At 42.4% G+C, this 264888-nt stretch overlaps 2 protein-coding genes, 1 non-coding gene and 2 pseudogenes across 4 annotated transcripts; 3 read left to right on the plus strand and 2 right to left on the minus strand.

Annotated features, from left to right (window-relative positions):
* The first annotated feature begins 25243 nt into the window (after positions 1-25243).
* On the plus strand, positions 25244-102711 carry GPR137B (G protein-coupled receptor 137B). Its single transcript, XM_010384666.2, has 7 exons — positions 25244-25864; positions 53615-53664; positions 63940-64162; positions 65258-65407; positions 69568-69696; positions 91528-91643; positions 94737-102711. The coding sequence occupies exons 1-7, from the start codon at positions 25451-25453 to the stop codon at positions 94843-94845; spliced, it is 1191 nt and encodes a 396-aa protein (XP_010382968.1). The 5' UTR covers positions 25244-25450; the 3' UTR covers positions 94846-102711.
* Positions 102712-103983: 1272 nt separating this feature from the next.
* Positions 103984-171708, minus strand: ERO1B (endoplasmic reticulum oxidoreductase 1 beta). Of its 2 annotated transcripts, XM_010384668.2 has the most exons (17): positions 171355-171708; positions 158504-158623; positions 141103-141186; positions 139744-139785; positions 137586-137668; positions 131398-131471; positions 124029-124149; positions 123536-123582; positions 120549-120560; positions 117288-117314; positions 113663-113755; positions 113284-113530; positions 112096-112165; positions 108914-109000; positions 107815-107948; positions 105526-105582; positions 103984-104907 (listed from the first exon to the last, which is right to left on the minus strand). In XM_010384668.2, exons 1-17 carry the CDS (start codon positions 171454-171456, stop codon positions 104901-104903), a joined length of 1407 nt encoding a protein of 468 aa, XP_010382970.1. In that variant the 5' UTR covers positions 171457-171708; the 3' UTR covers positions 103984-104900. The 2 variants fall into 2 exon arrangements, with proteins under 2 accessions (XP_010382970.1, XP_010382972.1); XM_010384670.2 differs by having other exon boundaries at positions 104183-105582.
* LOC115899311 lies at positions 156143-156333 on the plus strand. Its single transcript, XR_004059058.1, has one exon. It is a non-coding gene; the product is annotated as a U2 spliceosomal RNA (small nuclear RNA).
* A 3882-nt stretch (positions 171709-175590) lies between the features above and the next one.
* LOC104679215 lies at positions 175591-217804 on the minus strand (annotated as a pseudogene).
* LOC115899495 lies at positions 190509-190580 on the plus strand (annotated as a pseudogene).
* Positions 217805-264888: the final 47084 nt, after the last annotated feature.

The raw sequence follows: 264888 nt of genomic DNA on the forward strand, positions 1-264888 counted from the left end.
GAACCGACCCCCTTCAGGCTGTCAAAGACCTCCTGGTGGCTGAATTTCATGGGCTGTTTCCTGGTCTTGTCTTGTTTCTGGTCTGCAGCATTTGACAATCTTGCTTTCCAATCTCTCTCAGGAATTATCTCCTCCCCAGGTTTCCATAACACTCTCTGTCTTGAGTTTCCTACTACTAATTCTTGGGTGTTTTCTTGTTCTTTTCTTCGCACGTTTTTCTGTTTGTTTGATTGTTTTGTTTCTTTTTGTTTTTTTTGAGACGGAGTCTCGCTCTGTTTCCTAGGCTGGAGTGCGATGGTGCGATCTCGGCTCACTGCAACCTCCACCTCCCTGGTTCAAGTGATTCTCCCGCTTCAGTCTCCCGAGTAGCTGGGATTACAAGTGCCCACCAACCCGCCAGGTTAACTTTTTTGTATTTTTAGTAAGAGATGAGTTTTCGTCATGTTGGCCAGGCTGGCCTTGAACTCCTGACCTCAGGTGATCTGCGGACCTCGGCCTCCCAAAGTGTTGGGATTACAGGTGTAAGCCACTGTCCCTGGCCTCTTTTCATGTTTTTAAATTAGCCTTCCCATTTTATTTTATTTTATTTTATTAATAGAGATGGGGTCTCACTATGTTGCCCAGGCTGGTCTCAAACTCCTGGACTCAAGCAGGGTCCTTTCTTCAGGCTTCTTCTTCTCCTGGCTCAGGAACTCATCCTCACTCCCTGGAACGTTTTGATAACCACTTGCCTGGTTTCCCTGCCTCTGGCCTTGCTGATTAGACAACTAAGATCTTTCTGCCAGGGAAATGTAATGCTGCCCTCAAGTCTACAAGGGCAGCCTGAGCTGACAGGATAACATCTAACCTCCTTAGTTAGATATAGGATGTCCCTTGTCATCCGGCCTCCGGCGACCTCTAACATTATCCCCACCCCACCCCACCCCTTTACAGTCTGCAGTAGAATCGTCTGCAGTCCCAGTGTTGGAAGCCCAGGCTGCCTCCTGCCTCCCTGTCTCTGCATATGTGGTCGCTTTATCCTAGAACTTAGGATGTAGTTGCCTGTGTGCCCATCTGTCTCCACAACAGGGCAAGGTCCTAGAAGCGGGGGTGGGGGGCGTGGAGGAGGTCTTGCTTGTCCTCTTTATGTCTCAATGCTTAGTGTACCTGATATTTGGACAATGAATAAATGTGCGCTGCTCTAGAAAAGAGATCAATGTCTCGATGGAGTGGAAATCACTAAGGGGCAGAGCAAAGACTGGAAGTCAGGTCTTGGAAAGTTCTGACCCTTCCCACTATGTAAACATCCTTTCTACTGAGGGACCTCCCGGGGTGACAAAGCCTTGGAGGAAATGCATGCAGTCTCTGCATGGTCCTAAGAAAATAAAGGAAATAAAGTAGTGTTATAATCCTGGACTGGAGTAGAGAGACTTCTTACCGGGAGGCATTTTAAGGAGGGTGGAGAGGGGGATGCTCTCCCTGCCTCCCGGTCACAGTCTACAAGAGCTTGCTGCTTCAGATGCGCTCACACGAGAGGCAGGCAGGCAGGCAGAGTGGTGCGGCTGAAAGACATCTCTGCATCAGAAAACATGAGTCCCGGTTTTTTCTAGATCTGCCACTGACTAGCCAATCTCAGAAGGCCCAGCAGCCTTCATGTGTAAAACAAACGGGGTAGTTTCCATCTCTTTCAACCTGAAAATCCAGAAAGTGGGGACATCTGTGTTTAAAGATTGTTCAACATTTTTCAGATTAAACTGATCCACATTTTCCAAGGTATCAAAGTGGTGGCTGCGTCCTCTCATGGTGCTGGGAATCACAGACTTCTCCCCTCCCCCTTGACCGTGACCTGATTGTAGAGGATTGTTGCTGATAGAAATGTCCAAGATAGGCTGGGCGCGGTGGCTCAAGCCTGTAATCCCAGCACTTTGGGAGGCCGAGGCGGGCGGATCACGAGGTCAGGAGATCGAGACCATCCTGGCTAACACGGTGAAACCCCGTCTCTACTAAAAAAATACAAAAAACTAGCCGGGTGAGGTGGCAGGCGCCTGTAGTCCCAGCTACTCGGGAGGCTGAGGCAGGAGAATGGCGTAAACCCGGGAGGCGGAGTTTGCAGTGAGCTGAGATCTGGCCACTGCACTCCAGCCTGGGTGACAGAGCGAGACTCCTTCTCAAAAAAAAAAAAAAAAAAAAGAAATGTCCAAGATAGGCCGCGCACGGTGGCTCACACCTGTAATCCCAGCACTTTGGGAGACCGAGGTGGGCGGATCACGAGGTCAGGAAATCGAGACCATCCTGGCTAACACGGTGAAACCCTGTCTCTACTAAAAATACAAAAAATTAGCCGGGCGTGGTGGCGGGCGCCTGTAGTCTCAGCTACTAGGGAGGCTGAGGCAGGAGAATGGCATGAACTCGGGAGGCGGAGCTTGCAGTGAGCCGAGATCGCACCACTGCACTCCAGCCTGGGCAACAGAGCGACTCAAAAAAAAAAAAAAAAAAAGAAAAGAAATGTCCAAGATATTCAAGGGGCTTCTCTAGAGGAAACGACTTCAGTTTCACTCTTGATTCTCTAGGGGAAATATAACTTCGTTTCACTCTTGATTTTAACTATTTTCACGTTATGAGTTGAGATAAATGGCCTTAGAGTTGATTCATCGAGGAGGGAGCGATGCTGCCTAGAGTTCTTTGAAAGCTGGCTGTACTGAGTGAAATGCTAGGTCACTGCAGAGAAGGAAAGGGAAGAGAAGTGGGGAGGGAGCGGGGCAGGGAGAGGGACAGGGAGATTGGTTTCCTTTTACAAACCCAGCTGGTTTCCTCAGTAGTTGTGTGTGGTTTCCACCAAACCCACCTATCACTTAGTTAGGACTGCTAATTAGGGGGCAGAGATGAGGCCTGCTGTCTGTAGCCCTAAGGATGGTAATTAACCAGGAGGCTGAGCTGGTGGTTGCAGCCGACACTGGAAATTCACCCGGCTCCGCCCCCCAGGAGATGTCCACCCCCATATCGTAGGCGGCTGTGGGCCACAGGCATTTCGTTCTCCAAAATCCTACATTCGTCTGACTTCATTTAATGTTTGCAGCCACATAAGAAGTAGAAACACAACTTAATTTCCAGATTCGAAGACTGAAGTTTGGACAGAAAAAATAATTTGCCCCGTGTCACCCAGCTGGCACAGGGAGGAGCTGGGATTCAACACCAATGACTCCAGGACCACGGTCTGTCTCCCTAAGACAAGTATACCCACCTCGATTCTCTGCCTGTCAGGCCTTCTCCATTTTCCCACCTGCTAAATAAATCACACCTGGTTCCATCTCGCCTTCTTTCCTCCCCTAACCCATGACTCTGTTGTTGTTGTTGTTGTTTTGGAGACAGAGTTTTGCTGTTGTCACCCAGGCTGGAGTGCAGTGGCGCCATCTCAGCTCACTGCTACCTCTGCCTCCCGGGTTCAAGCGATTCTCCTGCCTCAGCCTCCCAAGTAGCTGGGATTACAGGCACGTAACCCAAGCCCAGCTAATTTTTGTATTATTAGTAGAGATGGGGTTTCACCATATTGGCCAGGGTGGTTTTCAACTCCCGACCTCACGTGATCCACCCACCTCGGCCTCCCAAAATACTGGGATTACAGGCGTGAGCCACCGCACCCAGCCATATCCCCTGACTCCGTAAAGCACTCTGTGGTTGTTTCTGGGTTATTTTCACTTCTTCAACTGGGAGGTAAGTTTTTTGGAGTCAAACAGCATGTTTTCTACTTTGTTTTCATCCTATCCCAAATTGCCTGGTACCAATCTGGGCACATAAGACGTGTTTAGTAGTTGATGAGCCAACAGGGAACCCACAAATGACATTGTATTAGAAAACCACAGGCTTTGGGCTCGAGGAATGACCCTTCTCTTGTACAGTCCTATCCACGCCTCAACAGCCCTCTCATAGCTCGGTGGATCTCAGCTGAATGTCGCTGAGCCAGAGCTTTCCCCGACCACCCAAGCCCAAGTGCTGCCCCTCGCTATTCCTCCTCAGAGCATCTCTTTTTCCTCCTCCATCGGACTTACTACAACGTGTACTCATAGGCTCATTTGAGTATCTTCCTTATTTTCTCCACTAAAATGTGAACCCAGCTACTGGGGAGGCTGAGGCACGAGAATTGCTTGAACCCAGGAGGCGGAGGTTGCAGTGAGCCGAGATAGTGCCACTGCACTCCAGCCTAGGCAACAGAGCAAGACTCCATCTCAGAAAATAAAATAAAATAAAACTCTGGAATGCTACAAAAGAAACCAATAGTAATAGTTAAGGGTAGGACCTGGGCAGGTGGGGACAGAGGAGCAAGGGAACGTTGCAAACTTTCCAACTGTCTTGCTCCATGCCTAACACCAAGTAAATCTTTAGTAAATTCAGTAAATTAAGTACATCTGTTGATGGATTTGATTAACTAATGATCTTGAAACCAACACATTGGACAAGCAACAGGTTGCAAATGTGCTTTGAAGATGGATGAAAGCACACGCTGAACAGGGCCTGCTCCAGTGAACCGTCATCTGCCTGCATCTTTCCTGTTCCAGTTCAAGACCAGTCCAGATACCTGGGTCTTGTTTTGTTTTGCTCCTCTTGGGAAATGTCAATTCATTGGTCATTACAAGGATAATAGGAGTTACTTCCCGACTGCATGAAAAGTACATAGAAAAAGCCTGGCACAGAGAGAGAAGCCACTGAGCAGCAGGAATGATGATCACAGGCAATCTTCCCTTCCGCCACCACTCACCTCAGATGACCTGGTGAGCCTTGTGTCACAGGCTGGGTATTTCCCCCGGAATTCACATGTTGAAGCTCTAACCCGCAGTACCCAGAACGTGACTGTATTTGGAGAGAGGGCCTTCTCTCCAAATAGAAGGAGGTAATTAAGGTAAAATGAGGCCATCAGTGTGGGTTCTAATGCAATATGACTGGTCCTGATGAGAAGTGGAGATTAGGACACTGAAACACACAGAAGGAAGCCCGTGTGAGGACACAGAGGACGGAGGCTGTCTGCAGCCAAGGAGAGCGGCATCAGGAGAAACCAGCCCTGCCAACACCTTGGCCTCCAACTTTCAGCTTTCAGAACTGGAGATCTGCGTCGTTCAAGCCTCCCAGTCTGTGGCACTTTGTCATGGCAGCTCAAGCCGACTAACACACCTTGCCTAGCCCTGCATTTCTCAAATATATTCAACTAGAGAAGTTGTCTTGATTGTTTAGAGCCAAGCCCTGTGCTGCTACAAGGGCATAGGCTGAACCAACCACTTGTCAAGGAGTTTCCATGCAGAAGCGGGTGAAGGAGACTTCACCCTAGGGTGAGACCCTTGACCCTGTCCCCAGGAATTCTCCAGCTACACCTGCGGACGGAAGCTGCCTTCCTGACTACTCTTTTGTTGTTGTTAAGTGCTGGGGTCTCACTCTGTCACCCAGGTTGGAGTGCAGTGGTACCATTACAGCTCACTGCAGCCTCGAATTCCTGAGCTCAAGTGATCCTCCTGCCTAAGCCTCCTGATTAACTAGGACTGGAAGTGCACACTACCACACTGGCTAATTTTTTTGCTCTTTTGCAGAGATGAAGGTCTTGCTATGTTGCCCAGGCTGGTATCAGATTCCTGACCTCAAGCGATCCTCCCACCTCAGCCTCCCAAAGTGCTGGGATTACAGGTGTGAGCCACAGACCCACTCCCCTGGCAGAGCTTTGAAAACGCATGCAGAGCGGTAGCAGCCGCAGCCCTGCCAGAGAGAGAAGACCCCATTTTGGAGTTGTTGGGGAGCAGGCATCTGCCAGAGATTCCACCTGGTTCTGGCATGTCTCAGGCCAGCCTGGGCTTCAATTCCTTGGCTAACCCTGCTTCCTTTCTTGCTGAAGTAAATGAGATGTGGTTTATGACGTTTGCAGCTCAGACGGTCTTGACTTTTTTTTTTTTTTTTTTTTTGAGACGGAGTCTCGCTCTGTCACCCAGGCTGGAGTGCAGTGGCCAGATCTCAGCTCACTGCAAGCTCCGCCTCCTGGGTTTACGACATTCTCCTGCCTCAGCCTCCCGAGTAGCTGGGACTACAGGCGCCCGCCACCTCGCCCGGCTAGTTTTTTGTATTTTTTTAATAGAGACGGGGTTTCACCGTATTAGCCAAGATGGTCTCGATCTCCTGACCTCGTGATCCGCCCGTCTCGGCCTCCCAAAGTGCTGGGATTACAGGCTTGAGCCACCGCGCCCGGCCGGTCTTGACTAATATAGTCTCTATGGAGTCAGATCCTGGTGTTCAGCTACTCTTGGTCAGTGGTTCCTTCCGGGGCTCTGGCCTGCCTCTCACTCCAGTAGGCTCTGCTGAGCAGCGTCTGCTGACACCAACCAGACCACTTCTTCCGATGGTGGTGACAGCTGCTCAGGTTCTCACCAACAGCCTGGGGCTCCCTCCCATGGGCTTTCCTGGCACCGTTTGCCGATGGCTATTTAAGCACATATCACAAGGGTGGGTGTGTATCTGTCTTAGGTTATGATCTGAGAGACCAAAATAGACATCCCTGGCCGGGTGCGATGGCTCATGCCTGTAATCCCAGCATTTTGGGAAGCCAAGGTGAGAGGACACCTTGAGCCTAGGAATTCAAGACCAGCCTGGGCAACATAGGGAGACCACACGCACACATACATACACATACACACACACATACACACAAACACACATACACACACATATACACATACATACACACACACATACACACACACATACACACACATACACACACACATACACATATACACACATACACACACATATACACACATACACACACATATACACACACATACACACACATACACACACACACATACACACATACATACACACATACACACACATACATACACACATACACACACATATACACACACATACACACACATACATACACACATATACACACATACACACATATACACATACATACACACACATATACACACACATACACACATACACACACATACATACACATATACACACACATACATACACACACATATACACACACATACACACACATATACACATACATACACACATACACACACATATACACACACGTACACATACACACACATACACATACACACACACACAAGCCAGGTGTGATGGTGCACACCTGTAGTCCCAGCTACTTGGGAGGCTGATGTAGGAGGATCACTTGAACCCAGGAGGTCAAGGCTACAGTGAGCCGACAGAGCAAGACCCTGTCTCAAAAACAAAACAAAACAAAACGCCAAAATAGACACTCCTTTATCAACTAAGACAGACCGTAAGGTTAAGGAGCCAAAACTTACCGACAGGTGGACTCAAAGTTTGGCAGGCATGGCAACTTCTTAAATTCCTACAGGAAAAACCACACTCTTGCTAAACTCCCTAACAATAGGAGCTAACAAGCAAATTATCCTAACTCTGATTTACAACCCAGACCACTAAAACTTCGACTGGACAGAGGACCATCTTACACACACTCTTTCCTGACAAGCAACTGCACACCTCCAGCCAGTTGCAATCAGATCTAGAGACTGCACACAAACTGTCTGTGTTCTCTAGGTTACCTTTGACATAAAGAGCCCAATTCCACCAACATAAAGAGCCCAATCTAGGCCCCCCACAAAGTGAACATGGGATGTATGTTACATATGTGTTTACCTATTGCACATACACTAAGCTCCCCTCACAAATATGTATCGATTTTGCCCCAGACTTGCTGAATATGCATGACTCTATTGTGTAACACAGACCCTGTGAAGCATAACACCCATCCTGCCCTTTCCCGCTTTGAAGAGCGAGCACCTTCAGTCCCAGCTGGAGACCATCGCTTCCTGGTTTGCAAACTAATATCAACCAACAAAGCTCTCCCTTTTTTTTTTTTTTTTTTTTTTGAGATGGAGTCTTGCTCTTGTCACCCAGGCTGGAGTGTAGTGGCTCGGTATTGGCTCACTGAAACCTCCACCTCCTAGGTTCAAGCAATTCTCCTGCCTCAGCCTCCCAAGTAGCTGGGACTACAGGCACCTGCCGCCATGCCTGGCTAATTTTTGTATTTTTAGGAGAGATGGGGTTTCGTCATGTTGGCCAGGCTAGTCTCGAATTCCTGACCTCAGGTGATCTGCGGGCCTTGGCCTCCCAAAGGGCTGGGATTACAGGTGTGAGCCACTGTGCCTGGCCAGCATTGACTCTTCTACAGCTTGCTGTTGCAGAGTCAAAAAGGATCCAGACCAAGATCCAACCTCCACAGCAGCTCAGAGTTAAAATGCCATTACTCGAGCAGCACTTACTGGAGCGGAACAGAACTGGCTGCTCACTGGCCCTTGGCCTCACTGCCCTTGCTGGGGGGAACCAGAGTCCAGAGCCTGGCTGCATACTGAAGGACACCAGCCAGACAGGGCAGCAGGGGAACTGCAGTTCATAAGGTCATCAGCTCCAGGGGCCACTATTATAACCATGGAATTGGCTGTGATCTCATCCCAGGTTGGCGGAAGCGGTGAGTCCTCACTGGGCTTTTTGGGCCACATTGCCCAGTGGTTCAGAGCTAGACATGAGGCTTTCTGGGCCAGCTCTGACCTCAGTTAGCTGTGTGCCTTTAGGGAAGGTCCCTAACCCTGAGCTTCCTTTAATCGTCTGTTAGGGAGAACAATAATTATACGTTAATAAAGACGTGTTTAGGGATGAACAAAATACTGTGTGTTAAAATGTTTAATTCTTTTTTTTTTTTTTTTTTTTTTTGAGACAGGAGTCTCGCTCTGCCGCCCAGGCTGGAGTGCAGTGGCCGGATCTCAGCTCACTGCAAGCTCCGCCTCCCGGGTTCACGCCATTCTCCTGCCTCAGCCTCCCAAGTAGCTGGGACTACAGGCGCCCGCCACGTCGCCCGGCTAGTTTTTTGTATTTTTAGTAGAGACGGGGTTTCACCATGTTAGCCAGGATGGTCTCGATCTCCTGATCTCGTGATCCGCCCGTCTCGGCCTCCCAAAGTGCTGGGATTACAGGCTTGAGCCACCGTGCCCGGCCTAAAATGTTTAATTCTAACACCTTAAAAATGGTTGTTTTTGGTTCGTTTGCTCATTTGATTGGCTTGACTCCAATCTGTGGTCCTCCTCCCCCTCTACCTCTTATGGTCTGACCTCCTTAGGTTTCTCCAAAACCTGCTCGCTCTCATTCCTCGCAGCTCACACAGGCTATGCTGTCTGAACCCCTACTTTTCTGTGTCCTTTCTTTTTCTTTTACATTCCTAGTTCCTCATTGTCCCTTGAGCCCTCCCTAATTGTATACTTCCTTCTTTCCATCTTAATCCTGTGATTCTCAGTCCTGGAGCTGGGAAACTGTGCACCTAGTAAGTGACTGCTCATTTCAGGGCCATGCATGGCTGAGTCACTTTTTGTTTGTTTGTTTGTTTGTTTGTTTGATATGGAGTCTCACTCTGCTGCCCAGGCTGCAGTGCAGTGGCGTGATCTCGGCTCACTGCAACCTCTGCCTCCTGTGTTCAAGCGATTCTCCTGCCTCAGCCTCCTAAGTAGCTGGGACTATAGGCACACATCACCATGCCTGGCTAATTTTTGTATTTTTAGTAGAGACGGGGTTCCACCATGTTGGCCAGGCCGGTCTCGAACTACTGACCTCAAGTGATCACCTTGGCCTCCCAAAGTGCTGGGATTACAGGCATGAGCCACTACGCCAGGCCTAATTTTTGTATTTTTAGTAGAGATACGGTTCGCTATGTTGGCCAGGCTAGTCTCGAACCCCTGACCTCAGGCATTACAGGCCTGAGCCACCGCGCCCAGCCCCAAGTCAGTTGTTACAAGGGGGAGAGACATAAAGAGCGAGGCAGACCAGCATCTACCTGTCACCATTAATGTAAGAACAGCTCAAGGTCTTCCATCACCACGGTTAAACTGTCAGGATCAACAGCATTCATGGCTCCCAATTGGTGGGCTCTCATGTTCCAGATGTAGGGCTAGGCACTTACATGCATTATTTTAATATTTCATTTTCACAGTAGCTCTGTGAGGTTGATGGCCTAGTCTGGACAGGAAGAGCTGTGGGTATCGACAAGGCTGTGCTTACAGTACCTCAGTGAAGCACAGCACTTGTGCATCCCAGCAGAACTCAGAGCGACCCATTTCTCACCTCAGTAGCTGGCATCCGTGTGCCAGTGGCCTGCCTCCTTCTCTGGGGCCCCAGTTTGCTCTAGAAACTCACCCAGCTTGCTGAGAGGGGACTGTGCAGGCTGCTGCTGTAATCTGGTGGTGGGCTCTCATCAGACTGCCATAGATGATCGCCCTGAGGCTTGGTTGTGGAGATTGTTCAAGCAGAAGGCTGGCAATATTCCCACAGCCCAGACGTGCTGAGGCAGCATACATGAGTCAGGCCGTGGCTGCTGCAGCCACTCCTGTGGCTTTTTGCTGTGGTCGTGTGCAGAGCAGAGCAGCCACTCACCCATCCACTGACTCTCCAAATTGCTTCCTAGCACCTGTAATTCCAGTTCTCCTGGGAAAAGCCCTGTAAGACCCAGGCTTTCCCCTACCCTGTTCTGCTGATTCCTTTTGGTCGATTTCCCAGTATGAGATCCAGCATTATTCCTTTTGAAATTGCAGTCCCTGCTGTTTTCCCACATTGAGAGCGCAACTAAGAGGCACTTTGTGAAGAATCTGCTTCTAGGTGCTCTTGGACCAAGTTTAAGTTCTCTGTCTACTCTAGCAGGGTCTGTCTACTCCCAGGGCATCTGTCTGAAGCGGGGCCTCCCGGCCAAATCCTACCAGCCAAGACCTGGATCTCCCAGAGCTCAGAAAGCTCCCACTTGCAGGACCCCTTGGCTTGCCTTCCTGCCTCCTTTCTCTCCCATTGTCCCCTAGTCTCCAGATGAGAAGACACAGGATGACTCTTGTCCCAAGAAGGCCTTTACTTGTGCTGTGGGCACAGAGGTCCTTCTTCCCTCTCTAAACACAAAGCAGTCACTGTGCTCTGCCTTGCAGAGGAAAAATGCAAATGGTGCTCTGGGTGTGGCCAAGTTCCTTGGGCCTCAAGTGCTGGCCTGCATTCTTTATGGGGTAGCCTTTGTTTTCCCTTCCTGCAGGCTGGGCCTGAACCATGAAGATTCCTTAAAACTCATACTATGCCAGTACATGGACATCACAATAAACTAGGTGAAGAGTGTCAACTCAAAGACTATTTAAGATTAATTGCTGCACAAGAAAACTTGAAATGCTCTGAAAGCTTTTGAACCATAAATGAAAGAAAAGTTCATTACCATGTCCTCAAGCTTGAAAACAATCCTAAGAATCTACAAGACTAACGAGTTGCGAAGCTGAACCAAACTCTCCTGAACTTTAATAACAAAAACAAGGCGTGATCAATTGTGCAAGAGGAAAGAATTATCTTTCTATTCCCTCTACAGAAAGATATTATTGCAGAATTATTCTTTTTGTTGTCATTTGTTTTATTTTTAATTTTCATTTTTAGAGACAGGGTCTCGTTTGTTTGCCCAGGCTGGAGTGCCGTGGCATGATTATTGCTCACTACAGCCTCAAACTCAGGGGCTGCAGTGATCCTCCAACCTCAGCCTCCCAAGTAGCTAGGACTATAGGTGTGCAGAATCATTTTTATATGAAGAGGGGTATACAGCCAAAAAAATGCAGAGGTACCTCGGGCAATTACTAAGCAAAAACATTGCATTATTCTTCTGAGTTTTGTGATATTTGTAGTATTGGTCTTCTGAAACTTTGTAATTTGTTCCAAATAAATTTCTTGTTCTAAATAAACATTAACTTTAGTATTAAGTTTTGTATATGTAATTTTATTTTTCTTTCTTTTTTAAAAAAAAGTTCTTTTTTATTATTATACTTTAAGTTCTAGGGTACATGTGCACAATGTGCAGGTTCGTTACATATGTATACATGTGCCATGTTGGTGTGCTGCACCCATTAACTCGTCATTTACATTAGATATATCTCCTAATGCTATCCCTCCCCACTCCCCCACCTCATGACAGGCCCGGGTGTGTGATGTTCCCCTTCCTGTGTCCAAGTGTTCTCATTGTTCAATTCCCACCTGTGAGTGAGAACATGCGGTATTTGGTTTTCTATTCTTTTTTTTTTTTTTTTTTTTTTTTTTTTTTCTTGAGACGGAGTCTCGCTCTGTCGCCCAGGCTGGAGTGCAGTGGCCGGATCTCAGCTCACTGCAAGCTCCGCCTCCCGGGTTTACGCCAGTCTCCTGCCTCCGCCTCCCGAGTAGCTGGGACTACAGGCGCCCGCCACCACGCCCGGCTAGTTTTTTGTATTTTTTAGTAGAGACGGGGTTTCACAGTGTTAGCCAGGATGGTCTCGATCTCCTGACCTCGTGATCTGCCCGTCTCGGCCTGCCAAAGTGCTGGGATTACAGGTTTGAGCCACCGCGCCCAGCCTGGTTTTCTATTCTTGCGATAGTTTGCTGAGAATGATGGTTTCCAGCTGCATCCATGTCCCTACAAAGGACACAAACTCATCCTTTTTTATGGCTGCATAGTATTCCATGGTATATATATGTGCCACACTTTCTTAATCCAGTCTATTATAGATGGACATTTGGGTTGGTTCCAAGTCTTTGCTTTGTGAATAGTTCTGTAATAAACATATGTGTGCATGTGTCTTTATAGCAGCATGATAATCCTTTGGGTATATACCCAGTAATGGGATGGCTGGGTCAAACGGTATTTCTAGTTCTAGATCCTTGAGGAATCACCACCCTGTCTTCCACAATGGTTGAACTAGTTTACAGTCCCACCAACAGTGTAAAAGGGTTCCTATTTCTCCACATCCTCTCCAGCACCAGTTGTTTCCTGACTTTTTAATGATCACCATTCTAACTGGTATGAGATGGTATCTCATTGTGGTTTTGATTTGCATTTCTCTGATGGCGAGTGATGATGAGCATTTTTTCATGTGTCTGTTGGCTGCATAAATGTCTTCTTTTGAGAAGTGTCTGTTCATATCGTTCGTCCACTTTTTAATGGGGTTTTTTTTTTTTTTTTTTTTGTAAATTTGTTTGAGTTCTTTGTAGGTTCTGGATATTAGCCCTTTGTCAGATGCGTAGGTAGATTGCAAACATTTTCTCCCATTCTGTAGGTTGCCTGTTCACTCTGATGGTAGTTTCTTTTGCTGTGCAGAAGCTCTTTAGTTTAATTAGATCCCATTTGTCAATTTTGGCTTTTGTTGCCATTGCTTTTGGTGTTTCAGACATGAAGATCTTGCCCATGCCTATGTCCTGAATGGTATTGCCTAGGTTTTCTTCTAGGGTTTTTATGGTTTTAGGTCTAACATTTAAGTCTCTAATCCATCTTGAATTAATTTTTGTATAAGGTGTAAGAAAGGGATCCAGTTTCAGCTTTCTACATATAGCTAGCCAGTTTTCCCAGCACCATTTATTAAATAGGGAATCCTTTCCCCATTTCTTGTTTTTGTCAGGTTTGTCAAAGATCAGACAGTTGTAGATGTGTGGTATTATTTCTGAGGGCTCTGTTCTGTTCCATTGGTCTATATCTCTGTTTTAGTACCAGTACCATGCTGTTTTGGTTACTGTAGCCTTGTAGTATAGTTTGAAGTCAGGTAGCATGATGCCTCCAGCTTTGTTCTTTTGGCTTAGAATTGTCTTGGCAATGAGGGCTCTTTTTTGGTTCCATATGAAGATTAAAGTAGTTTTTTCCAACTCTGTGAAAAAAGTCATTGGTAGCTTGATGGGGATGGCATTGAATCTATAAATTACCTTAGGCAGCATGGCCATTTTCACGATATTGATTCTTCCTATCCATGAGCATGGAATGTTCTTCCATTTGTTTCTTTCCTTAAAGAGGATCTCCAGTATTGAATAAGGTTGCAGGCCCCACAAAAACTGGATCTGGCCCGGCCTCTGGAACTGCTTTCTCAGCACTACTTTCAACGTATCCCTCACCTTCATTCCTTTTACCCTGCCCTAGGGCCATAGGTAAAGCCTTTCTTGCATAGTTCACCAAAGCCTGGAGATTTCAACCACTATCAATGGCTATACATGTTGTGTGCCCAGGGACACCCATGGTGCAATCATAATAGCTAATTTTCCCTGCAGTGCATGAATCTCATACTACTGAAAGCAAGATCTGGTCAGTGCTCAGTCCCTTCGATGTAATGAAGTTGTGTGGGTGCAACTAGCCATGTCTTCCTGCATGAGCTCCTTGAAACACTGCCTTTTCTGGAGATGAAAATAGGAACCTATTAGGAAGAACATTGAACATTATCAGGCAGCTTAAATGCCTTTGCAATAACTTCTGGTAAGAACTGGATCTAATTTTGCCCTCTGAAACTTGAGAAAATCACTCACTGTGACTTCCTGGAGAAGGGAATGATGTTTTTTTTTGGGGGGTGGGGGGAAGAGAGTCTTGCTATATCACCCAGGCTGGAGTGCAATGGCTTGATCTCAGCTCACTGCAATATCCGCCTCCCGAGTTCAAGTGATTCTTCTGCCTCAGTCTCCTGAGTAGCTGGGATTACCAGTGCACACCACCACGCCTGGCTCATTTTTTTACTTTTAGTAGAGAGGGTGTTTCACCATTTTGGCCAAGTTGGTCTCAAACTCATGACCTTGTGATCCACCCACCTCAGCCTCCCAAAGTGCTGGGATTACAGGTGTGAGCCATCACGCCCGGCCGAGGGTATGATGTTAACATGCTTCTTAAGATTCCTTTATAGCAACTATTTCATTCTGTTTCCAGGTGAATAGGAAATAGTCTATGTTCTTGACCTTGTAGACTAAATTTCCTTTTTTACCTCAGATCCACTTAATTCCAAAGTTTTAATGAAATTATTGAATCATTAAGAGAGCATTTCTGAGCAACTCTAGGAAGGTTACACCACCTGCCTGTTTGCTTAGGTACTAGTTAGGGATTGTCCTAGATTTGGAGTTTATTATGAAGAATCCCACTGGAACTACTTGCTTGAATTAAAATTTGATTTTTATCTTATGACTGGAGGGATGTAAACAGTCTAAGACAGATTTATGGTGATAGTTGCACAACTTGGTGAAGTTACTGAAAATCACTGACTTATACACTTTGAAATGAGTGAACTTTTATTCAATAATGTTTTTTAAAAATCTGATATGCTTAATGGTCTTTCAATTTAGGAATTACAAACATGAGAGCAAAAAATAGGCATAAAATTCATGTATATCTTACAAAAAGTACAATTTGTTAGTTAAAATAGGAACTTCTAAAACACTCCTGGCATTTACACAAGAATAATCTTAGCTTGTAAAACCCTACTTGTCACTTATGCTATCTTACCTACTCCCTGAATCTCAGCACTCCTAAAACCTTTGAAACTCTTAGCATTCAAATTTTAAGATTGTGACTTAAACGAAAAAGCTCACAAAAAATGTAGACTTTGTCCTGAGTGGCTAAGAACAAACATTCCAGCCAGTGAATCAGTTGTTCATTCAATAATGAATCTAACACCTAATACGTGCTGATCTTGAAAATGAAGAGGTAACTGTGTGTTTCTAACACTTTAGGTTTGGTGGAGCAGGACTGGTCATTGCTTAGAGCAAACAAAAAGTCTTTTATGGGCAGAATTCAGAGACTGAGAGCCACATGACACTAAGTTCTCAAAGCTTGAATTTTTAGAATTCTACTCTAACTGCTGAGGTGGTTTCCTCTAACAATGTACAACTATGAATATGAATAAGTCCAGCCTGATGGTGGGATTCTCTGCTATTAGGTCAAGGTTTCCATTTTTTAAGGGGTCTGCCCTCCTTAGTTGACTGACATTCCTTCTGGCTAGTGTGTTTTTTCTGGGGGCCTCTATTAATATTCTAGATTGAGCAGGCTACGGCTGGTTATATGGTTCCTAATGATAATTTATTTCTATAGCCGGAATCAGCAGAACCAAACAGTACAAAGTGTTCCTTCCCAGGGAAATACTAGCATGGATTTGGTTGTTGAAACGAGCTACTTGCCACCTTGGAAATTCTAGTCCTCTGAAGCGGAACACAGACAGACATGTTTTATTGGGCAGGAAGTATGGGAGGGGTCTGTTCGCTCATTTCAAGTACACAAGTCATTGATTTTTAGTAAATTCACCAAGTCCTGCAACTATCACCATAAATCTGTGTTAAACTGTCTTCATCCCTCCAGTCATAAGTTACAAACCAGATCTTAATTCAAGCAGGTAGCCCCAGTGGGATTTTCTCTAATAAACTCTGGGAGGGGTATCGCACATGCTGCTGTCAGTGGAACGAAGGAGCTTCACACTGGGGGTTCCTGGAGTCCTGAGCAGTATAGAGGCAGGCTAGGAGGTTTGGAACTGCAAGAGACGCCTGTTGGTAGCCTGATCTCAGAGACCAGCCAAGTTGCAAACCAGGAATTCCATCTTTAGCTTGCCTTCTTTTTACTCCCTAAATATTTAAAAGGAAGTAGAAAAGAATTCCTGAGGACAGATCATAAAAAAGATAATCTCATGCAAATGTGATATACATTTTCCAAAACGTGAATTTTCAATTTTTTTTTTTTTTTTTTTTTTGAGATGGAATCTCACTCAGTCACCCAGGCTGAAGTGCAGTGGTGTGATATCGGCTCATTGCAACCTCCACCTCCAGGGGTTCAAGTAATTCTCCTGCCTCAGCCTCCCGAGTAGCTAGTATGACTGGCACCTGCCATCATGCCCAGCTAATTTTTGTATTTTTGTAAAGACAGGGTTTCACCATTTTGGCCAGACTGGTCTCGAACTCCAGACCTCTGGTGATTCACCCGCCTTGGCTTCCCAAAGTGCTGGGATTACAGGTGTGAGCCACCATGCTGGAACAATTTTCAACTTTTAACAACATGCATAACATAATCTAGGAAGATCTGTAACAGTAGGAAAAGGTATTTGTCCCCATCTGGACTTCCAGCCTGGGCACTCCCTTTCTCCACCTGGGAAATTCCCCACTTGAAAGGAACCAAGTGGAAGCTTCCACAGAAGCGGCAGATGCCAGGGAGTCATGCTCCCAGCCACTCTTGCTGCTAAGATGAGAGCACGTGGTCTAGGCTCTGCTAATCAAATGCCCCTGCTCCAGACTTTGAATTGGAAGCTTGTGACTTAAGGAAGCATGGACTGCATAATCTATGCTACAGAGGGATTCACTTATCCAAAACCCTTTGTAACCTCTTCCCTTTGCTTGTCCCTGCTATAGAGGCTGGACATGCCAACTGAGTGCTTCCCTTAGAGCTCCAGATGGCTTATGGCACACTTCTGGCCAGAAAGATATAGGTGGAGGCCTGACTTGGGTTTTTTTGGTAAAACCTTGTCCTCTGTCTTCTTCCAATTTCTGCCTTGAATGCAAATGTAGTGGCTGGAGCTAGAGCAGCCATCTTGCAACCATGAGAGCACAACTCTGAAGATTATAGCCAATATGCTAAGGATGATAGAGAAGAAAGATAGATAGAGCCAGGATCCCTGACAGATTTTTTAAATGGTTGAATCAATGCTTGCAACAACTGACATCTAGATATGTAAGAAAGACAAACATTTACTATTAATCTATTATTAGCCAGATTTTCTGACACTTACAACTTTCTTCTTGCCGGATACAAGCAATTTCCAGTGTCTAGCATTTGTATTTTCTGTGGGGCAAACTACTAGTATCAGAGCCAGTGGTAGGGGTAGTGATGTTATTCTAGAACCAGTCCTGCAGCCTTGCTTTGGGTATCATTCCTTCTTCTTAATCTCCAAGTTCCTCCAGCAATCTTGAAGATTTTGTGAACTACATAATGTGCCTTTCAATGAATTCTTTTACTGCTTAAATTAACCAAATCTTACGTCTGTTGCTTGCGACCAATAACTCCAGGAAATATAGAAATAGACACCAGGAGTATTGGCAGCCACATACTCTCAGAGAATGGTGAGAATTTGAGCTTGGTTATTATGTCTGGTTGAGCTGGAGGAAAATGAAAATTGAGATAGTGTTAAGATGGTTCATGGCATAAATTGTCATTTGTTGTCACCAGCGGTAAAGGTAACCCAGTACAATGAAGATCCCATTGACATTAAAGTTTTCAGAAACAGAGTGATGCTGCCAGACAACAGTATGAGGGACACAAAGAATTTAAGAGCTGTGGGCAAAAGTGGTTGATTCTAATGGCTGGATAGCTTGAGAAGTGAATAGCAAGGGCTGAAATTCTAGTTCAAGGCACACAGTCTGAAAACCAAGGACTTTTGATGACTTTCAATGATGATGCCAAAAAAATATTTCATCTTTTGCAACCATGGCCAAAAGGGAGAGCCTGTGTGTTTCTGGTTTTCTTTCTTTCTTTCTTCCTTTTTTTTTTTTTTTTTTTTTGAGACACAGTCTCACTCTGTTGCCCAGGCTGGAGTGCAGTGGCATGATCTTGGCTCACTGCAAACTTCACCTCCCAGCTCAAGTGATTCTCCTGCCTCAGCCTCCCAAGTAGCTGGGATTACAGGCACATACAGCCACACCCAGATAGTTTTTGTATTTTCAGTAGAGACAGGGTTTCACCATGTTGGCCAGGCTGGTCTCGAACTCCTGACCTCAGTGATCCTCCTGCCTCAGCCTCCCAAAGTGTTGGAATTACAGACGTCAGCCACCGCACTGAGCCAGGTTTCTGATTTTCAACATCTGTTAAATGCACAGCCTCCTCTGGTCTCTTACGTGATAGTTTGGGGACTGATTGGAAAGAGCTGGAATCAGGGGATGGAGAATGGGGACAGATGGGACTGAGGACTGAGTGCACAAAGCTCCCCTTATCACAGAAAGCAGCCCTTTCTCCCTGTGTGAGGAGGCTGTTCCCGCTTTGCTGGAAGAACTATAAGGTTCTTGCCTGAGGAAGTCAAGTTGCCTTGTATCTCCCACTTCTCATTGTTTTCAAAGACCGAACTAGATACCAATATATCCTCATTTTATAAAACCAACCCTAGATGGAGAACTACACACCAAAGTAACTACAAGACTTTGCTCTTTATACTGGAAAAAAGTCTTTGGAATACATGTGGGAATGGATTTTGAGGGTGCTAAACCAGACTAGGAGGCAAAGAACATTTGTTTACCAAGAGATTCTAGTTCAATATGCTTCCTGGAGCAGAGAGAGGGGTCTGTTTGTCTGGTTCATTAGTTGAATGAAACCTAGAATTAATGGCAGCCCACATCATTCAAGAGAAGCTGAGAGGCCTGAAATTATCCAGCATAATGTAGAAGCAGGAATCCAAGGAAATAGGACTGTTGCTGTGGATTTATTGTGCAAATCTCACTCACCAATCCCCTAACTGGTCCCTGGAGAGGGACCAGAAGACACTCCCTTTGTCAAGGCACCGAGACACTGGTGAGAGAAGTATATCTCAAAAATACTGTCATGGCTATACTCTGTACATCAGGGATGCTACTGAGAGCTGCTGGAGAGGGGTGGACTCCCTCATGTTTGCCAGGATCCTGGGTGCCAGAGGTCAATGGCAGCACAACCACCAGTAAGGGAGAGGTTATCCCAATAGAAGGCATGATGATCATGACCAGTCTGAGAATGGCCAGTCTGACAGTCAGAATTGCCTGCACATCAAAGATCTTTGGCAGAAACTAATTGGATATAAGCTTTTAGGACAAATGAGATGGGCGGTCCTCTATGGGCCTGCTTAATATAGTTGACAAAAACAAAATCAAAACTCCCTAGGTCTGAATTACACCATCCCAACAGAGAGTGTTGTACCCACATCCAATTCTCAGACTGAAACTTGGATGCCAAAGAAGCACTAAATTCCTAATCCTGGCTGCTTGGGAGGCTGAGGCAGGAGAATTGCTTGAACCTGGGAGGCGGAAGTTGCAGTGAACCGAGATCATGCCACTGCAGTCCAGCCTGGACAACAGAGCAAGACTCCATCTTAAAAAAAAAAAAAAAAGGCCAGGCACAGTGGCTCACACCTGTAATCCCAGCACTTTGGGAGGCTGAAGCGGGCGGATCACCTGAGGTCAGGAGTTCAAGACCAGCCTGGCCAACATGGTGAAACCCTGTCTCTACTAAAAATACAAAAAAATTAGCCAGGCGTGGTGGTGGGTGCCTGTAATTCCAGCTACTCAGGAGGCTGAGGTAGGAGAATTGCTTGAACCTGGGAGGCAGGGGTTGCAGTGAGCCGAGATCACACCATTGCACTCTAGCCTGGGCAACAGAGTGAGACTCCATCTCAAAAAAAAAAAAAAAAAAAGAAGTGGTAAATTCCCATCACTTTTTCATCTAACTGCTCCGTTGGTACACAGATGGAGGGGTCTTGGAAAATAAAACAGGTAATCATAAGCTTCATATGGTGGTGACTTCATTACAGCAAGCCCACACAGCCCCTGGAGGAACTGGTCCACACCACAATTTGGTCTTCAGAAATCTTAATCATTTTAATGTTCTTCAGGACATCACAGTGATACTACATTAATGACATCACGCTGTAAGGACCTACAAGGCAGGGATGGCAGTTATTCTAGGCATGTAAGAGACATGTACATTTCATGAGTCTACAGGGGCCTGTGACCTCACGGAAGCATTTCAGGGAGTCTAGGTTGAGATAGCTCCTCCAAAATGAAGGCTGAGATATTACACCTTACACCGGAAATAGGAAACAGAAGCATAATGCTTTGAGGTCCTATTTACAGAAGTAACATTTGTCACATTAGTGTGCTTCTCTGACCCACTTATGGGGTGTCTCAAAAGGGAGCTAATTTTGAGAAGAGGCCCAGGGCAGACGAGATGCTCCATTTGGTTCAGGCTGCAATGCCATCTGTTTTGTCATCTGTGACTCAGTGGATCTAACGGTGCTCAAAGTGTCCATGGCAGATTGGAGAGGTGTACATTACCTGTGACAAGAGAATGTTAGGAGAATCACAGCGTCAATTATAAGGGTTTTGGAACACATACATGCCTTATTTGTCAAATAACTATTTTTCTTTTGAGAAAAAGAGTTGGCTTGCTCCTGGGCTGTGAAAGAGACTGAATGTCTCATCAAGAAGTCAGATTACCATGCAGTTTGAGCTGCCCATCTCAAGCTGCATGTTATTTTGATCCATCAAGCCACCAAGTCGGGTTCCCCAAAACACCCAGCTCTACTGGAGACGCTCAGCATTCAGGTGGACACATTGACCTGTCCTGGTATGGAAGATGTCTTCTGCCCCCAGTTAGCCCACTGCCTATTCAATGGGCTAATGGACACAGTGACCATGCAGGTAGGGACTGATTGATCCATTTTGTAACAATCTGGACATCCCCACCAAGGCTGACTTGGCTTTTCATGAGCATCGCCAGCCAACTCCGAGTCTTCCAAGAGGTACCAAACTCAGGAGAAGTCCTAGATAGCCACCTGAAAGCAGATTACATAGACCTTTAATCATGTAGGACATCAGCAATTTGTGCTCGATGTAATAGACAATGCTTCTGAACTTGGACTGACTTTCTTTGCCCCCTGTGCCTGCATTATTGTCTCGGGACTTTCTGAACGCATCGCTCATCATCATGGTATCCTATACAACATTGCTCTGAACAAGGACCTCAGTTTATACTAAAAGAAGAAATTGGTGGGCGAATTTCTGTCCCTCAAGTAGCAGCTGGCCTTATCCAGTAGTGGAATAACTGACTATAGACTTAGTTATTGTGCCTGCAGGACAACAGCGCACAGAAAGGTAGTATTGGTATCCTATAATACATAGAATTTCTTTGGAACCCAAAGCTGACATATAGTGCTATTTGTCCTGGCAGTCAGTATACATGGCTACAGGAACCAAGAGAATGATGCCTTTCGCTAACACGCAATGACTTACTTGCAAATTTTTGTGTTTCCTGTTCCTTTGCCTCTACACTTGGCTAGTTTGAAGGTCTTAGTAACCAAGGAGGAACTCTTCTACCCCAGGATATTCAAGTGTGGTTTAACTGAAATAAAAGTTGAGACCCTGGCTACTTCAGACTCCTCATGCTAGTGGATGTATTGCAAAAAATAGTATGATGGTGTTGGCTGTGATGATAGTAACTATTAAGGGGAAGCAGAGTTGCTGTTACATGATGAGCATAAAAAGGTGAATAGATAGAATTCAGTCATGGTAGTGCCTCTTGCTACTGGCATGTCCAGTGGCAAACATTAACGAGATTAGATTCCTCAGAAATCAGGGCTACCCCTGACTAGCTGAGATTCCTGATGAAGGGAAAGGGAGATTTTGTAATGTCCATTAAGGAGAGCAGTCATAAATACCAATTACAGCTTTAGGACCAGTCAGAAAAACAAGAACTCTAACTTATATTTTTTTCTTGCTGTATCATATATATGTATTTCATAAATTGATGTAAAAGTAGTTTGGTTTTTGTTATTACTTTGAATGGCAAAAAGCCACAATTACTTTGGTGCCAACCTAATAATGAATTCTCCTTTCCTTTACATTTTTTTTCTCTACTATTTTATATAGGACAAACTAGTGATGGATAACTTAATAATTTAGTCCGTAAGATACAGAATGTTGAGAGGAGATAGTGATAGAATTAGAGGAATGGCTGTCACCCAGAACTCCTGGGCTTGGAGCTGGACACAGAAAATGATGATCCTTTTGGGGGGAAAGAGGGAATGTGTTTTTCTGTTTCCCTCCCTCCCTCCCTCCCTTCCTTCCTTCCTTTTTCTTCTTCTTCTTTCTTCCTCTCTCTCTTTCTTTCTTTCTTCTTTTTTGAGATGGAGTCTCACTCTGTGGCCCATGCTGGAGTGCAGTGGTGCAATCTCGGTTCCCTGCAACTTCCGCCTTCCGGGTTCAAGTGATTCTCGTGCCTCAGCCTCCAGAGTAGCTGGGATTACAGGCATGTGCCACCACACCTGGCTAATTTTTGCATTTTTAGTAGAAACAGGATTTCACCTGGTTGGCCGGGCTGATCTCGAACTCTTGACTTCAGGTGATCCACCTGCCTTGGCCTCCCAAAGTGCTGGGATTACAGGCGTGAGCACCTGGCTTGGAATAGTTTCCAATTGTACAAGGGATATAAAGTGGGAGCATCTTTATTGTATATCATCCTTATTTTCAGAATTGTAAAGATGATAAGAAACACATTTGATACTAGGTAGTCAAAAAGGGGAACTGTTGTAGCCATCTGGCATTCTTTTTGTCCGCTTTGAAGGCATGATAAAGATGGCTAGTTTTTCCCAAATCCATTCACCCTTTCATCCGTAATTACAGAACCATGACTTTCAGCTGTGTACAATGCCGTGGGGACTAAAACTACATTTCCCAATCTCTTGTAGCCAGCTTACTAGGGTAATTAAGTCCTACCAATGAGCTAAAAGTGGATGCATTGTGTGGTCTTTCTGGGAAGGCTCCAGAAACAGGAGAAACAAGGGCTCTTTAGTCTCCCCTGTTCCTCCTGACGCTGGCCTGGGATGTGGACTCAATGTCTAGGGAGCCAGTAGCCCTCTTGGATCATGAGGTAGAATCCATGCACACTGGAGGGAGAAATACCAGTTTGGACCTCTGTTGACAAACAATATTTCTTCAGTATAATAAAACAGTATAATAAAATGTATGCGGATGTTTTTCCAATGTGCCAGGGGAGATACTGGTAAACAAGACATAGTTTCTATCATAAGGACACATAAATGTGTTGGGCGGGGGGTGGGGGGGAACCAACAATTAGGCAAGGAGATTGGGGAGCACACAGGTGAAACCCTAGCCTAATCCTGAGAGTACGGTGGGTGGAGAGTTCTGGAAAGTTAACACTGTTTAACACCTTGGAAGAGATAAGCCAGGGAGGTAAGCTAGGGTAGGAGTTTAGACTCTATCCCCAGAACTATGAGGAGCAATGGAAAGGCATTTAAGCCCGGGAGTAAAGCGGCCAGGTGTTCTTTAGAACGATCACTCCATCATTCCACTTGCGGTGTTCAGAACGGGGATTGAGGGGAACGAGACCAGAGGCGGAGACCAATTCCATATTGCCTCTTGAAATAGCGATAGGAAGAGAGAGAAAAATAGAAAAACTAGAAAAGGAGCTCCACGCCAAAGGCACACTTGGCCCCAATGAACCACCTGGAATACGCTTGGTGCGCTGTAGCCACTAAGTAATTCTGAGCAAAAGCCAGGGTGGATTGTGGATATGCCAGGCCCTCTTTTGGAAAAAGAACACACAATTAGACACGAAGTGGAGTAAGAAAAGAAATCACAACTACTGGACCCTCGGAAATCCGGGTTTCTTTCTTCTGTTTACCAGAAACGCTTGCCCAGCAATGTTTCCAGAGGGCAGCCCGGCTTTCCCTCTTTTCCCAGAGCACTCCCCAGCTCTCCCAAGACAAGGGTGGCGTGGTGCCCCGGGGCAAAAACTAAGTCCAGGTACAGCGTCGAGGAGCGAGCTGCTCAGCAAAAGCAAAAGAGAAGGGCTCTCGGGCGGCGGGGACAGACCCTCCTTCGGAATGGGTTGGATTGGACAAGGGAGGCTGTGTGCCGTCAGCTGCCCCACTTCTCTCTGAAGCCCAGTGGGCTCCATCCACTGCCCCGCGGCCCGCGCGCCTCCCGGCACCAGCTGCGTCGCTGGGAGGTGAGGCGCTGGGAGCGCGTGAGGCTCTCCGGGAGAAAACAGCCCAGCTTGCATCCGAAAGGAGGCAGCAGCCGCAGGCACCGTCTGTTTCCTTACTCCGACTATACAAATTTGACCTCAAAAACACAAACCCTGTCTTTGGCATTTCTGCATTTAGAAATTAACGTCATTCCAGACGCCGGCCAGTTCATAGCTACAGAGTCGTAAAGGTTTATTTTTAAAGAGGGGGACGGAAAGGACTTGTAAAGTTTTTTTAAAAAAACATTTTTTGTTTTTAAATAAAGGAATTAACTTCTGCAAAACAAGCAATCAGCAGCAGAATGCACGAGGCCAGGAGCGAGATCCCCCGAGGCGCCGGGCGCGGCTGGGAAGTTTTGGGGGCGCGCGCGGCGCAGGCTGGGAAGTTTTGGGGGCGCGCGGGGCGGTGCCGGGGCCGGGGAGGAGGCCGCGGTTCTGGGGGCGCGCAGTGCGGGAGTGCGCGGCCCCTGGGACTGGGAGGGGTCCTGGGAGGGGGCCGGAGGCGGGGAGGAGGCGCGCGGCTCTGGGGGCGCGCAGTGTGGGAGCGCGCGGCCCCGGGGATGGGGAAGGGGCCGGGAGGAGGCGCGCGGCTTTGGGGGCGCGCACTGCAGGAGCGCGCAGTGGCGAGGATAGGGCGGGCCGAGGTTCGTGGGGCGAAGGCGCGCGGTGCCCGGGAGAGGGCGGGCCGGGGCGCGCGGGCCGGGGCGGGGGCGCGCGGGGCCGGTCGGCGCGCGGGGGCGGCGGGCGCGGCGCTGCCAATCGCAGACAAAGGCCGCCCCAGTGAATCATGTGGTGCTGGGGGAGGAAGTGCGGCTTGTTTTCTTTCCTCCAGTCTCGGGGCTGCGGGCGGAGCGCGATGCGCAGAGACCCCCGCGGGGGCGGCGGCGGCCGCGAGCCCCGATGAGGCCGGAGCGCCCCCGGCCGCGCGGCAGCGCCCCCGGCCCGATGGAGACCCCGCCGTGGGACCCGGCCCGCAACGACTCGCTGCCGCCCACGCTGACCCCGGCCGTGCCCCCCTACGTGAAGCTCGGCCTCACCGTCGTCTACACCGTGTTCTACGCGCTGCTCTTCGTGTTCATCTACGTGCAGCTCTGGCTGGTGCTGCGCTACCGTCACAAGCGGCTCAGCTACCAGAGCGTCTTCCTCTTCCTCTGCCTCTTCTGGGCCTCCCTGCGGACCGTCCTCTTCTCCTTCTACTTCAAAGACTTCGTGGCGGCCAATTCGCTCAGCCCCTTCGTCTTCTGGCTGCTCTACTGCTTCCCCGTGTGCCTGCAGTTCTTCACCCTCACGCTGATGAACTTGTACTTCACGCAGGTGAGTCTCAGAGAGGCTCCGCTCACCTGGCGGAGTGGTCCCCGCGGGGCGCCGGGGGCAGGGACGATGGCAGCCGCGGGGGCGGGTCCGGCCCTAGGGCTGAGAATGTAGGGAGAAGGCTCCGGCTCTGGGGTAGTCCGAATCCTGTCCTGCTTGCCGGCATTTCTCATAGGAAACTCCCTGCCATTCCCAAAAGGGGCGAGGAGAAGGAAGGGGAGGACTGAGGGCCGCCGGTCACTCGCTGCCCCTGGCTCCGCATCGTTTGGTGGGTTCGGGGCGCTTCTCCGTGCAAAGCGCTAAGCAGCAGCGCCTGCACACGCCAGTTAGTACGGATGGAAGGTGTGCCCCCAAGGGAGGCCTGAACTCTAGAATTTGCCCCCCTCCCAAGGCACCTAACTACCGTCCTGGAAAGGTCCTCTCTGCACGTTAGCTTCCAGATTTGGGCCCGACACTGCTGTTTTGAGCGCTGGTAGGGTGGGACCGTGCTGTTTTTGATGAGATGTTTTGAACCTCCGGCTTAGGAGTTCTACTGAACTGCGGCTTACTAACTCATTCCACCAGATTGCTAAACGGCAGGCTGGGGTAACACCCAGCTTCCGAGCTGCTGCCGCTCATCAGACTTGCTGCCTGAGCTCATCTGAGAGGCCCCAAGAAAAGGCCATAAAAGTTGACTGGGGCTCTTTTACAGGCACACAAAAATCATTTTATGGGGCATATTATTCAATAAGCTAATCGGAGAGTAGGTGAATTAACGTGGCCGCTGCTTTACTGGTGATGATTGACTTAATTGAGAGTGCAGTAATTGTTGAGCACTTTGCAAATACTTTGTAACGCATTGCACAAAGGTTTAATAACGCGGTGCGCAGTCATCACGGGCATCATCATTTCTGATTCCCATTAGTTTTCCAAGTACTAAGATATCAATTTTCACTAGGACTCTGCCGAAGGGGAAGACGCCAACGGTGTCACCTGGTGAGGGTAATTTAAGAACTGTCGGATGGGCAGAGACCCTGTGCAAGCAGGCATCTCATTCCTTTTAAGTGTCTTTTTTGCTTTTTTTTTTTTTTTTGAGAAAAAGTCACTTATTTTAAAAAAGAGGCCATATGCGGTGGCTCACGCCTGTAATCCCAGCATTGTGGAGGCGGAGGCGGGAGGATCGCTTGTGCCACCGAGTTTAAGATCAGCCTGGGCAACATGGCGAAACTTCCTCTCTACAAAATGTACGAAAATTAGCTGGGTGTGGTAGTGCCTGCCTGTAGTTCCAGCTACTCAGAAGGCTGAGGTGGGAGGCCGAGCCCGGGAGGCGGAGGTTGCAGTGAGCGGAGATTGAACCACTGCACTCCAGCCTGGGTGACAGCCAGACCCTGTCTCAAAAAAAAAAAAAAAAAAAAAAAAAAGTAGGAAAAGGATTGCTCTGGTACAGTGGAAGCCACTGACTGAAAATTTCGAAGAAATACTTTTGGTTAAAAAATAGCGTATGCAATATTTAGTAGATATTATAATCTTTTAAAAATGGGTCTATGCTGAGAGACTTCTTATAAGTCCAGCGTATCAGCATATTTTCCAGTCGGAGAGTAATGTGTATTGTCTGTCCAAGTACTACCTTTAAACCAGCAAACCAGTTCAGGCAGTCAGCTGCATTGCACAGACACTTGGGCTTTGTAATTGAAGTGGGGTGGTTCCAGCAAGATGCAAAAGACAGGTGAGGTGATGTTACCTCAAGAACTGTGGCAGTGGTGGTATTGCACATTGAGCTCTTTATATTTGTCCCCTTTTGGGGGGCAGTGGGGGAAGAGGAAAATGCAGGGAACTGCCACAGCTCTCTGGTAATCACATGCAAATTCTGAACTTAGAGCCGGATTAGGGGCCGGGCTGCACATTTTCTGCACTGTCTGCTGGTTGGTGAGTAAATGCTGAGCAAGGGAAAAAGTGACCAGGCAGACAGAGCCACTCCGGCCCCGAGGCCCATCACGGCCCTGTCTTCTTTGTATCTCCCAGCTCTGCGGGCACCACAGCAAAGAGCATTTCGCCTGAGGGCACAGGGTGGCTGGCTGGAGAAGGTGGCAGGTCTCCATCTCTGAGTGCTGGCATTTCAGAGCCTGGCAGAACAAAGCTATTTCTGGCTTACTGACAAAACTGTGATACTTCTGGGGAGTTGTAAAGTGGTCGGCCTTTTGTCGCCAACCCAGCTCTGCCTCCCATCTCCTCCTCTCCCCCTCACCCCCTCTTTCTCTTACACAAACCATTGGAATTACCTAAAGTGGGGAGCTTTAAGAATGACTGTTGCTTGGGCCTCCATCTCAGACCAAGTAAATGCGATTTTGGAGAAGGGGCTAACAGCTAACAATTCAGAAGTAAGTTTAAGAAAGCAGCCGGGCGCGGTGGCTCAAGCCTGTAATCCCAGCACTTTGGGAGGCCGAGACGGGCGGATCACAAGGTCAGGAGATCGAGACCATCCTGGCGAACACAGTGAAACCCCGTCTCTACTAAAATACAAAAAACTAGCCGGGTGACGAGGCGGGCGCCTGTAGTCCCAGCTACTTGGGAGGCTGAGGCAGGAGAATGGCGGGAACCCGGGAGGCGGAGCTTGCAGTGAGCTGAGATCCGGCCACTGCACTCCAGCCTGGGCGACAGAGCAAGACTCCGCCTCAAAAAAAAAAAAAAAAAAAAAAAAGAAAGCATACTTTTGATCTTGGCTTACTGCAACCTCTGTCTCCTAGGTTCAAGTGATTCTCCTACCTCAGCCTCCCAAGTAGCTGGGACTACAGGTATGCACCACCATGCCCAGATAATTTTTGTATTTTTAGTAGAGACAGGGTTTCACCGTGATGGCCAGGATGGTCTCGATCTCTTGACCTCGTGACCTCATGATCTGTCCACCTCAGACTCCCAAAATGCTGGGATTACAGGTATGAGCCACCGCACCTGGCGAAGAAAGCACACTTCTAAGCAATTGGTCATATTTATTTTTACCAGAACTCTCTGAAGAAAGTACTGATATTGTCCCCATTTTCCAGAGGAGGAAACTGAGGCTGAGAGGTTATAGATGACTTGCTGAAGGTCACACTGTCAGTGCATGGTGGAGCTGGGATTCGATGCACATCTGTGCTGAGTGTGAGGCTTGTCTTTTATGTACAGTATGTGAAACCTCTTGATTTTTTTTGAGATAGAGTCTTGCTTTGTTGTGATCTGGGTTCACTGCAACCTCCGCCTCCTGGATTCAAGCGATTCTCCTGCCTCAGCCTCCCGAGTATCTGGGATTACAGGCACCTGCCACTGCACCTGGCTAATTTTTGTATTTTCAGTAGAGATGGAGTTTTGCCAGGTTGGCCAGGCTGGTCTCAAACTCCTGACCTCAAGTGATCTGCCCGCCTCGGCCTCCCAAAGTGTTGTGATTATAGGCGTGAGCCACCACGCCCGGCCATGAAACCTTTTAACAATGGGAAAACATACCCACCTCTAAATGCAACCTCGTGTTCTCCAGGAGCGCAAAATTGGGTTGCAGAGAATCAAAGTATATATAGAGCACGGTTAAGGCATAATTCGGAGCACTGAAGGGAATGGATATTGAAGCATCAGGAGACTTGAATGAGACTGAGTCCTCTGAGAAGAAGCAGGTGTCTCGAGGCTGAAGCTGGGTGGGGAGGAGGAGAGGACGGTGTGAAGGAAGCTGTGGGACAGTTTGGGAATTGGGAATGAACTGGAAGGGGAAGTCCGAGATGGAGAGGAAGCTTTTTCCTATTGTTGTCGGTCCTTTGTCCTTTTGCGGGGTCCCTGTACCTGGGCCTTACTCATCTTACCCTCCCTGGTGACCCAGAGGGCACTGTTACCCCCCAGCTGAGGCTCAGAGAGGTGAGAACGCTTGCCCACACTACCCGGTCTGAGCCTCCATGCGATGCACACGATGCTGCAGAACGCAGCCCCAGCTGCCCTTGGGTACACATCTGAGGGTAATGCGATCATGACTCAATTTGATTTACTTCCCCCTAAATCACTGCTTTTAAATTCTGCCAGGTTAAGTCTCTTTCCACCCCTAATGACCTCTTGGGCAGATCCTGTGGCTTTCTAGTCATACTCGGTGATTATTATTACTATTATTATTTTGGAGTCTGGCTCTGTCACCCAGGCTGCAGTAGTGTGATTTTGGCTCACTGCAACCTCCACCTCCTGGATTCAAGCAATTCTGCCTCAGCCTCCTGAGAAGCTGAGATTACAGGTGTGTGCCACCACGCCTGGCTAATTTCTGTATTTTTAGTAGAGACAGGGTTTCACCACGTTGGCCGGGCTTGTTTCGAGCTCCTGACCTCAGACGATGCGCCCGCCTCAGCTTCCTAAAGTGCTGGGATTGCAGGCGTGAGCCACCGTGCCCGGCCCATACTCCTTTATTAAATCTTTACATCTAATTTAAAGCTTCTCCCACCCTGTCCAAGGCCAGCCAGGCTTCGAGCCGCAGGGCTTGGCGCAGAGGGTGTGCCCCATGCTCTCAGCCTCTCCCCTTCCATCTTCCCAGGCTGCCCAGGGGAGGGGCACACTGTCTCATGACTGCTAGCCTATTGGCCTCTGGTCTTGCTCTGGTGCCGCCTCTGTGGGAAACTCTGCCACGTGGCCATGTGGACATGACAGACTTCAGCTTCTTCCTAGCCCCATCTTTGGTCTCCTTTCCATCCTAATTCCTTCTTCAGGGGGCAGCCCCATGGCTTTAGGCCCCTTTTCGAAAAGCCGTTTTAGGGCTTTTTCTTAGAAAGCTATGGGACCACTGAGGCCCCTCCACTCCCACTTGGCCACCTGGATGACAGGCTGGATGCCTAACTAGGGTCTTCAGGACCCTGTACCTGGCTGCTTTTCACTCCTTGCCTGCCTGGGGGTCCTCCTACCTGTAAAAATCCCAGGAGGAAGCAAGCATCACCCTCCAAGTGCCTGGTGCCTCCAGATCACCAGGGCACAGGTCAGGCTCCACCGGGACTCCATCTGCAAACAGTCCCAGCTCAGCAAGCATCTGCCCGGGCCCCCTTCCTGCCCAGTCCCTGAGAGCAGTGCCCCTGTGTCTTTCTCCTTTCTGACCTGGGGTGAGGTGCCCTGCTGGTAGCAGGCTGTTAACTCTTTTTCTCCATCTCTACCTTCCAGTTCAGCCTGGGAACACGGGGAGGTAGCTGTGGTAGGACTGGTTCTTCTAACTCTCTCGTCTGTTTGCAGTGTCTGTCTCGCCCCAAATGTTTGGAACATGGAGTGCTGGGTGCCTGTTGTTTCCAGCTGTGGCTCCTTGTGCCAGCTTTGGGGAACAGCTGAACTTCTGCTCCCGGCTGCATGAGGAAGTGGTGGGACCAAGGCTTTGTACCAAGGCCTTTGACTCAGAGCCTGTTCTAAGCGCTGTGTCAAATCGCCATTTTAATGGGGACTTTATTTATTTATTTTTTTGTTTTCTGAGACAGAGTCTCGCTCTGTCGCCCAGGCTGGAGTGCAGTGCTGCGATCTCGGCTCACTGCAAGCTCTGCCTCCCGGATTCATGCCATTCTGCTGCCTCAGCCTCCCGAGTAGCTGGGACTACAGGCACCCTGCCACCACACCCGGCTAATTTTTTTGTATTTTTAGTAGAGACGGGGTTTCACCATGTTAGCCAGGATGGTCTTGATCTCCTGACCTCGTGATCCGCCTGTCTCGGCCTCCCAAAGTGCTGGGATTACAGGCGTGAGCCACCACGCCTGGCCCTAATGGGGACTTTAGAGAGGGGCAGGACTCTGAAACCTGAGGCAGGCAGGGGGTCTCTGCTTATGAGGAATTGTGGTGCCTTCCACCTCCAGGTTTTAGGGTAGAGGCTCAGAAGCAAAGGCGGTAGCTTCTGTGCCCAGGCAGTCCTGGGCAGACAGGTCTGTGCCCTGCAGGGGCAGAAGTTGGTGTGACGGTGGGCTCGGTGACACCTCGGCAGCCATGTATCCCAGCCCTTCTTCCTCGGAATTCCCAGCCTGGAACTCAGACTCTCCAGGTTCCTGAGTTTGGCAGAATGGAACAAGCTGGTTCAGCTCTGTCTTGGGCCCCATGACAAACTCCTGCCATTGCAGTCACATGGTTTGCCGTAAGGAAATGGAGAAGCGAGTTCTCTCCGTGGGGAGAGGTGCTGTGATGAATGGACACTGATGTGGGAACTGAGACCTGAGGCCTCACCACGCCTTGGAGGGCAGATGGGAAGCTGACATTTATCAGGGTCTGTTCTCTTCTGAAACTCTGCTAAGGACTTCCACACCCTCCACTCAGCTGCAGCAGGGATGGTTCATGAGTCATGCGGTCCTGTGGGATGGTGCCAGCGGCTCGTGGTGAGGGCCCGCGGCTCATGGTAGGGGCAAACGGTTGGTGTTGGGAGCTTATGATGGGCACTAGGCCAGCAAAGCCTTATGAATCAGGAGGCAGCCCTGGGAGTGAAGGAGCAGGGTCCCTGGGTGCAGATCTGGGTTCCAATCCAGGCTTGGCCTCCAGTGTGGGTCCCGTGGCCAGTTACCACCTCTCATGAGGAGGCAGAAACTGTAATACTCATCCCACGGGTTGGCGTGGGTTTAAGGAGATGCCACGTGTCCTGAATCCCTTTGCTCCTCTCCTCCCTTGGCTGAGATTCTCACTGTATGTTGCCTACAGCTCTGAACCCGGGCTCTTGCTTTGACACCCAGCCACTGTCCTGAAGGTCAGGTCCGCGGGCTGACCCTGCCCTTTTCCAGCCTACTGTGCCATCAAAAGTACTTTTCCACCAAACAGCAACTTTTCTGTTTGTAAAAAGATGGTGACTCTTGGCACGCCCGTAGGGAGCATGTGGCAAGCCTAATCGCAGTGCCTGGCATGAGAGCGGAAGGCACTGGGGGTCCAGCAGCCCAGCCCCTCCTTTGCAGATGAGCTGACCAGTGGAGGAAATGGTCCCAGGCAGCCTAGCCAGGTAGGGAACTAAGAGGCCCCTGAAAATCGAATCCAGGAACTAGTCCCCCACGCTCAGAAAGGGACATGGGTGATTGCAGGAGAAAGGGGCTTCGGCTATGGCTCTTGGCAGTCAGTTTAGTCAAGACGTGTTTGTCAAATACCTGTCATGTGCCAGGCCCTAGTCTAGGAGTTGTGAAGAGGGAAGCTTCTAGGCCTGTTGGTGATTGTGAAGAAGTAAGAGGCTTAGGAAACAGACAAGGCGGACCAAGGGGAAGGACTGTGCTCAGCCTGACCTCTGGGCCCCACACCCATGGCCTCAGCCCCTGGCACCAGCTCCCTGCAGAGCCAGCTCAGTGGGCTGATGGCCAGCCAGAGCCATGTGTGCACCCAGGTGTGTACCTTTGTATGTGTCTGTATGAGCATGTGTGCCTGTGTGCACCTGTGTGTGTGTGTGTGCATGTGTGCACCTGTGTGTGTATGCGCATGCGTGCCTGTGCATGTGTGGCTGCGTGCACCTGTGTGTGTGTATGTGCATATGTGCCTGTGTGCACCTGTGTGTGGGGGGGTCTGTGTATGTGTGCCTGTGTGTATACCTGTGTGTGCGTGCCTGCCTCTGTGTGCCTGTGTGTGTGTGAGTCTGAGTGTCTGTGCATGTGTGTGCCCGTGTGTGTGTCTGTGCCTTTGTGTGCCTGTGTATGTCTGTGTCTGTGTGTGCCTGTGTTTGTGTCTGTGCATGTGTGTGCCGGTTTGTGTTTGTGTGTGTCTGTGTATGTGCCTGTGTGTGTCTGTGTATGTCTTTGCCTGTGCCTGTGTTTGTGTGTGTCTGTGCCTGTGTGTGCCTGTGTGTGTCTGTGCCTGTGTTTGTGTGTATGGATGTGCCTGTGCATGTGTGTGCCTGTGTGCATGGAAAGGTTTCCTTATTCTCATTTGGTCTGCCGTTCACCCCCAGCACCTCCCCGTAGGCCACTTTCTAAATGTACAGCCGTTTCCCGAGCCCTCTCCTCTAGCCGTGGCAGCGTGCTCTTCTCTCTGCAGCTGAGGCTGTGGCCTCATCAGTGCCTCGGTGATGCCCTGCCAACCGAGGGGGAACCAAATCCTGTGAATGCCCTCAGCACTCGGGAAACAATCAGGCCCCTCAGCACATTCAGCATCCAACCCCAGTGACCACCAGGAAGCCTGGACTTCCCCACGGCAGACGCTGCGCTGAGGCTGCCGCCGCGGTCTTCATCAGGAGCGCCCCACTGTCGGCTCCGAACACTGTGCTACTTGCAGGCTTTGCTAGAACTTCTTGCTCACCTGCCTTTCTGTAGTCAGACAGGCGGGAACTGGTAGTGACCAGCGGGGAGGCAGGGCCGGAGCGCTGTCCTGAGGCTAGTGCAGGTTCTCAGGGGAGTTCCAGGGCCCAGCCATGGCTGTCCCGCTGCTGCTGTGCCCACCGTCTTAGCCCCAGGCTAGCTGCTCAGCATGGAGTGATGGGGAGTGGAAGGCAAGGGTCATGACAGTGAGGGGAGAGCTGCCCAGAGAGGAATATTTGCAAGAACAAAGGCCCCTCAGCAAAATCTCACTGCAAGCATCTTAGGGTTTTGCAAAGAACAACGTCATGTGATCCCAGGAGCCGCTTTTGTCAGGCTGTTCCTGTTGGCCTTGCTTTTCCAGTGAGAAGAGGAAAGTCGGTTCCTGGTTGAAAGGTCTGTCTGGGTCCTGACATTTTGGCTGGCCAGTTCTCTCAGTACAGAAATAGCCCCAGCAGACTGTTTAGACAGTACCTGGGACAACAGCATTCCCTGAAGGCTGCAGGGGCTCGTAAATATTTCACTTTTTATGTTTCCTGTGGCTGAAGTTTAGAGTCCATTAACCTATGAGGACAGATGAAGCCCAAATGGTTTTACTCTGCAAGTGGGTTGATTACCTCAAGCTTATGTGGGTCAGGATTTTAGGCCTGTGAGCCACATATGGTCTCTGTTGCATATTCCTTTCTTGAGATGGAGTCTTGCTCTGTTGCCAAGCTGGAGTGCAGTGGCGCGATCTCAGCTCACTGCAACCTCTGCCTCCCGGGTTCAAGCGATTCTCCTGCCTCAGCCTCCCAAGTAGCTGGGACCACAGGCATGTGCCACCATGCCTGGCTAATTTTTGTATTTTTAGTAGAGACGGGATTTCACCATGTTTGCCAGGATGGTCTCGATCTCTTGACCTTGTGATCCACCCGCCTCGGCCTCCCAAAGTGCTGGGATTACAGGCGTGAGCCACTGTGCCCAGCCGCATATTCCTTTTTTTTTTTTTAAAAAAAAAACAATAACAACAGCAAATGCAATGCATTAAAATGGTAAAAACCGTTCTTAGCTCACAGGCTTTACTGAAACAGCTTGTGGGATGGACTTAGCCTGCAGGCTTTAGTTTGCTGACCCCTGGGTTAGGACAGACTCACTATTTGTCACCAAGATCCCCTTCCACCATCATCACCTTGACCATTTTTGCTAAGGCAAGTCAGAAACAGGCTTTGGTTTCTCTCATGGTTTAGGGAGTTTCATGCATTCAGTGAACAAGCTGTAGTGATCCCTACACAGGGATCACTACGGGGTGTCAGGGATCAGAGGTAGGAAGCTGGGATTTCTTCCCTGAAGAGCCAAGGTCAATTGGGAAGGACAGACATAGGTAGGAGGGAGAGGGCTGGGAGCCACCTGTACCTGTGGCACACAGGAGGGACCCTCACCATGGCTTTCTGGGCTGGGGAGGCAGTCTTGACATCATGTGATATTATCAGCTCTTTCCCTCGATTTTTTTCTTTTTCTTTTTTTTTTTTTTGAGACGGAGTTTCCTTCTGTTGCCCAGTCCAGAGTGCAGTGGCGCAATCTCAGCTCACTGCAACCTCTGCCTCCTGGGTTCAAGTGATTCTCCTGCCACAGCCTCCTGGGTAGCTGGGACTACAGGCGCCTGCCACCATGCCCAGCTAATTTTTGTATTTTTAATAGAGACGGGGTTTCACCACGTAGGTCAGGATGATCTCGATCTCTTGACCTCGTGATCTGCCTGCCTCGGCCTCCCAAAGTGCTGGGATTACAGGCGTGAGCCATTGTGCCTGGCCTCTGTCCTTGATTTTTAAATGGCATACACACATGTGAGGCTGAGCTACACAGTCTGCAAAACACAGGGTGAGAAAAAATCCCACACACGGTGGAGTCTGCTCCGTGGGCTGTTCCCACCCCATAGGCTACTCTCCCTGGCACCTTGGACTCGACTGCCACAGCTTCCTCGTAGCTGTCAGAGGTCATGTTGTCGCATCAGGCTGTGTGACAGTCTGTTTGTAGTGCATGAGTCATGGCAGATAAGGAGGGAAATGGGCGGGGTGTGAGCAACTTGGCATGCCGTGAGCCAGACCCCATCAGGACCACACTCATTTTCTGGGAAGACAGCACACATCTGTCTGTGTGAGAGGGCCTGCGTCCTCCCAGCTTTCACGAAGCAGCATAAAGTTCAGCTGGAACATGGAGATTCATTTCATTTATTCAACAAGTGTTTTTCTTTTTTTAATTAAAAAAACTGTATTGGCTGGGTGTGCTGATTTATGCCTGTAATCCCAACATTTTGGGAGGCCGAGGCAGGAGGATCACTTGAGCCCAGGAGTTCAGGACTATCCTGGGCAATATAGTGAGATCTTATCTCTACAAAAAATTAAAAAATTAGCCAAGCATAGTACCTGTACCTGTACCAAGCATAGTACATGCACCTATAATCCCAGCGACTCGAGAGGCTGAGGTAGGAGGATTGCTTGAACTTGGGAGGTCAAGGCTGCAGTGAGCCAAGATCGCACCACTGCATTCCAGCCTGGGTGACAGAGCGAGACCTGTCTCAAAAAAATGTATTGGGGCCAGGCACAGTGGCTCATTCCTGTAATCCCAGCACTTTGGGAGGCAGAGGCGGGTGGATCACCTGAGGTCAGTAGTTCCAGGCTACCCTGGCCAACATGGTGAAACCCCATCTCTACCAAAAATACAAAAATTAGCTAGGCATGGTGGGCACCTGTAATCCCAGCTGTTCAGGAGGCTGAGACAGGAGAATTGCTTGAACCCGGGAGGCAGAGCTTGCAGTGAGCCAAGATTGCGCCATTGCACTATAACCTAGGTGACAAGAGTGAAACTCTGTCTCAAAAAGAAAAAAAAAATGTATTGGGCTAGGTGTGGTGGCTCACGTCTATAATCCCAGCACTTTGGGAGGCTGAGGTAGGTGGATCATGAGGTCAGGCGTTCGAGACCAGCCTGGCCAACATGGTGAAACCCCATCTCTACTAAAAATACAAAAATTAGCTGGGTGCTGTAGTGGGCGCCTGTAATCCCAGCTGCTTGGGAGGCTGAGGTAGGAGAATTACTTGAATCTGGGAGGCGGAGGATGCAGTGAGCTGAGAGCACACCACTGCACTCCAGCCTGGGTGACATAGCAGGACTCCATCTCAAAAGCAAAACAAAGCAAAACAAAAGAAAGATGTATTGAAGCAAAATTGACACAATATGAAATTAACCATTGAATGCTTGCAGCTGATTGATGTTCAGCGCATTCACAGTGTTGCGCAGCTGTCACCCCATCTAGTTCCAGAACATTTTTATCACCCCCAAAGGAAACTTTATGCCCATTAAGCAATCACTCCCCAGTCCCCGTCGCCCCAGCCCCTGGCAGCCACCCATCTGCTTTCTATCTCTGTGGATTTACCTATCCGGAGTATTTCATATCAAAAGAATCATACAATGTATCTTCTTGTACATCTTCTCCTTTCACCTAGCATAGTGTTTTGAGGTTCGTCACATTGTAACATTTATCAGAACTTCGTTTCTTTTTGAGGTTAAATAATACTGCGCTGCATGAATAGAGACATTTATCCATTCATCCGCTAGTGGACATTTAGGATGTTTCATCAGGCGTGTTCGGGTGCTTGTTGTGCACCAGACACTGTGCAGACTGTTTGAGGTCAAACTTAGATTCTCCCTCCGTGGAACTCAGCCTTGAGCAGGGAAAACAGACTTCATGTCAATGATTTCTCCATTGTGCGATTGACTGGCTGATGTGACTTAGTGGCTGGCCTTACAGTAGAGATAGGAAGTGTGAGATGTTTTCAGGGGAAAAAAGAAGACTTACTTCATTCCTTCATCTCTGTGAGACCCCCCCTCTAGGATACATGTTTTAAAAAGAACCAGTGGTTTTTGCTGCTATTTAAATGAAAGTCAAATCCAATTTAAAAATCTCACTGTAATGAAATCAAAATATTTCCCAAACCCAGATATTCACTATGAAGCAAACGCCAGCATGGCTGTGGAGGAAACTTCTTGTTGGAAGCCACCACCTGTGATTTGGGCTGTTGGGTTTCCACCCACCATGTCCTGGTCCTGCTCCTACGGCCCCTTCCTTGGGTGCCAGCAGGAGGTGAAGGCCTAGGTTTAGGTTGACATAGCAGGTGTATTCTCACCGGAATCAGATTCTGGGGCAACCAAGTGGGCTCCTGGCTAGTCTTGGGTTTTGTGTGTGGAAGCCCCCAACCTCCATGTCCTCCTAGGCCCTGCTCCAGGTTCAGCTGGAATTTCTGGTTTGCCTGGTTTGTTCTCAGCGAATCATGGGGTCCAGACCAACATGAAGGTGGAAGGGTGGTGCTGGGTAACCCCCACTCCTGCGCCGTGGGGCTGTGCACAGCTCGCGTCACCCTTCCTCCCAGGACACACGGCCTGTCACGGCTTTGACAGCATATATTGTGTCTTCCCCGAGTTCTCTCTGCTTGGGGTCAGCTAGTCCCAGTTTTTTTCATTATTCCTGGAGGAATGTGGGTGTGTCTCCTGCCATCCTGGTTGCTGTTCCCGAAGGCCCCAGTGAGCTGGGACAGTGTCAGGAGCAGACCAAGGCCCTACCCCAGTGAGGAGCTTCCCCCATTACCTGCATGGCTTCCCCTCGAGGAGGCTGGATGGTCATTCTCTCGGTGGCAGGACACAGGGAGCGTCATCTAATACCAGACATGTCCAGCAAGGACAGGTGTTCCCAGGGCAGCCTAAAACCTCAGAATTCTTCTCACTTCTGAAGCAGAAAGTTATTTTGTGAGGAGGGGAAAAAAACAAACTGGAGTATTTTCCCTGTGAATTTATTTTGTAGCTTTTGCTTAATTAGCCAGCAAGAATCAGGGCACAATGGTATGACACCGCACACTGCCGTATGCAGCCCGGGACCCTCCTTTACAGGGCCGTAGGGCCCGGCGGGCCAGCGCTTGCCACCGGGAGAAACGCGTCCTCTGTGCTTCTAAGGTGTCACCTTCCTTAAGTACATTTAGAACAATTAGGAGCAGGGCCCTGGCTGGTAAACTCTGAACTGCAATTTGTGGCTGAGCAGTTAAGAGACATAACAATGACGGCAGGGCCTTGTGTGGCCACAGCCCTTGTCCTTCCCAAGGCCAAAGAGAGAGAATCCTGCCAGGGAGGCAGGTCAGAATTATTTGCCTCCACCTCTGTGCGGAACTGATGCCGAGACGGAGTCCGCCTAGGCAGTGGGCAGGTGGGCAGGCCGGTGCGCTTCTGTGGCTGAAGCGGCCGGGCCGCAGCCGTTCCTGCAGGGCTTCCAGGGCGGAGGACACGGGCTGCCCTGGGAAGGAACTTCAAGTCATGGAGCTGTCAGAGTAGAAGCAGCTTAATGAATATTTGTCCTAATGCTTTCATCTCGTGGATAGACACTGAGGCCTGGAAAGGTCAACGGAGCTAACCAGGAACCGGCAACATAGGTTCCTGGGGGTTGACCAGCCTTGCCCCTGAATCCAGGTGCTCAGGGGACAAGAGACAATTCAGAAAAGCAGGGAGACTGAAGGACGGCCTTTGGTGTGGCTTTCGGTTGACTTTGAGAGCCACAAAGGGTGTGGGTGGGAGGTGTGCTCTTTAGAGTCCAGCCTCCTCGCGGGCTGCTGCTGGGCTGACTTATCCATGTGGGGGCTCAGGGCCACCCCGAGTTCTGCCTTCTGGGGGGCCGGCCTGCATTGGTGCCGTTGGATGGAGTCAAGCTGTTTATGAGGACAGGGAGGCTCTGCTGAGCCGATGGAGGGGTGAAGGAGGGGAGAGGTGCTTGCCGCCTGGAGAGCTGGGCTGCTGGGAACAGGAAGGAGAAGAGGAGCCGTCGGGAAGGAGGGCAGCGAGTGGAGATGCCCTTTATCTGTAAAGGTGAAGACCATTACCCATTATCATTTATGAAATGAGGAATGCCTTGTGAGGACTGACAGTAGGGACATTTTGGGTGGGAGCTGAGCTCCTGTGTCGTGGGGTGCACATACACAAACGCGCACACATACACACACGCAAACACACACGTACACACCTGAGGAAGGATCGTAGGTGCCAGGTGAGCTGAACAGGACCATGCAGCGGAGCTCTCAGGAGGGCCAGAGAAGGGTGCGAACACATCCAGGGAGCTCTGAGGTCTACAGAAATCCAGAGAGGCAATCATGGTTGGCCTCTGATCACATGGGAAGAAGCTTACTAAAGTCTGGGGGCCCACATTCCAAGGGCCAGCACGAGGCTGGGAGCAGGCAGGACCAGCTTCTTGGGCCACTGCTTGCCATGGTCAAAGGTGGGAGGGGATGCTGTGAAAACCTGACCCTGCATTCCAGTGACGCCTCTCACACCTGGCCAGCCTGGGACACAGACCAGGCACACCTTGGCTTCAGGCCACCGCCTCCCAGAACTTCATGGCATGGACAGCGTGCTTGCTTGCCTTTTCTGGCCAGTTACCTTCACTGCCATGGACACAGGACTATGAGTGGGGCTGCGGTGGTGGTTATCCAGGTCCTGAGTCCCTGGACCTACAGCCCACAGCTGACATTTGGAAGAAAAGAACATCCTAACGCAGGCCTAGAGGCTCTGCCCTTGCTCGCAGTGTCTTGGAGACTCAGCCTCAAATGCAGATCCCCTCCCTGCCGCAGAGTCCCCTTGTGTATCTTCAGGGAACCCTGCAGAAAGGAGGACTCCGGTGTCTGGATTTCGGGGACTCTGACTGTCTTGTCACCCTGCTCTGGTGAGTGAGGATGCTCAGCATATGGGAACAGACTGAAGCAGCTGACTAATGACTGTTGCCTGGGGAGACCAGGGCCTTGGGGTTTGCATAATTTCCCCAATATATCAGGAAGTGGGTAGCGCAGAGGGACCAGGAGAACAAATATCGAATGCGTCAGTGGTGCTTAACCTTTTTGAGATGAAAGTTCCTTTTATGGTTAAGAAAGCATCTGTGGTCACAGTTGGTAGTAGTTGTGCATTTAGAATCATGGTTTGGGAAACATATGTAAGGACTAATAATACCAACAGCAGGGTTTGCAGCCACCCACGTGGTACTTATTAGGTGGCAGGCTTTTGTCTAAGTGCTCTGCATGCCTGTCAATTCACCAAACGCTTACGAAAACCTGGTGGATGGTGTTATTAGTCTCCTTTTACAGATGAGGTACGTGAGGCACAGAGGGGACAGGTGACTTTTCCAAGGCCACACAGCTGACAATTGGTGGAGCCAGGATTCAAGCCCTGGTAAGCCAGCTCCAGATTCCACACTCTTAACCATCCTTCTGTGTCCCTCTGCCAGAGAGGGCTACACAGCTATGGCCTGTTATATAGGAGTAGTGTCATCTGTCAGTATACGTGGGGGACTGGTTCTAGGACCCCCAAGTATGCCCAGACCCCCACATACTCACATCACTGCAGAACTGGCATATACAAAGAGTTGGTCCTTGTTATACTCAGGTTTTACATCCTGAGAACATCATAGTTTTGATTCCCATTCAGTTGAAAAAAATCCATGTATAGGTACACCCATGCGGTTTAAACCCATGCTGCCCGGGGGTCAACTGTGCTGTGCCTTATTGAAGACGCATGAAGTAGACCTGTGTGTATCAACATAGATATATTCCAGACATCTAATCATGGGGAATAAACAAGCTGCAGAAGGCTATGGAAGGTATTAATGCATTCATATGAAGTGCAAAACCGTGCCGGACAGTACACTGTATGGTTCATGAATACAGGTGTACCTAGTGAAAGCCTGCCTGGGCTTAAAAACACCAAATTCAGGATAGTGATTACTTTCCTGGGAGCCAACGGCACCAGGAGGGGTAGGCTGGGAGCTCCAGCTGTGTCATTTTTATTTATTAAACCACAGCTGGGGCCAGACATGGTGGCTCACGCCTGTAGTCCCAACACTTTGGGAGGCTGAAGTGTGCGGATCACGTGAGGTCAGGAGTTTGAGACCAGCCTGGCCAACATGGTGAAACCCTGTCTCTACTAAAAATACAAAAATTAGCTGGGTGTGGTGGTTGGGAGGCTGAGGCACAAGAATCGCTGGAACCCAGGAGGCAGAGGTTGCAGTGAACTGAGATGCTGCCACTGCACTCCAGCCTGGGTGACAAAAGTGAAACTCTGTCTCAGAAACAAACAACCAAACAAACAAACAAACATAGCTGGAGCAAACATGGTGGAGTGTTAAGGATGGAGTGCTGGGTGCATGAGTATTTGCTGTTATTTCTTTTTTTTTTTTTTTTTTTTTTTTTTTTTTTGAGACGGAGTCTTGCTCTGCCGCCCAGGCTGGAGTGCAGTGGCCGGCTCTCAGCTCACTGCAAGCTCCGCCTCCCGGGTTCACGCCATTCTCCTGTCTCAGCCTCCCGAGTAGCTGGGACTACAGGCGCCCGCCTCGTCGCCCGGCTAGTTTTTTGTATTTTTTAGTAGAGACGGGGTTTCACCGTATTAGCCAGGATGGTCTCGATCTCCTGACCTCGTGATCCGCCCGTCTCGGCCTCCCAAAGTGCTGGGATTACAGGCTTGAGCCACCGCGCCCGGCCGGCTTGCTGTTATTTCTTTGTATATACACAAACGATTTTATAATATAAAATTTCAACTTGCCATGCATTTGTAACATTTTCTTTCTTTTTTTTTTTTTTTTTTTTTTGTTGTTGTTGTTGTTGAGACGGAGTCTCGCTCTGTCGCCCAGGCTGGAGTGCAGTGGCCGGATCTCAGCTCACTGCGAGCTCCGCCTCCCGGGTTCACGCCATTCTCCTGCCTCAGCCTCCCGAGTAGCTGGGACTACAGGCGCCCGCCACCTCGCCCGGCTAGTTTTTTGTATTTTTTAGTAGAGACGGGGTTTCACCGTGTTAGCCAGGATGGTCTCGATCTCCTGACCTCGTGATCCGCCCGTCTCGGCCTCTCAAAGTGCTGGGATTACAGGCTTGAGCCACCACGCCCGGCCGAGACTGGTTTCTTTAGTCTGGAGTCTGCTTGGTGCATTCAGAGTTTCAGACCCCCTCATTTACTGCGAGGATCTCCTCAGGGGTCTCAGCCCATAGGCAGGTAGGATCAGGATGCACCCCTTTTGAGGATAGGGGGATTATGAAGTGTCCAGAGAGTGGTGGCACAGAAGTGGAGACACTAGGGTGTCCAAATGTGGCTCCTGGCTTAGGGGAGATGATTTATAAAGTAAAATGGCTACAGAGATTCTGAATCAAGCACAGTTTAGAAGCATTGTGCTTCGTTGGCTCATCACAGGCACTGCCGCCAGGGACATTGGAGGTGACTTCTGTTGAGTTTTGCTGACTGCACAGGAGACACTGTTACACCCACAGAGAACAGCGGGGGACATTTCTGCCAGAAACATCACTATGACATAGTAAAAATGATTGTAACCCAGCAACTCAGGAGGCCGAAATGGGAGGATCAGTTGAGTCTAGGAGTTCAAGACCAGCCTGGGCAATGTAGGGAGACATCATCTCTAAAAAATAAAATAAATTAGCCAGGCATTTGGGCTGCACCTGTGTATAGTCTCAGCTACTCAGGAGGTTAAGGCAGGAGGATCCCTGGAGCCCAGTAGGATGAAGGCTGCAGTGAGCTATGATGGTACCACCGCACTCCAGCCTGGGTGACAGAGCAAGACCCTGTTTCTTAAAAACAAACAAACAAACAAAAAGATTGTAAGACAGCAAATGTCAACTTGAGTTAGTTGAAAAAAATAGGCTGGGTGGGGTGGTTCACGCCTATAATCCCAGCACTTTGGGAGGCCGAGGCAGGCAGATCACAAGGTCAGGAGTTCAAGACCAGCCTGACCAACATGGTGAAACCCTGTCTCTTTTTGTATTTGTAAAAATACAACAATGAACCAGGCATGATGGTGGGCTCCTGTAATCCCAGCTACTTGGGAGGCTGACGCAGGAGAATCGCCTGAACATAGGAGGTGGAGGTTTCAGTGAGCCAAGGTCGTACCCATTGTACTCCAGCCTGGGCAACAAGAGCAAAAGTCCATCTCCAAAAAAAAAAAAAAAAAAAAAATAGGCAAGCAGGAGTTCAAAGGGTGGGAACAAATCAGTGACGCGTGAGCAGACTGATTTATGAGGGCAGGGGGCAGAGTCCAGCAGCTGCTCAAAGGCCTTTCTGCTTCTGTCGAAACAAGTACGTCACATGCAGAGTTCTAGGCCCTCCTGTGTCGTCCGAAAGGATGGGGTGAAGGCCTGGGTTACCAAGGGGGCACGAGGCACCCGCAGGTCGGGGATGAGGAGGCCTTGGCCCGTTGTGGGAGCGGGCGGTGCGGAAAGCCCATGAGGGCTCTTGAACATTCCCCAGCACCTGACAGCGGCCAGCTGGGGACATCCTCCAGTTGCAGCTCAGCCTTCAACAGTCAAAAGCCAGCATCACCCACAGCACCATCCCCAGATCCATTCTAGGTTCTGCTGAGGTTTTAGGTGGGACTTTCAAAAGCAGAAGAAATGATGCTAAAACCGAAAGGAATTTGCCACTAGGGAGAAATGCTTTCTTTTCACCAGATGACAGACTTCAGGGTTTCTGATGAAAGTCACTGCAATTTCCTCTTTCTCCTTCAGGCCTGATTCTGCTCCCCTCCCCTGTCCTCCCATCCTTTTTTGCCACAATGGGGGAAGCCCTGAAAAACCCTGGTGTTTTCGGAGGCTGTGTGGAGCCCAAGGAAGGGGAGGGAAAGGAAGTGGGGCTGTCATTTACCGACCATTCAGTTCCTGATTGGGTTCCCCAAGAAGCAGCTGGGACTCTCCAACCCGAGCTCACTTCCCCTGGGGTCTCTGTCGTTAGGCAGATGGCACCCCCACGGCTGTCCCTGCCATGCTCAGACCCCTCCCTGCTGCCTCAGTTTCTCGGCCTTCACCCTTCCCTGCCTCCTGCCTCTCCCTGTCTACCCTTCTCTGGACCCAGGCTCCTTCTGTCTGCCCATAAGCATGCTCAGGTCTCCCCATCTTAAAAACCAGGTCTGAACCCCCTGATAACCTCTCTCTTGGATTTCACAAACATGTGCTTGTGGAAAGCAGTTTATGCTCTTGAACTGACTCAGTGCTCCCACTTCCTCCTGCTGCCATCCAGGGCCTGCCCGTTCCCCCGCCAGCCTCCCCGTCAGCTGAGCCCGCCCTTGGCCAGGCCCTGTGGCAGCTCAAGGTAAAGCGGTCCAGTCTCTTATCCGCACTGGACACCCTGACTGTCCCCTGCCCCGGGCCTTTCTCCCCTGTAGTCTTTGAGGCCTTAACCACTGAGGGGACTGCTCCTTGACATCCTCCCTACTCTTAGTTTTTTTTTTTAATAACAGCTTTATTGAGATACAAGTCACATTTTCTGTGCTGTCCCCATCTCAAAGTGTACCATATTCAGAGTTGCTTGTGACCCCACAGTCCACTGTAGACCTTTTCCACCCCAGAAGGAACCCCGTGCCTCTTAGTGGTCACCCTCCATTTCCCCGCCATGCCCTCCAGGCCCAGGCATCATGAATCTGCGTTGGGCCTCTGATTTGTCTTCATTTTCACCTTCTCTGTCAACCCGTGGTCTGTAGCCTTTGTTTTGCTCTGTACCCCAGGGACCCCTCTCACAGCACAGGTCTGCATTCCAACTGTGCCAATGCTCCCCCAAAGCCCTCCACACCCTTACCCTGGACGGCAGCCTCTTCCTGACTGGTCTGCGCCCCAGCCCAGCCTTCTGCTGCCCTCCCCAGCTCCAGGCTCCTGCAGCACTTTCTCTCCTCATCCCCTCCTTCACCGCTCCTAAGTCCACATGCAGGTTCACACCTCCTCATGCTTCCCACACCTCCCACAGCTCCACACACACTTCACACCTCCTCATGCCTCCCACTCACACCTCTTCATACCTCCCACACCTCCACATGCTTTTCACACCTCCTGTTATGGCTTGGCTATGTCACCATCCAAATCTCAGCTTGAATTTTATCTCCCAGAATTCCCATGTGTTGTGGGAGGGACCCACAGGGAGATAATTGAATCATGGGGACAGGTCTTTCCCATGCTATTCTTGTGATGGTGAATAAGTCTCACAGGATCTGATGGGTTTATCAGGAGTTTCTGTTTTTGCTTCCTCCTCATTTTTTCTGTCTTGTCACCACCATGTAAGAAGTGCCTTTGCCTCCTGCCATGATTCTGAGGCCTCCCCAGCCATGTGGAATTATAAGTCCAATTAAACCTCTTTTTCTTCCCAGTCTTGGGTATGTCTTTACCAGCAGTGTGAAAATGGACTAATACGGTAAATTGGTACCAGGAGTGGGGTGTTGCTGAAAAGATACCCAAAAATGTGAAGTAACTTTGGAACTGGGTAACAGACAGCGATTGCAACAGTTAGAGGACTCAGACTAAGACAGGAAAGTGTGGGAAAGTTTGGAACTTCCTAGAGAATTGTTGAATGGCTTTGCCCAAAATGCTGATAGCGATATGGTCAATAAAATCCAGGCTGAGGTAGTCTCAGATAGAGATGAGGAACTTGTTGGGAACTGGAGCAAAGGTGACTCTTGTCATATTTTAGCAAAGAGATTGGTGGCATTTTACCCTTGCCCTAGAGATTTGTGGAACTTTGAACTTCAGAGAGGTGATTTAGGGTATCTGGCAGAAGAAATTTCTAAGCAACAAAACATTTAAGAGGTGACTTTAGTACTCTTAAAGGCATTCAGTTTTAAAAGGGAAACAGGCCGGGTGCGGTGGCTCAAGCCTGTAATCCCAGCACTTTGGGAGGCCGACACGGGCGGATCACGAGGTCAGGAGATCAGGACCATCCTGGCTAACACTGTGAAACCCCGTCTCTACTAAAAATACAAAAAAACTAGCCAGGCGAGGTGGCAGGCGCCTGTAGTCCCAGCTACTCGGGAGGCTGAGGCAGGAGAATGGCGTGAACCCGGGAGGCGGAGCTTGCAGTGAGCTGAGATCCGGCCACTGCACTCCAGCCCGGGCGACAGAGCAAGACTCCGCCTCAAGAAAAAAAAAAAAAAAAAAAAGGGAAACAGAGCATAAAAATTCAGAAAATTTGCAGACTGACTATACAATAGAAAGGAAAACCCCATTTTCTGAGAAGAAATTCAAGCAGGCTACAGAAATGTGTATAAATAGCAAAGAGCCTAATAATCCTCAAGACCATGGGGAAAATATCCCCAGGCTATGTCAGAGACCTTCACGGCAGCCCCTCCCATCATAGGCCCTGAGTCCCAGGAGAAAAAAGGGGTTTTGTGGGCCGGGCCCAGGGTCCCCATGCTGTGTGCAGCCTAGGGACGTCGTGCCCTGTGTCCCAGCTGCTCCAGCCATGGCTGAAAGGGGCCAATGTAGAGCTTAGGCTGTGGCTTCAGAGGGTGGAAGCCCCAAGCCTTGGCAGCTTCCATGTGGTATTGAGCCTGCAGGTGCACAGAAGTCAAGAACTGAGGTTTGGGAACCTCCGCCTAGATTTAAGAAGATGTATGGAAATATCTGGATGCCCAGGCAAAAGTTTGCTGTGGGGGTGGGGCCCTCGTGGAGAACCTCTGCTAGGGCAGTGCAGAAGGGAAATGTGGGGTCAGAACTCCCACACAGAGTCCCTACTGGGGCACTGCCTAGTGGAGCTGTGAGAAGAGGGTCACTGTCCTCCAGACCTCAGAATGGTATATCCACCGACAGCTTACACCGTGCACCTGGAAAAGCCACAGACACTCAACACCAGCCCGTGAAAGCAGCCGGGAGGGAGTCTTTACACTGCAGTCATGGGTGGAACTGCCCAAGACCCTGGGAACCTACCTCTTGCATCACCATGAACTGGATGTGAGACTTGGAGTCAAAGGAGATCATTTTGGAGCTTTAGAATTTGACTGACTTGCTGGATTTCAGACTTGCATGGGCCCTGTAACCACTTTGTTATGGCCAATTTTTCCCCCTTGGAATAGCTGTATTTACCCAATGCCTGTACCTCCATTGTATCTAGGAAGTAACTAGCTTGCTTTTGATTTTACAGGCTCATAGGCAGAAGGGACTTGCCTTATCTCACATGAAACTTTGGACTGTGGACTTCTAGGTTAATGCTGAAATGAGTTAAGACTTTGGGGGACTGTTGGGAAGGCACGATTGGTGTTGAAATGTGAGGACATGAGATGTGGAGGGACCAGGGATGGAATGATATGATTTGACTGTGTCCCCATCCAAATCTCAACTTGAACTGTATCTCCCAGAATTCCCATGTGTTGTGGGAGGGTCCTGGGGGGAGGTAATTGAATCATGGGGGCCAGTCTTTCCTGCGCTATTCTCGTGATAGTGAATAAGTCTCAGGAGATCTGATGGGATTATCAGGGGTTTCCGCTTTTGCTTCCTTCTCATTTTTTTCTCTTGCCACTGCCATGTAAGAAGTGCCTTTTGCCACCACCTGTGATTTTGAGGCTTCCCTAGCCATGTGGAATTGTAAGTCCAATTAAACCTCTTTTTCTTCCAAGTCTCGCATATGTCTTCATCAGCAGCATGAAACAGACTAATACACCTCCTCATACTTCCCATGCCTCCACACTTTTCACACCTCCTCACACCTCCACACACCTCCCATACTGCCTCACACTTCCCACACCTCCCACATCTCCACACACTTTTCACACCTCCTCCCATCTCCTCCCACCTCCCGTACCTCCCCATGCATTCCCACACCTCTCATACCTCCTCACACCTCCCATGCCTCCTCACACTTTTCAATACCTCCTCACACCAACCATGCCTCTCCACACCTCCCCATGCCTCCCCACGCCTCTCACACTTCCCACACCTCCTCACACCACTGGTGCTTATTACTGACATGTCTGTCTGCCTGTGTATTTCTCTGGGACAGGCCCAGCGTCTCCTTCTTTTTACAATTCTTGGGTCCAACCCAGTGTCTGGTGCAGACTCAATGCTGAGTATCAGTTGACCTGACTTGAACACCAGCAGTCGGAAAGCCAGGATGATGTGAATTTTCATCTGGCCTCATTTGTTCCTTAGCCTCTCATAGGGGTCACATCTCCCTCTTTTTCATTCTCGTACATCTGGGGACACTGAGCAGGGAGTGCCCACTCTGTCAAAGCACCAGAGAGTATGACAACAGAATTAATGTCTGCTTCCCCACAGGAGCCGTCGCCCCTCCCAGCCGAGTTCCTGCCAAGGTCAGTGGGAGCCAGTGCAGACTGGCAGAGATGGGCAGCCGGATATGAGAGCCCGGCCAGTCAGAGAGCCAGGGTGAGCCAGGAGGTTTAGCTCAAGTTCCGGACACCCATCAGTCTTTAGCACAGTCTCTCAGAACACACAGGGGAGTGGGTGGGAGAGTTTAGATTTTTGTTTTTGAAAACTTGGTTTATGCCCTTTAATTAACGAGGGCAAAAGTTGTACTGAAATTATATGTGTGTGTGTGCTGATATATAATGTAAGTGCATATATATATTATTTCAGTTTCACATGCCAGGAGTTCAAACACAACTTTAAGGAACTTAAGTTTAGGGATTAACTTGAAGGATTAAGGAAGTTTCTAAGCACAGCTTGAATAGTGCCCAGATGAATTCAAGAGAGAGAGAGAGAGAGAAAGAGAAAGAGATAGATACATAGATGGATGGATGGATGGAGTTTCGTTCTTGTTGCCCAGGCTGGAGTGCAGTGGTGTGATCTCAGCTCACTGCAACCTCCACCTCCCGGGTTCAGGCAATTCTCCTGCTTCAGCCTCCCAAGTAGCTGGGATTGCAGGCATCTGCCACCACACCTGGCTAATTTTTATAGTTTTAGTGGAGACAGGGTTTCTTTTTTTTTTTTTTTTTGAGACGGAGTCTCGCTCTGTCACCCAGGCTGGAGCGCAGTGGCGCGATCTCGGCTCACTGCAAGCTCTGCCTCCTGGGTTTACGCCATTCTCCTGCCTCAGCCTCCCGAGTAGCTGGGACTACAGGTGCCCGCCATCTCGCCCGGCTAGTTTTTTGTATTTTTTAGTAGAGACGGGGTTTCACCGTGTAGGCCAGGATGGTCTCGAGCTCCTGACCTCGTGATCCACCCGTCTCGGCCTCCCAAAGTGCTGGGATTACAGGCTTGAGCCACCGCGCCCGGCTGGAGACAGGGTTTCACCATGTTGGCCAGGTTGGTCTTGAACTCCTGACCTCTGGTGATCCACCTGCCTCAGTCATCCAAAGTGCTGGGATTACAGGTGTGAGCCACTGTACCCAGCCCGAATTCAAGATATATTGCCACAAATTATAAGAAGTGGATAGAGTTTTTCAAAATCATGGTCAAGGCTTTTATTTTGATGGTGTTAGCACTGTGGCTTTGAGCTTGGGAGGATCAAAATAACAGATTTAACATCAGATTGTGCCTTGATATGCTGATGACTTTTTCCCTTCAGGCAGGGAGGTGGATCTAGTGATGAAATGAGTGAGGGTTTGTGAATTATCCGCGTCTTGGCTGGCGTAAGTCATCCTTCCCTTTCAGGGCTAGAATGGTGAACTCCAGGGTCCTCTTGTACTCAGTGCATTGCTTGATCTGTGTTCATGTTCGTGGGGTAAATGCTGGGGAGCACCTTAAAGTTGCTGCTGCTTCTCCTTTGTTGTTGTTATTGTTATCATTACTCTTATTAAGGCTGCCGTGAACCTTCTGTTCATACTTGGTTCCATAGTGCAGTGCTTCCCAAACTCTATTCCCGGGAACATGTATTAGGAAGGCTGTAATTGGTCAAATAAATTTGGAAAACCACTGTCTACCATATGTTTCTCTTGAAGATTGACCATGTATCTGCCTTTGAAAGGCTCTGAGAATTCCTGCAGGGGGAGAAAGTTTTCCTAGCAGTTTCTAAACTTGTTTGATCACATGACATTTATTTTCAGTAATATATCTTACCAATTTCCAGTTCTGCTGGGACAGCTTGAGGAGGCCTGCCTCAGAATAAATTCTTACAAGTGGAATTGTTGGGGCAAAGCATATGAACATTTATATATGGTGGCCCGGAGCGCTGCAATATAGCCACTTTATGTGTTGGATAAGTGTAATCCAGGAGCGTTGAACTGAGTTCCCTACCACTCAGTAAACCCCACTAAGTGGGCCAAATACCAAAACAGATTTTTATATTGAATGGGCCAAACACTTTTTAAAAAATTCTGTAGTTTCTTCTTCTCACTTTGGCATTTGTGAAGAAGCCTCAGTTATTAAAAGCAAGATCCCTTAGGACTGTTTCACAGAAGGGCATTGTTCTACGTTATATGAAATCGGTAGCATATTTTGTAATGGAACTTTGGAGTCATGTATTCATCTATTTCTTGTTTCTAAGAGAGGTTGTTTGGTAACATGTCCTTTAATGGGTATCAGAGAAATACCAAAGGTGATGTGTCTTGACTAAAATCCCGTGGGGAGTTGTCAGATAAAGCGGAACCAGGACTTCTTCAAAGGAGGGTCGCTGTACTGAGCCATCTGTTGCGCCATTACCAGAGAAAAATATTTTAATGTATATATGGTGTAAACCCCTACCTCTTACCTATTTCCAAAAAGGATTTATGACAAAGAGAAAACTCACAGCAGAACCAAATAATTCTTCTAGAAGGTTGGAAGGCTCACCTGTGAAGCTTGGAGGAGGTTACAAAAGCGAAGAGGTGCTTACTTAAAAGTCTTTAGGAATGGCCGGGCACAGTGGCTCACGCCTGTAATCCCAGCACTTTGGGAGGCCGAGGTGGGTGGAGCACTGGAGGTCAGGTGTGAGCCACCGTGCCTGGCCATCATAAGATCATTATCTTACGGTTTTTTTTAAGACCTGAGGCCTCACACCATGTTGGCGAGGGTGGTCCCGAACTCCTGGGCACAAGCGATCCTCCCACTTCAGCCACCTCCCTGAGAGGCAGCGGAGAGTGGATGTGACCGGGGGATTCATGAGGGAGAGGAGGACCAGGCGGGTATGCACGTTGAGCACTGGGGTTCAGGAGCTTCAGGGGGCTGTGGGAGGAAAGGCCCAGAGGCCGAGGGTGGGTTTAGGAACTCCATGGAGAGCAGTTTGCTTGCAAGTGGGGAATCTGAGCCTTCTTTCCCCACCCCAGCTTCATTGAGGTGTAATTGACAAAGATGGAATATATTCAAAGTGTGCACTGTGATGTTTTGATAATACATATACATGAGGAATGATTCCCACAATCAAGCTAGTTAATAACATATCCATCACCTTACATAGTTGCCCACCCTTGTTTTGTGGTGAGAACACTTAAGATCTCTCTTAGCAAATTTCAAGTATACATTGTTACAGACTGTAGTCACCACGCTGTAGAACTCCTCAGGACTTTGTCAACATGGCTGGAGGACACTACGCTAAGTGCAAGAAGCCAGGCACAGAAAGACAAATAGATCCTGCTTATATGTGGAATCTAAACAGGTTAGAACTCGTAGAAACAGAGAGTACAGTGGTGGTTGCCAGGTGCTGGGGGATGAGGGGCTGTGGTGGGAGAATGGAGAGATGTTGGTCAAAGAGTCCAGACTTGCTGGAATGGGGGTCTTCAGATGCTGGACAGATTGTTTCTGAAAAGCTATCCTCTCTCCTCCAGTCTTCCACACCCTTTCTGTCTTCTCCCAGTACTGTACTGCAACCCTATTAAACACCAGGGATCCATGTGCTCATGTATAACTGCTCCATGAGCTACCCCAGTCCCCAGAGACTCTCCTCGCCCACTGAGATCCCCATGAGCCTGGGCCCCTGCTTGAATCTCCAGCACATGCTGTAGCAGTAGCAGCCTCCCTGTCTGGGGAGCGGAAGCGTGCGTGGATGCCTACTTTCTGCTCCTCTTCACCTTCTCGAAGATTCTGCCAGGCTCTCTGCCATCCAGTGTGTGTGGGCAATTCAGCAATTGTGAAGACTTATAAAAGAGCTTGAGAAATGCCAGTCTGCAATATTTCTCTTTTAGAAAACAGTCCAGTGTGATACTTCCATAGTCCAGAGATGTTTTGTTATTTTAAATGTACTGCAATGTTTGAGGCCTGGGTAGGCAGACACTTACTAATTTGGTGCCAGCAAAAATGCTAATAAAGAGAGTGAACTGCTTATCTTAAATAAGAATCTTAAGGCCGGGTGTGGTGGCTCATGCCTGTAATCCCAGCACTTTGGGAGGCTGAGGCTGGTGGATCACCTGAGGCCAGGAGTTCAAGACCAGCCTGGCCAACATGGTGAAATCCCATCTCTACTGAAAATACAAAAATTAACTGGGTGTGGTGACACCTGTAATCCCAGCTACTCGGGAGGCTGAGGCAGGAGAATCACTTGAACCCAGGAGGCAGAGGTTGCAGTGAGCCGAAATGGCGCCATTGCACTCCAGCTTGGGCAACGGGAGTGAAATTCCATCTCAAAAAAAAAAAAAAAAAAAAATCTTAAATACTTGGCCATGGTAGACTAGTAATACATTTACTTTTGTTTTCTTTTTTTTAACCATGTTCAAATTCCTTTACTGTTAAAACTGTATATGCAACATAAAAGATGTTTGGCATAACAAATGTGGATGTTTCAATTACAAAATACGTGCCCCAGCGCCGGTGGATGCAGGGGCAGAGGAATTCCCAGTGATGGTATCAGTCTGGTTCTGTCAACCTGCCATGTTTTTCTGTCGTTGCAGGTGATTTTCAAAGCCAAGTCAAAATATTCTCCAGAATTACTCAAATACCGGTAAGTACCGCGGGGCATCTCTTTCTGTGGTAGAAGGGGAAAGTGCCGACATGTGAGTCTCATCTCTCCATCAGGGTTTGCACACATCGCTGCTCTGTGAGCCGCCGGAAGCAGTCCTGCCTGCTGGCTGGCTGCCCACAAGCATCGTGTGCATTGCCGGTGACAGGTCATCGAATCATGACTTCATGAACCATGGGGGCTTGCATCATACTTACCAGTTCAGAAACAAGAGCCTGGTGCCTTTCCTAACAGGAGGAAATGGATGGGAATAAAATAGGTGTATGTTGCCTCTAAACCTTTCTGAGAAGTAAGAGCCTCAGCAGAAGGAAATAGGGTTCTTTGAAGATGCGGTGCTTTGCCAGGTGCTCTGCCAGGTGCTCCCCGTTCCCCATCCTGCCCCTCCCATGCTCCCACTGCAGGTGCAGGTGCAGGTGCAGGTGCAGCTTCAGCTGTGGAAGGGCCTCGCCCCTGCAGCCTACCACCTGGTGGCCTTACGCGCCTTGTCTCAGCTGCTGGTAGGCTCTGGCTTCTTGTTTTCCAGAACTTCAGAGCCCATTGAACCCTAAGTTGCTACACAGCTACTTGCAGGGTATCCATCCACATCCAGAAATACCGTTCTGACCGTTCAGTGCTCAGTTAGGCACCACGAGGAAGAATGTATTATAGTTGAGAAGTGGACACTCTATTTGTAAAGATGGCTTAACACAAAGGCTTGCAGAATCAGGCAAAGCAGGATATGCAGCATGCCAAAAGCATGGACACCGGGAGGCATGGACATTTTGTGGAAGAAGAGAGGCTTGTGCCGGAGTGTAATCTGGAAGGGAACCTCTTAAGTTATGTGAGGAGGGGGATCTGCATTTTCCTATGTAGGGTTCATAGCTCTCCCCAGATTTTCAAAGAGGCCTATGACTTTCCTAAGGCCAAGAACCAGTGGCTTAAAGAATAGTCAGGTTTGGCCGGGCACAGAGGCTCACGCCTGTAATCCCAGCACTTTGGGAGGCCGAGGTGGGCGGATCACTTGAGGTCAGGAGTTCGAGACCAGCCTGGCCAACACAGTGAAACCCTGTCTCTACTAAAAATACGAAAACTATCTGGGCGAGGTAGCACACATCTGTTGTCTTAGCTACTTAGGAGGCTGAGGTGGGAGAATCACTTGAGCTCAGAGGCAGAGGTTTCAGTGAGCCAAGATTGTACCACTGTGCTCCAGCCTGGGCAAGAGAGTGAGAATCCGTCTCAAAAAGAAAAAAAAGAAAAAGAATGGTCAAGTTTGACTGGGGTTGGGGGAGGAGAACAGGCCTCTGGAAGAGGCGAGGGGGTGCAGCGTGAGTCCAGGGGTTCTGGCGTCTCTGCCCAGGAGAACTCCACTGCCTCCGGCAAACATTTCTGAAAAGGTGACTCTGGGCATCGCCTCCTTGGGTCAAAATGAAAAATTATTTTATCAGTTTTAAAAATATGTTAAATTGTATACATATTTTATTTAAATATATATCATCTAAAAATATGTAAAGACTTTTTACTTAAAATTCTGAAGGTGTAATAGTTTAATCCTGAGTTTATGTCCAAGGAAACCAGTTCAGAAAGTTTCTCTGAAGTTCAGAAAGTTCTGTGAAGGTGCCTGGGCCAAGATATGAGCCCCAAGACTCACCGTCCTGGGCTTTGTTTTGTTTTTCACCTGATCTTGCTGTCTCCCTTCACTGCTTTGCACGTGGCTCAGTTCACGTCTCTGCCAGACTCAGGTGGAACCTCAGCGTCCGCTATGAAATGATGTTGGTCCAAAGGAGAGCAATTTAAAGTGCAGGTTGAGTGTCCCTAATCTGAAATGCTTGGGACCAAAAGTATTTCAGATTTCAGATTGGATTTTGAAATATCTGCATATACAGGCTGGGCACAGTGGCTCACTCCTGTAATCCTAGCACTTTGGGAGGCTGAAGAGGGTGGATCATTTGAGGTCAGAAGTTTGAGACCAGTCTGACCAACATGGTGAAACCCCGTTTCTACTAAAAATACAAAAATTAGCTGGGTGTGGTGGCAGGCGCCTGTAATCCCAGCTACCCAGGAGGCTGAGATGGGAGAATTGCTTAAGCCTAAGGGGTGGAGGTTTCAGTGTGTGGAGATCACGCCACTGCACTCCAGCCTGAGCAACAGAGCGGACTCTGTCTCAAAAAAAAAAAAGGAAAAAGAAATATTTGTGTATACATAATGAGAGATGAGGGGATTGGATGGGATACAAGTCTAACATGAAATGTATTTATGTTTCAGATATACCTTATACACATCTCCTGAAGGCAATTTTATACAATATTTTTAATAATTCAGCATAAAACAGTTTTAACTGTGTTTTGACTGCAATCCATCACATAAAGTCCAGTGTGGAATTCTCCAATTGTAGCATCATGTTGATTGATGCTCAGAAAGTTTCAGATTTTGGAGCATTTCAGATTTTGAATTTTCAGGTTAGGGATGTTCAACCTATATAAAGTACAAGTAGACAGTTCCCTCTCTTCTCCAGTAACAAAATAGTAGCCTTGCCTCTGCATCTGTAGTCTTTGCCCTGCATGTCCCCAACCAGAAATGTACATCAAAGCATGAGTGAAGATGGGTGTGGAGAACATTCTGTCTGATTAGACCATGGAACTGATTTTATCTTGGAAGCAGTTGAGGCTAGGGTAATTAAATGTCTTCTAGAGGTGAAATATGAAAGCACTGGTCAGAAGGGAAATTGTTTAAAAACTTTCAACCTCTGAGCACAAGGACTGGAGTCTTCAGGTGAGAAGATATGTGCATGGTGCAGTCCTCGCTTGATCCTTGAGCCAAAGTGTACCTCAAAGACAGGCTGTGCTGACAATTATGGCTGCATTTTATTGGGAAGGGATTTGCAGAAATGAAGGGAGAAGATGGGGAGAAATATAGTTGGATCCGGATGTTAAAAATGAGATGTTTGCGACCTGGCACGGTGGCTCACGCCTGTAATCCCAGCACTTTGGGAGGCCGAGGTGGGCAGATCACCTGAGGTCAGGAGTTCAAGACCATCCTGGCCAACATGGTGAAATCCTGTCCCTACTAAAAATACAAAAATTAGCCAGCCGTGGTGGTGCACGCCTGTAATCCCAGCTACTTGGGAGGCTGAGGCAGGAGAATCACTTGAACCCAGGAAGTCGAGGTTGCAGTGGGCTGAGATTGCGCCATTGCATACCAACCTGGGCAACAAGAACAAAAACGCCATCTCAAAAAAAAAAAAAAAAAAAAAAAAAAAAAAAAAAAAAAAAAATAAGTGAGATGTTTGGGCCAGCGAAGTCAGAGAGTTCCTTGAAACAGGAGGGTGAGGTTTCAATGGGAGATGCCTGTTAACCCAGTCCTAGTGATTTTGTTGCCAAATGTAAAGAAATACTAGGAGTTATTCCTGTGTAGGCACATCTTTAGTCTCATCTATAGAATTCCTCAGTTCTCTTAAACCAGATGCCACTAGAGACATTTCAGGCCACAGTCTCTCCCTTGAGATGCTTTGGTATGTTGGCTTCTAAATAAATTGGCTTCTCTAATTTAATCATGACTCTCTTGAAATAAAACATGAGCCATTAGTCTAGAACTAGTTGAAACTTTCCACTCCAATCTATTCCTGTAGTAATTCACTGGTTTTGAAGATAATTTATATTCAGCTCAGCCAAGAACCACTTTATTTTTCACTTAAAATCTCTGCCCTCCCACATCTGCTAGCTCAGAGTTTTGCTGGAGTGGAAGGCAATTTGATTCAGGCTTTCTCTTTCTCAGTCTATGTATTTTAATTTATTTGGTTTAAGAAATGTGAACATTTGGCATGGGAGTGCTCAAGAACATGTTGATTTTAAACATTTTCCACTGTTTGCCCTCTAGCTTTGTGATTTTGTAAATAAGTAAAAAATATAGTGAGCCAGGTTTTCCTTTTTTTTTCTTTCTTTCTTTTTTTTTTTTTTTTTAAAGAGACAAGGTCTCAACCAGGCCGGAGTGCAGTGGCGGTGGTGCAATCATAGCTCACTACAGCCTTAATCTCCTGGGCTCAAGCAATCCTCCTGCCTCAGCTTCCTGAGTAGCTGGGAATACATGTGCATGTCACCACATCCAGCTAAAAAAAAAAAAAAAAAAATTTGTAGAGACAGAGTCTTGCTATGTTGCCCACGCTGGTCTTGAACTCCTAGACTCAAGCGACTCTCCCTCCTCAGCTTCCCAGAGTGCTGGGATTACAGGTACACGCCACCACGCCTGGCCTGCTTTTCCCTTTCTTTAAGTGAAAAAGCAGTGGCTTATGTTTGTAATCCCAGCGCTTTGGAGGCTGAGGTGGGAGCATCTCTTGAACCCTGGAGTTCAAGACCAGCCGTGACAACAGAGCAAGATCCCATCACTACAAAAAAAAAAAAAAAAAAAAAATTCAGCTGGGCGTGGTGGTGCGCGTCTGTATTCCCGGCCACTCAGAATGCCAAGGTGACAGACTCGCTTGAGCCTAGGAGATAGAAGCTGCAGTGAGCTGTGATTGCACTACTGCTCTCTAGCCCGGTGACAGAGCAAGACCTCACCCAAAAAAAAAAAAAAAAAAAAAAAAAAAGGAAGGGAGGGAAGGAAAGAGAAAGGAAGGGAGGGAAAGAGAGAGAAAGAAAGGAAGGGAGGGAGGGGAACAGAAAGAAGAAAGAAGGAGGGAGGGAGGGAAGAAGGAAGGAAGGAAGCGATGGTATTGGGAGATACATTTAAAGCATGCTTTACAGCCCCTTGCTTCTGTCCCCTCCCAGTGGGAGGTGGTCAGGCGCTGCTGTGTTGGCTGCCTTGAAGACTCGCCTCACACCTGCATCTGCTGACCAGCAGCACTGATCCTTCTGGTCCTACAAGCAAAGTGGTCTTCCCAGATGCGGGGATCACACTGATTGTTTTATTTCTTTGGGTCATTTCTGTCATCACGCCAAGATGAGCTATTTATCCTGGCCCTATGGTTTAGGTTAAAAAGAAGTAGTTTTGGGGGCAATGTACAAAACTCTGTTTCTGTGAAAACATACTTTTTTGATACAGTTATTCTGGCCCCCTTTTAAAACTCTCTCACTACACCTCCAGGTCGCTCCCTTTCTACCACAGCTGCAGGCATAGAGGGAAAAAAACTTGTTTTGCAAGATGGTTTTGCATTATAAAAGTGGTAACAAGCGTATTAGGAAAAAAATTATGAAATAGAAAAAGATAGACATTTTGTGAATATAGACGTGGAAAGAAAGCAAGCAAATCCACTGAACTTTCCTTCCTCCCAACATAAACCCCCCTCCAGCCCTAAGGAAATACAATGATGTATTCCACTGTAGGTTTTTATACAGATTTCCCAAGACAAAATTGATGTCTGTATTGCATTTCCAATTTTGCATCCTGACTTTTTAACTTGATGTTAGATCACACATATTTTTTCCATATTGTTTCAAATCTCCCAACACAGCCTCCTTTCTTAAGATAATAACAGGCTTTTGTTTAGTAGACTAAACAAAGCCTCCTAAAGCCTCAGAGAATAGGATTTGATACATAAAAATCAAGGGGGAGGAAGGTTCCAGGCAGAAAAATCAGCTTGCAGAAAGACGGGAGGTGGAGACACCCGGACATGTTTAAAACATGGAGTTGACCGGGCGCGGTGACTTACGCCTGTAATCCCAGTACTTTGGGAGGCCGAGGCGGGTGGATCACGAGGTCAGAAGATCGAGACCATTCTGACTAACACAGTGAAACCCCATCTCTACTGAAAATACAAAAAATTAGCCGGGCGTGGTGGCGGGCACCTGTAGTCCCAGCTACTCGGGAGGCTGAGGCAGGAGAATGGCTTGAACCCGGGAGGCGGAGCTCGCAGTGAGCTGAGATCGTGCCACTGCACTGCAGCCTGGGCGACAGAGCCAGACTCTGTCTCAAAAAATAAAAAAAAAAAATAAAAAAAAACATGGAGTTGACCAGCTTGATTAGCATGTAGCCTGTCCATAGATTGAGCGGCCTCTTGAGTGCTTGGGTCTGGAAGATGCGGGGTGGGGCCTTAGGGCAAAGGTGAATTAGGAAACTACATTAGTTCTGGTCAGAGGCATGAGACAGTGTGTGGGGCTGGCACAGGAGGCATGGATAGAGTGGGAATGAAGAATCTACTGACCTTGACAATGGATTACATAGGGGGTGGATGGAATCAAAGAAGCACATTACAGTTAAAGAGTCTATGAAAAGCTATGGCACCTTTAACAGAAATAGGAATAGTTAGAGGCATGTTAGAAGAGGGACAGTGGGGCTGGGCGTGGTGGCACGTGCTTGTAGTCCTGGCTACTGAGGAAGCTTAAGTGGGAGAATCGCTTGAGCCCGGGAGTTCAGGGTTGCAGTGAGCTGGGATTGCATCACTGCACTCCAGTCTGGGTGACAGAGCAAGACCCCAACTCAAAAAAAAAGGACATTCGGAATTGAGTTTGGGACATGCTGGCTTGAGGGGGCAGGGCCTCCGAATGGCAGGCTGTTAGGGACATAAGGCTGGAACTCAGATCAGAGGCGTGGCTTGAGATAAAAGATGTTCGAAGTCAGTCGTACAAAAGTCACGATTGAAGCTACAGAAAAAAGCGTATTTTCTGAGGAAGAGCGTAGGCCAGGTGCAGTGGCTCACAGGTGTAATCCCAGCACTTTGGGAGGCCGAGACAGGAGGATCACTTGAGGCCAGGAGTTCGTGGCTGCAGTGAGCCATGCTTATGCCACTGGATTCCAGCCTCAGTGACACAGATGCTGTCTCTTAAAAAATACAGAAAATCCTAAGAGAAAACAAATTTTCTACTCATTAAGTGGACGCGGATGATCATCAAGGCCTTCATCCTCATTGTGTTTATGCTGAGTAAGTGGAAGAGGAGGAGGGAGAGGAAGGTCTTGCTGTGTCAAGGGTGGCAGTGGAGGAAAATCCATACATAAGTGGCCCTGCACAGTTCAAACCTGTATTGCTCAAGGGTCAACTGTATTTCAAACAGCACCCACAAGGAATCATCTGGAAAACACCAGTGGCTGCTTACGTGGAATGTGTGTACACACCAGCAAGGGTCCAGAAACAATAGGCCCATGGCTAGCTGGTTCTAGATGTTTCTATCCTAGCGCTCTTCACAGAAGCACAGCAGATAAAACAATAAAAGCAGGGCTTTTGAGAATCTGGAATACAGATTTTTGGTAACTCCCAAGTGGCCCTGCCTTTGTCTCTCTCCACAGCTCCTTTGGCCCATACTCCCCTCCCCTGATTCCCCCATCACTACGAGAACATGGGGCAGAGCACATGAAAACCTGTAAGCCAGACGCTGCCCTCAAAGCTCCACAGGCATGATTTCCCCGGCCCACTCCATGGCCCCAAGAGACTGACATGGAACACCTCCAGCTCTAGAGAGCAGGAAGCAGCCGGGCTTGCTTGATTAGGCGACTGGCTCAAGGTCTCATGCAAATTTCAGTTTCCTGATTCTGACCCTCCTACACCCAGGGCTTTACAACAGGTTCCAGGAGGAGAAGAAGCACTCCCACGTTGAATGCAGTGTTCCATAGTGCAAGGTGATCCTGACTGTGGAAACATGAGAACATGAAGCAAAGAGTGTGTCATAGAATTGAAAGATAGGGCACTTAGTGGGAGCCTGACATGGCATTTTGAGGCTGGGGATGTGGGAGGGTGGGGCTGCCCCTCTCATGCCCACAGTCTGGTGGGGAAGAGGTTGGAGGTGCGGAGGGAACAGCAGGGCCTGTGACATGAATGAGGGGACTTGCTCAGCAATCAGGGCCTAGAAAAGAATCTGTCCGTGGCAAATCATTAATGTCTGTTTGAAAAGCTCTGAGCGCATCATGACATGTGAGGTCGAATCCCCAAGACTTCACAGTGTTCCCCATCATCACACAGTTTTGGGGGGTGGGGGGTGCTGTTCCCATCCCACTGCAGCCATGCTGGGGTGGCGGCTCCCCTCCTGCATGTCCGACTTGCTCATCTGTCTGATGCAAGTATTTTATCGCTCCTCCAGGGCACACACGTTCCTTACCGTGGCACCTTCCTGCCCCCCTGAGCTCTTGGAGGCCCGGGCCGCCTCGTTTTCATCCCACTCTCTCAGCATGAGCCTGATGAGCAGCCAGCCCCCAGCACAGGGCTGTGCAGCGAGAAGCCTGCAGTCCTTTCTGCCTCCCCAGAAAGTTGTTTAATTCCCCTATGATGGGTCATTTCCCCACTAGCCAGGGGAAGACGTAGCAGCTGCTGTGCTAGAGCATTCATAGGAAATAAAAGGGCAGCTCTTGAGAGCTGATGTCATGCTTTTTGGACTGACTCCTTCTTCCCTCTCTCTTAAGCCTTCTTCATGGAGACCCTGCCACCTACAGCGTGGATGGAGAGAGTGGAAATGGAGAGTCTCATTTTCCACGGGACTTTCTGTCTAGGGAGACGCAGGCATTGATCAGATGGTCGCCCGTCTGTTTTGTTATAAACTGTGATGAGTCTGTGAAGTTAAAATACAGGGGACCAGGAGAGCAGATGTCAGAGAAACCTGACTGCCTGTGTACCCATGGTGTGTGTGCATGCATGGAGGTACAGGGAGAGTCGGGGTGTGTTTGCTGCAGTGCTGTTTGAGCTAAGATCTAGAGGATGAGCGGGAGCCGGGTAGACAAAGTTCTTTGGTAGAACTGGGTTCTGAAAGTTATGTGAGAGATTTTGCCAGTGGGTAGTACATTATTAATTACAAGACATAAAATGCCATTCAGATTAGCCTGAGTAAGTGGGGGTTGTTATGTCACACTGGACTCTGAAGGCAGGAAATAAAACTGCAGCTGGGCATGGACCTGGGTGGGCTGGAACCAAGGTCTCTTTGGCCCATACCCTCTGCTCCTCTCTCTTTTTCTCTGTCTGCCTCTTTCTCTTCTACCCCCGTCTCTCCTTACCCACTCCCTCTCCCTACCCCCTCCCTCTCCCTACCCACTCCCTCATCATCAGTGGCATGTCTAGATCTGGGACTAGAATCCCAGTTTCCATGTCTGGGTTTTCCCATAGATTTTACACAGGTCACTTAGGAAATGTGTAGCTCTGAGAAACTACAGGTTAAAAATGGCCAATGAAGTAGAGTTTTGCGTTTCTGTGGCATGTTTTTTTTTTTTTTTTTTTTTTTTTTTTTGAGACTGAGTCTCGCTGTGTCACTCAGGCTAGAGTGCAATGGCGCGATCTCGGCTCACTGCAAGCTCCACCTCCCAGTTCAAGTGATTCTCCTGCCTTAGCCTCCTGAGTAGCTGGGATTACAAGTGCGTGCCATCACGCCCAGCTAATTTTTTGCATTTTTAGTAGAGATGGGGTTTCACCATGTTGGCCAGGCTGGTCTTGAACTCCTGACCTCAAGCAATCCGCCCACCTCGGCCTCCCAAAGTACTGGGATTATAGGCGTGAGCCACTGCACCCAGCCTGTGGCAGATTTTTAATCACATTAGTGAGTGCTCTCTGGACTCTATGTCAATAATGACTTTTGGGGGTAAAATGCGTTATACAAATTCATTATCTCATCTAATCCCCACAAAAGACCTATAAATAAGGTAGGTATTATGTAGTCTTATTTTCAAGTGATGGAACCAAGGCTCAGAGAGGTTGCATTTGGCCTAAGTTAATTCTGACAATGTGGAGTTGTCAGAATGCCTGTAAAACCCCGTCCCCAGCTGTGCTCTCCACTCTTCGCTGTGAGTAGGGAGCGCTCAGTGAGTGTCCACGCCAGCCAACGTGTGTGAGCTCTCAGTCCTCACAACATCCCACAGATAGGGAAAGTGGGGTTCAGAGAGGTAAAGGACCATCCAGAGCCACAATTTGGGGTCAGTTTGTAATTTGAATCTGGGAACGTCTACTGCCAAAGTCCAAGCTCTTTTTTTTTTTTGAGATGGAGTCTTGTTCTGTTCCCCAGGTTGGAGTGCAGTGATGCGATCTCGGCTCACTGCAAGCTCCGCCTCCCGGGTTCCTGCCATTCTCCTGCCTCAGCCTCCCGAGTAGCTGGGACTAGAGGCGCCCGCCACCACGCCCAGCTATTTTTTTATATTTTTAGTAGAGACAGGGTTTCACCGTGTTAGCCAGGATGGTCTTGATCTCCTGACCTCGTGATCTGCCTGCCTCGGCCTCCCAAAGTGCTGGGATTACAGGCAGGAGCCACCGCACCTGGCTGTCCAAGCTCTTAAATGTAACCTTTGGTGTGTCTGCTTCTAGCAGTTCACCAAAACACATCACAGTTTCCTTCTAGATGGACCTGGGATGGGCAGTTGACAAGTTTCTCTCATGCTTTCCAGGTTGCCCCTCTACCTGGCCTCCCTCTTCATCAGCCTTGTTTTCCTGTTGGTGAATTTAACCTGTGCTGTGCTGGTAAAGACGGGAAATTGGGAGAGGAAGGTTATCGTCTCCGTGCGAGTGGCCATTAATGACACACTGTTCGTGCTGTGTGCTGTCTCTCTCTCCATCTGTCTCTACAAAATCTCTAAGATGTCCTTAGCCAACATTTACTTGGAGTCCAAGGTAGGTGGAAATGTGGTCAAGATCCCTCCCATGAAACATGTTCTAAAAATAGTTTCCTGGTTTGCAAAAGTGCATTTTGATGAATTTTAGACTTGATTTTGCCTTGACTTTCTCTGTTTTATTGTGTCCCACACAGGGGCTACTCAAGGCTTTTTTTTTTTTTGAGATGGAGTCTCGCTCTGTTGCCCAGGCTGGAGTGCCGTGGCGTGGTCTTGGCTCAATGCAAGCTCTACCTCCCGAGTTCACACCATTCTCCTGCCTTAGCCTCCCGAGTAGCTGGGACTACAGGCACCTGCCACCACGCCTGGCTAATTTTTTGTATTTTTAGTAGAGACGGGATTTCACCGTGTTAGCCTGGATGGTCTTGATCTCCTGACCTCGTGAGCTCACCCCTGTGGCACACAAGCTAATAAAGCACTACTGGCAAAAGAAAATAGTATCTCAGATTTAGTTAATGACTGACTGTCTAATAACAGTACTCAAAAGCCGGTTTTAGTTTTTTGGTCATGTTAATTATCCGTTTTGAGCTAGGAGTCTTTTAACTGTCTTTGGAAATTGATAACTTCATAATGTGGGGCACAAATCACTGATGTCCACATAATTCCAAGCCCAAAGTCACATGAGGGCTCCTGTATTCCCAGCCTCCAAGACTCTGGACAGAGTTGTCCTGAGCTCTGCTCCAGCCATTGTCCCTCTGAGATTGTTTACTTGCCTCCTTGAGCCAGAGGCCCTGGCCCCGGGCTCACCTGCTGCGTGTAGAAGCCAAGAAGATCCTCTTGGAGCTGAGCAGCAGCCATTAGAGATTTAGCAAAGAAGCCATCTGACTTTCTTGCTCGTACACTCTAGGCCTCGGGAAAATGGTGCATATTTTAACCCCGTTAAAGGCATCTCCAAACCAAGTCCCAGGGTCCTTTTGAAGATACTTGAAATTGTAGGAAGAAGGAGTGTGAAAAGGACTCTGATGGAAGACCCAACGAGACCACAGTGCCCCGAGATCCCAAAGGGCTTTACCAGACTGATATCAGGCAGGGGCTGGGGAAGGGGCTGGTGTCTTGGACCTGGAGTGGCCCATACCTCCTGCTCCCTCTTTTCCAGGGCTCCTCCGTGTGTCAAGTGACTGCCATCGGTGTCACCGTAATACTGCTTTACACCTCTCGGGCCTGCTACAACCTGTTCATCCTGTCATTTTCTCAGAACAAGAGTGTCCATTCCTTTGATTACGACTGGTACAATGTATCAGACCAGGTCAGTGGGGGTGCTGAGGAGGTGTCACCTGACCAGGGACCACAGTTGACCCTTGGTATCCTCGAGGCACTGGTTCCAGGACTCCAGAAAATACCACAATCTCGATGCTCAAGTCCCTGATATAAAATGGTGTAGTATCTGCATGCAGCCTACACACATCCTTCTGTATGCTTTAAATTAATCTCTAGATGACTTACAATACCAAATACAACACAAATGCTATGTAAACAGTTGTTATACTACATTGTTTGAAAATGTCTATTTTTAATTGTTATTAGTATTTGTTATTTTCAAATATCTTTGATCTGCGGTTGGTTGAGTCCGCAGATGTGGAACCCACCAATATGGAGGGCCGACTGTATTTGCATTTCAGTGGTTCACATGGCAGAGAAGTACAGGCTCCTTGTTTCTGCTGGTGAATGACTGAGTGACCTTGAGAGGTCACTTCCCTGTGTGGCATCTGAACTCATCTGTCAGATGGGATCACAGCACCTGCCTCATTCCCTTTCACATGTCTTTTGAGAAAACCAGGAGATTACATATATGTGTGTATGTATCCACATACATGTGTACACACATACTTTTCACTCCATTCTACCTCTTAGGGCTCATGTTAAGCAGTACTTAATTTTTGTTTTTGTTTTTTTTTGTTTTTTTTTGAGACGGAGTTTTGCTCTTGTTGCCCAGGCTGGAGTGCAATGGTGCGACCTCAGCTCACTGCAACCTCTGCCTCCGAGGTTCAAGCGATTCTCCTGCCTCAGCCTCCAGAGTAGCTGGGATTACAGGCACCTGCTACCATACCTGGCTAATTTTTTGTATTTTTAGTAGAGATGGGGTTTCACCGTGTTGGCCAGGCTGGTCTCGAACTCCTGACCTCAGGTGATCCACCCGCCTCGGTCTCCCAAAGTGCTGGGATTACAGGCGTAAGCCACCGCGCCAGCCAGTACTTAATTTTTTTTTTTTTTTAACATGCTTCCATATAAATGTAAGATGGTATTATTAAAGGGTGACATTTGCAAAGATTAAGCAAATTGTATTCAGATTTCAGAAAATACATAGGACTGTGAAGTTATGAGAATGTTTTTTTTGTCATCATCCTCCTCAGGGAGAGAATGATTTTTAATAGAGTATGTACACGGCATTTGAGAAAATCTAGACAAAAGTGACTGAGGATATTAAAGTTTTAAAAAAGCTCATGGCACTAGTTGTTGCAGTATGATACTCCTTCTAAAAATGCATTCTATACATGTATAAGTGACGAGTCATAAAGCAAATGAACAAAGGTAATGAAATGTCATCTGCCATCCACACTCACAAAAACTCAAAACAATGAGAATGAACCACCATTCACTCATTTGACAAACAGCATTTTTTTTTCCCTTATCTTGGGCACTGAGAAAAATGCCAGGGATACAAAACCGAACAGACTCATTCCCTGCCCTTTGGGAGCTTTATGGTCCACTAAGGAAAAGAGACACACAGATTAGCCATTAACAGTAAAGAAATGTAACTTCCCTATTATAAATGTATTAGATTGATTTGCAGAGCTTCCTTAGCTTTTCCTGGAAAAGTATTGAATACCTAACCATCTATAAATGTGCTTCTAACATCTCAGCAGTGCTCAAACCCTCAGCTGCATGTAGATAGTGGAAGAAAGAATAAAATGATCATGATAAGCTAAACCTGTGAGGACAAGGGAAAATTGTGTTATAATTAGAAAGGATTAAAACCACATCTCTGAACCCAAACCAATATGACAAACACAGGATGGCAGAAAGCTGGGCAAGGCACTGCTAAGGGTGTGCACTATTTTGAGGAAATCAAGTATATGAAAATGTAAACTTTAAACAATGATTAATTAGAGACAAGTATAATACACAAGGGATTTGATTTTGTATTGTAGTAAAATATACATAACATTTTAATATTTGCTATTTTAACCTTTTTTTTTTTTTTTGAGATGGAGTCTCTCTCTGTCACCAGGCTGGAGTGCAGCAGTACAATCTCAGCTCACTGCAACCTCCACCTCCCGGGTTCAAACGATTCTTCTGCCTCAGCCTCCTGAGTAGCTGGGAATACAGGCGAGTGCCACCACGCCCGGCTAATTTTTTTGTGTTTTTAGTGGAGATGGGCCTTCACCGTATTGGCCAGGCTGGTCTTGAACTCCTGACCTCGTGATCCGCCCACCTCGGCCTCCCAAAGTGCTGGGATTACAGGCATGAGCCACCATTGCCTGGCCCGATTTTAACCATTTTTAAGTGTACAGTTCACTGGCATTAAGTACATTCAGTGTTGTGCAGCCATCATCACCATCCATCTCTAGAATTTTCTCATCTTCCTAAACTGAAACTCTGTATCCATTAAACAACAAAGATTTGGTTTTAACAAAATTACTTCAGTTTTTCTTTCATTTAAGAATGCATGGCTGCTCTGCCTATAAATTCTGTATATGGAGGAGTAGCCATTCTTTATTTCTGTACTTTCCTCATCTTGCTTTCACTTAAAAGCAACAAAAAAATTTATGGGTGGGTACAGTAGTCTGTAATCCTGGCATTTGGGAGGATCACTTGAGGCCAGAAGTTTGAGACCTCATCTCTACAAAAAATAAAAAATTAAAATTAAAAAATTAGCCAGGCATGTTGATGCACATCTGTAGTCCCAGCTGCTTGGGAGGATCACTTGAGCCCAGGAGCTGAAGGCTGTGGTGAGCTGTGATCACACCACTGCACTGTAGCCTGGGTGATGGAGCAAGACCCTGTCTCAAAACAAACAAACACACAAACAAACAAACAAAAATATATATATACATAAAATTTATAATTGCAATAGATTTAAAATATGACAATCTTTAAAATTCTTCTATTTTTATGGGATATTTATGGTTATCTAGATGTGTGTTGCCACCAAAATAATCTAGGAGTAAGCAAAACAAATGACCACAGTTGTATACCTTATTTGTGCAGAATCAAAAAAGAACACATGATTGAGATGTGATGTAGAGGAAGTAGGAGAGTGATTTTTCTGAAAGTAGCCTGAGTAGTTTTGGTTACCATGCTTTAAGTATGATGTTACAGAGAAGGCAAAATGGTTAAGTGTAGGTGTTTTGGGCCTTTTAAGGTACATTCTTTCTTTGAAACAATGGCCTTTCTGATATGGTTGCCCAAACCCAACCATGCACTTTCCTCACCAACCTTCTGTCTGTTCTGAAGAGAGAACACTGCTCCACCAAGCTCTCTGGCCATCTCACTCAGCCGCATACCAAACACCTTAGGCTCTGAGGATTGTTTTTCTAGACAAGCTAGCCTACAGTAGGTTTTTTTTTTTTTGAGACGGAGTCTTGCTCTGTCACCCAGGCTGGAGTGCAGTGGCCGGATCTCAGCTCACTGCAAGCTCCGCCTCCCGGGTTCACGCCATTCTCCTGCCTCAGCCTCCCGAGTAGCTGGGACTACAGGCGCCCGCCACCTCGCCCGGCTAGTTTTTTGTATTTTTTAGTAGAGACGGGGTTTCACCGTGTTAGCCAGGATGGTCTCCATCTCCTGACCTCACGATCCGCCCGTCTCGGCCTCCCAAAGTGCTGGGATTACAGGCTTGAGCCACCGCGCCCGGCCTACAGTAGGTTTTAAAGGGTAAACAACAGGATATGGTTTATGTGAAGAAAAGTTTGAGAGTTGACCTCTTTATCCTAGGGATGAGACTAAGGGATGATAGTTACATGCTGCTCTCAAGAATTTAGGAGGCGGCAGCATAACCTTCTCACTATTCAATTGTTGAAGAAAATCAGCTTAGATTTAAGTGAGAGTGTGAATTTGGACTTAAGAGTTTTGGGGGCATGAAGTATTAAAACATCATAGGTTAGAAGTTTCTGTCTGAATATTTTGAAGAAGATAATCATTTATCCCATATGGTTTAAATAATCCCTGTCTGAGGTCTAGACCATTACTATTATCTGGTTTCAATGTGCATATTTTAAGAGAATGTACTATACTATATTTTAATACTTTAAATAGAAATATTAACATAGTATATTCTATAGTACATTCTAAAATATAGGGGAATGAATTGTACTATAGTATTAGAATTATTCTCTGTTCACGTTAGAAGGAATCAAATTGATTTCCTCTTGCCTTGGTCTAATGACTCTCCCTCTCTCTTTCTAACAGGCAGATTTGAAGAATCAGCTAGGAGATGCTGGATACGTATTATTTGGAGTGGTGCTATTTGTTTGGGAACTCTTACCTACCACCTTAGTAGTTTATTTCTTCCGAGTTAGAAATCCTACAAAGGACCTTGTAAGTAAACCATTTTATATTTGTAAGAAAATATCTCCTGATTGTGATCATGAAACCTGCAATTAGAACTTTTTCTTCACTTTTCACTAGAGAAGAGGGCCTCTTCCACTCTGTGGTGGTATGAAAAGTTTCCTTGACTATTTTATTGAGACATTCATTTCCCTTATTTTTTGAGGGAAAATGTTTTTCAGCTTAGTTTTATTTTACAAAAGAAATGAAAGTATTATAAGTTGCATCTTAAGGCCTGGGGAAAGTGATTATTTTTTTAATGCAACATTGCCTCACTAGTATTTGAGACTTGGACTTGCTACACACCAAATACAGAAGCTTTTCTAATAGCAAAGGAAAATAGAGAATAGAGAAATAGAAATAGGAAATAGGAAATTCTCATAGGAAAGAGTATGCCAGATGGTGACTAGGGAATGGGAGGATAGGGCAATAAGAAACATTATTGCAAGGAATGCTACAGCTGCTTCCCTAGTTTGGTCACATTTCTGTTCAACCAACTTTATATAAATGTCTTTATGGGGACAGGACAGAAAATGCAAAACCAAGTAGCGTGAGAAACCACCTGGGAGCCTTGTTCTGTAAATTATTCCAACCACACAAACTAGTGGTAGCTTTTTGACTTACTGATCTATGAAACCCATAGAAAAAATACAGTGAGTGGATTTGGGGCAATGTGAGCAAAGGGCAGGTGGTGAGGAAGGCATAGATGAGTAACGTCCTCTAATAATTCACAATTCTTATTTTATACCCAGATGACTGACCTGTGTTTTATCTTGTTTTTGGAAGCCAGAGACATAGCCAGGCTTCAAACCAAGCAGTCTGGTTCCAGAGTCAGTGGTGGTGTTTCTGGTTTGTTTGTTTTGTTTTGTTTTGTTTGTGTTTTTTTTTTAGATGAAGTCTCACTCTGTTGCCCAAGCTGGAGTGTAGTGGCATGATCTTGGCTCACTGCAACCTCCGCCTCCCGGGTTCAAGCGATTCTCCTGCCTCAGCCTCCTGAGTAGCTGGGACTACAGATGCCCACCACCATACCCAGCTAATTTTTGTATTTTTAGTAGAGACAGGGTTTTACTATGTTGGCCATGCTGGTCTTGAACTCCTGACCTCAGGTGATCCACCTGCCTCGGCCTCCCAAAGTGCTGGGATTACAGGCGTAGGCCACCCCGCCTGTGTGAGTCCATGGTTTTAATCCCTGTGCTACGCTGTAGCCTTCTCTGGCATCATAAGGTTTTGAGAAGAAATTATATTCTTAATATATATGACCTAATAGTCCTATCTATAACTTCTGTAATTACATAGGAAAAAAGTCTAATATTCTTTTGTGAGGAAATCTATAACTTAACTCATACCCATCAACTTTAAAGGAATACACTGCAGATGGGGCATTTTTAAAAAATGTCATCTAACATTTTTATCCATAATTCATTTGGTGCAAACAGGTCTCTAAACTTGGCATCATTAGAGCCAAACTTCAGAGTCTAGGTAAGGAGATCGTTAAAGTGCGGCTCTTTACCATCCGTATCAGAATCCCTCAGGGCGCTTCGTGTAAATATTCTTAGGTCGTGTTGGAGACCCAGACCAGAATCTCTGCGGTAGATTCTGGGAATGTACATTTTTAATAAGCACTCCAAGTGGTCTGAATGAACTGTAAAGTTTGAGAATCTCTGTCCTTGTCCTTTTCTTTTTTGAGACAGGGGTCTTGCTCTGTCACCCAGGCTGGCGTACAGTGGCACAGTCACAGCTCACCTCAGCCTTGACCTCCTGGGCTTAAGCGATTCTCTCGCTTCAGTCTTGCATGTAGCTGGGATTACTTTCATGAGCCGTGTTGCCCAGGCTGGTCTCAAACTCCTGGCTTTTTTTTTTTCTTTTAAAAACGGCTTTATTGAGATGTAACTCACTTATGTAATTCACCCATTTCATGTGTATAATTCAGTGGTTTGGGGGATATTCACATACGTGCAGCCATCACCACAGCCAATTTTAGAACACTTTCATCATCTCAGAAGGAAACCCCATACTATCATCTGTCATTTCCCATTTCCTTTCTGTCCCTGACCTACTCCTGGACATAAGCCACTATAATCTCTTGTGTCTACAGATTTCCCTAGTCTCGACTTTCATTAGGAATGGAATCATATAGCATGTGGGGTTTTGTGACTGGCTTCTTTCACTTAGCAGAATGCTTTTCAGGATTCATCTACGTTGTAACATATATTTGTACTTAATTCCTTTTTATTGCCAAATAAATATTTCATTGTATGGACAGACCACATTTTGCTTACTCATTCATCCATTGATGGACATCACTGGGTTTCTTTTTTTAATACTTTAAGTTCTGGGGTACATGTGCAGAATGTGTAGTTTTGTTACATAGGTATACATGTGCTGTGGTGGTTTGCTGCACCCATCAACCCATCACCTACATTAGGTATTTCTCTTAATGCTCTCCCTCCCCTAGCTCCCCACCCCACGACAGGTCCTGGTGTGTGATGTTCCCCTCCCTGTGTCCATGTGTTCTCATTGTTCAATGAGAACATGCAGTGTTTGGTTTTCTGTTCTTGTGTTAACTTGCTGAGAATGATGGTTTCCAGCTTCATCCATGTCCCTGCAAAGGACATGAACTTATCCCTTTTTATGCTTGCATAGTACTCCATGGTGTATATGTGCCACATGTTCTTTATCCAGTCTATTATTGATGGACATTTGGGTTGGTTCCAAGTCTTTGCTATTGTGAACAGTGCTGCAATAAACATGCATGTGCATGTGTCTTTATAGTAGAATGATTTAGATTCCTTTGTGTATATACCCAGTAATGGGATTGCTGGGTCAAATGGTATTTCTAGTTCTAGATCCTTGAGGAATCACCACATTGTCTTCCACAATGGTTGAACTAATTTACACTACAACCAACAGTGTAAAAGCGTTCCTGTTTCTCCATGTCCTCTGCAGTATCTGTTGGATCGCCATTCTAACTGGTGTGATGGTATCTCATTGTGGTTTTGATTTGCATTTCTCTAACGACCAGTGATGAGCATTTTTTCATATGTTTGTTGGCTGCATAAATGTCTTCTTTTGAGAAGTGTCTGTTCATATCCTTTGCCCACTTTTTGATGGGTTGTTTTTTTCTTGTAAATTTAAGTTCTTTGTAGATTCTGGATATTAGCCCTTTGTCAGGTGGATAGATCGCAAAAATTTTCTCCCATTCTATAGGCTGCCTGTTCGCTCTAATAATAGTTTCTTTTGCTGTGCAGAAACTCTTTAATTTAATTAGATCCCATTTGTCAATTTTGGCTTTTGTTGCCATTGCTTTTGGTGTTTTAGAATGAAGTCTTTGCCCATGCCTATGTCCTGAATAGTATTGCCTAGGTTTTCTTCTTGGATTTTTATGGTTTTAGGTCTTACGTTTAACTCTTTAAACCATCCTGAGTTAATTTTTGTATAAGGTGTAAGGAAGGGGTTCAGTTTCAGTTTTTTGCATATGGCTACCTAGTTTTCCCAACACCATTTATTAAATAGGGAATCCTTTCCCCATTGCTTGTTTGTGTCAGGTTTGTCAAAGATCAGATGGTTGTAGATGTGTGGTGTTATTTCTGAGGCTTCTGTTCTGTTCCATTGGTCTATATATCTGTTTTGGTACCAGTACATTGCTATTTTGGTTACTGTAGCCTTGTAGTATAGTTTGAAGTCAGGTAGCGTGATGCCTCCAGCTTTGTTCTTTTTGCTTAGTATTGTCTTGGCTATGCGGGCTCTTTTTTGGTTCCATATGAAGTTCAAAGTAGTTTTTCCCAATTCTGTTAAGAAAGTCAATGGTAGCTTAATGGGAATAGCATTGAATCTATAAATTACTTTGGGCAGTATGGCCATTTTCATGACATTGATTCTTCCTATCCAGGAGCATGGAATGTTTTTCCATTTGTTTGTATCCTCCAATTTCCTTGAGCAGTGGTTTGTAGTTCTCCTTGAAGAGGTCTTTCACATCCCTTGTAAGTTGTATTTCTAGGTATTTTATTATTTTAGTAGCAATTGTGAATGGGAGTTCACTCATGATTTGGCTGTTTGTCTGTTATTGGTATGTAGGAATGCTTGTGATTTTTGCATATTGATTTTGTATCCTGAGACTTTGCTGAAGTTGCTTGTCAGCTTAAGGAGATTTTGGGCTGAGACAATGGGGTTTTCTAAATATATGGTCATGTCATCTGCAAACAGAGACAATTTGACTTCCTCTTTTCCTATTTGAATACCCTTTATTTCTTTCTCTTGCCTGATTGCCCTGGCCAGAACTTCTAATACTATGTTGAATAGGAGTGGTAAGAGAGGGCATCCTTGTGCCAGTTTTCAAAGGGAATGCTTCCAGTTTTTGCCCATTCAGTATGATATTGGCTGTGGGTTTGTCATAAATAGATATTATTTTAAGATACGTTCCATCAATACCTAGTTTATGGAGTTTTTAGCATGAAGGGGTGTTGAATTTTGCTGAATGAAGGTCTGCATCTATTGAGTTAATCATGTGGCTTTTGTCATTGGTTCTGTTTATGTGATGGATTATGTTTGTTGATTTGTATATGTTGTACCAACCTTGTATCCCAGATATGAAGCTGACTTGATCGTGGTGGATAAGCTTTTTGATGTGCTGCTAGATTATGTTTGCCAGTATTTTATTGAGGATTTTTGCATCGATGTTCATCAGGGATATTGGTCTGAAATTTTCTTTTTTGTGTGTGTGTGTCTCTGCCAGGTTTTGTTATCAGGGTGATGCTGGCCTCATTAAAATGAGTTAGGGAGGATTCCCTCTTTTTCTGTTATTTAGAATGGTTTCAGAAGGAACGGTACCAACTCCTTTTTGTATCTCTGGTAGAATTCGGCTGTGAATCTTTCTGGTCCTGGACTTTTTTTGGTTGGTAGGTTATTAATTACTGCCTCAATTTCAGAACTTGTTATTGGTCTATTCAGGGATTCAGCTTCTTCCTGGTTTAGACTTGGGAGGGTATATGTGTCCAGGAATTTATCCATTTCTTCTCGATTTTCTAGTTGATTTGCGTAGATGTGTTTATAGTATTCTTTGATGGTAGTTTGTATTTCTGTGGGATCAGTAGTGATATATCAGTAGTGATATCCCCTATATCATTTTTTTATTGTGTCTATTTGATTCTTCTCTCTTTTCTTCTTTATTAGTCTGGCTAGTGGTCTATTTTGTTGATCTTTTCAAAAAACCCAGCTCCTGGAAGGGTTTTTCATGTCTCAATCTCCTTTAGCTCTGCTCTGATCTTAGTTATTTCTTCTGCTAGCTTTTGAATGTGTTTGCTCTTGCTTCTCTAGTTCTTTTAATTGTGATGTTAGGGTGTCAATTGTAGATCTTTCCTGCTTTCTTTTGTGGGCATTTTGTGCTATAAATTTCCCTTTACACACTGCTTTAAGTGTGTCCCAGAGATTCTGGTACATTGTGTCTTTTTCTCACTGGTTTCAAAGAAGATCTTTATTTCTGCCTTAATTTTGTTATTTACCCAGTAGTCATTCAGGAGCAGGTTGTTCAGTTTCCATGTAGTTGTGCGGTTATGAGTGAGTTTCTTAATCCTGAGTTCTAATTTGATTGCACTGTGGTCTGAAAGACTGTTATGATTTCCGTTCTTTTGCATTTGCTGAGGAGTGTTTTACTTCCAATTTTATGTGGTCAATTTTAGAATAAATGAGATGAGGTGCTGAGAAGAATGTATATTCTGTTAATTTGGGGTAGAGAGTTCTGTAGACATCTATTAGGTCCACTTGGTCTAGAGTTGAGTTCAAGTCCTGAATATCCTTAATTTTATGTCTCGTTGATCTAATATTGACAGTGGGGTGTTAAAGTCTCCCACTATTGTTGTGTGGGAGTCTTAAGTGTCTTTGTAGGTCTCTAAGAACTTGCTTTATGAATCTGGGTGCTCCTGTATTGGATGCATATATATTTAGGATAGTTAGCTCTTCTTGTTGCATTGATCCCTTTACCATTATGTAACAGCCTTGTCTCTTTTGATCTTTGTTGGTTTAAAGTCTATTTTATCAGAGATTAGGATTGAAATTCCTGCTTGCCTTTTTTTTTTTTTTTTTTTTTTTTTTTTTTTTTTTTTTTTTTTTTTTTGCTTTCCATTTGCTTGGTAAGTATTCCTCCATCCCTTTAGTTTGAGCCTATATGTGTCTTTTCACGTGAGATGGGTCTCCTGAATACAGCATACTGATAGGTCTTGACTCTTTATCCAGTGTGCCAGTTTGTGTCTTTTAATTGGGGCGTTTAGTCCATTTACATTTAAGGTTAATATTGTTATGTGTGAATTTGATCCTGACATTATGATGCTAGCTAGTTATTTTGCCCGTTAGTTGATGCAGTTTCTTCATAGTGTTGATGGTCTTTACAATTTGGTATGTTTTTGCAGTGGCTGGTACCGGTTGTTCCTTTCCATATTTAGTGCTTCCTTCAGGAGCTCTTGTAAGGCAGGCCTGGTGGTGACAAAATCTCTCAGCATTTGCTTGTCTGTAATGGATTTTATTTCTCCTTTACTTATGAAGCTTAGTTTGGCTGGATATGAAATTCTGAGTTGAAAATTCTTTTCTTTAAGAATGTTGAATATTGGCCCCTACTCTCTTCTGGCTTGTAGGGTTTCTGCAGAGAGATCTGCTGTTAGTCTGATAGGCTTCCCTTTGTGGGTAACCCAACCTTTCTCTCTGGCTGCCCTTAACATTTTTTCCTTTGTTTAAACCTAGGTGATTCTGATGATTATGTATCTTGGGGTTGTTCTTCTCTAGGAGTATCTTTGAGGTGTTCTCTGTATATCCTGAATTTAAATATTGGCCTGTCTTGCTAGGTTGGGGAAGTTCTCCTGGATAATATCCTGAAGAGTGTTTTCCAACTTGGTTCCATTCTCCACATCACGTTCAGGTACATCAATCAAATGTAGATTTGGTCTTTTCACATAGTTCCATATTTCTTAGAGACTTTGTTCATTTCTTTTTATTCTTTTTTCTCTAATCTTGTCTTCTCACTTTATTTCATTAAGTTGATCTTCAGTCTCATATCCTTTCTTCCACTTGATCAATTCAGCTCTTGATACTTGTGTATGGTTCATGAAGTTCTTGTGCTGTGTTTTTCAGCTCCATAAGGTTATTTATATTCTTCTCTAAACTCGTTATTGTTGTTAGCAGTTCATCTAACCTTTTTTCAAGGTTCTTAGCGTCCTTGCATTGGGTTAGAACATGCTTCTTTAGCTCGGAGGAGTTTGTTATTACCCACCTTCTGAAGCCTACTTCTGTCAGTTCATCAAATTCATTCTCCGTCCAGTTTTGTTCCCTTGTTGGCGAGTTGTGATCCTTTGGAAGAGAAGCAGCATTCTGGTTTTTGGAATTTTCAGCCTTTTTGTGCTGATTTCTCCCCATCTTTGTGGATTTATCTACCTTTGGTCTTTGATGTTGGTAACCTTTGGATGGGGTCTCTGAGTGGACATGATCTTCCTTTCTGATGTTAGTTTTCCTTCTAACGGTCAGGTCCCTCTGCTGCACGTCTGCTGGAGGTCCACTCCAGACCCTGTTTGCCTGGGTATCACCAGCAGAGGCTGCAGAACAGCAAAGATTGCTGTCTGTTCTTTCCTCTGAGAAGCTTTGTCCCAGGGGGGCACCTGCCAGATGCCAGCCAGAGCTCTCCTGTATGAGGTGTCTGTCAGCCCCTACTGGGAGGTATCTCCCAGTCAGGATACACAGTGGTCATCAACCCACTTCAGGAGGCAGTCTTACCCTTAGCAGAGCTTGAACGCAGTGCTGGGAGATCTTCTTCTCTCTTCAGAGCCACCAGACAGGGACACTTAAGTCTGCTGAAGCTGTGCCCACACCTGCCCCTTCCCCCAGGTGTTCTGTCCCAGGAGATGGGGGTTTTATCTATAAGTCCCTGACTGGGGCTGCTGCCTTTTTTTCAGAGATGCCCTGCCCAGAGAGGAGAAATCTAGCAGTCTGGCCAGAGTGGCCTTGCTGAGCTGCTGTGGGCTCCGCCCAGTTCGAACTTCCCAGAGACTTTGTTTATACTGTGAGGGTAAAACCGCCTAGTCAAGCCTCAGTAATGGTGGACACCCCTTCCCATACCAAGCTCGAGTATCCCAGGTCAACCTCAGACTGCTGCTGTGCTGGCAGCGAGAATTTCAAACCAGTGGATCTTAGTTTGCTGGGCTCCATGGACGTGGGACCTGCCGAGCAAGACTACTTGGCTCCCTGGCTTCAGCCCCCTTTCCAGGGGAGAGAACGGTTCTGTCTCGCTGGTGTTCCAGGTGCCACTGGGGTATGGGGGAAAAAAACAAAAACAAAACAAAAAAAACCTCCTGCAACTAGTTCAGTGTCTGCCTAAACGGCTGCCCAGTTTTGTGCTTGAAACCCAGGGCCCTGGTGGGGTAGGCACCGGAGGGCATCTCCTGGTCTGCGGGTTGTGAAGACCATGGGAAAAGCACAGTATCTGGGCTGGAGTGTGCACGGTTCCTTAGGCGCAGTCCCTCACGGCTTCCCTTGGGTAGGGGGGAAAATACCCCGACCTCTTGCGCTTCCTGGTTGAGACAACACCCTACCCTGCTTTGGCTCGCCGTTTGTGAGCTGCACCCACCGTCCAACCAGTCCCAGTGAGAAGAACCAGATACCTCAGTTGGAGATGCAGAAATCACCCACCTTCTGCATCGATCTTGCTGGGAGCTGCAGACTGGAGCTGTTTCTATTCGGCCATCTAATATGTGATACGTTTTTATTCCTGTATGACATCACTGGTTTTAAGGAATTTTAAGTTCTCCTTCTTTTTATCATTTCATTTCAAGTTATTCTTTTTTCTTTTTTGGATACAGAGTCTGGCTCTGTCACCCAGGCTGGAGTAGAGTGGGGTGATCTCGGCTCACTGCAACCTCTGCCTCCCAGGTTCAAGTGATTCTCCTGCCTCAGACTCCCAGATAGCTGGGATTACAGGCACCCACCACCATGCCTGGCTAATTTTTGTATTTTTTAGTAGAGATGGAGTTTCATTATGTTGGCCAGGCTGGTCTTGAACTCCTGAACTCAGGCGATCCACCTGCCTTGGCCTCCCAAAGTGCTGGGATTACAGGTGTGAGTCACTGCGCCTGGACTAGAATTTCAAGCTTCTTGACAACCCACATCAAGAAGCTTGAAATGACAAAAGGACACATTGAAGGAAACCACTTGTGGATATGAGTGGACATTTGGGTCATTTCCACCGTTTGGCTATGATGAATAAGGCTTTTATAAACATTTGTGTACAAGTTTCTGTGTGAACATACGTTTTCATTTCTCTTGGGTATATTCTTAGGAGTGGAATTGCTGGGTCATTTGGTATTTCTGAGTGTCACTTTCTGAAAAAGTGTCAGACTATTTTCCACAAAGGCAGCACCATTTTACATTCTCACCAGCAGTGTATGAAGGTTCTGATTCCTCCACGCTCCTAGCACTTGTTATCTGACCTTTTGATTCTAGATATCCTAATGGGTATTAAATGATATCTCCTTTTGGCTTCTGATGTGTATTTCTCTGTTGACTAAGTCGAGGATCTTTTTGTGTGCTTAGTGGTCATTTGTTTATCTTCTTTGGAGAAATGTCTATTCACATCCTTTGTCCATTTTTAAACTGGGTTGTCTTTTTATTATTGAGCTGTAAGAGTTCTTTATATGTTTTAAATATACTCTAAGTCCCTTGTCAGGTATATGATTTGCACATATTTTCTCTCATTCTGTAGCTGTCTTTTCACTTTCTTTTTTTTTTTTTTTTTTTTTTTGAGACGGAGTCTCGCTCTGTCGCCCAGGCTGGAGTGCAGTGGCAGGATCTCAGCTCACTGCAAGCTCCGCCTCCCGGGTTTACACCATTCTCCTGCCTCAGCCTCCCGAGTAGCTGGGACTACAGGCGCCCGCCACCTCACCCGGCTAGTTTTTTTTTTTGTATTTTTTAGTAGAGACGGGGTTTCACCGTGTTAGCCAGGATGGTCTCAATCTCCTGACCTTGTGATCCGCCCGTCTCGGCCTCCCTAAGTGCTGGGATTACAGGCTTGAGCCACCGCGCCCGGCCTCTTTTCACTTTCTTGATTGGTATTCTTTGAAGCACAAAAGCTTTTAATTTTGTCCACTGTATTTATCTTTTGTTGCTCGTGTTCTGGTGTCATACCCAAGAACCCTTTGCCACATCCTATACCGATGGTCCCAGATTTACAACAGTTCAACTTACAATTTTTCAACTTTACAGATGGTGTGAAAGCAGGACATACTCAGTAGAAACTATAATTGAAATTTTGAATATTTAAATATTTTCCTGGGCTAACAATATGGGTTATGATAATCTCTCAAGATGTATAGGGCAGCGAGGCACACCTCTCAGTCAGCCATGCGATCATAGGGGTCAAAAACCAGTACTCTATGGTGTGTATTTTTTATTTGTTTTCAACTTACAATGAGTTTATCAGAATGTAACCTCATCACAATTTGAGAAGCATCTGTATTTGCCCCTGAAAACTTACCCCTATATTTTCTTCTAAGAGTTTTGTAGTTTTTGTTCTTACATTTGGTCTTTAGTCCATTTTATTTTTTGTATATGGTGTGAGATAAGGATCCAACTTCATTCTTTTGCACGTGGCTCATAGGTATTCTTAAACTATTAGAAATAGTAAATTTTAAGGCAATCCACCTTGTGTTAGTTCCACTTTGCTCCTTGTTTGGCTACATTAATCTTAGCAAAGCAGGAATTCACATTTAGATAGCCATCCTGTGGCCACCTCTGTTCATGTTCTATTAACTTTTAAATAGATCACTGATGATAAGTACAAGGATGTCAAAACATATGCCTGATTTGGTGTGCCATATAATCTAGTTCTGATCTTGTTTATTTAAAATCTTTCCTGACAAAGACAACTTTACTTTTTAGAAGCTGCCAGCAGAAAAGGCTTTTCAAACCCCAACAGTCATCCTAGGGCAGCTGTGATCTTGAAAACTGGCAGCGACCTCTAGGGTGTACCTGAGACCAGTCATTGGAAATTTTTTGAGAAGTAAACTCAGTTTGGGGGCAGAAACAGGATGAAATGATTATAGAGGCAGGAAATGGAAATGGGATGAGAAATCCCCCCCAAATGATTTCACCATTGTCATGAATGCCTTCATGATTTATATCCAAATTGAACTATCTACTTTATTGGCTAATTTGGGTATCACCTGGCTTTTAAAAAAATTTTTGTGGGTAGATAATAGGTGTGTGTGTACATTTATGGAGTACATGAGATGTTTTGATACAGGCATGCAATGTGAAATAATCACATCATGGAGACTGGTATCTCCATCCCAAGCATTTATCCTTTGTGTTACAAATAATCCAATCATACTATTTTAAAATGTACAGTTATTATCGACTATAGTCACCCTGTTGTTAGTGCTATCAAACAGTAAGTCCTATTCATTCATTCAAATTTTTTTTTTTAACCCATTAACCATCCTCTCTACCCCATGCCACTACCCTTCCCAGCCTCTGGCAACCATCCTTCTCCTCTCTGTGTCCATGAGTTTAATTGTTTGACTTTAGATCCCACGAATAAGTGAGAACATGTGATGTTTGTCTTTCTGTGTCTGGCTTATTTCACTTAACATAATCATCTCCAGTTTATCCATGTTGTCCCAAATTACTGGATTTCATTCTTTTTTATGGCTGAATAGTACTCCATTCTATATATATTCCACATTTTCTTTATCCAGTCATCTGTTGATGGACACTTAGGGTGCTTCCAAAGCTTAGCTGTTGTGAACAGTGCTGCAGCAAACATGGGAGCACAGATATCTCTTCAATATACTGATTTCCCTTCTTTTGGGTAGACACCAGCAGTGGGATTGCTGGATCATGTGGTAGCTCAATGTTTAGTTTTTTTGAGGAACTGCCAAACTGTTCTCCATAGTGGTTGTACTAATATACATTCCTGCCAACAGTGTTCAAGGGTTCCCTTTTCTCCACATCCTTGCCAGCATTTGTTACTGCCTTTTAGATATAAGCCATTTTAACTGCGGTGTGGTAATATCTCACTGTAGTTTTGATTTGCATTTCTCTGATGTTCAGTGATAGTTTTTCATAAGCCTGTTTCTTGCCATTTGTATGCCATCTTTTGAGAAATGTCTGTTCAAATCTTTTGCCCATTTTTTATTTTGATTACTACACCTTTTCCTATATATTCTGGTTATTAATCCCTTGTTAGATGGATAGTTTGCAAATATTTTCTCCCATTCTGTAGGTTGTCTCGACTTTGTTGTTTCTTTTACTGTGCAAAAGCTTTTAACTTGATACGATCCTATTTTTCCATTTTGCTTTGGTTGCCTGTGCTTGTAGGGTATTGCTCATGAATTCATTTATTTTTATTTTTATTTATTTTTGAGATGGAGCTTTGCTTTGTTGCCCAGGCTAGAGTACAGTAGCGTGATCTTGGATCACTGCAATCTTTGCTTTCTGGGTTCAAGTGATTCTCCTGTGTCAGCCTCCCGAGTAGCTGGGACTATAGGCATGAGCTACCACACCCAGAGAATTTTTGTATTTTTAGTAGAGATGGGGTTTCACCGTGTTGGCCAGGCTGGTCTCGAACTCCTGACCTCAAGTCATCCACCTGCCTCACCCTCCCAAAGTGCTGGGATTACAGGCGTGAGCCACTATGCATGGCCAAGAATTATCTTTTTTTTACATTTTAATCTTAATTTCAAAGGTTTTTGGGGAATAGGTGGTGTTTAGTCACATGGAAAAGTTGTTTAGTGGTGACTACTGAGATTTTGGTGCACCCAGCACCTTAGCATTGTACACTGTACCCAATGCGTCGTCTTTAATCCCTTGCCCCCTTCCACCCTTCCCCCAGGTCCCCAAGTCCATTATATCGCTCTTATCCCTTTGTGTTTTCATAGCTCAGCTCCTGCTTATAAGTGAGAACATATGATGTTTGGTTTTCCATTCCTGAGAGTTATTTCACTTAGAATAATGGTCTTCAACTCCATCCAGGTTGCTGTGGATGCTATTTCATTCCTTTTTATGGCTGAGTTGTATTCCATGGTGTGTGTGTGTGTGTATATATACGCACACACACCATTTTTCTTTTTTTCTTTTTTTTTTTTTTTTGAGACGGAGTCTTGCTCTGTCACCCAGGCTGGAGTGCTGTGGCCGGATCTCAGCTCACTGCGAGCTCCGCCTCCCGGGTTCAGGCCATTCTCCTGTCTCAGCCTCCCGAGTAGCTGGGACTACAGGCGCCGCCACGTCGCCCGGCTAGTTTTTTTTTTTTGTAGTTTTTAGTAGAGACGGGGTTTCACCGTGTTAGCCAGGATGGTCTCGATCTCCTGACCTCGTGATCCGCCCGTCTCGGCCTCCCAAAGTGCTGGGATTACAGGCTTGAGCCACCGCGTCCGGCCACCATTTTTCTTTATCCACTAGTTGGTTGATGGGCATTTAGGCTGGTTCCATATTTTTGTATATTTGGAATTGTGGATTGTGCGGCTATAAACATGCCTGCGCAAGTGTCTTTTTCATATAATGACTCCTTTACCTCTGGGTAGATACCCAGTAAGTGGGATTGCTGGATCAAATGGTAGTTCCACTTGTAGTTCTTTAAGGAATCTCCATACTGTTTTCCAGTTTACATTCCCACCAGCAGTATAAAAGTGTTCTTTTTTACTACATCCATGCCAACATGTTATTTTTTTTATTTTTGAATTATGGTCATTCTTGCAGGAGTAAGGGGGCATCTCATTGTGGTTTTGGTTTGCATCCCCCTGATAATTAGTGATGTTGAGGATTTTTTCGTGTTTCTTGGCCATTTGGATATCTTCTTTTGAGAATTGTCTCTTCATGTCCTTAGCCCACTTTTGGATGGGATTAGTTTTTGTTTTGTTTTTTTTCTTGCTGATATGTTTGAGTTCCTTGAAGATTTTGGATATTAGTCCTTTGTTGGATGCATAGTCTGAGAATATTTTCTCCTACTCTATGACTTGTCTGTTTACTGTGCTGATTATTTCCTTTGCATTACAGAAGACTTTTTGTTTAATTAGGTCCCATGTATTTTTCTTTGTTTTTGTTGTATTTGCTTTTGGATTCTTGGTCATGATCTCTTTGCCTAAGACAACGTCTAGAAGAGTTTTTCTGATGCTATCTTCTAGAATTTTTATGGTTTCAGGCTTTAGATTTAAGTCTTTGATCCATCTTGAGTTGATTTTTATATACAGTGAGAGATGAGGATCCAGCTTCATTGTTCTACATGTGGCTTGCCAATTAATTATCCCAGCACCGTTTGTTGAACAGGGTATCCTTTCCCCACTTTGTTATCTGTAAATATTTGGCTTTATTTCTGGGTTCTCTATTCATTTCCATCGGTCTACCTGCCTCAATCTGTCACCTAGGCTGGAGTGCCGTGGCGTAATCCCGGCTCATTGCAACCTCCACCTCCCAGGTTCAAGTGATTCTCCTGCCTCAGCCTCCTGAGTAGCTGGGATTACAGGCACCTGCCACCATGCCCAGCTAATTTTTGTATTTTTAGTAGAGATGAGGTTTCACTATGTTGACCAGGCTGATCTTAAACTCCTGACCCCAAGTGATCCACCCACCTCAGCCTCCCAAAGTGCTGGGATTACAGGCATGAGCCACTGAGCCTGGCCCTGCCTTCCTATTCTTATACCAGTACCATGCTGTTTTGGTAACTATTGCCTTGTAGTATAGTTGGAAGCTGGCTAATGTGATACCTCTGGATTTGTTCTTTTTGCTTAGTCTTGCTTTGGCTATGCAGGGTCTTTTTTGGTTCCATATGAATTTTAGAATTTTTTTCTATTTCTGTGAAGAATGATGACCTTTTTGTTTTTTTGAGACAGAGTCTTGCTCTGTCACCCAGCCTGGAGAGCAGTGGTGTGATATTGGCTCACTGCAATCTCTGCCTCCCAGGTTCAAGTAATTCTTGTGCCTCAGCCTCCAAAGTAGCTGTGATTACAGGTATGCACTACCACACCTGGCTAACTTTTATATTTTTTTAGTAGAGACGGGGTTTTGCCATGTTGTCCAGGCTGGTCTTGAACTACTGACCTCAAGTGATCTAACTGCCTGGCCTCCCAAAGTGTTGGGATTACAGGTGTGAGCCACTGCGTCCAGCCTGATGATGGTATCTTGATGGGAATTGCATTGAATTTGTAGATTGCTTTTGGCAGTATGGTCCCTTTCACAATATTGATTCTACCCATCTATGAGCATGGAGGATGTGTTTCCATTTGTTTGTGTCATCTATGATTTATTTTAGCAGTGTTTTGTAGTTTTCCTTGTAGAGAGCTTTCACCTCCTTGGTTAGGTATATTCCTAAGTATTTTGTTGTTGCAGCTGTTGTGAAAGGGGTTGAGTTCCTTATTTGATTCTCACCTTGGTCATTGTTGGTGATCTGTTTTAGGAGCTTTTAGGATACGTCTTTAGGGTTTTCTAGGTATACGATCATATCATTGGTGAACAGTGACAGTTTGACTTACTTTTTACTGGGTTGGATGCCCTCTCTTTCTGTTGTCTGATTGCTCTGGCTAAGGACTTCCAGTACTATGTTGAATAGAAGTGGTGAAAGAGGGCATCCTTGTCTTGTTCCATTTCTCAGGTGAAATGCTTTCAACTTTTCCTGATTCAGAATAATGTTGGCTGTGGGTTTGTCATAGATGGCTTTTATTACCTTGATGTATGTCCCTTCTATGCCAGTTTTGCTGAGGGCTTTAGTCCTAAAGAGATGCTGGATTTTTTCAAATGCTTTTTCTGCATCCATTAAGGTTATCATCTGATTTTTGTTTTTAATTCTGTTTATGTGATATAGCCCATTTATTGACTCAAACGTAAGTTAAACCATCCCTGCATCCCTGGTATGATCATGGTGGATTATCTTTCTGATATGCTGTTGGATTCAGTTAGCTATTAGCATTTTGTTGAGGATTTTTACATCTATGTTCATCAGGGATATTGGTCTGTAGTTTTGTTATGTCCTTTTCTGGTTTTGTTATTAGGATGATAGTGGTTTCATAGAATGATTAAGGGAGGATTCCCTCTTTCACTGTCTTTTGGAACAGTTTCAGTAAGATTGGTACCAATTCTTCTTTGAATATCTGATAGAAATTAGCTGTGAATCCACCTGGTCTTGGACTTTTTTTGTTGTTGGAAATGTTTTTATTGCTGTTTTGATCTTGCTAGTTGTTGCTGGTCTGTTCAGTTTGTTTCTTCCTGATTTATCTAGGAGGGTTGTATATTTTGATTTTCTAGTTTGTGTAAAGGTGTTCATAGTAACCTTGAATGATCTTTTGTATGTCTGTGGTATTGGTTGTAGTATCTCCCATTTTGTTTCTAATTGAGCTTACTTGGATCTTCTCTCTTGGTTAATCTCACTGATGGTCTATCGATTTGTTTATCTTTTCAAAGAATCAGCTTTCTTGTTTCATTTATCTTTTGTATTGCCATTTTGTTTCCATGTCATTTAGTTCTACTCTGATCTTTCTTATTTCTTTTCTTCTGCTGGGTTTGGGTTTGTTTGTTCTTGTTTCTCTAATTCCTTGAGGTGTGACCTTAGATTTTCTATTTGTGCTCTTCCAGACTTTTTTGATGTAGGCATTTAATGCTGTGAACTTTCCTCTCAGCCCCACTTTTGCTCTGCCTCAGAGGTTTTGGTAAGTTGTGTCATTATTATCATTCAGTTCTAAGAATTTAATTTCCATCTGGATTTCATTGTTGACCCCAAGATCATTCAGGAGCAGATTATTTAATTTCCATGCATTTATATAGTTTTGAGGGTTCCTTTTGGAGTTAATCTCCAATTTTATTCCACTGTGGTCTGAGAGGGTATTTGATATAATCTCAATTTTCTTAAATTTATTTAGATTCATTTCATGGCCTATCATATGGTCTATCTTGGACAGTGTTCTCTGTGCCAATGAAAAGAATGTATATTCTGCAGTTGTTGGGTAATTCGAATGTTCTGTAAGTATCTGTTAAGTCCATTTGTTCTAGGGTATAATTTAAGTCCATTGTTTCTTTGTTGACTTTCTGTCTTGATGGCTTGTCTAGTGCTGTCAGTGGAGTACTGAAGTACCCCACTATTGTGTTGCAATCTATCTCGTTTCTTAATGTCTAATAATTTTTATAAATTTGGGGGCTCCCATATTAGGTGCATATATATTTAGGATTGTGATATTTTCCTGTTGGACTGATCCTTTTATTGATATATAATGTCTCTCTTTGTCTTAACTGTTGATGCTTTAAAGTCTATTTTGTCTGATAAAAGAATAGCTACTCCTGCTTTTTGTTTTAATTTGCATGGAATCTTTTTCCACCCCTTTACCTTAAGTTTATGTGAGTCCTTATGCATTAGTTGAGTCTCTTGAAGACAGCAGATACTCGATTGGTGGATTTTTATCTATTCTCCCATTTTGTATCTTTTAAGTGGAGCATTTAGGCCATTTACACTCAACATTAGTATTGAGATGTGAGACTGTTTTATTCATCATGCCACTTGTTGCCTGATACTTTTTTTCTTTTTCATTGTTTTATAGGCCTGGTGAGACTTATGCTTAAGGAGGTTCTATTTTGGTGTATTTTGAGGTTTTGTTTCAAATATTAGAACTACTTTTAGCATTTCTTGTAGTGCTGGCTTGGTAGTGGTAAATTCTGAGCATTTTGTGGTCTAAAGACTTTGTATCTTTTCCTTCATTTATGAAGCTTAGTTTTGCTGGATACAAAATTCTTGGCTGACAACTATTTTGTTTGAAGAGGCTAAAGATAGGACCCCAATCCCTTCTGGCTTGTGGGGTTTCTGCTGAGAAATCTGCTGTTAAACAGCTCTTAAGATTCTTTCCTTTGCCTTTAGATAACCTGATGACTGTGCCTGATTATCTTTTTGAAATTATTTTCCCAGGTGTTCTTTGAGCTTCTTATATTTGGATGTCTAGATCTCTAGTGAGGCCAGGGAAGTTTTCCTTGATTATTCCCTCAAATATGTTTCCCGAACTTTTAGAGTTCTCTTCATCCTCAGGAACACCAATTATTCTTACGTTTGGCCATGTAACATAATCACAAATTTCTTGGGAGGCTCTGTTCATTTTGTAAATTCTTTGTCTTTGTCGATTGGGTAAATTCAAAAGCCTTGTCTTCAAGTTCTGAAGTCCTTTCTTTTCTACATGATTCTGTTGTTGAAACTTTGCAGTGAATTTTGTATCCTCCAAGTGTGTCTTTGATTTCCACACGTTGTGATTGTTTTTTATTATATCTATTTCTCTGGAGACATTTTCATCCATATCTGTATTAAAAAATTGATTTACATTGGTTTTTACCTTTCTCTGGTATCTCCTTGAGTAGGTTAATAATCAACCCTCTGAATTATTTATCTGGCAATTCAGATATTTCTTCTTGGTTTGGATCCATTGCTGGAGAGCTAGAGTGGGCCTTGGGGGGTGTTATAGAACCTTGTTTTGTCATATTACCAGAACTGCTTTTCTGATTCCTTCTCATTTGGGTAGACTGTTTCACTGGAAAAATCTAGAACTCAAAGCTGCTGGTCAGATTCTTTTGTCCCACAGGGTGGTCCCTTGATGTGGGGTGCTTCCCCTTCTCCTAGTGATGGGGCTTCCTGTGAGCTAGACTGCAGTGATTGTGATTGCTCTTCTTGGTCTAGTCACCCAGCAGGGCTAGCAGGCTTTGGACTGGTGCTGAGGAATGTCTGCAAAGAGTCCTGTGATGCAATTCATCTTCAGGTCTCCCAGCTGTAGATACCAGCACCTGCTCTGCTGGAGGTGGCAGGGGATTGAAGTAGACTCTGTGAGAGTCCTGGTTGTAAGTACATTTAGTGTGCTGGCTTTCTTAAATGCTTTATGCTAGCAATGAAGTTGCCACCATGGACAGACTCAGGACCACTGTTTAGCCAAGATGCTGGAGGCAGTAGAATTAGCTGTTGTTTTTTCCTTCCTTGGAGCAGGGGATCTGTCATGAGTTGTAATGTCCTGAGTTGGCTGGCCTCCAGCCAGGAGGTGGCGCTTTCAAGACAGCACCAGAGTTTTTCACCTGTCTCTCAGAATTTGCAGTGACCTGCTGCTTCTTTCCAAGTGTCTGTGAATTCTTTCACTTTTCCTGGTATGCTCCTGTGGTGGTTCCTGGAGCAAAAGTCCATGGTGTGACTCTCCACACGCTGTTCTGTCTGTCCAAGTGGGAGCTGCATGTAAGCCCTGTCTCTTATCCACCATCTTCCCCTCAAAGTATTTATGTGTAAATAGATGAACAGAATCTAGATCCAGATGCAAATCTGGGATCCATTCCCTGCCTGTTGCACTTCCACTTCTTCAAGAAACAAATTCTCTGCTCTTTAGCCCCAAACCTCTACCACGATGGCAGTGCCCATAGGGATACTCTAAAGAAATTTTTGCCCAGACCCATGTCTTGGCGATCTTCCCCAATGTTTTCTTGTAGTAGTTTCATAGTTTGAGGTCGTAATTTTAAGTCTTTAATCCATTTTATTTGATTTTTTTATCTGGTGAGAGATAGGGGTCTAGTTTCATTCTTCTGCATATGGATATCTAGTTTTCCCAGCACCATTTATTGAAGACACTGTCTTTTCCCCAGAGTATGTTCTTGGCAGTTTGTTGAAAATGAGTTCACTGTAGGTGTGTGGATTTGTTTCTGGGTTCTCTATTCTGTTCCATTGGTCTATGTGTCTGTTTTTCTTTCTTTCTTTTTTTTTTTTTTTTGAGACAGAGTCTTGCTCTGTCAACCAGGCTGGAGTGCAATGGCGCAATCTCGGCTCATTGCAGGCTCTGCCTCCTGGGTTCACACCATTCTCCTGCCTCAGCCTCCTGAGTAGCTGGGACTACAGGCACCCACCACCTTGCCTGGATAATTTTTTGTATTTTTAGTAGAGATGGGGTTTCACCGTATTAGCCAGGATGGTCTCGATCTCCTGACCTCGTGACCTGCCCACCTCAGCCTCCCAAAAGGTTGGGATTACAGGCGTGAGCCCCCGTGCCTGGCCCTATATGTCTGTTTCTATACCAGTACCATGCTGTTTTAGTTACTATAACTCTGCAGTATAATTTGAAGTCAGGTCATGTTGATTCCTCCAGTTTTGTTCTTTCTGCTTAAAATAGCTTTGGCTGTTCTGGGTCTTTTGTGGTTCTGTATAAATTTTAGGATTGTTTTTTCTATTTCTGTGAAGAATATAATTGGTATTTTGATAGGGATTGCATTGAATCTGTAGATTTCTTTGGGTAGTATGGCCATTTTAACAATATTGATTCTTCCAATCCATGAACAGAAAATATTTTTCCATTTTTTTGGTGTCCTCTTCAGTTTCTTTCAATGTTTTATAGTTTTCATTATAGAGATCTTTCACTTCTTTGGTTAATTCCTAGGTATTTATATTTGTGGCTATAAGTGGGATTACTTGTTAATTTTTCAGATTGTTCACTGTTGGCATATAGTTTCACTGTTGGCATATAGAAATGCTACTAATTTTTCGTGCAACTTTACTGCATTTATTAGTTCTCACACTTTTTTGTGGAGTCATTAGGTTTTCCAAATATATCATCTGCAAACAAGGATAATTTGACTTTTTATATTCCAATTTGAATGCTCTTTCTTTTGTCTGATTGCTCTAGCTAGGACTTCCAGTACTATGTTGGGTAACAGTGGTGACTCTGTGTTCCAGATCTTAGAGGAAAGGCTTTCAGTTTTCCCCTATTCATTATGATACTAGCTATGGGTCTGTCATATATGGCTTTTATTATGTTGAGGTATGTTTCTTCTATCCCTGGTTTGAGGGTTTTTATCATGAAAGAACATTGAATTTTATCGAGTGCTATTTTCGCATCAATTGAAATGATCATATGGTTTTTATCTTTCATTCTGTTAACATGATGTATCACACTGATTTGTGTATGTTGAGCCATCCTTGCATCACATGGATAAATCCCACTTGGTCATGATGAATAATCTTCCTAATGTATTGTTGAATTTAGTTTACTAGTATTTTGTTGAGGATTTTTGCATCAATATTTATCAGAGATATTGGCCTATAGTTTTCTTTTCTTTTTTAAATGTGTCTTTGGTTTTAGTATCAGGGTAATACTGGCCTCCTCCATGAGTGTAGAAGTATTCCCTCTTCCTCTATTTTTTTGGAATAGTTTGAGTAGGACTGATACTAGTTCTTCTTTAAATGTTTGGTAGAATTCTGCAGTGAAGCCATCGGGTCCCACGCTTTTCTTTACTGGGAGACTTCTTATGGCTTTGATCTCTTGCCTTTTTGCTACTCCTTGTTACTAACAGTGAAAGTCTTTAGAAACCTTAAGAGAGCTCTGTTTTAGGGACAGAAGAACTGAAGAAAAGCTGGGAGAAAACATTGCTTTCTCAATGGATCAGGGAGCAGAGAAATTCTAGTCAGGTAGAATAAAAGACTTGTTAAATTGGTCTGTTCAGGTTTTAGAGTTCTTTCTGGTTTAGTCTTGGTAGGCTGTATGTGTCTTGGAATTTGCCCATTTCTTCTAGATTTTACAGTTTATTGGCATATAGTTACTCATCATCTAGCTTTTCAATAAGGGATTAAAACGATGATGACTCAACGTTGCAAGCAAGACTCTGATAGAAGATTTTGCCCATACTGATAAAAGACAAGGCTAATCCCTCTCAAACGTAAGAGTGACTGAAATGAATATTCCAGCTGAACAGATATAGCCTACATTCAAATGAATAGAACATCTTTAGTCTCCTACAAGGAAGAGATCTTATTTTTGTCTAGTGCAAGGCACGGTGTCTGTAAGTATGCTGAATGATTACCTGTCTTTCTAGACCAATCCTGGAATGGTCCCCAGCCATGGATTCAGTCCCAGATCTTATTTCTTTGACAACCCTCGAAGATATGACAGTGATGATGACCTTGCCTGGAACATTGCCCCTCAGGGAGGGTAAGACCCTACTTCATGTTAGACAAGCCTCATTAGGAGGGAAGGGTTACACCAGTGAAACAGATTCAAGCTAAAAGAAATTCCTACATTAAAACTGTGCAGCCTTCGGTGGTATAAGACTGGATTATCAGTAGATCATTTTACTTATGGGAAACATTCAAGAATGAGAAAGGACATCAGATTTTTTAAAGCCCCACAGCATTATTGTATACAGTAGTGTTTCCTAAACAATATTCCATGAAGCACTATTGTCTTAATAGCTATGCTGTGCAAAAGGAAATGATGATTTAAAAAGAAAATCACCTTTTTTATTTTTTGGAGACAGGGTCTTGCTGTGTTGCCCAGGCTGGAGTGCAGAGTGGCGCGATCTCGGCTCACTGCAACCTCCCCTTCCCAGGTTCAAGTAATTCTCGCGCCTCAGACTCTTGAGTAGTTGGGATTACAGGTGTGCACCACCACGCCCAGCGAATTTTTGTATTTTTAGTAGAGATGGAGTTTCACCATGTTGGCCAAGCTGGATTGCACTCTTGGCCTCAAGTGATCTGCCCACCTTGGCCTCCCAAAGTTCTGGGATTACAGGCGTGAGCCACTGCGCCTGGCCAGAAAATAAACTTTTTAGAAAATGCCAAGAGAGCCCATAATATGCTAATGTGTGCTCTGAATCTCCAAGAGGGAAATATAGCACTTATCTATGGAATCACTCAATGGAACATGGTATCTTTAATCACATGTTCTAAAGCTAAAGAGTAAATGCAGTAGTATTTATTTATTAGAATAAGTTATACATTATAAAGGACCAAGTTTTCAAATTTGAACGATGTCAGTTCTTAATTTAAAATTTCAGTTACATGAAGGATATTTACTTTAGTCTTAATTTTCATGAATACTTATTTAATAAGTACTTCTATAGCATCTACTCTGTATCAGACACTGTTCTAAGAGATTCACAAATATCAACTCATTTAGTCTTAACAGTTCTGAGAGGTCAGTACTATTATTAGCCTCATAATACAGATGAAACTGAGGTATCCAGAGGGTAGGTGACTTGTCCAAGGTCACACAGCTAGCAAGTGGTTAGGCTAGAATTCTAACTCAGGCAGTCTTGTTCAAATCTGTTTTCTGAATCACTATACTATGTAAACAGTTTGTATATAAGTACCCTGTCACTTATGTTATACTTTCATATGAGTTTTAATAGGAAGAGTCTCCTTGCTTGAATCCACATGCAGATCTGACCCAGGAAATTTGGAGAGGGCAGTTAAATACTAAGAGTTCAAAGCAGCATACATAGAGGGTGTAAGATAATACGTGAAGCATACCAGTCTGCTGCCATTGCCTAATTTTCAGTGAATTAGGAAGGCAAATAAAAAGAGGGAAGCACCTGAAATTGCAACCATCGCAGAGACCCACCCCAGGATTCCAAGTTTTGCCTACCTCAGCATGGGCATGGTCTGCAAACAGGAAGGGTAGTAGCTATTGGGATTCCCTCCCTTCCCTTTTCCTCAGCCTGCTGTGCTCAGCCATTCTCCACTACCCGACGACTATCTGTTTCCCTTTCAGCCTGTGGCTGTGAGACAGTGAGGCCAGCAAGGCCAGCAGGGGTGAGAGGAGCCAAAAGGGCTGCAATAGTGCTTGCCGAGCCTGTCTTCTCTCTGCTTGTCCTCCCAGGACCCCCATCCTGTTCTTGGGAAAGGGGAGCTTCTTAGAAGTGAAAGCTTATCTTATGTAATCTTTTTGAGATTAAAGACTTAGCATTAACAACTTTACAACTTTTTCCCTCTGGAATGAAATGATAAAAAAGATACGCTTAGGCCGGGCGCGGTGGCTCAAGCCTGTAATCCTAGCACTTTGGGAGGCCGAGACGGGCGGATCACGAGGTCAGGAGATCGAGACCATCCTGGCTAACACCGTGAAACCCCGTCTCTACTAAAAAATACAAAAAACTAGCCGGGCGAGGTGGCGGGCGCCTGTAGTCCCAGCTACTCGGGAGGCTGAGGCAGGAGAATGGCGTGAACCCAGGAGGTGGAGCTTGCAGTGAGCCGAGATCCGGCCACTGCACTCCAGCCCGGGCCACAGAGGAGACTCCATCTCAAAAAAAAAAAAAAAAGATACGCTTGCCTTTTTACTCCTTGTTCGTAACAGTGAAAGTCTTTAGAAAACTTTGAGAGCTCTGAAAAGAGCCCTTGTTTTAGGGACAGAAGTACTGAAAAAAAGCTGGGAGAATACATGCTTTCTCAGTGATCAGGGAGCAGAGAAATCCTGGTCAGATAGGATAAAAGATGGTGGCTGAGAAAAAAAGAAGAAAGCTGCCCAATCCGCTGAGCCAGCAGATATAAAGAATGTAAGCTGCAAGCAAGCCAACAAACAAGGACTTCTTGAAGTCAAAAGCTGTCCTTTGGATCACTCAGATTTTGAGCTCCACCTCTTCCCTAAAACTGTTCTTTTCCAGTTACCCCACTGCATTTCCTGTTAGGTTTTTGCCCCTTTAAACCCCTATTCTCCTGGAGCTGTCCTACCCTCTCACCTGCCAGAAATGACTTAGAGCTGAGGGAGTCCTCACTACCTGTATCGGTGAAGATCCCCTTTCTACTACATAGAGGAACATAATTATAATGAAAACGACTTACATGTATTGAGAATTAACTATATATTAGATACTGTTCTAAACACTTTACAGGTATTAACTCAGTCCCCACAATAGCCCCACGATGTAGTTACTAATAGTACTCCCATTCTAAGTGGAGGAAATTGAGGCACAGAAGTTACTTGTCCAAAGACATCACAGGTTGTGATCTGTACTCCTCGTTAGGATTCAGATACAGTTTGTTGCTAAAAACATTTCCTATACATAACTGGCTGGGTTCTCTAGTAATGCTATATACTTCTGTGCTCTAAAGAGTTCAGTAGAGTTGTGGGTGGGCATTTGGTCCTGTGCGTAGCATTGTTTTGTAGGAAAATGGACTTTAAGAGCCATTTTAAAGAACTTTAGAGTTATCTACAGTTTGTGTAAAATCTCAGCTCTGTCTACCTAAACTAGACATGTTGTACATACTGTAATGTTTCAAGTCACTGAAATATTTTTTTCTTTTTAAGTTTTGCTCCAGATTACTATGATTGGGGACAACAAACTAACAGCTTCCTGGCACAAGCAGGAATGTTGCAAGACTCAACTTTGGATCCTGACAAACCAAGCGTTGGGTAGCATCAGTTAACAGTTTTATGGACGATTTCTCAGATGAAGAGCTTCAGAAAAGTGTAGTGACCGCTGAATTTTTAGGGCACTTTTCCTTAAGAAATAGAACTTGATTTTTATTTGTTACAGGTTTCCAAATGGCTCCAGAGGACTAAGCAATAATGTAGATTGATAAACCCTTATTTTAGTACTAAAGAGGGAGCCTTTGCTATTTCAGTGGGTATAATTTAAACTTTTTAAAGAAAATCTGTACTTTTATAAAGATGTATTTTATCTAACTTAATAATGCTAAAGCATACTAGGTTTTTTTTTTTTTCTTGAGAATGTTACTGCAATTATGTTGTAGTTTGCACAGACTTTTATGCATAATTCACTTTAAAAATATAGAATATATGGTCTAATAGTTTTTTTAAAGCTTTTGGACTAAAGTATTCCTCAAGTCTTACCTCTTCAGGTCACTGATGGTCACTCCGATTCTGAGTGCCGCATTGGTAGACTCCTAAAATACAATTGACAACTTAGAAAGCCAATTGCAACTCCAGTGTTGATAGTGAAAATGAAATAGTGTAGCAGCAGACTGTAAGGTCTTCAGAGATTTTTTTTTTTAAGGTTCAGGCAGTAGGTCCCTCAGAGAATCTCTTAAGGTTTGCCCAAAGAAAGATTGGTACTTCCTTTCAGTAGGGCGCTAATGTATACACATTAATGATAACAAGTTGATAACATTAAAAATGTAGCTGACTTATCCTATTAAACCTCCTCTGCTATATTCACAGATTCTGCATAGTTTTTCTTTCAGCCTAATGAAATCTAGTATGCATTACCTCAGGGCTACATCAAGAGTATACCCCTTTCCCAACTCACTGAATGTTGATTACATTCAAGGAGAAAATAAGAGGTTCCAAAAAGGGCATTAATAACAAATATCCCAAGCCCTTAAGCTAAGACTATGTGGAATCCTAATAGTTTTTTCTGTAATCTCCAACTATATTTAAAATAATGCCCTTACTTCTAAATAGCTCTGTAAAGAGCCTATTGGAAGCTGCACATTTAAAAATGGCATAGCACTGCAATATGCTGTAGCATGATGCCTGTCAGCCATGTAAAGGGTATGTTCCAGACAAGTCCTTGTAAGTCATCTTTAAGTAAAAAACACGTTATGAAATACTGCCGCCCACACCAGAAGTGCCATTCTAAAAACTCCACTGTATATATCCTGGAGCCATAAAACTACCTGTTGGGAGGCTAAGTGCTCTGCTTTTCTATAAAACAGAGAGAAGGTTCTAGAGGAAGTACTGTTACCAGAAACAAGGTACCTTTCTGCTATGCCTAGGAATGTTCATTTGGGGACAGAGGGAAGGTCCAGTGAAAAGGAACTCACATTAACAAATCCTACTACATGATGCAACCCATTTCAGATGACTCTTCTCATTTTGATCTTCAGGAATAACTGATCCCTGGGCACTGATTTCACAGAGATGAAGTCTACTATTGTTTTGGTAGTATTTAAAATTGGGATCTCAAGTTTCAAATCAATCATCATTGGGCTTTTCATTTGTATAGAACACCTTTACTCTGCGTAATCCTACATAACATTCTTGTCTTTCAGTACATGAAAAAACTGGGGTTACAGCATTTAAAATAGTTGTCAGGGAAAATTCTACACTGAAGTGTGAACCCTACACTGTTTTTCAAGTTGCCTTAACACATTATAAGCTATTATTCCAAATAGCCTTACCAGGTTATTGTGGTCACACTGTATTACTAATACTTGGGAGAATTTAAAGGCAGACTCAGCATGTTTTAAACTCCTTTAAGTCACATCTTCAGAAAGGCCTGCAGTCAGTCCTTCAGTATTAGGTCAGCTAAGGGAAGATATATTTTTTAAAATAGTGATAAGTATCACTAATACCATACTCATCCTATAATAAGTAAACATAGTTCTGTTGTTGCTGGCAGAAAAATTGGAATACTCAGCATTAACTGATAAAAGTCAATCTACTTTTATGATGAGGCTACTGGGATTTATTTGAACTATTATTTTTGTTGCATAGTATAAAAATGTTCTAAGTGCCTATTTTTCTCATTCCCCTTTTAAAAATGTAATGCTAAAATTTCTAGAAGTGTTATAAACACAGAATACAAAAAAAAAAACTATGATTGGTTACATCAAACTCTACTTCCCTCTTAGTAAGTAAGGCAAATTAAAATTCCCTTTGGCTTTCTAATTTACTTGTTCTGCTAGGTACACTAACAAAACTACTACTTATGGCTGGGCGCAGTGGCTTACGCCTGTAATCCCAACACTTTGGAAGGCCAAGGAGGATCATGAGGTCAGGGGTCAGGAGATCGAGACCATCCTGGCTAACACACTGAAACCCCATCTATACTAAAAATACAAAATATACCCGGGCGAGGTGGCGGGCGCCTGTAGTCCCAGCTACCTAGGAGGCTGAGGCAGGAGAATGGCATGAACCCGGGAGGCGGAGCTTGCAGTGAGTGGTGATCATGCCACTGCACTCCAGCCTGGGTGACAGAGCAAGACTCCGTCTCAAAAAACAAAAAAACTACTTACGTGGAATATTGAATGCTAAGAGGAAAAGGAATGGTGATTACTGGTTGCAGAATACCCAGTGTTCATTTGCTTTAAAGCAGCACGATGAAATTAAAGCCCTGCTAATTTGAAAGTTAAAGTGTATGGGGAAGAGGGAATCACCGAAAATTTTGTACCATCATTTAGCTAAGTCTGATGCAACACCGCAAAGTTTCATGGGAACGTTTCTGGGTAACTATTGGAAATAGTTTCTCTAACTATTGGAATAGGTGTCTACCTCTGCAGTTCATTGTTTAAGAATACTGTATAGATATTTTTCATTGGCTCTTTATCCTTTTGACAATGAACTTAGTTGAGCTGCTGATTAAAATATCTAGAGTATGTTACACAGAGTTGTGACTGTAAGAAGGTTTGACTGTTACAATATACACATCAATCGCATTTATGCCAATTCTCTCTTGAATGTATCAGGCAAATTAAAAACTTTGCTGGTTAAATTTAGCTGCTTAGATCAGGCACACTCACTAATGCCCCCTCAAATTTCCTCTTTCACCAAAATCCAAGTCAACCGCTCTTTGTTGACCTCAGTGCTGGGCCAACACTTGGTTGAACACTTAATTAAACCTTATCAAGAAGAAAGGAGTACATAATACTAAACCCTAGAACTTGAAAAGCGCTGTTAGAAAAAGGTTCTCACTTTTATGTATCTCATTATATCGTGGATATTACTTGCTTTTAACAGTAAAGGTAAACTCAGAACTAAATGGGTCTAAATATTTGAAACTTTTATCGAGATTTCCAACTAGACAAACTTTATCTAAAAAATACCATTCTTTCACTTTAGATTGTTGCATGATGAAGAATAGACCAGCATAGATCTGATCAGAGACACATCTAATATGCATTCCCAGTTTTCATCTTATGTGAGAATTGTATTAAAGGACATTTCTAACTGTATATCATGATATACAGACATGGGTCCAGATGGAGGAGCTGCTGAAAAGGATCAGGCTAAAATTGTGGAATTCTTCTCATCAAAAAGATTCAATGAATAAACTGATTAAAGTGAGGAAACACTGAACAAGGAACAGGGAGGGTAAGAGAGTGGGATTCAATCTCTTAGAGTACCTATTATATGTGAGACGCTGGGCTGGGCACTTGTCACATTTCTTTGGCTCCTAGTCTATACTCAGGAACACCCACATATTAATGTTACTCTAGGCCCTTAGCAAGGATACATGAAGAACTCTTGCACCAAGGGTCAAAATAAGTTGAAGTCTTCTGAGGATGTCCCTGTGCCCATACCTAGATCTGTGTCAGAGTCCCTGTACCTGTTGCCCGGTTCCTATGGGCCAGGGCACTGATACTACATTCATTCCGTGTGGAGTTCTGAGATTGGCTGCCCAGGTCATTAATTATGGGTTCAGGGTCAGGGTCATAAGATCTAAATCCAGTGACTCAACAACTCCTAATGACATCTACCTGGTTCCTCCAAGTCTGGATTCTCTACCTCTAGTCCTTGAGCTATGGCTGGGCCCTGTCTTCTGTTTTCTCAAACTGATTAATATCTTGCTAATACTAATTCCCTAGCTCCAAACCTGGTCTGCCCTTTTGGACCTTGGATGCCCTACCGTTCAAAATATTACACTTTCTATGTCCAGAACAGATTTTTCTGCCCCCGAACTTAACTGGAGATCAGATGCCTATAAGATTCCCAAAATTGCCCCCTTTTTCTATTGATTCCTGTTACTATGACCTTTTTCCCCATCTATCTCACTAACCTATAACAGTCCCTCCAGTCTCTTGGCAGGCCCAAGTTACAGTGCTCCTTGAAGGGATTAACCGAAGTATATAAAACATGCATTTATCCTAAACAAATAGTGCTTTACCAGGGCCATTAAATATGTGTAACTTAGTATCCTTTGAGTGCTGTCTCCTTGGTGAATTCACTAGCCAAGAGTCTGGGCTCTAGGTTTGCAGGTTTAAAGCTCATCAAAGGGAACAGAACATTCACGCATTTGGAGGTATATTCTATGAAGGGAAGCCACAGCGGAGGTTAAATGATACCAGAGTGTTGCTTGGAATGTTAACTCCGCTCTGACCAGTATTAGGGGAATGACTTTAATTGATTAATAGCATCAATCTATGACGATCTGATAGCACTGTCAAGACAACACTAAGATTCATTCACATTGAGGACACCTTCTGCACTAGATAGGTGTCTAGTTGGCCATTCCCTTTTGGTTGATGTATTTTTTTCTTTTGGTGCATTCTCACTATAATCTAGTTAGGTTGTAATGTCTAAGTTATATGATGGTAGGAATGTTTGTCTGTTTTGTTCACTGCTATAGTCCCAGCTCCTATAACAGTGAATGAATAGTCAAATCCTGGTTTTTGGTAGATTTTTTTTTTTGTTTTTTTCCACAGTAACTTCTTGCACTTGCACTTTTATCCACATATTGATTTTACAAGTTTAGTGCTCTTTTAAGGATTCCTCCCTCTTGTCTTATGAATCTTTGACAGATACCCAACTTTTGGGCAAATAATTTGTAATGGAATAAAAAATGAAATAGGGATTTTACATGAGAACAGTCCTTAAATCATTCCTAGAGACTATCTTAAAATAGAAGCACTGAGATGACATTCTGTCCACACAGGCATTGCCTCCTGTCTCTATCTGCCGTCATCTGTTTGGGCACTGCCAAATAGAACACTGTAATAATTAAAAAGTAATAAAAAGTATATCTTTATCAGGTAAAGTATCACAAGAACAGTGACAAAATAAGTGGTTAAAAGTGCAACCCTTGGGAGAGAACTTGAGTTGGACAGTTTTAGTATGCTCTATATGTTAAGAATTTTTTAAAGCTCATATGGAAAAATAAACAAGTACAATTAGAAAAACTGTACTAAAAAAAAAAAAAAAAACAGGTGGTGGGGAAGAATGAGGGAGAACCAGTGCACTAGATTAAAACTAAAGCCTGGGTAATTAAAACAATGTGGTACTAGTGCATGAGTAAATAGACCAGTGAAATAGAAACAGAATGCAGATGCAGAGCTAAATACATATGAGGATTCTACGATAAGATCCATGTAGCCTCTCAAATTCATCAGGAAAAAACAAACAGTTCAATAAATAATATTGGAACAACTGGGTTAATCATCTATGGAGAAAATTAGGTTAGATCCATAATTTACATCTTATGCCAGAATGTACTTCAAAGGTTCAAAATTTAGATGTAGAATTTAGGTGAATTATTCTATTGCTCTGGATTGAGAAAAACATTCTAATTATGACTCAAAATCCAGGAACCACTAAAAAATTGGTAATTCAGACTACATAAAAATTTTTTAAAACTCATGACAAAACCATTATAAGCAAAAGACAGATGACAAATTGGAAATAAAATATTTGCAACTCATTACTGTCAAAGGGTTCATATCCCTAACAAATAAACAACATATGAACGATACAGTAGAAAAATGGATAGGAACAAAATAATATGGGAACACAAAAGGAAATACAAATGGCTCCTAAACATATTAAAAGGTGATCAACCTTAGGCATCATAAAAATGTACATACTGAGCAGTCAGGTGTGTGCTGTGCACCTATCATCCAGGCTATTCAGGAGGTTAAGGCTGGAGGATCGCTTCAGCCCATGAGTTTGAGGCTACGGTGAACTATGATCATACCACTGCACTCCAGCCTGGGTGATAAGGTGGGACCCTGTCTCTTTTTTAAGGAAAAAAAAAAGGAAAATAAAAGAATGTACACATTGATATATATTTTCATCTATCAGAATGGCCAGAACCCAACATTTTAATAACACATCCATTGGTAAAGCTGCAGGTTAGCAAGTGCTACCATACATTTTGATGGTATGTGAATTGATGACTACCCCTATGAAAGACAATATGCCAGTATCTTTCAAAATTATAAATGCACAGTCTTTGCCCCCAAAATTCTTATCTTTGGGAATGTATTCTGCAGGTACAATATTTATATAAATGTGAAATGACGTATGTACAAGGTCTGGAAACAACTGCACTGCCCATTAATAGAGGACTGGTTAATTCAGCACTGGCACATTCACATAATAGACTACCAAGCATCTACTTAAAAAATGAGAAAACTATCTAGTCATATGTGAAGACTGCCAAGACATACTAGGTGAAAAAAATGAAATATTACATATATGATGTCAATTTTTGAGTAAAAATGAGAGAAAAACATAAGACTTTCCATTTGTTTATGTTTGTACATGTCTAAAACAGTGTGGATGGAAACCTAAGAAACCAAGAACACAGGTGATTAATGGTGGGAGATGTGTGTGCAGTGTAGGAAGCTGGGCCAAGGATAGAAGGAAGACATTCACGGAGTAACTTTTTCTATGGTTTGTTTCTTTTAACCACGTGAATGTATTACCTATTCAAAAAAATTAAATAAAATAAGCATTTTATAAGCTTTATGATGCAATACAAATCAAACAATGCTTTTAATAGTTCCCACTTCGTAGCTGAATGGTAAAAGGCCAACTTACAAAACATCACAAAGTTTCTAGAATCAGTCTTTCTCGTCTCAAATTCTTGCTACACAACCTAGAATTTGTGACTATGGACAGGTTACTTAGCCTTTTTTATCCTCAGTCTTCTCACTTATAAAACAGAGAAGCAATTGTACCTACCTACTAGTGCTGTTGTGAAGATCTAACAGTGTATTTATTTAAACCCAAACTGTGCATGTAAAAGCCCTTCATAGAGTGCCAGCCAATGCTTGCCATTATAAGAAACAACTTCTGATAAATACATCTTCTCCCTTCTCCGCAGGTTACAATCAAATCCTCATGCCACAAAAGGAAACACTTAAAATAGGGGGCAAAACAAGACAGAAAAGATTGCAGAAACATGTACTTTAATTCACATTTTCTAGATTATGGTGGGTACAACAGCAAATTATTTGGAATTCTGTTCGAAAATCAAAGCTTCACCTGTAGATATTACTTAAAATACAGTACACGAGATTTGTGTGTGTTTTTTGTTTTTTTACCAAATAATTTCCATGATACCATGTACCTAATCTGCGTATTTTGGTGAGTAGCTATGGTTTCTGCAGGTACCTCAGTTTGCAAACTACTGAGAGGTTTACTGTGAACTGTTCCCAAATTTTCAGCTGAAGGCAATGCTGACGAAGATCAAAATAGGTGTCCTTTCTTAATTGTGGCACATAGGCAAAGTTGAAAAATATGGCACACAGTTTCATATACATACAGAGAATAAAAATATCGAATAATTCACAATGTTAAAAATGTGAAAACATTTTGACTTGTGGAGTCTATTACTATTCTGTCTGATCCTCCTCATAAGAATCAAAACAGGAGAAACATTCAAAGTTTACCAATTTTAATACATAGTTTGTCTAACTTACATAGATGCCACTTAAGTAAAAAATAAACTTATGCCATTGAAGGAAGGAATATTTTCCTTTTCTTCATTTTCATTACTTCATCAGCAGGTACAATCATTTCTGTCAGTTATATTATCAAGTGCTGAGTTTTTAAATTAGGTGATGAGATAAAGACAAAATGCCAAGAGCACCAGCAAAGCATTTTTACAATGCAGACAGTACTCTAGTATATTATCACTTCACAACAAAAGATGTGAATTGGAAAAACAGTTTATATCACAAGAACCATAAAATGTCACCAGGCTCACACAATCATTTAAGAAATAAAACACATACACAAAAATGTAGGCTGCCCCCTACAATCTAATTTATGATAAAGTTAATCAAAATGAATTTCAGCCTAAGAATACTTCATTTATTTTCTTAGTTGTGAAAAAATTAGTTAAGAACCTTAAAAAGAACTTTCTACTCTAACTAGATCTTTTAATTTCCTAGAACATACTCTAATATACTAGTTTTCCTAAGCTTGAAACAAATCACAGTACAGAAAAAAATAAATAAATGGACATGAGCAAGGATTTTCTCTAGTAAACAGTTTAAATAATAGCCTTAGGCCGGGCGCGGTGGCTCAAGCCTGTAATCCCAGCACTTTGGGAGGCCGAGACGGGCGGATCGTGAGGTCAGGAGATCGAGACCATCCTGGCTAACACGGTGAAACCCTGTCTCTACTAAAAAATACAAAAAAACTAGCTGGGCGAGGTGGCGGGCGCCTGTAGTCCCAGCTACTCGGGAGGCTGAGGCAGGAGAATGGCGTGAACCCGGGAGGCGGAGCTTGCAGTGAGCTGAGATCCGGCCACTGCACTCCAGCCTGGGCAACAGAGCAAGACTCCGTCTCAAAAAAAAAAAAAAAAAAAAATAGCCTTTAACTGAGGGAAGGGTGAAATAACACTATCAAACAGTTCTTTACATTTATAGTAATAAAGTGCAAATTTTTCACATCTTAAAACTCTGAATGAATACTAAGAATAATTCTTACTAATTTACTAAATTAACTGGATAGTCACTTTTTAGACAGTTTGCCTTAAGGCCCCCCCGCCTCCACCATACAATACTTGCATCCCTCAAGAAAAAGTAGAGGAGGCTCCAGTCAAGTCAGCCTTTTAAACAACTTAACAAAAAATATCACCACCATCAATAACACAACCCCAAGTTTACAAAGGTTTGAAATTAGGTGAGAAAATAAATAACTCTGAGACCGTAATACCCCCGCCACATCCCACCGAGAGATGGCTAAGTGTTTTTAAGAGGGGTGAGCCAAGCCAACTAAATACAATGTTTTAGATGTCACCAAATCATCAATGAACACATTTCAGACTTTGGCAGGATAAAATATGGATTTAAGAGCACTTATTCTTTAATTCAGAAAAGACTAAAGAGTCTAAGGAAAAACTCTAGATCTTGTACCTGCATTACTTTTACACAGATGCAACTTTCCAAATTGTATCTGCTGACATTTAAAAAAAAAATCAAGATTTTAAATACTGTTTAAAGATTTTAAATCCCAGATTTAGAAAATGACAGTTTAGGACTTAAGAGTCCTCTGTTGCTACGAATCACGGAAAGTACCGTTTATATACAGTGAAAAGAAAAGGTGAGGGGAGAGGAAGCTTAAAGGAGGGTTGACCTAATCTACCTTTTTATATATTCTGTCAGGGAAAAGCTCACTGAGTTCGAGGATTGCATAGACTGTATTCTAAAATAAATCCTTTAAAAATGCTTACTTTAAGTGAAAATAGCAACTTTTGTGTATATAATATTTTCAGTTGGCATTATAAATTCATATAATCCCATTTAAATTTTATCAAGAAGTAATCTGTGTTAAATATTTCTGCAATGTTTTCTTTCTAAAAGTAACAATATCCAAAATGTCTTTGTCCCTAAAATTTCTAGGGGCAAAGAAAAGCAAAATCAAAAGGAGTTCTAAGTAAAAGCACACTCTTGGGCCAGCCCATTACACACATGAAATCTGGCTGGGTAGCATAGGGGAGAGGTCTTGTTCACCTTTATCAAAGCAGGTCCTTTAGACTGGAAACAGCAACAATAACAGCAACTAAAAACTGCAAATAAAAACCAGTGAAATTGAAGTCCTGGGGAATCTTAAGGAGTTTCTGTAACTATGTATTGCAAGGGCCATTCATCATGGTGACAGTTCCAGATTCTAGAAATATTATAATATTTCTTTATATTATAGAAAGTGACACACACAGAGTGAGACAAGAGTAAAAATGCATTAAAAAGCATTGATAATTTTTTATCACTGACACCAGCCCTAAGCAACATCTGTTCCCTAGTTCTCCTTTTCCATATCAGACTGTGAACAGTGTTATTAGAATGCAGACATAGCCATCTAAAGTTTGACAACTGGAAATAAAGGATAATAGAATAAAAACAAAACCAATTCTAAAAAAAAATAGAATTTTCAGCACATGAAAACACATGAAATTAAACACAGAATTAGTATAACTTACATATTTTAAAAGTATATACTTCATTTATAAATATCTCTAGTTGATAATCTATTAAGAATCATAAATATTCAAGTGAGCATTTAAATTTTCTATTTGAGTTCAGAATTCTTGAAGTCAGATTAGTCTCTTTCTGCTGAATGCTCATAATTAAAAGGCTTTCCACAGTCACTTTATGTCTCTAGTTAGACACATAAAAGCCTTTATTACCTACTGTGTTGTAATAAGACTTTAAAATTCTGCAAGTCTCTTATACTTGTAGAAAGCCTGTAGAAGAAAGAAAAAGCATATTAGTAAAGCTAACATGATGCATACATATTTCAAATTATTGATATTGTTACATAAGCTATCATTTGAAAGCAAAATCTAAAATAAAAAACACCAAGCACTGAAGCTTCCATGTTTAAATGAGTATTCTCATTAAGATTGGTTTAGAAGGGGCAAAGGAAGCCTGTTACTTCATACTATCTGCAGACACTAGATTAATAATGGGAACAGTGATATGAATAATTCTTAATAAAGAATCTCAAATCATTTACAATTGGTATAATAAATTTATTTTGCACAGTTCTCTTCAAATGATTGCTCTTTACTCAGTGTTGCCCAAACACACTAATTTGTCTTATGTTATTAGCTCCCTAAGGGTAGAGACTCTTATTTTGTCTCCTGTTGAGTCTCTCTCCTGTGCCCCATACCCACTGATGCTTATAGTATTCAATAAATGATTACTGACTGATCAAATGAAGTGCTTCTCAGACCAGGCCAAAAAGTAAAACTCAGGGATGGGAAATATAAAAAAGTAATTCTAAAAGCTCAATTATCCCTATGTACAATTCAGGAGTGATAGAAGAAAAATCTTTAACTATTTGATAGAAGAAAAGTTATTCCTTAATCACTTAGGAGGACAGGCAATGTTCTAAGCCCACCACATATATGATCTCACTATCAGGAAACAAACTAGGAAAGCAGTGATTTGCCTGAGTTCATACACTACTAAAGAGCAGGCCAGGATTCCAGAACTGTAGGACCCCTGATTCTGAGTCCATTACTCTAGGGAACAATAAAAGGTAATAAGCTTTAGATATAGAACTAAAACAAGAAAGGCTGCATTTGTGAGTATTTTTTAAGAGACTGAAGGAAATTTTCAATTGTTTTGAAATTCTCAATTGCTTTCATCTTTCTCAACTTGGACTTAAGAGATGCTTAAATTATTTACAATAATTTTCATTTCAATTTATTTAAATTTCATTCAGTATCTCCTGTGTTATCTTTCTACAGGCCTCATAAGTGGACTGAATTTTTTATGAAATGCCAGTTCATGGATAGTCTATATCTATCCTGTGTCTGAAATCTCAACCTACATAGTCATCTTTAAATACAGGGAAGCAACAGGTGAAATCCTTGCTATTGAGATGGGAAATGGCCAGGCACAGTGGCTCATGCCTGTAATCCCAGCACTTTGGGAGGCCAAGACAGGAGAATCACTTGCAGCCAGGTGTTTGAGACCAGACTGAACAACAAAGTGAGACCCCATCTCTACAAATTTTTTTTTTAATTAGTCAGGCAAAATAGCATGTGTCTGTAGTCCCAGCCACTCGGGACGCACAGGTGGAAGGAATGCCTGACCCCAGGATTTGGACGCTGCAGTGAGCCACTGCATTTCAGCCTGGATGACAGGGCAAGACCCTCATTTCTTTAAAAAAAAAAAAAAAAAAAAAAAAAGCGAGGGGACATATAATAAATCTGTTTTTAATTTAACTGTTTCTTTTTAACTTAAAACACATGTTAAGAAAAACAAGAAATAATCTGTGTATTACTTAGTCCCCTATTGTTTTTTTTTAATTCTTCCTCAAGTTGACTTTTTTCTCTTTTTCCCCAAGGAAGCACAGTATTATTTTCTGTGATTCTTTTCCTTCTGTTCTGTATTCCTCAGTTGGCATTACATGCATCTCTGCCGGCAAATTCAAATTATTTTTTAAACCACTGGTGATATAAACAAGCAAGCAAATTATATGTCTGAATACAGAAGTAAATCATGTAGAAATGAGTGAAAGAAAAATGACCTCTGAGCTTCAGAAATAAAAAGCATACTGCAGGAAAGAGGGGAGAAAAGAACAAAATAGTAATGAAAATTTAAGAAAAATAAGGAGCAGATGAAGTTTTTAATTTTCTTTCATCATCTTCTCAATCACACATTTCTTACTCCTGCTATTGTAGTTGAACAAGTTATAGCTAAGTAAAAAGATTATTAGAAGAATATCTTCCTCACAAAATTAAGGCGGCAAACTGAAAAACACTGGCAATTGGAAACTCAGTTTTTCCTATGACCTGCAGAGAAACTGGCTTGTCAGCATTAAGGCCTCTCGAAGTTAGTACAGATACAATACAAAATTTTTTTTGTCAACAAAACAAACCCTACTTTTAGCAGAGAAGATTATCTTTGCAGTTTGTTGAAACCCAGTGGGAAATCAAAAATCTTCAACACATAATAGTTCTTACCTTCCAAAAGCATTTAAAAGAGCAACTATTTCCTGTCGGGTGAGTTGGAAGCCTTTAGATGGACTATTCTCTGGAAGCTTTTGGATTTCTTTTTCAGAGAATAATATCTTCAGGGCAGTTCCTAAACCCTGAGTCTAAAGAAAATACCAACAAACTCATAATTAACTTTATATAATAATAACTAGTATAAAGGCTTAAAGGAATATACAGCCACTGTTATGACAGTTAGAAAATTCATATGAACTGAGCTTTTCACAAAAATGTTACTACAGTTTCTACTTTCTCACAGGTTATGCATATGATAAACATATCTGAGCTGTTAAGGAAACCTGAATAGTCTAACACTTATTGAATACATATCATACTATTCCAAATTATTAAAATGCCTTTTTTTAACCTTGAAAATATCATATTAGGATTACAATGTTCAATTTGTAACCATAAAGGATTTTTTACAGCTTTTAGCAATTCAAAACTCAGAGATTAATGATACCTACACTTAATAATTTCCCAATTATTAGCACTACAGAAAAAGACATATTTGATTTCAGTGTAGCCTCCCTCCATTGTAATAATTTTGTCTCTTAATTTTCTATGAATTATCATCTTTGTAAGAAAGAGATAAAATATTCACCAATCCTTTTGACATTGGCTTACACAGAGTAATAGACCTGTCACGCGGAGCTTTCCTATTTTGACTAAGGGAACTTCTTTTGCTCATTTCAACAAATTCAATGACCAAGACTTGATATTTCAATCTTTTTATATAATTACCTTTTACCTTTCTATATACATATGTAAAATACAAATATACTCGGTTCGTAATGACCACCAACTTCACAAATGAATCTGGTATCATACCAATAGATACATAGACACAATAAAACTAAAATCACTAAAGAATAATATGAGAAACATCCTTTCACATACATGTAACACGTATACCTTAATAAATTTCATCAACAGAAAAAACACTTTGGATCTGCCTATTTCTAAATTCTAATTCAATGAACAATGAGGACATTTTAATAAAAAGCTTGCACTCAGTGGAAAAAATAAAGGTTAGCAATGGCTTCAAAAGAGAAGACAGTACATGTACCTGTAATTTTCCCCATAATCTGCATTTGTCACATCCAACACAGTCCATTATACGGGAGATATTCTTGAAATGTAATCGGAATTCCTCCTAGCAAGCAGAAAATATTTTCAGTCTAATTAGACTTTTAAAATTGAACTGCATTTGGCTAAATGATAAGTTTTGATGCTTATTAATAAATCAGTTGTGTTTTTCGTTTGAGAAGGAGTTTTGCTTTGTCGCCCAGGCCAGAGTGCAGTGGCGCAATCTTGGCTCACTGCAAACTCCACCTCCCAGGTTCAAGGGATTCTCCTGCCTCAGCCTCCCAAGTAGCTCAGATTACAGGCACATGCCACCATGTCCAGCTAATTTCTGTATTTTTAGTACAGACGGGGTTTCGCCATGTTGGCCAGACTGAACTCCTGACCTCAAATGATCCACCCACCTCGACCTCCCAAAGTGCTAAGATTATGGTGTGAGCCACCATACCCAAACTGAGTTGTGTTTAGCAACAGTAAAGAAAAATATTAGAACTTATATAACACGGCACATAAAATACTGACATTAATGGAAATTATAAAATTCATTCTGTATATTAATTCAATAAACTTTTCACTTAGGAGCTACTTTATGCAAAGCACCAAAATATGCCCTATGGGAGACACAAAAGTAAATAATACATGGTCTTTACTTTTAAGGAACTTAATTGCTGCTCCCATTTGTTATCTACATACAACCAACAATAAATATGTCTAGTGTATGTTTCACTTATTTTTGATTCTTTGCTTTGTGCAAGCCTATATCAGAAAGCTAGTCCTAGAACAATAATCAATTTTTGTATCACTCCTTAGTACCATACTATGTATGTTTGTCATGGTTGCTCAGTCAATATGAATGATAACAGGCCTGTGTGACACACATGGTCCCAACAGTCCTCTACGTTTGCCAATGCAGTTTTTATGGAGATGCTTGCTGGATCCCTCTATTTTGCTGTAATAGTTTGCTACACTAGCCAGGCACGGTGGCTCACACCTGTAATCCCAGTACTATGGGAGGCCAAGGTGGGTGGATCACTTGAGGTCATAAGTTCGAGACCAGCCTAAACAACACAGTGAAACCTCATGTCTACTAAAAATACAAAATTAGCCAGGCGTGGTGGCACATGCCTGTAATCCCAGCTACTTGGGAGGCTGAGGCAGGAGGATAGCTTGAACCCGGGAGGCGGAGGTTGCAGTGAGCCGAGATCGCACCACTGCACTCTAGCCTGGGCAACAAGAGTGAAATTCTGTCTCAAAAAAGTTTCCTACACTGGGGAAATTCTCCTGCCTGTAAGCATTTGTGTGCAATATGCCTTTAAGGTTGGTCTCACCTCATCTGCTAATAAGATTGGTTAAGAGAAAATTTCCTCATTTGTTTCACACGGCAACTGTAGAAAATAAAAATCATTTTATTGCATTGAGGGAACTATTTTATTGCATGAAGCTGGAGGCAAGTAGCCTGAAAACTCTGGCTACCACAAGCCCTGACCAGCTGCCAAAGGGTTGAAAGGAATCAATACCTTGGCAAAGAAAGACAATATAAATAGAACACAAAAACTCCTGTGCTGGTCATATTCTCATATAATATAAGTTATTTGCAGCAGATAGAAAATGGACATAGCTTCTCCTTCATATATCTTTGACAAACAGCAAACACAATCCCAGCATTGTGTAGTTAAAAGCTTGTTGTGAGACTCTTAGGCTTTGCTTATCTCACTTTCCTCATCTACAAAAACATACATAATTATAGTTGCCCTACTACACAAGATCATTCTGAAGATTAAAAGTAGAACATATGTGTCGATACTTAGAAAACAGGAAGCATTATAAAAATTCATTATAAAATGAATTATAAAATTCATTATAAATTAAAAATTCATTATAAAAATGAATTAACATATTAAATACCAAAATGGCAATATACCTCTAAAACAACTGTAAAATAAAACAACCTTCCAACACTAAAATATAGTTGTGACTAAATTACTTATTTCAGAAATACCAAGAAAGTCTCACCAATGGAGAATCACTCAGTATTGATTTATTGGTTCCTATAGTACATCCACATCTAAAACATCTTGGGGTCAAATGTGTTTTAGAATTCAGAAGTTTTTAAATTTTAGAAATACAGTACATGTACTATATATTGTGAAACATCTCACCAGAGTGTGAGGAAACACCCTACAGTCAAATCCATTAATGCTTCTGTAGCAAAATATAAAAAATTCATACCAAGCAGAATTTGAAAAACAAAAAACTCCACAAAACTATGAGTATCTGCTATATTCTTACATCAGTTTAGGTCAGGTTTTGCTAAAAAATTACCTTGTACTAAACATGAGAAAATGTTTCAGTTTTTGAAACTACTCGGATTTCAGAAGTGCATATAAAAGACTGTGAGGCTGTACTCAAGGATTATTTGCGGCCAGGTGTGGTGGCTTGTGCCTGTAATCCTAGGTACTTGGGAGGCTGAGGTGGGAAGACAGCTTGAGGCCAGGAGTTTGAGACCAGCCTGGGCAACACAGCGAGACCCCGTCTCAAAAAATAAATTTAAAAGTAAAAAAAAAAAAAAGAATATTTGCCAATTTCAAATAGTTTTATGAACATTTTAAGGGTACAATTTGTTTCTTAATGTACTTTAAGCAAATGAAAATAAAGAACACCTAACATAAAGTTTGGTAATGTTCCAAAAACATTCTCCTTCTGATATCACAGGTTAACAGGTAGTTTTTACCTTTTAAGTTAGTCCAAAGGGACAACAACATAATAGTTTCAAAAACTGTAACATTCCATAAAATAAACTTTAGAAAAATATGTTATTTATGGCCCTCAAAGTGGCTAAAAGCTCATGGTATTTTGAAAGCTGCATCAAAACAACAATATATACTGATTTTAAATAAAGAAAACTTTCCCGCAACTAGTTCTTTTAAAAAGACATTTATAAAGGTGTTATAGGACACACTAATGACTAACGATTCACTAAGCAGTTGGTCAATAGGAACTGAGAAAGAAATATGGAAAAGGCTTTTTGTACCATTTGTGGTAAAATCCAATCAGACCAACTCCGACAAGCTGGAAAACCAGGAAAGAAAATAATTTAGATGAACAGCATTAAAACATAACCAGCAAGCTGCTCCTAACCCCATGTCCCAGTCAATAACTTTTTACCTTTAGTGACTTAGCCCCTTTTTTGTCGCCTGCAAACATGGATTTCTCATCAAAGTGCATGGGAAAGGACCTGATAAAATGATAGTATTGTAGTAAGTTACACATGAAAAATCCGCATACTCTGTATCAGAAATCTGATAAAATTTTCTATCCTTACAAATATTTAAAATTCATTATTTACTCTGATTTAAGGTTTGATAATGTAGAAAAGTGACAAACAGTTCACACACAAACTATTTCATAAAAGACTAAAGCAAGACACAGATGGCTGTTAAATTTGGTAATACCGTAATGTTTTAAATAAATGTAAAAAATTAACTGAAAATCTATGTAAAAAATAGGCAATATTCTCTTAATATTCTTTAAAAATGTAATACATAATTTACTTTAAACACTTCTTAATCTTTCTCCTCCATGCTTATTTCAAAAACCAGTAAACTTGAGTTTTCTTGACCAAGTGTTTTGTTTAAAAGGTTATATTCTAGAAGGTAAAGCTAATGTTTCCTTACATATCCATCCCAATGCAAACACACATATAATATCACCTAAATTTAAATATAGTAACTAGAGGCCAGGCACGATGGCTCACGCTTCTAATCCCAGTACTTTGGGAGGCAGAGGAGGGTGGATCACTTGAGGCCAGGAGCTTGAGACCAGCCTGTTCAACATGGTGAAACCCCATCTCTACTAAAAATAACAAAAATTAGCTAGGTGTGATGGCACACACCTGTAATCTCAGTTACTCAGGAGGTTGAGGCACAAGAATTGCTTGAACCTGGGAGGCAGAGGCTGCAGTGAGCCAAGATCGCGCCACTGCACTCCAGCCAGGGCAACAGAGCAAGCCTCTGTCTCAAAAATAAGTAAGTAAATAAAGTGACTAGAAGAATACAAAATTGGTAGAAAGACCATTACAGTAGCACTAAATTTTGATACTACATAAAATTTAGTGATTTTTAAAGCACTATTCTCAAGTGTGAAAATTTCTGGGGAAAAAAAAAGGCTTATTGATGCTTTTTCATCAACATTTTCAGACATATTTTTAAATTCTGTTGTTCTGTTGATCACTTTCCTTTTCTGTTCTACATCTCCCCTTGCTTAACTGTTAGGAGTCAGTTTTTGTGTGCTTTAAGTACTACCTCATTTGAATACAGAGAGTAGAATTTCAAATCACAGATAGACAATTCTTACTTTGTATCTTGAAAGATATTCAGTAGAAGAGTTTTTGTGTCAGCATCTTCTTCTGCATTTCCAGTGTAAAGATCGACAATTGAGCGCTCAAAATATGGAGCCACCTTTGACAAAGCTCGAAGCTCAATCAAGTATAAAAAGTAAAGATTCTTGAGCCTTCTCGGACCTTCTCCCTTGGTTTCCACAGGGTCAAAGCGGCGTTTGAATTCTTTAATATTAGGTCCCCAACTGGGCTTACCCCAGGTTTCTAAAGAGAAAGAGAAATACATTACATTATTTTAGTAAATAGGATTTTTTTTTCTGCTCTAAAGAATATGTATTCCCTCCAATAATTTTTACACTAATAGAAGGCAAAATCTCCACTTAAAAATATGATTACCTTCCAAAAGATAATTTGTGCATAGATGTAAATTGATGCTAGCATGAAGTCCCGATATGAGCTTATAGAAGACTCTTTTCTCCAGACACAAACCTATTCAGAAAAATATTGAAAAAGAAATCACACCTATTTAGATATCAGAAATATTGACTCAAGGAGGTTCAGTATGTAGGCTTATTTTTGATTGAAGAACATTACAATAAATCAAGGAATAATATAAAACTGATTAGATCAAGATTTTTTCACTAGAAGGCAAAATAAGATTTTGGTTTCAGAATGAAGTTAACTGAATATGATGAGAACTTATTGCTGAAAAAAGCAGAAAAGTTTGAGCAACTGGGAGTCAAAACACTATGGGTAAAGTTGGCAAGTTCCCATGTTACTCAGACAGCAACAGCACAGGTTTTCTTGTTGTTTAGGCTAAGAACTTACTAAAGTAAATGTAATTATAAAGTCACTGCTGGATTTTTTTTTCCCCTTCCTTATATGTGTTATTTGTTAGCAGAGAAATAAGGGTTTTATTAACCTTCTGCCCTGGAATTGTCTAATTTTTTAACCATATGTTCTACTTGTAAGGACCTGAAACTTGGAAAACAGAAATCCAGAAATTTCAACTAATTAAAAAAAAATACATGTTGACTATTTACTACTTGAGTGGAATCATATCAATGGAGTACACGAATATAACAGAATGTTATTTGATGGAGCCTTAAGCCACAGGGGCTTTTTTGCTGAGAACTTAAGAGGTCAAGATAGCCGGTCATCCTATCCTAACCCCTGCTCCCATTTTAAAAGATCTTCTCTCATAATAGGAGTAATGCACATTGTGAATGTATTTAATGCCACTAAACAATAAACTTAAAAATGATTAAGATGGTAAATTCTATGTTATATATACCTCACCACAATAAAAAAAGTTCTTTAGAAAAGTAATATTCTTTACAGGAAATTTTTTAAATAAATAAAAATGCAGAAAATTTTAAGAAGTCACTGGATATAGGGCCATTTGCTTTTCCCTCCTTCATCCAACAAGTTTTTAACACTTTTCCCATGCAGGGAAATGGGCTTTAACAGTGGAAAGTAAAATAGTATCATTTATATGCTTGGGGAATTTTTTTTTAATGTAAGAGTATTTATGTGGTTTTGTGTCTATTAAAAATTTTTAGCAATTCACTCTGTTTCTGTCCTATCACAGATGATTCTGAAGCACATGGCCTCTAATTGGAAAAAAATAATTCTTCTGAGATCTCATTCCCTAATTGGGAATTCTTGCTAGAATATTGAAATTGTCATGGATGGGGACCAAAATAAATTAAATTTTATTTTGTAGCTTCCTCCCTAAAAGTATATGGCAATTTTGAATGTTTATGATAACAATGGATACAAACAATATATTTAATACAACATTAAGTACTAACTTCTCTTCTACTAAAACTTTTCACCAAATCTATTATCAAGTAACAAAATATCAGATATGAAGTTCACTTTGGTTTCTTCCCGACCTCTCTCTCTAAGCGGTGCTTATGTCCAATAAAATGGATAAAGATTAGAGAAGGGACAGTAAGCAAAGCAAAACTCATGAAAATCCATATGCTTACAAACCAGGACCTGGAAAACTGGGAGGCAGTTATAATTTGCAAAGGCCACAAAGCCCTACACTGAAATGAGGCAGAGGATAAGTGAGGGGAGAGAAATAGAAATGTATTTCCACAAACTGTGAAAAACAGGTAACTTCAACCATATTAATAAAAAATAATGCACCAACTAAGTGCACCTAGACACACAACACACTTAGCAGGAAATTGCTGGAGAGCTTCTCCTGGCCTATATACAGTCTGTGCCAGGCTGCAGGGTATCTTTAATTACTGAGGTCCAGGCAAAAGCCTTCTCAGTCTCACTCTGAAGTAACATCTGCAAAAGCTGACTTACCAAGGCAGAATCCACCAACTTCTAACAACATATAGCAATTCAATTACACAATTTAGAAAATGGTTCTCTTCTTCCTCTTTTTGATTTAATTTCATTAAAATTCATTTTCAGCACCTAAACTCTCAGAAAGGTGCTGCATTTACTCTAACAGTAACATTTGGCATTTGGACATGGATTCATAGTTTCCAAAGGAAGCTTTACAGACATCATCTACACTCACAGTGTAAGTTAGTAGGATTGCTATTGCTCCTCTCCACACTCCAGATGAGGAAACTGAATCTCAGAAAAGGTTGAGTCAGTTGCCTATGAGGGAATGCTCTTTGGAACCACGTATCAATATTCAGGTACTCCCAACAGTAAGACTGGACGAATGGTTGATATAGTATACATAGAATCCAATATTGTTTCTAAATTTCATTCTCATTACTAACACTCAGAGTCTCTACCTCTTCTAGCCTAAATGCTACTTTCCACAATTTGTATCTTTAGAGTAGAGCTTATTAAACAAAGCTAAACATCTTCTACATAAGCGATTTTCTCATATAATTCCTAACAGAATTTGCACATCAATAATGTTCACCTTAATAATGGCCAATGTATGCGCATAGTTCATTGCAAACAAAGAAATAGGCCAGGTGTGGTGGCTCACACCTGATATCCCAGCACTTTGGGAGGCTGAGGTGGGCAGATCACTTGAGGCCTGGAGTTCAAACCAGCCTGGCCAACATGGCAAAACTCTACTGAAAATACAAAAATTAGCCAAGTGTGGTGCCAGGTGCCTGTAATCCCAGCTATTTGGGAGGCTGAGGCATGAGAATCACTTGAACCTGGGAAGCAGAGCTTGCAGTGAGCCGAGATGGTGCCACTGCACTCCAGCCTGGGTGACAGCGAGACTCTGACTCAAAAAAAAAAAAAAAAAAGTAATATTCATAAGATAACATGACCAAATGACATGCATAAAATAGAATTAGTTTTACTCCGTAGTACTCCAAAAAGGTTATGGCTATGAAATATCAATTTTCCTATGTCATCCAACTTGCTTATCTGTTACTAATATATTTTAATTTTTAATTTCATAAACTAATGGCAGTTTGGTAAATTTTTAAAAGCATTATATATCCAATTATTAACCTAAGTTATTAAAATCCTACAACATTTCACCTTTCCATTAATAGCATTTGATATTTACAACACTGGAAGTACAAGAATGCAAAAGCATATAATACATCAGGATCTATATTGCTTTATCTTTTAATTAGACAAGGTTAGACTATATTAACATGGCAAACATGTTTTGAACCTTTTGAATTCATATTTATCTTCCATTAATTTTATATATAAAAAGTACTTTCTTGCAAAAGGAATGTCTCCACTTTTATAATATTTTGCATTACTCGTTACTAGAGAAGTAGCTTGAATGAACATTACATACAGAACAGAAATAAGATTGGGGAAACAGTTATGAAAACCTGATGACAGTATTTGGCCTGTGTATTTATATAAACCTGGTTTTTAGCTGACCACTATCTTCAAAATTTTCACATAATTTTATCCCAATGTTAACCTAAAACACATTTTTTTCAAACATTGTGAAAATTAGTTGACTAGGTAATAAAATCCTAGACCTTACAAAAATATGCTAAATAAATCAGTATTTTTTACAAAAAATCCAATAAATTTAGAACAGACTGTTTACCTTCTAGCCATGTGTAGAATGATTCTCCTGAGAGAGAAAGAAATGTTAATTAAAATATTATATGGTCATTTATAAAGTAGGTTTATAAAATATTTCTGCAGTCTGCAGGGCATGGTGGCTCATGCCTGTAATACTAGCACTTTGGGAGGCCGAGGCGGGTGGATTACTTGAGGACAGGAGTTCAAGACCAGCCTGGCCAACATGGCGAAACCCCATCTCTACTAAAAATACGAAAAATTAGCCGAGTACGGTGGTGCAGGCCTGTAATCCCAGCTACTAGGGAGGCTGAGGCAGGAGAATTGCTTGGACCCAGGAGGCTAAGGCTGCAGTGAGTCGAGATCATACCACTGCCCTCCAGCTTGGATGACAGAGTGAGACCCTGTCTCAAAAAAAAAAAAAAAAAAAAAAAAAAAAATGACAGATTAAGTAATCTCTAAAATGTCTACTGCTTCGGGTAAAATAAAAAATAGTCATATGGTTCTAGGAAATAAAGCCTACAAATAATTTAAGTAACTTTAAGCGAGTGTTTTTACAAATATTTTGACTATTAAATTTTTTTTTTTTTTTTTTTTTGAGACGGAGTCTCGCTCTGTCGCCTGGACTGCAGTGCAGTGGCCGGATCTCAGCTCACTGCAAGCTCCGCCTCCCGGGTTTACGCCATTCTCCTGCCTCAGCCTCCCGAGTAGCTGGGACTACAGGCGCCCGCCACCTCGCCCGGCTAGTTTTTGTATTTTTAGTAGAGACGGAGTTTCACCGTGTTAGCCAGGATGGTCTCGATCTCCTGACCTCGTGATCCGCCCGTCTCGGCCTCCCAAAGTGCTGGGATTACAGGCTTGAGCCACCGCGCCCGGCCGACTATTAAATTTTTTAAGAAAACATTTCAGTCAAAATATTACGAGCTGGGCACAGTGGCTTGGACCTGTAGTTTCAGTTAACTCAGAAGGTTGAGGGAGAAGGATTGCTTGAGCCCAGGAGTTCGGATCCAACCTGGGCAACATAGCGAGATCCTGCCTCTTAAAAAAAAAAGTATATAAATCTTATTCATTGAAGGTGTAAATATCTGAACACACGGAACAAACATTTTAACAATCTCAAATTTGCTTTTCATAACAACCATAGTGCTTTTTAAATATTCCAAAAAAACAGTGAATTATAATTAACACAAACATCAAACTATTGATTATTCCATTTTCCTAATCCAATAAAACTAAGAATATTTTCTTAATTTTCTTTTTTTTTTTTTTTTTTGAGACGGAGTCTCACTCTGTCACCCAGGCTGGAGTGCAGTGGTGCGATCTTGGCTCACTGCAACCTCCACCTCCCGGGTTCACGCCATTCTCCTGTCTCAGCCTCCTGAGTAGCTGGGATTACAGGTGCCCGCCACCACGCCCGGCTAATTTTTTTGTATTTTTAGTAGAGACGGGGTTTCACCGTGTTAGCCAGGATGGTCTCCATCTGCTGACCTTGTGATCCACCCGCCTCAGCCTCCCAAAGTGCTGGGATTACAGGCATGAGCCACCGCACCTGGCCGAATATTTCCTCAATTTTCTAAGACTAGTAAGTTTTAAGGGGCAGCTAAAAAAATCTCTTAATTTTCGATATAATTCTTCAGGAAAGTTAATACTAATATAATACAGAAGGGCTTAACTAATCTGTGTACTGAATGCTGAAGAACATCTCTGGGGTTGGGGAGATGCTGGTCAAGGGATACAAAATTTCAGTTAAAGAAAAGCAGTAAGTTCACGAGATTTATTGTAAAACATGGTGGCTGTAGTTAATCACAATGTACTGTATTCTTGAAAATTGCTGTGATTTAAAGTGTTTTCGCCAAAAAAATGGTAAGTATGTGAGCTAATTAGCTCAATATATCCATTCCACAATGTATACATATTTCAAAACATGTTAAACATGATAAAAATACATAATTTTTATTTGTCAACTTAAAAAAAAAAAAAAGAACTATTCCTGGCCCTATAACCTTCTTCAGAGTGGGGGAAAAAGAAAGAAAAGAGAGCAGTCAATAAGGATCAGAATTGGTAATGCACTTCCTGAGTTACCTATCCTGTTTTTTGTTTTTTTTTAATTGAGAACGATAGAAATTATAGAAAAACTGAACACTCAGATGAGCTGAGTAAGGAGTCTAGGGATAAATTAGATGGTGGGGAATTACTTTGCTTACTGAGAGTCTTCATACTTTGCACAACAATGAAAACATCTAGCAAATTAATTCATTCAACATATAGTAAGGATCACTTATCATTATATCACTTGTGATTCAGAAAACTTCAGTGCCAAAAGGAAAAGTCTAGTACCCAGCGTACTAAAAAATATGGCCTCTATCAATCTAATTTAAACTACTACTATATAGTCTTACCTACCGCTAAAAAGGGTCTCTTTACTGTCTCCCCAAACATGCTTGACTTTCTCAACTCCCAGCTTCATGCTGTTTCCTCCAACATGTACTATCCAATTCTATGGATCTAAATCTGTCCCATTATTCAAAATTCACCTCAAATGCTACCTCCTCCAGTACGCTTTCCCACATCGCTCCCGTGAGGTACGATCTCTTTCTCCTCTAAGCAGCTATATATCATCTATCGTTTGTAGCAGGTATGGAGTATTTCTTTACCTCATTACCATTGTTTATGTATAGTGCTTATCTTTCCTACTATCCTATATATCCTCAGCTCCTAGAGGGAAAGCACTATGTTTTAAATATCTTCCTACCCTGGACAATGCCCATCAGTGTCCCTGAACACAGGTAAACATTCAGTTTAAATAATTATTTTGGCTATTTTGGGGGTATCTTTTAACCAGCATTCATTCAGTAATCAATTGTTTATAAACTGCTCGTCATCAAATTAAGTATTATATTGATACCTGAGGTTAGAAATTTCAAAGTCAATAAGAAAATAAAGAGGTCACAAGACAAATTATCTGGTAAAACTACCTTAATTCCTTCTCCCCACTTCCTCAGAACATATTCAAGTAAATTATATAATAACCAGAAAATGGGGAACTTGTAATGTGAACTGATTTACAAACTAAGCATTCAGGGAAAATGGTCTTTTTTTTTTAACATAGGATAACTTTATATATATAAAATAATCTTTTTTTTTTTTTGGTCACTATTCATTAGTAGCTATTTTCTTAGAAAATAGGAATACTTTCTTTTGAATTACATAAAGGAAAAATCAAATTCTGATGGTTAAAAAAATTTCCTCCACACTTGAAGCAAACACAAACACGAGTTTTGCTCACCATCATCTTCACCTAAAAGAGAAAATAATAGAAAAAATTTTAGAAAATGTCTTACATAGCTCAGATCCCAATACTATTTTTTGAGATTAAAACTGTTAAACTATTAATTATATTATAAACCTTGGTCACTGAGTAGACATCCTGCAAACGAGTCCTCTTAATCAGAATATAGGCCAAAGAGTATAAGATTTGCACATTTGGCCAGGCGCGGTGGCTCACGCCTGTAATCCCAGCACTTTGGGAGGCCGAGGCGGGTGGATTACCTGAGGTCAGAAGTTCGAGACCAGCCTGGCCAACATGTGAAACCCCGTCTCTACTAAAAATACAAAAATTAGCCGGGCATGGTGGCGGGCACCTGTAATCCCAGCTACTTGGGAGGCTGAGGCAGGAAAATCACTTGAACCCAGGAGGTAGAGGTTTCAGTGAGCCAAGATCATACCATTGTGTTCCAGCCTGGGCAACAAGAGCAAAACTCTGTCTAAAATAAAGAAAGAAAGAAAGAAGCCTGGGCATGGTGGCTCAGGCTTGTAATCTGAGCACTTTGGGAGGACCACGAGGTCAGGAGTTCAAGATCAGGTTGGCCAACATGGTGAAACCCCATCTCTACTAAAAATACAAAAAATTAGCCAGGTGTGGTGACAGGCGCCTTGTAATCCCAGCTACTCAGGAGGCTGAGGCAGAGAACTGCTTGAACCCAGGAGGCAGAGGTTGCAACGAGCCAAGATCACACTACTGCACTCCAGCGTGGGTAACAGAGCGTGACTCTGTCTCAAGAAAAGAAAAGAAAAAAAAAGATTTGCATATTTTAAAATACAATAAATAATAAAATATCAGAAAGCAATTAAAAATAGTCATTAAGACCACTATATTCAATAATTAATTACTATATAAAGTTGCTCCTTTAATCATTATGCACACAATCCTCTCTGAACATTCCTGTTTCCATCCTGGAATATTTTTCTCTTTTAAATTACTGCTCCTCAGCAGAGATAGGCCTTAATGACACTACATCCCAAACTGTAATCAGTGAAACCCTTGGGCAAGGTGCTGCTTCCGGGAGGCCTAGAGGTGGGAAGAGGCCAGAGGCTGGGTTCTAGGGCTACACGGCAGCTCTGCCTATCAGCTTTATTATGTGGGTTCTGAAGCGAGATTTCATTTTTGGACAAAAGTTCCTATTGCTCAAAACCTGTTAGAAAATAGTTGTATAAGCCTAGGGGTTATGACTCAGAAACGTGGAAGAAAGAGTTAAGAAGATTAAAGAACTATTAATCAACCAATTTCAATGGAGACAGCATGTAAATAGCATCAGCAAGAGCTATTAATTACTTCATAGAGTATTCCTATAACAGCTAGGAACCATTCTCTTTACCTAGTCTTGTCTTCTTTCATATTTCATTTTTCTTCTTGTCTCCTCTTCCCTTCCTCTTTTTCTATGTAGTAGTTTCCTTTTTCTCATCTTTCCAGCATAAAATGTTATGTCTCCAATATATCACTAACATGGAAGTGAAGTGTTTCTTAGGACTTGACGGTTTTCTTAAGTGAAAAATTGTATTTTCTGCTTTAAAAGTATTAAGTGGCTGTAGGAAAGGTCTGGAAGAACACCTTTCAAACTCTGTACTATGGAATAGAAGAGCTTTCCCTTTTCACTTTATATAACTATTATATTGCGTCCATTTTTACAAAATGTTGTGGAATTAAAACCTTTAAGTTGAAAACAGAAAAGTTGTGAAGCAAAAGTAGTAAAAGAGACAAAGGATAAGAAGCCAGGCACATCTTTTTCGGGACCAACTTCGTTCTCCAGGCAGTTTCAATGTGAATTTGGGGAAAACGAGTATTTGCCACATTGTGACAGAGTGAGCAAAAAGCAGTCTATGCAGTCAACCCTTCCAAGTCTATCTGGTTCTCAGAAAGGTCTAAAGATACAAATTTAGATCAGGAAATCAAATTTCTTAAAACACTCCCTGTCTAAAGCTAACATTGGAATGGAGGTCAATTACAGAGTTTCTCCCAGGGTTTGGTTCCTCATTGAGAACAGAATGAGGATGTACCCCACTGATGGCAGTAAAGCTATTCTGTTGAAATATAATGCCAGACACAGGTGTTAACTTAAAATGTTTCTAATAGCCACATTTTTAAAATTCAAAAGTATACACACACTACAACAAAAATATGTTACATGACGCATAGGTTGTAGTAGTCTTACCACTTACCCAAACAATAAGGTTCTGTCTAACAGCAATACAGTTTCTACATCTAAATAAGCTAAGATTAAATAAAATTTAAAATTCAGTTTCACACTAGCCAAATTTCATGTGTTCAACAGTCCCATGTGGAAACTGGTTACTTTATTGGACAGTACAGATATAGAGCACTGCTAAAGGCAGCCTACGTTTCTCATTTTTCCTACTCAAAGTGTGCCACATAAGTCGGCACCTGAGGCAGTACCTGGGAGCATGTTAGACTGTTGGGCCTCACGCAAGATCTACAGAATCAGAACCTGCGTGTTACCAAGACTCCTAGGTGATTTGTATGCACGCTGAAGTCTAAGAAGCAGTTACGAGACATTGGCTGTCAAACTTGGTTGCATACTGGAACCATCTGGAGAGTTTAAAAAATACCAGTGCCTGCTGTTCTCATTCCAAGGATTCTGACTTAATTAGTATAGTGTAGGGCCTGAGCATCCAGATTTTTCAAGAAGTCCCCAGGAAATCTTTGATATCTATTTCTTCCTCACATATTTTAATTATTTTACATAAACTTCCTAGTTCAGGGTCTGGCACAGAGCAGGCACACAATAAATGACAGTAATTATGTAAAACAACATGCCTAGAAATCTCAAGACTTGACTATGAACTAATCTTATACTTTTTGTTCATCATTCAAATTAAACAAAATATAAAAATGAAAGCTTTTTCAATATAAAGTTTAGTTATGAAGACATTTTATAAACAATGAAAAGCATGAAAACGCACATAGGAAAAACCTACCTCGGCTAGGTGCCAGAGGATTTAAAGGACGATAAACAGATCGAGGCCTGAAAAAGAAAGCACAATACCCGAACATAAAATGGTTTAACTTTTATAGTGTATAATTTTGTTCCAGTAGAAACAAATACTCCCCTCCCCACCCTCTCTTTTTTTTTTTTGAGACAAGAGTTTCACTTAGTCACCCAGGCTGGAGTGCAATGGCGTGATCTCTGCTCACTGTAACCTCCGCCTCCCGGGTTCAAGCGATTCTCCTGCCTCAGCCTCCCAAGTAGCTGGGATTACAGGCACCTGCCATCATGCCCAGCTAATTTTTTTGTATTTTTAGTAGAGATGGGGTTTCACCATGTTGGCCAGGCTGGTCTTGAACTCCTGACCTCAGGTGATCCACCCGCCTTGACCTCCCTAAGTGCTGGGATTACAGGTGTGAGCCACAGCACCCGGCCTCTCCCCACCCTCTATCAGTTGTTCCTTCTTCCCCACCCCCTCCAGTTACTTGAAACAGTTCTCTTCATAGATGCTGTTCCACACTCTCCATGCAGAGGTCCCTTTATAGCCAGTGTAACGCTCTGGGTTCAGCAATAGGTCTACATACTGAGCAGCTGGAGATCTCTCATCTGAACAAGAAACAATTCATAAAAATCATCCATATTTCACCATTTATCTAAGATTTAACAGTACAAAGCAAATCGGACTACTCAAAGGTAAGAGAAATGCGATGCTTTTCAAGTAATCTCCAACTTAAATGGTACAGTGGCTAGTATACTTGTGACTACTTGATGCAGGATTTGTAATAACTTGGACAAATTCCTTAAGAGAAGAAAAACAACTCTTCCATTTCCTTTGGACATGCAGTGCTCTCTTAAGCAATGTAACATTCCCTTCACCTTATCAGAGACATGAATCATTTCTTAAGTTTTAACCACCCAGGACTGAAAAGATCAAACAGAATCATAACCTGCTTTAATATTTCATGTGATTTATTCTCTAAGAATATACCTACCTAACCACACACTTGGAAACATTTTGCAACATATATTGTATTAAAAATAGAGCTTTCCCTGCTACTCTCTGCTTGGAGTTATGAAGTAAATGGCTCCATAACTTTGTGATCCAAATCTGATTATTCATAAAGCTATACCATGCTCTAGTTTTTAAAAGTTATATATTACTGTTTTTACTGATGTTAACATACTGAAGTGCTTTTTTTGCTCTCAAACTAAAATGTAGTAGGCACAACTTTCACAAACTTGTTGAAATATTTAAAACGAAATAACTATTTTCCATATTGAAACCCAAATGAGTATTTACCTGATCTCCACTATTTGGACTTTTGTGTTTTTTTTTTCTTTTTTGAGACGGAGTCTCACTCTGTCACCTAGGTTGGAGTGCAGTGGTACAATCTCAGCTCACCACAACCTCTGCCTCCCGGATTCAAGTGATTCTCCTGCCTCAGCCTCCCTAGTAGCTGGGACTACAGGCGTGTGCCACCACATCTGGCTAACTTTTGTATTTTTACTAGAGACGGGGTTTCACTATGTTGGCCAGGCTGGTCTTGAACTCCTGACCTCGTGATCCACCTGCCTTGGCCTCCCAAAGTGCTGGGATTACAGGTGTGAGCCACCACTATGTCCAGCCCTATTTGGACATTTTAATTGAGATCTCTAAGGAATACAAAAGATTTTTAAAAATCTTAATTATTGAAGCTCACATTCTGAATAGAAATGGGAAACGTGATTTTCATAGCTAAAGAAAAATTACACTGACTAGGCCTCACACATATATGCTCATAATACATATAAGCTCAAGTGTTATATATGATGGCACAGATATATTCCTTTATTTATATGCTTACTACCTTTTGTTGTCATTAGTTTAAACAATAATACATAGGCATCTGGTTTAAAACAGGAGTCAAATATGGTCATTAAATGTCCCTCTTTCATTACCTGATAATATATTTTCCTGTAAGTAAACAGTATTCCCTGGACAGTCAATGACCACAGACTGGGATTATCCATGATCACAGGGCAAAATAACATCTTGATCCATGCCTTCCAAGAATTACCTGGCACTTGTTGTTTCTGAGACAGAGTCTTGCTTTGTCGCCCAGGCTGGAGTGCAATGTGAGATCTTAGCTCACTGCAACCTCCGCCTCCCGGGTTCAAGCAGTTATCCTGTCTCAGCCTCCCAAGTAGCTGAGATTACATGGACTCGCCACCATGCCCGGTTGATTTTTTGTATTTTTAGTAGAGATGGAGTTATGCCATCTTAGCCAGGCTGGTCTCGAACTCCTGACCTCAGGTGATCCACCCACCTGGCACTTTCATGATGTAGGAAGAATACAAGGATAACTAACAATTTACTATATTAAATGGGTTGTATATAATTTAGACAATGGAAACATGATTTTGCAGACTATAAGAATACTGGCTCTATTTCTAGCTCTAAATTTGTAAAGATACTCCACTATAAAAAACAAGGCAAATAAAACCATTTACAGATGGATAGAAAAAACCGTCCAAGAACACAGATTGACTCAGGACTCAAAAACAGTAACTTCCAAAAATCTTAATTTAAAATAAAAATTCAAATTATGAAGTATAAGTATGGCTTTTGATATGGGCACAGTGGTGCACGCCTCTAGTCCCAGCTGCTTGGGAGGCTGAAGTGGAAGGATCACTTGAGCCCAGGAATTGGAGGCTGCAGTGAACTATGCTGGCACCACGTGCTCCAGCCTGAGCAATAGGCCCTTTTTAAAAAAAAAAAAAAAAAAAAAAAAAAAAAAAAAAAAAAGGCTGGGCGCGGTGGCTCAAGCCTGTAATCCCAGCACTTTGGGAGGCCGAGACGGGCGGATCACAAGGTCAGGAGATCGAGACCATCCTGGCTAATACGGTGAAACCCCGTCTCTACTAAAGAATACAAAAAACTAGCCGGGCGACGAGGTGGGCACCTGTAGTCCCAGCTACTTGGGAGGCTGAGGCAGGAGAATGGCGTAAACCCGGGAGGCGGAGCTTGCAGTGAGCTGAGATCCGGCCACTGCACTCCAGCCTGGGCGACAGAGCCAGACTCTGCCTCAAAAAAAAAAAAAAAAAAAGTATGGCTTTTAGCAAAGAAAAAAAATCTTAAAACTCAGTATTTCTAAGTTGTATAGTGTTAATCTCCAAAACTGCTCTTGAATAAATTTGTCTGCAAAATTGAATTATATATAAGCTTCACAATTAAATATAACATTAATTTATGTTCTCTGATGCATATATATGTACATATTTCTAAATAATTTGTGTGTGTGTGTACATGTAGGACTACATGTGTATAGAATGTGCACAAATGTGCAAATTGGACGAGTACCAACCGCTTCTCCCAACAAAACCAACCAAATAATAAAGAAGAAAAACCATGATTCAAATATTAAACCATGATGAGGGAGCTAAAAAAAAAATCACAAGAGGAAAATCAATTATATCAGGTTTTTCATTGTTCTTTTTTAAGAAATGTGGTCTTACTTTGTTGCGCAGGCTGGACTCGAACTCCTGAGCTCAAGCAAGCCTCCTGACTCAGCCTCCCAAGTAGCTGGGACTCCAGGTGCTTACCACAACATACAGCTCAATTATATCAGTTTATGTAACTACCTAAGTAAAACTTACATTTTTAAGATTCTTAATGTTTATTCCCTTACTTCAATCAATACTTTTAAAAAAAAAATCTTGTAATACTTTCTCAAATCATGAAGAGTGGGTTTTGTTAACCTATACAAGGAGTTTGCAAACTACAGCTTGTGTTCCAAATCTGGCCTGCTGCTTATTTTTGTAAATAAAGTTTTCATGGAACACAGCCATGTTCATTTGCTTACATACTGCTTTCACACTATTATGGCAGAGATGAGTAATTGCAAGAGAGACCCTATAGTCAGTCTATAAAGTCTAAAATAGTTATTATTAGTCCATTACTTAAAAACCTTACCAACCTCTGCTCTATACTGACAAGAATTTCATGAGACATCCAGAGTGAGCAAAGTGTGTGGCAGAAAGCAACTACAGGCCAAGTTCTCTACAAACACACTAGCTGGCAGTGCCCATCCTTATCCCTGGGCCATCTGTGACACTGATTTTCATTTATTCCTCAACTGCAACTTGTCTCAGTTTGTACAGCTACATCATTCATTCAGATAATTCTCTCTAAATTATCTGGCCCTCTACTATGACCTCCCCTACAAAAGTTTTATCTTCTTTCTGCCTCTACAAAGCAGCTTCATAACTCCTTACTCTGGGAATTCATGCAGTTGAACTAGTATTATTTCCTCCTCTTCAAGTATACTTTTTTTTTTCTTCTTTTTCTTTTTTTTTTTTTTTGCAATGAGTCTCACTCTGTTGCACAGGCCGGAGTGCAATGGCATGGTCTCGGCTCACTGCAACCTCTGCCTCTCGGGTTCAAGCAATTCTCCTGCCTCAGCCTCTCATGTGGCTGGGACTACAGACATGTACCACCAGGCCTGGCTAGTTTTTGTATTTTTAGTAGAGGCAGGGTTTCGCCATGTTGGCCAAGCTGGTCTCAAACTCCTAACTTCAGGTGATTCACCCGCCTCAGCCTCCCAAAGTGCTGGGATTACAGGCATGGGCCACCGTGCCCGGCCTCCAGTATACGATTTTTTCTAACTGAATTTCCTTGTCACTGTCCTAATTTAAGAGTTATGAGGTCATACCACATTTTCTAGGACGTTAAACTTTCCTCCCTACTTCCTAACTCATATATCTCTTAAACATTAATGGTAGCATATAGGACAACTTAGTGTGCAAGCTCTTTGCTATGGTCACAGATAAAACAATACTGTATTATAGACTCAGGATTCAGCTTAAAGCCCTCCATCACCAACCCAACCCCAAACTGCTACTAACTCACGTTAAAACATCATTTACAGTCAAGGAGAAGATACAGTTCATAAAGCACTCAAGAAATTTTGATACACAACCAGATTTAGAAACTACTGTTTTAAACATTAAATTTATTAATGAACATATTTTAAGGGAAAAAATAAAACTAGAAATCTATCATGCTATTTAGGCTTTCTATGAAACAACTAGTTCATTCAGCAAGTATTTACTAAGCATCTACCACGTCCAGGCACCGTTCTAGGCACTAGGGATACATCAGTGAACCAAAAACCAAGCCCTTGCCCTCAAGTAGCTCACAATCTAGCTGGGGAAGACTGACAAGAAATCGATACACTCAATAATATGCCATATACTGTCAGGCAGTTATTAGTGCTTGGGCAGGGTGGGGGCCAGCAGTGCAAAGGGACAGGGAGTGATAGTGGCTACTATCTTACATAGCGAGATGAGAGTAGGTTTTTCTGATAAAGTGACATTTGAGGAGAAACATGAACCAAAAAGAAGAAGCAAGCCATGATAAAGATAGTAACAACAACAACAACAACAACAAAGAGTGGTAGGAAAAGCAGTTTACCTTAAAGGATATTCAATTACTAAATTATTTTAAAAACTACGATTTGATCTATAGGGATCATCTTCCATTCAAACGAAGTCATTATCAACAACAAAACAGCAGGAAATGGGGTATATGAATATATTCCCCAGTAAACTGGGTAAATATTCTTTATATTTTTGTTTTAATCCACTGAATTTGGGAAACAGCAATAACTAAACAATGATTATAAAGCTACCCTGACAGTAATTTTAAAAACTACTACAGGCCAGGCATGGTGGCTGACGCCTGTAATCCCAGCACTGTGGGAGGCCAAGGCAGGTGGATCACCTGAGGTTAGGAGTCCGAGACCAGCCTGGCCAACATGGCGAAACCCTGTCTCTACTAAAAATAAAAAAAATTAGCTGGGCATGGTGGTGCATGCCTGTAATCCCAGCCACTAGGGAGGCTGAGGCAGGAGAACTGCTTGAACCCAGGAGGCAGAGATTGCGGTGAGCCAAGATTGTGCCATTGCACTCCAGCCTGGGCAACAGAGTGAGACTCTGTCTCAAAACAAAACAAAACAAAACAAAACTGCATATAAACCATTGGAATATATATGAACATTACAACTCAGAAGAGTCATGGTAAACCAATTAGTAGGTACCATGGTTTTATAAGAATATAAAAATAATTGATTTAAAATATAATCTTGAAAATCTTAAGGGGATGATTTCACATAAATTCTTAAGAAACATCTCTTACTTTTTACAATTTAAGAAACTAATATTCTAAAAAACAGTTAACACGGATGGGTGCAGTGGCTCACGCCTGTAATCCCAGCACTTTGGGAGGCCAAGGCGGGTGGATCACAAGGTCAGGAGATCGAGACCATCCTGGCTAACACAGTGAAACCCCATCTCTACTAAAAATACAAAAATTTAGCCAGGCGTGGTGGTGGGTGCCTGTAGTCCCAGATGCTCGGGAGGCTGAGGCAGGAGAATGGCATGAACCTGGGAGGCAGAGCTTGCAGTGAGCCGAGATTGTGCCACTGCACTCCAGCCTAGGCGACAGAGCGAGACTCTGTCTCAAAAAAAAAAAAAAGAAGTTAACACTGTTTATACTGATGGCAGGTAATCTACATATCAGTTTATTTATAGCAGGTACTTCCTGCAATTAAGTATTTTATAAATTACCTATTTACCATAAGAGTAATATATATATTCACACAAATTATTAATCTGAAAACCTATTAAATAAGCACTATTTATACTTTCATCAAAGAATAGGTAAATGGACAATTTAGAAATAAATGACGATGAGTGTTAAGCACTCAAATATAACTGTAATGACAAACAAAGAGCAAATGCAAGAGTAAGGAGAAGTTCAATGGCTTGCTTTGAAAAAACCTTTGCCAATTCTAGACATCATAGAGAGGATACTTCATTAATTATCCCTTGGCATAACCTTACTCAGATTCCTTTCAAATTTCCTTACTGAAACCACATAAACCAAGAAAATATTCCATCTCCCACCATTATTCTCAGTTTACCATACTACAGTAGAAGCTCACTCTAACTTACTCCACTACAGGCTGGATTGATAGCGCAATTGTACCTGTGAATCTTTTTTAAAACTTTGGGAAGCAGATCACTCTAGATGCCTGAAGAGTTCCAAAGAACTATTTCCAACTATGCATACTTAATCCCCAAATTATTTTCCACTATGAAAAATATTACAATACCAAGGAAAAAGGTGAAGAGAAACCAAATGAATGATTTATGCCTACTTAGCACAATTCTTTGGGAATATTATCCTACAGATAAAAAATTTTGAGTCACTGCAATTACCTTCTGTTAAGAGAAGTGGTAGTTACTCTGGTGGAGAGTGTCCAGTCTTTCTACCATTCCAGGGGACTCTTGGAAAAAGGGCTGTGGAGAAGTCGAATTAGAGTCCTCTCCAGCATTAGAAAGCATCTTTATATGAGTTTGTTAAGACCTCTAGCAAATTCCAGTGTAAATATTTTTACAAAACGTTCACAGATCTATAACTAAGTGGCTTCAATTGAAGGTCCATGGCAGATGGGATATCATAATGGAGAGAATACAGGTTTTAGATTCAGATATGGGATCAAATCCTGCCTCAGCCTCTTGTTATTGTGTGATCTTGGGCAAGCTATTTAGTCTTTTTCAGACTCAGTTTTCTCAGATATGAAATTAATACACACTTATGAAGGTAGCTGCAGAGACCAGAAATAATGTATTTAAGGCACTTAACACAAGGCCTGGAACACAGGCTCTCATTAAATGCCATTATGAATAATAAGGTCTACATAGCAAAATCCAGTATTGAAGCTATAATTCAGTTTGTATTTTCATTGATTAAAATGTCTCATAAAAGGGTTAAAGTTAAAATAATGTAATGATAATAGTTTATTGTATTACCATCAAGTTCACAAAAGTGATCCCGTGAATCATCATATCTTGCCCAGTCAATGAAAGCTTCTTTGCTTTGATTACTATGGGAAGGAGGAATAAAAAAGAAAAATTATTAAATTTGGATCTGAAACTTTTAACACTGTATTCTAGTGTCATTAAAATAGATAATCTGAGGTCAGTTAAAGATTAGATGATGCCACAATTCTGTTATTAGTGATTATACGAAGGAATGATAAAAAACAAGTTATATGAAAATACGTATATTAATTTCCTTGAGTAATTTATATTTCTTAACTACACTGAATTATTAGGACTAGTCAATAATAATTATTTTAACTAGAAATTAATTTATAAATACATATAACATGTAAACACAAAACTCAAGCTAAACTTTTCAATTAACTTAGAAATTATAATGTTAATTGTATTTTTTCCTGAAGTAATTAAATTTACTTTCAGAATTCTTTTAATTTAAATTGCTTCTATACTTACAAGATCTAAAATGCCAATAACTGTATTTCTATAATCTCCCATCCAATGTGGTATTCACTGGTTACAACAATGCCACTTTCATCATGGTGTATGTATCATTCATTTCACAGCCTACTTAACATTTAACAAAATCTATGATCAAGATTTCTAACTTGAAGAACTGATAAGGAACAACTTCACTGAAAACAACTTTGATCTACATCAGCAAACCTATATTCAGGCCTTCTCTGTATTGAATACTCACGATGGTAGGATCTATCAGAGAGGCATCATTTTGCTACCCTCTTTATTCATAACACAAAAGGAAAAAACAAGGTACAAAAAACTATATAAATCAGGTATACAAAGGTAAAAATCAGGTAATTCCTAAATGTGGTACTGTCATAATCAAGAATTTGTTTTGTATTTGAGAAGCCACTACAAAGAAGTGTATAAGCTTGGTTGTACCACATCAACTTTTATCAATATATTTTTCCAGTTCAACTTACTGTGGAATTTTTTTCCCTATGGGAGTATATAATAAAAATTAACAAAAATATTGTATCATAGTTGACTCAATTGAAATACACGATGCCATAAAAAATAATGCCTAATTATAGCTAAAATGATGTAACCAAACTTGTGTTTAATAAGATAGATCTTACGTTGAAAATAGTGAAGAACAAATCATAGTGATATAAATTCCTATTTTCTTGTTAACGATATGACTGACTTTCAGGAACTTTCTTCTTTGAGCATCCTCATTTGAGGAGGCTTTGCTGATTCTTTCACCTAACCCCTGCCTAAAACCAAAATAAAGCCATGCCTAAGCCAGAAAAAACATTGAATGTGCATTCAATGCTAATAAAGCTGACTCAGTTTTATAAATGAATTAGAAGGGACCTTAGAGGTTATCTAGTTGAACTTTTCCAAAAGTCAGTTTGAAGATGGATGCAACACTATTTGCATGAGAATTTCTCAGGCTTATCCTTTCAAGATAGTGTCCTGAGGTTAAAGTAGTAGTCTTCAAACTGGGGAATGAGGAGCACAAAAGATGGAATAGGGAATGAGAAACTTTCTGGGAGTGATAAATTTTTTTTTTTTTTTTTTTTTTGAGACAAGGTCTCACTGCACCCAGGCTGGAGTGCAGTGACATCATAACTCAATGTAGCCTTGACCTTCTGGGATGAAGTGATCCTCCCACCTTCAGCCTCCCAAGTAGCTCAAACTACAGACATACGCCAACACATCCAGCTAATTTATTTATTTATTTATTTGTACAGACAGGGTCTCGCTATGTTGCCCAGGCTGGTCTCAAATTCCTGGGCTCAAGTGATCTGCTTGTCTTGGCCTCCCAAAGTTCTGGGATTACAGGCGTGAGTCACCGTGCCCAGTCAATATATTTTTTATTTATCTATTTATTTACTTACTTACTTACTTATTTATCTGAGAAACAGTTTTGCTCTGTCACCCAGGCTTGGGTGTAGTGACACGATCTTGGCTCACTGCAACCTCCACTTCCTGGGTTCAGGTGATTCTCCTGCCTCACCCTCCTAGTAGCTGGGATTACAGGCGTCCGCCACTATGCCTGGCTAATTTTTTTATTTTTAGTAGTATTTAAGTAGTATTTTCACCATGTTGGCCAGGTTGGTCTGAAACTCCTGGCCTCACGTGATCCCCTGCCTCAGCCTCCCAAAGTGCTGGGATTACAGGCATGAGCCACCAAACCTGGCCTATGGTATCTTAATCGTGATGATGTTATATGGGTGGACACATGTCAAAACATCAAACTGTATACTTTATATGCAGTGTGTCATATTTCATTATACCTCAAAGTAAAGCTGTTTAAAAAATCATAGTACCAATCGCTGGAGAAGCTGTAGAAAAAATAACTGATACACTGCTAGTAGCAATATAATCTGGTAGCAATTTTAGAAAACAATTTGGCAGTACCTAATCTCATTCCTAGGTGTATTCTCCATAAAAATGTACACATGTATGCACCACATTTATTTTTTATTTTTTTACACATAGTATCTCACTTTGTCACTCGGGCTGGGGAGTACAGTGGCACAATCATAGCTCATTGCAGTCTCAAACTCATGACCTCAAGTGATCCTCCTGCTTCAGCCTCTCAAGTAGCTGGGACTATAGGCCCACGCCACTGCACCTGGCTATTTTTTTTTTTTTTTTTTTAATTTTTTGGAGAGACAGGATCTCACTTGTTGCCCAGGCTGATCTTGAACTCCTGGCTTCACACAATCCTCCTGCCTTGGCCTCCCAAAATACTGAGATTACAGGCATGAGTCACCATGTCCAACTCTATCCACCAAAATATTTTTGAAATGGCCCCAAAGTATAAGCTATCAAGAGCAGAAAAAACATGGCACATTCTTACTATAGAATATTATGTGCCAATAAAAAAGAATTAAACATTGCTATGCCCAAAAACATGAATGAATCTCAGACACATGTTAACAAAAAGAAGCCAGGTACAAAAGAATATATTCTATATCATTCTATTTATAAACAGTTAAAACCAATCTCTGTCAGTATCTCAAAATCATGGTTAACTTTGGAAGGTGATAATGACTAGGAAAAGTCCACATGGTAATCCAGGCAGCAAGTGTACATGGATGGTGGCTATAGAGTTGGGTTCACTTTGTAAAGTTAAATTGACCTTTACACTTAATAATTTTCCACCCTACTGCATGTGTATTATACTTAAAAAATTTAAGTTTCAAAATTTTCTGTTCAACAACAGAAAACTACAAGCAAAATTAAAAGACAAGTCCTAACAACCAATAGAGCCAACAAAGAATTATCACATTATATAAAGAATGCTTACAAATCAGTAATAATTTAAAAATCCAACCCAATAGAGAAAAAAATGACAATGAATATAAACTGGCAATTTACCCCAAAATTTTGTAATGACTTAAGCCTAATCCCTAGATCATTCCTTTATTTACACTCTCTCCTTGGTGACCTCACTCAGGTTATGGCTGCTAAATACCATCTATTCATTGACTGACTTCCAGACCTCTCCCCTAATTCAGACTTGAATACCCAACTGCCTACATGAAATCTCCAAGGGGATGTCTCACAGGCAGCTCAAACTTAACAAATCCAAATTTGACTATAACTTTGTATCAGACTTGTTCCTCCTGCAGCTGTCGACAGGTCAGTAAATGGCAACTCCATTTTTATAATTTCAAATCTTGTAGTCATCCAAAAGTTCATATCTTCTCAATATCACATATCTAATACTGCAGCAAATCCTGTTAGCTTTATCTTCAAAATACATCCAGAACCTGACCGCTTCTCATCATTTCCACTGCTATCACCCTGGTCTAAATCACCATAATGTCTTATTTGGATTACTACAATAATCATATAATAAGGTTTCTGCAACGTATCAGGCTCCCTCAACACATGCCCTTAACTCCTCTGTTCAAAACCTCTCAGTGACTTTTATTCTACCCACTCTAAAAGCAATACTCATTATAATTGCTTTCAAGGCTCTACAAGATCTCTCCCCACCCCACCTCCTGCCCTATCCCCAGCATCTTTTGACCTTGTCTTCTGCTACTTTGCCCTTGATCACTGTGCTCCAGTTACGTTGTTTTACTGTGTTTAAGTCTAGGCATGATCCTGCCATGGGGGTTTTCAACTAACATTTATATATACCTGGAATGCTCATACCCCAGCCAACCATAGTATGACTCATGCCTTCACCTTCTTCAGCAATTTGTTCAAGTGTCGTATTATCACTTAGGTCTTCTCTGACCACCCAATTTAAAACAGTGCCACTCACTCCTAGCCCTCTTTATTCTTCCCTGCCTGTCTTCCCTAACATTCATAATCATTTTACTTATTTCTCATATATTTTACTTGTTTATCCTGTTATTTCCTCTGACAAGGATCAAGCTACACGAGGGCGGAAATTTTATCAGTTGCATTACTGTATTCCTAGTACCCTAGAACAGCGCTTGGCACATTGTAGACATTCATTTGTTGAATGAAGAAGAAACTCAGATGTCCAATAAATAAAAAATGCTCAAATCCACTATAATTACGAAGTATAAATTAAACAAAACTAAGGTGCTATTTCACACTCATCAAACATTACTTTTGGTAAGGATGAAGAGAATGATACAAGCTGTCAGCACTGGAGTCAGTAAACATTCACACCAAGTACTATGGAATGTCATCAGGCAATATCAAGAATGGGTACAAAAAAGGCAATCCTAAGATTCAACAATTTTACTTCTAATGTGAAAAAAAATTCAGGAATGCTCAAGGTGGCATGTTTGTAAAAGTAAATAATTGGAAATAGCTAAACAATCGTCAATAGGAGAATAGCTAAGTAAAATATGACATATTTATATGATGAAAATCATCAGTTAATATAAGTCTGTGTTTCAACATTCTCAGATCTAGAAAGCAAAATGTATAATGAAAAAAATTGCAGAACGTTAAATATAGGATATCATTTATATAAAGGAAAAATAAAACCATATACACAAAATAAAACTATCTTATGTATACATATAAATATATGATAAAAACAAAAATGGACTGGATATACACCACCAAATTCATGATAGTAGTTACCTCTACTGGATTAGGGAATACAGCATAAGGGATTTAAAATTTATGTGATATGTCTTCTTCCTTAAAACATACGGCAAAAAATGTTAATATTTATTTACTTGGAATGGAGGATTATATATTTGAAGTGGAGGATATATATGTGGGTGTTTATTATCTTTTATTTTCCTATATTAAATTTTGTTTTCAATAAATAAAATTGCTAATTTATACTGAGTCATTAGCAATTATAGTACATATATACAAATCTTTTTTGTTTTTTGAGACAAAGTCTTGCTCGTTACCCAGGCTAGAGTGCAATGGTGCGATCTCAGCTCACTGCAACCTCCGCCTCCCAGGTTCAAGCAGTTCTCCCGTCTCAGCCTCCCAGGTAGCTGAGATTACAGGCACCTGCCACCACGCCCAGCTAATTTTTGTATTTTTAGTAGAGACAGGGTTTCACCATGTTGGCCAGGCTAGTCTTAAACTCCTGATCTCAGGTGATCTGACCACTTCAGCCTCCCAAAGTGCTGGGATTACAGACGTGAGCCACCGTACCCAGCTCATAAATACAAATCTAATCAAATGGGAACGTCAAGGAATTTCTGAAATATCCCATTCCCAACTACTGATTATGTCTAGTCATTTTACACTGCACAATTTGAGGCCACTTATATATTATTTATGCTGGTTTCTATTTAGAACAAATAAGGAAAAGTTAACAGAAAAAAATCTATGAAATTTAACAGTTAGGCTAATAACTTTTATCATTCAAAAGGTAACATGCAGACTGAATTACTATTTATAAAAGACTTAGGAGTTCAAGCCCCTTCTTCCATAGTAATCAGGAAAAATGGATCCATAAACCCTGTTAGCTAAACAATCTTGTAAATTTCTACTTTTTAAAAGATTTACTATGGATGATACATTCTAGAAATTTAGGGATAAATCAGCCAAGAAGAGGCAAAGCTATTATGAAATTTAGGATAAAGAAAAACTTTTTCTTCCTTTAAAAAATATATTAGTTAAAACTTTAACGGGTACAAAAAGTTTTTACCAAAATCATAAAAAAATTGATTCTTGATATCAATAAGAGAATATTTTCTTATTACTACCAAAATAAAACTTGCCTTAATGTGCTGTTAATTGCTCCCAGTTTATTAGCTTGCTCACAATCTTCTAATTCTTTGGTATTGTTTGCCATTTTCAAGTACTGCAAAGAAGTTCATAAGTTTAGTAATAATTATTACCTTATTCTTTATTTCAGTTTCTATTGGCAGAATAATCAATCTGTCAACAATGATATACACTAAATATAGATACATTCCATTATAAAAATCCCTATCATATGTAAGAAATACAAATGAAAATGAGGCAGAAATTTCCACCACCTAAATATTATTTCCGTCAACAACATATTAAAATTTAACAATTAGGCTGGGCGCGGTGGTTCACATCTGTAATCAGCACTTCGGGAGGCTGAGGCGGGCGGATCACTTGAGGTCAAGAGTTCAAGACCAGCCTGGTCAACATGGTAAAACCCCGTCTCTACTAAAAATACAAAAATTATCCAGGTGTGGTGTCACACACCTGTAATCCCAGCTACTCGGGAGAGGCTGAGGCAGGAGAATTGCTAGAACCTGGGAGGTGGAAGTTGAAGTGAGCTGAGATCACACCACTGCACTCCAGCCTGCATGACAGAGCAAGACTCTGTCTCAAAAAAACAAATAAAAATTTAAAAATAAAAGTTAACAATTAGCACTGATGTGTTGGTGATGACGTCAACTGAAAAAACAACCCTCTTGGGAAGTAAATTTGACCATATATATGTGTGTGTGTGTGTATGTATACATCCATATATGTGTGTACATATGTATACATCCATATATGTGTGTACATATGTATACATCCATATATATATATATGGTCAAATTTAGTTCCCAAGAGGGTTTTTATATATAAAAGTTATATATATACACACACACATATATACACATATATATACACACACATGTTTGCAAAATGCTTAAACTTTGAACCTGCACTCCCACTAGTGAGACCATATCCCAAGGCAACCATTTTTTTAAAAAGGTACAACTGCCTTGGAAAATTATTTGGTATTATTTGTAATGTTGAGATAGGCACATCTTGTGGTTCAGCAATCCAGCCTTTACATGTAGACCTAGAGAAACTCTTACACGTGTGCACAAGACAAAGGACAAAAATGCTAATGCATTACCGTTTGAAATAGCCAAAAACTGGGAACAACTGAAACGTCCATCACTAGAGGAATGGTTAATATGTGTTATAGTCATACAACTGACTACAGCTATTAAGATGATGAACAAAATCCACATATACCAACAGAGAAAATTTCAAAAGCATGAGTAAAAACACAAACTGAAAAAAAGTGTTTGTAACCTAAAGAAATACAAAAATATTTAAATAAAATAATTTACACACAATAAATTACATATTACTTGTGAATACACATGCAATAAAAGTGTAAAATATATTACTCGTAGATACACCTGCAATAGGAATATAAAATCACAGAAGGATCCTTCAGAAAAATGGTTAGTTCTGGGGAGGGAGGAAGTAGAATGAACTGGGAAAGAGCTGAGGGGGTTTCAACTGCTTTTATATGGTTTTATTTATTTCACATCTGAAGCAAAAACAAATACAATAAAGTAAAAACAAAAGATTACACGGGAGAGAGAGCAAGAAGAAAATGCAAAGGAGGCACAAGGAGGAGACAGAGAGGATATGATGATCTTTATTAGGTATGTGCAGTAGTGAAAAACAGGAAATAAACAGTTACCCAAAAACATATAAATGGCAAAATAAATTATACTACTCTCATAAGAGGACAAGAACAATCATTAAAAATGAATATCTTAATACCATCTGAAAGTACTCTGCTCAAAATATCTTGATAATTATTTACTCTATACAATATAATTTTGAACCTGCCAGGCTGACAAGTTGAAACAGAAGACTAAAAATAGCTATGTGATAAAACACCTGCTGACTAGGGGATCTGACACTATAGTTACATTTAATAGTTGTTCCAGAGATTCCAAAAACAGTACTGAAGTAATTTCAAAAGAATCTAGGAATGTACAACCTATCTGCTTGATGCAAGAGTTAGGGATTTGGAATTCTGAGGCAAAATGTCTCCATTCCCAACTAACCATAATATGGTTCTTTATTACAGCCACTGTCAGTCAGTAAATGGTAAGTTTCACAATGTAAAGCAGAAACGCTCAAGGAAGAGGAGGAACTTACCTTATTAGAATGCCCAGCTTTTATTCCAACTGGAATTTTACTCTTAAAAAAACAAGAAAAACAAAAATTTAAAAAGTGATCTTTGTTTTTGGAATTTCTTCACAAATTGTCAATGCATTGCTCTAATTCATCAAGTATTTTATTCTATGAGGGGCAAATGTACATTCGCTCAAATTCTGTTTTCACACTCTCTCATAAGGTAAAAGTGTTATCCCAATATACAGACTTATAAATCAAAGTATAGAAAACTGAATGACATACACAAAGTCAGAAAGCCAAAAGCAGCTCTAATAACTCTTATTGCAGTATTTTTTATAGTCTATATAATTTAGGTTAAAAACACTGATGATCACTTCTTCCACAAACTTTGTTACCATAGAAAAGAAAGTTTTAAAAGTTCAAAATTATTTGCAATGTATTATGTGCAATTTTAACTTCTGCTCTAATAAAGTGTAGGCAATTTTGGATTACTAGAAGGTTTTTTTTGGCCCACATGATTAACCTAGAGTTTACCAATCTAATCTAGGGTTTACCAATGGGAGAAATGTATGTAGCTGGAACATTCTTTTTCACAAGGCCAATAATTAGTGTTAGGCTTTAATAAATGTATCTGAATTATTACAACTGGTTTATCAAACAGAACTTTAAACAAAATACTTAATACATATTTTGTTCTTAAAGGAAACTGAATATTATAAATTTTTAAAGAATATTCCCTTTAGGAAGGACATTGGTACAGATTTTTAAGGACAACAAACTAGACTGACTAGGTAAGAAAAGCAGAAAGTGAAAGGAATACAAAGCTTCAGCTAATTACTGTTGAAGGAGAGGAATATAATTAATTGTTAGATAACAAAAATCAAAGTCTAACATGTAGCATTCTCTTGGTATTAAGTATAGGTTTTTTAAAAAAATGTAAATGTAACAAGGCCAAGTGAAAATCTAATTCCAAGCCTGAAATTTTCCCAATTAAATCATTATAAATTTGAAATAGGGTCCAGTAGCTTATTTTTATTTTGTTTTTTTCCTATGAAACAAGATGTTGATTCAATAAAGCATGAAACAAAAGACAACTGCAGATCCAATCCTAGAACAGGCCTCTGATTTTCCTTCCATTTTAGAATAAGACTATATTTCCACATTCGATCACCAGTATCACTGGATACAAGTGTCTCCAAACCCATTTCGGTGTCAAGTATAGAATCTTCAATAATCTGGTTCTAAAGGAGAAAGCTGAGAGCATGTGAATTTGCTGACATGTCCAAATCCATTGACATTAGCCTGAAATAAAACAGAGGTTATGCTTTTCTAAAAGTCCAAGAGAAAATTGGCTTTGCCCTGCTGTTTTATTTATTATACCTCTGGACAGGGCTCCACATGACAGTCTTTTATCGAACAGTGGCCATCTTCTGCCCAGAAAGGACAAGGTCGCTTCAGATTAACCTTGAAAGAAAGAATAAATTAAAGTTAGTATACTGATATTATAGTTACGGGATGTTCTCAAAGTGTCACTGTGTTGGACATCAGTGACATGGTGGTGAATAAGAAGGAATACTTTCAGCCAGGCGCGGTGGCCCAAGCCTGTAATCCCAGCACTTTGGGAGGCCGAGACGCGCGGATCACGAGGTCAGGAGATCGAGACCATCCTGGCTAACACGGTGAAACCCCATCTCTACTAAAAATACAAAAACTAGCTGGGCGAGGTGGTGGGCACCTGTAGTCCCAGCTACTCGGGAGGCTGAGGCAGGAGAATGGCGTGAACCCGGGAGGCGGAGCTTGCCGTGAGCCGAGATCCGGCCACTGCACTCCAGCCTGGGCGACAGAGCGAGACTCCGTCTCAAAAAATAAATAAATAAATAAAAAAAGAAGGAATACTTCCTATCCTAGTGGCACCTATATGGTTCAGAATTTAAAATGACTGCAGTGAGCTAGATCATGCCATTGCACTCCAGCCTGGGTGACAGAGAAAGCATTTAGAACTACTTTAATGTCTTCCAGCCTCCTGATGTTATCTTATTAATGACAGTTCTCTCATGCACCCATTTATTCAACGAATGAGAACTGAGCATCCACTATGTGTCAGGCACTGGTTAGGCTCTGGGTGAAAAAAATGGACAGAAAAAGAACTCCCCTCTCCCTCTGCAACTAAAAAATCTATTGAAGGAAACAAGTTAAATATTTGTATGTTTTGTACAAGTTGTAGTCAGTGCTACAAAGAAAATCCAGAGAATTGTAATAGTGGGGCTGGCGGATGGAGGCCTCTAAGGCGGTATATTTTAGGATGGAGGAAGTGTGCATTTGGATAAGGCCATAAAAAGCCTGGACAGTTATGTGAAGTAAAAAACACCAGTTGAGCTGATGTTTAATGTAGAAGGGGGAGGGTGGTAGAGAACGAGGATGGAGGTAAACAAGGGACAGATCATGCAGGACATTTTAACCATGGTAAAAACTCTGGATTTTCCTATTCTACACATTACAGGAAGACAGTAATTCAATAGGACTTGCAGATTGCCCATGCCAAAATCTAGGTTTTATTCTCTTTCCTCCCTTTTCTTGTACCCCATCAAACAATTCATTTTCCATTTTTCACCACCTACCTCTTGCCTACACTATTGCAATAGTCTCCCTGCTTCTACTTTTATTTCCATATAGCAACTACGGTTATCTATTTAAAACAAATCAGATCATATCAATCCCTCCTCAAAACCTTCCTGTGGCTTCCATCACCCTTAGAGTTCATAAACTCTGCAGCAAGCTCCACAAGGCCCTCTATAACCTGGCCTCTGGCCTACCTCTCTGACCTCTATTATGCTCCTCTGGCCACACTGGCCTTGCTGGGAGGGAACACACCAGGCTCCCTGTGTCTCAAGGTCTTTATTATTTTTATTTTTTGAGACAGGGTCTCACTCTGTCACCCAGGCTGGAGTGCAATGGTGTGATCTCGGCTCACTGTAACCTCTGCCTCTTGGGTTCAAGAAATTCTCCTGCCTCAGCCTCCCAAGTAGCTGGAATTACAGGCGCCCACCACTGCGCCTGGCTAATTTTTGTATTTTTAGTAGAGACAGGGTTTCGCCACACTGGCCAGGCTGGTTTTGAACTCCCGACCTCAGGTGAGCTGCCCGCCTTGGCCTCCCAAAGTGCTGGGATTACAAGTGTGAGCCACTGTGCCCAGCTGGTCTTTATCTTTTTTTTTTCTTTTTTGAGATAGTGTCATGCTCTGTCACTCAGGCTGGAGTGCAGTGGCACAAACTTGGCTCACTGCAGCCTCAAACTTCTGGGCTCAAGCGATCTTCATACCTCAACCTTCCAAGCAGCTGGGACCACAGATGTACCACCATGCCTGGCTAATTTTTTTTTTTTTAAGTAGAGACGAGGTATCACTATGTTTCCCAGGTTGGGCTGGAATTCCTGGGCTCAAGCCATCCACCCACCTCAGACTCCCAAAGTGTTGAGATTATAGGTGTGAGCCACAATGCCTGGCCTCAAGGTCTTTATATTTGCTGTCCTCTCTGCCTGTATTATTGTTCCTCCAGATCTTATGACGGCTCACTCTTTCACCTTATTCAAGTCTCTCTCACATATCACACCTCAGCAGAGAGACCATTACTGGCCAGGCTTGCTAAAGTAGTGCTCAGTATGCAACCTCTATCCCAACGTACTGTTTTACATTCTTTTATGGCACTTATCACTACCTGAATGTTGTCTGCTTATTTATTGTCTGCACCTCCTACCATCATAAGGATCAGAATTTTGCATTATCTTATCCTTAGTGCTTAGAACAGTGGTATAATACATAGTAGACACCTAATTAATATGGTTAAGTAAACAATATCTATATTACAGAGAAGAAGGCAAAAATAGGTAGAGATTGGCAACATAGAGGAGAGGGTGATCAACTCTGACTTTTGGTAATATGTAACATGGGTATGACTAGAAGTGTTTGAGGGAGATTTATAGGCAGCGGGGCAGGATGTGCATAAACAAAGAACCTTAAAACAGCATGGCACATTTGGGGACTGCAAGTTCTCAGCCTGGACACCTCCCTTGAGCTTCTGGCCTGTATACCCATGTGCTTCCTTGATTATCTCTTCCTGGATAGGGCATTCTAGGTACCTCAAAATTAACATATCAAAAACTGTACTCCCTCCTTCTAGTAATTCTCACCATCTGAGTAAACAGCAACTAGTTTATTCTAGTTCCTCAAGCCAAAATCTTGGCAGCTTTTCCAGCAACTCCCTGAGGCTCTGGCCTCTAACAAGCCATTATCCGGGAACATAGGTAGCAAATAAAGAATAAACCTCCGGCCGGGCGCGGTGGCTCAAGCCTGTAATCCCAGCACTTTGGGAGGCCGAGACGGGCGGATCACGAGGTCAGGAGATCAAGACCATCCTGGCTGACATGGTGAAACCCCGTCTCTACTAAAAATACAAAAAACTAGCCAGGCGACCCGGCGGGCGCCTGTAGTCCCAGCTACTCGGGAGGCTGAGACAGGAGAATGGCGTGAACCCGGGAGGCGGAGCTTGCAGTGAGCTGAGATCCGGCCACTGCACTCCAGCCTGGGCGACAGAGCGAGACTCCGTCTCAAAAAAAAAAAAAAAAAAAAAAAAAAAAAAAAAAAAAAAAAAAAAGAATAAACCTCCTTAAGCCTAAAAGGAAGGGACAGCACTCTATGTGCCTTCTTCTCCCCTGGCTTACTTCAGGTGCTAATCCTAGCCATACGTTCTCTCCTTGGAAAGAGACTGGAGGCCTCTGCCAGCAAGAACAGGAGGAAAAGCACTCTCTGTGCTTTCTTCCCTGGCTTGCTCCTGAGATATTTATGCAACCTCTCATTAGAAGGAGGCAAGGGGACCTCTCCATGACTAGAAAGAGAAGGGGATATTCCCTGTGTCTTCTTCCCTGACTTGTTTCAGGGAACTCCAGACCAAAAGGTTACCCCTGCAAGGTGCATGTGAGACTTCTTGCTTGAACAGGAGAGTGAGCACTCTCTGCACCTTCTTTCCTGGCTTGCTCCAGACATAATCCCAGCCCTGAAATCTCTGCCAGCACGAATGGAAGGGACAGCACTTCTCATGCCTTCTGCCTCCATGTGCTCTAGAGATAAATTCCTACAATCTCCCGGTGGAAGGAGGTGGGGGACCTCCCCATTCCTGAAAAGGAAAGTCAACACTCCCTGTGCCTTCCTCCTGTAATATCCTTCAGTAATAGCTTCAGATCAGAAGTCTCCCCCTACTAGGGAGGCATGAGACCTGCTGGCCCAAAAAGTAGAGTGGGCTTCCTGCACCTTTTCCCCTGCAGGCTCTGGCAATAATTCCAGGTCTTCAAACTCGCCACGAAAAGTTTTTGAACACGTCGAGAACCCCAACTTTCATAGCCTTCACTGGAGGGACAGGCTGCTAAATCACCTAGCTCTGGGAGTTGATGAAGCTCTACGCTCCTGAGTCTCCTAGACCACTGAGAACAAACAGGTGACTTTTAAACTTGCAAATAAATATTCAGCAGCTATCTCCTCCAGGTTAAAAGTCAGCAGTTAGATCAATAATATAGACATCTGCCTCAGACGCTCTCCTTGGTGCAGAGCAGAATCAGTGGGAGATAAACTCTGGCTTTCAGCTTCTCTGCAAGGAAAGAAGAAACCAAAGCATACATCTAACATCCCAATACCTCTAGTCATATCCCAAGGGAATGGCTTCTATACCACCCCTCTCAAGGCAATAGTACAACTTGACTCTAATTTCTTGGAGGCCACTAAGAACAAAGACAAGCTGGACAAGCACAAAGTTCTGAGGAACCAGAATACTGCCCAGGCTGACTGGGAAGAAACACCTGCTACATAAGACCAGTCTAACAAGACTAGAGAAGGTGGTTCTTTTATATAATACACAGAAACCAAAACAGAGTTAAGAAAAATGAAGAATTACTTCTTCTAGTAATATTCACCATCTGAGTAAACAGTAACTCCATTATTCTAGGTCCTCAAGCCAAAATCTTGGCAGCCTTTCCAGCAACTCCCCACAGCCTTGGCTTCTAATAAGCCAGTATCTAGGAGCCTATGTAGCAAATAAAGAATAAACCTCCTTGAGCCTAAACAGAAGGGACAGCACTCTATGTGCCTTAAGAAAAATGAAGAAATAGGGAAATATTATGCTAAAAAAAAAAAAAACAACAAAAAAAGACAATCTCAATTAGAAGCCAACCCTACTGAAATGAAGATATGTGATTTACCTAATAGGACATTTAAAAGGAGTCATAAAGATGCTCACTGAGGTAAGCAGTGTGATGCACGAACAAACTAAGAATGTCAACAAAGAGGTAAAAATATTTTTAAAATACCAAACAGAAATCATTGAGCTGAAGAACACAATAGCCAAACTAAAAAAATTCAATAGAAGGGTCCAACAGCAGACTAGATCAAGCAGAAGGATTAGCAAACTTGAAGACAGTTCACTGGAAATCATCCAATCTGAGGAACAAAAAGAAAAAAGAATGAAAAAGAATGAAGACAGCCTAAGGGACTCATAGGATACCACCAAGCAGAATTACACACATTATCAGATTACTAGAAGGAGAAGAAAGAAAAAAACGGACAAAAAAAAATTCAAAGAAAAAGTGGCAGAACACTTCCCAAGTCTGGGGAAGGAAACAGAAAGCCAGATACCCCTATGTTAGCTTGATTATGATGAAAGAAAGAAAGAAGGACAGAGAGAGAGAAAGAAAAAAAAAAAAAAAAGAAACAAAATGAAGCAAAAAAAACAAAAAAAAAACAAAAACAAAAAAACCCAGCCAGATCCAGGAAGTTCAATGAAAACTTGACAGGAGGAATCTGAAAAGACTCACACACCGAGAGACATTATTATCAAATTGTCAAAAGTTAAAGACAGAAAAAATATTGAAAGCTGCAAGGGAAAAGTGAGTTGTTACAAACAAGGGAACTTCCAATAAATTACAGGCAAAATTTTCAACAGAAACCTTGTAGGCCAGAAAGGAGTGGAATGTTAGATTCAAAAAGCTGATAGAAAAGGAAGAAAAAAAAATTGTCAACCAAAAATACTATATTCAGTGATCCTGTTCTTCAAAAACGAAGGAGAAATAAAAACTTTCTCAGACAAAAGGTAAGGGAATTTATCACCACTAGACCTGCCTTATGAAAAATACTAAAAGGATCCTTTAAGCTGATGAAAAATGTTGCCAACTAGAAATATTAAAAAATATGAAAATGGCCAGGCACAGGGGCTCACACCTGTAATCCCAGCAACTTGGGAGTCCCAGCAGGTGGATCACTTAAGGCCAGGAATTCAAGACCAACCTGGCCAACATGGTGAAACCTCATTTCTACTAAAAAAAAAAAAAAAAGGTACAAAAATTGTACTTTTGGTGGTGCTTGCCTGTAATCCCAGCTACTCAGGAGGCCGAATCAGGAGAATCACTTGAACTTGGGAGGCAGAGGTTGCAGTGAGCCAAGATTGTGCCACTGCACTCCGGCCTGGGTGATAGAGTGAGACTGCATCTCAAACAAAAATAAATGAATATGAAAACATAAAACTCACTAGTAAAAGTAAGCATACAGTCAAACTCAGAACACTATTATACTGTAGTGGTGGTGTAAATATCAATTATATCTCTAATAGGAAAGTTAAAAGACAAAATATTAAAAATAAATAACTATAGCTATAATACACTATGCAAACTATACACGATATAAGTACATGTCCATAAAACCAAATTGGGTGGGTGGGGAGGGGAGTAAAAGTATAGCATTTATGCAAGTGATCAAAGTTAAGTCAGTATCAGCTGAAAATAGCCTGCTACTAACGTAAGATGTATGTAGGTCTCATGGTAACTACAAAGCAAAAACCCTTAGTAGTTGCAGAAGAGATAAAAGATTCAAGGCATACCACTACAAAAAAGTCATCAAACCACAAAGGAAAACAGCAAGAGAGGAGGAGAGAATAAAGGAATTATAGATTAACAACAACAACAACAACAAAACAATTAACAGAATGGCAATAGTAAGTCCTTACCTGTCAATGATTACTTTGAATGCAAATGGATTAAATTATCCAATCCAAAGCCATCAACTGGCTGAATGGGTTAAAAAATAAGACCTAATTATATGCTGCTTATAAAAGACTTGCTTCACCTCTTAAGGATACACACAGACTGAAAAGATAGAAAAAGATATTCTATGCAACTAGAAACCAAAAGAATAGGGGTAGCTACCCATATGTCAGACAAAATAGACATGTACAAAGAGACAAAGAAGGTCATTACAAATGATAAAGGGGTCAATTTATCAAGAAGTTACAAAAACTACATATACATGCACCCAACTTCAGAAAATGTAAATATATAAAGCAAATATTAATAGCTTTGAAGAGAGAGATAAACTGCAATACAGTAAGACTTCAATACTCCACTTTCAACACTAGATCCCTAGACAGAAAAAAAAAAAATCAATGAGGAAACACTGAACTTGAACTACACTTTAGACCAAATTGCCCTGCCAGATATTTATAGAATATTCCATACAACAGTAACAGAATATACATTCTTCTCAGTGCATATGGAACATTCTCCAGGGTAGATCACATTAGGCCACAAAACAAGTCTTAACAAATTTAAGAACACTGAAATCATATGAAGTATCTTTCCTGACCACAATAACATGAAACTAGAAATCAGTAATCAACGAAACCAAAGTTTTTTTTAAAAGATAAACAAAACAGACAAACCTTTAGCTAGACTAACAAAGAAAAAGAGAAGATGCAAACAAAATCAGAATTAAAGAGGAGCCATTACAACTGATATTAAAGAAAAAGAGACTACTAATCACAACTATATTCCAATAAATTGGATAACCTAGAAGAAATGAAGAAATTACTAGAAACATGCAGCCTACCAAAGCCAGAGTAAGGAAGTAATGAAAATCTGAATAGGCCAATAATAATTAAGGAGATTGATTCAATAAAAAGTATTTTATCAAAGAAAGATCAGGCGCTGGGCGCAGTGGCTCATGTCTGTAATCTCAGCACTTTGGGAGGCTAAGGCAGGTGGATCACCTGAGGTCAGGTCAGGAGTTCAAGACCAGCCTGAACAACATGGTGAAACCCTGTCTCTATTAAAAATACAAAAATTAGCTGGATGGGGTGGCGTGGGCCTATAATCCCAGCTACTCGAGAGGCTGAGGCAGGAGAATCACTTGAACCCAGGAGATGGAGGTTGTAATGAGCCAAGATCGTGCCACTGCACTCCGGCCTGGGCAACAGAGCAAGACTTACTCTCAAAAAAATAAAAAAGAAAGACCAGGACTTCATCTCATGGCTTCACTGCTGAATTCTACCAAACATATAAAGAATAGCAATAAATCCTTAAACTTTTCAAAAAAAATTGAAGAGAAGGTAATACTTTCAAACTCATTTTAGAAAGCCAGTATTTACCCTGATTCCGAAGCCAAAGACACTATCAAAAAAAAAAAAAAAAAACAAAAAAAAAAAAAAAAAAAAAAAAGAGGAAACTACAGGACAACAGCCCTGATGAACAAAAATGCAAAAATTCTCAATAAAATACTAGTGAACCAAATCCAAAAGCATATTAAAAAGATCATTCACCATCATCAAGTGACATTTATCCCAGAAATGCAAGTGGTAGTTTGACACACATAAATCAATAAAAATAATACACATTAATAAAATTAAAGAAAAAAGTCACATTATTATTTTGATAGATGCAGAAAAAGCATATTACAAAATTCAACATCCTTTCATAAAAACTACCCCCAAAAAATAAGGTATGGAAAAAATGTACCCCAGCATAATAAAGGTCATGTACCCACAGCTAACATCATACTCAATGGTGAAAACTGAAAAGCTTTTCTTCTAAGATTAGAAACAACACAAGAATGCCCACTCTCGCCACTTCTATTCAACATAGTACTGGAAGTTCTAGTCAGAGCAATAAGGCAAGAAAAAGAAATAAAATACATCTATATAGAAAAAGAAATGAAAATATCTGTTTGCTGATGACATGATCTCATAGAAAACTGTAAAGACCACCAAAAAATCCAGTAAAAAACTGGTGATAAATTCTGCAAAGTTGCAGGTTACAATGTCAGCATACAAAAATCCATAGCATTTCTATACACTAACAATGAAAATCCCCCCCAAAATTGAGAAAACAATCATATTTACAATAACATCAAGAAATGAAATAGTTGTAAATTTAACCAAGGAGGTGAAAGATCTATGCACTAAAAACTAAAATACTAATGAAAGAAACTGAAGACACAAATAAATGGAAAGATATCCCATATTCAGTGATTGGAAGAATTGTTAAAATGTTCATGTTACCTAAAGTGATCTACAGATTCAATGCAATTCCTATCAAAATTCCTATATCATTTCTTTACAGACATTAAAAAAAAAAATCCAGCCAGGCACAGCAGATCACATCTGTAATCCCAGCACTTTAGGAAGCAGAGGTGGGAGGATCAGTTGGGACAGTTCAAGGTTTTCAAGGCTACAGTGAGCTATGATTGTGCCACTGCACTCCAGCCCAGGTAAAAGAGCAAGACCCTGTCTCAAAAAAACAAAAACAAACAAAAAAAAGAACAATCCTAAAATCTGTATGGAACCAGAAAAGACTCTGAATAGCCAAAGCAATCATGAGCAAAAAAACCAAAGGTGGACTCATTGCACACTGTGATTTCAAAATATATTACAAAGTTACCTGTAATCAAAACAGCATGGTACTGGCATAAAAATAGACACATCAACCAATGGAACAAGTTAGGAAGCCCAAAAATAAACCTAAGAATCCCAAGTGTGTACGGTCAATTGATTTTTGACAAAAGTGCCAAGAACACACAATCGGGAATGGACAGTCTGTTTAATAAAGTGTTGGGAAAACTGGATATTCACAATCACAGGAATGAAGCTGGATCTCTACCTCATACAAAAATGCTCTTTCCCCAGATATCCACATTGCTTGCTTTCTCACACTCTTTAGGTCTTCCTGAAATGGTATCTTTTCAGTCTTTTTTTGTTTGTTTATTTGTTTATTTTTTTGAGACAGGGTCTCGCTCTGTCGCCCAGGCTGGAGTGCAGTGGTGCGATCTCAGTTCACCGCAACCTCTGCCTCCAAGGCTCAAGTGATTCTCCTGCCTCAGCCTCCCAAGTAGCTGGGATTAAAGTTGCACGCCACTACTGGCCAGCTAATTTTTTTGCATTTTTAGTGGAGACGGGGTTTCACCATGTTGGCCAGGCTGGTCTTGAACTCCTGACCTCAAATGATCCACCAGCCTTGGCCTCCCAAAGTGCTGGGATTACAAGCGTGAGCCACCATGCCCAGCCCTGCTGTTTTAAGCTGCTAAATGTAAAGCTAATTTTTTATTTCAGCAAGAGAAATACATGGTGCAATGAATGTACTATGGTAGACACTGTACCATACTTCAAGAATAAAGGGGTTATAATTACCCTAGCTGTGGAAATGTTGCAGGTAGACAACCTTGGGTGAAAAGAGCCACCTTACCCAAGATTGGATCCTTATTTCCTATGGTGGCCTTCATCCAATGACAAACTGATGGAGAGATATAAAGGCCTAGACCTCTTGCCCCAAATGGGGACAACTAACTCGGAAGTGTTATTCCATCTTAAGAATTCCCCACAGGCTTACCTGAGGTTTCCACTGAGGCTGCATCACAGCTTGACTTCTCCCTTTGCCCAGTCCTCATTCCCTGCCTTCCCCAAACTGTTGGTCCCAAGAGTAGTCCCTAACTGAGCTCTTGTACACTTATCACTGTCTCCGAATATGCTTCTCAGAGAACCTAACCTGTGACAACTTGCCTAGCTCCAGGAAAATAAACAAAAACTTAGGTTTTGTTGTTGTTGTTGTTTGAGATGAAGTCTCGCTCTGTCACCCAGGCTGGAGTGTAGTGGCATGATCTTGGGTCATGGCAACCTCCACCTCCCAGGTTCAAGCGATTCTCCCACCTCAGCCTCCCAAGTAGCTGGGATTGCAGGCACACTCCACCACGCTTGGCTAATTTTTTGTATTTTTAGTAGAGATGGGGTGTCACCAGGTTGGCCAGGTGGGTCTCGAACTCCCGACTTCAAGTGATCCACCCATCTCGGCTCCCAAAGTGCTGAGATTGCAGGTGTGATCCACTGTGCCAGGCCAAAATTCAGTATTTTTATTAAGATCACATTAAATTTACATATTAACTAGGGGAGAATTAAAATTGTTAAGCTACAAAGGATATCTTTCCATTTGTTCAAATCTACTTTTGTGTCTTTCAAGAATGTTTTAAAGCTTTCCTCCTTTAGGTTTTGCATACTTCTTGATGTACTTATTCCTATATACCTTATCTGTTTTATTGCTAATACAGTTTTTGTTTTATTTTGTTTGCTTTTTTTTTTCTTTTGAGTCAGTAGCATCACTATGTTGCCTAGGCTTGTCTCGACCCCCTGGGCTCAAGCGATACTTCCAGCTCAGTCTCCCGAGTAGCTGGGACTACAGGCATGCACCACCATGCCTGGTTTCATTGCTAATGTAAATGGTGGTTTCCTTACTGTTACAACTTCTAAATGGTTATTATTTACATTTATGAAGATATTGATTTTTTTGTATATCAAGTTTATGGCTTGCTATATTGATATATGTTTTATTGTTTTTCATTTTATTATTGATTCTTTTGCATTTTTTACATATAACTTTTTTCATGTATCTATATTTTTTTATTTTTAAGACAGAGTCTGTCACCCAGGCTGGAGTGCAGTGGCATGATCTTGGCTCAGTGCAACCTCTACCTCCCGGTTTCAAGCAATTCTCATGCCTCTGCTCACCCCCCGACCAGTAACTGGGATTACAGGCACACGCCACCATGCCCAGCTAATTTTTTATATTTTTAGTGGAGACAGGGTTTTTGCCATGTTAGATAGGCTAGTCTAGAGTTCCTGGCCTCAAGTGATCCACCTACCTCAGCCTCCCAAAGTGCTGGGATTACAGGCAGAAGCCACCATGCCCAGACAACTTTTTTCATTTATAAATGAAAATAGTGATACTTATTCCTTTAAAATCTGTATGCCTCTCCATTGTCACTTACAAGGAGAAGCTAAATAATGTGTATACATGGGCACAGAATGTGGAGTAACAGTCACCGGAGACTCAGAAGGGTGGGGTGGGCCAGGCATGGTGGCTCATGCCTATCATCCTAGCACTTTGAGAGGCCAAGGTGGGCAGATCACTTGAGACCATGAGTTCAAGACCAACCTGGCCAACACGGTGAAACTCCGTCTCTACTATAAATATAAAAATTAGTCGGGTGTGTTGGCATACACCTGTAGTCCCAGCTACTTGGGAGACCTGAGGCAGGAGAATCACTTGAACCCAGGAGGCAGAGATTGCAGTCAGCCAAGGTCACACCACAGCACTCCAGCTTGGGCAACAAAGGTGAGACTCTTGTCTCCAAAAAAATGAAGGGTGGGAGGGGAGTAAGGGATGAGAAATTACATAAGGTGTATTCGGGTGATGGTTCCATTAAAAGCTCAGGCTTCACCACTAGGCAATATATCCATGTAACAAAACTGCACTTGTACCCCTTAAATTTATACAGAAAAAAAGTAAAATAAAATTTTATGACTCTAGTTATTTTTTTCTTTCTTCTTCTTCTTCTTTTTTTTAATCAGAGCCATCACTTTGGATAGTTGTTTTCTTTTATTTGACTGTGTCAGACGGTATATCCAACAGTGAATGGAGATAGTGGGTATCCTTGTCTTGGTTCCTGACCTAACTGAGAATTCCTCTAGTGTTTCCCTATATGCAAGACATGTTAGGTACGCTGATATTAGGACTGAAATTATCATATTAAGAAATATACATCATTCTTATTATTTTAAAAATCAAGAGCACATACTGAATTTTGTTGATGATCAAAACATCAATGCAAGAATCATCCTTGCATTCTTGGAATAAAATCTATTTGGTCATGATTTTACATATATGTATATTTGCACTTGTACATGTGCACTCAAAACTTAGGCATCATCCTTGATTCATTTCTATCATCATACTTCACACTCGATCCATCAGAAAAACTTGCTGGTGTTACCTTTTGTGTACAACCCTAATTTGATCATTTTCTACATTTTTCAGCTCTAGCATTCTATGCCAAATCTGTATTGTTTTTATATGAACTAACACAATAGTCTCCTAAATGCCTTCCTCTATTTCTTGTCTTCTACCCTTACAGTCTTTTTTGCACAAAAATCCCTTTAGTAGTTTCTTATCCTGCTTAAAATAAAATCTAGCATCCTTACATGGTCAATAAGGTCCTACTGTTTTTTAAACCTGGTCCCTACCTATATTTCCAGCTCTCCCTCTCATTCACTTTCCTCCAGCTATACCAGCTTTCTGCCCGTTCAACACACCAAGCTTATTCCTATCTCAAGATCATTTACTTGGTATTCTACCTCTTTTCCCTGGAATGTTCTTTCCCCAAACCCTCTGATGGCTGTTTCGCATTAGGTAGGACTTTGCTCAAATGTCACATTAGCATAAATACTTTATTTTCCCAAATACCTTCTTTAATGGAGGGCTACCTACCTCTCCCACCCTCCAATTCTCCAATATTCATTCTCTCCTACTTTACTTTTCTCCATAGAACTTACCTTAGAAGCATCTGAAATTATATCTTATTGTTTATTTGTTTACTGTCTCTCTTATCAGAAAAGTTTTGTCTTATCCACTACTGTATCCATAGAACCTGACACAAATTAATCATTCAATAAATATTTAGTGCATAAAGGAATGGAATAAGAAGCAAAAAAGAGAAGTCAGAAACACCAGCTATAGCAGCCAACTGCCCAACTGCATAAAGGTGGACTGTTACCTCCACCTTGCTTGCTGAATCATAAGTATGTATGTGATATGTGTTTAAAATTAACCTGGTTTTGGCTGGGCATGGTGGCTCATGCCTATAATCCCAGCACTTTGGGAGGCCAAGGCGCATGGATCACCTGAGGTCAGGAGTTGTGGACCAGCCTGGTCAACACAGTGAAACCCCGTCTCTACTAAAAATATAAAAATTAGCCAAGTGTAGTGGTGTGGGCCTGTAGTCCCAGCTACCCAGGAGGCTGAGGCAGGAGAATCGCTTGAACCTGGGAGGCTGAGGTTGCAGTGAACCAAGATCGCACCATTGCACTCCAGCCTGGGTGACAGAGCAAGACTCTGTCTCAATAATAATAATAATCATAATCATAATAGATTAAATTAACCTCTTCTCTTAGCTTTTTCTTTTTAAAGCTTTCCTTTTTTTGCCACTGTTGTAGGTAGAGTATATTGAGTAGAGTATATTCCTTTTTCTTTCTTTTATAGGTTGACCAAACAAAAAGAGGAGTAGATATCACCCAAATATCCTAGAGTTACAGCTGAATGCATTAACTAGATCATGGCATTAACCCTCCCCTGTGAGAGGGTATGAGTATGTTTTGGTTGCATATGGAATAAGTTCACTGTGTTGTTCAGAACATTTTCAAACTGCATGTGTAAGAGGAAGAATGAGAGAGTTTGTTGAGTAGCCAAGAGCCACACTGTCATTTCTGCCTAACTAACTTCCATTATTCCTTCTTTGGTAACAGTCCCTAATTTCCCTTTGGGAAACAACGACTCCACTTTTACTCACGCAAATGAGACTGTCAACCAAGGTGTCCTTCCTTCTTTTGGTCCAATGGGTCATACGACCCTACCTGGACAGAAATACAACTCTTGCATAAAGTTTGGAAAACATGGGAAAATAGTTAATTTGATCCAAAATTCCAGTGATTCCTTAAAGAAAATGGTCATTAGTTCCAGCTTTAGTTTTATCTTTTCTGAAGTATGCTTCCTCAGCTTATCTTTCAATTTTGTTAGCTACTCCACATCTTTTCTTAATAAAACTTCTGTTTTGTTTGTTAGCCAACAAAAATACCCTACCTGGAATACCTAAACTATTACTTCTTTGTTTGAAAAATGTGGCTAATATTGAGAAAATTTTGGTGTGAAGATTAAATGAGATATTCATTCAAACATTCAAATATCGGAGTACTTCCATTGACCAAGCCTGCTAGGGACAGAGAAACAGAAGATACAAACCCAAAGTGAAGGAGTGAAAGAGTGAGGGACATAACATTATGTAGAGATGTGAACTGGACCTCTTGTGAAGAGATGGTCTTTGATACAAGAAACACTTCCTCCATTGTATTACATTGAGCCATATGAAACTGGCATGTTCAAGCATTTTTGAAATATAAAAGTAAAAATTTCATATAGTTCAATGTAATGGTAGAAAAGAAACAAGAGAAAGCAGCTACAAATGCATTTAGATTTATAGATTTAGTGGTGGGAATTTAAAGAAGCACCTGTCTCTCCCATTGCTTCTCGGCCTTTTGGCTAAGATCAAGTGTAGTATCTGTTCTTATCAGTTTAATATCTGATACATTCCTCTATCCGAGAACTATATATTTATGGCTTTTTGGAGTAGGGAGATGGAATAGGAGCTTGCTGCATCCACTCCATGCATTGACCTGATATTGCAGTACTTTCAGGAACGGTGCACTCCTCCAGAAAAAAAAAAAAAAAGAACCAGCACATGTCTTATTTGTATGTAAAACGCCTAGAGTAACAGACACTCAATAGTTTATTTAGGTATAGATTACTCTTTGAAATAAATTCATGAAATATGCTTTCCTAAAGGATTTTGTCTAGAGGAGAAACATTCATCACCTTTTTTGGATATTCCTGGTGCTGACAAGAAAGAGAGTTGTGTCCCAAAATCTTTAATTCTCTTATTTGTTATCTTTCTGCACAAGATACTAGATTTTTTTTAATCCTCAAAAATATTTAATTTGACCAGCCTAGCCAACATGGTGAAACCTCATCTGTACTAAAAACACAAAAATTAGCCAGGCCTGGTGGTGGGCGCCTGTAATCCCAGCTACTCGGGAGGCTGAGACAGAAGAATTGCTTGAACCCAGGAGGCAGAGGTTGTGGTGAGCTGAGATCACACTACTGCACTCCAGCCTGGGTGACAGAGCAAGACTCTGTCTGAAAAAAAAACAAAAAAATTTAATTTAGTTGACTTAAGCCTAGGGAAAAAAAAAAAAAAAAAATATATATATATATATATATATATAAACATTATATATAAACATATATAATATATATAACTAGATTTATATATATATATATATATAGAGAGAGAGAGAGAGAGAGAGATCACTTGAGGCCAGGAATTTGAGATCAGCCCGGGCAAACATGGCAAGATCCTATCTCTAAAAAAAGCAAAAACAAAAACATACATATATTATTAAATAATAAAAATATATATATTTAGGCCGGGCACAGTGACTCACACCTGTAATCCTGCACTTTGGGAGGCCGAGGCAGGTGGATCACCTGAGGTCAGGAGTTTGAGACCAGACTGGCCAATATGGCAAAACCCTGTCTCTACTAAAAATGCAAAAACTAGCCAGGTGTGGTGGCGCACGCCTGTAATCCCAGCTACTCAGAAGGCTGAAGCAGAAGAATCGCTTGGAGGCAGGAGGCGGAGGTTGCAGTGAACTGAGATTGCACCACTGCACTGGGTGACAGAGCAAGGCTCTGTTTAAAAAAAAAACAAAAAAAAAATTAATTTAGCTGACCTAAGCCTAGGAAACAAAAATATAGATAGATCGATCGATTGATCACTTGAGGCCAGGAATTCGAGATCAGCCTGGGCAGACATGGCAAGACCCTGTCTCTAAAAAACGCAAAAACAAAAACATACATATATTATTAAATAATAAAATATATATATTTAGGTCGGGCACAGTGACTCCCATCTGTAATCCCAGCACTTTGGGAGGCCGAGGTAGGTGGATCACCTGAGGTCAGGAGTTTGAGATCAGCCTGGCCAATATGGCAAAATCCTGTCTCTACTAAAAATACAAAAACTAGCTGCATGTGGTGGTGCACGCCTGTAATCCCAGTTACTCAGAATGCTGAGGCAGAAGAATTGCTTGAAGCCAGCAGGTGGAGGTTGCAGTGAGCTGAGATTGCACCACTGCACTCCAGCCTGGGAGACAGAGTGAGACTTCATCTCAAAAATAAGAAGAAGAATAAAAAATAAAGTAAAATAAAACAAAATAAAATGTTGTTCTAAAATTTAAAACACTGTTCTTTTGAATATTGCCTTACTGCTATATTTAAAGATTGCTGCTGCCTTTAAACGATCACTGGTTATTTTGTAAAGGTCTAGAGTAGACTATTATTAGATTTAAGAACCAATTCTGGAGCATTACTATTGGTAGTGGTCTACTTGAAGTCTCAGCCTGTTTTTCCAGCCCTTTCAGAAAGACGTCCAACAAAGATGCTGCTGCAGTACTGTGCACTGCTAACAATGCTAGCACACTGCCATCAGAACAACTCAAAGGCTGAGTAGGTGTGTCCAGATGGCAGAACTATATTATAAGAGAGGCTGACAAAATAAATCTGTGACATTTTCAGCTTCTGTAGAGAGGGGAGTCTCTGCCTCAAAACCAAAACTGAAAAATGAGGAACTTCCATACAAAGGAAGGGGGCTAAGATTTGTACTGTTTAAAAAGATCGATAAGTTTTCACTATGATACATAATAAATTCAATGATGAAAGATATACACAGGGTGCAGAGAGGAACTGAAATGGGTTGCCAAAAGGATCATAAAGGTCACATATAAACCTTTGATATCAACAGAATGAAAACTTAAAACCTTACCTTGTAATAACGAAAATAGTCTCTCTCTTGCAATTTTTTTATTTTGGGGAAGATTTTGTAGGTATTGAAGTTATCGATGCTGTCAATATCACACAAGCAATCATCCAGAACTCCAGTGACCTAGAATTTATATAATTTAAAATACATAAACTACTGATGTTTCAACCTTAACAAATCTACACTATTATATAAAAATGTAATTTATTCTTTCAAATTAGCCAGTACTTGCTGATTAAGATACAATATTAAAGCAGTCAATTTACTTTTTACTGTGGTCAATGAAATAAAAAAACAATAGAAAGATCAGCTACACCCATTTGGAAGAACATTTTTCTCTAGCACTTGAAGATTATTGAATTCTCCTTCCTCTACTTAAACATACATGAAATCCAAGTGGCCACTGGAATATGAAGGCAATATCTTCCCAGCCTAACCTAGAAGTTACAGACTGTAATGATATTGCTGTAGTAACCCATGTCTTCTATCTTTCCTTTAGGCGGCCATTTATGGAGGCTTACATGATAGGCACAGTATTAAGAGCTTTATATTATCTCATTTCCTCTTTAAAAGTATTCCATGAATGAGGTATTATAATCTTCACATTACATATAAGGAAATTAAGGTTTAGTAGCCTTATAGTAAGTTTTCCAGAGTAGAAATGGAACTGATTCCCAATCTATCAGATTGGGAATCTATGATCTTATCCACTATTCAAAGATTATTTGCTAATGCAAGAAGAGAAATTGGTATTTCCGAAGTGAATGTAGAGTCCCAAAATTCCATAAAACAATCTTCGGCTAAATTAAAAATGGAACTCATTGACTGATATGCACAATCTGGATTTATCTTCCAGGAATTATCCTGAATGATAAAGCAAGCCAAAAGGTTACACGCTATATGATTCCATTTACAGAACACTTTTTAAATGAAAAAAATTTAGAAATGGAAAGCATACTATTTGTTGCCAGGGATTAGGGACTGGGGTAGGGGATGGAAGGTGGGATAGGTAGGGTAGGAAGGAAATAGTGTGGATGTAAAAGGGCAACAGGAGGAATATCTGTGGTGACGAAACTGTTCAGTATTTTGACTGTGATGGTGAATACATTGACCTATGTATGTGATAAGATTGTATGGCACTAATACATACACACACAAACAAAACAAGTAAAACTGGGAGAATCTGAGTAAGATCAGTAGATTCTATCACTGTCAGTGTCCCAGTTATAACACTGAACTACATGTTTACAGGATGTTACCATTGGGATAAACAGATAAAGAGTATATGGGATTTCTGTGTTATTTCTTGCAACTGCATACGAACTTACAACTAAAATTTTTGAAAAACAAGAAATGGGTCTCAGCCTGTTAAAGGTTATTTATATGGTCCATAGGAGGAATATATGCGAGTAATGGTCAGAAAATGGAAACCGGTCCTTGCAAGCTGTTTCATTCTCATTCTCCCTCCCTAGGAGTATAAATGTGTCCCCAGACTCCCTTCCACAGAGTTAGGGCTATATTATCTTGAGATAAGTGATCATTATCAGAATTTTGGCTCTAGAGTTATATTTACTTTGCTGTCCGACTCACTAGGATCCTATCACTAACTCCCAAATTTCATTCCATTGCTCTCACTTACTACTTACAAGACAGCGAGTTCTATTTTTTTCTTTCCGCTCCCCCACAGTCTGAAATATGTTTCTAAAGACTTCAAATGCTAGCCCCTAAACAGGAAAAAAATACAAACCAACAAGCTCTCTAGGTTTTAAAAATATTTTATCTACTGATAGATATATAATATATACATATAATTATATATATATAATTAAATAACAAAGTAAATACTGCCAGTATCCTTTAAGCTCCTCTTTAATTACATCTATCTCCCTTTCCCTAAAGGTAGAAATAAATCTTGTTTTTGTTACCAATTTTCCTTTTTCTGGTAATGCATCCCTAAACAATATGCTTGAGTTTTTTTGTTATTTCTTATAATTTTTTCTTAAATTGTTGACTTTTAGTTTATAAAGCACCATATTTTACTTCTTTAAAACATTTTAATTGTGGTAGGGGATGGGTTCACAAAGTTGACATGTACATGTTTTATAACCTTTAGAAGACTACTGAGACAGAAACCTGTGTGTCACTAAAAGCTTCTAAATACTGCCAGTATCATATTAAAAAGTAAAACAGAAAAACAGATGTTGGCAAGGATGTGGAAAAAAGGGAATGCTTATACACTGTTAGTGGGACTGTAAATTAGTTCAACACCTATGAAAAACAATATGGAGATTTATCAAAGAACTAAAAGTAGAACCATCATTTGACCCCGCAATCCCACTACCGGGTATCTATCTACCCAAAGGAAATCATTATATCAAAAAGACACCTGCACTTGAACGTTTATCACTGCACTATTCACAGTAGTGAAGTCATGCAATCATCATGTAGGCAAGTGCCCATCAACGGTGGATGGAATAAAGAAAATGTGGTCCATGTACACCACGGAATACTAAGTAGCCATTAAAAAAAAAGAAATAATGTCCTTTGCAGCAACATGGATGCAGCTGGAGGCCATTACCCTAAGTGAATTAATGCAAAAGCAGAAAATCAAATACTGTATGTTCTCGCTTATAAGTGGGAGCGAACAATGAGTACACGTGAACATAAGGAAGGAAACAACACTGGGGACCCCAAAAGGTGAGGAGACAGGGGGACAAGAGCTGAAAAATTCCCTATACCCATGTAACAAACCTGTACAAGTACCCCCTGAATCTTAGGAAAAAAATAAAAAATAGAAATAAATAGTGCCAGTATCCTTTAAGCTCCTCTTTAATTACATCTACCTCCCTCTCCGTAAAGGTAGAAATAAATCTTGTTTTTGTTGTCAATTTTTCCTTTTCTGGTAATGCATCCCTAAACAATATGCTTGAGGTTTTTGGCCCCCGTTTCTGAACTTTAATGTTAATGGAATCTAATGTGTGAATTTTTCTGGGATGTGCCTCTTTTGCTAACACTTTATTATGGCATCTCTGATGATGAATTTTGTAGTACCTCATTCATTTTCCCTGTTGCAAGTGTTACATTTTATTAGACTATCATAATTTATCCATTCTACCCTTGATGTATACAGTAGACAGAATGCCCCACCCCCAAGATGTCCCTAATTCCTGAAATATGGAAATATATTATTATTATTATTTTTTTTTTTTTTTTTGAGACGGAGTCTCGCTCTGTCACCCAGGCTGGAGTGCAGCGGCCGGATCTCAGCTCACTGCAAGCTCCGCCTCCCGGGTTCCCGCCATTCTCCTGTCTCAGCCTCCCGGGTAGCTGGGACTACAGGCGCCGCCACGTCGCCCGGCTAGTTTTTTGTATTTTTTAGTAGAGACGGGGTTTCACCGTGTTAGCCAGGATGGTCTCGATCTCCTGACCTCGTGATCCGCCCGTCTCGGCCTCCCAAAGTGCTGGGATTACAGGCTTGAGCCACCGCGCCCAGCCGGAAATATATTATTTTTGCATGGCAAAGGGGACTTGAAAGATGTGATGAATTTAAGGATCTTGAGATGAGAAGACTATAGTGGATTATTCAGGTGAGACGAGTGTAGTTACAAAGTTCTTCATGAGAGAGGAAGGCGGGAGTGTCAGAGTCAGACAGAGACTGGAAAATGCCATACTGCTGGCTCTGAAGACGAAGGAATAAAGAGGCCATAAGCCAAAAATCACAACAATATCTAGAAGCTTGAAAAGGAGCCTCCACAAGGAAATGTAACCTTGCTGACATCTTGATTTTAACCCTGTAAATCCCATTTTCAGAATTCTGGCCCCCAGAACCACAGCATAATAAATTTATGTTGTTTTAAGTCATTATATTTGTGGCAATTTGTCACAAGAGCAATAGAAAATTACCGCAATCCATATTTAGATTGTTTTCAGGTTTGGCTAAAGAACATTGCTACACAAACGGTTTTGGACATATATCCTGGTATAAAAACACATGCAAGAGTTTCTCCAGGTTGGGCCAGGCACAATGACTCACACCTGTAATCTTAGCACTTTGGGAGGTGGACACAGGAGAACTGAGACCAGCCTGGGCAACATGGCGAAATCCTGTCTCTATAAAAGTACAAAAATTAGCCAGGTCTGGTGGTGAGCATCTGTAGTCACAGCTACTCAAGAGGCTGAGGTGGGAGGATTACCTGAACCCAGGGGATGGAGGTTGCAGTGAGCCAAAATCACACCACTGCATTCCAGCCTGGGGAAAAGAGCCAGACCTTGTCTCAAAAGAAAAAAAAAAAAAAAAAAAGAGTTTCTCCAGGTTGTATGCTTAGGAATGGAACTGCTGTAAGTATATGTTCAGCTTTTTCAGGAAATGGCAAAATGATTTCCAAAACAGTTGTACCAATTTACCAGCCCCCCAACAATGAATGGGAGTTACTGTTGAGCCATATCCTCATGAATTTTTATTTTTTTTTATTTTTGAGACAGAGTCTCCCTTTGTCACCCAAGCAAGAGTGCAGGGTCTCTCAGTCTTGGCTCACTGCAACCTCCACTTCCTGGGTTCAAGTGATTCTCGTGCCTCAGCCTCCCGAGTAGCTGGGACTACAGGCACACGCCACCACGCTCAGCTAATTTTTGTGTTTTTAGTAGAGACGGGTTTCACCATGTTGGCCAGGCTGGTCTCAAACTCCTGGCCTCCAGTGATTAGCCTGCCTCGGCCTCCCAAAGTGCTGGGATTATAGGTGTGAGCCACTGTGCCAGCCCATATCCTCACCAATATTTAACATTAATCTATGCTTTAATTTTTGCCAATCTAGTTAGCATGAAAAGTTATCTTTTTTCTTATTTGCACGAACAAGGTACAATGTTCGTATGTTTTACGAGACATTTATATTTCTTCTTGTGTGAAATGTCTATTTATATCTTTGATTCACTTTTCTGTTAGGTTATCTTCTTCATACTGATCTGCAGAAATCAATACTGCTTCTTCCCTATTCTATTATTTTAGAACTCCAATTAGACATATTAGACATTCTCACTCTATTCTCCAGGTATCTTAAGTTCTCTTTAATATTTATTATCCCATTGTCTCTCTAGATTTCATTCTGAATAATTTATTTGCATCTATCTTCCATTCACTTATTCATTAATTCAGCCTATTTACTGAGGCCCAACATAACATTTGCACTGTTTTAAGTGCTGGGGATATAAAATTAGAAAAAAAAAAAAAAACAGACAAAAATCTCTGCCCTCAAGGAGTTTACATTCTCATAGGGAAAAGGGGGTGCAAAATGAATGAACAAAGTACAGAATGTCAGATGGTAATAAAGTGATATAGAAGAAATCTAGGGACTGGAAACAGACTGCAGAACTGGGGCTGCTAACCATTTAAAACGGGACAGTTACAGAAGGTGTCAATGAAATTTTGGCAAGGAGCAAGACATGCAGATATATGGTGGGACAGCACTCCAGGCATCGGGAGTGAGTACAAAGATCCTAAGCAGTAAGCTTGCCCTGTGTTTGTGAGGAATAAGGAGGACTATGCAATAGGCAAGAAGGAGAATTAGACCACTGTAAGATTTTAGCTTTTACTGAATCTGAGTTATTTTATCACACCAACCGATTCTCCAACTCTGAGACCAACTGGGTGGTGTCCAATAATTCAATTCTGACACTATCCACCATCAGTGCAGACCCACAAATTAAGGGCTGAGTCCCACAAGATGGCCCCACTCCTGACACAAATCTCAGGTCCTGAGCCACTTGTTCTTCTGACTGGCTATCAATTGGGGGTTCCTAGCACTTCCATTGCAGGTTTGATAATTTGCCAGAATGGTTCACAGAACTCAGAAAGACACTTTACTTACAGTTACCAATTATTATAAAGGATACAATTCAGTAACAACCAAATGGAAGAGATGCATTGGGCAAGCTACGAAGGCAGAGGGATGTGCAGAGCCTCCCTGCCCTCTCTCAACATGCCACCCTCCCAATAAGTCAATGTGTTCCCCACCCAGAAACTCATCAAATCTAGTTGTTCAAGAGTCCTTACAGAGCTAATCTCCAGCACCCACCTCTCCCCTTCCTGGAGGTTGGTGGGGCCAAAAGTTTCAACTTTCTAATTACTTGGGTCCTTGTGGTGACCAGCCCCCTATCCTGAAGCTATGTAGGGTCCCTGTCTTAAGTCATTTCATTACTATAAACACAGGTGTGATTGAAAGGGGCTCATTAAGAGTAACAAAAGGCACTCCTATGACTCAAGAAATTCCAAGGGTTTTAAAGGGCTCTGTGTCAGGAATCAGAAATAAAGACCAAATTATTTTTGGATTACACCATGTGAGACAGGAAGCCATTGGGGAGTTTTAAGCAAAGGGTGACAGGAATTTGGTGAGGATAGAAGGTTTCTCTTTTATATTTGTATGCTCAGGGACATTTAAGACAAGAGACATGTCAGATAAAGTGACACTTTAGCAGAAATCTAACAAAGCAAATCACATGAATACACGAGAAAAGAGGGTGCTAGGTAGAAGAAACAGTACAAAGGCTTTGAGGCAAGAACGTATCTGCCCTGTTTAAGAACAACAGGGAGGCCAATTTGGCTGGAGCTCTTGTATAAGGCCGGGGGGTGGGGCGCGGGTTGGGGGAGACTGTGGAAAAAGCAGATTTGGGGGAAAAGATCAGAAATGTGGTTTCTATATCAAGTTTGAGATATCAATCATCCAAGAGGAGATGTCGAAAAAGAAGTTGGATACATAGATCTAGAGCTGGGAATCCTAGTCTTGGAGACTAACACTGAGAGTCCACTGTACATTTGGTATTTAAAGCTAAGAGACCAGAAGAGATGACTAAGATAAAGAGAAGAAAGAGTACAATATTTGAACCCTGAGGTTCAAACGATTAGTGGTCAAGGGAAGGGGAGGAACAAAGAAAAAACGCTAAGGCAGACTGGTCCACTAGACAGGAAGACAACCAGAAAAGTTTAATGTCCAGGATGTCAGAATAAAAATTATTTTAAGGGGCCGGGCGCGGTGGCTCAAGCCTGTAATCCCAGCACTTTGGGAGGCCGAGACGGGCGGATCACGAGGTCAGGAGATCGAGACCATCCTGGCTAACACGGTGAAACCCCGTCTCTACTAAAAAGTGCAAAAAACTAGCCGGGCGAGGTGGCGGGCCCCTGTAGTCCCAGCTACTCGGGGAGGCTGAGGCAGGAGAATGGCATAAACCCGGGAGGCGGAGCTTGCAGTGAGCTGAGATCCGGCCACTGCACTCCAGCCTGGGCGACAGAGCAAGGCTCCATCTCAAAAAAAAACAACAACAAAAAATAATAATTATTATTATTTTAAGGAGATTGAGTGATGAGTTGTGAAAAAATGCCGTCAATAGGTAAAGCTGAGATTTAAGAGCCAACCATTGGCCTTAGCAACAAGGAGGATATTGGTGACCTTGCCAGGAGCAGTTTCAGAGGTGTGGTAGGAGCAAAAGTCTGATTAGAAAGGGCTGAAAAATAGAAGAACCAGCATAGGAAGAATAAATTAAATCTAACTCTTGAATTTTTCTAGAGGGAACAGAAAAAAATAGGCAAAGGCAGAGGGAATATGTGGATCAAAAGATAACTTTAAAACAGTAGAATTAGCAGCCTGTTTCATGATGTATAGTCCGGCTTTATCTCTTCACCCAAATCTCATGTCAAATTATAATCCCCAGTGTTGGAGAGGAGCCTGGTGGGAGGTGTCTGAATCATGGGGGCGGACTTCCCTCTTTCTGTTCTCCCGATAGTGAGTTCACATGAGATCTGGTTGTTTAAAAGGGTGCAGCACTTCCCCGATTGTAAGTTTCCTGAGGCCTCCCCAGCCATGCTTCCCGTACAGCTGTGAGTCAATTAAATCTCTTTTCTTTAAAAATCACCCAGTCTCAGGTAATTCTTTTTTTTTTTTTTTTTTTTTTTTTTTTTTTTTTGAGACGGGCCTCGCTCTGTCGCCCAGGCTGGAGTACAGTGGCCGGATCTTGGCTCACTGCAAGCTCCGCCTCCCGGGTTCACGCCATTCTCCTGCCTCAGCCTCCCGAGTAGCTGGGACTACAGGCGCCGCCACCTCGCCCGGCTAGTTTTTTTGTATTTTTTAGTAGAGACGGGGTTTCACCGTGTTAGCCAGGATGGTCTCGATCTCCTGACCTCGTGATCCGCCCGTCTCGGCCTCCCAAAGTGCTGGGATTACAGGCTTGAGCCACCGCGCCCGGCCGTCTCAGGTAATTCTTTATAGCAATACAAGAATGGACTAAGCCAGGTACAGTGGCTCACGCCCGTAATCCCAGCACACTGGGAGGTCAAGGCAGGCAGATCGCTTGAGGTTAGGAATTTGAGACCAGCTTGACCAACACGGCAAAACCCCATCTCTACTAAAAATACAAAAATTAGCCGGCGTTGTGGCTGGAGCTTGTAATCCCAGCTACTTGGGAGGCTGAGGCATAAGAACTGCTTGAACCTGGGAAGTAGAGGTTGCAGTGAGCTGAGATTGAGCCACTGCTCTCCAGCCTGGGTGACAGAGGGAGGCTCTACTCCAGGAAACAAACAAACAAAAAAAGAATGGACTAATACATGATGACAGTAAAATTCCATTTGAGAAGGACAAACTGATGATCTAGGAAAGAAAGAGAAGATTACTAGAGCCATGTCCGTGAGTGGGAAAGAAGGAATGAGACCTCACATGCAAGTGAAGGGACTGCCTTTGATAAAAGCACACAGTTCATCAATGGTAACCAACAGGAGGTCAAAATATGTGGGTACAGAGACTAGTAAATGGATAGATGTCAGTTACTGTATGGAATTTCTCTTCTGATTGCTCCAATTTTAGTAAGGTATGAACTGAGAGTAAGGACAGATGAAAAGGTGATGGGGGATTAAGGAGAAAGAAAAAAGACATGAAATGGTTGTCTAATTCAATAATCATTTCTTCAGCTGGATATGATCAGCTATTTAATCCATCCATTGAGCTTTAAAATTCAGTTCTAGAACTTCTAATTCATTACTATTAAAATCTTTTTGGCCATTCTTTAAAATCTTTTTTCCCTTTTATACTTCGTTTCTTTTTATTTGAACACATTAAACATAGTGATATTAAATTATCTATCTGATAATTTCAGAACCTAAGGTCATTATGTGTTTGTTTCTGTTGTCTGTGTCTAATATCTGATTCATGGTGCCCTGTTTCCTTGTGTTTTGTGATATTTTACTACTAGCTGTTTATTCTTCTTGGCACTTTATCTTCAATAATTTTTCAGGGTTTGAGTTAAAAATAAATTCCTCCAGAGGTGATGGATATTTGCTTTTATTAGTAACCTGGGGCATACAAATTTGGGACTGCTATGAATTTTCCCAGCATAAATATTTGGCTTGCAAACCTGCGTGAGGACTGACTCATGGTAACAAATTCTCCAAGTTTCTTCCCCACTTCTCCTAGCAAGTTTCTTTGCATTCCCCTTACTTGGAATGGGTTTCATTTCTCATTTACCCTTATAATGAGGATGTAATTGTTTAAAGTGCGGGCTCCAAACAGCTACCTCCTCAATATAAGGGTAAATGAGAAATGAATTTTGGTGGAGCCTCCTATTAGCTTCCTCTCACTGGGCAGACACGGGGCTATTTCTTGCCCACTCCACTCCATGCATCTGTTAAAGTAGCTCAAGATCTTTAGGGTTTAGGAGAAGCCCTCAGAGTAACGGACTGGTATATCACTATTGGAGTTCTAAGTTTCTGGCTTTTCATTTATTGAGGGGTTCTGTGTATTCCTTAATTTTACACCACCTCGGAAATGCATTTAGAATCTAATTGAAATTACTTTCGAAAGGAAGATTGTTCTATCACTTGTATGCACTATGCCTTTAGCTTCCAGTGCTTCACCATACTACAAAGTATATTTACATTTCATTTATAAGATAATGGGGCATGAGATACACAAACGCGTATCATTTTGTGTGCTCAAAAATGTTTTTCTGCTTTTATTTTGAAAGGAGATAACATTTAAAATATGTATCTCCTTAAATGACTGATTTCTTGTAAACAGAGGTAGTTTCCAAAAATTCTAATCCTTCCCTTTATCAGTTAATTTTCTACCAATTTATTATATGGATGAAGTCAAAGAACTGGCTGAATTCCACTTTTTGATTTTCCTGTTTTCCTTCTGCTTTTCTATACTAGAGAGAATTGAAAATACCAGCATACTGTATAGACCAGAAGGGGTTCCACATTAGGGCTCCACTGTAATGTCACTCGCTCATTTAAGACATTTAAGTTGGTTGAACTTCAGTTATCTCAATTGTCCCATTTTGGAGAGATGTATCAAATAAAATGAGATCATGTACGTGTAACCATGTTACAGATTAAAGTACTATCTAAAAGATGAGCAGGCCAGGCGTGGTGGCTCACGCCTGTAATTCCAGCACTTTAGGAGGCCAAGGCGGGTGGATTGCCTGAGGTCAGGAGTTCGAGACTAGCCTGGCCAATGTGGTGAAACCCCATCTCTACTAAAAAATAAAAAATTAGCCGGGTGTGGTGGCACACGCCTGTAGTCCCAGCTACTTGGAAGGCTGAAACAGGAGAATCACTTGAACTCGGGAGGTGGAGGCTTCAGTGAGCCAAGATGGTGCCACCGCACTCCAGTCTGGGTGACACAGAGCAAGACTCCGTCTCAAAAAAAAAAAAAAACAGTACAGTAGAAAGTACTGTTGGTGGCCTTGGCGTGATGGCTCATGCCTGTAATCCCAGCACTTTAGGAGGCCGAGACAGGCAGATCACCTGAGGTCAGGAGTTCAAGACCAGCCTGGCCAACATGGCAAAACCCCATCACTACTAAACAAACAAACAACAACAACAAAAAAATACAAAAATCAGCCAGGTGCTGGTGGCAAGCACCTGTTATCCCAGCTACTCGGGAAGCTGAGGCAGGGAGAATTGCTTGAACCCGTGAGGCAGAGGTTGCAATGAGCCAACACATGCCATTGCACTCCAGCCTGGCCAACAGAGCGAGACATTGTCTCAAAAAATAAAGAAAAAAAGAAAGAAAGTACAGCTGGGAACAAAAACCAAATACATTCACTTGGAAGACTGTTGGCACAATGCTACTTCAAATATTCACAAATCTTTAACTGTTGAACTATATTTATATTCATTTGAATATAATGAAATTAAAAGTACAGGGGCAGGCCAGGCACAGTGGCTCATACCTGTAATCCCAGCACCTGGGAAGCCAAAGTAAGAAACTTGCTGGAGGCCAGGAGTTGAAGATCAGCCCTACAACATAGTAAGTCCCCATCTCTATGCAAAAATGTTAAAAATACAGGTGAAATTACAAAACATTAATTACACATAATTAGTGGTAAATGAAAAAAATCTAAAATGAAGTTTCTAGATAAGCATAAATTAACATATGCTATATAAAAAGAGAAAATGGGAAATCTCATTTTAGAAAAATATCTAATTGTAAATTTCACTCAGAAACAACTAGTGACTAGAAAATAATTTTGCCAAAGACAATTTGGAAAATGTACTTTCGTAAGTCTGCCCAGACTACCACTATCTATTCTATTTCAGTGTTTTCCAAGTGAGGTCCAAGAGGTAGTCAAAAGATAACTTTGCTACAGTTACTGTATTTGCAATGTTTGTTTAAAATGCTGTTATCTGGGCCACATTCCAGATCCGTTCAATCAATAATCTGGAGGTAGGGCCGGAGACTCTACATTTTAACATGTTCCCCAACACCAAAAAGTTTGCCCCTTTTATTTTTATGGTTCACAGACACAAATGGACCATTCAGGCACTCTGGGATTTAGTGTGCCTGAATGGCACCATAAAACCATGAAATAAAGTGACTCAATTCAGAAAAACATGTTTTCACTGTTACACTCATAGTCAACCTTCCATTTTTCTTAGATGAGCACTAATTGCTTCAAATGACATCTCCCCTCATTATCAGGCCCCCTGAGACTTTCGTTTTTTTTTTTTTTTTTTTTTTTGCCCTTGCAGCAGGTGCAGACAACAGGCAGCAGCACCTGGCAATCAATTCAAATTCTACTGAATAGAAGCAAACACCTCTCTGAAGGCGAAAGGATCTGGTCAGCTAAGCCTCAGATTTCTAGCACACTGAGAACACTTGTAATCATCTCTTCACATCAACAACCAGGCAGCACCTCACGACTGCCTGAGCCAGAGCCTCCATCCACGAGACACAACGCCAGGCTCAGAACCCCCAGTCTCGTATTGGGACTTAAGTGGCGATGCCACTTGGCAGACACAGCTCAGCTGGGTAAAAACAAAGCAATCTTGAGCAAGGGAAGGTGCTCGAGGAAGGGTAAAAGCCCAGAAAGCTCTAGTCTGAAAGTTCCAGTGAGTGAAGTCTCGTCCCCTCCCAATTCCCTGCGCCTGGCGGGGCCTCGGGGGTCTGCTGAGTGCCCCCTACTCTCAGTCTCCCTCCCTCGCTAACTCCTGAAGGGAAGGACGTCACCGTTTCTCTAGGCGCTCGCCCCCTTCGCAAGACAGCTGAGGTGGTTCATGCCCGTCCCATCTCCCGCCACACTCCCAGCCGCTTAAAACATCGAGAGGAAAAAACGAAAACAGCTCAGGGGACCGTCACCATCTTCCTCTTTTGACTGCCATTACCCGGAGTGTCGCCGTCCCCCCCGCCCTGCGGGCGGTTCGCAGATGTTTCCCGCACTGGACGGTCAGGTCTCTGCTCCCCGGGTTTTCTGCTCGCCAGATATCACCTCTGTTCCGGCCCGGCTCGGCCCTCCCCGCGCCACAGCCACGGCCCGTGTGTAGCGGCCGCGGGTGTTCGGCCGGGGGTTCACGGCCGGCCATCACTCGGGCTTACCTGCGCCTCGACGACGCTCCGGAGGAAGCTCAGGGTGACCAGTAGATGCACCGCGGCCGCTGCCCCCTGCCCAGCGCCTGCCCGGCGGACCCCTTGGCTCATGCTGATCTCTCCCCACGCCGCTGCCAGCCGGGTCCCTCGGGGCCGGGGAACGGCGGGCGGCCCGGGCGACGACCCAAGGGGACGGTTCCCAGCGGCCGAGCGGCTCCAGTATCAGAGGTTTGCACGCCGGTCCGGAGGCGGGAGACTGTCTCCGAAATACCCGGCAGCTGCAAGTGAGGCAGGAAAGGCGAGCTCCCCTACATCATCCCCCCAGGCGGCCCCGCCCCCAGCTCGCTCGGCTCATTGGCCACGCCCCCCCGAGCGCGGGGCCTTGTGGGAGTTGTGGTCCTGGGCGGCCGCTTAGGCGCTGCAGCAGGAAGGCGGAGCCGACAAACTAGAGGACTCGGGAACTACAACTGCGAAAGCCGCCCCGCCTCCCCGAGGCCTCGGACTCCACGGCGGCCAATGAGGCGGGACCACGCGGGCCTCCAAAACACCCGGAGGTGCGGGCGGGGGAAGAGGGGCGAGCTCTTCTCCGGGAAACCAGGCTGGGGACCTCTCTGCGTCGGTCCGTGGTGTGGCTCCCGTCAGGCTCCAGGATTCACCCAGCATGCGGGAGAGTTAGGCACTAACGGTGCGGGATCTTTGACTTTCGGTCTGAAGCGTATTCTTTGTCTCATTCATTTTCCTGTAGCCTCACATCTGCTATGGGTGCCTATGTTAGCCACCTGTGACTTGTAGAGGTGGCTTTGGCTTTTTTTTAATTTCATGCACCCTAGATGTGGATGTCATCGGCCCTGCCCCAGCCCAACTCCTAGATTGACACGTGCAAGTATAACACATGCTAAAGAATGAAGACAAACCGAAAGGTTTATGATGAAATATGGGGATGGGGTAAAACAGAAAAACTTAAGAGTGACATAGATTGGGCGCAGATCCCAACTCCAAAACATTCTAGTTAGTTATTGGGCCTTAATTCCCACCCTATATCTTGTTCTAGGGCTACATAAGATTAGATGCAGAAAAACCTGAGTATAGTGCCTAGCACCTAGGAAGTACTCAATAAATGGTAACTGCTATTAGTTTTATTAACGTCTTTGATTTCTACAAAATGAATAATACATCTCCCTTGTGTTTATGTGGCAAGTATTCGTTTCTCGTTGATGCTATAAGAAGCTATCACACATTTAGTTGCATACAACAAAAGAAATTCATTATCTTATAGTTCCGGAGATCAGGAGTCCAAAATGGACCTGTAGGGCTGTGTTGCTTTTGGAGGCTCTCGGGGACAATGTGTTTCCTTACCTTTTCCAGCTTCCAGAGGCCACCTGCATTTCCTGCCTCATGACCTCACATTATGGTCACATCTTCTTCACTCCTTCTGCTTCCCTCGTCACATGCCTTCTCTTGTGACCCTAGCTCTTCTGTCTCTCTTGTATAAGGACCCTTGTGATTACATCAGTTACAGACCATCCTATCTCAAAATCCTTAACTTAATCACATCTGCAAAGTCCCTTTTGCCATGTGGGATAATATATTCACAAGTTCCAGAGATTAGGATAAGGATCTATAAATAGAGGGTCATTAATCAGCCTACCACATAGCGGTTTATACCTTTCAGAACCAGCAGAGCATTAAACCAAATGCAGGGTCCTGGGGTTGCTGACTGCACATGGTCACATGCCCATGAAGCCAGCCCTGCCTGTCCTTTTCCTCTCCAGCAACTCTTTCCCTTCTGCCTCCAAACTATCCAGATCTTTCCTAGTTTAAAACCAAAAAAACTGTCTGGGCGTGGTGGCTCACACCTGTAATCCCAGAACTTTGGGAGGCTGAGGAGAGCAGATCACCTGAGGTCGGGAGTTCGAGCCTGACCAACATGGAGAAACCCTGTCTCTACTAAAAATACAAAATTAGCCAGGCAAGATAGCACATGCCTGTAATCCCAGCTACTTGGGAGGCTGAGGCAGGAGATCCCTTTAACCCAGGAGGTGGAGGTTGCGGTAAGCTGAGATCACGCCATTGCAGTCCAGCCTGGGCAACATAAAGCGAAACTCTGTCTCAAAAAAAAAAATTGTTGCTTGGTTTTTCCAGCTACTTTTCCATGTCTCCTTTTCTCTTCCAAACCTATACTTCTATCTGCTCGCTGCCTTCTTCCCTTCATATAAATCTGCTTTTGATAAGAGAAACTTTTTATCAAGTTTGGTAGACTTTTTAAAAGATTCCTTGTCTATGCTGCATTTGATGTTGTCAATAACACATACTTCCTGGGATTTTGTTATGCAAAACTTTTTTTTTAATTGTGGGTTATAAATTTTCCTATTATAAAATCTCAGGTTCTTTAAGGACTCTCTAGTGCCTGGATATCAAAGGCAGAATTCATGGCCTTCCAGAGGCTTGAAATATTTGTTATTAAAGAACAAAGGAAGACAGTGGTTCGGGGGTGGAGTGAAAAAAGAAAGAGAGACAAAGTGGACAGGGAACTCTAATGCAGACAGGGGTCAGATAGCTTCTGTCCTCTTAGTTACAGAATCCAGAAAGTCACAGCAACAAACCTCCCCGTTTGCTTTTGTTTTCAGCTCAGAAGCCTGACACATTACTTCTAGGGACAAATGAGATTTTTCTTGGCGAGTGAAATTGGAAATAGCAGATATTGGTCATGAGATATTAGCGTACCAAGGTTCACTTAGAGTGGTGTCTGTCATGATGTTTTAGTGTTCATTGTTATGAGTGCTATGGCGGGGTTGTTCCTTTGTGAACAGGCAGCCCTCCTCTTTGTTCTCTCATTCTGGCTGATTTACCTCTGCTTTCCCTAAAATCAGCTACACTGAAACTGGCATTGTGAGAGGCCGCAGCGATGTGCTATCACCCATGCTTCCTGCAGATGATGTTCAGTTAGAACCTTCCCATTCCTAAGGCTGTGGTTAGAAGTTGAAACAGGAAGAAAGTGAAGACAACTAAACCCCTTTGATTGCACGCCACAAAAATCGGCTCTAGCTCTAATTTTTTTGAAATAGCAAATGAAAAAAATGTCAAATTGCTTACGGTACTGAGGAAGATTTCACCACACACCTCTAGAAAGGTAAGTCCATCAGGACAGAATTCAGGGACTCTAAAGAGTACAACTCATGATTGAACAGTCTCTTGTAGGGCATTGCCATTATACTTATCAATTCCCATCGCTTTTAGTCTTCTGTCCCTCCTATCAAAATTCACATTCTTTCTGGAGTTCAGCTTGCAGGTAGAATGTGAGCACCTTGATTCACAGTCCTACAGACCACAATAAATGAGCCAGAGGTAGCTGCACAAACTACTACTTTCTTTTTCTTTTCTTTTCTTTTTTTTTTTTTTTTTGAGACAGAGTCTCACTCTGTCACCCAGGCTGGCGTGCAGTGGTGCGATCTCACTGCAACCTCCACCTCCCAGATTCAAGCGATTCTTATGCCTCAGCCTCCAGGGGAACTGGGATTACAGAAGTGTGTCACCACACCTGGCTAATTTTTGTATTTTTAGTAGAGATGGGGTTTCACCATGTTGGCCAGGCTGGCCTCAAACAACTTTCTATTTTTAATAGAGGGGAAAGGGATGCTGGTCAGACAAAGGCAACAGTTGTCTCCTTCAGGACGTTGAGTTCTTATTGAGTACTGCATTCGAATTCACTTCCTTTGCCTCAGCTTGTATTCACACATTCATTACATTATCACAGATGTCTTTCCACGCCCCTCCCCCCAAGTGTATATGTTTTTATTCAGCCATTTAGTTTACAACATGAGGTAAAAGGAAAAAGTTCTCCTTGACCAGTATTTTACACAGTTGTCGTGTAAAACATTTTAGACTTCAGGGATTTATAAGGGATTACATTTCTGAAAAGTTGGGATCAGGTTAAACAAGTTTTTTTTTTTTTTCTTGAGACGGAGTCTTGCTCTGTCACCCAGACTGGAGTGCAATGGCACGATCTCAGCTCACTGCAACCTCCGCCTCCGGGGTTCAAGCAATTCTCCAGCCTCAGTCTCCCGAGTAGCTGGGATTATAGGCATGCGCCACCACGCCCAGCTAATTTTTTGTATTTTTACTGGAGATAGGGTTTCACCATGCTGGTGAGGCTAGTGTCAAACTCCTGACCTCGTGATTTGCCCACCTCAAACTACTTTTAACTGAATTTTCCAGGTGACTCTTCCCTTCCAATAGTAACGAACTCTAGTTAGTTACATAAGTTTCTTCAAGGCCAAGTTTTATCATCGTTGCTGATATCCTTAGAGCTGAAGCACTGCTATTTCGATCAGTATCCACCAATTCCACTTCAGAAACGAACTTTGCATTGGGTGGAATTTTGGCATCAGGCTGCGCTTTCCTTCCGTAAGCCTGTTCTGCTTCACTCTTCAATTGAGGCTTATCTCCTTTACCCAGTCAAGAGTGCTTCATCCCATCCGTGATACCTTTGCCTACTTTGACCTTAAAACTTAAAGGCTTAGTATTTTCTTTTTTGAACTTGTTTGAATGTGAGTATCAAAAACAGTCCCATCTTGTAGTGTTCCTGTATACCAGCCATGAACAACATCTCCCAAAAAGGAGCAATGTTATTCACTGCTGTTCATCTCCCTTTTTTTTTTTTTTTTTTGAAGATGGAGTTTCGCTCTTGTCGCCCAGGCTGGAGGCTGGAGTGCAGTGGCGCGATCGCAGCTCACCACAACCTCCACCTCCTGAGTTCAAGTGATTCTCCTGCCTCAGCCTTCCTGAGTAGCTGGGATTATAAACATGTGCCACCACACCCGGCAAATTTTGTATTTTTAGTAGAGACTGGATTTCTCTATGTTGGTCAGGCTGGTCTCAAACTCCCGACCTCAGGTGATCCGCCCGCCTCGGCCTCCCAAAGTGCTGGGATTTCAGGCATGAGCAAATGCGCCCCGCCTTATCTCCCTTTTTTAGAACAGATTTTGCATATTTTGGTGGACCCTCAGCCAGAGTCTCTTCAGACTTGGTTTCTTTGGGTTTATCTTCATTAAGCTTCACATTTTTCACTTGCAAACACTTACCATATTGGTACCCTTGAAACACTCCGTTTCAAAAAGTTGGTTATAGGCTGTAACCAAATGGTCCTTGTTAGCTGTCTTGCCCACGTTTTTAATGTTTCCTAATAATTTATGTTCTGCAAGAAACGAATCTGAATTGTGGTCCTACAGAAACTTGATAAAGTCCTTCGTGGGCAGGTGCTTACTGTGCAGCTGCTCCAGGGTTCATGCCTGCAGTGGAATGGCAGGCCATCTTCCCCCACTGCCTGTGCCTCACTGAGCCAGCCGGCCGCAGTTCCCACAGATGTCTTGATTGTGGTATACCAAAAAGCATGCATCAGGACACTGGCTGACCAGAAATGGCAACAGTATGCCTATGGTAGCTTATGTAATTTATGATTTACTATCACCAACTAGGTTAGATGAACCTAATTACCTGGAAGTGAGGTACAGGAAAACTGACCACGTTTTTTGAATGGAAGAATTTATGAACCTCTTGTATTTCCTAATGTGAGATGGATCAGGGCTAGCTATGTCAATCAGCACAACTCCCTCATTGTAAGCAATGATAATATATAATTGATTTGGCCATGACAGTGGGTCACAGGGGTGTCCGAGAGAGAGAATACAGTCATGGGTTCTTAGTTTTTGTTTCTGGCTGGGTCACTAAAGCCTGTTAAGTTTAGCCTCAAGGTGCCTCCTTACATATTTAATTTCAGCCAAAAGATATTTCTGTACATCATGAACTATAACAACTGGAGGTATAAACCAACCATAGCCCACACTTGTGCCAGTCACTAAGTTTTGGCCAAAGAAATGTAGCCAACTGTTTGAACCGTGTTCAAATAAGGCAAATGCCAAGCTGTAACCAATCCAGTTGTTTCTGTACCTCACTTCCATTTCCTGTAGGTCACTTTCCTTTTGCTGTCCATAAATCTTCCACCACGTGGCTGCACGGGAGTCTCTCTGAATCAGCTGTGATTCTGGGGGCCGCCCAATTCAGAAATAGTTCATTGCTCAGTTAAACTCTTTTAAATTTAATTCGGCTGAAGTTTTTCTTTTAACAAGCCCCTTCCTCATCCCTCTTTTCTGCTTATCACTAGAGACGGAAACTAAAACTATGACTTCAGGCCGCTAAAAGCCTAAAACTAAACTAAAAACAACGACAGAGGAAGGCGGGTTGAACAAGCTTGAGAGGGACATAGATGGTCATTCCACTAGGGCCAGCCATGACTGTATTTCCTGATTCTAAATGAAGCCAAACAGCCTCAACTATGGATGACCTCAGTGTGCTTTTCAAACGGATAGTGTCAAAATGACAGAGGAGTTGAGAAGAAACTACTTAGGCAGATAGTGAGGGTATGGGAGTCCTCAGTAAGGTTTTTCTTTTTAATGAAAAGCAGCCCCCAAATCATTTTCTAACAAAGATCAGCATGTAGAATTGAGCTGCAGACAATAGAAAATCAAGCTGGAAGCTTGCAGGGGTGAATACCGGCAGGAAAAAAGCTACCTGGGACTAGACATCTTCAAATTAGCGGCCTCAACGTCCCTTTTCTTTGGCAGTGGCCTGGTCAAGTAGAAAGTCCATTTGCATAATAAGATTAGGGTGGGGTAGCCAGTCTTCCCCGCCCGCTATGTAAATGTCACACCTGATCCATCCAATCTGTGGGCCCTATGTAAATGAGACACCGCCTCCTCAAACCGAACTATAAAATCCAGCGCACTCCACCACCCACCGGTCTTTCCTTGCAGAAGCCTCTCTCTCACTGGAGAGCTAGTCTCCTTTCTCTTTCTTTTGCCTATTAAGCCTCTGCTCCTAAACTCCTCCTGTGTGTTCCTGTCCTAAATCTTCCTGGCGCAAGATGATGAATCCTGGATATTTACCCCAGACAACGAAGCCGCTTCAAAAAGTGTTTCGATCAAGATTAATCTTATTTGTATTGGAAGTGTAGTCACACTGACACCATGTACAAAAACAGACTGATATTGAGAAGCCAGAAGAACAGAAAAAAGAAACCAAAAACAGATTTACATTTATTACAGATGGACTCTGTTTTACACTCAAATAGAAATGATTCCCCTCATCTCTTTATTTCTATGCTTCCCTTCCCCCCTTCCCACTCCATGTTCCCCTCTTCTGTGGAAGGATGGGGAATCATTTCATCTCTGTAGTCCAAAGTGAATCAGTGGAGCCCTATGGCAGTTCCTACACACAGTATTCACGTAGCGCTAACAATCTGCCACTCTGCATTAGAGTTAGCTTTTCTGTGCACTGTGTATGTGTATTATAGCCTATCTAGAGTGCAAAGTTTTAGTAGACTCTATCTTTTTGTACCGTATTCCCTTTAGTGGTTACTGCCTAAGAACAATAGTCTGGAAACACTTGTTCATTGACTGAATATTGTTTACTATCTCAATTTATCTTAGGAGATAATATCTCACAACCAATCCTGAATGTGGGGGCCCCTGAACGTTTCTTGTGGAGGGCTGGGAAGTGGCTTTGTTAGGAAGGCATATTCCTGGAGAATGCAGTAAAATGAAACTGGCAGTCTTCCATTAAAGCAAAGGATTATAGTTTTTTAAACGGGGGTGCATTTGGGGGCTATGAAAAAGACTGAGGGAGTAACAGACTCCTCAGACTGGTGGAGGCCCGTTACTGGAAACCATCACTGCTAGAGTTTGCCTCAAGCAGTACTTGAAATGTCTATAGCTAATGGATTCTGAAGCAAAGGCTTGAGAATTATCTTGAATAGATTGCCATAATGCTTAAGAAACTTTGTGAATTAACAAAATTGCACTAAGCATTTACATTTTCAAGATATCGTTGAATGTATTGTGTTTTTTTTTATTGTGTTTCTTTGTATGGCTTGGTTAACTTGTGACTTCTAATGAAGGAGGAAATTGTTGATGAATGGCTCTAAATAAAAGTCAAGGTAATGGGATGGAAGTTAAAAACACCAGTAATTTTCTCACCTAATAGCAAGCTGAATTGTGATTAATGAACCTGCTGAGTAATGGCAATCTGTTGTGTTTAAACAACTGTGTTTGCAGATAGTACTGGTGTGTTAACAACTGACCATGCCAGTTTCTTAAAACTGGATTTCCATCTGTGACATAGTTATAGGGGAATTTTGGCTTGGTGATTGGATTTCTGAATTTTACTGAGGGGATTTCTTCCCCTTGTCTTTTGACAATTAATAGGCATTAAAAGTTGTTAAAATCAAAGAACTTGTCTGGCCTGCGGCTTGTTATTAGTTGTCCTACCTTAAGTATTCCTCGTTTTTCTTTAATATTTACTCAGCTGCGTCGTTCTCAAGTATTTTCACTTAAGAGCATTAAAGCTGATAAACTTGAGTCAGTTAGAATTCATTCTATTTCTAAAGGAGTTGACATGGTGATATAGTTTGGATAAAACCTTTTCTATAACAAACACGATACTATGCTAGAAGTTAATATATGATGTGACAAGGAATCTAAATAATTGGAAAAACTAGAAACATAATTCTACCAATTTCCAGCCCCCACATAACTTCTATAATGAAAAAACAAAAAACAAAAAAGCCTTCACATAACCACAGAATTGTGAGGTACATTGGGACCATTCGACTTTTACCCACTCTCCTTACCCACTCCATTCCACATAGGGTCCAGGGTAAATCACAGTGACAGCTAATACCACAGACATCATAGGAAGTAAAAAGGACCAAGGTCATAGAGATGGTGACAGCAAATAGGAAAAGGCTGACTGCACAGCCCAGCTGGACATGGTGGACTAATTCAGTGCATGGACAGCTAATTCAGTGGGTGGTTCTATGCTGGTACTAAGTTCTTCCCTCCTGTTGGTCTGTACGCCATGTCATTGGGAGCCTCAATAAGTTTAGTTTCTCTACATTCAGCTCCTTTTTCGTGAGTTCGGTTGAGTATGTATATGGATTACAGTCAGATGCGTCGTCTGTGCCTTGTGCTGCTGCTGCTTCTCTGCCTCCGCTGCCTTACTGTCCCCCTTTCCCACCCACCTGCCAGGAAAGTCTGTTTTTGTTGTTGTTGTTGTTTTTTGAGATGGAGTCTTGCTCTGTCACCCAGGCTGGAGTGCAGTGGCGTGATCTCGGCTCACTGCAACCTCCGCCTCCCAGGTTCAAGCGATTCTCCTGCCTCAGCCTCCAAGTAGCTGGGATTACAGGCGTGCACCACCATGCCCAGCTAATTTTTGTATTTTTAGTAGGGATGGGGTTTCATCATGTTGGCCAGGATGCTCTTGATCTCTTGACGTCATGATCCACGCGCCTCGGCCTCCCAAACTGCTGGGATTACAGGCATGAGCCACCGCGCCCAGCCTAGAGTCTGGTTTTTATTGTGCAGCCTCAGTGAGGCAAGATCCTGACCTCCTGTGTGTTATTCTTTCTGGACTCAGATTTGGATTCCACTTGGCCTTAACAGAATCACCTGCTTGCCGGTTTTATTTTATATAATTTCCATTGTTCCATTTAGGGACTTTTGATGATCTCTCAGACATACACATTCTTCAAGGATCTTTTTCTTCTACTTGAGCAGGATGGCCTTGCATTTAGAATTGTATTTAAACATACTGTGCTCTTTTTCTGGAAAAGACAAGCTTATGATATAATCTGCAAGGTATTAAAAGTGCCTCTTACCTAATACTTTTCAAGGTTGGAATCCTAGTGGAATTCTTGTTTGTTATCACCCACAGTCACCCACAGGAGCAGGATAAGCCACCATAGTAAACTTACGTGAAAGAATCGTTCTAGTCCCCAAGAATGAAAAAGGCCATTTATGTGTCTCCTTTTTCCCGTGATTCCAGGGATTTGCTTTCTATTCTGTTATCCAATGAAATCATCTTGCTATTTCTAAGGAATATTTTCAACAGTCTGCATTGCCACCAAGTTATAAAACAATCAGAAAACAGAGAGAAAATGTCCAACTAATTCAGAGATTATAATTATTTGGGAGTATCTTCTCCCCAATTTTTCGATACTGTTTTTTTGTTAGTTTTGTTTGGTTTTTGAGACAGTCTCACTCTGTTGCCCAGGCTGGAGTGCAGTGGCATGATCTTGGCTCACTGCAACCTCTGCCTCCCAGATTCAAGCAATTCTCTGCCTCAGACTCCCAAGTAGCAGGGATTACAGGTGCCCGCCAACACACCCGGCTAATTTTTGTATTTTTAGTAGAGACGGGGTTTCACCATCTTGGCCAGGCCGATCTTGAACTCCTGACTTCATGATCCACCCACCGCAGCCTCCCAGAGTGCTGGGATTACAGGCCTGAGCCACCGTGCCTGGCCCAGACACTGTTTTAATGATGTTTTAAAGTCTGATGTTCCTGGTGGTGCTTTTAAAAGGGATCCCTGGATTTATCATACAACCACATTAGAGCGATTCTTCACCATACGAAATAACTTACCAAAGAGGTTTTCCTACCAAATGACTTCACTGTACTTCTGAAATCACCATACATAAAAATTTACTGATTTATCAAAAAAAAGGCTCTAAGACTTTTAATAAAACATTTTTTAAAATCAGAAGGTGTGCTTATTCGAAACCATATGTTTATATCTGAAAGCTTTGTGTAGTCATTTTTTAAAAAATAGACTTTATCTTTTAGAGCAGTTTTAGTCTCATAGCAAAGTTAAGTGGAAAGTACAGAGAGTTTCCCTATAACCCTGCCCTGCACACACTGCCTCTCTACAGTCAACTTCACCACCACCGTGGTACATTTGTTACAATCAATTAAGCAGCATTGACACATCATTATCAAATTAATAGTTTACCTTCAGGTTAACTCTTTGTATTATATATCCTTTGGGGTTTTTTGTTTTGTTTTGTTTTGTTTTGAGATGGAGTCTGGCTCTGTAACCTAGGCTGGAGTACAATGGTGGGATCTCGGCTCACTGCAACCTCCGCATGCCGGGTTCAAGCGATTCTCCTGCCTCAGCCTCTCAAGTAGCTAGGATTACAGGAGGGCGCCACCACACCTAATTTTTGCATTTTTAGTAGAGACAGGGTTTCACCATGTTGGCCAGGCTGGTCTTGAACTCCTGACCTCAAATGATCCACTCACCTCGGCCTCCCAAAGTGCTGAGATTACAGGCATGAGCCACCGCACCTGGCCCATCCTGTGGGTTTTGACAAGTGTTTAATAATGTGTATCTACAGTTGTAGAATCACACAGAATAGTTTTCGCTGCCTTAAAAATCCCCTGCACTCTACCTTTTCATCCCTCTCTGCCCCAGTGAAATAATTTTAAAATAAACCTTACTACCTAGAAGTTTATCTCACAAATGGAAAAGTCCATATGAGCTGGAATTCATTCTAACCACGTAGATTAAAACAAAACATCAAATTCATTAGCTTAAAATGGTTTCTCTTCATTCTGTCTGCATGATGTGCTTTCAAGAGAAAAAGAACTGCTGGGTAGTGGCGCCCAGTTATCTTACAAAACATTAATGATCATCAACTCGATATTCTGACCAAAATTATGAACCAGGAAAGTGAGATTTTAAATCTTGCAGCAATCCAGATGGCTTAAGCGAAATCAGAGATAAGAAAAATCTCTGTAGCACTGTCAAGGTTATGGAAGAAAATTAAGATACAATGACTGCTGTAGACTATTTTTGTAGTCTCCCAAAATGTATGCACACTAAAATGATGGTATTTAGAAGTGGGGCCTTTGGGAGGTAATTAAGTCATGAGGGTTGAGCTTTCATGAATGGGGTTAGTGTCCTTATAAAAGAGACTGCAGAGAGCTCCTTCGTCTCTTCTCCATATGAGGACCCAGAGAGAAGATGGCGGTCTATGAACCAGGAAGTGGGCCTTCACCACACACTGAATCTGGCACATTGCTCTTGGACTCCCAGCCTCCAGAACTGTGAGAAATAAATATTTGTTGTTTAAGCTATGTAGTCTATGGTATTTCTGTTATAGCAGCCCAGACAGAAAGACAATGATTTTCCTTAGGTGTCTTTGGAATAGCACCCTACAGCCACGACTTCCCACGTCATTCTGTACAGTCACCTCTAAAATGCTTCAGACCAGAATTGGCTGAGGATTCTCTACACCTCAGCCTGCTGCATAAGGTATCTATGCCACCTGCATTTCCGCATGTAAAAAAACATAGCTCTGATATGTTTTGAGTGACAACTAAAAAAATCCCCGTACTGTCCTGAAAAGTTGCATTCAAATCTTAATCTTTTTTTTTTTTTTTTTTTTTAAACAGAGTCTCACTCTGTCGCCCGGCTGGAGTGCAGTGGCGCAATCTTGGCTCACTGCAACCTCCACCTCCCGGGTTCAAGCAATTCTCCTGTCTCAGCCACCTGAGTAGCTGGAATTACAGGCACGTGCCATCACGCCCAGCTAATTTTTGTATTTTTAGTAGAGACGGGGTTTCACCGTGTTGGTCAGGCTGGTCTCGAACTCCTGACCTCATGATCTGCCTGCTTCGGCCTCCCAAAATGCTGGGATTACAAGCATGAGCCACCGCGCCTGGCCCTTTCTTAATCATTTTTTTTATGGAAACCTACTAATGTGTTCTTGTTTGTTAATTTCTATGATGTGGAGGAATAGACCCTCCCCTGCCACTAGAGATAAGTAAAGGGTAGACAGCCACTTCTCAGGGATGTTATAGGGGGTTTAGGCATCAAAATGAATGATTGAGCCATTTAGGTTTTAAGAGTTTTTCAACCTCGACTTTCATGATTCCACCTAAAAAACAGAGCTGTACTGAGCTTTTTTTCAACCAACCAACAAACGAAAAACACTTTTTATGACCTATTTGAAACATTTTAGAATAGTCCTGTTCTATTTTTAGTATGAACATCAGTGTCAGCAACTCAGTGAGTGGCCCATTGTCCTGTCCTCCCACATTCAAGAGTTTGAACTGGATTGAGTGAACGGAACCATCAGAAGTCACAGTTCTCATACTCATGAAATAAACTAGACTAGACTACACATAATAATGTCCAAGAAACAGGAATGTAGTATACTTAAAAAAAAAAAAAATATATATATATATATATATAGAGAGAGAGAGAGAGAGAGAGCAAGTGAATGGGCGTTGTGGTTCAAGCCAGCAATCCCAGCACTTTGGGAGGCTGAGGCGGGCGATTCACTTGAGGTCGGGAGTGTGAGACCAGCCTGGTCAATATAGCACAACCTCCTCTCTACTAAAAATATAAAAAATTAGCTGGGCATGGTGGTGCATGCCTGTAATCCCAGCTACTTGGGAGGCTGAGGCAGGAGAGTTGCCTGAACCTGGCAGGCAGAGATTGCAGTGAACTGAGATCACATCACTGTACTCCTGCCTGGGTGACAGAGTGATACTGTCTCAAAAAAAAAAAAAAAAAAAAAGTGAGAAAAACTTTCTGACTCAAAGATTGAAACTTGAAACTAACAAAAGCTGGTGTTGAGATAAAGGGAACTAGTTATTGTGGGGTTATTTTAATATAATTGTTTACTAAAGAAATTTTTTAAAGCATCTGAATATTAGTGTCATAAATAACTATTTGGGAGAAAAGTCATTGGACTGTCTTGGGATATCAGTACACCATTTCTTCCAACATTCATAGTACCAGCATTAGCAACATTCGGACTTTGCAGATTTTGAAGACAATCTTCTCATCCCAGAGTAAGTGTCTCATCCATCACTGTCATTATATTTAAAATATAATTATGTTGGCCGGGCACGGTGGCTCATGCCTGTAATCCCAGCACTTTGGGAGGCCAAGGAGGGCGAATCACCTCAGTTCAGGACCTTGAGACCAGCCTGGCCAACATGGTGAAACCCATCTCTACTAAAATTACAAAAATTAGCCAGGTATGGTGGTGGACGCCTGTAATCCCAGCTACTTGGGAGGCTGAGGCAGGAGAATCACTTGAACGTGGAAGGTGGAGGTTGTAATGAGCCGAGACCATGCCATTGCACTCCAGCCTGGCCTACAAGAGCGAAACTCTGTATCAAAAAAAAAAAAAGAAAAAGAAAAAGAAAAAGAAAGAAAATAACATGCTGTAATGTATTTGCCACTTTTATAGGATTTTCTGTGTTGTGAATGAGAATTTGAATCAATTTTTCCTTTTTAAATTAAAAAAATAATAAACTTAAGCTGAGACGTGTTTTAAATGAGTCCTTCCCATCCCTCCAAAATTTTTTTCTTGTTCTTCCACATGGATTCTCATCTGTAAGTACTTCCCATGCTGAAAGGCAAAACTGGTGCGTGTCTTTCTTCGACTTCCTATGACCCATGAAGGAAAGAAGTTGTTGTTGTTGTTTGTGTTGTTTTTGAGATGGCGTTTCACTCTTGTTGCCCAGGCTGGAGTGCAATGGTGCTATCTCGGCTCACCGCAACCTCCGCCTCTTGAGTTCAAGCGATTCTCCTGCCTCAGCCTCCCGAGTAGCTGGAATTACAGGCATGCACCACCTGGCCCGGCTAATTTTTTGTATTTTTAGTAGAGACGGGATTTTCTCCATTTTAGTCAGGCTGATCTCGAACTCCTGACCTCAGGTGATCCATACGCCTTGGCCTCCCAAGATGTTGGGATTACAGGCATGAGCCACCACGCCCGGCCAGGAAAGAATGTTTTATGAAGATGTAATCCTTCAGCTGAGGGTTCAAGTATGAAGCAATGGTCTTTGATTTTCCTTCCTTTAGATCAATCAAAAATTTTAAAGTGAATAAAATGACCATAAGGCAATTAGGGTAATATTATTTACATATTTTTTTAAAAAATAAAAGTTGAGGCTGGGCATTGTGGCTAATACCTGTACTCTCAGTGCTGTGGGAGGCTGAGGCAGGAAGATCGCTTGAGCCCAGGAGCTAGAGACCAGCCTGGGCAACAGAGCAAGACTGCGTCTCTACAAAATTTTGAAAATTAGCCACGTGTGGTGGTGTGTCCCTTTAGCCAGGCTACTTCAGCCAAGCTGAAGTGGGAGGACTGCTTGAGCCCAGGGGTTCATGGCTGCAGTGAGCCATGATCACACCACTGTACTCCAACCTGCGTGACAGAGTAAAACTCTGTCTCAAAAAATCAATACAAAATTGTTAAAAGTTGAACGATGATTAAAAACTACATATAGCGTTTGTATGCATGTGGATAAGATCTGGTTAGAAAACATGGACAAATGAAATCAGTTTCATACGCTTGCAAAAATGTAGGTACGTTTTAAATGTTTATTGAAATGTACATTTGTTGGAGGCACAAATATTTCTTATGATTAGGCATAATTGAAGCCTGTCAGTAACAATATGAACAATTAAGCAGCTGATCAATTATTGCCTCCTCCTCCCTGCTCTTGTTACCCAATAAATAGGAAGAGCTGTAGAAGTTTGGGGGACTGCCTTTACTCACTAGAAGCAGGGCTCTCTTCTTCCCCATGCTAGTCCTTCCTTAAAATAGTTACTTTTGTTTTAAATTATTTTTTCTAGTTCATCCCTTTGTTCGGTCATAATGATGGTCTCAAAAGTAATGGTAGTAACTGCTGCAGTGAGGGTCTCAAGTAGTAGTAGTGGCAGTCAGCCACATACATTTATATAGCTACCTTATCTGTGAAATAAAGTTAGTGATGACACTGAATATCTACAGCGAGAGATAAAGATAGGATGGGAACAGATGTGCATGTATATATGCATATTTTCAAACTGAGTTAATCTTTTAAGTATTATATCTATAGGCCCTTTGCTTGTTCTTAAAAGTTTACTACCAACTCTCTAGGAAACAGCCCTAAGTTCAGATTTTCAGAACTTGGGAAGTCTCTAAAAAACATCTATTGAAGTGGCAATTTGATAAGACTTACTAAAGGGACTTAAGGAACACTAGTCCCGATAATGCTTAGTGTCCACTGGGATGCACTAGAATTTTTGTTTTCGTGGGAAGTTGGGCCCTTTGGGGAAAGTAGAAAGAAGACTTTGTTCAGTAAGAGAAAAGAACAGTGATGCTACTTACTGGTAACCCGTCTATAGGAAACCAAACTTCCAGTCCTTTTTCTACCACCAAGTGACTTGAGTCAGTTCATCTAACCTTTCTTTTTAGATATCCTCACCTGTAAAGTGAGTGCAATAATTCTTGCCTTCCCTAAGCCTTATAAAGCTGATGTACAAGTAAAGTGAAATAACAGCATTTGGTGGTGCTGACTCCTTGCTATTTTCAGGTACTTTTCATTTCAAGGCTCATCCAAGCTTCATTGGAGGATCCAACTTCATAATAAAAGAACAAGACTATAAATGGAACCATATTTTGGATTGTGAATTGCAAAAATAAATCCAAATGACAAAACCTTAACGTCCACAAAGGCAAGGACAGGGTCTGTTTGGTCACAACTGAATGCCCAGCCCCAGGTCAGGAGACTAACATATAAGTAGTCAGTCTATAGATATTTGTCAAATGGACATGCAGATTGGCCTTCATGGTTATCTCTATGGAGAAACTAGCTCTGAGAAAGTAACCCATACTTAGGGTATGAATGCAGTGCTCAATATTCTTTTTTGTTTTTTTTTGAGACAGAGTCTTGCACTGTCCCTCGGACTGGAGTACAATGGCACGAACTCAGCTCACTGCAACCTTCGCCTCCTGGGTTCATGTGATTCTCCTGCCTCAGCCTCCTGAGTAGCTAGGATTACAGGTGACACCACCACACCTGGCTAATTTTTTGTATTTTTAGTACAGATGGATTTTCACCATGTTGGCCAGACTGGTCTTGAACTCCTAACCTCGTGATCCGCCTGCTTCGGCCTCGCAAAGTGCTGGGATTACAGGCATGAGCCACCCCACATGGCCGGAAAGTTGTTTGTTCTTTTCCTTTTGGTTTTTTTTTGGGGCGCCATCTCAGCTCACTGCAACCTCTGCCTCCCAGGTTCAAGCGATTCTCCTGCTCCAGCCTCCCGAGTAGGTGGGACTACAGGCACACACCACCATGCCCAGCTAATTTTTGTATTTTTAGTAGAGATGGGGTTTCACCATGTTGGCCAGGATTGTCTTCATTTCTTGACCTTGTGATCTGCCTGACTCGGCCTCCCAAAATGTTGGAATTACAGGCATGAGCCACTGTACCTGCACAGTGCTCAATATTCTACCGGATGTAGAAGGCAGCCAGACAGGGAGGGATTCGGAAAGTATATACTAATGGCTCTTTACTTGCGTGCTTAAGCAGTATTCTATGTTGTCTTTGAAGTCTACATATCCATAAATGTGGATATGAATGTTGGTAGAGATTATTCAAAACAGCAATATGTTATTTGATTTGTTATATAGAGTTAAGAAAATTGTTGGCTCTTCAAATGTTGCAGGTAGGTAGTTCACAGACAGCATTAACAGTAATGCCAGTTAAAGTGTTTGCTGGATGCATTGTGGTCTTTGTTGGTGTCTTTGTAGTGAGAACAGCTCCCTAGAAGACTCAGACCCAAGTCACCTTGGTTGTAAGTTCCTTTGATAGATCACAGTTCTTGGTTCATTCAGTCCTGGTTATAGGTCCTCAAGACTATTCTACCTCTTTAATGGATTATATAGCTACATCATAAAAGATGGGCTGAATGAACCTCCTTATAATGATTTAAAATTTTTCATTTCTGGGTCATTTTGTAAAAAGTTCTTTCCCTCTCTCAGGAGCCAGACACAAATATGTAGTACCCTTGAAGCAAATATTCCCTCCACCTGAGAAGAAAAGGGAAAAATGGGAATAAGGAAAAGGAGTGATTACACTTCGTAATTTGAACAAAATCTGATCCTGGCATTGATAGTTCTGAACTGAGCCTCACCAGAGAGCCTGGGGACTCTACTACCCGCTGCTGTCTTGAATGCAGGCTTATAAACAGCTAGACTTTATAATAGCTTACAACAATTTATGCAACCAAAAATTACAGTAATTTAAAATAGAGGACGGGCGCAGTGGCTCACACCTGTAATCTCAGCACTTTGGAAGGCCGAGGCGGGCGGATCACTTGAGGTCAGGAGTTCAAGACCAGCCTGGCCAACATGGCGAAACCTCATCTGTACAAAAAATACAAAAATTAGCTGGGCATCGTGACGCATGCCTGTATTCCCAGCTACTCAAGAGGCTGAGGCAGGAGAATCGCTTGAACCTGGGAGCCGGAGGTTGCAGTGAACCCAGATCATGCCACTGCACTCCAGCCTGGGTGACAGAGTGAGTCTTCATCTCAATAAATAAATAAATAAATAAATAAATAATAAAATAGGGATACTGTACCACAAAAACCCTGTTAGTTTGAAGCCTTCTGTTCCCTCATCATTTACTCTTATTTTTCATAAGTTCATCTATGAGGTTTAGAAATTTCATATTTGTCTTTTTTTCCTAACCAATATTTGCGGAGGGTTAACAAATTTTCACCCACAAAGAAGTTCTCCGTTAAAAAACACTGGTTCCATTTTAAAATTGTAATTGTTGCCCAGATAAGAACTAATTTAATAATTATATTGGACCAATGTTCTTTATTTGTTGAAGTAGCTAGTGTTATTTATACAGCTTTAAGAGAATTTGTTTTACATAAGCAGAATTATCATTTTATTGTTAGTTTAAGTTGCAATATGACCTTCAGTTCCTGGCAACACAGAAATTACTTTTTAGTGCCTCATTTTCCAAATAAATACATCCAAATAATTTCACATTTAGAACACAATTTCAGGCTGGGCGTGGTGGCTCATACCTGTAATCCCAGCACTTTGGGAGGCCAAGGTAGGTGGATCATTTGAGGTTCAAGACCAGCCTGGTCACCATGGTGAAAATCTGTCTCTACTAAAAATACAAAAAATTAGCTGGGTGTGGTGGCACGTGCCTATAGTCCCAGTTATTCAGGAGGCTGAGGCAGGAGAGTCACATGAACCCGGGAGGTGGGGGTTGCAGTGAGCCGAGATCATGCCACTGCACTCCAGCCTGGGCAACAGAGCAAGACTCTGTCTCAAAACAAAAACAAAAACAAAAACAAAAACCCATAATTTTAAAATCACTACTCCTTTTTATATAGCATTTCTCAAAATCACACAGGCACATAAATATGCACCATGGATACATTATAGTTCCCATGTGTACATGGATACATGTGGTTTCTTTGATATTCCTAGAAAAGATTCTCTCTAATGGAAATACTAGATCCTTTTGTAAATCATAAGCATGATGGTTGAGGTTTCACACACATGTATGAAATGTGTCTCCCTCAAACTGATAGGGACAGGAGGCAGGGAAATTCTGGGCAGAAGAGAGTGGGTCCCCGGCAAGAGTCCCACCCTCAAGCCTGGAACTGCAGCCCAAAGTGAGAACTGACATCCCTGTTTTCCCACTCAAATGTTGCCTTCTCCAAAACCCCCATGGCCCATTCCACCCCTAATCCTGTGCCTATAAGAACCCTAGACTCTACGGGCAGAGAAGAGGAGAAGCAGTTGGATGTCGGAGATTACAGCTGAACATCAGAGAGTCCCTGACCCCTTCATGAGCGGGAACTGGAGTGCAGCTGCTGGAACTAGCTGGCTGACTTCAGAGGGACAGCTTGACCGTGTAGCTCTGGAGAGGAGTCTAGCCGAGGGCGGCCAGACTCTGGGGAAAGATTACCTTCCTGCTCCATCCCCTTTTCAGCTCCTCCTACTGCTGAGAGCTGTTTTCATCGACAATAAAATCCCCTGTATTTACCATCTCCAACTTGTTTGTGTGACCTCATTCCTTCTGGATGCTGGACAAGAACTCGGTACGGGTGCGAAAGGCTGTCACACTGACCCTCCACTGAGCTGTTAACACTTAAGCTGTCTGTGGAGAGCAAGGCTAAAAGAGCACTGACTGTAACACTCCTTCGGGGGCTTCAGGGGTTGTGGGCACACCCCTAGAGGCTGCCATGGGGGTGGTATAAAGTTCATTCCTGCCAGCGCCCAAAGCAGTCACCCTGGCTCCTGCACCTGCTCACCTGCATGCTCCCTCCTGGGAGAGGTCGAGTGCAGTGGGTTCAAGTGAGTGCAGTTCACTCCTGCCTGCGTGGAAGCAGCCAGCTAGTTCCAGCAGCTGCACTCCAGTTCCTGCTCACGAAGGGGTCAGGGAAACTTCTTGATTCAAAACTTTGTTACTACATCAGCACATTACCCACCTGATTAAAAAATATATATACTGAAGAAAACATGATAAGAATTTAATGTTAATCTGTTGGAAACATTCTTTCCGCTTTCATGCCCATTTTTACACCTGTGGAAACAGAGGTGGGAGGAAACATCGCAGGAGGAGGCCCTGGGACAACAGCCAAGCCAATTAGTTGGGAAACTGAAGCAAAGGTAGTCCCGGCACCTGGGTTCTTCCCTCTCTTCTGGGCCTGGAGTGAGAAGTGGGAGGGGATCTACCTCTAGGCTGGAGTTGTAAGGGTGGGCAGCACATTCTGCTTCCCCCTCATTCCAACCAGAAATTGGCCAGGACATAAGTCTCTGTTGCCTCTGTAGACTCTCACCACCACTCTCCCAAGAAGGTGTACAAATAAGTGCAACAGACACTCTATACAGACTCTGATCCCGAAAGGTAAGCCCATGGTCTAAACTTACTGAATACCTGGGGCAAGCCGACACTAGAGAACAGAAAATAAAGGGAATTTCTTACTTGGGAGAAAACAGAGTTAATAGAGCAAACAAGGCAGGGCTTTATATATTTAAAAAGTATATAGTCTCCAAATTTAAGAGAAGACATTACTTACATGAAAGGCTATTATGTATTTTTAAAACATTTAGGGATCTTGGAAATGAAATGCCTAGTTGTTCAAAAATCATTTTCAGCCAACAACAGATGAATAGGTCAACTAAATGTGATATAGACATAAAATAGAATATTTTTCAGCCTTAAAAAGGAAAGACTTTCTTTTTCTTCTTCTTCTTCTTCTTCTTTTTTTTTTTTTTTTTTTTTTTTTTTTTTTTGAGACACGGTCTTACTCTATCACCCAGGCTAGAGTGCAGTGGTGCTGCAACTCCCAGGTAATTTTTAAAAAATTTTTGTAGAGACAGGATTGCTGTATTTCCCAGGCTGGTCTCCAACTCCTAGGCTCAAGTAATCCTCCTGCCTTGGCCTCCCAAAGTGCTGGGATTACAGGCGAGCCACTGCACCTGGCCAAGGAAAGAGATTCCGAAGTATGCCACAATATGGATAAACCTGGAGGACATTATACTAAGTTAAATAAGGCGGCCACAAAGGGACAAATATTGTATGATTCCACTTATATGAGGTACCTAGAATAGGCAAATACATAGAGACAGAAAGTGTAACAAAGATTAGCTGTGGCTGGAAAGAGAAAGGAAGGGGGAGTTACTGTTTTGGGTGTAGAGTTTCTGTTTGAGATGATAAAAGGTTCTGGGAATGAATAGTGGTGATGGTTGCACAATAGTATGAATGTACTTAATGCCACTGAATTGTACACTTAAAATAGTTAAAATGATACATTTTATATTATGCATATTTTACCACAATTTTTAAAAAATCACTTTGGGGCTGGGCATGGTGGTTCACACCTGTAATCCCAGTACCTTGGGAGGATGAGACGGGAAGATCCCTTGAGGCCAGGAGTTCAAGACCATCCTGGGCAAATAGTAAGACCCCATTTCTATTAAAAAAAAAAAAAGAAGAAGAAGAAGAAAGGAGGAGGAGAAGAAAGGAGAAAAACCACTTTGCTTTACACAGAAGAATGAGAATAGCAGCTGAAGAATTTCACCCCAAAGTTAAGAGGCAGAGTGGATACAACTAAAAGTTCTAATATTGGGGTTCATGCATTTCATTGACTTCATTGTCCTCATGCCTCATCAACTTCTCCTCCAGAAAAATTACCTTAAGGGGCCTAACTCAGTCCCACCCCCATCCCAGCTTCCACCCAGCAATAGGTTCCAGCCAGCAGCAATGGACCTGCTGGGTGCCTGGTCTGGAGCCTGGGCTTGTGGCTTGGCCAAGACATGTGCCTCCAAGGAGCACTCTAAGAAGCCCAGACCCAACAGCAGCCCCTCAGCACCCCCTTCCGTCTCCAGCAAGGTGCTTCCCTAGATGTGGACACTGTCCCCATCTAGAGTACAGGTCTCAGAAAATGAAAGATCAGAATTAATCGATTACTCCAAAGCACATGAAAAACCCCCCTCCAAATGCTAGTAGCCCTCAGCAAAGGCCCCAAAGCTCAATGCCCTTACTTCCTCCTTCATGCCTAAACCTGCTCCTTTGCCCCGGGCCAGGGCCCTGCAGTGGCTTGTCTTGCATTGCGGTGTTTGGAGTCTTGTCTTGGGTCCCCCAGTGGAGTATGCAATGTAGCACCAGAGGAAGCAGCCCTGGGTAGTAAGCAGGGGCATGAGCTTAGCCTCCAGGGGAGCCCGTGACCTTGGGGCTCGAAAAGGGTGAGAACCAAGCAGCCTTTAAAGCAAAGCAAGAGGGAGAGGCAGGCCGAATGTGACTCTCCCCTCAGCCTGTGAAAGCAGTCACAGCGTACTCACCCAAACATGCGCAGATTTACCTGTCCACAGAGTCTGACTGCCCCACTGAAACCCTAGTTACCACCTGTTATTAATGGACTCCAGAGGCCTGAGTGAACCTGCTTCATAAGAAGCCTAGTCCTGGCCGGGCACGGTGGCTCAAGCCTGTAATCCCAGCACTTTGGGAGGCCGAGACGGACGGATCACGAGGTCGGGAGATCGGGACCATCCTGGCTAATCCTGTGAAACCCCGTCTCTTCTAAAAAATACAAAAAACTAGCCGGGCGAGGTGGCGGGCGCCTGTAGTCCCAGCTACTCAGGAGGCAGAAGAATGGCGTGAACCCGGGAGGCGGAGCTTGCAGTGAGCCGAGATCTGGCCACTGCACTCCAGCCTGGGTGACAGAGCGAGACTCCGTCTCAAAAAAAAAAAAAAAAAAAAGAAGCCTAGTCCCAGGCCTGGTTAAACCCAGCAAGCGCAGGTTGTCCGCAGCTTTTACTGCTTTGAACTGATGGGAGGGAAGTACCTTTCTGTATCAACCCAATAAAGCAATCCTTTTATTCCGTTTTCCTGCTTTATTTATTAAATGCAATTGTGCAGTTGAAGGTGCACTGTGCGAGCAGTCATCTCAGTAAGAGCTAACGTCTGAGTGCTTCCTCTGTGCCAGGCTTTACGCCAAAGGCTTTTCATGGATCACATCCTCAGAACAACAGTGTGATGAAGCAAGGGCTGCTCTCCTTTTTATTTCAGACATGAGAAAACTGAAGCTTAGAAATAGTTCATAATACCCTAAACTAACAGAGGTAACAACAGGCAATGTAGGATTTGGCTCCATAGAATTTGATTCCAGGGACCTGGGCCCATCCACTGATGTATATGGGCTTGGAGTCTAGTTTTCATTCTATTGCTAGCTCACTGGGTGACATTGTGCAAGTCATTCATCTGTCACAGCCTTGGTTTCCTTATCTGTAAATAAATGATCACATTAAGCCGCTTTTAGCCGAGGTTTTATGACTATTATTGAGTACCTGCTGTTTAGAAGGCCTTTGCTGACAGAGAGATGTTGAACTGCTGTAACTGTTTTGGGGTGAACTTTTTGCTGTACATTAATTTTGCAAGGCCATTTAGCTCAGGAGGCCTCTTTCAGTCTCTAGGCTTTACTGACTGGTTTATTATCCAGTCTTGAATTTATTCTACCACATCCCCAAACAAGCACCAAGTGAAAAGCTTTTCATTTTCTCCACTAAAAGAACAAAACTTTTTATTAACATTTGGAATCCACTGTCTCTGGAGAGACTCTTTTCCCTGTACCATCTGGGTTATAGGACCTATACCGGCTTTGTCTTATTAATATGTTCATCTATTGACTTGAACCTGCTTTCCTCTTTAGAGAATCAGTCTTGATCATTTAGAAGGCTATTGCCTAGAATTACCTCCATTGATTTCTATAATATACTGGATTCAGATGCAACCAGGATTTGCAGTGAAACACAGTTATATATAAACTTATATTGAACTTATAAGTAACATTGAACAGGTGGCTCACTCTTGTAATCCCAGCACTTTCGGAGGCCAAGGCAGGTGGATCATTTGAGGCCAGGAGTTCGAAACCAGTCTGGCCAAACTGGTGAAACCCCATTTCTACCAAAAACACAAAAATTAGTTGGGCATGATGGTAGGTGCCTATAGTGCCACCTACTCAGGAGGCTGAGGCAGGAGAATTGCTTGAGCCCAGAAGGTAGAGGTTGCACTGAGCAGAGATTGTACCATTGCACTCCAGCCTGGGTGACAGAGCGTGACTCCATCTCAAAAAAAAAAAAAAAAAAGAAAGTTATATTGAACAATCAGATAAACCCAACATCATAGAAGAACATTTGGGGTGGAGTGAAAGGACCAGAATACTATAATACTATGTTTAGAATTAGACAAACTGGAGTTCAAATGTCAGCACCTACTTTTTAAAAATTTTTTTTAGTTAGTGTGACTTTAGATAAGCCAATTAGCTTCTCTGAGCACTACTTTCCTCAGCTCTTCAAAGTAATATTTTCCCCATAATAACAAACAACTATATGATGCCCTGTTCTACATATTAACTTGTTCAATCCTTAGAACAACCACCTAGGTAGATATTTTATCATCCCCAATTTTACAGATGGGTTATGCAACTTGCCTAAGTTCAGTTACTAAGTGGTGGAGACAGAATCTGAGCCAGGCAGTCGGCTCCAGGGGTCATGTTCCTAAACACAGCAGGACCCTAACTAACTTAGCAGTGTTTATAATACCAACTCCCAGTCCTGGCGTTCATGTTCCAAGCTCCTAGTAATCTGTCATTGAAGAAACCAAATACTGTACTAGATATACAATATACAGAAGGAGAGCTGAGTAAGGTAAGTATATCACAACTTTTATGCTCTTAAATCCCTGGAAGAAGTAGCAGCAGGATTCCCCATGATTTTATTAACTCAGAAGATTGACTTGTGACTTCTGGGCAAGGATAGGGCCTCTGCTTGTGCTGAAAATGTTGACAGAGCTTAATATTGGCTTTGAACTTCATCTTTAGGCCTAGTTCATAGAAACGTTTCTTAGGCAAAGTTTGATCATGGATAGTTCACAAAGAATAAAGGTGAGAATTCCTTGTGTCATTAGCTCTAGTTTCAGCTGAGAAGAGGGCAACTTTTTTTTTTTTTTTGGTTTTGTTTTGCTTTGTTTTGAGACGAAGTCTCACTCTGTTGCCCAGGCTGGAGTGCAGTGACACCATCTCGGCTCACTACAACCTCGGCCTCCGGGGTTCAAGCGATTCTCCTGCCTCAGCCTCCTGAGTAGCTGAGAATACAGGTGCCCACCACCACGCCTGGCTAATTTTTGTATTTTTAGTGGAGACGGGTTTTGACATGTTGGCCAGGCTGATCTCAAACTTCTGACCTCAGGTGATCCACCTGCCTCGGCCTCCCAAAGTGCTGGGATTACAGGATTGAGCCACTGCACCAGGCCAGAAGAGAGCAACTTTCATCTTCAAGATTCTTCAACTTCCTTTGGGAAGTGTCCTATCCTTGGGGTTTCAAAATGGTGGTCTGAAGTTAGTGGCGCCATATGATGCAAAACTATCCCGTTTGGCTTGCAAAGTGTTAACGTAGAGATTTTGCTTAAATTGAATTAGTCATTAACATTTAACAAGAAGGGCAGTTCACATTTATATTCAAGCTGCTGTTCCATTGAAAAATCTGAAGGAGCCAGGCACAGTGGCTCTAGCCTGTATTTCCAGCATGTTGGGAGGCTAAGGCAGGAGGATCACTTGAGGCCAGGAGCTTGAGACCAGCCTGAGCAACACAGTGAGACCCTGTCTCTATAAATAAATAAATAAAAATGGAAAGATTTTTTAAAAGAAAGAAAAATCAGAATATCTGACAACAGTCAGACGTGTCAATCACCGTCTGGAGCTTAGCAGACGCTGCTGCTACTGGAATGGGCATGTACCGCACTTCTCCATAGCCCCTCACCAACGCCACTTTCATTAATGTCACATTTCACTAATGTCCATACCTCCTGGCTCCTAATAGCAACTGAAATGGCCATCACGACTCCTGCTTCTTGGGGCTTTTCCCTGACATCAGCCCTTTTCACCAAATGCCTAGCACTTTTCTGGTTGAAGTCTGTCTGCTTCATTAACTCAATTAGAGACTCTTTCCAGGTTTTAAAAAACCCGGAAACATAGCCTTGCTAAAATGCAAACATCTCCCTAGAGGCCATTAAGGGAATAGGATTAACAGGATTTCAGGCGTCCAGAAGACCCATGTTATAAATGGCCTTTCAGCAGGATTTGCTGGATAATAAATCATCTTCAGGGCACATATTAGAGATATTTTAAGGCTATAGTTTCTTTATAAAGGTTTTTTTTTTTTTTTTTTTTTACCAGTAGTCACTTTTGAGAAGTGACTCATTTTGAGAAATGAATAAGTCAAGATCCAGAATTATATGGATAATGTACTCCGAATGTCACGTCTAAAGAAATCTATAGGCCGGGCGCGGTGGCTCAAGCCTGTAATCCCAGCACTTTGGGAGGCCGAGACGGGCGGATCACGAGGTCAGGAGATCGAGACCATCCTGGCTAACACGGTGAAACCCCGTCTCTACTAAAAATACAAAAACTAGCCAGGCGAGGTGGCGGGCGCCTGTAGTTCCAGCTACTCGGGAGGCTGAGGCAGGAGAATGGCGTAAACTCGGGAGGCAGAGCTTGCAGTGAGCGGAGATCTGGCCACTGCACTCCAGTCCGGGCGACAGAGCGAGACTCCGCCTCAAAAAAAAAAAAAAGATATCTATAGTGATGATCTACTTATTGCTAACTTATTAAGGGATTGTTTCTTAAAAACTCCTAAAATAATATGTACATAAGTGAATAAAACAAAATCCTTCATAGAGAGAATTTTCCTGACGATAATTCTTCAGGAAAACCTTTTCGGCCTCCAATTGCAGTCTTAGATATTTTTTTCCTAATTTGATACTTTCTTTTTTTTTTTTTTTTTTTTTTTTTTGAGACGGAGTCTCGCTCTGCCGCCCAGGCTGGAGTGCAGTGGCCGGATCTCAGCTCACTGCAAGCTCCGCCTCCTGGGTTTATGCCATTCTCCTGCCTCAGCCTCCCGAGTAGCTGGGACTACAGGCGCCCGCCACCTCGCCCGGCTAGTTTTTTTTGTATTTTTTAGTAGAGACGGGGTTTCACCGTGTTAGCCAGGATGGTCTCGATCTCCTGACCTCGTGATCCGCCCGTCTCGGCCTCCCAAAGTGCTGGGATTACAGGCTTGAGCCACCGCGCCCGGCCCCTAATTTGATACTTTCTAAGATAGTATCTTCCTATGGAACCTTTTGTAATAGATCTACTACACAACTCATTATTTTTGACAATAGTTAAACCATATTTAATCAAGATCTCTGGAAAATCTAGAGCTATGTCCCATATATAATGAAAGTCCATTCAGATTTAAATGGATATAAACCAAGATAGCAGTATCATCAAAGCCATAATTGAGAATATCACCTCTCCCATAAGTAATCAGTAATTATAGATTTATGTTATATTTAGCATCTCTTAGAGCAGGTACTGTACAGTATAAAAAGCATCATATTATATCATTTCTCAACTAGGAATGCGAAAACATTGCTGACAATAGATGTGCTATCCAGAAAGAACAAGGAGTGTGCATAGTAGTTTGAAGCCTAGTCCTTGTTGAACTTTAATTATGACACAATTAAAATTACTTTATGTCTTTTTATGTTTATTTTCATTTACTTATTTTTTTTTTTTTTGAGACAGAGTCTCGCTCTGTCGGCCAGGCTGGAGTGCAGCAGCACCATCTTGGCTCACTGCAACCTCCGTTTTCCAGGCTCAAGCAATTCTCCTGCCTCAGCTGCCAGAGCAGCTGGGACTACAGGTGTGTGCCACCACACCCGGCTATTTGTTGTATTTTTAGTAGAGACACAGTTTCACCATTTTGGCCAGACTGTCTCGAACTCCTGACCTCAGTAATCTGCCTGCCTCAGCCTCCCAAAGTGTTGGGATTACAGGCGTAAGCCATCGTGCCCATTCTTTATGTCTTTTTAAATATTTATAGGACAACTCATATTTTGTATACTTTTAATTTTTATAAAATATTTTAACCACAATTCCCCCGGAAAGAAAAAAGGTGGCCATCTACTTACTATATTTTATAGGGCACCCAAAGTTCTCTGCCATTCAACATCAGTAGGCTTTGACAGCCTCTGAAATCACAGCTGTTGGTGACACACAATGCTGCCAAAAAATCTGCAACCTCTCTTATCTTGGTATCATTTGAATTCATGATACCATGTCTGCAAATCTACCTGGATTGCAATATTGGTCACATCTAATTTTACTTTTTTTTTTTAAAAAAAATCTCAACTCCAAGTTGTCCTCATGACAACCCCTGGCAATATTATTGGTTCAGACGCAGGATAAGTGATCAAAGTTGGTCCAGTAAGACATATGGGAAGGGCTTTCATTTTATGGCTAGAATAGAGGTCAGTGAAGAAGTGTCTTGTTCTAAAAGCTACTAGCAGCCATCTTGTGACCTGGAGGGAAGGGAGTCTGCAGTCTTCTCTGCTACATTGCTTAAATGTTTAATCAGGGTTACTAGATCCTCATCCCTATATTTAACCAAATCATTTCTAATTTGTTTTAATCTTTTAAAAAAGTTTTTTGAGACAGAGTCTTGCTCTGTTGCCTAGGCTGGAGTGCAATGGCACGATTTCGGCTCACTGCAACCTCCGTCTCCCGGGTTCAAGTGATTCTCCAGTCTCAGCCTCCTCAGTAGCTGGGACTACAGGTGCCCACCACCACAGCCAGCTAATTTTTATATTTTTAGTAGAGACAAGGTTTCACCATGTTGGTCAGGATGGTCTCCATCTTCTTACCTCGTGATCTGCCCACCTTGGCCTCCCAAAGTGCTGGGATTACAGGTGTGAGCCACCGCGCCCAGCCAAGTTTTGTATTTTTAGTAGAGACTGGGTTTCACCATGTTGGCCAGGCTGGTCTCGAACTCCTGACCTCAGATGATTTGCCCACTTTGGCCTCCCAAAGTGCTGGGATTACAGGCATGAGCCACCGCACCCAGCCCTAATTTATTGTAAAAGCACACTGCTCAAAGCAGAATTCTGTTTTTCTAAATTACTAAAAAGAAATAAATTTCTTTGTTACATGATATTTCAACTGCTAATCAAACACCGGTTAAGTAATGTAACAGATCTCTTACAATTTCATAATATTTCTCTTTCCATAGGTAACTAAGTTTTAGCTGTCACAGAACAAGTTTGATCAGGTTTGGGATCTTTAGAAGCCTTTTGATTCTTCTTACTAATGTGTTCCACCATGTTCTACAGCCCCAAATAACTTATTGGCCCACTGCTTCATTCTTGATCATTGCCGATTGCAGGAGAGAACTCACAGATAACGATGTTGACAGAATCGAGGCAGACAGAGAAGGCAAATCCAAATGCAGAATGGATATGTCCTGGGGAAGGAAAAATTGCTGCCCTTTCCAAGAAGAAGGGAGTCCAAAGTCACTGGCATACCACCAGGTAGCTGGCTGGTCACCTTGAGACAGGGTGCCAGAGTAGGTGTCCAGTGTGAACTATGGTAGCCAGAAAAAATAGAAAAATTAGTCACTCAGCAGTGAAAGCTTTGATGATGGAAAGTCCATATTAATGAGCTTTCACATAACTTGAAGCCTTGCCACTAAGAATAATATATTCGTGGCCGGGCAAGGTGGATCACACCTGTAATCTCAGCACTTTAGGAGGCCAAGGTGGGAGGGTCACCCAAGGCCAGGAGTTCGAGACCAACAGGGCCAACATGGCGAAACCCCGTCTCTACTAAACACACAAAAATTAGCCGGGCGTGGTGGCCACCTGTAATCCCAGCTACTTGGGAGACTGAGGCAGGAGAATCACTTGCACCCGAGAGGCAGAGATTGCAGTGAGCCAAGATTGTGCCACTGCACTCCAGCCTGGGCAACAGAGCTAGACTCCGTCTCAAAAAAAAAAAAAAAAGATATTTGTTTATGAACACACCGCGTTGGCAAGGGGAAAAGGAGACTAACATTTAGACCTCAGGTGGTCTTGTTTCCTTATTTTAAAACTTCCTTTGCAATGGGATCTAAATAATCTTCTTGGCCTTCTTGGGATGTAGTGATGGGACATGCATGAGTTTGACATACATGTGGCTCAGAGCCAGTATTTCTACTGTTCCAAGTCTTGGCATTCCTTCCCCGACATCAGGGATTCTCAGCCTTGGCCCTGTGGTCATGTTGGGGCATCGTAGAGTGTTTCACAGCACTTCTGACCCCTACCCACTAGAAGACTGTGTACCCTGCCAGTTGTGACAGTCTAAACTGTCTGTGGACACTGCCCAGTTGTAAGAACCACTGCTCTACACCATCCCAAGGGGTTTCTTATCTTCACCCTGCAGTGCAGCCAACCTCATGGCCACAGGGTAAAGTAATCTCTCTCTTCTTTGAAGTTCATTGGCAACTGTAGTCCATCACCATCTATTTACCACTCACCATGAGCTGCTCTGTCTTATGAGCTGTCTTCTATGTGTGCTTGTATCATAGCCGATCCAGAATGTAACATCCTTGAGGAGAAAATTCCTCATCCGTGCAATAGCTCTCTATTACCCGCTGCAGTTGCCAGTAATCATTAGTTGCTTGAATCATTGATAGTGTTCCAATGTTCCATTTGATGTCAAAGGATATCTCAGATGACCCTTTTAGAATTGGTGCCCTTTGTGCAAAGAGAAAATTATAAACCTTAGACTTTGACTTAGCTCTTATTAAAAGTGAAGCCATAGGGGGAGAAAAACCAGGATAGTATTTCTTTGAGAGGGTAAGATGACCCATGAGGCAAACGCTTTTGAAAAGGAAGCTCTGAACTTGTTACCCTTGGACAGGGAAGAGGGAAAAGGGTGAAAAATATTTACTTGTCAGTCACCATAACGACACAAGGAGAAAAGAGCATTAGCCAAGTGGGGTGAAGCTCTGAACTTATTCTGATTTTTAGTATCATAAAGTTATGTTTCTGGCTAATTTTTTTTTTTTTTAATGAAGGGCAAAACATCCTCTTGTAATAATCAATTTTTAAGTGCAAATTTTTTTTGCCCACTCCTATGGAATTTAGCCTTTAACTTTGAGTCTAAGGTTACAAGTTTGTTGCAGGATACTGTATTTATTATATGTTTATTATAGGGAAATGCAACTTTTTAACTCATTTATTGTAAAAATTTAGTTTACCCACCTAAGTTTTAACTTATGCAATTGGCCTTCCATATGGCATCTGTTGATTGAACCACCCATGGATCAAAAATATTTGGAGGCTGGGTTGTGGTGGCTCATGCCTGTAATCCTAGCACATCGGGAGGTCGAGCCCAGGAGTTCGAGACCAACTTGGGCAGTATAACAAGACATCGACTATACAAAAATTTAAAATATTAGTCGGGGTTGGTGGTGTGCACCTGTAGTTTTGGCTACTTGGAGGGCTGAGATGGGAGGATTGTCTGAGCATGGGAAGTCGAGACTGCACTAAGCCTCGATAGTGCCACTGCACTCCAACTGGGTGTGGTGGCAGGCGCCTGTAATCCCAGCTACTTGGGAGGCTGAGGCAGGAGAATTGCTCGAACCCTGGAGGCGGAGGTTGCAGTGAGCTGAGATCACACCACTGCGCTCCAGCCTGGGCAATAAGAGAGAAACTCCGTCTCAAAAAAACAACAACAAAAAAAGAAATATCTTGAAAACAACTTCTCTCTACTGTCTCATCCTATGCTCACTTTCCAGGAGGCTATTTCTGTCACCAAGCATTATAGATAATCCCTATTTAATGAGTATAACCTGTATTTTATGATGATACTTTGTTTTTCACACAGTTTTATTAAAGAACTAAAAAATTCGGCCGGGCGCGGTGGCTCAAGCCTGTAATCCCAGCGCTTTGGGAGGCCGAGACGGGCGGATCACGAGGTCAGAAGATCGAGACCATCCTGGCTAACATGGTGAAACCCCGTCTCTACTAAAAAATACAAAAAACTAGCCGGGTGAGGTGGCGGGCGCCTGTAGTCCCAGCTACTCGGGAGGCTGAGGCAGGAGAATGGCGTAAACCCGGGAGGCGGAGCTTGCAGTGAGCTGAGATCCGGCCACTGCACTCCAGCCCGGGCGATAGAGCGAGACTCCGTCTCAAAAAAAAAAAAAAAAAAAAAAAAAGAACTAAAAAATTCATTTTAAAACTCCATACTTTAAATATGTTACATAAGTTAGACAATAAAACTAGAAATCATCCACTGACTGGCCAGGTGCAGTGGCTCATGCCTATAATGCCAGCACTTTGGGAGGTGTCAAAGTGGGAGGATTGTTTGAGCCCAGGAGTTCGAGACCAGCCTGGGCAACATAGCAAGACCCTGTCTCTACTAAAATAAAATTAAAAATTTGATTTTAAAAGAGGGTTCATCCACTGACCATGCAGGCTAGCTGATGTTTGGTGAGAACCTAAAAGGAAAGGAGATTCCATAAATGGCTGATGGGGGATACAATTGTCCCAGCTATACGGTTTGCTGTGACAGTCACTCGCATTAGCAATATCAAGAAATGGAGAAAGCTGGGCTGGGCGCGGTGGCTCATGCCTGTAATCCCAGCACTTTGGGAGGCTAAGGTGGGTGGATCACTTGAAGCCAGGAGTTCAAGACCAGCCTGGCCAACGTGGTGAAACCCCGTCTCTATTAAAAATACAAAAGTTAGCTGGGTACGGTTGGTGGCACGCACCTGTAATCCCAGCTACTTGGGAGGCTGAGGCAGGAGAATCACTGGTCATAAAACATGTTTCTTGAAAAGTAAGAAATGATGTAATGCATGTCTCAATTAAATAACTGTCTTTGTTTCTCACTTCTGTAATATGCTTCCCCCTGCACAGATCTCCCCCCGCCCCAAAAAATGCTTAAGAGGAGGTAACCAGACTCTTTGTTCGAGGCTCAGTCCTTTGGATGTTAATCTGACTGAGTTGGTACACCTAAATAATTAAATAATTCCTCCTCAACCCCTTGATCTCTCTGATTCCTTAATTATCCTGCTGCACGTGAATAGACAGAGATTGGCAAAATGGATTTAAAACAAATAAACAAAACAGGATCCAGCTATCTGCTCTCTACAGAAGATTCACTTTAGATTTAAGGGCACACATAGACGGAAAATGGAAGGATAAAAAGATTCCATGCAAATAGTAACCAAAAGACAGTAGGGGTGGCTATACTAAAAAAAAATAGACAAATAGACTTTAAGTAGAAAACTGTCACAAGAGACAAAGAAGAATATTGAATAATAATAAAGGTTTAAATTCACCAAGAAAACATAACAATTATAAATATGTATGCAATAAATATCAAATTTCCTATATATGAAGCAAACATTGATAGAATTAAAGGGAGAAATAGACAGCTCTACAATAATAGTAAAACACGTCAGTACATCACTTTCAATAATGGATAGAACAATCAGACAGATGGTCAATAAGAAAATAGAAGACTTGAACGACACCACAGGCCAACTGGTTCTAAAAACATCCATAGAACATTCCACCAAACAACAGCAGAATATATATTCTACTCAAGTGCACATAGAACATTCTCTAGTATACGTTAATATATTAGGTCACCAAACAAGTCCTAAAAATTTGAAAAGAATGAAATCAAACAAAGCATCTTTTCTGATCACAACGGAATTAAACTAGAAATCAATAGCAGAAGTAAAACTGGAAAATTTATAAATATGTGGAAATTAATTAACACAGTCTTGAGCAACCAAAGGTCAAAGAAGAAATCACAACAGGAATTAGAAAACATCTTGAGACTAATGAAAGTGAAAATCAAAATACAGCATATCAAAACTTATAAAATGCAGTGAAAGCAGTGCTAAGAGGAAAATATGTAGCTGGAAATGCTTACATTAAAAAAAAAAAAACTCTCAAATCAACAACAACCTAAGTTTACACCTTAAGAAACTAGAAAAAGAAGAACAAACTAAATCCAAAGCTAGCAAAAGGAAGGAAACAATAAATATTAGAAGAGCAATAAATAAAATAGAGAATAGAAAAACAATTTAAAAAATAAAAATCCAAGAGTTCTTTCTTTGAAAGTATGAACAAAATTATAAGCCTTTAGATACACTTAGAAAAGAGACAAGACTCAAATTACTACTACCAGAAACGAAAGTGGGAATGTAAGTACTGATGATTTACAGGAGAGTACTACGAACAACTATTATCCCAACAAATTGGATAACCTAAAAATTGAAAATGAAGGAATGCTTCCTAACTCATTCTGTGAGACTAGCATTACCCTTAATGTCAAAGCCAGACAAAGACAATACAAGAAAACTACTGACCAATAATCCTTATGAATATTAATGTAAAAAACACTCAACAAAATACTAGCAAACCAAATTCACCAGCATACCGAAAGGATTATACCCCTCGAGAAAATGGGATTTTTTTTTTCCTGGAATACAAGGATGGTGCAGCATATGAAAATCAATCAATTAAAAAGTGAATTACCACATGATTCAGCAATTTCACCACATGATTCAGCAATTTCACTTCTGAATATATACCCTGTGCAGGCTGAAGCAACTCCATCTTAGATGCTCATATGCCACATTACCTTCTGATTAACTCCAAATCTGGGAAGGCCTCTGAGATTTCCAATTTGTCTATTGCCCCTTGTGTAAGACCACCTACTCACCGTAAATCAGGGCAAATTCCTACCCATTCCCTCTGAAGCACAGATGCCCCTCCCCTGTGGTATATAATCCCTGGGTCTGGGGGTAACCGTGAAGGGATCTACCATCTTGTCTCACTGCTGCGGGAGACACAAACATAGCTTCTTCTCACAAATCTCTATTAAATGTTTCTTTCTAAGAAACTGGATTTGTCCACCTCTTGAGCCTCTCAGCTTCCTTGGACTTTGGGGTAGGTTTGCATAGACCTGCCCATTGTGAAACACACCTCCCAATAACTGAATGCAGGGATTCAAACAGATATTTGTCCATGCATGGGAACACTATACACAATAGTCATAAAGTCGAAGCAGGCTGGGTGCAGTGGCTCACACCTGTAATACCAGCACTTTGGGAGGCCGAGGCAGGTGGATCACTTGAGGTTAGGAGTTTGAGATCAACCTAGCCAACATGGTGAGACCCCATCTCTACTAAAAATACAAAAATTAGCTGGGCCTGGTGGCATGTGCCTATAATCCCAGCTACTCAGGAGGCTGAGGCAGGAGAATCGCTTGAACCCGGGAGGCAGAGTTTGCAGTGAGCCGAGATCATTCCGTTGCACTCCAGCCTGGGCAGCAGAGCTAGATTCCATAAAAAAAATAAAGTGGAAGCAGCCCGATTCTCCATCAATAGCTGAATGAATAAACAAAATGTCGTAGATACATGCAATGGAATATCATTCAGGAATTGTAGTCATTATTCTTTTTGATGCTCAACTTGACTCTTTCACCAGTGAGAGTCCCTTTAAGTCAGCTGTGTTCACCGTATTTTATAGCTTCCTTGCTTTCTGGCACAAAAGTTGCAGGCTTATCTGCAATACAGTATTTGTTGATCTAGACCTTGAATTTGTCATTTCTTCATAGGTAAAAATGGTATTTAGAAATACCAATCTGCTTGCTATTTGATATTGCTAAAGGATATCACTACTTTTAGATCCTTTCAGTGCACGTGAATTCATATTGCTAGTCCCAATTCAAATGTAACATTATAGGATTTATTATCACCTTACTACTTTTATTTTCATGTATATTTTCTTTTACACTGAAAACATTGATGCAAGTGCTATGTGTGTCTGTCATTTTCGAAAGTCATTTCCATGAAGATCTATAATTTATAAACATATTTAAGTGAAATAATTTTAGTGCAAGACTGGGCACAGTGGCTCACGCCTGTAATCTCAGCACTTTGGGAGGCCAAGGCAGGCAGATCACCTGAGGTTGGGAGTTCGAGACCAGCCTAACCAACATGGTGAGAGAGAATCCCCGTTTCTACTAAAAATACAAAAATTAGCTGGGCATGGTGGTGTGTGTCTGTAATCTCAGCTACCTGGGAGGCTGAGGCAGAAGAATTGCTTGAACCTGGTAGGCGGAAATTGCGGTGAGCCGAGATGGTGCCATTGCACTCCAGCCTGGGCAACAAGAGTGAATTTCCATCTCGAAAAATAAATAAATAAATAATTTCAGTGTAATTTACATAAAGCTTTTAGTAATGATGTTAACTATTTTCAACACATTTTCACTTAGGGGAAGATGCCTTTCCTGAATTGAAGCTCACTAAAGTAAGGAGAAATAGGCAGAACACATGAGGCCTCTCCAAAGTTATAAAGCTTTTGAAGATGAGGAAACTATAGTATGGGTCATTTAAAACTTTGAGTCAGTTTAACATTGCATTTTCTGAGTATTGGAAGTTGAGAAAGGGAGATGCTTCCTTCTTTATTCTCTTAATAAGAGGTTGTTATATCAGATTTGTAATCAAACATTACAAAATCTATTGCACTAAAGAGGATGTTTTCTAATTTTTGAGATGGGTCTCTATTTCACCCAGCCTGGCCTTGAGCTGCTGGGCCCAAAGGATGCTCCTGCCTCAGTCCTCCTGCGTAGCTGGGACTACAGACATGCACCACTGTGCCCAACTTGGGATTTTTTTTAAAAAATTATTTTAATAGCGTGAAGAGCTCCAGCACAATGAGAACAGAGCAACCAAAGAGGAAGTAGCCCTTTGCTGCAGAGAATCCAGGGGCACCTAAATCCTAGCCATGCATCCCTCCATGTGCTTGCATATATACTACCTGCACCAGATGAGGCCAGAAGAGAGAGAGAATTAGAAGAATGGAGGAGGAAGTAAAAAAAAAAAAAAAATGACTTTATAGAACAGAACCTCTGTTCTCAGCTCAGTTATACTTTTTAGCTTTAACTTTTTTGTTTGTTTATTTTTTGTAATTTTAATTTCTCTGCAGATATTTTTTATCTAATCTGTTTATTTATAAAATGATTTTTTCCTTTAAGTCCTTTAAGTCATGGGACATTTATACTAGCTGTTTTAATACCTTTGATGAAATCTGACATCTGGGCCATCTAGTGATCATATTTTCTAGTCCCATGAGCCTAAAGCATTTATTATCTTGCCTCTTACAGAAAAAGGTTGCCAACCCATGTTCTAGAGCATGGCCTTTATTCCTAAGGTATGGGATTTCTGTTGTTTTATATTGATGCATCAGGTGTTGTAAAAGTCATTAACTAACAGGGCCAGAACTTGGTCTTCCAGCAACTCTTAACCTCTAATATCTCTGTTCCACTCTCAACCCCATAGCAGCCACTATCAGATAATCCTTGATTTGTCTTTCCATGTGCATATAAATCCCATCCCTCTGCCAAAGATGTGCAGGAAACCCATTCAGATTTCTGCCTGGCAAGGATTTTCAGAAAACTCCCACACACAACTCTGCCTTTGTTCACCGTGCAGTTCCTTCTTTTCTAGTGTCCTGCTCTGCAGAATTCAGTCATATCAATAGCCCCAAACTCTAAAGTCCCTCCTCAGCTACATGGGACCACCAGGCTATGCTTGGGTTCCAGGTTCCTGCAATGCAGTCAGGAAATTGTTCCTAGAGAGAGTGCTGGGCAACTGTAGAAGTCGTTGTCTGAGTTTCCCTTCTCTCAGGGATTGCAGTCTATGTTGCTTTTGCCTAGTGCCTTGAAACCATTGCCCTATATATTTTGTCTAGTTTTACAGAATTTCCTGTTGTTGGCCAGGCACAGTGGCTCAAGCCTGTAATCCCAACACTTTGGGAGTCCAAGACAGGTGGATCACTTGAGGTCAGGAGTTCAAGATCAGTCTGGCCAACATAACGAAACCCTGTCTCTACTAAAAATACAAAAAATTAGCCAAGCATGGTGGCATGGGCCTGTAATGCCAGCTACTTGGGAGGCTGAGGTGGGAGGATCGCGTGAACCTGGAAGGTGGAGTTTGCAGTGAGCTGAGATGGCACCATGGCACTCCAACCTGGGTAACAGAATGAGACTCCATCTCAAAAAAAGAAAAAAAAAAAATTTCTTCTTGTCTTAAGGAAAGAGGAAAATGGAAATTTTTATAAAGGGAAATATTGTATTTTAAAGTCTGGTGAGGTCTGATACTATCATAGCCTGTCCTTGAAATAAGCTTACTATCATCATGGGGATATTATAAAAGAAAACAGGCTGGGCGCGGTGGCTCACGCCTGTAATCCCAGCACTTTGGGAGGCCGAGGCAGGCGGATAACGAGGTCAGGAGTTCAAGACCAGCCTGGCCAAGATGGTGAAACCCTATCTCCACTAAAAACACAAAAATTAGCCAGGCGTGGTGGCAGGCTCCTGTAATCCCAGCTACTCAGGAGGCTGAGGTAGTAGAATCGCTTGAAATGGGAGGTGGAGGTTGCAGTGAGCCAAGATCCCACCACTGCCCACTAGCCTGGGTGACAGAGCAAGACTTTATCTAAAAAAAAAAAAGAGAAGAAAAGAAAAGATGATTAATTCATCTGAAGTTCAATAATGTAAAATAGGAATATAATATTCTAATTCTGTTAGTTCAAGTCTTATACACCTTCATATCATACTTTTCCATAAGAACACATTTTAGCTTTGGATAACTCTATGCACCCTTAGTTATTTACCTGAAGAATGCTGAGAAGTCAAAATTGAATAAACTAAAGACATTTGACCTCAACTTTTTCCACTTAAAAAAAAAAATACAGTTTTATGTGGACCCATTACTCCAGGTATTGATGGTACTAATAGGATTTAAACTATTAATTGCATTTTGCCAGTATTCAGATAATGTGTTTTTAAGGGTCAGTATTACAAAAACTTTGAGGAAAAGCTAGAATGAGAGGTGGTCCTTTTGTTGCTATTTTAAGTATGAGTTTGGAAATGAGAAAGAATATGTGATATGATTATCTGCAACCTACTCTTATATCTAAAACATAAGTTTTAAAAAATTAATTATTTATATCTATCTCTATCTATCTATCTAAATATATATAGATTTTTTTTCAAGGCAGGGTCTTGCTCTGTCACCCAGGCAGGAGTACAGTGGTGCAATATTGGCTCATTACAACCTCCACCTCCTGGGCTCAAGTAATCCTCTTACCTAAGCCTCCTGAGTAGCTGGGACTATAGACATATGCCACCACACCCAGCTAATTTTTAAAAATATATATTTTTAATTATTTGTATCTTTGACAACATAAAAAAATCTTATTTTATGATAAGATTTGCCACTAAAAACCACTATGCAAAATAGTGGTTTCTGTAAAAAATTTAATGCTTAATATTTTTTATGTTATTTGACATTCCCAGAATATATGCCTAAGTCTCAGCTATGAAGAGACTATAAAAATTCAATGTTTTGACATATTAAATCATCCTCTCATCACATCATAGAGATGAGGAAAATGCAGCCAGAATGCTCCATGCCTCTCTTTGAGCTAGGTAGCAGCACATGGAGGGTCTGCCTTTAGACAACAGTTTTTCCCACAATGATGTGGACAGTAAGATATCAAGTTATTAGGAACTCTCAAACTTAGATTTGTTAATAATCAATAATCACAAACATTTGAGGAAAACCAACGTCCTGAGAGACAGTAATCTCTATACCTGAGGAGACTTTAACAAAGCAGAAGGGGGTTCTAAAATAACTATAGTTAATATTTTCGGAGGGCTAAGAGTCAATAACACCTGCAGAATGCAGACTGGATGATAAGAAAAGGTTTTACATGAGAAAAATAGCTTTTAAAGGTAAAAAATTCAACAGATGGGCTGAACAGCAGATAAGACACAGTCCAAGAGCAAATCAGTAAACTAGATAGAATATCAAGTGAAGGACTTCTTCGAGAATACAACACACAATGAGAGGCAACTTATGAGAGAAAAATTAAAAGATAGGAGGGACAGATCCTCGAGTTCCATCATTCCCAAGTTGCTTAGCTTATGTGACTGTCATAAGTAAAGACTGGCTTCTTGCTTTTCTTCTTAGCCCAAAATAAGTTATGTTAGCCAGCCTTTTCTCTTCCGTGGATTTGAGGTACTGCACAGCCCATTATAGGGGCCAAAGGCACTACCACACTTGAAGAGCTGAGACCACTGGAGGAGGTACCAGCCTGGCCAGAGTATGCCCTTTTTTTTTTTTTTTTTCTTTTTTGAGATGGAGTCTTGCTCTGTTGCCCGGGCTGGAGTGCAGTGGTGCAGTCTTGGCTCAATGAAGCCTCTGCCTCCCAGGTTCAAGTGATTCTCCTGCCTCAGCCCCCCGAATAGCTGGGATTAGAGCTGTGCACCACCACATCAGCTAATTTTTGTATCTTTAGTAGAGATGGGGTTTCACCATGTTGGCCAGGCTAGTCTTGAACTCCTGGGCTCAAGTGATCTGCCTGCCTTGGCCTCCCAAAGTGCTGGGATTACAGGCCCAAGCCATCGCACCCAGCCTTGTCCTCTTGTGCCACATGGTCTGAGGTGTGGTCCTGCTCTTTGTACCCTGGCCTGCTGCTCCTCCTTCCCAAGCCTCGGCCTTAAACTAAGGTTTGCTCCTGGAACAGCCCAAGTAAATGAGGCTTAGGAGGACCTCCCTGCATGGAGTCCCCAAAGTTCTTTAACTAAAATTTAGCCTGTCCTGGGACCACACAGAGCCCTGGCACTTGGCCAAGACTTTCAAATAATAGAGGCAGAAGTGCTTCTCTCTCTTTCACTCTTTAGCCTCATACCAACTGGGAGTTCTTAAAAGTTTCATTAGTAACTTCTAGGTGCAGCTTCTGCTGCATTTTCACTGAAAGCCCAACTAAGGGCTCTCACTATCATTACCATTTAAACACACACATAAGGGCAGGCATGGTGGGTCCCACCTATAATCTCAGCATTTTGAGAGGCCAAGGTGGGAGGATCGCTTTAAGCCAGGATTCAAGACCAGCCTGGGCTACTTGATGAGACCCATTTCTACAACAAAAATACACACACACACACACACACACACACACACCCCATACACACACATATAAACACACATATAAGCAATTAAATTTTAAAAATAAAACAAGCCAATGTATATGAACCCATTGGTGGCAGCCCAGGATGTGAACAAGACTAGGGTTCCCTAACTCGTGAACACCAACAGAGGCTGGGTGCAGAGACCAGTGACTCTGGAGCTTTGGCAGTTTCCACAATTGTGCAAACAAACTTGCTAAATTCTAGTGGACAACACGCTAACTCTGAGAGGGTCACAATCTGTCGGCACTGAAAGTGGAAATCAGTTTGAACTGCAAAAGGAAAAAGTGGCTCTGCTGTGAATCAGGCTCGGAGGACAGGCAGAGAGACCAGTTGCAAAGGTCACAAGAATCATCATTTCTCTAAGGCAGAAGTCCCCAAACTCCCGGGCTGCCGACTGGTACCAGTCTGTGGCCTGTTAGGAACCGGGCTGCACAGCCGGAGGTGAGCACGCATTTCCACCTGAGCTCTGCCTCCCGTCCGATCAGCAGCCACATTTGATTCTCATAGGAGCACGGACCCTATTGTGAACTGTACATGCGAGGAATCTAGGCTGCCTGCTCCTTATGAGAATCAAATTCCTGATGATCTGAGGTGGAACAGTTTCATCTGGAAACCCTCCTCCCTGCCACCCCACACGCTGTCCGTGGAAAAATTGTCTTCCACGAAACCGGCCCCTGGTGCCAAAAAAGTTGGGGACTGCTGCTCTAAGGTCATGCTGCAGTTTGAAATGCCATAAGGATCACAAAGATCCCCTCTTTGATTGACTACTGGTATATCACCAATGATGCCCCCAGACCTGCTTTGCGAATCTTGTCTGTTACTGGGGATACCCAACTGGAAAGGGTTTACGACAGCACCCACATCGTGATTAATCCCTGCTTCTATGAACCCCACTTTAGATACCACAACCAATCCAGAACTGATCTCTGCTTCCCTTAGATCTGCCTCAGACTCCTACAGTGGGATCCTAAACCTTGCTAAAGATGCATTTCTTCTCCCTCATTTCGAGCAGGATGCTATGGTTCCTATGGAATGTCCCGCTCACTGTACCGAGTTAAAAAGTTCGATTTGATCAGGCTGCAGGCCTGTTTCTGGTGGTCTTTGGAAGATTCGGCTTTAATACCTCTGAGAAATTTCCTGATAGACTGGGTCATGAAGGGGTGAGCCATTTCTCTGAGGCCTGTTATGCCACCTTCTAATCAGGAGGCACAGCCAAGATAAACCCTCCCAGGTGCCAGTTTCTCACAGGGCTCCAGGTGCCAGTTCTTCTTAGGACAACTCTGTTTTAATGAGTTCTTGACAAAAGAGTCCATCGATATTGGGTGCAAAGTGCAGTGATAAGTTATCCTAATATGAGGGAACAGTTTTTGGGTGCCAGGCATTTCCGTGTGTGTGCACACACCAAGTATTGTGATAAATGCCTGACAAAAATCTCAGAACAACCCTTTGAAACAGGTACTATTTTTTTTTTTTTTTTGAGACGGAGTCTTGCTCTGTTGCCTAGGCTGGAGTGCAGTGGCATGATCTCAGCTCATTGCAACCTCTGCCTCCCAGGTTCAAGCGATTCTCCTGCCTCAGTCTCCTGAGTAGCTGGGATTACAGGCGCCTGCCACCAAGCCCAGTTAAGTTTTGTATTTTTAATAGAGATCGGGTTTCACTGTGTTGGCCAGGCTGGTCTCGAACTCCTGACCTCAAGTGATCCACCCGCCTCAGCCTCCCAAAGTGCTGGGATTACAGGTGTGAGCCACCATGCCCAGCCTAAAGCAGGTACTATTATTATTTCAATTTCATCAATTGTGAAACAGGGACACGGAACAAGAAGTAGCAAAAAGAAGAACCAAGATTTGAATCCAGAATGTCTGACTTCACATTCAGTCTTAACCAGTAAACATATAGACCTGGCTCCAGCTTCAGCTCTGCTGTAACCTTGCCACAATATTGGATAGGCTGCTTATGCCTAAGGTTCAGGCTCTTTGTCTGCAAATTAGGGATGTTCCAGGACATTTGATTCCCAGGCCATTCCTGTGAACTCCATTTTGGAAATTCAACTACTTACTTGACCTTATATCAAGAACTGTGAAGGGTCTGAGACTTTGCCCAACCTGCTGGTAAAGAAGCTAGGCTGCCATAGTTTCTTGGATGCTGACAGAAAGCACAAGGTGTTGAAGTCAGAAATAAAGAACTTTATTCCTCATAGCACAGCAGGCAGCACGAGCTTCCTATTCATGTCAGTTCCTCTGGCTCCCCACATAACAGAGAGCAGCTCAGGTGGAAGCTGCACATGCAGTAGGTCTGCATGACAGTGAGGAACTCTGAGCACTGGGAACCCAAGCCTTTTAAAATTGACAGCAGGCCAGTGCGGTGGCTCATGCCTGTAATCCCAGCACTTTCGGAGGCTGAGGTGGGTGGATCATTTGAGGTCAAGAATTCAAGACCAGTCTGGCCAACATGGTAAAATCCTATCTCTACTAAAAATACAAAAATAAAATAAAATAAAATAAAATAAAATAAAATAAAATAAAATAAAATAAAAAATCAGCAGGACGTGGTGGCACGCACATGTAATCCCAGCTACTTGGGAGGCTGAGACAGGAGAATCACTTGAACCTGGGAGATGGAGGTTGAAGTGAGCCGAGATCATGCCACTGCACTACAGCCTGGGCAACAGAGTGAGACTCCATCTCAAAAAAAAAAAAAAATTTTTTTTTTGACAGTAAGCCTGTCTGATCTTTCCCTAGAGGGTGACATGATCTTCATTGCACTAGGCAGTAAACAAATCTGCCCTCTGCTTTGGAAAGAGACATTCCCTCTATAGTCCAGGAATGTTTACTATGTTAACATCACTGAAAATAGAGTCTAGAACAAAGGCTTTCAGTGCCTCTGCTTACAGAATGTGCAGAAATGGAGCAACTGATGGAGAATTGTCTCCAAACAATATCCATTTCTTATTTCTACACTCTTGGCTTCTGGTGAATTTCGTTATAAGTTAGCCACTTTGTCAGCCACCTTGATTGCTCTGACCAATAGAAGCTGGGACCGAATGTATTCATTTTATCTGACTCAGCATTTAAAACTAGAATCCACAGGACCCAAGCAGCAGGATGAGGCCAACTTACAGTATTGACCTCAACCATTTCCCCCAAGATCCTGGACCGACCCAGCTAAACAAATCTCGTAAACCATCATTATCACTAAGGTTCTGCACTGACCTGTCCACGAGGTTTGAGGCATTAGCTCAGGTGCAGCATAATTATTAGTGAGGCACAGTCTCCGCCTTGGCCCACAAGGAAGAAATCGGGAGCAATTCTGACACCCGGCTGACGGGTCGAGGTTGACCTGACAGGTCCAAAGTGGTGATAATTAAAGTCAGGGACAAATTTGTACCATTTTTTCTAACTAGATGACTCCCATAGTAGAGAAAACAGCCTGTAACGTATGCATTAAAAGAGGTCAGTTGGCCAGGTGTGGTGGTTCACACCTGTAATCCCAGCATTTTGGGAGGCTGAGGCAGGCAGACCACCTGAGGTCAGGAGTTCAAGACTAGCCTGGCCAACGTGGTGAAATCCTGTCTCTACTAAAAATACAAAAATTAGCTGGGTGTGGTGGCACACGCCTGTAATCCCAGCAACTCAGGAGGTTGAGGCAGGAGAATCACTTGAACCTGGGAGGCAGAGGTTGCAGTGAGCTGAGATCGTGCCACTGCACTCCAGCCTGGGCAGCAGAGTGAGACTCTGTCTCAAAAAAAATAAAAAAATAAATAACAAAAATAAATAAATAAATAAAATGGGTCAGTTATCCCCCTGGAAGTTCCACCAAGACACCAAGAATAGCCTCATTTTGGAGAGATCTCTGCAGTTATCTTAGTATTTAATTCCCTCATGGTGTTTTCTTAAATACTCTTAAGGTCTCTTAGGCCGACCCCTAAAATGCAAATCCATGTATTTTGGAAGGAAGCCAAATGAATGCATGGCTTCCACACCAGAAGTGCAGTGTCAGGGACCAAAAACTAACAATTGTTGGCATCCCCCAAGTAAGACCCATATCAGTTGAAGGGCATAGGTTGACTGCCTCCAATATGGCTTCCTGGCAGGCTGGAAAACCCTAGAGTTCCCAGCTTAGTTTGAGTAATTGAGTCCTTGTTTTGCTTCAAGTCCAGTTTATCCAGTTGGCCCATGTCACCAACCAGGCAGTGTTCATCTACCCAAGGGATGGCCAAGCAACATCTACAGAAACAGGGGTGGGGAAGATGACCATAGGTGTTGACAGGTGTTTTGTGTGGGAGGTGCAGGAGTTGGGCCATCCCCTGCAGTGGCCTTTTAGGTCTGATGAAGAGGCACAACAAACAAACCATGGTTAGAGCTATCTGGCAGGGGATGGTAGATACAACAGTCAGTTAAATGTAAAGGGCTTGTCAGGGTTTAGGAGACCCGCACCAGGGCATTTTCCTACGTGAGGATGGCTTCAGGTACATTTCTGAAAGGCAAAAGATCGTTAATGTCAATCCCTCCCCAGTACCACTCGGGGTCAAGGGTGTTCCCTCCCCAGGTACCTGAGTGTTGCTCTTCCCCCACCGTCACACGCTCAGTGAGCCTACCCAGTAGCTAGAACTTCACCTTTTTACAATCATCTCCCACCCACACCCAGACCTTCTATCTTGAATGGTCATGTACAGCAGGGACAAAGGCATCTTTTTAAGACTTACAGAGGTTTACCATATACTCCACACCTTGGCCCACACAGGTCATTATAGAGACATTCTGCAAACAATAGACTCAAACAAGTGGTCATTACCTTCAGAAAGGCAGGAAGTGGCTGGGCAAGGTGACTCACACCTGTAGTCTCAACACTTTAGGAGGCCAAGGTAGGAGGATCCCTTGAGCCCAAGAGTTTGAGACCAGCCTGGGCAACATAGTGAAACCCCGTCTCTATAATTTTTTTTTTTAATTAGCTGGATATGGTGGCATGTACCTGTACTCCCAGCTACTCAGGAGGCTGAGGGGGAGAATCACTTGAGTCTGGGAGGTTGAGGCAGCAGTGAACTATGATGGAGCCACTGCACTCCAGTGTGGGCAACAGAGTAAGACTCTGTCTCTAAAAAAAATAAAACAAAAAAAGGAAAGGAAGTTTGGTAGATCTAGGGACCAAGAAAGCAAGAATCAATGGATCATCAGAGTAATGGAACACCAACAGTCCCTTTTCATTCTTAGTTTGAATTCTCAAGGTTCAGTTTCAGAACTTTTAATTTCGGCCTACTCTGATTCACTTGTCCACATTCACTTAGTTCTACTAAGACCGCCTGCAACTGGGGATGGCAGTACCCCACAGGGACAGGAAAAGTATATTGGTTTAGCAAACTCAACAAATGTCCATTATAGGAGGTCATGTTTCAGTCACATTTTTCCATTAACAACCTTTTGACCTTTTGACTTGTAAAGAAAGAATGAGTCACAACTCTCGTTAAAGGTGGTAAGGGAGACTTTATTCAAGGTGGGCTTTGACAGTGGGGTTTTGTAGTAAGGGAGAGTAACTGGGCTCAACCCTGAATACAAGAACCAGTGGAAATTTATAGCCAAGGAGTATGGTAAGTGTCAGTGGATTGAAAATTACTGAGAGAAAACACCAGGGATAAGTTGGGATTCTGGTTAAACCACCTTGGCAGGATGATTGTGTAAGGCAGGCAAGGGTGACAAGATATTGAGGGTGGGGGATAAGGAATTTGATCAGCTATCAAGGAGGATCAGATAGGCTGGGCATGGTGGCGCACACTTGTGGTCCCAGCACTTTGGGAGGCCCAGTGGGGCGGATCACTTTAGGTCAGAAGTTGGAGACCAGCCTGGACAACACGGAGAAACCCCGTTTCTACTAAAAACTGAGTCTTGTTTCAAAAACAAAAACAAAAACAAAAAGGATGATCAGATAGCAAGTGTGAAGGATTTTCACTAAACTGACGTGGCAGGATTCTTGCTAAAACTGGATTAAGTGGGTAGAGTCACTGGACAAAGGACAGAGCCCAAAGTTGGTGATTGGTTAAAGGAGAGAGTCTTTGTCATGACTCATCCTGTTTTTTGCAGCCACACATTTCATTAATTCTTTTATCAAACACACAGTAAGTGAGGAGTATTAAAACAGTAAAAACAACAACATGCAAGCACTCTGGCAGAGACATGGGCAGTGCAACAACCTGCCTTGTTAGGTTTAGAATACATGATTCCAGGTCTGGGCTCAGTGGTTTATGCCTGTAATACCAACACTCTAAGAGGCCAAGGCAGGAGGACAGCTTGAGGTCAGGAGTTTAAGACCAGCTTGATCAATATAGCAAGACCCCGTCTCTACAAAAAAAAAAAAAAAAAAAAAAAAAATTTAATTAGCCAGGCATGGTGGCAGGCACCTGTAGTCTCAGCTACTCTGGCGGCTGGGGCAGGAGGATCGCTTGAGCTCAGGAGTTGGAGGTTACAATGAGCTGTGATTAGTCCACTGCTCTCCAGCCTGAGTGACAGCACAAGATTTTCTCTCGAAAAAAAAAAAACCAAACAAACAAACAAAAAAAACCATGATTCCATGATTGAGTTATTACCACCACTTAATTAATTGACTTAATTGAAATTAAGACGAAGAATAACTCAGAACAACATCTTTTGAATAGAAGAATATGTGGACTATCTAGACCTGTACTGTCCCATACCGTGGCCAGTAGCCACACGTGGCTAGTGAACACCTGAAAAGTGGCTGAATGCTGCTGAAGTGGCAAGTCAGTGGGCCTGAGCGGGAGGCCAGGAGAGCACCACCCACAAAGGCCCCAAAGGGCATAGCTGCCCACAACTAGTCTAAACTGAGATATGCTATAAACTTAAATTTAAAACACACAGTGGCTTTCAAACACTTAATATGACCAAATCAGGCAATACTGCATTCATAATCATCAGAAAAATGCAAATCAAAATTACAATGAGATATAATCTCACCTCAGTTTAAATGGCTTTTGTCAAAAATGGAATAACAGAAGCTGATGAGGATGCAGAGAAAGGGAACTCCTCATATACTGTTGGTGGGAATGTAAATTAGTACAGCCACTATGCAGAACAGTATGGATAGTCCTAAAAAAACTGAAAATAGGCTGGGCACAGTGGCTCACTCCTGTAATCCCAGCACTTTGGGAAGCCAAGGTGGGTGGATCACCTGAGGTCAGGAGTTCGAGACCAGCCTGGCCAACATGGTGAAATCCTGTCTCTACTAAAAATACAAATTAGCTGGGTGTGGTGGCGTGCGCCTGTAATCCCAGTTACTGAGGAGGCCGAGGCAGGAGAATCACTGTAACCTGGGAGGCTGAACCCACCACTGCACGCCAGCCTGGGCAACAACAGCAAAACTCTGTGTCCAAAAAAAAAAAAAAAAAAAATACTGAAAATAGAACCACCATATGATTGATCCAGCAATTTCACTCTTGAGTATATACCTAAAAGAAAGGAAATCAATATATCAAAAAGACGTTAGCACTCCCATGTTTATGGAGGCACTATTCACAATAGCAAAAACATGGAATCAACCTAAGTGCCCATCAATGGATGACTGGTAAAGATAACATAGTATATTTACACGATGGAATATTATTCAGCCATAATCCTGCCATTTGCAGCAACATGGATGGAACTGGAGGTCATTATGCTAAGTGAAATAAGCCAAGCACAGAAAGACAAATATCACATGTTCTTACTCATATGTGTGAGCTAACAAAGTGAATCTCATGGAGGTAGAGAGGAGATTAGTGGTTACCAGAGACTGGGAAGGAAGGGTGGGGAGTGAAGAAAAGTTTATTAATGGCTACAAATACAGTTTGATCAAAGAAATAAAGTCTATAATAATCTATTGTATATTTCAAAATAGCTAGAAGAATTCAAGTGGTTTGAGCATAAACAAAAGACAAATATTTAAGGTGATGGATACCCCAAGTATGTTAATTTGATCTTTACAAATTATATGAATGCATTAAATTATCACATGTATCCTGAAACTACGTACATCTATTATACATCAATACAATTTTTTTAAATGAATTTATACCCACTCCAAAGTGTGTCCTTTAGAGTCTTAGCCTCTCAATTTTGCTGTTTGGCTCCTTCCATTCTTGAAATCCCAACACAAATCTCACCCCTTACCTGAGTCTCATAAGCTAACCAACAACTTCACTGTCAAAGACCAAAGTGATTCATTCAAAGCTATTTGATTTTGAGTGGTTATAAAGTGCCAGGTGCTGTTCTAGGTGCTGGTAACACAGCAGTGAATGAAACGGGCCAAGACCTTGCTCTCATGGAGTCCATGTATTAGCAGGCTTACTCCTCGGAATTTTCATGTTTACTCTTCCTTCCATTTGTTTGTTTGTTTGTGGGTTTTTTTTGAGATGAGGTCTCACTGTTGTCACCCAGGCTGGAGTGCAATGGCGTGATCTTGGCTCACTGCAACCTCCACCTCCCAGGTTCAAGTGATTCTCTCACCTCAGCCTCCCCAGTAGCTGGGACTATAGGTGTGCGCCACCATGCCCAGCTAATTTTTTGTATTTTTAGTAGAGATGGGGTTTCACCATGTTGGCCAGGCTGGTCTTGAACTCCTAACCTCAAGTAATCTGCCTGCCTCGGCCTCTCAAAACACTGGGATTACCGGTGTGAGTCACTGCGCCTGGCCTATTCTTCCTTCCATTTATTGGGCTGCTCTGTTGAGTGATCCTTCCATATATGGGTATGTATGACATTACGGTATGCAGGGGGAAATCCTTGTCTTATAAATATTATAGACTTACGGTAAATGTTGTTGAGAATTGCAGTTTTGTCTGGGAGGATATCTCAGGTGGATACCTTGGAGCTGGTTCTTTTGAAAATTCTCTTGGAGAGCTGGTTCATACTCTCTGAGTCAGTACCTTTCCTGAAGAGGGCAGCAACCTGAAAGGTGATAAAACTGGCATTCTTGCATCATGAAAAAGGATTACAAAGCCTTAAATACAGGTCTGCTATTCAGCTGTCAAAAAGTCCACAAGGCAGCCAAATGTGTGTAGCCAACTAATGGAACCTGTCAGCTCAAGGAGGCGGGGAGGCTATCATCCCCAAAAGCAATGGGAAATTCCTGTAGTTAATGATTCTCCTTGACATATGCTTGACAATGGCCTTGGTTCATTTATTATAGTGGTTAAGTAATTGTACAAATTAAGAAGCTTGCTCTGGGCACTTACAGTTTCATGATACAATCAAGGGTATTGTTTGCTATTAAAATTTTGTGGGTTCCTGATCTAGGAATCAGCTAATGAATCAGCTAATTCTGTATTAGTGTCAAGGTAATGAGATGAAAGTGTAACAAACGGCCGGGTGCAGTGGCTCACGCCTGTAATCCTAGCACTTTGGGAGGCCAAGGTGGGTGGATCACTTGAGGCCAGGAGTTCGAGACCAGCCTGGCCAACATGGTGAAACCCCATCTCTACTAAAAATACAAAAATTAGCTGAGTGTGGTAGTGTGCACCTGTAATCCCAGCTAAGGGAGGCTGAAGCAGAGAATTGCTTGAACCTGGGAGGCGGAGACAGCAGTGAGCCAAGATTGTACTACTGCACTTCAGCCTCGGCAACAGGGTGAGACTCCATCTCAAAAAAAAAAAAAAAAAAAAACCAAAACCAAACCAAAACAAAACAAAACCAAAACCAAAAAAAACGGCCAGGCAGGGTGGCTCATGCCTGTAATCCCAGCACTTTGGGAGGCCAAGGTTGGAGGATCACTTGAGGTCAGGAGTTCGAGACCAGCCTGGCCAACATGGAGAAACCCCATCTCTACTAAAAATACAAAAAAAAAAAAAAAAAATTAGCTGGGCATGGTGGTGTGTGCCTGTAGTCCCAGCTACTCAGGAGGCTGAGGCAGGATAATCACTTGAATCCAGGAGGCAGAGGTCGCAGTGAGCCCAATATTGCACAACTGTGCTCCAGCCTGGGTGACAGAATGAGACTCCATCTCAAAAAAAAAAAAAAAAAAAAAGCATAATAAACTATTTGTACTTCCAGCAGTAAGCTGAACTCTGATAAGTGAACCAACTGGGGTCTGGTAACTACCTTAATCTGTATGGTATAATAGAGATATGACAAGAAATAAGGCTTCTGAAGAGCCTGATGATTTTGAGTTGGGCATAAATTGCAATTTGTACTTGGTGGTAAGATTTCTGCTATTTACTTTCTCCTTTCTTTGGCAAGTACACAGGATAAAAAGTAACTAGAATGAGTCAACTGTTTTTCTTCAATGTTTATAGAACCATAAAACTCTCAAGTTGGCTTTACTAGACAGGGTTAGATAAATTTGGGATAAAGTTAGAATGATTTGCATTCCTAAAAGAGGACACAAAACAAGAAATGTCAGTTTAAAGAAAGCCCATTTTTATAACTAACATATCGACTAGGCTAGAGATTAATGAGTGCTGTTCAGAATAAAAAAACTTAATAAACTCGATGACTGGAAAACTTCTTCCATCATTCTCCCTTTTGTTCCACAAACCATCTTATTCAGCACAAGATGCTTTGCAGAATTGCAAAACATCAGGAAGTCAGTTAACATAACTGGGCTGTTAGCATTGCTTTTAAATGCCAGACCACTCCACACAGCACGCCTACTAACCTTTGGGAACTAGCCACATTCTTGGAATATGCTCGACCCCCAAGAGTAAGAGGGACCACCGGGGACTTGCTCTTCTTCCATGGTTCCCCACTCTTCTCTCACAAATAACACCTCGGACATTGCAGATTAATTACAACTTTCAGCAACTAGGAACCGCCACCAGAGTACAAAATAGATGGTGAACGGAAAGAAGAGAAATGCCCTGCCTTTTCAAGGCAGAGCCAAACTTAGGAGCACACTGAGGACACTGCAGTCACTTTACAGAATCAGACACTTGCAACCCTGTAAGCACTTGCACAGAGATTCAAGAAGACAGAATGGGAAAGAGAACAGAGGGGCTTCAGTTTCATGGAAATAGAGACCAAACCTCTTTTTTTTTTTTTTTAATTTTTATCTCACCATTCTAGACCCAGGTGACAGCACAGTGCCTGGAACAGAATAGAGTAAGCGCCCCTAACTGACCTCCGTTGCTATTTTTACTGCTACAGGTTGCACAGTGAGTACATGCTGAATGCTGCTGAAGTGGCAAGTCAGTGGGCCTGAGCAGGAGGCCAGGAGAGTACCACCCACAAAGGCCCCAAAGGGCATAGCTGCCTACAACTTCCTCACACTGCATTGCAGCAGGGCCCTTTTCACTTAATGCCATGAAGATTCATTCCATTAGGTTAAAAACAGTGAGGCAAGTTTAGCAAGTCCAATACTACATCAGGCATAGTGTATTGTTAGAATTGCAGTCTTGCCAATGGCTAGGCGTTTACATCACTTAAGAAGATAGCTCCTACTCCAGGAGCAGTGGCTCACACCTGTAATCCCAGCACTTTGGGAGGCCGAGGCGGACGGATCACTTGAGGTCAACAGTTCGAGACCAGCCTGGCCAACATGGTGAAATCCTGTCTCTACTAAAAATAAAAAAAAAGTTAGCTGGGCATGGTGGCACATGCCTATAATCCCAGTTACTCAGGAAGTTGAGGCAGGAGAATGAATGGAACCCAGGAGGCGGAGGTTGCAGTGAGCCCAGATCGCGTCACTGCACTCCAGCCTGGGTGACAAGAGTGAAACTCCATCTAAAAACAAACAAACAAAAACAACAACAACAAAAAGAAGAAGACAGCTCTTTGGATCTGCCTCTCCAAATCTTTGGTTCCAGCACTGGCACTCCATTTACAATCATATAGAATTTCTTGGTATCACAGAAAAAACTCATCAGACAAAAACCAAATGCTGTTTTCTGATTTAAAAATTTAGGCTGGGCATGGTGGCTCATGCCTGTAATCCCAGCACTTTGGGAGGCAGAGGCAGGCAGATAGCTTGAGTTCGAGACCAGCCTGGGCAACAGCAACATGGCGAAAGCTGGTCTCTAAAGAATATATGTACACATACATATATATATAAAATATTTGTATACACATATATATGGAAAAAATTGGCACATGTCTGTAATCCCAGCTACTCAGGAGGCTGAAATGGGAGGATCCCTTGAGCCCGGAAGGTGGAGATTGCAGTGAGCCATAATTGTGCCACCCCACTCCAGCCTTGGTGACAGAGACTCTTCTCAAAAAAAAGATTTAAAAGAAACATGTAGTGCATTTTCTCTCATGCACACACATCCACATGCACACACACTTGCAAAATCAAAAACAACCAAACCCTCCCGTTCCAATGGCTCCAGTCTTCTCTAGGCCTGTTGCTGTTCCACCTCCATACTGCTCCCTGCTCCACCTCAAAGCGCCTTCTGTGACGGAAGGAGAACAACTGGAGGCACCTCCTGCTGGCCTCCTGTGAGTCTCCTACCAGCACACTCTGCCCTGGGCATGCGGTCCCAGGGGCTTGCCAGGTTTCTCTTATTGGTCAGAGTTGATAGAGCTGGTCCACCGTCCGCAAGGGGAAATGAAAAGTATCTGCCTCTCACTGGTGGTTGTCTTGCACCTGACATATAGGATGGTCAGCCCAACTAGCAGACCTGGAGCCAAAGGACCTGGGTCTGGTTATGGATAAAATAAACTCACTGTGGGGCTTGGGACACATGCTACCATAACACACCCACGAGACACACACATGCGCGCACACACACAAAACTACAAATATGATAATTCAGCTGAATTATATTGGTGGTGTCTTGATACCCAAATTCGAATGCCGGCTTCATTTTGGAGTAGCAACTTTACCACCTCCCTGCATCCCATCTATTTCAGTATCGCACCAGGACACCCTCATACCTCAACTCCTGCCAAGCCAACAACAAAAATCCATGACTCCGGTCCTACCTCTCAAGCTTTATTCATTACCTCCTAAATCTGGTAATCCCACCCTCATTTTCTTCCCCCCCAAAACCCACCACTTCCTGGGAACCTTCCAGATGTTTGTCACCCCTGCAAACTATTGGTGCCAATTTGTCACACTGCCTACGCTACATAATAGCCTCTCCTACAATTTTAACAACCAGGGCTTTGACTTGTAGCAAAAGCCTTCAAAGCTCCACTACCTGTCATAGTTTGTAAGTAGCCGGAGATGGATTTTAATCAGTCTATTGTGCAAATATCTGAAGCAATAAGACACCTGACCAGTGAGTGACAGGGTAACTGAGACGCTACAACAAAAAGTTTCACCAAAATACAACCTTCCAGGAAACAGAAAATGGGGTCTCTGCTTCCATCTGTGAGTACGGGTACAAATGCCAATGATTATCACACTAGGGGGAACGGGGAGCCCCCAGCTAGCCACTAGGCTACAAATACTGCCTCTTCTCTCATTAAAAAAAAAAGGGGGCCAGGCACAGTGGCTCACTATGGGATTACAGTGCCTGGAATCCCAACATTTTCAGAAGCTCAGGTAGGAGTATCACTTGAGGCCAGGAGTTGAAGACAAGCCTGGTCAACAAAGCCAGACTCCATCTTCACAAAGAAAATTAAAACATTAGCCAGGTGTGATGGCACATGCCTGTAGTCCCAACTACTTGGAAAGCTGAAGGTGGGAGGATCCCTTGAGCCCAAGAATTTGAGGCTGCAGTGAGCTATGATTATGCCACTGCACTTCAACCTGGGTGACAAGAGTGAGACCCTGTCTCTTCAAATAAAATAAAAAACAAATTGGCCGGGCTCAGTGACCCACGCCTGTAATCCCAGCACGTTGGGAGGCCAAGGCTGGTGGATCACCTGAGGTCAGGAGTTTGAGACCATCCTGGCCAACATGGTGAAATTCCATCTCCACTAAAAATACAAAAATTAGCCAGGGATGGTGGCAGGTGCCTGTAATCTCAGCTACTCAGGAGGCTGAGGCAGGAGAATCTCTTGAACCCAGGAGGCAGAGGTTGCAGTGAGCCGAGATCGCGCCATTGAACACCAGTCCAGGCCAACAACAGCGAGACTCCATCTCAAAAAGGAAAAAAAAAAATTAATTAAATCCTGTAGCACCCACTTCTCTTTGCACATACTTGGGGGAGGGGTAAATCTGTGCAAAGAGTGAAAAACAGGCCAACAACGAATCTCAGGTACAGAAATGGGACATAACCAGTCACAAACATTTGAGGAAAACCACACACAGAAAGAATAACCTTATATATTTTTCTTTTCTTTCTTTCTTTCTTTTTTTTTTGACAGAGTTTGGCTCTTGTTGCCCAGGCTGAAGTGCAATGGCACTATCTGGGCTCACCGCAACCTCCACCTCCCAGGTTCAAGCAATTCTACTGCCTCAGCCTCCCGAGTAGCTGGGATTACAGGCACACACCACCACGCCCCGCTAATTTTGTATTTTTAGTAGAGACGGGGTTTCTCCACGTTGGTCAGGCTGGTCTCAAACTCCCGACCTCAGGTGATCTGCCTGCCTCGGCCTCCCAAAGTGCTGGGATTACAGGTGTGAGCCACCGTGCCCGGCCTCATTTTTTTTTCTAAAGGAGGACCTGCACTTGGAAAAAAGTTTAAAAGAGTGAAAATCAGTGTAACTAAAATACATATAGGGATAAGCAAGAATATCACAGCATGAAATGAGAGCAGGCAGTTATGAAAAGAAAGCCAGGCCGGGCGAGGTGGCTCACGCCTGTAATCCCAGCACTGTGGGAGGCTGAAGCAGGCCTCACCTGAGGTCAGGAGTTTGAGACCAGCCTGGTTAACATGGTGAAACCCCGTCTCTACGAAAAACACAAAAATTAGCCAGGTGTGGTGACGCACGCCTGTAATCCCAGCTACTCCGGAGGTTGAGGCAGGAGAATCGCTTGAACCCAGGAGGTAGAGGTTGCAGTGAGCCAAGATCTCGCCACTGCATTCCAGCCTGGGCAACAGAGCAAGACACCATCTAAAAATAAGAATAAGAATAATAGTAAGAATTAACCAGAGATCTTGGACACAGAAACAGCTACTGAAAGAAAAAGAAACCTTCAAGAGGTGGGCAAAACAGCAGGATGGGCACTGCTGAAAAGCAAACAAGAGAGCTGGAATAAATACGAAGCCAAGGAATTCTCCCAGAAGGTAACTTAAGGGATAAAACGATCAAAGCTTTATGAAAGACAAAGAATTATGGAGGACAGATTTAAACGCTGCAGCATAATCCACAGACATTCATCCCATTGATTTGCCTGTAGTCTTTCCTGCTCATCTTCTTAGCCAAAATTAAAGCACCTTAGCGGCTCTGCTTTTTCCCAGTTACAGTCGGCTTCCACCCTGTGGTGCTGGTTTGGACTTGGGGGTCCTGGGTGGGGACCCCCGGGGTTCCCCCATGGTTCCCCTCTTAGCACCGTAACTTCCTGGGCGCCAAACAGGCTGCCCAAGCAGGCCGGAGGACCAGCAGCTTCAACGCAACCCAGTCCCCAGCCCTGCGCCTGCTCAGCCACTCTGGAACGTGCTGCCCTTCGAGCGGTATCCGAGGTGACGTTCGAGGCGGTGAGAGAGTCCAGAGGTCAGAGGAGGAGGAATCCGTCCGGCGGTGAGAAAGCTTTTCCCCGCCCCCTGGAAGCCCAGTGAGGGCGCGCAGATGCTGGGCGCAGAGACTTCATTTGCATCTCTGCAACGCCCACCCTGCAGTGTCACGCCCTCGAGCGTGAGGCCTTCTGGGAGTTCTGATCCCAGACGACCGTAGGGCGCTACAGTCGGACCCGGGAGCCGGATGAGGAAACTGGGGAACTACAACGGCGGTGGCGGCTCCGCCTCCTCGGGGCTGGAGCTCCCTGACGGCCAATGAGGCGGAATCACGTGGGCCTCCAAAATACCGTGAGGTGCGAGCGGGGCTGCTGGGCGCGCTCTTCTCCGCCCCGCCGGCAGTCGCAGCCCTCCTGCCTGGGCCCTCCCACATCCCCGGTTACAGCCTCCACATGCAGCATTTACGCCCTCACCCTGCACAGCCTTGATTTTCCAAAGATAGGCCTGGACTTTTGCAAACAGGGGGCTCTCCTCCTTCATGAGTCTTTCTGTAGCCTCATACCTACAGGCTGTTAGAAATTACACCAGTGACTTGTAGGATCCCGGAGTAAACAGAAGCTGCTTTCGGAAATCTGGTACCCTGCACGGTCCACAGTTGCAAACACAAAGACCTACTTCCAGGCTGCCGTCGATGTACTGCCCAATGAAGCAACACGTGAACCTCGGTGGAAGGCGCCCACCTCTTCTCTAGTCCTTCTCTCACTGAGTGCCCTATCAAAATGGAAGAATCCCTGAATGAAGCCATTTCAAGTTTGAATTGTGGTAAAATATTGCAATCTCAAGTGTTGGTTGCCTACAACTTCCTACTGATTTTGGCTGGTGTCTAAAAAGAATATACCCCCCAAATAAGATAAAAACAAGGACCAGAAATGTCTCCTGTGTTAGCCCAGTAAATAGTTGATTTTCTTTTCTTTCCTTTTTTTTTTTAGAGAGACAGGGTCTTGCTATATTGCCCGGACTAGATTCAAACTCCTGGGCTCAAGTGATCCTCCTGCCTCAGCCTCCCAAGGAGCTGGGACTACAGGCAGGCACCACGGTGTACTCGACTCTTTTTTTTTTTTTTTTTGAGAGGGAGTCTTGCTCTGTCACCCAGGCTGGACTGTAGTGATGGGATCTTGGCTCACTGCAACTCCACCTCCCGGGTTCAAAGCGATTATCCTGCCTCAGCCTCCTACAGGCATGTTGACGAAAGAGTCAAACTCTGTAAAATATTTTTTAAGAGATTTATTCTCTTAAATATGAGACGGCCAAATATGAGTGGCCACGTCCCGTGACACAGCCCTCAGGTGGTCCTGAGAACACGTGCCCAAGGTGGTCTGGGTACAGCTTGGTTTTATACATTTTAGGGAGGCATGAAACATCAATCAAATACATTTAAGAAATACATTGGTTCCGTTCAGAAAGGCGGGACAACTCAAAGCGGGGTGGTGCTTCCAGGCTATAGGTAAATTTAAACATTTTCTGGTTGACGGTTGAGTTTATCCTGGGATCAAGAGAAAGGAAATGTTCAGGTTAAGATAAAGGATTGCGGAGACCAAGTTTTATTGTGCAGGGGAAGCTCTCCGATAGCAGACCAGAGAGAGCAGGTTGTAAAATGTTTCTTATCGGACCTAAAAGGGTGTCTGGCTCTTAGTTGATTATCTCCTGGATCTGGAAAGGAAGGAAGGAAAAAAAAGGGCGGGGGGTTGGGGTGGTGGCAGGCGCGGTGGCTCACGCCTGTATTTCCAGCATTTTGGGAGACCGAGGCAGGCAGATCGCCTGAGGTCGGGAGTTCAAGACCAGCCTGGCCAACATGGCGAAACCCTGTCTCTACTAAAAATACAAAAACTAGACGGGTCGAGGTGGTGCACACCTGTAGTCCCAGATACTCAGGAGGCTGAGGCAGGAGGATTGCTTGAACCCAGGAGGCAGAGGTTGCAGTGAGCCAAGATCTTGCCACTGTACTCCAGCCTGGCGACAGAGTGAGACACTGTCTCAAAAAAACGAAAACAAAAAAGAACAACGAAAGAAAGGGGGAAAGAGGATTCTCTATAGAATGTGGATTTTTCCCACAAGGGATGGCTTTGCAGGGCCATTTCAAGATGTGGCAGAGAAACATGTTTTGGGGTAAAATATTTTGATATTCTTCCTTGTCATGCCAGGGTCAGATTGGAAAGTAAGTCATGATATACAGGGTTAAATAAAACCCATCTGATGAGAATTTATGGTTTGTAGGGCATGACTCCCCAGATCCCTTAGATAGGAATTTGGGCAAGATTAAAACAAACAAACAAACAAACAAAAATCTGGGCTTAGTCCTCTCAGACGTGTACCACCACACCCAGCTAATTTTCTTTCTTTCTTTTTTTTTTTTTTGTATTTTTAGTAGACACAGAGTTTTACCATGTTTGCCAGGCTGGTCTCACACTCCTGACCTCAGGTGATCCTCCCACCTCGGCCTCCGAAAGTGCTGGCGTGAGCCACCAGGCTGGGATAGAATGAGGGTTCTGATGAGCTGAGCAGAGGCGGTTGGCTTGGTAGACAGTAAAAGGCTGAGGAAAGTATTAGTGAAACTGAGAACAAAAAGCAGATTGGTCGTTTCAAAGTTATTTTCCTCCTACAGATTTGAGAGAAGAAAAATAGCTCCAAGCATTCTGAGCTCTGTAAAGTACTGGGGACCAGAGAGCCAGGAGTGTGAGACTGCAGTCATGCCTGCCTCCAGCCCTCCCCCTGCCCCATACCTGGGGGTCAGTTGTTTAAGGTAATTTTGTTCCTGACTAGCTGCCTCACCCAGTGTCTTCCTGTTCCTGGAATTTGTGATACAGAGAATGTATAGCCAATCAATAGCTTATATTATTTAATTGTGAAATCTTGGCAAACAATTTAGAAACTGCCTCTTCTTTTCCTTTAAAAACCTTGAGGTAGTGAGTCCCTGCATTCCCAAGTATTTGGGAGGCTGAGGCAGGAGGATTGCTGGAGCTCAGGAATTGAAGGCTGTGGTGAGCCATGATTGCACCACTGCACTCTAGCCCATCTCTACAATAAATAAAATAAATTAGCCAGGGCCGGGCGCGATGGCTCATGCCTGTAATCCCAGCACTCTGGGAGGCCGAGGCGGGTGGATCACTTGAGGTCAGGAGTTCGAGACCAGCCTGGCCAACATGGTGAAACCCTGTCTCTAGGACAAGGAGATGTTACATTAAGATATTGGACAGTCAGGCGTGGTGGCTCACACCTGTAATCCTAGCACTTGGGGAGGCCAGCGCAGGTGGATGACGAGGTCAGGAGTTCAAGACCAGCCTGGCCAACATGGTGAGACCTAAAAATACAAAAATTAGCCGGGCGTGGTGATGGGCACCTGTAATTCCAGCTACTCAGGAGGCTAAGGCAGATAATTACTTGAACCCGGGAGGCGGAGGTTGCAGTGAGCCAAGATTGCACGACTGCATTCTAGCCTGGGCAAAAGAGTGAGACTCCATCTCAAACAAACAAACAAAAAAAGATATTGGACTAAGGTTGGTGTTTAAATGGACCCTATTTGGTAGTTACTCGACTGTGTAGTAATATTTTAGTTGTTAAATGAGGTGGCATCTTTTCATCATTTGACTTTTCTGCCTTTTACCCAGAGCAGGCACCAGATAATCAGCTTTTGGTGTTGCTTAGCAAAATGACAGCTCTTTCCTTAAAAAAAAATTTTTTTTTTGCAAGAGAAAAAACGGATTTATATTCATGTATGTATGGGAGTTCAGGGGAAAATGTGACTCTAGCTCTTTCGTTTAAAGCTCATTAGTTCTTTTGGAGCTGGAGACATTTTTTCTCTTCTGCTCTTTGGGTTGTGAGGCTGAGAGATTCTAAGACACTAAGCCTTGCCTTTGTAATCTTGTTTTATAATGCTGTTTTCTCCTTTGAGAAAACACTAACTCTCGATCATTTAGATACTTAAAAGCCTAGACACAGCACAATTTATTCCTATAATGTACTGACTTCAAATACCAAGGAGGTATTGCAGCGCCTACCCAGGAGACAAACCTTGGCTTCTGCACAAATGACTTACACACGTGAAAGTGCCAGGATAAACCCAGGGGTTTTCAGAGAAAATATCAGAATGAGGGAAAAGGCTAGAATATAGAATGTCAGATATACTTGGGTTCAAATCCAGCATTCTCCCTTCTTGACTCCGTGACCTTGGACAAATTAATTAAACTCTCTGAGCCTCAGGTTCCCCAGCCATAAGATGATAGATAATATCTGTGATCTGGGAGAGCCGAGTTGGCATCCCTTTATCAACGAAGACAAACGTTAAGGTTAAGGAAACAAAAGTTACCAGTGAGTCAAGGGTTCAGGGCTCAGCTGGCATGGCAATTTCCTAAATTCCTGTGGCTACAAGAAAAACCACACTCTTGTTAAACTCCCTAACGGTAGGAATTATCAGGCAAATTGTCAGATACTTCCTAAGTCTGATGTACAATCCAGACCACTACAGCCCCGATTGGACAGAGACTTGTCTCTACAAAAGAAAGATAAAAAAAATTAATTAGATGTGGTGGTGCACACCTGTAGTTCCAGCTACTTGGGAGGCAAAGGCAAGGGTGAATTGAGCTCAGGAGGTCAAGGCTAAAGTTAGCTGTGATTGAGCCATTGCACTCTAGTCTGGACAACAGAACTAGATCCTGTCTTATAAAAAAAGAAAAAAGAAGTGGAGATTTCAGGTACTTAGGAGACTAAAAGGAGAAAAGAGGTAGCCTTATGACATCCATCCAAGATCACACAGAGATTCGTCTACTGGCCTGGATAAATTATTACTGTGTGGTGACCAAATATATCAGACAGGATCTGTTAGGTAAACAGAAGCAACTTCAAATATTCAGGACAGAGGGATTTTAATTCAGGGATTTTTTTTTTTTTTTTTTTTTTATTGAGACAGAATCTCGCTCTGTCACCCGGGCAGGAGTGCAGTGGTGCCATCTTGGTTCACTGCAACCTCCACCTCCCATGCTCAAGTGACCTTCCACCTCAGCATCTCAAGCAGCTGGGACCACAGGTATGAGCCACTGTGCCCAGCTAATTTTTATACTTTTTTGTAGAGACAGGGTTTTTCCATGTTGCCCAGGGTGGTCTCAAACTCCTAAGCTCAAGTGATTTGTCTACCTTGGCCTCCCAAAGTGCTGGGATTATAGGCACGAGCCACCACGCCCAGCCAGGGGTACTTTTTTACGCTAGTGATGAAGAACTGAGAGGCCATACTGGAAGGTGAGGTGAATCAGAGATCAGCCAGAGTAGGAAGGCAGCCAACATTAAGGACACAAGGAAAGAGGCAGCATTGCCAGGGCCTGGAAACAGGTGTTGGAGTGACACCCAAAATAGTCTCATTTTAAGGTTTTTGTAAAAAACAAAAACAAAAACAAAGAACCCTGCTATATTGACATACAGTTGACACACAACAAAGTGCACATATCTGAGGTACAAAATTTGACAAATCATTGACATATGTATACACTCATGAAAACATTATCGCAGTCAATACAGTGAACAAGCCTGTCATCTCCAATAGTTTCCTCATAACCCTGTGTAATTCCTTTCCCCTACGCCACCAGTCCTTAAGCAACAATGATCTACTTTATACCACTATCGATTCGTTGGTTTTGTTTTATATTTTATTTAATTTTATATTTTATTTAATTTTATTGAGATGGAATCTTGCTTTGTCACCCAGGGAGTGCAGTGGCACGATCTCGGCTCACTGCAGCCTCCACCTCCTGGGTTCAAGTGATTCTCCTCCCTCAGCCTCCCGAGTAGCTGGAATTACAGGCGCCCACCACCACGCCCAGCTAATTTGTGTATTTTTAGTAAAGACGGGATTTCACCATGTTGGCCAGGCTGGTCTCGAACTCCTGACCTTCAGTGATCTGCCCACCTCAGCCTCCCAAAGTGCTAGGATTACAGACATGAGCCACCAAGCATGGCCAAATTTTATATAAATATATTCATTCATACCATAGGTATTCGACTTTGTCTGGCTTCTTGCATTCAGAATAATTATTTTCAGATTCATCTATGTTGTTAGTATCAGTGGTCCCTTTTTATTGTTCCATAATATTATGGCTTTTGTGTGGCTATACCACAATGTGTTTATTCATATTATTCATCACCTACTGATGAATGAATATGGACATTTGGGTTGTTTCCAGTTTGGGGCTATTACAAATAATACTTTTCTGAACATCCATGTACAAGTTTTTGTTTAATTATATGCGTTCTTTTATCTTAGGGAAATATTTAGGCGTGGAATGCCTGGATTATGTGGTAGACATATGTTTAACATTTTAGGAAATTGTCTAATGGTTTTCTAAAGGGGCTTTGTCACTTTATGGTCTCACAGCAGAATAGGAGAGTCCCAGTTGCTCCCATATTTACCCACAATTGGTATTGTCATCTGTTTCTTTTTTGAGACAGGGTTTCGCTTTGTCATCCAGGCTGGAGTGCAGTGGCACGATCATAGCTCACTGTAACCTCAAGCTCCTGGGCTCAGTGATCCTCGCACCTTGGCCTCCCAAAGTATGGGGATTACTTGTCATCTCTTTAAATCTCTGCCATCTAAAGAGTCTGCAGTGGCATCTTGTTGTGGCTTTAATTTGCATGTATGGAACAACTGATGATGTTGAGCATCTATTTATGTGCCTCTTTGCCATCCATATGTCTTTCTGGTGAATCTAGATCTTTAGCCTAGTTTTAATTGTGTTGTTTGTTTTCTTATTGTCAGGTTTTGTGAGATGTTTATTTATGATGGATACAAATCCTTTATCAAGTAGATGCTTTGCAAAACACTTCCCAGCCTGTGGCTTGTCTTTCTGCTCTTTTAGCAGTGTCTTTTGTAGAGCAGAAGTTTTCATTTTTGATGAAGTCCAGGTTTTCATTTGATGTTATTATTCTATGGATTCCACTTTTAGTGTTGTGCCTAAGAAATGCCTAACCCACTGTCACCAAGGGTTTTCTCCTTTGCTGCTTCTAGAAGTTTTATTAGATCTAGAATCAATTTTGAGTTAATTTTTGTATACTGTGAAGTATTCAAATTCTTTTTTTCTTCCTCATCAATATCCAGTTGTTTCAGCAACATTTGTTGTAAAGGCCATCTTATCTCCACTGCCTTGCCTTGTGCCCTTACCAAACACTTATTGTCGATTTATGTGTGGATCTACTTCTTAAATATTATTTATGGGCTGGTTGCAGTGGCTCATGCCTATAACCCCAGCATTTTGGAAAGCTGAGGTGGGAGAATCACTTGAGCCCAGGAGTTCAAGACCCTATCTTATTTTTTTAAGTAAAAAAAAAGTGTATAAACATATATAAAATTTTATATATAAATATATAATAAATAATATATATTTATATTATATAAATATATAATATATAAATATACATTTAAATATATATAATTATATGTATTTATATATAATTATGTATTTATATATAATTTTATACATATTTATATATTTTATATATAACATATTTAATAATATATTAAATATATATTTTATATATCAATATAAATTAAATATATAAATATATATTTAATAATATACAATATATTATATACTATTAATATATATTTAATATATTAATATATATTATATTATTAATATATAATATATAAATATATTAAAAAAAACATATATACACACAATTATATATATGAAATTTGTGTAGAGACAGATCTTGCTATGTTCTCCAGGCTGGTCTCAAACTTCTGGCCTCAAGTAATCCTCCTGCCTTGGCCTCCCAAAGTGCTGGGATTATAGGCATGAACCACTATGCCTGGCCCAGATCTATTTCTGACATCTCTACTCTCTTTCATTGATCCATGTGTCAATTTTTGTTTGTTTGTTTTATCATCTGATATGGTTTGGATCTGTGTCCCCGCCCAAATCTCATGTCAAGTAGTAATCTCAATGTTGGGGGTGAGGCCTGGTGGGAGTGATTGGATCATAGGGGCGGATGTCCCTCTTGGTGCTATTCTGGTAGTCAGTGAGTTCTTGTGAGATCTGGTTGTTGAAAAGTGTGTCACATCCCCCACATGTTCCTTCTCCAGGCATGGTTCATGCCTGTAATCCCAGCACTTTGGGAGGCCAAGGCAGGAGGACCACTTGAGGCCAGGAGTTTGAGACCAGCCTGGACAACATAGCAAGATTCTATCTCTACACAAATGATTTGTTTGTATATATGTATGTACATATGTATGTATGTATGTATGTATGTATTTTTACTTAAAAAAATAAGATGGGATCTTGAACTCCTGGTCTCAAGCAATTCTCCCACCTCAGCTTCCCAAAGTGCTGGGATTGCAGGCATGAGCCATCACAACCACTCCACAAATAATTTTTAAAAAGAAGTACCTCCACTTTAAAAGAAGTACATCCAGCTCCCCTTTTGCCTTCTGTCACAGTTGTTTCCTGAGACCTCCCTAGAAGCCCAGGAGATGCCGGCATCATGCTTCCTATACAGCGTGTGGAACCGTGAGCCAAGTGAACCTCTTTTCTTTATAAATTACCAGTCTTGGCCAGGCTCAGTGGCTCACACCTGCAATCCCACCACTTTGGGAGGCCGAGGTGGGCAGATCACTTGAGATCAGGAGTTCGAGACCAGCCTGGACAACATAGTAAGACTCTGTCTCTACAAAAAATTAGCTGGGTGTGGTGGCATGCACCTGTAATTCCAGTTACTTGTGAGGCTGAGGGAGGAGAATTGCTTGAACCCAGGAGGTGGAGGTTGCAGTGAGCCAAGATTGCGCTACTGCCCATCTCAAAAAAATAAAAAATAAAAAAATAAATTTCCCAGTCTTGATAGTATTTATAATATTTAACTTAATTCCTATAGTTAAAGGAATTAACAACAGTTTTCATTTTATAGCAATGCAAGAATGAACTAATACATTATCCCAGATACATGTCTATCTTACTGCTAATATGAAGCTATTTGGTCTATCATAGCCTTGTCTTGAAATCGGGTGGGATCAGCCCTCCACCTTTGTCCTTTGGCGGAGCTGTTTGCCCACTCTATAAACTCTGCATTGCCACGTCACTTTTTAAATAGCTTCTCAATTTCCCCAAAAATCTAGCTGGGATTTTGATCATAATTACTTTGAATAGATAGATCAACTTGGAGGAAACTGATATCTTAACAGTATTGAGTCTTCCAACCCATGAACAAGGTATACTTCTCCATTTATTCATACCTTCCTTAATATAGCTCAGCAATGTTTTTAGTTACCAGCATACAGGTCTTTCACATCCTCAGATTAATCCTTAAGTATTTCATCATCTTTTAGAATTCTATTGTAAATTGTAGCTCTTAATTTCCATTTCTGATTGTTTGTTGCTGGCAAACAAATATAATTCATTTGAGTGTGTTGATTTTGTGCTCTGCAAACTTGCTAAACTCACTTATTGGTTCTAATAGCTCTTTTGTATAGTCTATCACATTTTCTATGTAGACATCATGTAATCTATAAATAAGAGTTTTAATTTCTTTCCAATCTGATGCTTTTTATTTCTTTTTCTTGGCTTGATTCCACTGACAAGAACCTCTAGTGGAATGCTGAATAGAATTGGTGAAAGCAGACGTCCTTGCATTGTTCCTGATCTTAGGAGAAAAATATTCAATTTTCACCATCGAGTATAATGTTAGATGTAGTTTTTTTGATTTTCTATAGCAGTTTGAGGAAATTCCCTTTTATTCCAAGTTTACTGAGACTATCAGGAATAGGTGTTGGATTTGGTCAAAAGTTTTTCTGCATCTATTGAGGTGATCACATAGGTTTTCTTTTCTCTCTCTCTCTCTCTCTCTTTCTCTCTCTCTGTCTTTTTGAGACAGGGTCTTTCTCAGTCACTCATGCTGGAATGCAGTGGCACAATCAGGGCTCAGTGCAGCCTCAACTTCCCAGGCTCAAGTGATCCTCCCACCTCAGCCTCCCAAGTAGCTGGGACCACAGGTGTGTGCCACCACACCTAGCTAATTTTATTTATCTTTTGTAGAGACAAGGTCTCACTATGTTGCCCAGGATGACCTCAGACTCCTAGGCTTAAGTGATCCTCCAGCCTTGGCCTCTCAAAGTTCTAGCATTACAGGCATGAACCACTGGACCCAACTAATTTTTAAATTTTTTTATATTTTGTAGAGACAGAGTTGCTCTCACTGTGTTGCCCAGGCCGGTCTTGAACTCCTGGCCTCAAGCAATCCTCCTACCTTGGCCTCCCAAAGTGCTGAGATTACAGGAATGAGGCACTGTGCCTGCTTGGTTTACTTTACTTTATGAATCTCGTGTCTGATTTCTTAGATTTGTAGGTGCATAGTTTTAATCAAGTTTCGAAAACTTTTGTCTTTTCTTCCTCCAAATACATTTTTCAGTTGGCCTCCCTCTTTTGGAGGCTCTTTTTATCTACATGCTAAGCAGCTCTAAGTTGTCCCACAGTTAACTAGGGCTCTCATCATCCTTTGTCATTCTTATTTTTCTCACAGTATGTCATTTGGTTTAGTGTCTACTGCTATGTCTTCAAATTCACTAACCTTTTTTCTGCAGTGTTTAATCTGCCTTTAATTCCATCCAGTGTATTTGTCTTCTTGTCATTTGTCATTTCTTCAATGGAACTTTGATTTAGGTATTTTAAAAATACCTCCCATATTTCTACTTTAACTTCTTGAACACACGAAATGCAATTTTAATAACATCTAAACGTAATTCTAAATGTAACAGATCTAATGCTAACATCTGTGTCAGTTCTGGGACAGTTACGATTGATGACTCTCTCAGTATGGGTCATGTTTTTCTGCCTCTTCGCATGCCTGGAAATCTTTGGTCGACTGCCAGACATTGTGACTTTATCTTGCTGGGTGCTGGATATTTTTATATTCCTATAAATCTTCTTAAGCTTTGTTTTTTGAAAACACTTGGAGCTTCTCGTGTCTTGCTTTTAAGGTTTGTTAGGTGGGTGTGGAGCAGTGCTCTGACGGAAGCCAATGACTCCCCACCACTGAGCTGAGACCTTTTTGAGCCTGTTACTCAATGCCCTGTGAATTGTGAGTTTTTCCAGTCGGCCTGGTGGGAACAGGCACTGTGTCCTCCTCTGTGTACACTGGGCACCTCTAATCTTTTCCGATAGTTCTGTCCTTGGCCTTGTATAGATTCTGTCCACACTTGTGCTGATTGGCACTCCACGGAGTACTGAGGGAAACCCTGTCCAGATCTTTGTGCAGCCCTTTCCTGCCTGCCGGTAGGTCAGGTATTCTGACCTACCGACACCGACTGCTTCGGTCTCCCTAAACTCTTAGCTCTATTTCTTCAGTGCAGGAAGTTGGCCAGATTTGGCCTCAGTTTCTTCTTCCCTGCATCTTGGCCTGGAAACTTTCTCAAGGCAGTAACCTGAGTCAGAGAGCTCATCTCTCTCTCTCTCTCTCTTTTTTTTTGTCTTTCAGGGATCATTGTTCACCTTTGCTTAATGTAGAGTATCTGACCAGGTACGGTGGCTCATGCCTGTAAATCCAGCACTTTGGGAGCCTGAGGTGGGCAGATCACCTGAGGTCAGGAGTCGGAGACCAGCCTGGCCAACATGGTGAAACCCCATCACTACTAAAAATACAAAAATTAGCCAGGGGTGGTGGCATGCACCAGTAGTCCCAGCTACTCAGGAGATTCATGCAGGAGGCAGGAGAATTGCTTGAACTCAGGAGATGGAGGTTGCAGTGAGCCGAGACTGCACCACTGCACTCCAACCTGGGCGACAGAGTGAGACTCCATTTCCAAAAAAAAAAGGAGAGTGTCTTGAAAACTACATTTTCACATGTCTTGCCTGTTTTTTGGGTTGTTTCAGGCTAGACAATACCTCCAGTTCCTGTTATTTCATCTTGGCTTGAAGCAGAAACTAAGGGTTTTATTTTTTTTATTTTATTTTAGACAGTCTCACTCTGTCACCCAGGCTGAAGTGCAGTGGCATGATCTTGGCTCACTGAGACCTCCGCCTCCCAGGTTCAATCGATTCCCCTGCCTCAGCCTCTCCAGTAGCTGGGATTACAGGCGCCTGCCACCACGCCCAGCTATTTTTTCTATTTTTACTAGAGACGGGTTTCACCAAGTTGGCCAGGCTGGTCTCAAACTCCTGACCTCAGGTGATCCGCCCACCTCAGCCTCCCAAAGTGCTGGGATTACAGGCATGGGCCACCGCACCCAGCCCATTTTATTTCATTTTTGTAGAGATGAGGTCTCACTATGTTGCTCAGGCTGGTCTCAAACTCGTGGACTCAAGCAGTCCTCCAGCCTTGGCCTCCCAAAGGGCTGGGATTATCTGCATGAGTCACCACGCCCAGCCACAATATTTTTCAAACCCTAAAATGAGACATTTGGGCTAAGATGTTTTGGCTTATTTATTTATAAAAAGGGACCTACTCAGACATAGGCTACTGTTGATATGCATTTCATAACTGACTCTAATGAAAAATAAAGAGGAAGAACATAGTCAGAGTATACTATTGATTGGGCACTGTGGCTTATGCCTATAATCCTAGCACTTAGGGAGGCAGATGCTGGAGGATCACTTGAGCCCAGGAATTCGAGACCAGCCTGAGCAACATAGCGAGACCTAGTCTCTACAAAAAATTAAAAAATTATCCGTTTGTGGTGGTGTACACCTGTAGTACCAGCTACTCGGGAGGCTGAGGCAGGAGGATCACTTGAGCCTAGGAGTTTGAGACCAGCCTGGGCAACATAGTGAGACACTGCACTGCAGCCTGGGTGACAGAGTGAGACCCTGTCTCAAATAAAAAGAAAAAATCCAATCCCAATAAGTAATATAAAATATTTGGAATCCAGTCAAAATTAATTTCTGTATCTCCAAAAGGTCATAAAACTTTCATCATATAACTCATAATATTTACCACCATCAACATCACAAGCAAGCCTCTGGCTGGCATTTAAGGTCTTCAGTCGGGTTTTTCCACCTCTTTCCAACCTTATGTCCCATAGAAATCTTTACTTCAGCCGAGTGTTATTTAGCTATTGTTTGATTTCTCATTGTATAACCATTCACGTTATTCTCTTGTCTTCATAATCTTTGTTCTCACCTCCTCTTACCCCAGCCCTCATCCAGTCTTTCTTTCTTTCTTTTTTTTTAGACAGAGTTTTGCTCTTGTTGCCCAGGCTGGAGTGCAATGGCACGATCCCGGCTCACTGCAACCTTCGCTTCCCGGGTTCAAGTGATTCTCCTGCCTCAGCCTCCCCGGTAGCTGGGATTACAGGCAGGCACCACCACACCTGGCTAATTTTGTATTTTTAGTAGAGATAGGGTTTCTCCATGTTGGTCAGGCTGGTCTCGAACTCCTGACCTCAAGTGATCCATCCACCTCGGCCTCCCAAAGTGCTGGGATTATAGGCGTGAGCCACCGTGCCCAGCTTTCATCCTGTCATTCTTACAACACTCTTACCTCTTGTTAGTCATGTGAACTTTCCAACTCTAAAAAATCTTTCTCTTATATTTCTATTTCTTTTAAGCTTTATAGTACTTACTTTCTGTAGCAATCATTTGATAATCCATGATCCAGCTATGTATTTTTCTTTTACTATCTGTGTATGTCTTCCCAAGAATATGTAAATTTTTGAGGTAAGGAATATGCCTTTTTGAAACAAGTTTTTAGAGACAGGGTCTTGCTATGTTGCCCAGGTTGGTCTTGAACTCCTGAGTCAAGTGATCTGCCTGCCTCAGCCCCCCAAAGTGCTGGGATTACAGGTATGAGCCACTGTGCCCAGCCTATAGCTAGTTTCTAGTAAGTCCTGAAGCAAGGTATTGTCAATCCTCCAAATTTGCTATTCTTCTTCAATATTGAATTGGCTCTACTAGGTCTTTTGACTCTTCACATACACTTTAACATCAGTTTGTTGATATCCACAAAGTAACTTGCTGGGACTTTGACTGAAATTGTGTTAAATCTATAGATCAAGGTGGGAAGAACTGTCACCTTGATGATATTGAGTCCCCTTACCCATAAGCATCAAATATCTTTTCATTTATTTAGTTCTTCTTCAAGTTCTTTCACCTTTTCTTTTATTATTTTCCTTATACAGATTGCAGAGGCCAAAGCGACTTCATTTGGATCCTAATCTGCCGTTTTGGCTTCTGATTAACTCCTGTTCCAGGAAGCCATCTAAGATTTCCAGTTTATCCTTTGTGTTTTGTATAAGAGCCAGTACTTATCATAAAATTGTTATCATACTTCAACTATCCTTGATGTTATCATACTTCAATTGTCCTACACATCCCTTGTGAACCACAACTTCTCTTTGGTATGTAAGTGCTGGGTCTAAGGAATAAGGGTGCAGGGATCCACCATCTTGTCTCGCTGCCACCCAAGACACAGTCATGGCTTCTCTTCAGAAGTCCCTGTTAACTATTTCTTTCTAAGAAACTTGTAACCACCCAAGGGGTTCATCTTGCCTGCTGCCTAGACAGAGCCTATTCATCAAGATGGAGGAATTGGCCAGGCACCGTGGCTCACACCTGTAATCCTAGCACTTTGGGAGGTGCAGGCAGGCAGATTGCCTGAGCTCAGGAGTTCAAGACCAGCCTGGGCAACATGGTGAAACCCCATCTCTACTAAAATACAAAAAATCAGCCAGGTGTGGTGGTGTGTGCCTGTAGTCCCAGCTACTCAGGAGGCTGAGACATGAGAATTGCTTAAACCCAGGAGGCAGAGGTTGCAGTGAGCCAATATCATGCCACTGCACTCCAGCCTGGGTGACAAAGCGAAACTCTGTCTCCAAAAAAAAGGCAGGGGAATTGCAATAGAGAAAGAGTAATTCACGCAGAGCTGGCTGTGTGGGAGACCAGTATTTTGTTATTACTCAAATCAGTCCCCCTCAGCATTTGGGGAACAGAGTTTTTAAGGATAACTTGGTGGACTGGGGGAGGCCAGTGAGCCAGGAGTGCTGATCAGTTGGAGATGAAATCATAGGGAGTCAAAGCTGTCTTCTTGCACTGAGTCAGTTCCTGGGTGGGGGCCACAAGACCAGATGAGCCAGTTTATTGATCAGGGTGGTGCCCCGTGATCCATCAAGTGCAGGGTCTGCAAAATATCCAAAGCACTAATCTTAGGAGCAGTTTAGGGAGAGTCAGAAGCTTGTAGCCTCCAGCTGCGTGACTCCTAAACCATAATTTGTAATCTTTATAAAGTCCTACAAAGGCAGTCTAGTCCCTAGACAAGAAGGAGGTCTTTGTTTAAACTGTCAACTATAAACTAAGTTTCTTTCAAAGTTAGTTCAGCCTACACCCAGGAATAAATAAGGACAGCTTGGAGGTTAGAAGCAAGATAGAGTCGGTTAAGTTAGATCTCTTTTCGCTGTCTCAGTCATAATTTTGCAAAGGCAGTTTCAACCCAACTTTGTCAGCCTCTTTCTTCAGCCTCTCAGCTTCCTTGGACTTTAGGGGTAGGTTTGCATAGGTACCCCCCATGAAACATAGATCTTGTACATATTTTGTTAGATTTATATCTAAGTATTGCATTTTTAGAGGTGCTAATATAAATGATACTGTGTTTTTAATTTCAAATTCTACTTTTTCATTGCTGGCATATGAAAAAGTGATTTGGTTTTTGTATATTAATGTTGGATTCTGCAACCTTGCTGTAGTTATTTATTAGTTTCAGGAGCTTTTTGTTGTTGTCATTGAATATTTCAGATTTTCTACATAGATAATCATGTTATCTGCAAAGACAGTGTTAATTCTTCCTTCCCAATCAATATATTTTATTTCCTTTTTTTTTTTTTTTTGTCTTAATTGCCTTAGCTCAGACTTCCAGTATGATGTTGAAAAGGAGTGGCAAGAGAAGACATCCTTGACTTGTTACTGATCATATCAGAAAATTTCTAGTTTCTCACTATTCACGGATGTTGGCTGTAGGTTTTTTTAGATGTTTTACTTTGAGACGAAGTTTTGCTCTTGTCGCCCAGACTGGAGTGCAGTGGCACGATCTCAGCTCACTGCAAGCTCTGCCTCCCAGGTTCAAGTGATTCTCCTGCCTCAGCCTCCCATGTAGCTGGGATTACAGGCACCTGCCACCATACCCAGCTAATTTTTTTGTATATTTAGTAGAGACGGGGTTTCACCATGCTCGTCAGGCTGGTCTTGAACTCCTGACCTCAAATAAATCACCTGCCTTGGCCTCCCAAAGTGCTGGGATTACAGGCATGAGCCAACGTGCCCAGCCCCTTCTTACATTTCTGATAGTAATGATTTGTGTCTTCTTTCCTTTTCTAGGTTAGCTTTTCTAGAAGCTTGTTGATTTTACGGATCTTTTTAAAGAGCCTGCTTTTGGTTTTGTCGGTTTTTCTTTATTGATTTTCTGTTTCCAATTTTATTGTCTTGGGCTCTAATTTTTATCATTTCTTTTCTTCTCCTTTCTTTGGATTTGATTTGATCTCTTTTTTCTGTTTTCCTAAGGTGGAAACATAGACTATTGATTTAAAATCTTACTTATTTTCTAATATATACATTCAAACTATAAATTTCCCTCTAGGTACTGCTTTTGCTGAATCCCACAAATTTTGATAAGTTGTAGTTTCATTTTCATTTAGTTCAAAGTATTTTTAACATTTATCTTGCAATTTCTTCCTTGACCCATGTGTTATTCAGAAGTGTGTTGTTTGATCTACAAGTATAATATTTTGAGATTTTCCAGATATCTTTTTATTATTGATTTCTAGTTTAATTCCACTGTGGTCTAAGAGCAGATATTGTGTAATTTCTATTCTTTTAAATTTGTTGTGGTGTATTTATGACCAAGTCTGTTGTCTATCTTGATGAATGTTCATGTGAGCTTGGAAAGAGTGTGTGTTGTACTGTTGTTAGACGAAATCGTCAATAGACATCAGTAATATCAAGTTGACTGACGGTGCTATTGAATTCCACTATGTTCTGTTCCTACTCATTTTCTGCCTGCTAGATCTGTTCCCTCCCTCCCTCCCTCCCTCCCTCCCTCCCTTCCTTCCTTCCTTCCTTCTTTGAGACAGGGTCTTGCTCTGTTTCCCAGGCTGGAGTGCAGTGACATGAACCTCCTGGGCTCAAGTGATCTTCCCCACCTCAGCTACCCAAGTAACTACAGGTATGCATCACCACACCCAGCTAATTTTTTTATTTGTAGTAGAGACAAAGTCTCACCAAGTTGCCCAGGCTTGTTTCGAACTCCTGGGCTTAAGCTATTTCCAACCATAATAGTAGATTCATTTAGCTCTCCTTGCACTTCTGCTTTTGCCTTGTACATTTTGATGCTTTGTTGTTAGGTGCATACACATTAAGGATTGTTATGTCTTCTTGAATAATTGACCCCTTTATTATTATATAATGCCCCCTCTTTAGCTCTGATAAATTCCTGGCTCTGAAGTCTGCTCTTTCAATATTAATATAGCTATTTTCACTTTCTTTTGATTAATGTTATCATGGTATGTATTGCTCTAATTTTTACATTTAATGTCCATGTGCCTTTATATTTAAAGTGGGTCCCTTGTGAAAAACATATAGTTGGGTCTTTTTTTGATCTACTCTGAACTCTGACAATCTCTTTTGATTGGTTTACTTAGATCATTGATGTTTAGAGTGATTATTGATATAATTAAGTATCTACCATATTTGTTACTGTTTTCTATTCATTGTCTTTATTCTTTGTTCCTATTTTTGTCTTCTACAGTTTTTCTGCTTTTTGTGATTTTAATGAAGTATTTCATATAGTTCCATTTTCTCTCCTTTCTTAGTATATCAGTTATACTACATTTTTAAACTTTCTTTTTCTTTAGTTGCTATCCTACAGTTTGCAATATACATTTACAGCTAATACAAATCCACTTTCAAGTAGCATTATACCGTTACACAGGCAGTGCAGATACCTATAATAACAAAATAATCCTAATTCTTCCCTCCTATTTCTTTTTTTTTTTTGAGACGGAGTCTCGCTCTGTGGCCCGGGCTGGAGTGCAGTGGCGGGATCTTAGCTCACTGCAAGCTCTGCCTCCTGGGTTCACGCCATTCTCCTGCCTCAGCCTCCTGAGTAGCTGGGACTACAGGCGCCCGTCACCTCGCCCGGCTAGTTTTTTGAATTTTTTTTTTTTTTTTTAGTAGAGACAGGGTTTCACCATGTTAGCCAGGATGGTCTCGATCTCCTGACCTCGCAATCCGCCCGCCTCAGCCTCCCAAAGTGCTGGGATTACAGGCTTGAGCCACCGCACCCGGCCCTTCCCTCCTATTTCTTATATCATTATTGTAATTCATTTCATAGATACATAAGCATACATAAATATATATGCATATAAGCATACATAATTGAGTATATTGTTGTTATTATTATTTTTGAACAAACTGTTATTGTTAGTTAAATTAACAATAAGAAAAATAACCAGGCCAGGCGCAGTGGCTCATGCCTGTAATCCCAGCTCTTTGGGAGGCCGAGGTAGGCGAATCACCTGAGGTCAGGAGTTCAAGACCATCCTGGCCAACATGGTGAAACCCCATCTCTACTAAAAATACAAATACTAGCCAGGTGTGGTGGCTTATGCCTGTAATCCCAGCTACTCAGGAAGCTGAGGCATGAGAATCACTTGAACCCGGGAGGTGGAGGTTGAAATGAGCTGAGATCACGCCACTGCATTCCAGCCTGGGCAACAGAGTAAGACTCAGTCTCAAAAAAAAAAAAAAAAGAAAAAGAAAAAAAACCAGCCTGGGCAACATTGCAAGACCCTGTTTCTACAAAAAAAAAAAAAAATTTAAAATTAGCCAAGATTGGTGTTGTATGTCTGTAGTCCCAGCTGCTTGGGAGGCTGAGGCAGTAGGATTGTTTGAGTCCAGGAGGTCAGGGCTACCATGAGATATGACTATGCCACTGCACTCCAGCCTGGGTAACAGGTTGAGCCCCTGTCTCTAAGAAAAAAAAAAGAATGTTTTTGTTTTACTTTCTTTTTTTTTTTTTTTGAGACAGAGTCTCACTCTCTTACCCAGGCTGGAGTGCAATGGTGCAATCTTGACTCACTGCAATCTCTGCTTCTGAGGTTCGAGCAATTCTCCTGCCTCAGCCTCCCAAGGAACTAAGATTACAGGCGTGCACCACCATGCCCAACTAATTTTTGTATTTTTAGTAGAGACGGGGTTTCACCATGTTGGTCAGGCTGGTCTTGAACTCCTGATCAAAGGTGATCCACCTGCCTTGGCCTTCCAAAGTGCTGGGATTACAGGCATGAGCCACCATGTCCAGCCTACTTTCACTTTTTTCTAAAGATCTTCCTTTCTTCTTGTAATCTGAGTTTCTGACCTATGTCATTTTCTTTTACTTTAAAGAACTTCTTTTAACATTTCTTCCAAGCATGACTGCAGGCAAGCCATTCTCTCAATTTCTGTTTATCTGAGAAGCTTTTTATCTCTCTATCATTTGTGCAGGATAATTTTGCAGGATATAGAATTTCAGATTGGTGCCTTTTTCTCTCTCTCTCAACAACACTTAAAAAAATTTCACTTCACTTTCATCTTGCTTACATTTCTGAAGAGAAGCTGGGTGTAATTCTTACTATTGGTCCTCTATAAATAGGTGTTTTTTTCTCTCTGTCTTCTTTCAAATTGGTTTTCTTTATATTTGATTTCCTACAGTTTGAACATGATATGCCTACATGTAATCTTTTGGCATTTATCCTGCTTTGCATATTCTGAGCTTCCTGGATATGTGGTTTGGTGTCTGACATTATTAATATGGGGGGAAATACACAGTCATTGTTCTAATAGTTTTTCTGTTCCTTCCTCTCTTTTCCTTCTGATATTCTCATTATGTGTATGTTAAACCTTTAGTAGTTGTCTTACGGTTCTTAGATATTCATTCCAGTTTTTTTCCAAGCTCTTTTCTCTTTGCGTTTCCATCTTGGAAGTTTCTACTGACATATCCTCAAGCTCAGAGGAGATTTTTTTCCTCAGCCATGTCCAGTCTACCAATGAGTCCATGAAAGACATTCATTCATTTCTGTTACAGTATTTTTATCTCTAGCATTTCTTTTTTGATTTTTTTCTTAGAATTTCTGTCTCTCTGTTTACATTGACCATTTGTTCTTTCATGCTACCTACTCTATCCATTACAGCCCTTAACATACATATATAAATGCATGTTAACTATTTTGTTTATTTATTTATTTATTTTGAGACAGAGTCTTGCTCTGTCGCCCAGGCTGGAGTGCAGTGGCATGATCTCGGTTCACTGCAACATCTGCCTCCTAGGTTCGTGCCATTCTCCTGCCTCAGCCCCCTGAGTAGTTGGGATTACAGGTGCCGCCACCACACCCGGCTAATTTTTCTATTTTTAGTAGAGATGGGTTTTTGCCATGTTGGCCAGGCTGGTCTCAAACTCCTGACCTCAAGCTATCTGGCCATCTCAGCCTCCCAAAGTGCTGGGATTACAGGCGTGAGCCACCACGCCCAGCCCAGCTCTTAACAAATTAATAATAGTTATTTTAAATTCCCAGTCTGATAATTCCAACATTCCTGCCACATATATATGAGTCTGATTCTGATGATGATGCTTGCCCTGTCTCTTCAAACTGTAGTTTTTTGACTGAGCCTGTAATCCCAGCACTTTGGGAAGCCAAGGTGGGCAGATCATGAAGTCAAGAAATCGAGACCATCCTGGCCAACATGGTGAAACCCTGTCTCTACTAAAAATACAAAAATTAGCTGGGCATGGTGGCGGGTGCCTGTAGTCCCAACTACTCGAGAGGCTGAGGCAGGAGAATTGCTTGAACCCGGGAGGCGGAGGTTGTAATGAGCCAAGATCGTGCCACTGCACTCCAGCCTCATGACAGTGCGACTCCATTAAAAAACAAAACCTGTAATTTTTTGCGTTTTAGTATGTCTTACGAATTTTTCTTAACCTGCTGGACGTGATATACTGGGTAAAAGGAACTGATATTCACAGGTCTTCAGCAATGTGGTATTAAGGTGTCGGGGGGGGGAGGGAAGCTTTCCATAGTCCTATGATTACATCTCAGTCTTTTTGTCAGCCTATGACTCTGAATTGTGAACTTCACAAGTGTTTCTCAGTCCCACCCACCCTCCTTTAGGTGGGATCTGATGGTTAGAGTGGGCTGGAGTTGGGTATTTTCCTTCCTCCTGGTCAGTTAGGCTCTCATGAAGTAGTTTCTCGTAAGATCAGGCCTTGTTAAGAAGAATAGAATGCTCTGGTATATTTCAAAATGGTTCTTTCGCCTCCCTCTTCTGCAAGCACAAGAGGATTTTTCTCCAGTAGTCACTGTGTGAACCTGGGGGAACTTCTAAGGTGAATACAAAAGTGTGGTAAGGGAGCCTGAAGTTTTTATTGCTCAGAGAATTGCTAGCAACTCAGCAATTCTTCAATTACAGTTCAGGTTTTCCTACCCTAGAGCTGGTTCCTGGGGAGGTTTCTACTCCCGTAAGTTGTGGGTCTCTATATCCACCTGTCTGTGTTTCCGATTCTGGGGGGAGGAATTTGCCCTATGACCTTACTTCTCTGATAAATGTAAGAAGAGTGTTAGATGTTTCAGTGTGTGGAGCTCTGTACTTGTTAGGACAGAGTGACGACTTCCAAGCTCCCTGCATGCTGGTCATTATAAAGTTTTAAGTATTTGAGAGCAAAATAACTATTTTATTGTTGAATTGATATATTTTGCAGTCTTCATTAATGTAGCATGATTCAACCACTCTACTACTTCAACCACTTACTGAACTTTTAGATACACCTTTTCCTTATTTATCTCTGAAGCACTTAAACTTCAGCTAAAATGATCATCTTGTGTACTTAAAATTCTTCTTCTTCTTCTTCATTATTTTCTTTTTATATTCAACGTTTAGATCCATAATCCTCAATCCCAAACTCTATTTTTTAAAAAAAGACTACAGTGTTTGTAATTGATTAGATCACTAGATGCAGAGAGGGGATGAGGAGAGAGGGATAAAAATTATTCTTTCTAGAGCTACAAGTCTTTGCACTGATTGAAGTAAAAAAATTCTGAGGAAAACTCAGCATTATTGGAAGTTACCTGTTTAAACAACTAAAGTCAGCCGGGCATGGTGGCTCACACCTGTCATCCCAGCACTTTGAGAGGCCAAGGCGGGAGGATCACCTGAGGTTAGCAGTTCGAGACCAGCCTGGCCAACATGGTGAAACCCTGTCTCTACTAAAAATACAAAAATCAGCTGGGTGTGCTGTCGCATGTCTGTAATCCCAGGTACTTGGGAGGCCGAGGCAGGAGAATCGCTTGAACCTGGGAGGCAGAGGTTGCAGTGAGCCCAGATCATGCCACTGCACTCTAGCCTGGTTGCCAGATCGAGACTCCATCTCAAAAATAAATAAATAAATAAACAAACAACTAAAGTCACAATCCCTGCCTTCTCAACAAAACAGATACCCTTGAAACTGAGAAAGTGTCTATTGAAATACTGGTGATAGGCAGTTCTAAAATTCAGGGTTGGGGCCGGGTGCAGTGGCTCACGCCTGTAATCTCAGCACTTTGGGAGGCCAAGGTGGGCAGATCACCTGAGGTCAGGAGTTCGAGACCAGCCTGGCCCACATGGCAAAACCACATCCCTACTAAAAATACAAAAATTAGCCAGGCATGCTGGCGGGCACCTGTAAACCCAGCTACTTGGGAGGCTGAGGCACGAGAATTGCTTGAGCCCGGGGGGGTGGAGGCTGCAATGAGCTGAGATGACGCCACTGCACTCCAGTCTGGGCAACAGAGTGAGACTCCATCACAAAAAAATATAAGTAAAATTAATAATTAAAAATTAAGTGCAAATTCTTAATGATCACAAGAGAAACATCAATAATTTGTTAACCTGTGATAAATTATATTCCAAATACAATTGAACTAAATTTATCTCTGTGCTAAAGGTGCCAGGTATAACTTGCTTATTTTTAGAAGTAGGTGTTTCTGCCACTAAAATTGCTGTGTTACAGCTGTTAGTAACACAACAGCAGTGCTGGTTTGAGGTTGCTGATGTGCAGGTCCTCTGAACTGCTGTTTGTCTCTGGTGCCCCGACCTGCCCTCTCAGTGTACTTCCATTTCGTTGTTGCTTTCATTATTTCCTTCCTTCATAACGCTCCCATGCTTCCTAGAGAAAACCTGGTTGGATAAAAATGATCGATAATAGCATATGACTATTTGCATCTTGAAAAGGATTAAAGTAGTGTAACACTAAGGAATAAAATGCTAAAGGTGTAAGTTCAGATAGAAAAAGTCACAAGTCACTTCACATGTGCTAACCACAACTCTGTAAAATGGAGGAAAAATCCATTTTACTTTCATTTTTTTTAAAGGAAGCAAGTACAAATTAATATTACTTTCGTTTTTATTTGAACAGTTCATAGTCTGGAAAATGAGAAGACTGAAGGGAAATTTTTTAGGTGACTAAATATTTGGAACAGATTACTGTGTAAAACATGGTCCGTTGGGGGACAGGGAAGGTCAAGACTTATTTTGCTAAGCAGGTGCCTTTGTAAAAGTCATTTCTAAATTTGCTATTAAAATTTTTTAATTACATAAAAATACAAAGATAAGTTATTTATTTTTTAATAAAGAACGTTACAGACAAAGCTAAAATCCCCTTTAAGCCTTACTTTCTCCCAATCCTAGTCCTTCCCTAATTGCCCAGAAATAACTTATTAGCTATTGTTATGAGCTTGGCATGTATCTGTTTGTTTGTGGTAGAAATGGGGTTTAGCTATGTTGCCCAGGCTGAATGCAGTGGCTGTTCACGGTGCCATCATAGTGTACTGCAGCTTTGAACTCCTGGTTTCAAGCAATCTTCTTGACTCAGCCTCCCCAGTATGTGGGACCACAGGCTTGTGACATCAGTGCCTGGCTATTTTTTTCGAGTAGCTTTATTGGGGTCTAATTGTCATACAATCAACTGCACGTGTGTCAAATGCACAGCTTGATCCATTTTGACACACATATAGGCCCACGAAACTATCATCATGAGCAAAAGAATGAACATGTCCATCAGCCCCCAAAGTTTACTCATCTGCCTTTGTAATCCATCCTTCCCTCCCCACCCTCAATCCTGGGCACCCATTAATCAGCTTTCTGTTATTATAAATTGGCTTGTGTTGCAATAGATTTATTATCAGTGGAGTCATACAATATGCATGCTTTTGTTTTTTTCTGGCCTCTTTCACTCAGCATAACTATTTTGATATTCATTTACGTTGTTATGTGTGTCAATAGTTTGTTCCTTTTATTGCTAAGTAGTATTCCATTCTAAAGAGATACCATTTTTTGTTTATTTTTAATTTTTATTTATTTATTTATTTTTAGATAGAGTCTTGCTCTGTTGCCCAGACTGGAGTGCAGTGGCATGATCTCGGCTCACTGCAACCTCCACCTCTTAGGTTCAAGTGATTCTCCTGCCTCAGTCTCCCCAGTAGCTAGGATTACAAGCATGCACTACCGTGCCCGGCTAATTTTCGCATTTTTAGTGAAGACGGGGTTTCACTATGTCGACCAGGCTAGTCTCAAACTCCTGACCTCAAGTGATCCACCCATCTTGGCCTCGCAAAATGCTGAATTACAGGCTTGAGCCACTGCGCCTAGCCAATATTTTTTTAATCCATTCATCTGATGATGAACATTTGTGTTCTTTCCCGTTTGGAACGATTACAAATAAAGCTGCAGTGAACATTTGTGTACAGGTCTCTGTATGTATATAAGAGTTTTTTAAACTTGGGTTAATACATAAAAGTAGAATAGCAAAATCATACAGTTTGTGTATATTTAATTTTTTATGAAACTGTCAAATGGTTTTCCAAATAGTTGTACCCTTTCACATTCCAACTTCCTGGGTATGAGGATATCAGTTCCTCCATATCCTTGCCAATGCTTGGTGTGGTCAGTAGTTTCAAGTTTAGCCATTCTAATAGGTGTTCATAAATATCTCATTATGGTTAAAAAAATTTTTTTTTTTAGAGATGGGGTCTCACTATATTGCCCAGGCTGGTCTTGAATTCCTGGCCTCAAGCAATCCTCCTGCCTCAGCCTCCCAAGTAGCTGGGATTACAGCATGAGCCACCATGCCCAGTTCACTCATTATGGTTTTATTTTATTTTATTTTATTTATTTATTTTGAGATGGAGTCTCACTCTGTCGCCCAGGCTGGAGTGCAGTGGCAAGATCTCGACTCACTGCAACCTCTGCCTTCTGGGTTCCAGCAATTCTCTTGTCTCAGCCTCCCAAGTAGCTGGAATCACAAGCCACCACGTCCGGCTAATTTTTGTATTTTTAATGCAGACAGGGTTTCACCATGTTGGCCAGGCTGATCTTGAACTCCTGACCTCATGATCTGTCCGCCTCGGCCTCCCAAAGTGCTGGGATTATAGACACAAGCCACCGGACCCAGCCCTCATTATGGTTTTAATTAGAATTTCCCAAAAGACCAGTAATGTGAGCATCTATTCATGTGTTTACTTGCCATCTTCTTTGGTAAAGTGTCTCTCTGAATGTTTTGTCTTTTTTTTTAATGAGTTGGTTAGTTGGTTTCTTATAATTAAGTATTGAGGGTTTTTTTTTTTAATACTCTAGATAAAAGTCCTTTGTCAGATATATGCTTTGCAAATAGTTCCCCCCAGCAATGGCTGGTCTTTCCAGTCTCTTAAGAGTTTCTCTAGAAAAGCAAATGTTTAAAAAAAAGATGAGATCCAGTTTTTAAATATTTTCCCTTAGGATCATCTTTTTGGTGTTTTGCCTAAGAAATCTAGGCCTAACCCACAGTTATAAAAATTTCTACTATGTTTTCTTCTAGAAGTTTTGTCATTTCAGCTTTTACATTCGTGTATAAGTCTTTGAACACAGATGTGCTTTAATTGCTCTTGGGTGAATAAAAGTGGAATGAATGGGTCATATAATAGGTGTACATTTAAATTTTTAAATAAACTGCCAAAATGTTATTTTGATTTTATTTCCTTTATTGGCTTATTAGCTATAACTCTTGTTTGTGCTATTTTAGTGTTTACTTTAGCATTTATTGTATACATCTTTAACATGTCAGAGTGTATTTTTAAGTGATTCATGCATGAAATCATGACAATTCATGCATGAAAACCTTAGCTTCCATATCTCCCCTCTAGGCTTTTGAATAATTATTGTCATCAGTTTTATCTCTACATATATCATAAGCCCCAAATACATTCTTACATTTTGATTTAAAATATATTTTTTAAGCTGGGCATGGTGGCTCATGACTGTAATCCCAGACTTTTGGGAGGCCTAGGTGGGAGGATGGCTTGAGGCTAGGAGTTCAAGACCAGCCTGGGCAACAAAGTGCTATCCCATCTCTACAAAAAACAAAAAAAAAGTTAGCTAGATGTGGTGACATGCACCTGTAGTCCTAGCTACTTAGGAGGCTAAACTGGGGGGATTGCTTGAGCCTGGAAATTTGAGGCTGCAGTGAGCTGGAATCATGTCACTGCACCCCCTCCTGGGTGACGGAGGGAGACCCTATCTCAACAAAACAAAACAAAACAAAACAAAACAAAGACCTATTTTTTAAATAAAAATATAGAAAAATCCTTTTCTGTTTACCCACGTATTGTTCATTTCCGTGCCCTTCATTCTCTTGCATAGATCTAAATTTCCATCTAGTGTCATTTTCCATCGGCCCAAAGGACTTTCATTAACATTTCTTTGTGGTTCAGGTCTCCTGGCGTTAGCTCTGTCAACTCTCATATATTTGAAAAAGTCTTTATTTGATGTTCATTTTTGAAAGATACTTCTACTGGGTGTACAATTCTAGGTTGACATATTTTTCTGTCAATTCTTTAAAGAAATAGCCCACTGCCTCCTGCCTTACATGGTTTCTGATGAAAACTCTGCTGTCATCCTTGTTTTTATGCTTCTGTAATGTGTCTTTTCTTTTTCTTCCTGTGGTTGCTTTAATTTGTTTTTTCAGAGATGGATGGGATCTTTATGTTGCTCAGGCTGGCCTCAAACTCTTGGGCGCAAGCCATCCTACTGTCACAGCCTCCAGAGTAACTGGGACTACAGGCACATGCCACTATACTTGGCTTAGTCTGTTCAAATTTTATCTTTATCCATGGCTTTGAGCAATGTGATTATGCTGGGTTTTGGTGATTTTTTTTTTCATATGTCTTGTGCTTGGTGTTCATTGAGCTTTTGGAGTCTGTGAGTTTAGGGTTTTCCTCAAATTGAAAAAAATTTTTGGCCATTATTTCTTCAAACATTTTTGTCCTCCTTCTTCTTTACATTTCTGGGATTCCAATTACATGTATATTAAGAGATTTGAAGTTACTCATAGTCCTTTTCATTGTCTAAAAGTACTTTTTCCCTTCAATATCTATGTCTCCAAGTCACTAATATTTTCTTCTGCAATATCTTATCTGCCATTAATTCCACCCAGAGTATCTTTAATCTCAGGGATTATTGTTTTAATTTCTAAAAGTTGTAGTTTGGGCCTTTTTATATTTTTTGTGTCTCTACTTAGCTTGTTGAACCCATGGAATACAGTTATAATAAAAGTTTTAATGTCCTTCTTACTAACTTATCATCTGTGTCCGTTCTGGGTCTGTTTCAATTGACCAATTTTTCTCCTCATTGTAAGCTACATTTTTTTGCTTTCTGCAAGTCTGGCAATCATTGTATTCCAGATGTTATGAATTCACTTCATTGGATACTAGATATTTTTGTATTCCTATACCTCTTCTTGAGCTTTGTCCTGGGTGCAGTTAAGTTGGTTGGAAAGAATTTGAAAGAAACTTTCGGGTCTCACTTTTAAGGTTTGTTAGGTGGAACTGGGGCAGGGTGTGCTCAGTCTAGGACTAATTATTCTCCACTATTCAGGCAAGACCCTTTTGTGTACTCTACCAAATGCTCATGAATTATGAGGTTGTTTTCCAGTCTGGTTGGCAGGAACAGACACTATTACTGGCCCTGAGTAAGCACCAGGCATGGTTCCCTCTAATGTTCCCACATGGTTCTTTCCCCAGCCTTGGATAATTTCCAGGATGCATGCACGGATCAATAAGTGTTCTACTGGATCCTCAAGGGGGACATTCTTTAGGTCTCTTAGGATCTTTCTGGGAAGTCTTTACCCTACAGTATTCTGTCCTGAGATTTCTAGATGTTTTGATTTCCTCAGACTCTCAGTTCTAGCTTCTCAAGCCCAGGAGTCCACCAGCCTCTGTCTGAGCGTCCTTTCCCTGCACTGCAACGTGGCTCACACCTGTAATTTCAGCACTTTAGGAGGCCAAAGTGGGGATGTCACCTGAGGTCAGGAGTTCAAGCCCAGCCTGGCCAACACAGAGAAACCCTGTTTCCACTAAAAATATAAAAATCAGCCAGGCATGGTGGTGCATGCCTGTAGTCCCAGCTACTCGGGAGGCTGATGTGGGAGAATAGCTTGAACCTAGGAGGTGGAGGTTGCAGTGAGCCAAAATTACACCAATGCACTCCAGCCTGGGTGAGACTCCGTCTCAAAAAAAAAAAAAAAAAAAAAAAAAAATCAAGGCAATAAGCTGGGTGCAATAATAGGAATCCCCTTGTTTGTATTCTAGCTCCCAGAGAGCACCATCCTTCTTCACCTGGTGTGCTATGTCTTAAAACCTGTTGTTTCATACATTTTATCTGGGTTTTTTGTTGTGTTGTTTCAGGCAGAAGGGCAAATCTTGTTCCTGTTACTCTATCTTGGTTGCAAGACAAAGTTGACATGTATCCATTTACAAAAGAATTACATGTAGTTATAGAAAATATACAGACTGGATTTTTTTCTACCTCTGGTATTAATCTGCAACTTATTTGGTTATTTAAAAATGTTTTTGGCTGAGCATGGTGGCTCATACCTGTAATCCCAGCACTCCGGGAGGCTGAGGTGGGAGGGTTATTTGGGGTCAAAACTGACCAGCCTGGGCAACGTAGTGATACCATATCTCTACAAAAAGTTTAAGAATTAGCCAGGTAGTGACACATGTTTCTGGTCCCAGCTACTCGGGAGGCTGAAGTGGGAGGATCGCTTGAGTCTGGTAGGTCGAGGCTGCAGTGACCTGTGATTGTGCCACTGTCTCTAGCCTGGGTGACAGAGTAACACCTTGTCTCAAAAAAATAAAATAATATAAAATAATGTTTTTGAGTTTATGTCGTGTAACTTCTGTAAAATATTCTATTACATGAATGTGTTGCATCATATTTACCCATACCCCATTGATGAACACTTAGGTTATTTCCAATCTTTGTTATTACAAACAACGCTGCAACCAGTGTTCTTATGCATGTCTCCTTGTGCCCACATATAAGAGTTTGCTTGGGGAAAATACATCAGTCAAATTCCTCTACAATGTGATCGTGTCAATTTACATTCCTACAATGTATGAGGGTCTGTGTCTCTGCAATCCTGCCAATATTTGATATGAACAAGCTTTAACATTTTTGCCAATCGGTTAACTCATTAGTATTTTAATTTGCCTTTGTCTTATTTTTAGTGGATTAAGTACCTTTTTTGATGTTTTTATTTTTAAGAGATGGGGTCTTGCTCTGGAGCACAGTAGTGCAGTCATAGGTCACTGTAGTCTCAAACTCTTGAACTCAAGGGATCCTCCCAACTCAGCCTCCCAAGTAGCCTGACTACAGGTGTGTGCCACCATACTTGGCTAATTTTTAAATTTTTTGTAGAGACAGGATCTTGTGTATTGCCTAGGCTGGTCTCAAACTCCTGGGCTCAAGTGATCCTCCCACCTCAGCCTCCTGAATAGCTAGATGACAGGTCTGTGCCACTGCAACTGGCTAATATTTTTTTTGTAGAGACAGGGTCTCACTATGCTGCCAAAGCTGGTCTAATCTCAAACTCCTGGCCTCAAGGGATTCCTGGACCTTCCAAAGCTCCTGGCCCATTTTCAGACAATAATTGTATTGCCTATTTTTATTTCTTCTAGAAATTTTCTGTTTAGTCTTTGTTTACATTTATATTGAATTATTTTTATTATATTTTAACTTACTTGAAGAAATGCTTTAAAATTTGGACACTCACCTTTGTTATATATCAAAGATTAATCATTAATATAAATTAATTTATCCAAGTCTGTCCCCTGCTTTAGAACTTCTCTTGTCTTGCTGCAGAGAATTTAAATTTGTATCTGATTGGGTTTATCAGATTTTTCTTCTATGCCTTTTGATTTTTTTTTTTTTTTTTTTTTGCCTTAAGAAAGCTCTTCCAGGCTGGGCCCGGTGGCTCACGCCTGTAATCTCAGTACTTTGGGAGGCCGAGGTGGGTGGATCTTCTGAGGTCAGGAGTTTGAGACCAGCCTGGCCAACATGATGAAACCCCGTCTCTACTAAAAATACAAAAATTAGATGAATGTGGTGACAGGTGCCTGTAATCCCAGCTACTTGGGAGGCTGAGGCAGGAGAATTGCTTGAGCCTAGGAGACGGAGGTTTCAGTGAGCAGACATTGTGCCATTGCACTCCAGCTTGGGCAACAAGAGTGAAACTCCATCTCAAAAAAAAAAAAAAGAAAGCTATTTATTTTACCAAATTGTTAAGAGATTTTCTTGTATTCTCTCTTCATAATTTGAAAATTAATGTTTTACAATTAGATCTTTAATCTCTCCAAAGCTTACTTTTGTGTATAGGGTGAGACAGAAATACAAATTGCATTTTGTGTGTGTGTGTGTGTGTGTGTGTGTGTGTGTCCTCCCAACACCAGTTTTTGAACTGTCTTTTTACCGTTTAAATGTGTTTATCATTTATCATATTCCAAACACATACATGAGTCTGTGTCTTGAATTTTTGTTCTGTTCCATTAATCTCTTTTTTCACTTTTCTTTTTTTTTTTTTTTTTTGAGATGGAGTCTCGCTCTGTCACCCAGGCTGGAGTGCAGTGGCCGGATCTCAGCTCACTGCAAGCTCCGCCTCCCGGGTTTCCGCCATTCTCCTGCCTCAGCCTCCCGAGTAGCTGGGACTACAGGCGCCGCCACCTCGCCCGGCTAGTTTTTTGTAGTTTTTAGTAGAGACGGGGTTTCACCGTGTTAGCCAGGATGGTCTTGATCTCCTGCCCTCGTGATCCGCCCGTCTCGGCCTCCCAAAGTGCTGGGATTACAGGCTTGAGCCACCGCGCCCGGCCTTCACTTTTCTTGTACCGACAGTCAGTGTTTTAACTACTGTTGTTTCATCATATCTTGCTGTATTGTCAGCCACATCCTTGCTATTCTTTCTCAAACTGATCTTGAATTTACTCTCCCCTATGAATTTTGCAATCAGTTTTATGTTCCAAGAAATCTTAATTTGGTTGAGTTAGCATTGAATCTGTAGATTAATTAAGGAATCATGATTATCTTTACAATATTGAGACATTTTATCCATTAACATGGTATAGCTTGCTATTTAGTCAGATTTGTTTTTATGTTTTTCACGAAAGCTTTGTAGTATTTGCAATAATGCTCTCACAAAGTTATATTGAATTTATTTCTAGTTACTTTATAGTTTTATTTGTTGGTTTAAATGGGACCTTCCCCCCACACCCAGCTGGGTATTGTTGGCATGTAAGAAAGCTCTTGGTGTTTGATAACTCCCCACCAAGCTATATTCACTTACTACTTCTAATAGTTTCTCAGGTGACTCACTGGGATCCAAGTCCATCTTCTTGTCTTAGCTCAGAATAAGTTTTAGATGACAATTTGTTAAATGAATTTTAAAGTGATTGATGATTTTGTAGATTCCTGAGTTACCAGTCTGAGCCTGTGTTCTCCATTCTGGGGGTAGAAAGCACAGGAAACTGAGCGCTACCTACGGTCACTGATAACACTAGATTGTTTTTCCATTTGTCCTTTTCTTGCAGCAGCAATAACCGAAGCAAACATCCCCCAAAAAAACTTATCTAGCTGAATTTTGTTACTTGGGTTTCAGGTTTTAATATATGAAGTTCGTCTCTCGGAACAGATTTTATCTCAAAATCTGAAGCAAGAAATAAATTGCTATGTATGAAGGCATTCACTAAAAAAGCAGCTGGAAATGATGCTGGGTGTGGGAGCACCCATGATCAAGGCACCAGGAACACCTGCAAGGTGGTGAGTGAGGATCCCGAGGCTGCAGGAGGATATGTAGAATAAAAGTGCCCTCTGCCCAGCCACGCTTTTTTATCCCATCCTGTCCCTCCTCTCTGCTCTGCACCTACCACTCCCCACCCAGGGCATTCAAAGTGTGTTTAGCAACACACCATACTAAGAATCACCCACACTTTGCCATTCTCTTTGTGGGAAACCAAACATTGCTCATACTTCTAGTGAGTAAACAATTCAAAGTAAATTGCAAGTAGACAAGAGAGATTTAATCTCCTGTGTGAGGAAGGGTGTTGCATAAGTGAAGAGAGGAAACTTTAAGAATTATTCATGCTTGGCCGGGCACAGTGGCTCACGCCTGTAATCCCAGCATTCTGGGAGGCCGAGGTGGGCAGATCACAAGGTCAGGTGATCGAGACCATCCTGGCAAACATGGTGAAAGCCCATCTCTACTAAAAATACAAAAAATTAGGTGGGCGTGGTGGCGGGCACCTGTGGTCCCAGCTGCTTGGGAGGCTGAGGCAGGAAAATGGCGTGAACCCGGGAGGCGGAGCTTGCAGTGAGCGGAGATGGCGCCACTGCACTCCAGCCTGGGCGACAGAGCAAGACTCCGTCTCAAAAAAATAAAAATAAAAAAATAAAAAATAAAGAATTATTCATGCTTAAATACATGCACTGGAATACTGTACCTCTGACAAACAGAAATCAAATTGGCACAAAGGTAATATTTTACTTATTTAAGCTTCTGTCCCTCTGTTGACATTTTGGAATATAACTTTCCAGATAATTTTATGTATGTATGCAAAACCTACAAGGCAATTGACTCCTGTATAATAATGAATGCTTAAGAAGGTAAAAAGTCTAGGCATGGTGGCTCATGCCTGTAATCCCAGTACTTCAGCAGGCCAAGGCAGGTGGATCCCCTGAGTCCAGGAGTCTGAGACCTGCCTAGGTAACATAGTGAGACTCCTGTCTCTACAAAACATAAAAATAAAAAAATTGGCCAGGCGTGATGGGGCGCATCTGTAGCCCCAGACACTCAGGAGGCTGAGGTGGGAGGATTGCTTGAACCCCAGGACTATGAGGCTGCGGTGAGCTGTGATTATGCCACTACACTTTGCACTCCAGCCTCAGAAACAGAGCAAGACCCTGTCTCAAAAAAAAAAAAAAAAAAAAAAAAAAAGTAGCAAAAGAAGATTAAAATTTTCTAACAAGAATGGAAAACCAAACATCATATGTTCTCACTGATCTGTAGGAGCTAAGCTATGAGGACACAAAGGCATAAGAATGATACAGTGAACTTTGGGGACTTGGAGGGAAGAATGGGAGGGGGCCTGGGATAAAAGACTACCAATATGGTGCAGTGTATACTCCTTGGGTGATGGGTGCACCAAAATCTCACAAACCACCACTGAAGAACTTACTCACGTAACCAAATACCACCTGTACCTCAATAACTTATGGAAAAAATATTCTGATATGAGTTTCTCCTGCATTTGGATGAGGATGTAAATTCAACTCTAATAAATTACAGTGTATCAAAAGGATTAAAGGGTCTCTCCCTGCATTCTCTCCTAGCTCTGTTGCATCCTACACACAGCTGCTGGATTAATCTTCCAAAACACCAATTTTCTCATGCCACTTTTCAAACGCTAGCTTCCTGGCTTCCTGTTGTCTAAAAACTAGTTTCAAATGCTTTTGTCTGACATTCAAGGAGGTCAGTAGTGTAGAGCTTCCTAGATGTTTCACTCCTGCTCCTTCCTTCCACCACATACCAGCTGTGTGCTCTTGGGCTAATTATTACTATTATTATTATTATTATTTGAGATGGAGTCTCACTCTGTTGCCAGGCTGGAGTGCAGTGGTGTGATCTCAACTCACTGCAAACTGTCCCTCCTAGATTCAAGAGATTCTCCTGCCTTAGCCTCCCAAGTAGCTGAGACTACAGGCACCCGCCACCACGCCCAGCTTGGGCTAGTTATTTTAGACCCATTCCCCTGTCCCTGTAAAGATCCCACCCACCTCCTCCACTCAGTGGCTCACTGTAGCAATGCCCTGAAAGGCTGTAATTGAGTCATATTCCAGCCCTTGGACTCAGGAGTCGGGGTAATGTCGCCACCACCTAATTGCTCGGATTGAGAATGGGAACGGTGATTCTCAAGAAGAAAACTTGGGCACTATTACAAGAAGTTAGTACAACTGCCTTATAGCACTCTGGGCAAAATTTAACAACTGTGTTCCAAAAATGCAGCGACACAGGAACTTAGTAACTCTTGTTGGGGCATCTTCCATCACATATGATTCAGTAAGGGTATATCAAGCAAATTCAGCTGTAGGAACTGGCCCATTCTGAGGCATAGGGTCTCTCATGTTCCTAAATTCATATTTTACCATTGTGGTTCTAGCCATTTTTCTATAGCTCGGGCCCACTTGAGTAGCCCAATTTGCTGGGTTTTATCTGTACACAATGTACATATCCTTTGAAATAAGAGGTACGTGGTTCAATAATTTAACTTTTTATCTTAGACTGCAGAAATTTCTGTAACACTTACCTCGAATGGTATAAAATAAACAAAAACGACATATTCTATGATGAATCAAACAAAATATATTTTGAGTTGTTGTTTCCCCCATTTGAAACAGCACATTTCTGATCATTGTCATCTGTTTGTGAAACAACACGAGACCAACAGTTCTCTCCACACTTACGCCTGCAGCCTTGTACCCACGCAGTAAGGCCTCGGAATTTGCCTGAAACTTCCTCTGTCAATCCAAGATGGTCGTGACCAAGCCACTTTGCTTCTGTACATCTTCAGTGCCTCCTTCCACACACACCTTTCCTGGTTTAAACTTTCATTTCTCCAGTTCTATAGCAAAACAATATTTGCAAATCTCTTTTGACCACAAACTCCTAACAGTCAGGGACTTCTCATTTTAATTTCCCCAGGGCTTGGAATTTTGTTTCATTCATGGGGAGGCAGTCAGATTTTTAAAATTGCATTAATGAATGCAACCAATCCATTGCTCCATGCTATGTACAAACACTGTAATAAATATTGGTTTATTTCTTATAACAAAGGCAATAGGAGCTTCTCTCAATAAACTAAATTCCAAGGAAAGCATGAAGGTAGGAAAGTAGCTGGTTTATTTGTCACTACTGTATGACAGGCCTTAGTTTGGGTTGGTTTGTTTGTTTGGAGACAGGGTCTCATTCTGTCACCCAGTGGTGTGGTGTTATCATAGCTCCCTGAGGTCTGTAACTCCTGGGCTCAAGTGACCCTTGTGCTTCACCCTCCCAGAGTAGTAGGGACTGCAGGCATGTACCACCATGCCCAGCTAATTTATTTTATTATTATTATTTTTTAAGACAGAGTCTCACTCCATCACTCAGGCTGGAGTTCAGTGGCGCAATTTCAGCTCACTGCAGCTCTGCCTCCCAGGTTTAAGCGATTGTCCTGCCTCAGCCTCCCAAGTAGTTGGGTGCCCGCCACCATGCCTGGCTAATTTTTGTATTTGTATTTGTGTTTGTTTATTTATTTATTTTGAGATGGACTCTTGCTCTGTCGCCCAGGCTGGAGTGCAATGGCACAATCTCAGTTCACTGCACCTCCGCTTCCTGGGTTCAAGTGATTCTCCTGCCTCAGCCTCCCTAGTAGCTGGGATTACAGGCACCCGCCGCTACGCCTAGCTAATTTTTGTATCTTAATTAGAGACGGGGTTTTGCCATGTTGGATAGTCTGGTCTCGAACTTCTGACTTCAAGTGATCCACCCACTTTGGCCTCTCAAAGTGCTGGGATCCAGCTAATTTTTAAATTATTTTGTAGAGACTGGGTCTCAAAATGTTGCATAAGCTGGTCTTGAACTCCTGTCCTCAAGCAATCCTGCCACCTTGGCCTCCGAGAGTGCTGAAATTGCATGTGTGAGCCACCGTGCCCAGTCAGCATTTTCACATAAACATTATTACAGCGAATTATCACAATCTTGCAGACACTTACAGACTCAGTTTTGGTTTCTTAATGTAACACAACCTTACAGTGACAGGTCCATCAGCAAAATCCAGCATATTTGACTCCACGATGACCAAATGTACTATCTCCATTTATTGGAAAAGGAAAATTGGAGATCAGTGAAGTTATGGAAATATGAAATTTTTCACATGACTCTGAGATTGTTTGGGCACTATCAGGAAATGTTAAAAATGTCCATTTTCTTTTCTTTTTTTTTTTTTTGAGACAGAGTCTCACTCTGTCGCCCAGGCTGGAGTGCCGTGGTACAATCTTAGCTCACTGCAACCTCCACCTCCCGGGTACAAGCAAATTCTTCTGCCTCTGCCTCCTGAGTGGCTGGGACTACAGGCATGTGCCACCATGTCCAGCTAAGTTATTTTGTATTTTTAGTAGAGGCAGGGTTTCATCACATTGGCCAGGCTGGCCTTGAACTCCTGACCTCAGATGATCCGCCTGCCTCAGCCTCCCAAAGTGCTGGGATTACAGGTGTGAGCCACCATGCCCAACCCAAACATGTCTATTTTCAACAGTAAGGTTTAAAACACTCTTGGACAGCAAGAGAAATAAAAGTCGAAGGACATATTATGACAACAAATTGATTGTGTGGGAACTCTGGTGAATGAGAATCAGTTTTAAATTACTTTTTTTGTAAAGTGCAAAACAACAATAGCACCCATTTGTATCATACTTTATAGTTCACAAAGCACATGGGAAAAATAAAGGTAATGATGGGGACTGTTGAAATTCATAGGAAAGGAGGCACAAGGAATGGAAAATGAAAGGGAATAGTAACCTACATAACTAGTCAATCTTCCTTAAAAGAACAAACAAACAAACAAACAAAAACT

The sequence above is a fragment of the Rhinopithecus roxellana genome, chromosome 8 (genome assembly GCF_007565055.1).
Source record: "Rhinopithecus roxellana isolate Shanxi Qingling chromosome 8, ASM756505v1, whole genome shotgun sequence".
Taxonomy (NCBI): Eukaryota; Metazoa; Chordata; class Mammalia; order Primates; family Cercopithecidae; genus Rhinopithecus; species Rhinopithecus roxellana.

Bases quoted from the DNA above. Each gene is read 5' to 3' on its own strand.
- ERO1B (XM_010384668.2), bottom strand. From the start codon at position 171,456: ATGAGCCAAGGGGTCCGCCGGGCAGGCGCTGGGCAGGGGGCAGCGGCC. The intron at 141,187-158,503 runs GTAAGGTTTTAA...CTTTCTTTCAAG, and splicing joins ACTATTTTCGTTATTACAAG to GTTAATCTGAAGCGACCTTG. The intron at 137,669-139,743 runs GTAAGTTCCTCC...ACTTCTTTGCAG, and splicing joins AAGCTGGGCATTCTAATAAG to TACTTGAAAATGGCAAACAA.
- GPR137B (XM_010384666.2), top strand. From the start codon at position 25,451: ATGAGGCCGGAGCGCCCCCGGCCGCGCGGCAGCGCCCCCGGCCCGATG. The intron at 64,163-65,257 runs GTAGGTGGAAAT...CCTCTTTTCCAG, and splicing joins ACATTTACTTGGAGTCCAAG to GGCTCCTCCGTGTGTCAAGT. The intron at 65,408-69,567 runs GTCAGTGGGGGT...TCTTTCTAACAG, and splicing joins GGTACAATGTATCAGACCAG to GCAGATTTGAAGAATCAGCT.